The sequence below is a fragment of the Ursus americanus genome, chromosome 31 (assembly GCF_024610735.1).
Source record: "Ursus americanus isolate L20-20 chromosome 31, mUrsAme1.1.p, whole genome shotgun sequence".
In the NCBI taxonomy this organism is placed as follows: domain Eukaryota; kingdom Metazoa; phylum Chordata; class Mammalia; order Carnivora; family Ursidae; genus Ursus; species Ursus americanus.
In genome coordinates, this window is record NC_142157.1 from 26,263,578 (window position 1) to 26,551,935 (window position 288,358).

Here is a 288,358-nt window from a genome sequence, read left to right on the forward strand (position 1 = left end):
ACTAATATCCAAGTAATTATAGTCACAAAAAAGCTATGGAGTTTGAGATAACCAAAAAAGAATATCTTTCATCATTATGTAGAATCTGCCATAACTACACAGAAAGGGGAAATTCTACTCCATTTTTCTATTTTCCTATGGGAGTATTCAAATGTGCACTGCTAAGTTGAAAAACATACCTCCAGTAAATATTCTTTGATACCACATTTGATAGATGTCCTTGGAAACTGTAATGTCAATTTCCTTCAAATTGTTCCAGGATGTAAAACAATACACAAAGAGCACACAGCAGAGTGTCTTGGCATACAATAAGTACTGAGTAAACTATATATTACTGATATGGTCCTCACCAATTAGGGTACTGAAGAGTAATTACTCAAATGGTGGCCTAAGAAAAGTGAATCTACCTCCCAAAATTCCAGTATTTTTTAAAAAGGCCAAATTCTAACTAAATTTGTGACAGGTTTACTAATACATATTAAATATTAAGCTAGTTGTAATATACTCACATTTTCATGGTTATGTGATAGCTTGAGAAGTCTGTATTATTTTAGCTATATGCAAACCAAAGATAAACCAATAGAAAAATTACATGAAAATCCTCTCAAAGTAGGAAAAATATTTTCTGTAGTAATATAAGGTTCTATTTTTTCCATGAAAAAGTAATAATTAAAAAAGAACCCACTTCTGTATAACAAATATTAATTTGCCCATCTACCCGATAGGTAGCACAAGAAACATAAAGAGCACAAGAAAACATATATAAATCTCAACAGACTGAGCCAAAAGAGTGAGGTATTTCAGAGAAGGTATTTTATCATCAGAACAATATGGTTTCCTATATTTAAGATCTATTTATTATTTATTTTTACAAGTAGCAAAGTCCCTCCATTTTTTTCCAGCTTAATATACATGGATATAAAAAGCTATTGACTTCACTCTGCCTCCCACCCCAACCCAAGTGGGATAACAAGAAGTTGTGAGCTCAGAGAAGCCTCCTGATGCCAAGGTGGTTTCCTCTTTACCTCGGACTTAACTCTGGCACTCTAATCAGTCGTCCTCTTGCTGATTTCTTTTCTGTCAAAGGAAACCAAGATACATTAAAATAGCACATTCTGTTGGGATATTTGTTCAGCCAAGATCTCTTTTTCTGTCAGCAAGTATAATTTTCTAGAGGCCTTGGCAACAGATATGGTTGAAAATCATCATGGAAAAACATGCCTTAACTAATTCATCAGACAAGTTTATCACTTTGGCTCCTGGGCATGTTATCCTCAGGTATTTGAATACTTCTCTTTCTTCCATTTGTGCAAATATTCCCACAAAGAAACACACACACAAAAGTACAAATACACACATTCCCCCTAAATAATACAGCAGAGAGCTGGATCTTCTCTTAACTCTATAACAATATACAGACTTTCTTCAAAAGCACAAGTATTGTGAAAATTATTCAAAAAGCATAACCATCATAAAACACATTTTCTATCATTCTAAGCAATAAATTAATCCCTCAGCTTACTTATATTACTTAATATTTCATTATAAAATGACCTAACCAAATAAAATCTAGACAGTATATGAGTACAGTGAAATATTACAAAGTTAATTTGAAAACAAAGGTATACACATATGTGTACTAAGTACACATATACTTTACCAGTTTAAGAAAATCTATGAGTTTGTGAGCATCCTCCCCAGTAGACAGGTCTACGAAGTCCTTGGGAAGTCGGTAACTCAGATAGGGACTGGGTTGAACTGTCACTTCACTGTTTGTGCAACGGAAAGCTGGAGAATCCTTTACAAAGAAAAAAAGGGAAAGTCTGTAAGAAGTTATCTTTTTAAGTCTATTCTTCAAAGTGAAAAAGATACTAGTATAACAATTTCGATTTCCTGTTCCCATCTGTACTAGTTAAGGAAGAAAATAAGATTCTGAAGTAAAAGAAACATCAAGATTCTAAGAATATTCTCACATGTTCACTGGAAAATAAATTCACAGTACCTGAAAACAGTGTCCGCATGGAGAACTATGGTCAATCCCTAAATGCTACCAGCCACTATGCACTGCGATGGGTTATGGGTTCCTTAGTCCTTGAATGGGCCCGAGGCCTATGGCTAGTCCTCTCTGGCCTTGAGCAATCTCATGCAGGTGAGAGTGCTTTAGCAATATTATCATTTTCTCCAGGTGCACAGGTGGAAAGTACTACCCTAGAGAATAAAGTTAAGGCAAGGCAAGTGAGAGCAAGGAAGTGCTATGAATTCCTAACACTTTTGTGCTTCTCTTAGTCACTTAACTTACATATTTGTTTATCTCTCTCAGCACCTATGGAAAACTGCAAATTTGAGTATCATATTTAACAAGTCTTCGCATTCTTCAATGTACTTGCTTAGAGCCTTGCATTTAATATTTACATGTTGCCTTGGCCCAAAAAGGATTTCAGAGACAGAAGGCCTTGGGTTTGGACTTCATGGGTGGCAGGTATCTAGATGAGGGATGGATGGTGTCCAGCAGATGGAGACAGGCCAAGAACTTGAGTGGAACAAGACCGTAGGGCCCTAGAAAGCAGGCCATATCTTATGACAGACCCATCATCTGACAAATACTTAGGAAATACCCACTTTGCGCTGACCTTGTTGTAGGTATAGGAGATCAACTGGTAAACCAGACTGGCAGACAGCCAATAAGTAAGCAAATAAATACAAAGCAAGATCATTTCGGACAGTAACAGGTGTTACAAAAACACAACAAAAGGGTGCCATAGGAAGAGAAGAAAAACACAGGCAACTTCACAGGGGTGGTCAGGTAATACCTTGCCGAGGAGGGAACATGTGTGCTGAAAACTATGATGAAAGCAGCCCCATGAGGTCTGGGAACTCAGACAGGGACTGGGCACGGCTTGGAAGGCAGTGGACACAACCAGGGCAAATATCCCAAGGTAAGGCTTTGTAGCTGTGAGAACCAGAGGAAAAGCCAAGTCTCCACAGAGAGGAGTAAGGACAGGGAGACAGGCAGGACATGACTCTGTAGAAAAGGCAGGAGCCTGCTCCTGTTTCCCTGTCATCCCCTGACCTCCAATATAATGTTCTTTAAATTGAAAAGAAATAAAGGATTTGGATCACAGAGTGAATTTTGTACAAACTGTTTCTATTCACTGTGTCCCTCATATTTAAAATTAACCCTGTGCTGAATAATTTACATTCTCTGTCCTTGACATTCAGATTTAATGGCCCCCAACTCTAAGATGGAAGCATGAAGAAAATTCTTTCAGTCATTAGTTTAACAAAAATCAACTGTGCCTGAATTGTGCTAAGCCACATAGATCTGTGGAGAACATGAGAGATACTCCCCCTGTGCTCAGAAACTTACAGTCTGGGGCAGGACATACGCAAGTACAACACAACAGGGCAAGTGCCATGACAGGGAAAAATATACACCTGAGCCAGATCTAGACAAATAGGGCCAAAGAGGGCCCAGACAGAGTAATGACGAAAAGAAGTATTTCAGAGATAAGACAAAAGAAAAGATGATCACACTGAAAGCAAGGCAGCAGCCAGAAAAACAGGAAGAAACCCAGGAGAGCAGGTATCACGGAAACCAAGGGAAGATGTGCGGTGAAAACACGGAAGAGGGTAACACATTCAAATGCGGCCAAGCATCGTCCACTGGCACTCGCCAAGAGCTGGCAGAGCCCTTGCCAAGAGCAGTTTCCGTGGAGTGGCAGGACCGGAGGCTAACCGCAGTGGGTGGATGGGCGCACAGGGGAGAGGCAGCAGGCAGGAGAGGCGGCCGTACGAGGAAGCCGGCTGGGAGGGTGTACAGCTACTGAGCAGTTACAAAACCGCAGGTCACGTAATGGCGTGAGTGAAGCTAGTATGATCCCACGAGTGTGAAAATCCATGTGTATAGATTATAGAACCACGCCTGGATAATAGTAACTGAAGGGGTAAGAATGGCAATTTCCAGGTGGTAGGACTTCAAGTCTTGCCTCTAATTCTGTTTTTTTAAATGACTATGTAAAAATAAAACTATTTTTTAAAAGATATTAAAAAAACATAAAGATAACACATATGTAGTACAATCTCATTTATTTTAAAAAGTTTCTGTGTATGTATATAGGCATGTTATACATACCAAAATGTATACCAAATACGGTACAGAAAATATAAACCGTGGTTCTCAATGTGGTAGGACTGCAGGTAATTCAGAATGCTCTTTAAAAGTGGGCATGTATACTTTTACAAGCAGAAAAAGGCAACACAAAGGTGTTGTTCAAATAAAGTCTGGCTGTGAAGGTGAGGAGACAGAGTTGCTGGCTGAAGACATAAGGCTGAAGGAGGTTTGTCTCTTCGGACAGAAAATATCTGAACACAGGGCAGGTGGAAAAGAAGAGAAGAGGAAACAGGAAGGAGTGAGGGGCAGCACAGGATCAAGAGAGATGGTAAGGAACAGCATGCTGAGCAGGTGGAACTGTTAGACTGAGGAGGAGGAACAGAGGGACGCTCATAGGTTCAAGGACAATTACACGACTCGCACCAGCAGATTCTCTTCCTATGAAGAAGGATGTGGCATCATCTGCTGAGAGGAGGACAGGGATGATGGGCAAGGAGGTCTAAAGGGTTACACAGAGGTGTGGAAGGCTACCGTGGGTAGAAGAGAAAGCTGGTGAGGGAAACACTGCAGTAGAGCCCCCTTGATGGGGTCATGACTATGACGAGACCCCAGGCTGGGCACCTGTGTGGTTTTCCTCTCTCAGGGGTCAGGAGCCTGGGGTTAGGATCAGAGTCAACATATGACCTGAGCCAGGGTCAAGATTCTTCCAGGTGAACCACAATGCACAAACCCTTTTTGGTCACCTCCATGAGCGAGTATCTATTAGTAAATCTGTGTTAATGCCTAAAGAACAAGCGAGCAATTATTTAATGGATTATGAGGTCTCCTGTAATTCTTTTTTATCTTCTTACCTGTTCCAGAGCATCTCCTTCACTAAAATCACCTTTTAAATTTCTTCCAGATATCAGTTCTTCCCAAGTAAACAGCAGTGAATCAGTTACTTCACCAAACGGATTAAAATCAATCAGCCACACCTTCCCCTAGAGCACAGACAGAACCATTAGTAAGCTCGGAATAAAAACAAACACAAGTCTGTCATCTATCTTATCCAAAAGATCATCTTCATATTATTTTACCCAAACAATAATCTTAAAAATTCTGTCATTTATTTCAAAAGACAGTTCCTCCAGGTCCCAGCTGAGAAAGGATCACTTGTGTAAAGAAAGGAGTGCCAGATCCAGAGGGAGGTCTGCCAGTGAATGCAGAGAAGGGACCTAGGAAAGAAAAGCCCCGACAAAGGCAGATATGCCAACTCCTGCCTAAAATCACACAGGATTCTAAGTCAAAAATCCAAGCAGGAGAAAGGACAATCTCACAGAATGATTCCACCAAAATAGCATGACTGGAATGCTTTCAAGGGTGTCTGCAATTATCTCGCCTGAGGAAGCCAGGTGGAGGCAGTGGAGAGCCAGCAGATCTGAGAGCACCTTCCTCACCCTTGAGAGGCTGCTGCAAAGGGGGCATTTTAAAAAAAGAAAAAGAAAAGCGTAGAAAAATTCTCAGTTTTCTTTAATCTTAATGTAATATTTGCTTTGTCTATATGACAGAGCTTCTGTCACATGAAGGGGAAATGAAAAATGTCAATCTTTAAAAGAAATTTCTATCTTCTGTTCTTAGTACTGGTGGGCAATCTGATAGGGTCTAGACTCAGGGAAAGAATACTTCTGACCTGGTTATACTGAGTTTGATTAGAATCAGGTGCATCTTAGTATATAAAGCAGCAGAGCACTGATAATAACAGACCCGGGGAATCTGTGAAATCCTGCCAAGAAATTTAAGCCACATTTGATCCCAGAGATACATGTGACATTTAGTAAATGTTTCCTTGAAACTTTTATCTTTGCTCCTCTTGACTTTTCTCGCTGAAACATTCATAAAATTGCACCATTTTGCGGTTGATAATTAATTTTTTTGGTAAATATGTAATCATGTCTTGATCAGATGTACGTGTATAAAATTATATCCACCTAAGGAACTAGATTGCTGAGCCAGCATTATTAATCTCTAGCACTGTTTCTCATCTGGGTTAAAAGACAATTTTAAGAAAGATGAAATGTCTTATTAGGACTAGCTTCAAACATGAGAAACATCTAGTAAGTAGCCAAAAACCATTACAGGAAGTTTGGACCACATACTTTTTAAGTTTCCTATTATATACTCTCCCCACCCACCAGGAGAAAGCCGGTAACTCTTGCCACCTGAGCTGTTTTCTCACATAGATTCCACAACCACTTGTACAGTGTTTGTGTGAAATAATGTCAGCCATTAATCAACTTCTTTGTGTGACATTAGCTTTGTTTTGGGGTGACTACTAAGATGTCTTTAACATATTGTATGTTACTTTAACACAATGGGTATTTTCTAACCTCCAAACCCTTTCTAGTTGAGTTTTCATAACCAATAAAACCACCTCTTTACTAAAAGGGGGGGGGAACCCTATCATACTTGTTAGTAGAGGAATATTGAGCTCTATAAACTAAAAATATGCGATACTATAAAAAATAAGCAAAACAAAAACAGATCACCACTGCTGGGACTGATAACCGGCAGAGTTTGTTCTGTATTTCAGAAGGCATCCTCTAGTTTACAAAGGAAAAAAAAACCAGCTGCAATCAGGCATGAAACTATCAAGATGAGGATTTTATAGCTCTAACATGTTTTTTATGTGACATCTCAGGCACAAGACATCCTGAGAAATTCTGTTTTTAGGCAATCCATCAGGTAAGAGTGGTCACACTGACCTTCCTGATATCAACCAACTAACCACCCCACTACCTGCCCCAAAAAATCTCTATGCACCAAACATCACCAGGCATTGAAGCATAATGACCAATAACACAATATCTATTCCTTCAAAGAGCTCGGGCCAGGACACACGTGCGCACACGCGCACACACACACACACACCCCCCATGTATACAGAACTGTTCACAGCACAGTTTGTAAAAGACTAGAAATAAGTTATGTGTTCATCAACAGGAAAATGGTTAAACAACCTATATAGTATATCCACAAAATGAAATACTACACCATTGTAAGAAACTAGAAAGCTCTCCAAAAATACAATGTTTTAAACAAATGTGTATAAAGCAAGATGCAGAGTATATATCATATGCTAACTCTTGTGTATGAAAGATGGAAAAAGATAAATATATTGCTTGTTTTTGCATCAAGAAATACTGGAAGGATATATAAAAAACTAATAAAAGTGTACTTGTAGGAGTACCTCTTACAGAGGTAAGAGCAAGACTTTCTACATTTTCACATCGATTTAATTTTTGAGCAATGTGAATATATTCTCAACTAAAAAGTTTAAAGCTCAGTAGGTTTTACAGAGCACTGTTTGCCAGGCACTAGAGTGCAGGGAGGGTCATGAGGAAATTTGGGGGAGTGATGGAGTTCCACATGTTCACTGTAGTAGTGGTTATACAACTGGATGTATTTGTCAAAACTCATAGAACTATACCCTAAAAAGGATTAATTTTACTCTGTGTAAATTATGTCTCAAAAACTGACCCAAAAAATTCAGACTGAAAATATAGGGATGCCTGGGTAGCTCAGTCAGTTGGGTGTCTGGCTCTTGATTTCAGCTCATGTCGTGATCTCAGGGTCCTGGGATGACCAGCATCTGACTCTGCACTCAGCAGGGAGTGTCCCTGGGGTTCTCTCTGTCCCTCTCCTCCTGCCCCTCCCCCCACTCACAAGCATGCTCACACACTCTAAAATAAATAAATAAATCTTTTTAAAAAATGAAAATAAAAGAAATCAAAACCCTAAGACATAAGATACTATGAAAAAAAGAATACAGAGAACTGAAGTTACCAAATGGACCCTACAGATATGAAAAAATATAGCTAATATAACTTAAATTTAGTGAAAAGCTAAATGTATCCAATCGGACACTGCTGAAAGAGAACTAGTTAACCAGAAGTTGTATCTGAGAAAATTACACAACAGAGTACAGGAAAGAAAGGAGGTGAAAAACAAGAAGTTGAGACACATGAAGATAAAATGAGATGCGCTAACATTCCTCTAAACAGATTTCCAAAGGAGACGGAAGACAGAAAGAAAGAGGTAACATTTGAAAAGATAGCTGAGAGTTCTTTACAACTGACAAAGGAAATGAATTCTTAGACTTAGGAGGTATTCAAAAAAGACTAAAGAAAGGGAGAAAAAAAAAAAACCCGCCAACAAAAATGGAGCAGTGTCTTCAGTATGCTGAAACAATAGAACTCGTCAACCAAAACTTCTATACTCAGCTAAGACTGAAAGCTAAACAACTTTTCCAGCCAATGGCTGAGGGAATTTCTACTAAAGGATATACTACTGAAGAGAAACTGGATCCAAAAAGCAGTGGTAAGAAGCACTGGTAAGCAAAGAAAGTGAAAAGCAACAGTCATGACTAATTTAGGGATATTAAATATAAAGTAGAACTAAAAATCAGAAATCACACATAAGATGTAAACAGGCACTGGGAATTTGTTCCAAGGTCCTTGTATCAGGGCAACAGGAAGTGAGATCAACTTTTGAACTTATTAAATAGCCACATTATGATTTAATGATTAAAAAAAAATATTTAGGGGGCGCCTCGGTGGTGCAGTCATTAAGCGTCTGCCTTCAGCTCAGGCCGTGATCCCAGCGTTCTGGGATCGAGCCCCACATCAGGCTCCTCCCTTAGGAGCCTGCTTCTTCCTCTCCCACTCCCCCTGGCTTGTGTTCCCTCTCTCCTGTCTGTCAAATAAATTAATAAAAATCTTTAAAAAAAATATTTAATGATAACTACCAAAATAACAAGAAAAAAATAAAACTTCAGAATTTTGGGGGGGAAGGGTAGCATGGAAAGAATAAAGAAAAACCAGTAATATAAATGAAAGGAGGAAACAAAAACATAGAAAAGCAAATTGAAAACTCAAGATAAGATGTTGTAAAATGATATCAAATACAATATATGCAAACTACACTCATGTGTTATGCCACTTACAAGATACATGCACACACCTAAAACCTAACAGCTAAATATAAAAGGAATGAAAAAGGTAAATTCTAAGACCAAAAGAAAACTGTAGTGACACTATTAATACCAAACAAAGCATACTTTAATGCAAACACCACAAAAGCAGTCTTAGAGACAGAGACGGTCACTGCCTAATGATGAGAATTAACTGGGAAAACAAAACCGTTATGATCATATGCTCTTGTCTAAGACCATAACCTGAAAGTATGTAACACAAAAACTGACAGAATTCGAAAGCAGGAGATTTCACATTTTAACATATCCTGTTCAGTAACTGATAAATTAAGTAGACCAAAAATTAGGGAAGATACAGACCTTTTTCTTCATGGTTGTTAAAGTTAAAAAAAACTGTATATGGAAAACTTTAAACATATACAAAGTGGACAAAATATAAAGAACCCCAAATACCTATCGCTCAGTTTCAACAATTATCTTGTTGAACCCCATAGCCAATCTTTTACATCTATATTCCATCCATTCCCCCCACCTATATTATTTTGAAGGTCTCCTCAGACATCATTTCACTCATAAGAGATAAAAAGATTTTCACAATTATTATTACCAAGCTTAATCTAACAAACATCGACAGAACACTTCACACATTAGTTGTAATTTTTCAAACACACATAAAACAGTCACAAAAAGTGACCAAGTTGCAAAGCCAATCTCAACAATATCAAAGACTCAAGATCAGACATTTTTAGTCCTTACAGCAATGAAATTAGTAACAGAACACTAGCCATCACTAAAAGAATACATAAGGAGACTGCAATAATTTTTCAAGTCTCTAAAGTAGTTATTCTAAATTCTAGTTATGTGTTATCATCACTTAAGGAGCTCCAGAGAATACACAGACCAAGGCCTCATCCCAGACCTCCTGACTGCGTGGGCCATCTATGACATATATGACAGTGAGAATCTATCAACACTGAGTCAACTCACCCAGCTGCAATAAGAAAGTAGACACATCAAAATACTGCCAAACTCAAACATACTTCAGTTCCATTGCATATGACAGACCACCATAGAGAGTGAGTTTTCTACAACAGTCATAAAACCATATATTCAACAAAGTGCCTAACAAACAGTGATACGAGTGCCATTTTACATCATGGTTTAAATCTCTTCTCAGCAACTGTCAGCATGTTCATACTGGCATGTTTCTCACTTTAAAAACATACAACTACTTTCAGTTCTGTTAGATCATAGCAGTAATTACTTCTGTACATGTCCAACTTCACTTAAGACATTTATATAACTTTCACCAAATTACACATTTGCACTGACCTGCCAGCAATAATGAATCAAAGCAGAGCTGGACATAGTCCAGGGAAATACTGAGAGACCTTGGCAAATTCCAAATTTTTAAATGCCATTAAATATAACTGCACTAAAATATAATTGCTTCAGTTTTAATATCTATAAAATGAGAATAACACATACCTCACAGGGTTATATGGATAACCTGAGTTAAATACAAATAAAGTTCTTCTGAGCTGCACATTAGGGTAACAAGCTAGGTTTACTCACTCACTAACTGGCTGATCTGATCCCACTTACAACCAGACCAATTCCCTGGAATGTTTAAGTTTCGAAGATAAAGTCCTTGTAGGTCAGGAGATCATCTTGTTGGTAGCCTTTTGTTAGAAGCATGACATCTGACAGTACAGGCTCTCTATAAATGCTGGCTGTGTGAGTGATTGATGTGGCCAGTGTCTATCAGTTAGAAGAAGAGCCAGGACTAGAGCCTGGGCTCCTGTCAATCAGCTCTGGTTTCTATCCATTCCATCACACCAGCTTCCCATCCTTTCTCTAAGGTTTGTTTCCACTAGATTGAAAGTGCAAAGTAATATCCCTCTTCCTTACCACTTCCCAATTTATAACTCCTCTCTCTAACTCTTCACAGACATTCTCACCCCTGAAGACACAGAGGTAAAAACAGTAAGTGTTGTCTTTTGGCTAAAAAGAGGAAAGTCAACAGTTAACAGTTATTTTGGGACATGACCATATGGGCCATATCCTTTTGTCCAAAAAATGATTCAAAGGTATCACAAGCATCACAACAGTGAGGCTGATAGGAGCTTGGAGAGGGAATGAGAAAAATGTGGGTAACATTTGGAAAACACATGGTCACATATTCAGAACACACACCTGCTATCTTCTCAACAGCTAAGTCAATAAGCACTAATCACAGGATGTTTAGTGACCCAAATTTTTTTTAAAAGATTGCACGTCTTGATAATGAAACCTCTGCTGTAGGATTAATGAAGTCAGGTTTTTGTTCTCTTTTTCATTACACAAGTTTCCATCACTTGTAAGATTTAAAGAATAAGCGAATCCTCATCTTCAGTCTAAAGATAAATGTGATTCCAATCATGCTAAGGATCTTTTAGTTGACTAAAGGTAATTATCTAAATATCAAAAGACAAACTCCCGGCCACACTTAAGTGTGCAAACTGAACTATTTTAAGCAGGCCCAGACCCCTGACAAAAGTGGAAAGCAGGACATAAAGTAGCCATTTAGACATCTGTTAAATTAATAAACCCTAATCCACAAAACTATTGAAGATATTATGTCTCCCACTGTTAAATATATGTTAAGGGAGATTCTTAACCACTGTGACTTTCAAACACCTTCGCTGGTTTGAGAAAGTATTTTTTGAGCAGTGGGCCCTCACATACATAACGGCTACGCACTCTGTAAGACCAGCCCTGATTTTTAAGCATATCAAATAGTTGTTACTGGGGCTGCTGGGTGGCTCAGTTGTTAAGTGTCTGCCTTTGGCTCAGGTCACGATGCCAGCGTCCTGGGATCAAGCTCCACATCGGGCTCCCTGCTTGGTGGGAAGCCTGGTTCTCTCTCTCCCACTCCCCCTGCTTGTGTTCCCTCTCTCGCTGCCTCTCTCTCTGTCAAATAAATAAGTAAAATCTTAAAAAAAAAAAAAAAAAAAGATAGTTGTTACTTACCCTACTGTCTCTATATATATCGAACACAACTGCAAAGGAGAAAAAACTCAAAGTTAATGATGAACTACTATTTTCATGATCTAAGCCTCCTTTTGAAAACTAAAATGAATCTTATTATTAGTTACTCAAATAGCAGAATATAAGTACCTTGAGAACTTCATGCTTCTAAATCTCAAAATTTTTAAACATGATAAGGTAGCCTATGATGTTTCATTTATATGATTTTGTTCTCCTTTTCTCTACCCTCACCTATAATCCTTTATACAGTTGATCCTTAAACAATGCAGGGGTTAGGGGTGCTAACTTCCCTGCAGAGTTGGAAAACTCATGTTTAAGTTTTTACTTCCCTGAAACTTAACTACTAACAGCCTACTGTTGACCCAAATCCTTACCAGTAACATAAACAGTCAATTAAACACATATTTTGTGTATTATATACTGTATTCTTACAATAAAGGTAGAGAAAAGAAAATATTAGTAAAATCGTAAGGAAAATATATTTACAGTCCCATACTGTACGTATCAGGAAAAAAATCCACATGTAAGTGGACCATGCAGTTCAAACCTGAGTTGTTCAAAGGACAATTGTATTTAAAACTTCAAACACAACATCTCAAAGAATTTACGATTATAAACAAATTATATGTACTAGTGAAAAAAACATCAATCACTTAACTCATTTGATGAGGAACGATTTCAGTAAAATCTGTAGTAGGAAAGCATAAAATCTAGCTATGGTTATGGCATGATTAATCTTTTTTAAAATCAAATCTGCCATAGAACCCAGGTTTGGCACGCAGAAATCAGAGTAAATTTTAGGATGCGTGAAAACTCTTTGATATACAATATACTTTCTTAAAAACAAGTCGCAAATGTTTATCTTGTAACTGGTACTATCTAACCATTCAAATAAAAAACCTAGAAAGACAGATCAACTAGCTACTTTAGTCTGAATAACACAAGCATTTTGTTCTCTGTAGATAGACCCTTTGAGATGAATAATAAGATATCTAAAATGGTAAGAGAAACACCTGCCTTGGTATTAAAAAGTGACTGATTAAAATAAGGTAAAATTAACATGCCAACCATCAGTAACACCAAATAGTAACAGAGCAAAGTAGTTAAAATACAGTGTTTCGAATCCAGTTTTAAAATCTGCACCACCAGGGTGCCTGAGTGGCTCAGTCAGTTAAAGCATCTGCCTTCGCTGCGGTCATAATCTCAGGGTCCTGGGATTGAGCCCCATATCTGGCTCCCTGCTCAGTGAGGAGTCTGTTTCTCCCTCTGCCCCTCCTCTCGCTGGTGCTCTCCCTCCCAAATAAATAAATAAATTCTCTAAAAAAAAAAAAAAAAAAAATCTGCACCACCATGAAATAGGTTCAGTAACATTACGTACTTCATTTCACTGAGTCAATAAAAAATACTCACAGTCTTCATCCAAGAATTTGTACTGTATGTGTTTCCTGAAAAAGTCTTGTATGCATCTGCAAATCTCATCCTTTTGTTTAGAAATATGATCATAGTACTGTGTATAGTCCCTTTGAGAAATACCTGAGAAGAAAATATTTTCTATCCATTATTATATAACATTCTTTACAAAAACACCAAAATGTAATTTAAACATCTTTTTGAGGGAACCATTAAAATAGATCAGACGACCGATCAGATGAATAGTGCATAATACATGATCCAGCATTTTATATAGATAAAAACTAATCAGTTGTAAAAAATTATCCATTCATATGGACAGATATATCCTAAGTTCCATACTGTCATGTATTCTTACTTTAGAAATAGTTGTTATTTTTATTTAGTACAATAGAAAGAACTCAGTCACAAACATGTTTATAATTTAAAAAATGAAAGAAGCAATTTGAAACCTGCACACATTGTCAACTGCTGCTTCTTTGATTTTTTTCCAACAAACTTTCTACAAATTGGTATTCTTTTCCACTTTTTTGGGGGAAACTTAAAATATTCCATGTCTCCCAATTCATATTGTATTTCACAGAAATAGGCTATTTTTCCTGTTCACACGTGCTACCCTGCCTTTACAAGCCTGATGTTTCAAGCCATGGAAAAGTAAACATTCCTTTCTTCAGAGTGACTTGCTGATTTTATTCCAAATACACTGAAGGGATTATTGTAAAAACTCCCTCAATTTCCTCCAGGCCGAGGAAAGTTTTCCGTTCTGAAAGAAGGGCTTCCACCCAATTGCTTAATCAATGCCAATACGACTCCCTTCTTTAGCTCTACTTGTACTGCAGTTTCTCCAGGAATATCTTAAATATGATAAACACCCCAAGTTTCTTTTAGGTAAGTTAACAGATGTTAACGTCACATTCACTAAATAGTGCTGGTGTGGGGCACCTAGGTGGCTCAGTCGGTTAAGCGTCCGACTCTTGGTTTTAGCTCAGGTCATGATCTCAGGGTTGTGAGGCTGAGCTGTGCATCCGGCTCCACGCTGGGCATGGAGCCTGCTTAAGACTGTCTCTCTTTACCTCTCTAAAAAAAAAAATAGTAATAAAAAATTTTTTTTTAATTTTTTACATAACAAATTTTTTAAAAATGGTAAAAAATAGTGCTGATGTGATTCTATTCAAATCACACCTTTCTTTACTGAAGGTAAGTTTTACTGCATGGAAAACATGCAAAGACAAAAAAAGAGCAGATTATCTTCAATATTTAACTTGAGCACATCAAAGCGAACAAAATAATCTGAGAGGAAGAAAATGGGTGGCTTTTTAAGTAATGCACTTATTTGCCCACATATTTCCTCTTGCTAGAATAATAAACACTGCTCCAAAAATAGAAATAAAGATACCAAAACTTGGCTTTTTATGATGCTTAAAATAAGTGGTGTGTTGCTAGTAATACTTAGGAAAGTCCCAAAGAGAAAGCAGGTAACATGATACATAGCCTAAACTGGGAATGGCCAAGATCATCACTTTCCTCTCCAGAATCCAGACAGACATGATTAATGGACAAGATACTTTTCTGTGGAAATTGAGTATGGCCCCAGGAGCACTGTCAATAGAAAATTCCAGAGAGTCACTACCAATTGGCTAGAGGTAACATCTGAGATAAAAACTGATTATGATCCTCTCCTAATTACTAGAAATTCACTTCCATCAAAAGCTTGTCTCCTTGGGGCGCCTGGCTGGCTCAGTCGGAGCAGCATGTGACTCGTGATCTCAGGGTCGTGAGTTTGAGGCCCACGCTGGATGCAGAGATTACTAAAAATAAATAAACTTTAGGGATGCCTAGCTGGCTCAGTCAGAGGAGCACATGACTCTTGATCTCGGGGTTGTGAGTTCAAGCCCCATGTATGGTGTAGAGTTTACTTAAAAAAAAAAAAAAAGTAAAATAAATAAACTTAAAAAGAAAAAAAAATCTTGTCTTCTTTTAATGGATGAAAAAACTCACCAATAAGCTTGCTTTCCTTGACAAAACATCGGAACTCGGCCCCAGGAATTAATTCACACCATTTTCGAAGAACAAGCTGTAGAGAGAGGAAAAATGTAACACAACCATGTAACAAGGGAATGTTTACTAGTCTACCAATTTTATGCCAAGAGTATATTTTAATCATTGCCATTATCAAATAGTTTGGAAGAAAAGGCATCATAAACCATTCTTATCATGAGATGTAGGGGACAGATTTACTAGTCCAGTCAGTGGGGGAAATGCTGTTAAAATTCTTTATGACAAAATGCACTTTTGTCGCTTATTTATCACTCTGAGAGTTCTGACGTAATATACAAATCCAAGGATGATGAAGTCGAATCCTATCATCATTGGGTACAGTTGCCCTGTAATTATTTATGTTCTTCACCCTTTTAAGTATATCAAAAAATAAAAAGATATCCTAGTTATCTACCTTAGTACCATTGTGTAATACTCTGATAAAATTATTATTAATTTATCACTAAAAATCACTATAACCCTTCCATGATTTTGCCACTACTTTAAAGTAAAACAATTCTATCACTGGCCCAACTCATAAATGGGTTCTACTACTATACTTAACTATTATGTACAAATTCTCATATAGTACTAAATTGCAATAATTTTATAAATACTATAGTTGACAAATGTATGCTTCATTGTATGTTTTTACAATGTTCTTTGTAGAAAACTAGTCCTACTCTTCTGAAGTATTAATTGTAATACGTGGCCAGGGCCTCCAGCCTCCCTTATGCTGGCATACACTTCTTTGCCCTTTAAGACCTAAGAGATGGAACTTAAATTACACTAAGCCCCATTCCTGGAATAACCGCCAGTGGGCTCAGTGTCCTCCCTTCCCATACTCCCAGTTTCTTGCACCTAACATTCTAAGTATGCACATACATACCAAGTTATACTATGATAATTTGAACAAATCTCTCTTCCCTCCTAACTACTGGGTCTTATTCATCTTTATGTTCCAAGCACAAGCACGTAATACCTATCAGGTGCTTAAAAAATGTTACTAAGTAAAACTGTCAATATATAAGATACACGGCCACTAAAAATCCTGATACTAAAAAAAAAGGTAATGAACTGGAAAAATACACTGTAAGTGAAAAAAAAATGGCATGCAAAGTATTTTATGAAGAGAGTATATATAAACACACACACACACACACACACACACTTATCTCAGGAAAGGGAAGTTAAACGCCAAAATGCTAATACTGAGGATATATCCAGGTGGTCAGTTCCTCATATTTTCTTACACTTTTTAACTTTTGATAGTAAATTGCTTTTCTTTAAAAAAAAAAAAACTTATATTGTTAAAATATGCCTAGGATTTTAAAATGCACTGATTTCAATTTTCACGGTTGTAAGCTCTTAGTCAAGTTTTACATGTGCTTTATTTTTTAAAAAGAACCTAATAATTAAATGAAGAACTAAAAACTAAAAATGTACACAGTTGTCATCTATTAAAAGCTAATACTGGCAAATATAGATTTTAGGGCTACAGTAATTTTTATTTAAGCAACAAAGAAATAAGCAATTGTTGTAAACTAACATTAATTTTTTGGAAAATCTGCATAATCTTTATTGAAACAATGTTTTGGACAGGTAACACATACATTGTGTCGTTGATTGAAAAAACACCTAAGGGTAAAAACTCCTCCCCAACCCATCCAGTCCCTCTGTCCTCCCCCTCAGAGGTAAATGGTGCTGTAAATTTCTCACATAGCTTTCTGGAAATAATCTACAAATAAATGAGCATAGAGTACATGTATATATCTTTTTAAATACACACAGAAGGAATACACTACATATAGAATTCTGCTTGCAACTTTTCATTTTAATTATTCTAAGAATATCACTTTCCTGAGCTTTTAAAACTGAGTTTTAAACCCTATGCACTAACATGATAATGGCATATTCCCAAAAAAGCAATACAAGAGCAAACTGATGGTGAAATCAATCTTGGGGATAGAAGATGACATCTCAAACAGAGATTATGCCTCGGGGCAAGACTTGAGAAATAATCTTTGTCATTTTGTGTTTTCCAGCACCAAATGATAAGACACAGCAGGTTTTTAATAGATGTTTGTTCAGTGAAATGATATGAATATAATATATACATATAAAGAATGTTATAAAAATGTTTAATGATTGGGGATATGCTCATACTATGCTATTAAGTCAAAAAAACCCTTCACAACTGGTATGTAAAAAGCCCAATTGTAAGTGCTAAAAGATCCAGTTTGGTGGCCTGGTAAATAGTAAATTAACTGTTCTACAAACATGGTATAATCACAGAAGATATACCAATATATATTCAACACATTAAAAATGTCTTGATATAGTGAGTCAGTGGGTAAGTTTTGAAAGTGTATACAAAGGTGACAAAGCAAACAATGAATTTTTTTTTAATGAATAATTTTTTTTTTAAAAGACCACTGGACTAATTCTAATTGGTATTACAAATCCAAAAATCCAAGTGGTTTGCAATTATGGAGCAGGATGACCACTCTCTTTAACAAATTACGAGCTGTCAAAGTTTTCAAAAGTACTACGTTTTGACAATCCAAGTCCAAGAAGAACCAGGAGTAATGATGAGGAAGAGCCTATCAGGGATATAGCTGAAACCTGGAATCAAGATTTAAAAGAAAAGTATGTTTCAGAGTCACTCATAACAACTGATGAGTAGTTACTCGAGTCCAAGAACACTGCCCATTTCAGGGAGGGGTATGTGGCGGGGGGGAGCATATAACTTCAAACCAGGAAACTACAGAATAAAGTTTGGGTTTGCTATGTTCGAATTCTTATTGCTACTTCTAAAAATGTTTTCCAGTATCCTTTCAATCTAACTTCCATGTAATTTGTAAAATGAGTAAACAACGTAAAAAAATAAAAAGGTCCACTGAGCCTAAATGGTAAAATGGTGATGATTATTTTTCTTCATACACCAGGTTAAAAAGCCTACCCAGCTTAAGCCAGATGATGGGTATAAGGTATTTGTTTCATTACAAAATGCATACATTCTATAGTATGTATATACTGTGTATATATGTGTGTATATATTTACTTATACATATATTTTTCATAAACTTAAAAATTCAATGGCTCTACGTTCCCAGAGAAACTGAAACAAAAAATTTTATTCATTTTGCTTAAGAATAGATAGCAATTTTCAACACATCTTCATCTAGGATTATCAATTACAAGATTTAAAAAATAAATCCTTACCTCATATTCTATACAAGGATCTGGAGAATCATCAGTACAATGAATAAATCTTTAAGAGAAAAAAAGGCAACTGAATTTTTTTCATGCCAGTTTATGTACACACATTATTTATATTCAATGTGATATGTGTAAGGTTTTACTAGAAGAATCCAGGAACAGGAGGCTATTTCAAATCTGATGAACATTTATTAAGCACTTTTAACATCAGATGTTAGCTGAGGCACCCGAAATGGTATTTCACTAGTCCTCAAAACCACCAAGTAAGCTACTATTATCTTCATTTTCTGTCAAAAAACAAAGAAATTTAGACCCAGAAACAACCAAATTTAGTGACCAAGCCAGGACTAAAACTCAGATTGTCTAAATATAGATTCCAAATGAAGACAGGATGGCGCGGCTGTTCTACAATTCTCATTGCCTTCCTTATGGCTAAACCAGAGGTCTACTTCTCTGCTGACATTACCTCTACCATCTAAAGCCACACAAAGTTAATCCAATCCTTACCCTGCATGCCATTTAAAAAAATATTTGATAAACTACTCATTCCTTACATTTACTGCTTCCCCCTCTAAAAATCCTCCACTTCATTAACAATTTTTCATGTATTTTCTAAACCACCTTTGTTAAATGTCTCCCTATGCCTAGAACTGGCTAGGTACCAGAAATGTTAAAATGTCCTGAGTCCCTTGTTCTTTAGGAGGTTAGTCTGGTGGGGAAAGCCTAAAAAGTAGACAAAGAAATTAAAAACACTGAGAGCAAAAATAAAAATACTTCGATAGCACAAAGGAAAAACTGATTAGCTCTCTGGGGGGTGGGGAGGGGAGGTGGTAGTCGAGAAGGCTTCATTCAACAGGAAGGGAAGGGTCCACATTTAAGGCAAAGGGAAGCATGCACTAAAGCAGGAAGAGAAATGAGAACTGTCAGGCTGTATGCAGAGAACTACCTCGGATTCGCGCGGATGGAGTGTAGAGTGCAAGGAGAACAGCCGAAAGATGAGGTTAGACCTTGCACACTGTTGGTAGGAACGTAAACTGGCGCAGCCGCAGTGGAAAAATGTATGGAGTTTCCTCAAAACAGTAAAAGTACAACTACCATATGATCCAGCAATTCCACTCCTGGGTATTTACCCAAAGAAAACAAAAATATTAATTCAAAAAGATTTATGCACCCCTATGTTTACTGTAGCATTAATAACAGCCGAGATATGGAAGCAGCCCAAGTGTCCATCGACAGATGAATGGATAAAGATATGGGTATGTTAAACAAAAAGCAGAAACAGACTCATGTTTATAAGAAATTGACTCATAAATACAGAGGACAAACTGGTGGCTGCCAGAGGGGAAGGGAGTGGGGGAATGGGCAAAAAGGGTGAAGCAGGGTGGGAGATACATGTTTCCAGTTAAAGAATGAGTAAGTCATGGGATAAAAGACACAGCATAGGCAATCTAGTCAGTGGCACTGGGAGAGTGTTGTATGGGGACAGATGGCAGCTACACCTGTGGTGAGCATACCATAAAACATGGACTTGTTAAATCACTATGTTTTACACCCAAAACTAATGAAACATTGTGTCAACTATACCCCAATTAAAAAAAAAAAAAAAACGACATTGGAGAAAAATTTTGGATAAGGAGGAGTATCCAGATTGTGAAGGGTCTTGTCTCTCTTGGGAGGCTGTACTTTATTATACAGACAATGGGGAGCTAAGTTCCTAAACATGTGAGGGCTTTAGGACTACCACTGTGGCAATGGTACTGGACAGCTGAGAGGGGAGGAGTGGCAAGTAGGGAGGCGGGGAGACCAGTTAGAAGGTTCGATCCAATAGCCCTGGGGAGAGATAAAGGTCTAGCTGCTGCAGTAGGAGTGGGGGAGGAGGAAGGCACTATACAAAGTTATTCAGGAGGCAAAGCCAATATTGCCTGGCACCCTACTGAAAGTGAGGGGTGAAGGAGAAAGAGGCTGGGATGACTGAGGTCTGGTTTCAAAGACTGGCTGGACAGTGATGGGAATGCTATTCACTGAGACTGAGAGAAAAGCAGGTGACAGGGCTGAGGGAAAGATGGGAGAGAATTATGTTTGTATGTGGAGAGTGGGAGACATCCTGGGAGAACCTACAGAGATGTCTAGGAAGCAACCAGAAATAAGGAAACTCAAAGAGAGGGAGGAGTTGAAGACAATTATCTGGAGTTACATAATCACATAGGTATAAGAGCTAAAGTAGAGGAAGTAAACAGAAGCAATCACCTCAGGCAGATGACAGAACCTTGGAGAACACCAACAATTAAAGAGTGAGCAAAACTTGCAGTCGAGAGACCTTTTTAGTAAAAAGAAAAACCCCATGCAAAGAAAACAAAAAATACTTTTAAAGATCTCTTAAGCAATTTACAAGTAAAACTGAGTTTGAAAAGCTTTTCAATTCCCCTGAATATTTGATTAGGTTAGAATTCTCTGTAATCATTTGTAATTTATACTATAAACAATAACAATCCCAATTTATTTGGTTGGCTGAGATTCTCAGAAAAGAACCTTTATTCCTACTAACAACTGGGCATGGACAGATATAATCTGAATTAAAAAGAAAAGTACACCCAATGTGCTTTGTTGAAAAACAATGGGTTTTCTCTGTGTTAATGAACAGGCACCAATAATCCTATGAGAAAGTGCTATTAATATCAATTTATCACATGAGGATACCAAGGCTCTGAAAGGTGAGAGATCAAGAAAGTGGTAGGGAGGGCACTAAACTGGCAAGGATGGAGGTTCTAGAGCTGCTGTTAGGGGTGCCTGGGTGGCTCAGTCGGTTAAGTGTCCGACTCTTGATTTCAGCCTAGGTCATGATCTCAGGGTTTTAAGACTGAGCCCCACACTCACTGTGGAGTCTGCTTGTCTCTCTCGGCCTCTGCCCCTCCCCACCGTGCACACGCACACTCTCTCAAAAAAAAAAAAAAAAAAAAAAAAAAAGAGCTGCTGTTAAAGCTCAGATTTCAGCTAGAAAAAAACCAAAATAAAACACCATAAATACCAGATACATCTAAAAAAATGTCCTTATCTTTAATAGTTCCACATAATAAATTTTTCTTCATTTCAAAAGATTCCTTGCCTTTTTTCCTATTTTAACAGTCTGAACATTTTAATTAGTAAAAATTGCTATTTTATGAACTCTATTATAAAAATTCCTTTTATCCTTAAAACACATATATACAAATTTTATTTAGTTTTGAGAAATTAAAAAATACATAAAAGTACAAAGTGCACATGTAATGCTTTTATAAGCCAATTCAAGCTTACTTTAAAAGTTAATATTTTATGTTTTACAATATATACAAATATGGAATCACTATGTTGTACACCTGAAACTAATATAACATTATGTCAATTATACCTCAGTAGGAAAGAAGAAAAAAGGAATATTTTGGCTTCCAACTAACCAATAGTTCATTATCAATGATAAAACTGAACTATCTTTTCTTAATTTAAATGTATCTAAAACATACAGGGAGATGGAAAGAGGGAAATGGCAAAGGAATTTGAATAAACAAAATAACGGCATTATTGTAATGGTTAGTGTAGTACTACCATTCTCATTTTTGAAATGTGATTTAATCCTGTGGGTGCCATAGTTTTTGTAAATCTGGTAACAGAGGATAGTTACTATTATTCTATAAAGAACAAGACAGATTGATGTTCTATATCTATCTATTTTTAAAATACTACAGGAAACCCAAAAGGCACAATTCCAAAACACAGATCCTTCATTGTCTAATGTTTTCACTGCTTTGATATTCCTACCAATACTGATTCAGCCCTTGGTTAATCCTCACATTGCTACTTTAAAACAGGTATACATTTTAATGCATATTTGCATTCTCCCATCCTATAACATTTATTTTTTAAGTGTTGATTGGTTTAACATTTAATGTTATTTTAAAAGCCTGGTTAGTTTCAGAAAGTAGAAGTGAGAATGTCTGTGGTGTGTGAGATTATTGTATAAGGATTTTTCTTATTAAGATGATTAACCAGATGGCCCAGTACGGTTCCCGCAAGAGAAGAGTGCAAAGCCAGCTAGTTAAGCCTGAATGTAAAGGTCAATAATAGCATTTTCAAGAGCTTAGCTGAATTACTGCAAAGAATGCTGTGTGTGAATATTTACCCACTTACATTCTGGAGGAGGTAGGTTTAAGAAGCAAAAATGAGTAAGATAATGAGGGTACTAACAACACTGGAATTTTTACAATCCTTATATATAAATTCATGTACCTAAAACCTGTTCTAAGAGTCTCAATTCTTTTTATGAGTTTAATTAATTAAAACACTTCCTTTATATTATCTTTGAGACTTCTGTTATTTTAAATTGGTACAGCTCTACTTCCTCCTCTCATCTGCTGTCTCATCTTGAGGCATGATCGACTGTTTTCTCGCGGATCTTGGTATTTCTACATGAGCGCCTATTTGGTCCGGCTCATTTCTCTGGGGGTCCCATGAGGCCTGCGTTGCTGAGTCTTCCCAGGGCACTCGGTATTTGCATCTTCTAGGTGCCTCGAAAGTAAAAATGACTGGAGGACTGACTTTTTTACATTAATTTCTTAGTTAATGGGAGATCTCCAACAGGCAGGTGGTTCAAATTCTGTTTCCCAAAGTTCATAATGAAATATAGGCCTGACGTTTCATTAAAAATGAAAAACCCAAAGCCCAAGGGGATTCAGTCCTGCTTCCCTGTCACTGTGCCAATGGATGAATATTTTTTCTTGTTCATCTTTACTGAAGGCGCAGAACGGTCTCTTTTCCAAATCCTCACTTTATTTTGGCTTAATGCTTGGCCCCAATCCCATAAAGGGATTAAAAGTTATGTCCCTTATAGGCTCTGATAACGACCCCTAGGAGGCTTATCTACCTAACCTTCTGATTTTCCATGCTCTTTAAATTTCTTGCATCTGGGATTTGCCTTTTGTTTCTCGTGAATTCAGCTATGCATTTTTCTGTTGTAGTTTATATTTTACCCAGCATCTCTAGATAATTTGTAACAAAAGATTTTTTCAAGTTATCTTAGCCTGCTACTGAGCTAAAACCAGAAATTAATGATCAGTTTCTTAAAGTTCTTTTATAATTACAAATAAGAACATTTTGAATCTCATTTGAACATCTCTGCCAACCTGAACAGGCTAGCTATAATTAGTACTTACTAACAATTTTCATGTACACTTATGAGCTTATTGTGCGTGTCCAAGTGTGTTTTTAAATCCCACTTCTAAATTTTTTCCTGGGTAAATATTTTATTATAACTTGGAAGATTTCTTTGACTGAAATTTTCAACAAGGTAACAAGAGAAAGTAGTATTAAATCAAAGTCACTGCTTTATGGTCTGGATAGAAAGGAGGCTCCCACATAGAATTATAATTATAGTTCCTCTAGCTAGCCATTAAAACTCCAAATAAACATAAATGTTATTAAATGATGAATGTTACGTTATCTACAATGGGAATTATAAACTAAAAAAAATTCTCAGGTACAAAAACAGTAAAGATTTTATTTTGGAAAAAAAACAACAAAACCCGAAAGTCTATTCTGATGAAAGCTACTATGAAATTATACCAATGTATTTTTAAAACATTCTGAAATTAGCCAATAAACAGGAATTTTTGAGAGTAATGTTCTAGATCCAAATTTTTGAAAGAAAAGAAAGAAAAAAAAAAATTTTAGCCCAAAACTGCAAGGACTGTGCTCGGCCAGCACTGATCACTGGCAGGCAAGAAGGCTATCTTTTTTCTTTCATTTCTACTCAAGCTACTTCCCAATTCATTCCCTCAACTTCAACAAAATTGCATTTCCTGTCAGCCACAAGGTCTTAGCATAAATAGACCTATTCATTATGCCCTAAACATGTCTTAAGATTGACATACTTTTTTCTGTGAACTTCATAACTGTAATCAACAAGTTTTTATCATGCCATTCCAAACAGTTCACACAAGGAAAAAGAACAAATGTAATACGTTCAATGATAAGGATGTGGGTGTGTGGAGCAGAGGGCAGCACAATCAGGAATATAGGGATGTACTCTAGTATACGGATGGGGCAGAATGTGTCCCATGCTTTGTTACCAGGAAAGAAGGAGACGCCCAGAAAAGGATGCATGTGCCTGCAGTGGGCTGAGCCGTGCTACAATTCAGAAATACACTGTACAAGAAAGAGCTTGACGGAGATGAAAACAGAGACAACGCTAGAGGAAAACATTTAAGTTGAAGATGAATCCTATGTGTCGGGGGTAAGGGGTGAGATTCTGGCACTGGACGTACAGATTTACAATATTACCTACTCAAACGGTATGAACTGGGCCTCTAATTTGGGCCAGTCACATGGCAGGAGCAGGGGAAGGAGAATCACACTATTGGTATATTTTGAGACTAATATCTATGTGAATTTACTCTAGGCAACTTAGGTATTACCTACGTCCATTAGCTGAGATCACAATTTCACCATTTTTATAAGTAGTGAGAAAACATCTTCATTAAAGCTTTCTGAAGTGGCAGTAAACACAATCATTAATGTTTTAAAGTGGCCTACCACCCTAGATATTTACTAGGGCACGAGTCTCATTGGCAAGCTTTTTTTAAAAGCTGGAAGGTTACTTTATACCTCACAGTAAACACTTGCTAAGTATAAGAAAAAGTGTAAATTATGGGCAGGAAAAAAATTGCAGAGCCATGGAACATTAAGCATTAAAGTTCTGGTGCTGGAGACTATTGCTCATGAGGAACCCACAGAACCAAGAGTTCTGGTGCACAGATGCCGTTCCAGATTTCACTGGTGGTGGAAAAACAAAGATAAAAGTAAACAATAATGAACTAAGGATCGTTGGGTACGTCATTTGATTTTTCATAGAATTCTTCTTCAAAAAGAGATAAAATATGCTATCTAAAATTAAAATAACTTACAGCAGAAAAAGTGTCATCTCATTAAATGGGCCCTAAAAATCACAAGGTAAAGGTTCAGTCAGGCCCAACTTACACACAAAATTTTACTCCTGAGACTACTTGCTGACTTTTAGGATTAATAACCAGTTTTGTGATAATCTTAAGAATGCATACAAATTACGTCAAGCATAGCTGAGTTAAATTACTAAGACAAGGGAAATTTCCTAACCTCTAATCAAATTTATCTTGTGGGTGACAAATCCCTCAGAGAAACACTTAATGGATTAATTTTTTCACCCGCTCAGCCCTTCCTTCCAAATGCCAATTGAATACCGGATATTATTTTCTTGCCTTGGCCTACTGAAGTGACACTTAATCAATAAAATAATTGCTGAAAGCAGCCTTGAGACTCAACAAGTCTAACCACATAAAATGTTTATATCTGGGCAAACAGTTCACTCAGTGAGTCTAGTGCGACAGATTGTGTTAAACGTGTCATACTTCAACTTCCACTTTTTAAAGCTTCCTGTGTACGATAACCAGTTTTGAGGAACAGGAAAAATAAGAGTACTTAATAATCTGTATCAGCTCACAACTGTGGCAGATAGTGCTGCTGTTCTCCCGCGAGCTCTTCCCGACCTGCATCCTTGCTAACACAATTGTGGCTGCTGCATCAGGAAGCACTTGTACTCTCAGTCCCCTCAGGAATCCAGGGGATGCACGTGCTGCTTAATCTAAGCAGTCCTCAAGGCGTGGGCCTCCCCAAGCCTCATGAGGGTAACCTGGGAACTTCTTAGAAATTCTATTCTCGGGCCCCACTCCCAGCCTACTGAGCCAGAACCTCAGGGAGGGGACCAGCCATCTGTGTTTCATCAAAGCCCTCAGATGATCCTGATGCATGCTAACGTCTGACAGCCCCGGTCTAAACCAGTCATTACATTTCTGTTCCCTCTGCCAACGGCTGGATTAGGCTGGGTCACTATGCGGCCAATGAGCCTGACAGGAAGTCTCCTGGGTAGCTTCCAGAATGCTTTATTTGCTCACATACAGAGAGTAGTGAGAGGAAACACACCACTCTTCTATTTTAGGTTCAGATACTGTCACGTCTTCACGTGATGCCCAGAACTGTAACAGCAGTCTTGAAACCAGTAGGTGATAATCCCTAATACCACACCAGTAAGCCAAGCATGAGCATAGGGGAAAAACTGGAAGAGCCTGGCTCCTTGGAGACCTTGAAAAGCAGCTCAATTAACCCCAGAAATACCCACGCTCCAGAGTCCTTATTAAATAATATATTTTTTAAAATTCTGAATGTGTGAACTACTTTTAGTTGGCCTACTGTTAGCTTGCAATCCTGACTGGCATATCTTTCTTTTTTTGAGGTAAGCCCCAAAATAATAAAAACAATATGATGTCACTTTTATAATATTATATAATCTTACACATATCACAGATAATTATATAATAACTCCATAAAGTCTTTTTATAATTTACATTTATATTTACTGTTTTTATTTATAACATTTTTATTATATAATAAACTCTTACAAAATTAAATTCTTTATGATATTCTCTATTTTAATTTGAAGCATTTTTAAAAGGAGGAATTTATGACTTTACTAAGAGAAAATACAGAAACCATTTAGAAAGGCATTATGGAAATTATATTCTGGTTTTGGTTCTACTAACTAGTTTGTGGGAACAAATGACCAAGCAGATTTAGGCCTCGATTTTCCAACCGATAGAAGGAAAGAGATTAAATCATTGACACAATCCTGTCTAAATTAAAGAATTACACTCCGAATTTAATCTTTCAAGGCTCCTGAAAGGCCTATGAGACAAAAGTTCATCTTTCACTAAAGATCCTATCAATACAGATTTTTATGGTGATAAGACTTACAGCTCTGCGGCCTCCTACTGACAAATACTTCCAGAAGAAGGTGACTCATTAGAGCCGGCCAGCTGAAAGGCTACAAGCTCGGTGCTTGGGTTTTGTTTCTGCCAACTCCCAATTATTTAGACTAGGAGAAGCATGGTATTCTGTGGGTAAACACTCTTAATCCAAGGCCTCAAATTCACTTGCTGCCTTAACCTCCCTCCCAGGCAAAAGTCAAAGAGCACAGAAGGCCAAACAACTGACTGGTATTTCTACCTTCTCCTGGACTACTGTTAGATTCATGCAGGACAAAGAGAAAGAGGTGGGCTAGGGAGCAGCAGCAGTTCACCAAGATGCAAAGATGACTTAAAAAACCATCAGCCACAGAAAATTAAAAGCGACTTACAGTAATTTTTGAAAAGGAAAAGATGTCTTCATACTCTCACTGCAACTAGTGTTAAAGGTACATGGAAACCCCTATCTGATAACTAGCAAGTACAGAGCATTTTTAATGTAATATAGTTTAAGGCCCCTTTACTTAAAGCATTAGATATTTAAAAGCTTTATAATGGACAAAGAAGACAGCGACGACTTCCTCAAATCAGAGGGACTCTCCTAGAACGGAAATGCCACAGCATTATTACTAAACAAGGGCCGCCAAACACCTACTAATGTCTGTGCCACTGTGACCACAAAAGGTGGACAATGAAATACGAAAACAATATAAAGCTTTTCTCTGTAAATGAGCCAGAAGTATCGATACAGGTAAACCCCTTTTATAATAAACTTAGAATTTAACCAGACTCATTTATTAACACCGAACTTCATTCGTTATTATAATACTAAAACCAACGCCCAAGCTGCAGAACTCAGAGGCCAAAGACCAGGTGCACAACTGACATGCAGTGAGTTTATTTTTTTGTGCCAGGCTTCTCCTCAAAAAAGGGTCTGAAGCTGAAATGGGGTGAATGGGCAGGGCAGACGACATAGACGGACGGGGAAGAAGTGGCATAGGTACACAGTATTTGCACCCCTATTCACCCGCTTAGTTGCTGGATTTTGTGATATGCCTTACTTTAGACATTGGTTTAAGTAGTAGTTTAAGTGCGATAACTGGTTTGTTTATGATGGGTAGGATGGGAAATCTAGAAGAATACCTATTTGATGACAGAATGAGAGAGCATAAAGAGTCACCGGCAGGTCAACGGTGGAGGTGGGTTACCTGCCTATGAGTTCTTTAGCTAAAGAGTAACTGGCAAAGAAAGGAAAACAGCAATTCCATTTCCTGAAATTTATTCTAGGAAAAAAATTAGGAACATGCATAAAAATTTAGCTCAGGGATATTCACTATAGAACTATTTACAAATACAAGACTGATCAAACAAATCATGCTGTAGCTATCCAGTGGAATGCATTAAAGTAATTTTAAACAATGATGCATATATGACACGTAAAGATGTTAGCTCTATACTGCAGGCTACTAAGCAAGATGAACTACGTGATCCCATTTCTGTGTTAAAATATCAGAATATGGTTAGACACAGGTATATCTATATTATACGTAAAAAAAAGAAAGAATTCTGGAAGGACATAAAACTAACTGTGGTGAGGTCATGGGTGCTTCTATATTTCCTGTTTTTGTTTAGTTCAAATTTCTAATTTTGTTTTTCTATAAGCATATATTGATTTTATAATGAGAAAAAAATTACCAAAATATTTAATGGGCAGATACAAAGAAAGCCCTTGATATTTACGAATATTCATTGCAGCGCATTTACCATCAAAGGAAAAGAAAGGTCTACTTTAATAGGACTTGTTATATGGAACTGCTATTGTGTTGTTATGGGTTTTTTTAAGAGATTTTATTTATTTATTTATTTGAGAGACAGACAGAGAGATATAGAGACAGAGCACAAGCGGGGTAGAGGGGCAGAGGAAGAGGGAGAAGCAGACTCCCCACTAAGCAGGGAGCCAGACATGGGGCTCAACCCCAGAACGGGGAGATCATGACCTAAGCTGAAGGCAGACACTTAACTGACTAAGCCACCCCGGCGCCCCGGAACTGTTGTTTTTAACAGTACTAGAAGCAATGGGATTTCGCCTTCAGCCAAACTCTCGTAAGTACAGAAACTACTGACATGGGAGATGAAGAGACATACTTACGGCTGAGTGAAGTCACGAGTGATGAAATCAGAACTCTTGAACAACAGAAAGATGTCGCTGAGGGTTTTACATTTCAGAGAACTGTTCATTGCTATCCAGTATGCATCCTAAATAATGATAAAGCACATGCAACTTAGCATATATTCCAAGTCAGTTGCTATGTATGAGGCTCAGGCCTATACACAAAACTGATAACACACATTTCGTTTAAAGAAAAGTTCAGGTGAGACATTTTAGCTATACTATCCAATGTCAAATCACACTTCTGAAAGACTGAGAGTAGGGCCACTGCATGCTGCACGCTGGGTTACGAACACTGAGCTGTTAAGGTCCTCACCTTCCCGCTCAGGCCCAAGCACTTCCCTGTGTTTGCCCTTCTGATGATGAAAGAGGGGTGAAGAAGTATGAGAAGTGCGGACACTTGAGCTAAAAGATCAAGGTGTAAAGAAAGAGCCTGACCAGCTACTCTCTAAGAAAAAGAAGACACTTTTTCTCTTCTTGCTTCTGGGCAGTGACAGCTGGGACTCCTGAAATGTGAGGACTGGACAGTTCAGCCCCATGTCTACCAGATCAGAGAGGGAAGAGATGAAACATTCTGCACCACCGCAGTTTTCAATGCTGAACGTCTCATACATACAAACCAGAAAAAGGTAAGAACTGCAGGCACACTGGGCACAAAGCTTAGCAAAACATGCCTAACAATGACATTTATTACGTCATTTATTAAACATACTGCTCCCATAGATCAGACACAGGGCAGTAATCTAATTTTGAGAAAACAAATGATTGCAAAAAATGAATTATCCACACGTGAAAGAAAGCAGTGGCACATGGTAGGCACACAAAAATAAAATATAAATGAACAAATGAATAACTTCAAACCACAAATAATCCACCATCCTTAAGTGGAAAACCTCAGCCCAGTTCAGCAGTAAAAAATGATTCAAATTAGTGCTCATATACGAACTAAAAATGAGTTTTAATAACTTCTTTATAATAACTTCTTTACAATTCCTCCCAGTGAAAAAGACGATGAACTTCTGGTTGAGAATGGTACACTGACCAGAGATTTAATTCCAGTGAAACAACAGTAGACGCGTAGAAAACCATGAATTCCAGGGAAAACAAAGGGTGAACAAGAACACGAAGTCATCCTATACAGTAATTATCAGACGTGCACAGTCTGCATCACCAGAGTGTCAGAAACACTGCATCCTGACCTAAACGAAACACGACAGTACTCAAATGAGGAGAGCAGAGTATAAAGCAGCAGGAATGGGAGATGAGAGAGTGGAATCTTCTCGTTCCTGAGTGGGCAGCAATAATGAGTATCGGTAGTTAAAGGATAAAGTCGTAGAGGAAAATAACAAAAGAATGAACTGAAACAAGGACAGCAGTTCCCTCTGAGGAGTGAGAAATGGCAAAGCAAAGGAAGTGTCAGGACCTGCTGGTTTAGGGAACAAGAGTCCAGATCTTTTAAAAATTTAAATGATGTACATGTGTAACTAATTTTCATCAGTTAAAATAAAGGCTAGATGAGGTACAATTTGTCATTCGTTTTAGAATAAGAAAAGAAAGGCCCATGGGATGATTTTTGAAAATGCAAGTAAGTCTTTGATTCCTTAATGAACTCTGCTGCCATAATTGTTTTCCACTAGATTAGAAAAAAGAGCAAATTTTTCCATAGACCTTGACTAAAAAAATCTTGTCAATGCAATGTCATAATGATAAAACACGATTTAAGAAAATGTCAGCTGATGTCCCGAATGGCTCTATGTCTAGGTCCTGTGACATTTTAATTTTCATTATTTTTCAACAGAGAAAAATTTCTCTGTTACACTGGACAGCTGAAGTTTTGAAAGGGGCAGAGAACGGCCTTAATCAGATTCTAGCACAATCAGCAACACAAGAGGCTGCAACTGTCTTTTGGCAAAATATATAGTATTTTACAGACTTAGGAAATCAGGAAAAGTAGAAGGGGGAAATAAAAATAAATTCCGCAGTGTTTTCCCTAGAATTAGGAATAAAATTAAACCCTCTGTGGGGATATAAAAAGAAATGAATAGCAAAACAAAGAATATTCAAACAGTAAGAGAGAGATTTACTGATGTGTTCGTACCCTTGGGGCACTCCAGTTAAGCTTAGGAAATACACTGCCCCCCAGGGAATTGATAGCTTCTTGGACTTTCGTGGTGAACTCTGGAAATTCCGGTGCCTACAGAGAGAAAGGAGAAATCATTTGGGCAGGTTGATAACATCACAATAAACACAGAAAACAAGATCAAAATCTCAAGGTTAAACAATTAAGCATGTTAAAAATAAGTCAGAATACGAATCACTATCAGAATTTCTGAATGAGCTAAACAAAATGAATGATCAAGTATTTACCAGAAAGGGAAAAAAAATAACAAGTGCCCAAATGGTACTTTCCAAAACAATCAAAACCCATGAAGCTAAAAAGACAGATGTCAAGAGGCATCTGGGGACGTGAGGAAGGACTGAATGGTTCTCTTAACACCTACAAAACCAACATATTAAGTGAAAAGAGACAGACAGAATGTCACCTGTACCCATACTCCAAAGTTTCAAAGTAACACCTCACATTTAAAGGGCCAGAAGCCTTTCCATCTAGAGGAAAAGATTCTTGGACATATCCCCAAAAGCCTTCATGAAAATGAGAAATAAATGATGTGCTTAACTGTATTTAAACTCTGCTATTTCCAGACAAGTTTTAATATAAACAAAACTCAAAAATAGGACCATGGTGCAGTTAAAATGTTCTTTCCTTTTTGGTTAACTTTAAAATGCACATTTTATATAAGCAAGTAACCAAAACGTTCCTAAGTGTCATTTCGACCAGGAAGCAAAGAGAAATAGCGTGAAGAAACACTCTTCTGCGAGCCTTACGTCCCTAGCTAAGGAGCACACGAACATTAGCAGAGAAAAGGACTAAGAGAATCGGATGTGGAGCCTGCAGGGGACAGAATACAAAAATATTAACAGGTTTGCTACAGTCACATTATCCCTTTATATCTGCCGCCCTCTACTGGGCAACTGCAAATTTTGAAAAAGTCCAGTAATGACAAGTTCTTCCGTAGGGGAAAAAAGTTAGACCAGGTCTAGAATGAGCCAAACTACACGCTGCAAAAATAAATCAAATGGCTTCTGTTGACCCCCTTAATCTAATCCAGTTACGACGGAGAGAAAACTGTGTTAAGAGTCTGGGAAAAAGACTGGAAAAAGACCAAAAAATGTCAGTTTAAAACAAAAGGTGACCTATCCCCCAAACTAGAAACCAGCTTTAAGCAGTAAGCTAGTGAGTAAAGAAGGGAGAAATCACAGCTGACTGGACCTCCTTCCTTTCTGCTACAGATGTCTATGATCTCTAGACAGGCTGGCAGCATCTTTAGTATCTGCCACCGTGCCCATCTTCCGTGTGACATCTTCAGCTTAGACACAGGAAATCAAACAGCAGCCATTCACAGAGGCTTTCAAAATGAGTAACAGCCTGAGTCCTTTACCTACCATTTGGCTCTCCCCATGAGAAGGAATTATGATCTATGTTAAGCCAGTAATTTCCTTATGATCTGCTGAAGTTGCTGATGTGTCTCGGCTAGGATTCTATCCATAAAAACACTTATCTAAAATCTGCATTAGCAGTATTTTCATGAACGGTGTAGTTATACAAATTTTACAACATGAAGGGGTTCAATCTTCAAAGACAAAACAATTTAATTTTCCTAACCCATAAAATTTCACATTGCTTTATATTTATGTATTATATTTCGAGAGGTGACAGATTACCTCACATATTCAAATTATTCAACTTCAGGAAATCCTGCTACAAAGATCCCAAAACAAATTTAAATTATAAGAAGTTTACGTATTGTGGAGAAAAATGTGTGCTTCAGTGGAAGACTCTACTATCTACCTACAGCACGCCCTCTGGATTATCTGATTCTAGCTAGGTCTTTTTTTTTTTTTTTTAAGATTTTATTTATTTATTTGAGAGAGAGAGAATGAGAGAGAGCACAAGATGGGGGAGGGTCAGAGGGAGCAGCAGACTCCCTGCTGAGCAAGGAGCCCATGTCAGGACTCAATCCTCAGACCCCAGGATCATGACCTGAGCCGAAGGCAGTCACTTAACCTACTGAGCCACCCAGGTTCCCTGACTCTAGCTAGGTCTATGAGCTGTTTTATAATTTGGAAAACCGTAGGTAAGTGATAACAATGAAAAGTATTTCTATGGACATAAAAATTCTATCCTGCCTGAGAGTGAACCAGTTGACTTCCCTCCCCCCACCCATGAGGGAGGCAAAACCAATTCTGCCTCATTTATGTATTCATTTCAATATTTCTAATCTATACATGTGTCTGTCCTTTGGATTCTCTTTGGAACCAGTTAACACATCTGCCTAGATCCCTCATGAGCTAAATAAAACCTTCAACATATGTTAAAGATTTTTATATCAATATGGGAATCACGACTCTACCTTTTTCTGAAAATTACCTTTCAACAGATTTAACTAATAGGATTCTTTTAAGTTCCTAGCTCAAGTTGATTTCAAATATGCAATACACCTCAGTTTTCCAGGAAAAGGTTCCTGTTGTGATTGATAAAAATCTACATTTTTTATCATATCTGGCGACTTTCTGTGATCCAAACTCCTGTCTTTCCAACTACACCTACCATACCCATCCAGAAAGGGTATTTCTTTTTTTGTTTTTTAAATCATGAAATGTTTAAAATATACAAAAAAAATGTATACCTGTATTTCTGTATCCATTCAATTTGGTATACTTAACCCAGACCTTTAAATTTCTTAAGGGAACAAGGTTACAATACAAATGAAGCTTCTTACCTCCTCACTCTCCTCCCTAATCCTAACCCTTCCCCTCCCCACAGGCAATCAGAATTACAGACTTGGGCATATTCTTCTAGAGTCATAATCTATACTTAATGATCATACGTGCCTGTCCATAAATTACAGCATTTTAAAAACTTAACATAACTGCTGTTATTGATATGTATACTTTTAACAAACTGCTCTCACTTTTGAGATTTAACCCCCTCAACAGTGTTTTCCCATTTGTAATTCCAGGTTTCTGTACTAGATTAACGGACTATTACCACTCGTCAAAGCTTATATATCCCTCCTTGGGTCTTGGCCCACATACCTCACTGAGAGTGGTCTGCCATGAATGTTCCCCTGCTCAACAACATCTAGTTCCACCCGGCGAAACCCAAACCACTTTAGTAACTTTTTATTTTGAAACAATTTCAGACTTCCAGAAGCATAAAAGAAGAGTAACAAGAAGTTCCATATACTCTTCTGCCAGGCATTTACCAAGTTTGTCCTATCCTTCCCCACCCCAAACCATGGACCTTACAAATCTATGCAGATGTGTGCATTTATTTATACGTATGCATATATAAAACAAATTTTTTCTTACATTCTTAAAAGTAGAAGTCACAATGCGCTTTTACCCCCAAATACTTCAGTATGTTTCCTAAAAGAGCGTGACATTCTTTTACAGAACCTAGCAAAATTATCAAAATCAGGGAACTAACACTGATAGAATACCAGATTTACAGATCTTACTCAAAATGTACCCATTTTCCCAATAATGTCTTTTTTAGCAAAAGAAAAACATTTCTTTCTGAGGATCCAGTCTAGAATCACACCACCAAATTTAGCTGTCATGTCTGCTCAATCTTTAATCTGTAACAGTCCTTCTTTCTGTTGTCCTTTACCTTTCATGACCTTGACATTTTTGAAGAGTACTGGCAGTTATTCTATATAATTTCCAAAAAGTTGCATTTGCTGGAGGTTTCCTCATCAGATTTAGGTTATGCATGTTTGGCAGGTGATGTGTCCTTCTTAGTGCATCGTATCAGGAGGCACACAATGTAGTAGGTCTGTCCCATCACTGACAAGGTTAATGCCGATCACTTGGCTACCAGGTCTTTCTACCGTAAAGTTACTATTTTCCTCTTTATAGTTAATAAGTAATTTTGGTGGAAATACCTTGAGAATATTCCAGGGTCCTCTTTCCCATCAAATACTCACCCACGAGTTCTAACATCTATTCCATCAATTATTACTGTGATGGTTACCAAATGGTGATTTCCAATTCTATAATTTCTTCTACATTTGTGAGCTGGTGCCTTTCCTACTATAAAAGGCTTTCCCTTCTGCTCCCATTTATTTAATATAACCATGTATTTGTTGGTATGGGATCACAGACCACTGATCTTAGCAAATGGTTATATTCCACTAACATCCCTGTTTTGACACTCAGCTGTTTGGCCAGTGGGAATCCATTTGAGCTGGTCTCTGCATCCTTTCTGTCATGTCTGCCTCATTCTTACTTTCTGACACAAGCTATCACAAGTTCATCTTCACTTTCCTACCCCCAGTCTTGACTTTCTCAAAGGAGCCTCAATTACTTTTCGTGGAGAAGGTATCTAGAAACCAAGATCAGGGCACTAGGTATACTCACTGTTACCATGATGTCACTGTATCACTGCTTCCATCCTTAGTGAATGGAGTTTGGTAGATACATACACGTAAATTATTAATTTCCCTATCTAACCATCTATTAGAAAGCATGAGTTGGCACTGATAATCCTCACCACTTTAAGGGTCCAGGTCAAATATCATGTCTCCCTTTACCCATTTCTAGATGACCTCAGTTCTAACTGTTCTCTCTGTTCTGATAGCACTTGTCATCTACTCCCACACTGAGAGGAGTGTGGAGTAGACACTCCTCTCAGTGTCTACTTTCCCTGCTGGTTTATAAACTCCCTAACGGCATATCAAACCAAATTCATCTTTGTTCAGAATCCACTATAGTGCCCTGAATATAGGAGATAACAAGCATGTTTAACTGAACAGGATTTTCAGAAATGGAGAGTGACTGATTTGCATGATATCCAGAGTAAAATAAACCACAGACACTTTCCCTTTCTGCACATGTTGGCATGCTTTTTATACCTAAGGAAATATGTTGGTTTAGGCATCTCCACTTACTTTTCTTGTACTGTGGATACCAGGTCTCTTCCATTAAAATAAACAGAAGTATCTTCTTATTTAGAATTGTATTAGAATATAACCTTCCCTAAAACTAGTTTCCCTTGTGCCTTTACATATATTTGCAGGGAATTTTATAAAAAGCTTTCTCTTTTATATCAAGGTATAAAAAGCTTCATTTATCTACTATTTTTTAGAAATACATGTTTTACTTCACTCATTCTTTAAAAAAATATTTTTATTAAAAATATATTTCAAGTTGAATTAGACAACAGCATTTTTATCCTGAAAGACTATAATATACTTAATCGACTTCTACATTTTTATATAAGATATTGGTTAAAGCCACACACTTCTCTACTCTCACTTGAAAGAAACTATAATTTTTATGCCATTTAAATATACTTGAATAAGTGACTATAGATTTCACTTTAGGTTTTGCAGATCTGGGAACCTCAAAGTTCAATGTTAGGCTTGATTACTTCTTTCAGAGCTCAAAAGAAACAAGTCAAAGCACCAACTATGGACTTAAAATATTTCCTTTGAAATCAAAGGGAAAGAAGGGCAAGGCCACGTTTGCCAACGAACAGTGATTCAAGTTATTTTCCAAAATAATAAATCAAAGCCAACAGAGAAACATGCATTTAAAACTGTTCTCTCTGTTCTGATAGCACTTTGTCATCTACTCCCACACTGAGACACCTTTCCCTGCTGGTTTATAAACTCCCTAACGGCATATCAAACCAAAACCTGAAGCACCCTATGTGACAGTGTGAGGCTGTCCCCACACTGGCATGGCTCTGCTCTTACCGTAAGCGTAGCTGTGTTCTCATCATCCGACCACTGCATGAAGAGGACAGAAACAAAATATTAAACGTCGATAGTGTACTGGGCTTCCAAAAAGCAATGCTCCATCTAAAAATGATACATAAATACAAGACATCTCTTTCTGAAGACAAACTACATGTCAAAGTGAGGTTTTCATGTAATTTCTCACCTTACCGAATGTATGCTAATACATAAACATCAGAACCATTTCAGGGCTCATTTAATTTACAACAGTCTATAGAATGGATTATTTTTTTGAACCAACCTGTATTTCTTCTGCCTCATCATCACTGTCTGGTTGAGAATGTGTTGGTGGATCATCCCTAGAAGAACATAAAACAAAAATTAAGCAAGAAAAATACTTCAGTGTGTATGTAGTCATAATTTCAGGTGTACTGACTACATATGGGGGAAAAAAAAGCCTCAGAATTGGAGGATGTAAGGAAAAATTCATTTTTTGAGGGGCACCTGGATGGCTCAGTCGGTTAAGTGTCTGCCCTCAGCTCAGGTCATGATCTCGGGGTCCTGGGATCAAGCCCTGCATTGGGCTCCCTGCTTAGTGGGGAATCTGCTTCTCCCTCTCCCTCTGCCCGCCCACCCCACTTGTGCTCTGTCTCTATCTGTCTCTCTCTCAAATAAATAAAATCCTTTTTTTAAAAAGTTCATTTTTTGAGACAGAAACTAATAAAAGCTGATATAAAATTAATGAGTTCACTTCCAATAAGAGACGGCAGAAGAAACACTTTCTGCCCTCTTCTCAGAAATCACTAGAACAAGGAAAAGAAAAACTCAAACTTCAGCTCTCAATCCCAATATATGAGAAAGTACTGCCATAGACAAGGAGAATCAAGTGAGATGAAGAAGCCAAAAGGAATCATCCAAAGAGCTGTTCTACCGAAGAGCTGGAATACCCTCAAGAGGCAAAATCAAGAATCTTTTGCTTATACAGTGAAAACAGAGCATGTGGGGTCAAGAATTATCCTGGATCTGGACTGGCACCACAGAAAGGTGTGGGAGAGAGAGGGAAAGAAAGACTCAGACATGCTATCTTTGAAGAAGCCTGTGAGTGAGGCTACATGTTGAAGAGGACCAGCCAGCAGTCCATCTTCATTGCCTAGGGAGGAAGCAAAGGCTGAAAACACTCAGAGTATTCCCTCTCATCAACACTAAACCACAAGTAATTGAAGAACTCACCACATCAATGAAAACAATAATAATCAGAACAAGAATCAGCACAGGATCTGTACCAAGAAACTATAAGAAGGGAACAGGAGGCTTCTGGTTGACCATGGGCATTTATCTATCCCAATGCTCCCTCTTGAAACTCCACTAAAACAGCAGGAAAAATCCCAAAGAAATAAAGGACAAAAAAGGAGACAATTGCAGAAAAGAGAAAGCAATGAAAGTTTGGAAAACAAAAAGCCAGTGAGGAAGATAACCCAGTGAGCAAGAGGTAGAACCTAGACCTACCACAGATAATGGGACCGAAGCTCTGGGCTACCAACAGGTGATTGTGTGAAGTTCACAGAAGGGTCAGCAAGACACACACAGCCTTCCTCACCCCGCACACCCTAACAACTAATCCTCCTCCATGAACCAAAGAGGCTAAGGACTCAAGTCCATAATGCCCCAGAGGAAAATGAGGATGAAATGCTAGAGTATGACGAGAAGCTCTGTGAAAGTCACACTAACAGTGAGGCCGCCAGTCCCCTTCCTCCCACCCTGCTCCCAGAACACACACAGATGACAAGATTCTTCTCTTTAGAAACTGAACCACCCCAGAGGACAGGCCTATAGGTAAGTGTCATCTGGAAAACTTCCACCATTACCTGCTGATTGCTGGCACTCTTAGTCAGCGAGCCCCACCTGGGTACAGAGTGAGCGAGTGTTAGTGTACCTATGTCCTCTCTCTTACATATGAATGAAGACCTAGAATCGTTAGAAAACTAAAGAAAGATTCCAAGATGAAAAAAAAAATTTTTTTAAAAGGAGAAAGAAAAGGTATATATAAGAAATAGACAATAAAGGGACCAGATGAAAAATATTTTTTAAAATCATTAATATAAAGATAAAAGATAAAGAAGATGAAAGATAAAAAGATAAAAGATACTACACCCATGAGAGAAAAACTGGAAGCTGTAACAAAGGAACAAAGGAGGGGCATCTGGGTGGATCAGTCCTTAAGCATTTGACTCTTGATCTCAGCTCAGGTCTCGATCTCAGGGTTATGAGTTCAAGCCCCACCTTTGGCTCCATGCTAGGCATGGAACATACTTTACAAAAAAACCTTTTTTTTTTTTTTTTTAAAGAAAGAAAGGAACAGAGGACAGGACTGAACCTGCAGAAATGAAAACATGGTAGCTGCTATTCAAAAATTCAAAAGAGGGGTGCCTGGGGGGCTCAGTCGGTTAAGAGTCTGACTTCAACTCAGGTCATGATCCTGGAGTCCTGGGACTGAGTCCCATGTTGGGCTCCCTGCTCCCTGGGGAGTCTGCTTCTCCCTCTCCCTCTGCCACTCCCCCTGCTTGTGCTCACTCATGTTCTGTCAAGTAAATAAAATCTTTAAAAACTAAATAAAAATTCAATAAATTGGGGGCGCCTGGGTGGCTCAGTCGGTTAAGCGTCTGCCTTCAGCTCAAGTCACAATCTCAGGGTCCTGGGATCGAGCCCCACATCGGGCTCCCTGCTCAGAGGGAAGTATCCTTCTCCCTCTCCCTCTGCCTCCTGCTCCCCCACTTGTGCAAATAAATAAAATCTTTTAAAAAACATTCAACAGAATGAATGGCAAAATGAAGGAAATTTCCCAGAAAGAACTAAGAAGAGATAAATAACAGAGGAGGAATGATAAAATTCAGAGTATCCAACAAGATCCAGTAACTAAATAACAGGTGTTCAAGAAAGAGAAACCAGAAAATAAGAGAAAATTGTCAAAGATAGAGTATTTTTAAATGTTCCCAAACAGAAAAATACGTCTCTAGAATGGAAGGGCTCACCAAGTACATAGCACAGTGAATGCTGGGGGCGGGGGAAGACTCAGGCGATGTGCAAAGATGGCCACAATAATTCTTCCCATCTAGTCTGACATGTTCCTCTGCGGGGCGACTCTGCCACTCTGCCTATCAAAAAATGGCATTTATGTCCCCATTCCTTTAATTTAAACTGGCTTCAAGACTCATCGTGGCCAACAAAACAAAGCACAAGTGACACCACATAATTCTAGGTGTCAAAAGCCTTTATAGCCTCCGCTCTCTCGTTTGGAATGCTGCCACCACTATGTAAAGAAGCTAAGGGTAGTCTTCTGAGATGAGAGACCACATGGAAAGAGAGGCCCAGCATCAACAGCCAGACATGGGAGTGAGACCATCTTAAAAGCACCCACGTGTTCAGCAGAACCACCAAATGATGAGAGCAACATGATCTGAGGAAGACCAACAGAAGTCTCACCCAGTGTCAAGAAGTGTAGAGGCTCTGAGATTTTACCCTACTTGCAAGCTAACAGGCTAGCTGGCCACAGTTTCGTGGACTCTGGCAGAAGACCTAAGACTCCTGGTCAGAAACAAAGGACTCTTTGACTGACGGCACAGCATGAAGCATGAGCTTCATCTGCCCATCAGTTTCCGCTGGCCCCTCTGTCCCAGGTTTGCGTCACAACTGAGGAACCCTGAATTTAGGGAACTTCATATTTTATGATGGGCTGCAGGTGAACCTGTTCAGTCTCTGACCCAAGGGCAGAGACACTGTCTTTACCTATGCTAGACAGTAAATAAACCTGCTCTGCTACGGAGGGAGCCATTACCTCTACCTTCCAAGGCTGTTTGCTATATAAACGTCCTTGAAAAGATAATCAAGAACAAAAGTTGTCAGTGCATCTGTGTGCAAATAAGCAGGAACTGAGACCCAAGAACTGTCTCTCAACACCCACTTCAGCAATCACTGACAAACAAAATGTTTACTGTTCTAAGTCAGTATGTTTGGGCAATTCAGAGGACCATCATGAAATATAAAAACATGAAAGAAGAATTCTAAAAACATTCATAAAGAAAACTGGCTCACGATAAAGGAACACAAATCAAAATGACAAGGGACTTCACAGCACTCTAGAAGACAGTAGACCATACCTTCAAATCACAAGGGAAATTTTCTGCCTAGAATACCATACTAAGCCAATTCACCCCCACCTCCATCCCCCAAAAAAATCTAAAGAATAAAAAAGTTTTTCAGGTACGCAAAAACTCAGAAGTGTTTCCTCCTATGCATTGTAGAGCATGAGAGTCAATAAAACGAGTAACTCAAGAGACCCAAAAATATGATTGATATCCAAGGGACAGAAAATCCAACACAAAACAGTAAAATTCCAAGGTGACAGCTGTATACCAGTCCTGAAGAGCTACCACGTTGGAACAGGAGGATGGGGGATTGCTAAAGTGAAATCTCCAGGAACGGAAAATGGAACTGTTCCATTTGGAAGTGTCCAGGACTATTTAGAGAAATATCGAACAGGCTATGACCTATCGGAACAGTTACTAGGTATTAATGACAGACACACGGAAAACAAAGCAAATTTAAAGAATATGGTTATTACTAAAGAAAAAGCAATCATAGTATACAGTGTGGCTCAGCCACAATAATGTAGTAATACTGTAACCAATGACTAATTTAACCAAAAACTATAATGAAGATAGAGAAGGCGTAAGAAAACTACATCTTCAAATACCATAACACAAAGGTTATGGAATAATACCTAAGGTGGACATAACTAAGAAATAATTAGTGTAAGTATACTGTTAAGAAATACCAAGCTACAAACAGCGGTTCCCTTCAAATTTGTTAAGGATGTACTGTATGTTAAGTGTTACAGTAGCAATCACTGGAAAGGCATATCCTCCTTTATAAATCAAGAAATTGACACACTAGCTTGTCAATCATTCAATCGATCAATCTGTTGTAATTTTGGTTAACATGTATCAATCAGTTCCCTAAATTTTCTTTTCTTAAAGTAATCTCTACACCCAACGTGGGGCTTGAACTCACAACCCTGAGATCAAGAGTCGCATGCTCTACGGACTCAACCACCCAGGCACCCCAGTTCCTAAATTTTTATCAACCTTTTCAATCCTAAAGAACTGACTTGCCAGATCCATGAAGCTAAGAACCAGACACTGTAGCACAGTGATAATACTAACACTGTCACTTGTGAATCCCTGCCCAAGGAGCTAGCCTTTCTTTCTTTTGCATCCCTCTTTAAATACCACATATTTTTAAATACAACATGATTATCTTTACTATGGCTTATTTAACCTTTCAATACAAAAGGTATTCAATGAACGTGAAAATGTATTTTACCACTCTAAAACATCACTTTGTTAGTATAACGAAATACATTTTAAAAATCACGTTTATAACCAGTGTATCCAAATGGTTCTTCAGAAGAACTTACTGCAGTGAAGTAATCATGTTCATTTATTCATCACTCAACAAATACTTATTGAGCCCAGACTCTTTTTTAAGTTCTAAGTATAAACAAGACACCTTATAGAACTGAAAGTCTGGAGTGAAAAAAATGTCCTCTATGTGGAGGTAATGGGAGATTAGACATGAAGAATAGAGTGCTATGGCAGATCCCAATAGCCACTTTCCCATTTCTCTGTTCATAAAACCTCCAACATGTTCAGAAACTAAGTGCCCCTGTGCCTTATGGACTTCTCCCCAGCCACGACAGTACGTACAGACTAATCCACCACTCATGGCTATTCCATCCCCCTTGCCAGTGAGGGACCCGCCCCTGACCAACAAGGGCCAGAGAGCTCCTGAGAAAGTCTACCCTGCTCTTAAAGAGGGACATGAGACAGGATTTCTGGATATGATAGTGTGAGGACATGATCCTTGAATGGACTATGGTGAAACTAGACTCTGGAGAGGAAAATCAAGAAATTCACGGAGAAGCTGATTTTGAGTCCTAGCATCACTGAACTACTATACTTTCTAATAACTACCATGCCTTAGGGCTTCTAATGAAATAAATTATCTGCCTCCTTATTTAAGCCATGTTTAAAACTGGGTATTGTCTTAGTCTGTGCGGGCCACTATAACACAATAACATACACCAGGTATAAACAGGAATTTACGTCTCGCAGTTCCGGAGGCTAGAAGTCCAAGATCAGGGTGCTGCAGGGTCAGGTGCTGGTGCCAGCCCTCTTCCGGGCTACAGATGGCCACCTTCTTGCCGTGTCCTTACATGGCAGAAGGGGCAAGGGAGTTCTCTGGGGCACCTTTTATTAGGGCAGAGAGGCCATTCATGAAGCCTCCACCCTCATGACTTTATCACCTCCCAAAGGTCCCACCTTCTAATACCAAATATCTTTGGGGGTTAGGATTTCAACATATGACTTTGGGGGCCACACAAACACTTGGACCACAGCAGATATTCTATTACTTGAGACCAAAGTCACCCCAACTGACCCAGGAAGCAAACACAGGGAATGCTGGATGGCAGGTTAAGGAGATGAAGTAAGAGCTGGAAGAGCAAAAAGACCACATTCACTTCATGCGAGATGAAACTGTAGAAATTATATTGAGGCTTGGTCTGCCTTTTAATTTCTTTATTGTAACAACTACCTTGGAAACCAGAGGAAAGTATTTAAATAAGAATTTCACGTTCTGAGATAGGCACCCTAATACACTAGTATTAAGAGCATAAACTGGTACAATGGTTAGTGAAAGCTATTTGGTCAAGAGTTTTCTTTTTTTTTTTTTTTTTAAGATTTTTTTTAGTTATTTGAGAGAGAGGAAGAGCACACGAGCAGGGGAGGGGCAGAGGGAGAGAAAGAAGCAGACTCCTGCTGAGCAGGGAGCCTGACACAGGCTGGATCCCAGGACCCTGGGATCATGACCTGAGCCGAAGGCAGACACTTAACCAACTGAGCCACCCAGGTACCCCCTGGTCAAGAGTCTTAAAAATTTTTATAACCTTTGCTCTATGACTAGAGCCTGGGATTTTTATTGCACATAAATAATCCTAAATGCAAACAGTGTTCCATGCAAAAATATGTTCACTGAAGAATTATTTGTCAGTGAAGTTGTAAATGACCTAAATGTCCAACAATGACATCAGACCAGAAATAGCAAGTGCATACACACAGAGATTATGCAGTTCTTAAAAACAATTTTATTCCATTTTAAAAACATGGAAAAATTATCCTATGGTGTTCAATGATAAAAGAACATAAAATTATATATGTAGTATGCTCATAACTTAGGCTAAAAAATGTGTTTAAAAAGACTAGTGAAGATGTGCCAATATTTGAGCAGCATTTGCTTTTAGGTGGTGGAATTATAAGTGATTTTTTTCTGCTTCTTTATATTTTCTGTAGTATTCAAGTTTACTATAATGAGCAAGTATTGCTTTGACAATGAGGCGGGGGCATCTTTTACACATGATAGAATGTCTAAGCATTCATATTGCTCCTACTCCCTCCCATTTCAGAATCGATCTTACCAAACAAAACCAAGTCATACATATTCCCATAGTCTATGCTAAGGAAAGATGCCTAACTGATCTATCTCAGTATCTACAAATAACAAGTAGTAGTTCACTACTGGCCTACTCACAATAAAAAGAATATTCAGCAACTCTGGTTCATTAACTCCACCCTATTTATCTGTAACTATAATACTGTATCCTTTGATGCAGGGAAACATTCCATACAAAGGAGCTAAAATGTTCACCTAGGGGCGCCTGGGTGGCACAGCGGTTAAGCGTCTGCCTTCGGCTCAGGGCGTGATCCCGGAGTTGTGGGATCGAGCCCCACATCAGGCTCCTCTGCTATGAGCCTGCTTCTTCCTCTCCCACTCCCCCTGCTTGTGTTCCCTCCTCACTGGCTGTCTCTATCTCTGTCAGATAAATAAATAAATAAAATCTTTAAAAAAAAAAAAAATGTTCACCTAGTAATAGATGCAGTTATGGTACTCTATAAATAATACATTAAATACACACTCATTCACCTGTTATTATCTGGACTCGGGGAGAAATTACTGCTAGAAACCAACCTGGATTACTCTGGCCTGAACTCAGATCATGTAGGACTGTAATTGTTGAACAAATGAAAACCATTAGGATGTCCTGATCCGAGGCCATGAATCCAATTGCTGATATGAACTCTAGAATAGGAGTGTGCTGTTATCCACAGGGTAACTTGTTCTGTTGATCAATACCTTGGATCAATAAGTGATAACTGATATAGTCACTAGTGAGTCTAGATTTTAATCGCTCGGAGGTTGTTTTTGTTCTCCAAGGTCACCCCAACCAAAATTGTTAACCCACGTAAAATTTTACTATCCCTTTAGGTTAGGTTAAATTATGTTATTTTTGGATAAATTAAAGCTCCACAGGGTCCTCTCATCTTGTTTTTTTTATTCCCCCGCTCTTCACTGGAACATCAAACAGATTAGGAGAGCAAGTGTTGTATGAACTGAGAAGGTTAGCACTCCCCTTTACAAGGATGGAAGAGACTCTCAGGCCTAACAACACACACGTATGGTTATGGCACTGCCACCTACTCCAAGGCATCTAACCATCATTTTTCAAGAAACAGACTCTTAACAATAGAGAAAACAAACTGATAGTTATCAGAGGTGTGGGGGGGGGAATGGGTGAACTAGGTGATGGGGATTATGGAGTGCACTTGTCATGATGAGCACTGGGTAATGTATGGAAGTGTTGAATCACTATATTATACACCTAAAACTAATATTACACTGTATGTTAACTAACTGGAATTTGAATAAAAACTTTAAAAAATATATTCATAGATTAAAAAATAAAATAATAGGGGCGCCTGGGTGGCACAGTCGTTAAGCGTCTGCCTTCAGCTCAGAGCGTGATCCCAGTGTTCTGGGATCGAGCCCCACATCAGGCTCCTCCGCTATGAGCCTGCTTCTTCCTCTCCCACTCCCCCTGCTTGTGTTCCCTCTCTCGCTGGCTGTCTCTCTCTCTGTCGAATGAATAAATAAATAAAATCTTTAAAAAAAATAAAAAATAAAAAAAATAAAATCTTTAAAAGAAAAAAAGACACATTTGAAGAAAGCAACTTAGCAATGAAACACAGCAACACAGATGAATCCCAAAAGCATCATGTGGACTTAAAGCAGCCAGACAGAAAAGAATGCATACTGTATGATTTCACTTACCTGAAGTCCCAGAACTAGCAGAACTAAGGTATGGAGATTTAAATCGGACCAGTGTTTGCCTGGGGTTGGGCTGGGGGAGGTAGGTAGGATCAACCGAAAAGGGGCAGCAGGGACTTTCCCGGGGAGTGGAAATGTTTGGTATTTTTTATGGAAGAGGTGATGAAACAGGTGTATGTATTTATCAAAACTCACCAAACATTACACTCAGAATCTGTGCACTTTACTGCAAATGTCCCTCATTTAAATTGTACCTATAATTTTCAAGTTTTTACCTAGAAAAGGAATCCAATCTAAAATTACCGCCCTTTTCGGGGCGCCTGGGTGGCACAGCGGTTAAGCTTCTGCCTTCGGCTCAGGGCGTGATCCTGGCGTTATGGGATCGAGCCCCATATCAGGCTCCTCCGCTATGAGCCTGCTTCTTCCTCTCCCACTCCCCCTGCTTGTGTTCCCTCTCTCGCTGGCTGTCTCTATCTCTGTTGAATGAATAAATAAAACCTTTAAAAAAATAAAATAAAATAATAAAATAAAAATAAATAAAATAAAATAAATAAAATAAAATAAAATAAAATAAAATAACCGCCCTTTTCAAATCAAAGGCTTTTCTCAGCCTGAGCAAATGACATCTTCATTCATCCAGCTGTTCAGCCAGAAATGAGAGGGTGATTCTTGCCAGCACCTTCTCTGTCACCAAGTTCTGAAGGTGCAGCTGCTCCAAGACATCTCAAATCCATTCACTTCTCCCCCTCCAGGGTCACCACCATAGTTCAAGCCACTGTCAGTTCACACTGATCCAATGCAGTATCCTCCTAATCGGTTTTCCATTTTCACATGGTAACCAGTCCTAGTTCAAAACCTGAAACCTGCTAGGGTCACTCTCTTGCTCAGAGCTCTTCAATGCATTCCCACTGATCTCGGAATAAATTCTAGGATCTTTAACAGGACTCCCACACAACCTCTTACCACCTCTCCAATGGCAACAACCAACTCTTGCACCATTCAGTCCTCCACATCCAGCCACATGACCCCCTTAGAGTGTCCTGCAGGTCAAGACCTTCCACGTCTCAGAGCCCTCATTAATGCTGTTCCCTCAGCCTCAAGATTCCTCCCTCCACCCATCAACTGACTACCTTCCACCCAAACTTCCTGTCTCAGAGGCTCCTAGGTTACTTCAGTATTCCCTGTAATCCTTAGCCAGGATTAAATCACCCACAGTGATTTAATGTCTCATCACAATTTTCACTGACACCTTTACTGGTGTGCTTGGTTAATGTTCGGACTGAGATCGATGATGATGGTGAGTGCAGTTAATGTTTCCTAATAGCATACAACATACCAGTACTGGGTGAAACATTTTACATATGATCTCTTCTCATTTGCATAACAACCCAGATAAGTTCTAGGATGTCAGTCATCCCATTTACGGGCAGACAGGGAAAATGAGGCACATTACAAAGATACGATTTGACAGCAGGCAGTGAGATGGAAGGACCAGCACTATCAGCTCCCACAAAATATGAAGCTGAACCGTCAATGCCAAAAGGGCAGGGTCCCTCTTTGATCTGTGCATTACCGTGCAGCAGAGTGCCGCACAGAGCCATTTAACAGTATTTAAAAGGGCCTGCCACAAGCTCCCACAAACATCTGGACAATGAAAAACAATACAGGGGCTCTTCAATATGCTAACAGTACAGAAATCTATCCAGTACTTTCTAATGTTAGAAATCATTTTCTTTATAGACCCATTTATCTGACCTCATTATAGTTCTAGATTTGAGAATAAAATTATGTCTTTAAGTATCCTAAAGCTGAGTCTTGGCTCACTATTCTATTTCCTTATCCTGCAATTATTCCAAGTTAATGAGGCTCTCCATTAATAATTTTCAAGTTATTATGAGGCTGAGAATACCAAAAACAGAAATATAATCCAGAAAGCTACACAGAAAATTCATGACAAGAAAAGGGGGGGGGCTGTAAAATTAGTGTTACTGTGGGGCGCTTGGGTGGCTCAGTTGGTTGAGCGTCCGACTCTCTATTTCAGCTCAGGTTGTGATTTTGGGGTCGTGAGATCAAGCCCCACATCAGGCTCTGTGCTCAGCGTGAAGTCTGTTTAAGACTCTCTCACCCCTCCCTCTGTGCCCCCGGTTCCCTTGCACGCACACTCTCTCTCTAAAATAAATAAATATATCTTTTAAAAAATTAGTGTTATTGAAAACATATACAATTCTAATTAAGTTTCTAAGTCCCTTCATCCAACAAATGTCTATCGGGCACCTCTGATGTATCAGGCACTGTTCCAAGAGCTAGGAACAAAACTGTCCAAGACCTAATTCTCATGAAGCCAACATTCGAATACCAGGACAGTTATGGGAATTATGTCAGATGGACAGAAGTATTATGCAGAAAAATAAAGTGAGGCAAGGGGGTGAAGATTAAAGCACCAAAATGTGCCCACGTATACCATTGAGCAGGATTCAGCCTTAAAGGGAAAGAAACTGACACAAGCCATAACACGGACAAACCCCAAAGACATCATGCTGGTGAAATAAAGCTCGTCACAAAAGGACAAATACTGCACGATTCCACCCATGTGAGATAATGAAAGTACTCAAAAATCACAGGCACAGAAAGTACAACGGTGGTAGCCAGGGGCTAGTGGGAGGAGGAATGGGGAGTCAGTGTTTCCATGGGGACCGAGTTTTGGCTTTACAAGATGAACAGAGTTCTGGAGGTGGATGGTGATGATGGTTGCAAACATTATAAACGTACTTAGTACCACTGAGCTGTACACTTAAAAATAATTAAGACAGTAAATCTTGTGCTATGTGTATTTTACCATAATAAAAAATTTTTGTAATAATTCCAAGGGAAAATGATTTTCAACCTAGAATCCTACAAAAAAGGAGTACAGTACAGCAAGGGTTCCTGTTAGGCTATTTTAGAAAGGCAAGTGAGGGATGAGCACTTGGGTGACATGACCTCTGAGCAAAAATCCTGAATGAAAAAATAGGAACTTCATTAAATTCTATGATTCTTAAACTTTTTCAAGTTTGCACTAAAAAGACTGAAGCTTAGCAATGTTTTCCCTTTATGAAGAAAGGAACTATATGAACAGAGAAGGTAGAAGTGGGGTTAACCGTGGGCAAAGAAAAAGTTAAGGAATTATATGATACACCTAGTGAAGCTGTCTGTTTGTAACGGACAATTTTTATCTTAAGAGCTGAAGTATCTTGGGGCGCCTGGCTGGCTCAATCAGAGGAGCATCCAACGCCTGATCTCAGTGTCATGATTTTGAGCCCCACAGTGGGTATAGAGATTACTTAAATAAATACACTTAAAAAAAAAAATAGGTGAAGGAACTCAAAGGGTCATACCATGCCCTCTTCCTCCCGCCACCCTTTCCCTAACTCCAGAAGGAAGACTTATCATCATACCTATTTTCTCAAGGAAAAGATGACAGAACTGCCCAATTTCATAACTGGTGACTACTAGAGGAGGAAGTATCCAATTATGAATCTTATTAATTGACTATGGTGTGAGAGAGTGGTCAAGTTTCATTCTTTTGCATGTAGCTGTCCAATTTTCCCAGCACCATTTATTGAAGAGACTTTTTTCCACCGGATGTTTTTTCCCGCTTTATCAAAGATAAGTTGCCCAAAGAGCTGAGGGTCCATTTCTGGGTTCTCTATTCTGTTCCATTGGTCTATGTGTCTGTTTTTGTGCCAGTACCATGCTGTCTTTGTGATCACAGCTTTGTAGTACAGCTTGAAATCCGGCATTGTGATGCCCCCAGCTTTGTTTTTCCTTTTCAACAGTTCTTTGGAGATTCGGGGCCTTTTCTGGTTCCACACAAATTTAAGGACTATTTGTTCCAGTTCTTTGAAAAATGTCCTCGGTATTTTGATCGGGATAGCACTGAAAGTGTAGATTGCTCTGGGTAGCATGGACATTTACACTGTTAATTCTTCCGATCCATGAGCATGGAGTATTTTTCCATCTTTTTGTGTCTTCCTCAATGTCTTTCAAGAGTGATTTATAGTTTCTAGAATATAGGTCCTTTACATCTCTGGTTAAGTTAATTCCAAGGTAACGTCTGGGTTTTGGTGCTATTGTATATGGGATGGATTCCCTAATTTCTCTTTCTTCAGTCTCATTATTCGTGTATAGAAATGCAACTGATTTCTGAGCATTGATTTTGTATCCCGCCACATTACTGAATTGCTCTATAACTTCTAATAGTTTGGGAGTGGATTCTTTTGGGTTTTCCATATAGAGTATCATGTCATCTGCAAAGAGAGACATTTTGACTTCTCGTTTGCCAATTTGGATACATTTTATCCCTTTTTGTTGTCTGACTGCTGTTGCAAGGACTTCTAGTACTATGTTGAATAATAGTGGTGAGAGTGGGCATCCTTGTCGTGTTCCTGATCTTAAGGGAAAGGCTTCCAGCTTTTCCCCATTGAGAATGATATTTGCTGTAGGCTTTTCATAAATGGCTTTTATGAGATTGAGAAATGTACCCTCTACTCCTACATTCTGAAGGGTTTTAATCAGGAAAGGATGCTGTATTTTGTCAAATGCTTTTTCTGCATCAATTGAGAGGATCATATGGTTCCTGAGTCTTTTCTTGTTGATATGATGTATCACGCTGATCGATTTGCGAATGTTGAACCACGCTTGCATCCCAGGGATGAATCCCACTTGGTCATGATGGATAATCCTTTTAATGTACTGTTGGATTCTATTAGCCAGGATCTTGTTGAGGATTTTGGCGTCCATATTCATTAGGGAAATCTGTCTATAATTCTCCTTTTTGATGGGGTCTTTGCCTGGTTTGGGGATCAAGGTAATATTGGCCTCATAGAATGAGTTTGGTAGCTTTATTTCTGTTTCTATTTTTTGAAATAGCTTTAGGAGAATAGGTATTATTTCTTCTTTGAATGTTTGGTAGAATTCCCCAGGAAAACCGTCCGGGCCTGGAGTTTTGTTATTTGGAAGGTTGTTTATCACTGACTCAATCTCTTCATAATTGATTGGCCTGTTTAAAAAATCAATTTCTTCCTGTTTCAGTCTTGGTAGTTTATAGGTTTCCAGGAAGGCCTCCATCTCTTCCAGATTGCTTAATTTATTGGCATATAGCTGTTGGTAAAAGTTTCTAATAATCCTTCCAATTCCATTGGTGTTGGTCGTGACCTCTCCTTTTTCATTCATAATTTTATTAATTTGGGTCCTTTCTCTATTCTTTTGGATAAGTCTTGCCAGCGGTTTGTCAATTTTATTGATTCTCTCAAAGAACCAGCTTCTAGTTCTGTTGATCTGCTCGACTGTACTTCTGGTTTCTAATTCATTGATTTCTGCTCTCATCTTGTTCAACTGCTTCCTCGTGCGTGGATTAGGCCTGTCCCTCTGTTGCTGTTCCAGCTTCTTGAGGTGAGAATATAAAAACTGCATTTTAGATTTTTCTATTCTTTTGAGTGAGGCTTGGATGGCTATGTATTTCCCCCTTAGGACTGCCTTTGCAGCATCCCATAGGTTTTGGACCATTGTGTTTTCATTCTCCTTGGTCTCCATAAATTGTTTAAATTGATTTTTGATTTCCTGGTTTCTCGAGTCATTCCTGAGCAGGATGGTTCTTAGTCTCCAAGTGTTTGAGTTTCTTCCAAATTTTTTCTTATGGTTGAGTTCCAATTTCAGAGCATTGTAGTCTGAGAATATGCAGGGAATAATTTCAGTCTTTTGATATCGGTCGAGACCTGTTTTGTGTCCCAGAACATGGTCTATTCTTGAGAATGTTCCATGGGCATTAGAATAGAATAAGTGTTCTTTGGTTCTGGGGTGTAGTGTTCTATATATATCTATGAGGTCCAACTCGTCGAGTATGGCATTCAAAGGTCTTGTTTCTATGTTGGTTTTCTGTTCCGGTGCTCTGTCTATTGCTGATAGTGGAGTGTTGAGGTCCCCTACTATTAACGTATTTTTATCTATATGTCTCTTTATTCTGGTTAAGAGTTGGCTTGTGTATCTTGCTGCTCCCCTGTTGGTGGCATATATATTTATAATTGTCATATCCACTTGTTGGATACATCCTTTAAGAATAATATAGTGCCCTTCTGTGTCTCTAACTATAGTCTTTAGTTTAAAATCCAACCTGACTCATATGAGAATTGCTACCCCAGCTTTCTTTTGAGGTCCATTGGCGTGAAAGATGGTATTCCATCCCTTTACTTTCAGTCTGGATATATCTTTAAGTTCCAAATGAGTCTCTTGTAGACAGCAAATGGATGGGTCATGTCTTTTCATCCAATCTGCAAACCTGTGGCATTTATGGCAGCATTTAGGACATTTACATTGAGACTGATTATTGAGAGATATGATTTTAATGATGCTGCCCATGTTGCCAGTAAAGTCTTTCTTTCTATAGATTGTGACTTTCTGTTCTGTACCACTCTTAGGCCGTTTTACTTTTATAGAACCCCCCTTAATATCTCCTGTAGGGCTGGTTTCGTGGTTATGAAATTGGTTAATGACTGGCGATTCTGGAAGGTCTTTATTTCACCATCAATTCTGAATGACAGCCTTGCTGGCTAAAGGATCCTTGGCTGCATGTTTTTCTCTGAAAGAGCTTTAAAAATGCTCCCCCAACCCTTTCTCTTATTCCAGGTCTGTGTAGACAGGTCTGACGTAATTCTGATACCTTTGCCTTGGTACGTGAGAAATTTCTTTGCCCTGGGGCCGCTTTCAATACTGTATCCTTGGATCTAATATTTGCGAATGCACTATGACATGACGTGGCGTAGGTTTGTCATGGTTGAGCTTGGGAGGGGTCCTCTCTGCCTCTTGGACACGAATGTTTGCTTCCCTTGCTAGATTAGGGAAATTTTCAGCTACAATTTGTTCAAATATCTCTTCTAGACCTCTGTTTTTCTCCACCCCCTTGGGGATGCCAATGATTCTGACATTGGAACGTTTGAGTCAGTAATCTCCCGTAACCTACATTCCTGAGCGTGGATTTTTTTTGAGTCCAGATTCTATTTTAGCTTTCTCTTCTACTAACCCATCCTCCAATTCGCTGATACGTTCTTCTGCCTCATTCACCCTGGCCGTCAGAGCCTCTAGTTTTGACTGCATTTGGCTCATAGAATTTTTTATTTCTGCCAAATCGCTCTCATTTCCGCCCTTAGAGATTCTATATTCTCATTAACATTTTCGTTAATACTTTTTTCAAGTCTACACATCATCTTGACCATTGTTACTCTGAACTCCATTTCTGATAATTTGGTTATATCCATATCCATTAGTTCTGTGGCAGAGGCCACAGACTCATTGTCTTTTCTTTGCTGGGGGGCACTTCTCCTTCTCGTCATTCTGATGAGGAGAGGTTGCCGGGTTGTCCAGAGCCCAAATTATTGATCGGGACCCAGGCAGTGAGCCCTTGTTTTATAGGGATCTTAGGAATGTGGGCTTCTTGATTTTTCAGCCTGCCTTCTGGGGGAGGGGGCCTGCCGCGCCGATACTCAGGCAACCCTGTTTGGGTAGAGTCTCTGTGTCCCCTGCGAGGGGGGATGGGGATGGGCACACTGTGAGCCGGTATTTCCAGGCTTTTGTTCTCTGGTGGCTTTCCCTGGCGGTTTGCTGTGCCTCTTCTGAGAGTCAGAGCAGCAGTGGCCAAATCTCAGCCTGTCTCAGAACAGAGGGATCGTGGACCGTTCTCCACTGATGTTCTGGCCACTTTAACTCCGTTTCTGTTGGTGCTGCTCAACCCTGCAGCGTCCCGGGATGTGCGCCCCACACCCGGAGTCCCAGCCCTCACTTCCAGGGCTGGCGCGTCTCTGTCCTTTGTGTTTCTAACACCGCCAGCCTCCCCCCCCCCCCCCCCCCCCCCCGCGCACTCCAAAGCTCCGGCCCTCAGTCTGGTTGTGCGTGTTCCCGGCTCACGGCCTCAGTCTGGATCCAGTGAGCTCACTGGGATTCCGGAGTTCCGTGAGAAGCCTGGTGGCGCGCACTCCCAGCTCAGCTCACGGTCTCAGTCCGCTCTCTCGTGGGTGCCAGTCCGAGAGCCCGTCCGCTCCCCCCATGCAGGTGGCTGCCGCTTCCCGGCGCCCGAACACAGCGGCTCCCTCCCCCTTCTGTTTATCTTCCGATATCTGTGCACGGTTTCACAGCTCCCTGCTTCGTACCTTAATACTCAGCGCTGGAGATGTTCATTTGTAGAGATCCAGATGCATCTTCCTGCGTCTCAGGCTGAATCCGTGGATGTTCAGGCTGGTCTGGTACCTATCCAGCTCAACTCAGGGGGACCGGCTGAAAAAGGGGTCCCCTACTCCTCCACCATCTTAACTCTCCTATATCTGAATCTTATTAATTGAGCACTGACAAGAAATACAGGACAAAGATCAGGACATAATTTTAGCTAGGAAAAAAAAAGGGAGAGAATGGTGCCAAAGCTAATGTATTTATTTTACATGGTAATTATCGAGATTTAATCATCACTTTTCTTCATGATAAAGTTTCAAGAATTTTTTCTGGCATACTTTACCTTCCTGAAACCACCAGAGTTCCATCATCGAGTAAATAATCCTTCACATTCTGAGGAAGTGGAAGAATTACGCTTAAAAAAAAGAAAAAGAAAAAGCAATTACCAAAAAGGCATCATTTTAAAAGACCCATCATAAGCAGAGAGAAAAAAAAAACAAACTCAATTTTTTAATTACTTGCTCCCTCTATTTTTAATATAAAGTGGGAAATGTTAATGATGTACATTGGTAGCAGCACACTAAAAATTCGAATAATATGAATAAATCCTGTGGCAAACTAACTTTGGCTCGTGTACTACCACAATCATAGTAAAGAAACAAAACCACCCAATCCAAAGGACCAGTATGAAATTACAGCAGGAAAGGCATAAGTGCAAGAGAATTTTGAGTGAGTACCTATGTCTTTAAGAAATCAGACACCAGCAGGTATTTGCAGCAACACAGGTAATGTAGCAAACAAGGCAGAAACAATACCTGACCATCTTCTAAGATAGAGGGCAGAGGCGGACTTAAGATCTGGAAACCATTCTTTGGTTAGCAACAAGCATAAAAGGTTAAGAATTCATGATGTGTCTGGGTGTGTTTTGGTCGCCTTCCATTCAAATGACTACCAGAGCTATAAGGCTGCTTTCGTTTAATTTGTTTCAGATAATTAAGGGATGGCAAAGCCATAACTGGAACTCACTTCAAAATCTCATGAGATCATTTGTTTTTTACTCTGTAATAATAAATCATCAAGCAATTCTGCCACAGGTACCTAACCTAAAAGTAACACTATTATTTTGAGGCATCTATTCTTTAAAAGGTGAAAAGAAATGATGGGCTGCTTTCTTGGAGTCAAGAGAATGTCATTGACTTATGCATCATCTAATTATTTTCTGGCAAATTAAAAATGGTTTTTGTACACAGAAAACATTATTCATGGGCTATTTCAGTTTTAAAGGCCAACAGCTGATCCACAGAATTTATAATTTTATATTCAAAAGCCCAGTCCTTCAGGCTTTTAAGGTCAACCACCTGATCTTACTATTCTATTTGTAAATCTGCTAAATTTTAACCAACTTCAAGTGAGCCTTTGAAACTTAAAAGTTGCTCTGAAATTTTTAACTCTATTATCAAAAGAATCTATTCAATTTTATTTTTAAATATGTCATTGTCTAATCACAAACAAGGTTTCCCAAATATTTACCTCATAATGAAGCCAGCAAACTAAACCATAAGTGCAGTCAATCTAAGGTTCTTGCACACATTCCAATACTACCTAAAAACTTGAAAAATTTTTCTTACGCATCTTCCAAGAGAATTTTTGAAGTTTATCTTCTCAGGGGCCTGAGCCCGAGAAATACTGGCAGGGATGCCAGTTCCTAGACATCTAGGGTGGTGTTCCTGACCATAATGAAAGCACACAGAGCCCTTCTTCCTGCTAGTCATGTCTCTAAGCCCCCAAATCAATGATTTCAGAGTCCACGTCCCTTGTTTTTGAGTGACACTAATTCTCAAGTTTGATTTTGAAGCTGAACTTTCCCTCAAGGTTGCATCACCCCTTGACTGGATTCAAAACATCTGTTTACTGTTGGATTCTATTCTGAATTCTTTGCATATTCTTTCTACTGGAGGGTCTTCAATTCTTAAAGATATTAGCTGACATCAAGTTAAGATTCTGCTTACTTCTCATAGGTCACTGAGTTCTACAGTCCCAGTTCTGAGGTCATCCTAATGAGGGTATCATGCATTACATTACGTAAGTCAAGGAGGAGACCAAAGTGATTATAATTAAGAACTCAAAGTGGGGGGGGGGGATACAAAAGAAAAAAAAAATCACAGTACAACATGTTAAGTGCTGTCCCAGGTGAGGATGTACCAAGTGCTACCAAAATTCAGAAGAAGAAGGAACCGTGCCTGAAAGACTGAGGCCATAAACAAGTCATCGCCGGGCAAGCTTTTCACAAAGCTAACGAGGCCGTCAGAAAAGAGCTTAAATTGGCCACTGAAATCCAAGTGCAGGTGGAGAATCCAATGAGGCCTGACTGACAGATGTAAAAGAATTAAATGACAAAGTACTGATCCCATTCTACATCCTATTCAATATTTTATATATTCAACATCCTATTCTATATCCTATTCAAGTGAATATAATTATGCACATACAGACAAGTTATTCTAATACAATTTTAAAGGTAAAAAAAGGCTTTAAAAGATTATTTAATATGGCCTTTACATTTGAGGAAAGCAACAGATTTAGAAAGGTAAAGGGGCCCAAAGTCATCTAGCTTATGATTCTTAAGCCTGAGTCAAAAGTTCTAGAACTTGTCAAAAAATAAACCTGTATTCTTACCCAACTAATCATCTCTGAACCATGATTACTAAACACTGAAAAATAATGCTGAGTCAATAACAAGAATATCATCTCAGCATTAAAGCTGACAATGACCATGACAAAGCTAACAGAGCCCCACCAGACTGGCCCAGGTTGTGGAGGGATATCCTATCATACTGTTAGGTTCCAGGGATATCACCACAGAACTAAACAGACTGGAGAAAGAGTTTATTTATTTATTTTTTAAAATTTTTATTTATTTATTTATTTGACACAGAGACAGCCAGTGAGAGAGACAGCCAGTGAGAGAGAGACAAGCAGGGGGAGTGGGAGAGGAAGAAGCAGGCTCCCAGTGGGGCTCAATCCCAGAACTCCGGGATCATGCCCTGAGCCGAAGGCAGACGCCCAATGACTGAGCCACCCAGGCGCCTCTGAAGAAAGAGTTTAAAGACAGAGTAAAGAACGGTTTCAGGCCACACAGTTTAGTTGTGGATAGTTCAGTTCCCACCTCCTGGTTTATTTTTCATTCTCAGCTTCCTATGAATGGTACACATTTTAAAATTATTTTGCTTCAATGGAGCTTTGATTAAATTCAAAATGTAATAACAAGCAGCATTTCTGTGTGTTTACTACATGCCAGAAACTGTGGCAAGCATTTTAAATGTTTTATCTCATTTAATTCCCATGACAATCCTATTATTTTCTTAAACTTCCAGATGGGGCTTGGACAGATTAAGCAATTTGCTCAAGATGCTGGTGGAACCAAAATTCAAAGCTAGGCAGATGGCCCTGATTCCAGAATCCAATTCTTAACCATTACACTCTACTGTTGAAAACAAAGGAAAACTCCACCAGAGGTTACAAAAGGCACCTGCAGAGACTGCAGGTCAGTTAAGTGAACTTAATGTGAAATGTCTGACAGGTTCACAAATATACCTTCTGTCACACCAACACAAATAACTCTAGCATCATCCCAAAGCCTATTTCAATTACACAAGGTAACGAAGGGCTGGAATATCCTAAGGGAAGATAACTTCTACGCGAGGATGTAATGTCCACTGCTGCTGTTGAAGCTCTTCCTTTCATTTTGGTGTGACTTCAACCACCTTCAAATGCAAGGATGATCTATCTTCCTTTGAGCTGCTCTAACCTCCAACTAGAAGCACATCCAATGTATGAATAACAGGATGGAAAAGAACTATCCTCTGAATAATCTCCTTAGGCTCTTCCAATCCCTCAGGTTTTCAAAAAATGTTTTCCTCTCTGTATTCACACTCTGCACCAAGAGGACAAAATCAGAAAAGGACAGGTGATACCTAAATACGTGATAATCTAGGCCTAAAGGGCGACTGGGCAAAATACAGAAAATCTTGCCCATGAATATGCAGCTCTGTGATCTAGTAAGTGAAAACCTACTACTTCATCATTCTCCAGATGTTACGATTGCTTATGAACATTTGGGGGTATTCGCCTAGCTGCCTTGTCTCTATTACCTTGAATGACCCCGTGAAGGATGAAACAGTTACTCCTCTGTTTGACCTGCAAACCAGGGACGGATTCCCTGTTGTATGGTAGAGAACTAGAAAACAAATACTGTTCTACTCCTTTTCCAGGAATGGCTTCCTCTCACAGTACATACCAACCCTAACAATATATAACTACACTAATGCTTTCCATGCACACTATCTTACTGGAGCTTCAAAGAATTTCAGGTACGGTCTGTATCACTGTTCTCATTTTACAGAGACTGAAAGCAATTAAGTCCACCGGCGGGATGGTGCGTGGCAAAGTCCGGACTACCCAGTTCTCCCGATCACGTCCCCTCTCTGGCAATTCTAAAAGCAGTGATGGTGAACTTCCAAGCCTTGAACTACCTTAATCCACCAGTCACCACGCCTCTGACCTTCACTGAACCGCGACATGCCCTTCTGCCTCCCTTAGCACACCCCCTGAACGCAACACCAGACACAGAAAACAAGGTCTGACTTCATTAATCCCCCCACTCCCACCCCGCGAAATACCACTAGGAAGTCGAATTCTCGGCACTGGCGCTCCCATCCAATCGCTAGAAGGCCTGCATTTTTTTTTTTTTTTTTTGATGGAGCTAGGACTCGCCCAAAATGTCGCAGTTCCCTTTTGCCTATCGCCCCAACGTAACCCCTACTGCCTTACCTCTTGATGGTAAGGCTTCGGAACAGTGGATACCACGCGGAGAACTGACAGTGCAGCACATGCTCCTTCTTCATCCTCCAACTGCCGCCGCCGCCGCCGCCTCTCCCTCTCCTTCCAGCACCCTCCCGGAACGCAGGTCTCCCGTCCCGGAAGTACCCGCCGAGCTATTTTGGCTCAAGGACTCTTCCGGTCCATAAAGTAAGTAGGTGTTAGCAAAAAAGAGAGCGAGGAGAATCGCGGGACGTCCTCTTAGCATTCACTCGCACACGCACACACACACAAACACACACAAAGCCGTTCGCGTCCCGGAAAAGGAATTCCGGAAGTGGTAAGAAGAAGAATCGATGATCTGCAGCGCCCCGGAAGGTAATTTTCTTAGGCAAGGTTATGGGCGGGGATTCTACGGGTGCCGGGAGGGGCCGAGTGCACATCCTCTTATCACCGCGAGGTGCGGCTGTGCCTGAAGCAGTAACACCGGGTCTTCTGAGATTGCTGCCTCGGATTCGTGCTTTCTTCTTTCGTCCCCCTCCCCAAAGGAGTACCCTCCCCTTCACCCCACACCTTGGAGTAGGTAACTGGGCGCGGGCCAATCACGTACAGTCCCCTCTTTGGGGATGAGGGAGGGAGCACATCTGGTGCGTGCGGGCAGCCGCGCGCGTGTCCCAGTCTGCGGGCTGCGCTAGCGTCCCGGAAAGCGAGGGGACGGCCGCTGCGAAGGCGCGGAAAGGAGGGCCAGTTTAGAGAAAACCAGAGACTGGGGTAGAAGAGCTTGGGCTATTCGGAGTAGAGAAAGCAGGAAACACCGCCGTTACCTGTTCACGTGAGTGCAGTGGTTGAAGCATCTGCAAAGGGGGGAATGGCACCTCTTCGTTCGTGGAGGATTATGAGAGAGAGGGAGAGAATTCTGTCCGTACGTTCCTGGGGAGTTCGACTTTGAAGGTAGAAGAGGAGAGATAAATTTGGGGAAACCGACAAAAAGGGGAGAGGTGACTCGTTTGAGCGTGAACTTCATTTATCCCAGCCCTGCCAAAGTAGCAGCCTGGAAAAATACAGCCAGATTGTATCAGTAGCCGGGCCATGCTGGAATCATAAGACTGGAAGGATTCTAGTCGAATGAAATTTGCAGTATCATTCTTTTCCCCTCCTCTTTTCTCCATCACTCTGTTATTTTCCTTATTCCTTCCGTAATGATGTATCCGATGGCAACCAGACAATAGAATATTTTAAAAGTTCACTTTTGTTTGTTTCTTCAGAAGAATCAGATTCTAGCTGTTGAGTAACTTGCCTTGGGCTTGTCCCAGTCACGTCTGTCTAAGGGCACGCATTTTAGGTATCTCGTTAAAACTGCACACACTCTAGTCCCTCTAAGCAGTTTTAGATTACAAAGAGGTGGGAACCCCCCGACTACAGGCCTCTTTAGAAAAGTATTCATTAGGATAATTACAGGATCCTCTGCCTATTTGGAGTTGGAAACTCCTCCCCCAAAGAGTTTCATGTTTTGTTTTTCTCAAAAATGTTACTGGCTAAGTGGTTTAGTTGGGAGCATCGTTTTTAAAGACACGTTTTCCAAACAGGTAAATTACAATGTTGCAGTGTACGCTGGGGGAGGGGCGTCAGTAGTTTTTCATAAGTACTTCTGAGATTCAGGATTATGTAGTCCTTTCTGTTTTGAGGGGGAAATGAAGCAATATTCCATATATGCTGGGAGAATCGTGCCAGACTGCCAGATCTAAGAGAGACCTAAAGCCGGATGGAGCAATCACTCCGCATGTTCGTTTTGATTTGACCTAGAAATAAACAGGTTGCTGCTGAAGGAAATGTTATCACTGATGAGGTGAGTTAGGGTAAGGTATTTTCTGTTGAAGATAGGAATTAATAGATGTATAGAAGAAAGCAGAAACTGGAAATATAGTCCTTCTGGGAGGAGTAATATGTTAACAGCACAGGAAACTTGAGTGTAAAGGTTGAGGCAGCTGCAAAGCATTAATACAGTACTGGGTATTTGTAGAGAAGCAGCCAAGTTTGTAAACTTAAATATAAACACTACAGGGACGGAATTTGTTACAGATGTCTGTTATTCGGGCTATATACTTTAGAAGCGAGTTCGGTCACTTTTTAGTTTTACAGTTGATTTTAAGTTAACTAGTTACACATTTAACTAGCCTCAAATAAATCAACATTACAAACAGATGCTTGGGTATTTTGAATTGGTACAGCTAAATTCCCTTTGATTATTTTGTAGCCACCATGTTTGTCTTTTTTTCACTTAGCCATGAAGTGTTTATACTCAAGTGTCTTCAATAAAACCTTTACAACAATGGAAATAGTTGCTTTTTCTCATGCATGCCTAAATCAGTAGCTAAGTGATTGTGGGGGAGGGGGCTTATTGTGCAATTCTAAATTAAGTAATTTTTCTGCCCTGAATCCCACAACATGACTAATCCTTTTAAATTAATACTTCCATCTACCTGCTGGTTTTATCCACTTGGATATCTTGCCAACATCAAACTCGGTGTGTCCATATTTGAACACTGTACTACCCCTTTCTCCTGATGCCCCAACATCTTTTAAGAACATCTTATTGGAATAAGCTTTGAAACAAACCCTTTCCCTAGATGCTGGTTTAGGACAAGTAATAAAGTTTCGCATGCAAGGAATTAAGTCTGTTTCCTTGCCACTGCTACCACCCTAGGCCAAACCTATGGTATCTCTTGCTTGGGCTATTGCAAGAGGTTCTTTACTGGTTTCATTATTATACGGCTGTAACCAATTAACCTTTCCTAGGGTAATTAGTTCACAACCCAAACTGAATGTAATGATTATAAATCACCAAGTAGTGTAATTTCAGTAAAATGTTAGTTACCTCTCTGCCCACCCAACCCCCACATCTGCCAGAAAAGAAAAGAAACTCGGTGGCTTTCCATAATTAACAAATTACAAGAAGTTTTCATTATCGGAGGATAATTGTCAGCAAAGGAAAGTTCACTTAAAGTGGATCCATTTGATGTGGATACCAAAATTTTACCGTAAATGGTACAAAAGAAGGAATGATCAAAATATCTTTTAAAAAATTAAAATTTTAAAATGTTTATGATTATAACCAAGACCATTAAATGTAACTATACTAATTGATTACTTGTTTATTATAAATCAAGTGGCTTTTCTGTGTAATTATTCTGAAAGAATGTGGAATGGCATCTTGGACAGGCCTAAGCATTTGATGTTTGACTTTACACACTCAAAGTTATTTTTGCAAAAATTAATCCTCTCCCTCTTAATTTCTTTCAAAATGTCTTATTGGAAATTTCTTAATCCAATTATTAAACTGTTCCAACTGCCTGACCTTGGTCAATCAGAAGCTTTGCTTATGGTTTGAGCTTCTACACCTTTTTATTTGGTCGAGTATAAATGATGTTTACAATACTCAACTTTTATCTGGGAGAGAATCGCCAACGTGTTATTTCTTGTGATTTTTGCTTCACTTTGCAACCTCAGCGAACTGTAGAGATTCCAATATGATAATAACTGAATAATGAGAAGCCTGAGTGCAAACTCTGCTCCCGTTTAACCTGAATCCAGCTATTACTACTAGTACTGAAATACCCAAGATTGTGAAAAAATAATCATTTCTTTTCCTTCTGTGGAGAATTGTTAAGTGCTATCCCCAAAAGGAGTTTACATAGTAACAAGAGCTTGTGGCATGCCAGTTAGAGTTGGGTGCTTTACTTGCCGGCAAATTTGGGGGAGGGGGCAGGCATCCAGCCAAATCTGTGTAAGCCCTTAGAAATGTGTTTGCATGTGTTAACACCATCCATCATATGGGGCTTGTTTGCGGGGTGGGGGAGGGGGTGGTTGGGAGGGGTAGGGGGGAAAGATTGAGAACCACAGAGCTTGCCAAATTCCTCCATAGTAATTTCTCAACCCTTCCCCTAATTAGTGTCTCTGTTTTTCATGTGGTTCCTTGAAATGCTTTCCCTGTCTTCTTGGTATCTAAATCATATCTTAATATCAGATGGCCTCTTAGTAGTAGCCTCTTCAAAGTCTATTACTTTCCCTGCCTCCCAAGTGGATATGATTTGCTCACTTAAAACACCCTGGTATTGCATTATCTCTATAATAGCTATTTACCCTCTGGTTCTTTGCAAGTTGAACTATGAGGTCCCCAAGGGCAGGATTATGGGTCAGTTTGCACTTTGTGTATTTTTTTGTTTTTTTCAAACATTTGAACTGCCCCCTCTCATGAAGCCAGTTAACCTCCTGCCTACCACTGTATGGCAACTCTAAGAAACCTGTGATGTTTTCCCTCACAAGAGTTTTTGGTGCCCTGGAAAAATCATACAACACATCATAGACCTTAAGTGTTCAGACCAAACTAAAACCACATAAAACAGATTATGTGAGTTAAAACAGTAGAACACAACATTACGTACACTGGTATTATTTTAAGTATAACAGGTACCTTAAGTATAACAGCTTAGCCGCAAAATGTAGATGACCTGAAATTCTAGCTAATGAAGTGGATAAAATTTACACTTCACTTTTAAATCTAAAAATAGCATTGAGTCAGCTCAGGAAAGCTCTATCACAGTAACTGAGACAGGAGTGGACAGCATGCATGAGCCTCGTTTCTTTCTGCACTGCCTTACTTGTAAAGACTGGTCCCCAAATGGCACCATTTAGCTTCCAGTGCTAAAATAATGGTGCTAAAAATAATATTCTTTTTCTGTTTCAGTAGTATTTTTGAGATGCCATTATAATCCTGAACATTTTGGTAATCACAGAATAAAGAATATATTTTGAAATCACCCTTTAACCACATTTTTTGGTTATTTACACTGTCAGCACATTGCTACAAAGTACTATTGCCTCTTGGGGCTGGTTGCATTCCAAGTAATTACCCTGGAGAGGCCCAGCCCTGCTTGCCACTTTTTTTTTTCTTTTTTGTAATTTGTCTGTAGTTTGTTGTCTTTCTAGCTCTCTGACGTTCTAGCTTAAATGTTTTTTTTAATACAATCTGTTTGAAACAACTGTTTATAGCTTAACACTTGCTGACCAAAAATCCATCTTTTGATTACTCAGGCTGTGTTGTAATGGAGTTTAACCTGGTTCAATGAAGAGCAGTAGATCCGAGGGACCAGCCTTCAGAACAGTACTTTTTCACCTTTTGGCCATCAACAATCCCTTTGACAGTCTGACAGAAGTTTTAGAATATAAAGATAAGGGGACCTAGCAGATAATTTAAATGTCTTAAAGTTGTATGTAAATCTGAAGGAGCTAGTGGCCCCTTTGCCCGTAAAGATATTCACGTGGGGATGGAGGACGACCTCCATTTTGTCTAGACTTTCTGGGAGTCCAGATTAAGAACCCTTTAACAGAAAAAGTTACAGATGACCTGGCTCTTTTACAAACTTCTGGTGGTGCTTATACTTTTGAGGCCTGCAGTTCTGTTTTTAAAAAGTTTGGGTAGCCATCAAAAGTTATTTGGGGTCAAAATACAACTTTTCAAAAGGAGGTAGAAATTTAACTTAATCCAAGCATCTTGCGCCTAAATTTTAAATCAATTACGTTGTGCACTACATGGGGTCCCTTGGTTGCCTAACAGTTTTCTCTTAAGTGACAGAATTAAAAGCAGAGGAAATATTCCTTCTGTGATGTGTATGTTACTAATAGAAGGGAATGGAAATCTGGAAGATAAAAATCTAGGTAGAGAAAGTTCTTTGATCTGGGTGTAGAGACCACACGGGCAGCGACCAGTAACCAACCTTTGATTTAACCTGAGGTTAGTTTTCATTGGTCAGCATACTACTTTAATTGCCTCTAACAATGTAAATTATTTGTCGTCTGTAAGCCAATGCTAGTTAAAAGTTTGCCAGGAGTAACTGCCTCTTTTCTTATGCTGTGGGCATATAGCCAAACGCTAAATGACTGTCTCCAAATGTCCACGTAGCTTACTGTTTTATTACTCTCAAGCCTCTGTTCAGATGTCACCAAATTAAAGGGGGCTTTCCTGATGACACCATAAAGATATCACCCCTCCCCTGCACCTCTCTACTCTTCTTACCCTTCTTCATCTTCCTCTGTAAGGCGTAGAGTCTCCAACATAAATATTGTATATTGGTCCCCAGTTTTCTCCCCTTCCTCCCACCAGACAGTAAGCTCCTGGAGAGCAGGGCCTTTGTGCAGTTTGCTGCTGCATTCCCAGTGCCAAGGACACAACCTCACTTCCAGCCCTACAATACAGTGGATGTTTGTTTTTTACGAACATTAATACAGTTTGTGCATACTTCATGGTTTAAATGAGTGTGAAAATGTACACACATTTCTTTCTCTCATCCTCATTAAGTGGTTTTTATTTCTTTAGCAGAAAGTCGTTTTTTTCTTCCCTAAGGCCTCAAGTTTTGCTTCTTTGCTAAAGTCCTTACTGGAAATTGAATTCCTAGGTTTGCCCACAGAATAATCTGCAAGCAACAGTGTTGATTACATCTTCGTGATACAACAGAAATACATTTAATTTTACAATTGAAGTACGTGTTGAGGACATGCAAAATCTACACCCAGAGGACAGTAAAATGATGGCGTGGGTACAGTAATGCCACGTACTACTAGCCTGTTGAGTCCAGAGCAGAGCTCCTTGAACTGGTCTCCTCGGCTTGGTCACCCTTTAGATCTAATGTGACTTTCAGCAACCTATTTGTCTCTTGGAGATTTTTAGACTGCAAAGGTGGTGGTTGTTAATTGAGATGCAATTCACATACCATAAAATTCACCTTCTTAAACTGTAAAATTCCATGGTTTTTAGTGTATTCACAAGATGGTGCCACCATCACCACTCTTCAGTTCTAGAACATTCTTCATCAAAAAGAAACCCCATACCCATAAGTAGTCACTCCCTATTCTCTCCTTCCCACGAGTCCCTTGGCAACCACTAATCTGCTTTCTGTATCTCTGGATTTGCTCTTCTGGATATTTCATATACATAGACTCTTACAATATTTGGTATCTTGTATCTGGCTTCTCTCACGTAGCATCATGTTTTCAAGGTTTATCCATCTTGTAGCATGCATCAGTACTTCATTCCTTTTTATGGGTGAACAGTATTCCATTGAATGGATATACCACATTTTATTTATCCACTCATCAATTGGTAGACATTTAGGTGGTATCCACTCTGGGTCTAGTACAATTATACTGCGATGAATATTTGTGTCCAAGTTTTTGTGAGAGAATATGTTTCATTTCTCGGGTATATGCTAGGAATGACATTGCTGGGTCATATGGGAACTTTGTGGTTAACCTTTTGAGGATTGTTTTCCCAAGTGGCTGCACCATCTTGCGTTCCTTCCAGCAGCATGTGTGGGTCTTAGTTTCTCTACATCCTCACTGACGCTTGTTGTTATCTGTCTTTTATTATAATCATCATAGTAGGGATAAAAGTGTGGTATCTCATTGTGTTTTTGATTTGCCTTCCTCTGATGGCTAAAAATGCTGAACATATTTTCATGGGCTTATTGGCCATTTGTGTATCTTCTTAAGAAAAATGTCTATTCAGGTCCTTTGCCTATTTTTAATTAGGTTGTTTGTCTTTTAATTATTGCATTTTAAGAGTTTTTTGCATATTTCAGATACAGTTCTCCTATCAGATTTGCAGACTTTTTTCCCATTCTGTGGTTTTTTTTTTTCCATCTTCATGGTATCCTTTGAAGCACACACGTTTTTAATTTTGAGGAAGTCCAATTTATCTGTATTTTCTTTGGTTGCTTGTGCTTTATGAGTCACCTCTAAGAGATCATTGCCTAACCCAAGATCATGAAGATTTACACTTATGCTTTCTTATAAGAGTTTTATAGGTTTGGCTCTTACATTAGATCTTTAACCCATTTTGAGTTAATTTTTATATACTGTGTTAGGTAAAGGTTCATTTTTTTTTTTTCCCTGAAGATTCCATCTACTTAGAGCACTTGTGCAAGCGGGGGGGGGGGGGAGGAAAAGAGGGAGAGAGAAAGAAAGAATCTCCAGCAAACTCTCTGTTGAGCGTGGAAGCTGATGCAGGGCCCAATCCCATGACCCCAAAATCACGACCTGAGCTGAAATCAAGAGTCAGACGCTCGACTGACTGAGCCACCCAGGCACTCATGAGGTTCTTTTTTATTCTTATGAACGTATATATCTAAGCCCAGAACAATCTCTTAAAAAGGCTATTCTTTACCCCCCCCCCCTGAATGATGGCATTCTCTCTCCCCCCTCTCCGCGCCTGCCCCACTCGTGCAGATGTGAGCGCACGCTCTCTCTCTCTCTCATTAAATAAATCTTTAAAAAAACAAAGATACAAACTTCCAGTAATAAAATAAATGAGATATGGGAATGCAATGTGTACAGCATAGAGAAAAAGTTAATATTGCAATAAGTTTATATGGTGACAGATGATAGCAAGATTTTCGTGGGGATGACTTCATAATATATGTAAACATTGAGCCACTATGTTGTACACCTGAAACTAATACAATATTGTATGTCAGCTACACTTCAATAAAAAAAGGAAGGACCCATTTGAGTTCCCAATACAATAACATCAGCACAAAGACATGAATAACTACGGGTTTCCTGAGAAAGAAAATAGGCCACATAGAAAAAGGATCAGGAATCAGAATGGCTTCGATGTCACAGCAGCCCACACCAGAAGCCAGACGACAGAGCATGGCCTCCATATTTCCGTAGAAAGAGACTTTCAGCCCATACTTCTATATGCAGCCAGGTTATTCAGTCCACTTTGAGGGCAGAAAAAGATTTTCAGACACTCAGGGTACAAAAACAGGAGAATAAGCCAAGAACAGAGGCCAGGGTAGTGTACAACACATGGGACGGGGCCTGCCCCTTCCACAACAGAGCTGGTGCTACTGGTCAACTCACACACAACTGTGACTTTGATACATTTAAACTGATACTTTGATACTTTAAACTGAAACTTTAAAGTAAATGGGCCACAACAATGTGAATGTGTTTAATTCCACTGGGCTGCACCTTTTGACATTATTAAAATGGTATATCCATTTACCACAAGTTTAAAAAAAAAGATCTATGGGAGGTAGAAACAGGCGGCTCGTAGAAGTCTTACAGTTTAGCTGTCCCGGGTAGATAAGGGACAGTAGTGAAGGGGTGGGAATGGGGAGTGGTATACAATTTTTGTACTGTTTCCCCCTTGGAAACTTTTTAAATTTGGAGTCAGAAAAATCCAAGAATGTCTATGTAAGTGCCTAGTGCCTGCCCAGTAGGAACTTAGCTAATGTGGGCTGAATCTAACTGGGATGGCTGCATGTTCTTTCCTGGATGTTTCCTGGGGCCTTGGCATTTATGTTCCAGCTGGGGCAGTTCTCCCAGGTTCACAAGAGAAAAGCAGCTTTGATGACATCAGATAAGTTTTTCACCATTTAAGTACTTTGACCGGTGACCTCTGGACAAATGTTTAATTCAGAAAAATAAATGTAGCCTAAACAAATCTTATTATCTTGCAGCGTGAACTTCCTGCCTGAGGACTATAAAGACTAAGTAGTTTGAAAATGGAAAACCAAGAACCAGCGGATCCTTCTCAAAATACCAAACAGTCTATTATTTCAGAGGAGGTATAAATTGTTTTTCACTTCCCTTCCCCCTCCCCACACAGAGCTGAGTTTCAAAGAAATGTAGAAACTGTTGTTTCAAATGCTTGTATTTAATTCTTTTGTGTGTGTGTGTGTGTGTATTTAATTCTTAAAGACAGTTTCTTAAACATTGTTCCTACTCCCTTTTTTTTTTTTTTTAAAGATTTTATTTATTTATTTGACAGAGATAGAGACAGCCAGCGAGAGAGGGAACACAGGCAGAGGGAGTGGGAGAGGAAGAAGCAGGCTCAGCAGAGGAGCCTGATGTGGGGCTCGATCCCACAACGCCGGGATCACGCCCTGAGCCGAAGGCAGACGCTTAACCGCTGTGCCACCCAGGCGCCCCCTACTCCCTTTTTAGGACTCAGGGACATTTTGCTCTTGTGTGGGAGCAATAGTGTATCTCTTAATTATATGTGCTAGTGAAATGGAGGCTGTTTTTAAGTGGATTTTGGCTGTTAATACAAAAATTCTCAAAATTTTATTAAGTTTCCTTCGGTAGAAGAATAAATCATATGTGAGTTTTAGGGTTTAGACATTTCATACTTAAATATCACGTCTTACTTAGCTGTTTATGGTCTCAATATATATGTTTAAGAACAATAAGAATCTTAAGTTGTTAGTTGTAGTCTGAATTCCAGAACTAATGTATGTGTTATATGTTATTTGGTTTAGCTTTTAATAAGTCTCTTTCTGCAGGAACCATTGCAATGAATAAATTTTAAATCCTTCATCTTGGAACTCTGATCTTGACATCTTCCTGCAGTTGTTTATAATTTAAAAATCTTTCCATGTTGTCTGTGAATAGATCTGCTGATAATTATTAGGTTGCTGCTGGCCAGAAGTGAAATATAGGATAGTAAGAAAAAGGCTACTGCTTTATGTCCGCAGTGAATCTCTCCTGTCAGTTCAGTTTAGTGCCATGGGTAAGTTAGTCCTGGTAACCGAAACTCTATGTCTAGGCAGAATGATCCTGGGCCACCTGTCTTGGATGGGGTGGGAAACCCACGTCGTCCCTGGAAATGCGGTTGTTGGACATGGTTTCCTCAGTCAGCCTTCCGGTGTGGTCACTGACTGTAAACCACCCCTGATGAGTCTCTACCCACTCAACGCACCTGTCTGATGAGCACCCAGCTCAGAGGATAGAACGCTCGGTCCCCGAAAACCCCTCACTCCTGGTCCTCCCTCTCCACTCCCCTGCACCCCCCAAGAGTTTTTCAACTATCATCTCTTTTCACCTCTCTGTATCACTTCCAAAACTCCAGAAAGAAGCCAAACCACCCTTCAGAAAAAAAAACTTTCCATACTTTGAGCAGAAAACCTTCACGCAACTCCTGGGAGGGGCATGTGATCACCGGGAGGGCCGGGCAGAGAAAATCTGAAAGAAAACAAACCTTCTAAATGAAATCCTCAGTTTGAAAGTCTCCCAACTTAATGTCTCCTTTTAGTTAATTTCAGAAGGAAAATGGGTCAAGCTTGAAAAAACAACATACATGGATCCTACTGGTAAAATAAGGTAAATGATTTTTTTCCCTTTTGTAAAATGTGCAGTATTCAGGTCTCCATTTAGCATTTGGCATAAACTCTGATAGCTTCCTCATTGTAAAGTTGGTCTTAAATGAAAAATATAATTCAGTGCTTTCCCATTGTCAGAATGTCTGGATCGCTTATAATCTCTCAATAAAATTACATTGTCAGTTTGTTGTAATAACTAATCAGGAATTGATTTTAACACCATTCTCCCTGAGGAGATTCGTAGGAATCTGAAATTTTGGGCCAAGCCTCACTTAAGCTAATAAAGCAGCAGAATAATTAACCATCCAGGCTGCCTCATTCTGGTCACACCAATTTTTAATTTGTGAATTAGAAGGATTAAGGAGAGAATAGTGCTGGGTTTGAGGTAAAACTTACATCCTTTACACCTTGCTCATGGAAATGTGAACTGGAGGCGAAAAAGGTTTTGCAAAGCATTCCACAGTATGTACCAGTTGCCATAAAGATATGACAGACACCCTTCGACCTAAGTAATCCCACTCCTGAGACTGTGTGGAGTCAGATTTGTGCATGAAAAATGTTCATCAAAATTTAAAAAGACAACAAATTGAAAGCACCCTAACCATTTTAAAGATTGGGAAATGACTGTTACAGTGTAACGTAATAGAAGCATGTGATGTCCAGTAGGAGGGACTACAGTCAGTGAGACTGTAACAACTTCAGTGACTACACTTACTGTGGTGGCCGTTTTGTGTATAATTATTGAGTCACTATCTTGCACACCTAAGATACAATATTGTGTGTCAGTTATTCCTCAATCTAAAAATGGGGACGTAATTTTCTAGTGTATGCATTTGGTAAAATCTCTGCAGTCATCTACAAAGCAGATTCTGAGGACAATCTAGCAATATGAGAAAAGTGATTAAGTGGATAACAACATAGGAAATGGTATATATGCTTTTTAAATTCTTCCCAAATAATATATGTAAGAAAAGGCTAGAAGGAAAACTGGCAAACTATTAAAGGCAGCTGTGCGGTAAACCTTTTCTGTTTTCCAAATTTTCTGTTTAGAAATTGCTTGATATTATAATTAACTGTGAGAAAAAAAATGTGTTAAAAATAGATTAAGCATTTCCCTAGTGAAATATAAAAGGAATGAAGATGCAAAAATATAACTGATTTGGGATCCAGATTACATGATATAAATTCATTAATATAAAAAGTCCATTTGCTAAGCGATCAGATAAGAACACAGGGTTTCTTCGTGAGGAAATACAGCTATCATCCATGTCAACGTACACGAACTTGCCAGTAATAACTGAAACCACTTTAATTACATTTACCAAACTAGCAAAAGTATTAATAAGGGCCAGTGTTGGAGAGCTGCAGGAAATATTAAGCTATCCATAGCACTATTAAATTAAAACCTCAAAGTAAGAAAGCTAAGTACACTGCAGTCCATCAACACAGGGGAAGCGTACAGAACACTTACTTGACTTGAGTTTGATACGCAGAAGTAAGTAGGAAGTTACTAGTGGGTACAGGAGTACAGTACAGAAATGTGGCCAGGCCGAAGCCTTCAGGAGCACAGTATGCTCAAATGTACTTGCATTTGTGAAAATGTAGACAGATTAGAACCCAACTTATAGGGATATGGTTTGGCTCTCTTTTCCCTATGAAGTTGTGTAACTTTATAACAGATACAACCCTTAACACTAATTGGTCTGAAGAGTACCTGTTGGTTTGCACCAGCTCATCTCTTCACCTGACTCCTCTTCCTCTGTCAGCATTTCTTAATCAGGGATGTGCATCAGAATCATTTGGAGGCTTTTTATCAAAATACTCGCATCCAGGTCTCACCTCCAGGGCATCTGTCTCAGTAGTTGAGGCGTGTACTCAAAAGCCTACCAGGTACCATGCTTACATGGCCCTTTATAGCATGTTCACCTCCATTCTTGCACATGGACATCTTCCCCATGACTTCCAAGGAGCTCTTACAAAACACAGTGACATTTCGTACCAGAATGTCAAGCTTCGAAGAGTGAATCTGTGGACTTTCCCATAGGTCATGATGTATAAACTTATGAAATGTTTTATCTGTTACCCAATACGCAAGCATGTCGGTAGGGGTGAAATAGCAGCTCGAAAACATTTTTTCCACCATGTTATTTGTGGATAAAGATACACAATTGATTTTAGTTGGGTAAAAACTGCTGGCAGTACGCCCCTTTATGGACACTTGGGACAGAGCCAAAGTCATCCTTTGTTGCCATTCCTACCTCTTGTGTTTGTTGACTAGGCTAACAACAGTATGTTCTGGGGAAACACGCTTTCCTATAACAAAGGCTCAAAAAATGGAGTAGCTTCATTAGAATCAGAATTCTAAAGCTACAAGAGGCTTTTGAGATAACTTACTCTTACGTCCCTAGTTTTACAACTAAGAACAGTCTTGAGTTTGTGGCTATGAGGTTAGCTGGTAGACAGGCAGAGACTAAGATTTTCTGACTCAATCAGTGTCCATCTCTCAGAGTCCCTTGAAGATGATTGAGCTCACATGGGGCATTCCTGGTCTAGGATTCCTTAAATTTATATTTCCTTGCTCACGATTTATGGCTCGTTACTGGTTATTTTACTTTATCTTAACCACTGTAATGATGCTACTCTTTTTGTTTCCCTTATTCCTAGTGTTTTGGGGGTGGCACCTTCAGTGCTTCTCAGCACTGTCTTCTTCGGTCTTTACAAGTAACCATAAGAGGCAGCAGAGAGAGCTATGCCAGAAGGTGTCCATCTCTTGCATTCTGTATTATTTACTGATCACAGTTGCTTGTTGGTTGGCTTCTTGTTACTAACAGGAATGTTGGGCAGTTGTCATAATAGTGTTTGGTTTTCTTAGGTTCATTTTGACATGTTTGCCATTAGAATTTGGGTATAATACCGAAAGATCTACAGTTTATGGAATGGTTCTTCTTTTTTTTTAAGATTTTATTTATTTATGTGAGATTAACAGAGAGAGAGAGTACAAGCATGGGGGAGGGCAGAGGGAGAAGCAGACTCCCCGCTGAGCAGGGAGCCCGTTGTTGGTGGGGCTCGATCCCAGGACCCTGAATCACAACCTGAGCCAAAGGCAGAGGCTTAACCCACTGAGCCACCCAGGTGCCCCCAGAAAGGGTTTTATGTTTTTGTTTTTAACTAGATTAAATATCTAGATTTTTTCCATAGAAATATGGCACAGTCCAGTCCTTAAGGACAAGCAGGTCAAAAGTGCGAGGGCCCCTCTGGGCAGACATTATGCCTTTCTTACCCTAGTTTCCAGCGCCACTCTGATATCTTCTCTTAGATCCAAAGTTGATCTGCTTCTCCACTCCCATCTCTTAGCACTGCTCCTTTCTGTTTAAGGGATAAGAGAGTGAAGGGGAATTTCCCTCACATGCCCTTCCCCTTCAAACACAATTGTAGCAATAACTGGATTTTCAGGACAGCGTTCCCCAGAAAGAAACAGCTTAATCAGGGAAAGGGAGCAGGAACCTGCCATTACTTATCTCGCTTTTTCCTCTGTGGACCATTTTTCCCTTAGGTAAGATAGATCTCATCCATGCAAAAGAGAGCACTTACCTAAATTTAATAATTCCCCAATGCATAAATGGAATGGCCCTGCTTTCTTAAATTGTTATTTTAGGTCACATGTAAATAACGTCTGAGGAGTTCATATTATGCAGAGTGTCTTTTCTTCTTAGCAAAAAGGCTGGACTTTTCATAGGGGTGTCATCTGCACAGACTGCTTAGTAGCTTTGTAGCTTCACTGACTGCTCCCCTGTAGATTTATGATCCAGCCTGAAATATTTCCAGTGAACAGTCTGAAAGGCAGCTCAAGCGAACAACAGGCCTTCTCTTTAGAGAGCATCAGAAGGCTAAATGTAGGGTGGCACGTTTTCTTTGGAAAAATTTTCAGAAGCTACAGGAAAGCACTGGTGGCTTTTCCTCTACAGATGTGTATGGCTGTGGTTCTTTGCCATTATCGTTAGTACACTTGCATGCTTTGCATTTGAAAGGTCTGGTTGTGGACCGAAAACCCAAGGACATTCCCTTCTGTAATACCAGTGATTTTGTTTTTTTCTTCTCTGCCTGAACAGAACTTGGGAAACTGTGAAACGTACAACCAGGAAAGGACAGTCGGCAGATGGTACGAGTGCAAACCCGTTACAACTCTTCATGAAGGAAGTCACCGTACATCATTGCAGGAGGCGGGGTTCTTTTTACTTAACCAAGACCTCAGAGCAGTTCTCTTCAGTTATGATCTTTTATCTTTAAACCTGCCATTCCTTTTTGTAGTGCTGTGTGACCAAATCAGGCTTTTTTTTTTTTAATTTAAAGATTTATTTATTTATTTGAGAGAGAGCGAGCATGGTGGTGGGGGGGGAGGGCAGAGGGAGAGAGAGTTTAAGCAGACTCCATGCTGACATGGGGCTTGATCTCATGACCCTGAGATCACAACCTGGGCCGAAACCAAGAGTGAGACGCTTAACCAACTGAGCCACCCAGACATCCCAATCAGGCTTTCTTTATAAATGACTTCAGGCTCCTGTCATCTCTGCTGAGTACAGTGTCTTGAGGGGAAGGTATCCTAATATTTATAGCCAAATATAAGTTAGTATAATTTGAAGCCACATACTGTGTCTAAATAGGACTTTTAGAAATCCTTTGTGTTCGTTCAGAGGACCTAGGTGAAAGCCTTTAATATGGAAAAATATTTGGCCCTACTTTATGATGGACCAGTTGCCTTATAAGTTGATAAGGAAATGGATTTAGGAGAACACTATTCTATTCATTCATTTCACTGTCCTTTCTAGCCATAAATGCTTTGATTGCAAAGATCCTGAAAATCACCGCTGGTCTAGAGGAAGTTGGGCAACAGGTCTTTGTTTCTCCCTTTCGTGCTTCCCTTTCATTTTGTTGTCTGTTTTTACTGGAAGTAAACAGAGTAGCTGCCACAATTGCCTGTCGGGATATTTGGGGGCAAGGAGGTAGCCAAGAGCTCCCCTTAAGCAATTTGTGTTTTCCAGAACACGGTGGGGTTTTGTCTACGTTTTGTTCTAAGGCCACGTAAAAGGTTTCTCTCTTGGCAGAAAAGGTCCTTGATCCTAAAACAGTCAAATCCAGTGTAGCTAGCATTTACCACAAACAGCAGGACTGACTTGATTCATTGCTTAAAGGAAATACACACACATGTAGGTGACTGTCCCTTCACCCACGGTCTGGCTCGCTTTGGGGTGAGAAACGCCTCCGCAGAGGTCAGCATAAGGTGGGAATGTGCCCTTGACCCTGTGCTAAATGTTCACGGACGTTTCATTAGGGATTTCCTCGGTTTGTCTCCTGGCCACAGGTGTGGCGGTCATCCCCGTGCTGCAGCGGACTCTTCACTACGAGTGCATCGTTCTGGTGAAGCAGTTCCGACCGCCGATGGGAGGCTACTGCCTAGAATTCCCCGCAGGTAAGTCCCTGAACCCGAGAACTGCAGCACTTGGACACCGAACACCTTTTCATCTGTCCCTGTGGTTTTAAGTAAAACAGAAGCATCCCCGCAGCAGCTGCCCCTGGTCTCGCTCTAGTGACGCGCTGCCCGAGAGCGAGGCAAGGGCAGTGGCCCAGCCGACCTTTCCAAGCCACCTCTCGGCAACGTTCTCTCTAGCTTCTCTTTGAGGAACTGCTTTTCCCTAATTTGTCAACTGAGTTCCATTTTCTATCACTAGCAATTGCCTCTGACCAGAAATTCACAGTAATAACTAGATCAGACTCTTAACTCCAAGAACTATGAATGGAAAAGACATCTTGATCTTCCGGTATGCACACAGGCCAGGGAAATGGTCTTCAGTTCCACTAGAATACCCTCTTGAGCTGCACAGCAAGGTAGAGCTATCCAGAATTTGAAGCTCTGTGTCATCATAGGACTTAATTGGGTTGTTCCCCTCTGAAGAGATTAGATCTCATTTACTTATCACTAGCGGTATAGGTCTTGTACTTTCAAATTCCAGCCAATGAGAACACGTACCAACTTTCCTTCTCATTTACCGGCCATTTCACTGAAGAAATTCACAACTTTAAAAGTAACAGAATAGCCTATATTTTACTTTCTCATTGCATTATTTCCTCTCGAGTAAAATAATCCGAGTTCCGCGTCCTCCCTAGTTGCTGCTCACTCTGAGCATAGCAGCTGCCTCGAGTCCGCCAGCCTCCCAGCCTTCTCCCTCGCAGGGGATGCTCATGCCGGCATTTCTCTCCAGGCCCCAGGATTGCTCTGCCAGGGAGGAAAGCAAGTAGGTGACACTGTGACGTGAGGAAACTGAGAAGAGTGCCAGGCTTCCTGGGCCGGAGCACACAGCTGAGTCCATCACCGAGGCCAGTGGGCAACACCACCGAGCCACTCATCCTCACAGGAACCCTCGCTGTCCGGCTGCAGAGCAGCTCGTGGAAACCACTGAGGTCCAAGATAGACGAACAGACGGCAGCTAGCGGAACCTACTCCAGCTGCCTAGGGTTATCTTTCACCGTTTTTTTTTAGAAAAGTTCCAAACCTCAGTCAGTTTTACCTGTACAACCACGTTCCCAGTCATCTGATCCTTCTCGTGTAGCTCAGCCGCAATTATATTAGAAGAAGGAGAGGTTCCAAAAAACCGGGTTTCCCTAGTCCGCCTCACAAATGACTTAACTTCCAGGTCTCATCGATGATAATGAGAGCCCAGAAGCAGCCGCTCTTCGGGAGCTTGAGGAAGAAACTGGCTATAAAGGTGACGTTGCAGAGTGTTCTCCAGGTGTGTATTGCTACCCAGGTGTGCACTCGGGGACAAACTCTTGAAAATTAGTCAAGCCGTAGATTGTTCTGTGTGTGAAGGGTAACGTGGGTGTTCTTTATGCTCAGGATTCAGATGGCTTTTGTCTTGGCTAAGAGAAACCCCAGATTTGGTCACCCTCTATGCGTGAGCCTCCCCTCCGCAGGAGAGCCAGTTGGAACAAGGAGGCCCTGAAGCTGGAACAGAAATGGGAAATTTGTGACCTTCCCGAGCGTCCCATGTCCTAAGCTTTATGCTTTATTTCTTACCTCATCTGTGTGCCAGGTGCCTCACTAGGACTTTTTTCTCGCTGTGGTGAAAGGAGTTGACAACATGGCAGTACCGTCTAACCTTCCTCAGACTTACCAAACTTAGGAACGCTGGGGAAAATACGAGTGCTGGCCACGCGTATGCTCAGCAGTCCTGCAGCTGTGCTTTTCCTGCACGAGTTCTGTGTTCACTACGACTTGTGAGCCCAGCTTTCTTCCGACATTTAAGTAATGAAACAAATGGCATGTGACTGGTGTCTGTCCAAGTAATCTGTCGCTTCTCTCCGTAGCTGTATGTATGGATCCAGGTTTGACAAACTGTACCACACACATCGTGACGGTAACTATTAACGGAGATGATGCTGAGAACGTGAGACCTAAGCCAAAGCCAGGTGAGTGCTGTGGACTCGTTGAAAAGGTGGTTCTGTTGCGTTAAATATCGTTTAACTTACTACTGATTCGGTTTCTGACTTGTCAGAAGAATAGTAGGCTTGTAGATACTTCATCAGTACTCCAGGCTCTTTTCCTAATCTTGGGTCCTTTAGCATTGTTCTTTGAACGCTTGCTGATCTTTATGCTTTCTTTATAAAATGTTAAAATATGATATTTCCGTATTTTCTATATGGAATTTATTCCCACGTAGTAATATGAGCCACAGGTCTGAATCGTAAACAGTGAAAATCTTCAAAATCACCCCTCTCTCTGTGTGTATTGCAAGAAAGGCATAAATAATTGTGAGCGGCCAGCAGCTGACTAGTCTTCACGGAGTTCCGTACCTAGAGAAACGTTTAGGAAATTCCCGGCTCTATTATATTTCTCAGCAAGTTTGGACTCAAGCTTTGACGCCTCTGCCCGTCCATGTCATCTCCCACCCCATTAAAGGCGGTGCTCACACACATGCCACCATCACGTGTCACAGCCGTCCTCTTCCATTTCCCACCACCTGGGTGCTCCTGAATGTTCCAGTGCCCATCGCAGCTGATTTTAAATGCTCGGTGCTCAAACTTGCTAATACGCATAGGATATGTAGTACAAGTTGGCCGTCCGCAGAGGTGCACAGAATCACCGTGGGCCGGGCACTTCCACTCCTAGGTCGACACCCCAGAGCACTGAAAGCAGGGGCTCGCACAGATACTTGCACCCCAGGGTTCATGTAGCATCACTCACGGTCCCCAGAAAGTGTCCACTAGCAGATGAACGGGCATACACAGCGTGGTGTGTCTGCACAGCAGGCTAGCACCCAGCCCTTACCTGAGACCTGCTGGTGCACACTGTAACTGGACAAATTCTGAAACGGCGGTGCCGAGTGCTTAGTGCAGCCAGACAGAGTAAACAGGTACACCGGGCTGACTCAGTCAGCTGACCATGTGACTCCTGATCTCTGGGTCATGAGTTCAGGCCCCACATTGGGCCTAGAGCTCACTTTAAAAAAGGAAAAAGAAAGTTTTTTTAAGCATAAATCTTGTGATTCCACTCATATGAGGTTACCTAAAATCCACGTATTCACAGACAGAAAGTAGAATAGAGGTCAGCATGTACGGGGACATACTGTTGAGTGCTACCAAGCTTCTCTTTGTGGTGAGAACGTTCTGGAGAAGGTGCCGATAACTGCACAGCAGTGTAAATGTATTTAATGCCACTGAACTATACCTTTTAAAATGGTTTAAATGGTGAATTTTGTATATTTTAACAACTTAAAAATACGTACGTGTGTGTCCTAGAGCATGCTGTAAATGCTATTATACATTTGATTTGGAGAATAATAATTTTGTACTGTTGGAATGCTTTTTACTGTGAACATAGATTAAATTAGTAGAGACCCAGGTTTCTGTTGCATTCTTATGGCCTTTTCGGTGTGTCTTGCACAAAAGCCTTCTTCCAGTGTTTGACCCCAGCGAGCCTTGCTACAACGTCGCCCTTCTGTTTGTTTTCAGGAGACGGAGGTATGTTACCCAGCTAGCAGAGGCTGGCCGTGTGTGTGGCTTAGCGCAGTGGAAATGGCTGCAGGCATTTTGTGGTGTTCTGGTAGGCCCTCTTATTCTTCAGCTTCGTTTTCACTTGCACTTTGTTTGTTTAGAATTTGTCGAAGTAATTTCCTTACCAAAGAATGACCTGCTGAAGAGACTTGATGGTAAGCATTCTTAAGACTATTCCCCAGCTTCCTCAGTTTTCCCCAGCCCAGCCCCATCCAGTGGGGCACTAAAGCGAATTCCATTTCTCTAATTATTTTCTTCCTCATTAAAGTCAAATACCTGAAACTGTTGTACAACCGCAGTTCACCAACAATAGTTTTCCTTTCTGGGTGGCACAGAGTCTAAAAATGTGAGCAAAACATTCTATGTCAAGTGAAAGCTTTCAGTAGGGTTCTTTTTTTTCTATAGAAGAGTCAGGATCATATTCCTGCAGACTTGCCAAAACTTCTATACCTCAAATCTCTAATCCATGGCAATTCAGAGGCCTAAGTAGGTATTTCTTAGTTGATCCTCAAAGATCCAGGGGTTAGCCTGCTGGATGGTTCTCTGCAGGGCAGAAGTTAAAGGAGAATTTAACCATATTTCTTCTACAAAGCCTGAGGTTATAGGAAGAGCAGTGTGTGATATAATGAAGCAGACTAGCAGTGTGAGCCCTAGTAAATCACTGGTCATGTAATTACATCATGTAATTCCTGGCCAGCCCATCTCACAGGGACTTGGTAAAAAATTAAATAAGGTTCCATGGACAAATGTCCTCTGACAAAGCGACAGTCGGAAGTACTGTATTGGAGACAGGCCCGGCTGGGAGGGCCCCATTCACTCATTTGCAAAGAAACAGATAATCTTCCTAATTTGAATGTTTTAAAAATTTTACTTCAAAAAGTAACTTGAAGCACTGTTTGACCTGCTTATATATCCTTTCATCTTCTATCTTACTAGCATTAAGATCCTTGAAGGCAGAAAATGTCTTGTTCACTGCTTTATCTCCGGCCTCTAGCACAGGAACTGGCACATAGTAGTCGCTCAGTAAAGATGGGTTGATTGATAAGGGGCATAGTCCTTGATTAACTTCGTTATGTAACTTGTATCCTTTGCCTTCTCTAGCTCTGGTAGCTGAAGAACATCTGACCGTGGACGCCAGGGTCTATTCCTATGCTCTGGCACTGAAACATGCAAACACGAAGCCGTTTGAAGTGCCTTTCCTGAAGTTTTAAGGCCAAAGGACAGTAGCCATGTTTTTATAAATAAGACCACCAGGCCTCCTTCACTAAGACTTTGTATTCAGCTTAGCTTACTGTAGATTTGAAATTAGCTTTTCCATTAAATAAAAGCAACACAGAATACATGTGGTGATATGGAATTGTAATTACAGGTAGGCTCTAGTCTTCATTTAAATGCTAAACTCCAGCCAATAGTAATGAAAAAGAACATAAATGCAGATACCCAGTTTTTAATCCAGTTTAATTTTAAAGTTCAGCTGTTACTTATCTAATCTAGTCCAACAGATAGGAGCATTTCTAGAGGAAATATGACCTGAATTCCAAATTAGATCTGTTATTCCCACCCTCAGCCCCCATATAAACTTCTGTAACTAGGTATGCAAATAACTATTTACTACATTAGTGTTTAAACAGAGACTTTTTTCTTTTTTTTAAAGACAAACCTATACAGGGGCTTTCTTGGTCATCCTAATTATCTGCTATATGGGATTAATATACATTCCTGCAAGCAGAGAGTGTCAAATCAACAGAGAATAACATTCATGAGAAGCAAATGTTTACATTTGGCTAGTGTCCTCCTACCAACCTAACTACTGAAGGTAAACAAGCTGTTAGGTAATAAAAGATGGTTGATTCCATTCATTATTACAAGGTTAAGAAGCTAATGAAAAAAAATGACCCTTCCCTCAAGAAGGTGTATATACTTAAGAATTTCATTTCCTATCCTTACCTTAGAAAGTACTTGCAGTTTCTAAAACCAAATCCATTTACATGGCTGGGACAGCACTGTCCTGCTGTTAAACCCTGAGTATAGCCAACAAGGTCAGCAAGTACCAGAAACCCAATGCAACTACCTTAAAGGGGAGAACGGGGGCACTGTTTCCAGCTCAGGACATGCCTAGCGCCCCTGTCATCCAAAAGGTCTGCCAGTGTTCCTGGGCCATCTTCTCATCTTTTGGCTGAGCTTGGCCCTTGTGTTGACTTTTGTGGCCTCTAGCAGCTCCAGAACTATCACCGTTCAGATGAGCCCCCAGCAGAAGTCTCCGGGTGATGCTCCCTGGCTAGCCTTAAATCTTGTTTCCGGTCCTGGGCTCAGGCCCCTCATATCAGATAAAACCAGGATACTCATGCCAAAAATGCTGTAATATAGTTCATCTGTCTACAGGGTCCCTGTGTATTCAGTGTATCACTGTGTTCATCTCTGTATCCAGAGATGTTTTTGTGAGCAAAAATACAAGATTAGACTTTCTAAACAAAGGGGGAAAGTATGGAAGTAGAGAACTGTCTAGATTGTCTATTCTCTGTAAATATTGCAAAAATTAGGCCCCCAATTACTTGCTCTAATAGTAGCCTTCCCGTCCCCCTAACCCTTTTTTTAAAACAAAAAATTTTTTTAGATTTTATTTATTTATTTGACAGAGAGACCACCAGCAAGAGAGGGAACACAAGCAGGGGGAGTGGGAGAGGAAGAAGCAGGCCCCCAGCAGAGCAGAGAGCCCTATGCGGGGCTCGATCCCAGGACCCTGGGATCACGCCCTATGCCAAAGGCAGACACTTAACGACTGAGCCACCCAGGCACCCCAAAAAACCCTTATTTTTAATCATAGGCATTATGATTCTCCAGAGATCTTACTCCTCCTCCCTGAGCTCTCAAAGACCAATCGTATAATCTCCCTTGTTACTGCCCTTCTTCAAAAATCAAGAAACAGAAGGCATATGGAAAATATACAGCCTCGGGCATAGACCAGTCTCCAAACAGACCAGCTCGTCCAGAGCCGCTCCCCATAGGAATTGAGAAACCTATTAAATGTTGGTGGAAGGGAGATCTTTACAACCCCTACCTGTCCTTTCTACCTTTGTCTCTTCCTAAGAGTGCAAATTAGAAGTGACAGCTGAATCCTAGAACATACCCTACTGCCTTTTATGTTAACCTTTAAACATCAAAGACTGTACTTGGGAAGTTAGGTCAGTTTGAGAGCCGGCACTGCTCATTTATCAGCATTTGAAAGTTAAAGCTTTCCTATAAGCAGCCCTATTTCCACCTTCTCTTGGAAAAAAAAAAAAAAAATCACGTATGACAACATTGGATCCCCATTTCTGCGGTCCCAACGGTCTGAGGCCCTTAGGCGATGTCCTCCAGAGGACCACTGTTCCTGTCCTGCAGCCTTTGTTTTCTCTGCTTCCCTGTAACTGGTTTTGTGATCCTGGCCTGAATAAGATGTACTTCCTGCACTTACTAAGAAAGTAAACAATGGAAACCCTTACTTCTGAAAAGGATCTTTCAAAAACTGTGATCTGTGGCCAAAAGAGCACACAGATTAAAAAATTATTTATAAAGAAGTATGCTATTTCAGATGGAGGCTGGGATGTTATCGGAGACCGCTACTGTCCTGTTCTTTCCAGTGCTAGTCGCATAACTGAGCACCTTTACGTCGGTCCCTGTTCCTCAGCAGTTTTAGGATTAAACACTACACTGTAACTACGCTTGCCCTCTTGCCACAGACCTCTCCGGGTGGGTTTTGTATGATTTCGATGAACCTATACAAATAATCTTAGAAATCATTTAATATCCGATTTTATTTTTCCAACACAACTGAAACAGTTTTATTAAATAAAGGTTTATTTTCTACTGTTTACACTCATGTTGCTGCTGTAAAGTACAACAACATACACAGATTCCGAGCGTGAATCACTCATTGTTCACCCCCACTGAACTACGGACATTGCTTGAGAATTAGATCTTTGCTTTAGGGATTAAAAAAAAAAAAAGAATTGGGGCATCGTATCTTGAAAGAGTATTCTCAAGTGATGTGTTGGAATTCGAAGGCATAGCCAATACAGTAAAACAGCACTGACTGCTGTCACTGGGAAGAAAGGAATGAGAACCAGGAGGAGTAATCACACGCGCTGTTTCTAGAACCAGCTGGAACTGAAGCTCCATGTTGCCCGTCAGGGCTGAGCGGCAGCTCTGAGAGGGGACAAATCGGGGGAGGGGGACGGAGAGGGAGGGTGGGAACGTGGATACTAGGAGTTAAAAAAGTATAAAAAGTTAATTATATCTAAAATACAGATTAGATATAAATGTTCCAGAACTCATTAAATAAGCTCAAAAATACTGGAAAGTGGCAATTTGAACTACATTTATTTTTAAACAAGTGGGGGGAAGAGTGAGTGTTCTGAATGTTGTGTGCAAAACTGATCCACGTCACCATCTCACCGTCACGAGTGAACAGGGCAAGGCGGGTACATTGGTTTCCAGCATCACAGGCAACACTACAAGTACATTTTTGAACAAATAATGTAAACTTCAGTTTTAAGGCAGCTGGTACTAATGCTGCACACAGGCTTAGCTCGGCGCCCATTTCACAAACGGGACACTGAGCACTTGAAAACAAACTGTGAGGGAAGAAAAGGGGAACCAGCATTATTTGACAAAAACAATGTGTCAAAATTATTCCCTTTCACACACACAAGAAGAAATAGGAGAACATTTAGAAAAACAAAGCACCCATCCCACCGACTTCAGCCTGTTCCTTGACAAAAATTTCAAAATACTGATAAATAATAGTGACCGCAAGCAGGATGCCAGTGCCAGAGCCGATGGCCCCGAGGAAGTCGGCTAACACCGACAGCGCGCCAATGCACAGGCCGCCAAACGCGGCCGCCGTGGGGATGTACCTGCAAGACAGAAGCCTCAGTCAGCCAGCGCGGGGACGCGGGAGGGGACACGGGACGCTGGTGCGGCATCAGCACACACCACCGGCAGGGGGGCCGTCTGCAGGGATGACGTGTGTGTCCCACCCGGTGCCGACGGACTGATGGAGACTTTGTGACTCAGGCAAGGACGTGACCCTGATTTCCAGAAACTGGTCAATAGCCAAGAAAAGCAATATGTGATTTTTATGGCAGAAGGCTGGAATCCTCAACAGACTTAAGTATTAAAATATGTACTACTGTAAATAGGTCGTCTTGAGCTTACTCTCGAAGAGTGAATTCCAAAATGCTAAGTATTGAATTTACGTGACAAGACGTGGATGACCCTCTTTACAGTAATTCAACCTTGGCTGCACGTTAGAACCACCTGAAGAACTCCCAAAAATAATTGAGTCATGTTTAAAATACTCCAGAAAGAAGGGGGAAAAAAGACTGAGGGAGACAGTGGATGAACAGGAATGGCCAGAGGAGGCTAAATACTGAAGCTGGACACAAGCTGGGTACCCGGAGGTTCCTTCTGCCACTCTCTGCAACCCATGCTCTAAATCAATAAACAGGGGCGCCTGGGTGGCTCAGTCGTTAAGTGTCTGCCTTCGGCCCAGGGCATGATCCCAGAGTCCTGGGATCGAGCCCCACATCAGGCTCCTCCGCTGGGAGCCTGCTTCTTCCTCTCCCACTCCCCCTGCTTGTGTTCCTTCTCTCGCTGGCTGCCTCTCTCTCTGTCAAATAAATAAATAAAATCTTTAAAAATAAATAAATAAATAAATAAACAGTTCACATAAAAATACAAGTGCCTTTTCAACTAATGGTTCTGGAACAACTGGATATCCACATGCACAAAAAGAAATCTGGACCCCTATCTCACACTAAACAGAAAAAAATTAGCTCAAAGTGGATCGAAGACCTGAATATCAGAGCTGAGACTCCTAATGGCAAGCAAGAATAAATCTTCGTGACCTTGGGTTAGGCAATGGTTTCTTACTAACACTGAGAGCAGCACAAAGCAACCAAGAGAAACTGAACTTCATCAAAATTAATACCTTGTGCATCAAAGGACACCAAGAGAGTGAAAAGAGAACCCAGAGAATGGCAACAAAATACTTATAAATCGTAAACCTGAGAAGAAGCATATCCAAAATACTTTAAGAATCTTACAACTTGGTAACAAAAAGACAACGCAACTAAAAATGAGCGAAAGATCTGAAAAGACATTTCTCAAAGAAGATACACACATGAAAAGATGTTCAACGTCATTACTCATCAGGGAAAAGCAAATCAAAACCACAATGAGTTACCACTTCATACCCAACTAAGTGGCTATAATCAAAAAGCAAGAAGCAGTGCACGCGAGGATGTAAACAACTGGAAGCTTCATCCATTGCTGGCGGGAATGCAGACCCGTATGGCCACACTGGAAAACAGTCTGCCAGTTCCTCAGTATGTTAAACACAGAGTTACTAGATGACCCAACGGTTCCACTCCTACAGGAATGAAAACATGTCCACACAAAACACGTACAAATACATTCTTAACAGCATTATTCATGACAGTCAAAACCTGGAAACAACCCCAATCTCTATCAACTGATGAATGGATAAACAAATGTGGTATAGTACATCCGTATGATGGAATATTGTTCACAAATACTGCATGAACCCTGAAAACTTTATGCTAAGTGAAAAAAACTCTTCACCAAAGATCACAGGTCATTTATATGAAATGTCCAGAGTAGGCAAACCTGTAGAGATCAAAAGTAAAAAGTTGACTCGGGCGTGGGAGGTGAGATAGGATTGGGGAATAACCAATAGCTGCAAGGTTTCTTTCTGGGTGATGAAAATGATTTTGGTTTGTTTTTTAAGTTTGTGGGGTTTTTTTAAAGTAATCCCTACACTCTATGTTGGGCTCAACTCACGACCCTGAGGTCAACAGTCGCACACTCTTCTGACTGAGCCAGCCAGGCACTCTGGTGACAAAAATGTTTCTTAAATTACACTGTAATGATTACACACTCCGAATATATTAAAAACACAAAACCATATACTTCAAATGAGTGAGTTACATGGTATGTGAATTATAGCTCAATAAAGCTGTTATCAAAAAATAAACTAATGCATGGGATCCACCCCAGACCAAATAAGTCACAATGCCTAGAGGTGAATATCGGTACTTTTTTAAAAGCTCCCAGGTGATTTTATGTGCAGCCAGACGACGAGGACCTCCAATCAAGAGCATTTTAGCACTGGGCTGCTGAGCAGTGAAGGGAACACAATTTTAAAAAATAATTCAGATGTCAATTTTGACAGGGAACAATTTTAGAGAACAATTCAGTATTGTGTTAAATTTTGGTTCTTCTGTGTGAAGTAGAAGAAAAATGCTTCATATTCAACCAGGATAACATCTGACAATAAATTAAAGACTGAAAAACCAAATACATGTGTATGTAGACACATACACACACACACACACACACACACACACACACACACACATACATCAAGAATTAAATCTCATGACCTTACTTACCTATTAAGCTCATGAACCATAGAGGTATCTCTGTGGCCCCTCATTACCATTTGCTGTTCTTTAAGCTGCTTAGCTACCTGCCAAGAGAGAAACCACTTTTAAAATCAAACTATAAATATTTCACTGTTTAGTACCTACCAGGTTCTGTGTGAAGTGTTTTCCACACACTAGTAAATCAAATATGAGATCCTTAAGTAGGCACTGTCGTATCATTCCCATCACACCTGAGGCTCAGTGTTGCACACCACCTATTACCCACACATTAAACCAGTGTTTCTCAATCTTTTTTATTTTTCACCTCCCTAAACAGAAATTAAATAGGAAGGAATAAGAATCTGTTGGGTAGGGTTCAGCTTTGGAGGGTCACAAACCATTGTAAAAATCTAAGAATTTTCCCACCTTCCAGAAACCAGTTTTTAACTCTCTAGGGGTGATATTACCTCATTATTAAGAATGTATGACTTAAAAGTTTCAATTATGAAAGTAATTAAGAGTGTTCCAATTAAACACTCTTGAAATTAAAAACATTTATTTTCTTTTCTTTTCTTAAGATTTTATTTATTTATTTGACAGAGAGAGAGACAGCCAGCGAGAGAGGGAACACAGGCAGGGGGAGTGGGAGAGAAAAAAGCAGGCTCCCAGCGGAGGAGTCTGATGTGGGGCTTGATCCCAGGACTCCGGGATCACACCCTGAGCCGAAGGCAGACGCTTAACGACTGAGCCACCCAGGCGCCCCTAAAAACGTTTATTTTCAAATACAACAAATACTTACATCTTTGGCTGAGGAGCCAGACACCTCTATCCATGTCTTAGAAAAGAATGCACATGATCCCAACATGAAGATGATATAAACAACCACATGGACAGGATCTTCAAATATGGCGCCCATGGACTCAGGAGGGGAAAGATAGTAACAAAGGCCTCCCACCGGGTAAGAACGAGCAGGTCCTCCCCCACTGACATCCTACCGAACAAGAATAAAAAGGACAGATGGTGAACCCAACTGGTCAAGATACATTTTTATGACTTTTCAAAGTCCTCAGAGATTACGACAATGCTTTAAGCTCAAAGCACCTACAGCTAACGATTCTATGTAACTTGAAGATTTACTTTTAATCTAATATCTTCACTCCTTCAAAATTATAGAATGAGCACCTATTACATAAAAGACATTGTGAATATTTTATTAACAGAAAAGTGATCTTCTAAAAACCAACATTATAATACATTTACCAAAAAAATCTTCTTTTCCTAAAGACAGGAATATGATCACATTTAGTCAATCTCTGATTACATTTAGAATCTGAACCTTTCTGCACTATTCAAGAGTATGCAACATATTTTTTCACTTCAAAGTATTCTATGAAGAATACAATCAGTTGAAATATTAACAGATGAATAACAACGCACTGCCTAAACTTTATATGTTTTGTATAAGAAATAGTCCTTTAATAAATATTTATCATAGGATTTTTAGCCAAACATTTAAGAATTTTTATAGTAACAGAACGGAACAGTGTAAATTCTGGGGTATAGGGGGTGGGAAAGCAATTTCTGGCTGCAATGTTTAAAATGTCTGGTTCCTGAATATACACTTCAAAATGATTTCTTTACTGTGCCCCTAAAATCACTAATCCCCAATCAAAAGCACTGTTTATAGACATAATTCAATTTCCCAGTAATTCTCTCATAAAAAGGAACTTAGTTAAGATCACAACACAATCTATATACAACCACTCAATGTGTTTATTGCTATTAAATTATTACAGTAATAATTATGAATGGGTTATTAGCTCGCAAGGGGAGGGACCGCATCCTCCCTCATCACAGGTAATCACGTTTCCGTTACATGAGTGGAGAAAAGAGTACTGTGGATAAAAGGAATCCTATTTCCTTCAACTAACACTCAAGAGTTACTGTCTTATCCTGTTAAACTTAAAAAAACAAAAATAACCTTTACTAGAAGCAGAAAGATGTCACTATAACTTACAACGTAGTAGGTAGCGTATTAAGATAAATGCATAGAATAAGCACCATATTTCAGAAACTGACTATAAAAAAATAACGGTGAAATAAAAATTGTACAATTAGGTATTCTGTAAAAGAACAAAAGATCATGGTCTCTTTCAATTCTATACTTTTAAGGGGAAAAAAAATACTCCTTGGTCATATGACAATTTAAACCAATTAAAATTCGATCCGACAATAACTCACACTTCAGTAACAACGGGCGGGACTGTTTTGGAAGAAGTGTCATCATCCCATGATGACAGGATCTATAAAAGGAAGTCAGAAAGTGCTGGATTCTATTTCTAGTAACTGTTCTCTCTCCAGTCTAGTAATCACATGCCTATCTCTAGCCCAATTAATCACTAGTTTATTGCCACTCAGGCCGTGAAAAATGGGGGTAAAACATCATTCCAAAAAAATGATAAACTCTGAGACAGGTAAGTGACTCTGAAAATGTTATAGCAACTGCTTCAATTATGGCTCATCTCTTTCAGTTAAAAATATAACCATGAAATGCAAATGACAACAAATATGAACGCTTAGAATAAATAACAAAATACTCACAGCCCACTGTCCTAGTAAATTTACTAAAAAGTTGCCACTAAATCGAACAGACAGCATCTGGGAAATAACATACAGGTTTGACACTAAGGCCGACTGGAGAATAATGGGAATGTTCGAGGTGTAGAAGAGCTTGATGGGATAGCTACTGTACTGTCCTCGATACCGGGCCGACTTGATGGGCAAGTCAACACGAAATCCCTAAAAAATGAAAATGAAGAGGAAGTAAGAGTAACTGCACATCTCAAGCACAGAACACAGACGACAGGCACAACAGTACAGTGGGGAGTGCAACAAGCAACACCAACATTGTTCCTGCCACAGACACACACACAAGCAGAACTCCTGCTTCTGACATTTCGCACCACTAATATTTTCCACCTCAGAGTCGAAAGAATGATTTGCTTGACTAGATTCTGCAACACGGACTTGTTAGATGCTGACATCTCAAATGGCATTCTTTTCTTTAAAAGCAAAATAAAAATTCACATCCCACTGACTTCGGTGAAGAAAGTATACATACCTGAAAATATATAACAACGGCAAACACAAAGACCGTAGCAATGAGGTTCATGAGATTGGGTAGGTTCTGACGATAGAAAGCCTCCCTTAAAGCGCGGACCTTGTCTGTCCTGGTGGCCAGTAAATGAAAGAGCGCTATGACCGCACCCTCAAACTCGGTACCTGATAAGTCAAGAGAGAAATTCACTGTAGACTCTTTCTCCAACACGGTCCCAAAGATCAAACAAATAACCTTGAAACTCCAGTACATGGCAGAAAATGGGGGTCCAAATCATTCATCCATGTTTACTTTATAATACAGCCATGTGTGGAGCTTCTAAAAATATTTACATCATTGAGGCAAATGTGTCTTTTTTAGCACAAATCTCAAGTTTTCTCAAGAGACTATTCTTGATGAAAACAGCTAAAGTAGAATAAACCTAAGCAAATATTTAAGTCATAATGATTTGCCTCTCCTTTACTTTAGGGAAGGGAAAGGAGTATTTTTAGGGAGGGGGGACAGCAGCAGCCAAGCAGAATAAAGATGTCAGAATCAAAGGACCTACATCACTCTATGGAGCTGGCTTTTAAGTTTCTTTTACCAAGAATACTAATAAACCACCACTGCTCTTTTCTTAAGGCTGGGATCAGTTTAGACGGTAACTGTTAGGACTCTTGGATGGCACTTAAATGAGATCAGTGGAGATGGGTAAGGGGAAAGACAGAATGAAGGATTTCAAAATTTAGTTGCTATTACAAAGCCAAGGAGAATAGCAGCAAAAGTATTAGCGCTCCCTGATGATACGATAAATAATAGTGTTTTCATTTGAAAAATCTTAACCCACTACCTTTTTTCCCCCTGGGAATGCAGAAATCGGTCACACTTCTACAGCAATGGCTTAAGCAAGTAACATTTTAAAAAGCTGTTTGCAACCACTGAAATTTTCAACGAGCAGAGGCTAAAATTTAGGTATTATTCTCTTTGAAGTAATATTTCATACTCCACAAATCTCTGCTGCTTAACTCCTGAGCAATTAGCATCAGTTGTCCCCTGGGACAGCAAACCACGGTGTTTACAGGCATGTCCTGCTCCGTGACGGGTTACTTTCCAGCACACATCCAGCAAAACTCGTGCAGTTGCAGTCGCTGTGCACTGTACCTCTGCCAGTGTTAATAGTAGTGGGACTAAAGGCCTTCCAGACAATGGTTTCACAGATGTTGGTGGCAATAAAGAGGGAAATACCAGACCCCAAGCCGTAACCCTTCTGTAGCAGCTCATCTAACAGCAGCACAATCAAACCAGCAACAAACAACTGTGGGGAAAGAAATGCAAGTAAGCTGAAGCAAGAATAAACTCAAGAAAGGGGAAGATGAACACCACTGACTCCGTTCAAAGTATGGGCATTTTTAATATTAAAACCTAATTGTTGCAATATCACTGTTATGACTCTCCATCTTTTTAACCCCACTTTAGTCAGAAGTCAGGTCTGCAAATCAGAGGGGTGGAAACATTGTTACATTATAAAGCAGACATTTCAACCTCTAAAGCCTATTTATAAACCATCTGAATAGTCTCCCTTACAATCTTTAAGTAAGGTCTATTGAAAAGCACACTAAAACAAAAATGCTCAAACTTGTTCAATTTAGGACAGCAAGAAACTGAAAACATTCCAAGTAGTTCCAAGGAAGTGAAAGACCAAATGAAATATGGTATAATAACAAGACACAGTTGTATACTGCCACTAAAGGAAAAGTATGCGGATACATTTTTAAGGTGTTATATGTAATACTTTATATATTATATATACAGTTTCCATTGAACAACATAGGCTTGAACTACGCAGGTCCACATATATAGATTTTTTTATACATACACTGTAGTACTATAAATGTATTTTCTCTTCCTTCTGAGTTTCTTACCAACATGCTCTTTTCTCTAGCTTACTGTATCATATAAATATGATATATAACATACAAAACATGTGTTAATCAACCATCTATGCTATTGGCAAGGGATCAGGTAAACAGTAAGCTGTTAGTAGTTAAGTTTTGAGGGAGTCGAAAGTTGTATGTGGTTTTCAGCTGCATGGGGGGGAGGTTTAGCACCCCAACTCCTGTGTTGTTCAAGGGTCAACTGTAATATACAGAGAGAATAAGTCAAAAGGAGCAGAAATTAATATGTAAAAGAGACTGTAACAATGTCAAAAATGCACTCCAGGGGCACCTGGGTGGCTCAGTTGTTAGGCGGCTGCCTTCGGCTCAGGGCGTGATCCCAGAGTCCTGGGATCGAGCCCCACATCAGGCTCCTCCACTGGGAGCCTGCTTCTTCCTCTCCCACTCCCCCCGCCTGTGTTCCCTCTCTCTCTGGCTGTCTCCCTCTCTATCAAATAAATAAATAAAATCTTAAAAAAAAAAATGCACTCCATACCCACAATGACAAAAAGTGAATGTAAATTTGAAGAGAAGGATTTGCCAGGTTCTTAAGCTCATCCTTTTTTAAAAAATAAAAGCGTTCTAACTTTAATTTATGTGAAATTGAAAATTCTTAATTTTCCTCTTGGAGACATTTCTGTAAAAGCATGTGCCAATTAAAAATAATCCGTAGCCTTGCAAGTGATCTCCATAGTCATGTATTCCCTGCACTGCAGTATCCTAATCAAGAGGGAAAGAAAAGATGCTTCCATGCCTCCAACCTCACGCCTTCCCCGTTTTAAAAACTCCATCCTACGTAAGTGAGGAAACGCCACTTCCACTCCTCCCAGCTCTGAGGCCTCCCACCCTATTACTTACTCAGTTGACCTGACAACCCCCGTTACAAAAGACAGCAAACGAACTACAGTACACCATTTTAAGCATGCTTACCTTCTGCGGTGTGTTTTTTTTCTTAACTGTCCTTTCAGTGGTTGTACAGAGCCTAAATTGTCTATTTACAGTCTTTTAGTTTGACTTTCAAAGGACTGGAAAAAGGGTACAATTCTTCAAACTTCTAAGAGTGCTCATGAATCCTTTACTGTTTGAAAACCAAGTTTAACACTTTGACAAGATAAAAGAGAAGTTAGGACTTACTACGGAGATTTTATTTTGACCACAATTATGTAATAAGCAAATAAATGCTCCCAATCAGAAAAACAACCCTGTGCAGGGAAAGACAGCTGTCCATAAACTATCAGCCCACCAGAAAGCAGGATCATGAGCTTCTGATTAAATGACTTGTCCAGAGTCATAAAGTCACTCTGAAATACCTGTTAATTCTCCAAACCTCCTGTTCAGACCAATAACCATCAGGCTACAGAGTGATTCATGTATGTCCTGTGAAAATCAAACTCATATTTTTCTAAGTGGAGAAAGGAATCATAGAGAAGTATAAATGAGTAATGGTTTCTATAATAAAAGATAGTAAAAAGCATGCGAACTATGTTTCTGAGGTGGGGGATGCTGAAAAACCACGAAGTTAGAGCATCTCCTTGACTACAACAGGGACAGAGACCAAATGCCCCCTGCAGGCGCTTGTGGAATGTGCCATACATACACATCTCTAAACTAGGCATAAAATTAACTCTTTACATTTCACCTCCGCTTGTGCACGCACACACACACGCAACTGAACAAAACAATACCTTTCCTACATGCCATGCACACTGATATTTTCTATTCTGTTATTTTAATCAAGACCCACTATTTAGATTTCAAATCTCACTAGTTGAAACACATGATCATGTGAGTGAAACAAGAATAATTAAGGTGAGAAATACCTTACCTAACAGCATGCAGTTTTCAAAATCTATGTTCTAGGTGAAACACACTGATCCAATCATCTCTCTTCAGTGTATCCACACATTTTCAATGTTAGGAATGCCTTAAAAGACACACTACCCACCTACGATCAAACACATTTCTCTATACAGTAACACTGAAAGAATTAACCGCAAGTACTTGTACGCCAGAATTTATGTAAACAGAAGTATATATCCACTTATTTCATTTCTGGAATGTAACTATTCCTTGACTTCTGATACTGGGGGAAAAAAATTAAAATAGCTTAACTCTGTTTTATCTCAAATTCAAATTTGTAACGACTCCACAGAAGTCAATGCTTTAACCCAGAACTGGTCAGATGAGGTTCTTCAAGAATCCAAAAATATCCCTACTAAAATACTAGAAAAATTGTAGGAGCATAATGTTCTAAGAGCTAGGTGTCAATTCTGAATGTCTTTTAACAATCGGGGTTATTCTGGGGGCGCCTGGGTCGCTCAGTTGGTTGAGTGTCTGCCTTTGGCTCGGGTCATGATCCCGGGGTCCTGGGATCCAGCCCCTGTCAGGCTCCCTGCTTGGTGGGGGTGTGTTTCTCCCTCTCACTCAGCCCCTCCCCCTGCTCGTGCACTCTCTCTCTGTCTCTCCTTCCCTCCTCTCTCTCAAATAAATAAAATCCTTTAAAAAAATAAAAATCGGAGCTATTCTGAACTGCAGGTTGTATAAAGCAAAGGCTATAAAGAAACAAAATAAGACAACAATTGATGCATCGCTATCTTCAACAACGCCAAAAGCACACGGCGAGATCATAAGCACTGAAAGACATCCAAGTCAGTTTTCAGAGGGTCCTCTCTCCCAAGCCACTGCAACTCTTCCTCTAATTCTCAAAGGTTATGAATTTGCCAATCAGGTTTTTTTTTTTAATGGAGGAATAAGGACAACGTTTATGGGAACTCACTAGGGCTCAGAAACCTACCAAAGACTGATAATGCATTAAAAATTCCTCAGCCGGTCAAAAGACAAAATATTTCCATCTAGTTAGAAGAGCCCCTCCTGTTGTTAATGACATCAATAAATATTTGAACAACCTAATTCTCCTTGTTCTAATCTAATCTCTTTGTTCTAATCATTCACTACATGATCTTATTTTGATTTGCTCCCTATATATGGTTTCTCATTAAAAAAGAATGGTCAACCATGCCAATCTGAAATGGTCATATTTCTCAATGTATATATTAATAAGTTATTTTAGTTTTATTTAAAAATATTTTTCCAAAATTAATGCTTTGACCATTAAAAAAAATGTTCCTAAATGAATCTTATTTCCATAGACTGAGCAAGAAGAGGCATTTCCAAAATAACCAGGGCTCTAGATGCTGTGCTTAACTTATCAAACTTCTTTTCAAAATGCCACAAATAACTATTACATAACTTAAGTACAATCCATTCTTGGGTAGCTTCTCTACATGATTTTTAAGGACTGTACATTAGAGAAATATCTTCTAGACTTGACACACTTTGAGATACTTAGTACAGGGATAATTATGTTGGCCTTTAAAAGTTCAATTCCAAAGGGTCTATTTTAAAAATCCATGAAATATATGTATACAGCTTCATGTATTTTACTAGCTGTAAGATACTATTTGTAATGCCATTATTTTGTATACCACTAAGAAAAAAATACTGTCAATTAAACTATGACACAATAACTTATCACAAAGAATTTTTATTTCTACTTGTAAGAAAAGCTATTTTAGACCTATTTTAGATTTTATCATCTAGCCTGTTGTGTGCCGTTGCATACACACAGTGAACCAGAACCTTCTGCAGACATTTTAAACAGCAACTAATCTCAAAAACATGTCACACCAACAATGCATATAACCAATCGATGCGATGAACATGTGACTAGCTCTAACCCACTGACACACATATGCAGACAGTGACTACTATCACGACTGCTGCCTGGCTGATAGCAAACGTGGGGCACTACCAGCTCTAAGAGAAAACATCCTGGGGGCGACTGGGAGGCTCGGTCACTAAAGTCTCTGACTTCAGCTCAGGTCATGATACCAGGGTCCTGGAATCAAGCCCTGCATCGAGCTCTCTGCTCAGCAGGGAATCTGCTTCTCCCTCTCCCTTGCCCTTCCCGGTGTTCCTGCTTTCTCTCACCCTCAAATAAATAAAAATCTTAAAAAAAAAAAAAAAAGTCCTGATTTCAGAGACATCAAAAAGTAAAAAATGTGCATCTAAGAATCAGTGAAATACAGTCGATCCATAATGCCTTGTACTATGCAGCTATGAGGCTATTAAAATAAATTTTAACATTTTATATCAACACAATTTATACATGTCACTTCAATAATCAAAATCTTATAACTAAATAATTCAAAAGTAAGAAAATTAATGCATCAACCATTTAAAGAACTGTTAGAAAAGAAAAAAGGGATCAAATTGTTTTGTTATCTGCAGATGAAAAATTGGATTTCTTACCTGAATAATGATAAGGAGACAGATGCCAGCACCCATTTCAGCGGGATCCCCATACATGCCCGTCATGACATACACAATGGCTTGCCCAATGGTAATGATCATACCAAATACTGACAAAAATTGGGGGAAAAGGAGTACATGCTTACAACCAAAGACAAAAAAGACTAGAAAAATATCTTTACCACAAAATTCTCAAATTTGGAAAAGACTCTTTAACTGTATTAATAGCTCACGTTTCTGGGCTCCATTGAATAGAGCTCTGTCTTTGGGTGTGTCTCCAACTTCAATGATTTTGGCTCCAGCTAACAACTGCATAATCAAACCAGATGTTACAATTGGGGAGATACCCAATTCCATTAAAGTTCCTGTAAAGGAGAAGGAAAAAAGTAAATAATCTTTACTATACCCAGTGCAGATTAGTTTACAAGTGTGGCAATCCTTATTCATGTCTATTAAAACACATGCTCAAATGTTAACAGGCAGATTTTCATTCTTTAAACACTGATTTATTAACACATGTATTTACTTCATTTATTAACACAATCTTGCAACAATTCACTGAAACAAAATTACTATCCCCCAAAAAAGGTAAATTTCTGTAAATTCTGAACTTAAAATGTTAAAGAAATCCTTTGAAAGAAATCTTCCAAAATTTTTGTCCAAATCATTATTCTTAAAACTTAAACTGAACATTTTGTTTTAATGCAAAATAAGAAATACATACCAAGCCTGAGAATTAAATACCAAGTTAATAAAAAATGACATTTAAGATTATTAGTGCCTCTTCTAGTTCAAATTCTAAAATTACATAGGGAGTCATCTAAATCAATGTTGTAGAACATTCAGTGGCATGAAAAACGTTCATGACATAGTGGATAGCAAAATGAAAAATTTGGAAAATAGTATTACAGTTCGATTTCAGTTAATACTTAGGTGGAAAATAGTTTCCTGATATTTTAGCCTGGTTGTCAAGATATGGTTATTTTCACCCAGTGAGATTATTTTCTTCTTTTCTCTTCTTATTTTTTAAGTTTTTCTTTACAGAAAACACATATTGTACTTAGAGTGAAAAATAAGAAATCCAAATATGCCAAGTGTACAAGTTAACATGTAAAACGAATAATTCTACATCATCAAGAAGATGTTTTCACTGGTCATTCTGTCTTAAATCCTGGCTTTTATAAATGTTGAGAAGGTGCCTTTAATATGAGAAAAGATTCCAGGGCGCCTGGGTGGCACAGCGGTTAAGCGTCTGCCTTCGGCTCAGGGCGTGATCCCGGCGTTATGGGATCAAGCCCCACATCAGGCTCCTCCGCTATGAGCCTGCTTCTTCCTCTCCCACTCCCCCTGCTTGTGTTCCCTCTCTCGCTGGCTGTCTCTATCTCTGTCGAAGAAATAAATAAAATCTTTACAAACAAACAAACAAACAAATAAATAAATAAATAAATAAAATATGAGAAAAGATTCCATCCTAGGAGGATTCTTGAGGTCTCCTCAAATACTTCAACAGTAAAAGTTAACATTTCTTATTGTTAAAACCAGTAGGTAGAGAAGTAGGTAGGAAGGTAAACATTTTTTTAAAAGTAAAATCCCAAAAATTTGTAACTGTCACATGAATCTAGTCTGAGAATAAATACAGTCAAGTTTTGATGACAATTTCATATAGGAAATATGGCACCTCAAATCAGTAGGAAAAGGACAAATGGGCCTTACGAAATGACTGGCCATTTATAAAAAATCACGCCTGCATTTCTTACCTCATGACTTACAACAAAATAAATGCCTGATGTATAGAAAATTTAACCATAAGAGAAAAACGACAAAAATACTTTCTTGGAAAAGAAAAGGCCTTTCTAAGCATGACCAAAAAACCTAGAACCCACAATGAAAAAGATAGATGCTATGGTTAGATACAACTATGAAAATTCCATGTGGTAAAACACTGCATAAAATTTTTTTTAAAAAGGCAGCATTAAAGTTAAAAGAAAAATACGTGAACACAAATGACAGAGCTCATATCTCCAATATGCGAAGAGTTCTTACAAATCGATTAAAAATGAACAAACCAATAGGAAAAAAATTTAAAAAGGAAAAAGAGAAAACATAGTATGGCTGCTCCCAATGATACTCTTTCTCAGGAAATACTGACAGTACAGGAGGGGACCCCCACACCCGAATCTGAACTATGTAACCCTGAAACTCTAACCAAAGCTGACTGAGCCCAGTGTAAATTCTGTAGTTTGGAATTCTGAGCTAAGAACCAAAGAACCCAGGAATTTGGGGAGCTAAAGCCCAAAGAAAAGGTTCCCAATCCCTGCTGCCGATCTAAAGCTACCCTGGTTCTCTTCCAGCCCAGGCTTAGTTGTTCCACCTCCCCTATGGAGTCCAAAAAATAACCAGTATCTTTCTAGCAAGTTCCATTCTTGTGTTTAAACTGGTCAGTAATTTTCTATTACTTAAAACAAGTCCACTCAGAAAAAATTCAAATATTCAATAAAAATATAAGACAATGTTCAAGCTCGCCTATATATAAAGAAATACAAATTAAATAACAGATATCAATTTTTACCTGTCCAACTTCCAAAGACTAAAGGACTAATAATATAATATCCACTTTTGGAAGAAAGATGTCATTCTCATATAGAACTGCTAAGTGTATAAAATAATACAAATCTTTTGGAAGATAATTTAGCATTATCTATCAAAAATTTAGGTGTATATATCTTGCACAGTTAAACTTCTAGAAATTAATTCTATTAAAAAATGACAAGAGATAGCATACAGTATAGCATTCATGGTAGCACTGGTTATAATGATATAAAATTGGGGAAAAAAACCAAATGTGTGGAAGAAGAGGACCCTAATGGCCTGGAACCACACTTGCAGTACCCTCCTCACTTTGTCTCTAAGCCCTTTATGATCTGGCTCTTGGACTCATCTGTAACAGCGTGTCCCACCTCATTATTTCTTTTCTTATCTTCTTCTAGCCATACTGACTCATCATCCTTTCCTGAACACATTAAGCACATTCCCATCTCAGGGCCTGGGCACGTGCTCTTCCCTACAACGTTCCTCCCCCAGATCATCACATGGCCTTCTCTCTCGTGTCCTGCAGGTCTCTGCTCAAATGTCCCTCCCCTCGCCCAAAACGTACTCACGAGAGGATACCTCCCCAAATAGAATAATAGAAACTCCACAACAACAGGGACGCTGTCTTGATCGCTGCTTTCATCTCGGCGCCTAGCACAAAGCTTGCCACACAGTAAGAACGCAAAAAATATCTGAATGACTAAATAATTCGTGGCATATCCATATAACGGAACAGCATACAGCCATTAAATGAAACAACTCATCCAAGAAACTGAGTAAACACACTAAGTAGCAGAACAGGTACATAGTTTATCTTATTTTTTAGTTTAAAAAAACAAGCACAGTTGACCCTTGAACAATGGAGGGGTTAGAGACACTGACCCTCTATGCAGTCAAAAATCCACGTATAACTTTTGACTCTCCCAAACCAAAAACTTAACTACTAATAGCCTACTGGTGACTGGAAGCCTTACCAATAACGTCAACGGTCAATTAACACATATTTTGTATGCTCTGTAAGTATCATACACTATATTCTCGTAATTAAGTAAGCTAGAAAAGAAAATGTTATGAAAAATGTCCTAGGAAGAGAAAATACATTTACAGCACTGCACTGTATTTATTAAAAAAAAAAAAAATCCACACATAAGTGGACCCCACACAGTTCAAACCCATGTGGTTCAAGAGTCAACTAAATATAAATTTATCTATGTGAATGCATATGCAGAGAAAAGGTCTGCATAGATATTCAACAACCTATTATCTTCCCGGGACTTACCCTTGAGATGCAAGACTTTCATTTGCAGCTTTATATAAAACTGCATACAAATTTTGGTGCATTTTTTAATGATTAACCAATATTTCTATTTTAATCTAAAAAAATTACCAACAAAACCCCTCCTGATCCAGTCCCTAGCTATCTCTTTAGCCACTGCCTTACGCACATGGGCTTTTGGCTCAGCCTTCCCTCTCCCACCGGCCCAGATACAGAAATCCAATTCCAGTGCTATTCCAGTATCATCTCCTCCGACACTACAGATCAGGGTCCTTCAGGGCCAGGCAAAACCCAAGGACACACTTTAGAGGGTCCAGGAAGCTCCAAAGCTTTTATGCAAAATCTGTGCATGTGAATATGCATGAATTTTTCCAAAATCTGTGCGTGTGAGTGTGTATGAATTTTTCTTGGGAGAGTATACATAAATTTAATTAGAGTTATATTCAACTAATGAATCACTGAACATTATATCAAAAACTAATGATGTACTATACCTTGGCTAATTGAATTTCAATAAAATAAATAAATAAACAAATAAATAAATAAAGTAATACTGTACACAAAAAATTTTAATTAGAGTCTCAAAGAAAATATGACCCATAAAAGGATGAAGGATGAAAGCTCCAGACAGTGCTATCACTCCGCTCTCTGTTGGACATCTACACTCTGTACATATTTCTATTATTACAAGACATACAGAGTTTTGTAAGTATTTACGTGTTGGTCTCTTCTCCTAGGCAACGGGTTTCTTTTACCATATGCTCCCCACCCCTGTAGACATCAAAATAGTTGTTTCCACATTTTCTCATCTATTTGATGTCAGTACTAATGCCTCGTATGGAGGCAAAAAAAGAAAAGAAAAGAGAAAAGAAAGGAAAAGAAAAGAAGAAGTACATACCTCTGTTGGATGCAAGAATAACTCTCATCCAGTAGAAAGGATCTGCAGAATCTGATGACATGATTCCAAATAGTGGTATCTATAATATTACATAAAACAATTTCTGAAAATGCATTATATAAATTAAGTTGGAACTTAATTCATACTTCAATTACTTATTATTTGTAATACTTAAAAGAAAAAAAACCCACTACTTCCCATGTTCTCTAATAAAACAAGTGTACCCTAAAGGGAAAGTTTTTTAACAAAAATAAAAACAATAGGAATCACTACTTATGCAAATCCACTGTGAACACACCTATCAGGATGAAGATCAGTTGCACAGCAATGTGACTATACTTAACACTACTGAACTGTGTGCTTAAAAACGGCTAAGATGGTAAATTTTATGTTATTTTTTTTACAATTAAAAAAATACCCCATCAGTAAATTACAGGATATATCCACCCAGTCATAGAATAATTTTGCTAAGCTATGGGTACTAATGACAGCCACAGTCACATTCTAAATGTGAGACTGAAGACTATATATATATATACACACACATATATATTTATATAAATATTATGCAGCCACTGAACAGAAGCTTAAAGAAGCTTGTAATAGCATAAAGAAGTGCTTATGCTGTAATACCAAGTATGACACTGTGGTTCTCAACCTGGGGCAATTCTGCCCCCCACAGGGGACATCTGGCAATACCCAAAGACATTTTTGGTTGTCACAACTCAAAGGGAAATGCTACTGGCATCTAGTGGGTAGAGGTCAGGGATGCTGTCGAACATCCTACAATGACCCCACAACAAAGAATAATCGGCCTGAAATTCAGTGCCATTGTTGAGAAACCCTGGTATAAAAAGAAAGATACCAAATTGCATAAATGAAAGTTTATAAATTAAATACTGTAAAAATATGTATAAAAAAATAAAACTAAGTGTAAATATTTCAAATCCTGAAGAGTAATTATCTGTAGGTGGTAGGATTATGGCTGACTTTTACTTTATTCTTCTCGGCATTTATCAAATTTTCTATAATGAGCGCATATTACTTTTTCATTAGAAAAAAAAAAAAACTCTTCACTTCAGAATGTTTCCTATTATATGTCCGACGTTCAGGACACAGCACCTGGTCATACCCCTCCCCTCACCATGTGGGGATCAGACACAAAAAAAAATACATTTCCAATTTCAAAAACCTTCTTTATAAAAAGCTGTTGTTTTTTTTTTTTTAAAGTCTCAAAAGATGCTGCCAACGATTCTGAACAAACCATCTGGTCAACCTCACCCTTTCAGGACATCTGGATTTATTAGCTGGGTAGCAAAACTGATGAAGCAAGAAGCATGGATATTTTATGTACCCTAACGCTGCAGACACTCTTCAGCTAATGTGAGAGACAGGGAGGAAGGAAGTTATTGTATAAAAACCAATTAACACTACAGGACAGTCCACATCACAATATTCCCTAAGTGGGAGAGAGGTCAATCGGTCAAATTACTTTGCTTAATTGCACCTGATAGAGATGGCCATTACCTCCACAATTAGATGATTTGTGGGACAATGAACAAGAAAAAGTCAGCCAACTTCCCCTAAGTAATGGCATTCCCTCCTTTCCTGTAGTCAACAGGATTATTAAACTCGGTGTCTGATTTTATTCCTCTCAGTAAAATCCATACCATGGGTTTACGTACAACAATAGCTGAGCAGCAACTCCCCAATGTGTAAGAAAACACACTTTTTTAAACATGTAAAATAGTAGAAGCTAACAAGAGTGAAAAAAGCTAAGGAAAAAAGGGGTGCCTGGATAACTCAGTCGGTTGAGCATCCGACTCTGATCTCAGCTCAGGTCTTGAGATCAACTCAGGGTCATGAAATCAAGCCCACATTGGGTTCCATGCTGGATATGGAGCCTACTTGGGGGGGGCGGGAGGGAACCTAAGGAAAAAGAAAAAAAAAAAATCCATTAAGCAGCCAAAGAAGAAAAGGGATCATGAACTTGAAGCACTGGTGAACATAGGGGCGAGAAAACTGCAGACAAGTGAGAAGTAGAGAGCCCAGCACGAAGCTGTTCCAACCGCCACAATGGAAGGCAACGCAATCCTCAAATTTACAACATTCCAAACCTGGAGAAGAGCCTTATCTTTTTACCTCCTTTGGTTAGAAGGGACTAGACACAGCAGCTGGGAAGAAACAGATGAGAGAAGAGAGCAATGGGGCTCTCTTCTGGTGACAGTTACAGGGGCCACCGTGAGTTGGGAATGAGGGAATGATCAGAGGTCAAGAATGGAACAGCCCTCCTCAGTCACCTGGTGAGAACCACCTCGGGAGAAGAGCCCAGGTAGCAATTACTGCACTTACCACAGCTTATCTCACCTCCCACCATTCCCTCAAACTAAAGAAAAGTGGGTGAAACAGGAGACCCCAAACCCCTTAACTGTGGCTGGGAGGGGAAAATGAACCTGTCTGAGATTCAGTGGAAAGAGAATCAAGAAACCACCAGCACTGGGCAGAACTGCCTAAACATGAGAAAGACATAAAACACAGCTTAGCAACTACGCAACTATACTGAAGGAAAAAAATAATAAAGTAACATAAAATATGTAAATTAATTTATTGCATGAAACAGTCATGAGAAATACCACACTTTCTGAGCATCACAATTTCTATGGTTCTTGGGTTCTAGCAGCCAAGCTTAAAATATTTACTACCTAGCCCTTCACAGAACAATGTTTGCTGACACTTGGATTCGAAGATTCAATATTGTCAAAAAGGTAATTTTCTCTGAATTTATCTATAAATTCAAAGCAATACAAATCATAATCTAGCAAGCTTTCTTATAGAAACTGACAAGCTGATTCTAAAATCTATACAGAAATATGAAGAACTTAGAATAACCAAAAAACATTTTGAAAAAGAAAAACAAAAAAGACTTTTACAACCTGATTACAGGACTTAATATAAAGCTATGGTAATCAAACAGTGTGACCATAACGATGGAATAAAAATGAATGGAACAGAACAGAGGACAAAAATATATTCACGCTTATACAGTTAATTGATTTTCAACAAAGATGCTGAGGTAATTCAATGGAGAAAGGACAGCCTTTTCAACAACCGGCAATCCAAACAGAAAAAAATGAACCTCAACCTTACTTAGGCCATACACAAAAATTAACTTGGAATAGACCACAGACCAAAACATACAAGCTAAGACTATAAAATATTTAGAAGAACACAGGAGAAAATCTTCACAACCTTAGAAGACAGGAAATCAAAACCATGAACTATCAAAAAAAAAAGACACATTGAACTTCAAAATGAAGGATTTTTGCTCTTTGCAAGATATTAAGAAAATGAAAAGGCAAGCCATAGACTAGGAAAACATATTCACAGTACATATATCTGACAAAGGACCTGTATCCAGAAAATATTTTAAAATGCATATAATTCAGGGCGCCTGGGTGGCTCAGTTGGTTAAGCATCTGCCTTTGGCTCAGGTCGTGATCCCAGGGTTCTGGGATCAAGCCCCACATCGGGCTCCAGGCTCGGCAGGGTGTCTGCTTCTCCCTCTCCCTCTGTTCCTCCTTCCTGTGCATGCGTGTACTCTCTCTCAAATAAATAAATTTTTAAAAATCTTTTTAAAAATGCATATAACTCGAGACGATAATATAATTTTTTAATGGGCAAAAGCTGTGAAAAAGACACTTCACGGATGATAAACAAATGTCCCATAAGTACATGAAAAAATTGCTCAATATCATTTACCAGGGAAATGCAAATTAAAACCACACCCATTAGAATGACTAATCCTAAAATGCTCAACAATACTAAGAGCAGGCAAAGATGGGGAGTAACTGGAATTCCTATACATGACTGGTGAAAATATAGAACAGCACAACCACTTAGAAAAAAGTTGGACAATTTCTTATAAAGCTGAACCTATAACTTCCATACAACCCAGCAATTCTACTCCTAGGTATTCACCCAAGAGAAATGAAAACAAATATTCACAGAAAGTCTCGCCCAGGAATATTCTCAGCAACTTTATTAGAACCAAAATCTGGAAACAACCCAAATGTCCAACAAAAAGTGAAGAGATGAACAAATGGTGTATAGTCATCCATCCTCGGAAATAAGAAGGGATGAATTACTGCTCTACCGAACACATGGATGAATCTCAGAGTGTGAGACAAAGCCAGACGCTAAGGAATGACACTGGATGATTCCACCTAGATGAAATTCTAAAAAAACAAACCAAATTATAGGAACAGAAAGCAGATCAGTGCTTGCCTGACACGGGGGGTGAGGTGGAGACTAAGAGATTCCACAGAACTTTCTGGAGTGACAGAATGTTCTGTATCCACTGAGGTAGTAGGTATGTGGGTGTATACATTTGTCAAAACTCTTCAAAATGTACACTTAAAAAATAAGTGTATTTTACCATACATAAATTATAACTTCATAAATCTGATTTTTTTTATGGAGGGGATGGAAATTTCTAAGATGTTAAAAGTTGGTGGTAAAAATATGGATGATGATTCTTTTTTTCCCTCTACTTTTCCGTATTTAAAAAAAGTTCTCTTTCCCTGACCACCCAAAACAATTTTGAACTAAGTACAGTAATAAAATATCTTAGTGGCCAAATTATTTCACTCTTCAAAAAAATACATTTCACTTTTCCCCAGACTATGGACTTAATCTGCTCTACTGCCTCCTAATATAATTTTTTTATACTTCCTTATATGTATTTCAATAGCTCTTCAAAATCCTCAAAAAACTTGCACCTAAATCATCTAGTTTAATTCTCACAACAATCCTGTGACAGGGACAGGTACATTTTCTTCTCATTTTGTGAACTTAATCTCTGCAAAATATTAATAAAAAGCATCACGGAATTTTATCAATTTATAAATACAGTATATCACTGGGGTTCTAGAATTTGACTTTTTGGGATTCTTAAATTAATACATGCTATTTACAACATGACTAAACGCCAACAAAACAGAAAAAAAAATATTTGCAATGTATATGTCGAAGGTTTAACACTTTTATATATAAAAATCTGTCTTAATACAAAAAAACTCAAGAAAAAAATGGGTAAAGATCATTAACTACAAACTAAGAGAAAAAAAGAAAAAAATGTTTCAAACCCACTAATAAAAAAAACCACACACACAATAGGACAAGATAACCATTTTCGCCATCAACTCAGATTAAAAATAACAATGCTCAAAATAATTTAGGATAATTATTATTTTAACTAAAATAAATTTCTCGAATTGTAACCAATCAAAACCCTCCAACGGCATTGACATTTAATTAATATTTTGGTTACATACCTGACAACATACTAAGAAAATGAAGAGAGTTATGGCAGTCCATAGTACCTTCTCTCTGAACTGGATCTACAACAAAATAAGGATGATCAATCAAAACCAAGAAATAGCAAATACGAAACAAAATTCCACATTAAAGCATACCATTCTGTATCATGACAGCTCCTATTATTTACTATTAAGACACTCTCACCTAGTTAGTATCATCTAAAGCAAACAGCTCAGTTTTTCAAACATAACCTTCTTTACTTTTCCAAGAATTAAGTAAATTAAATACAGGCAGGCCTCATCACACTGTACTATGTTAACTGAAACCAAAAAGGATGAAAAGCAAGACACAGATCCAATATGCATGCATTTCAGTTAACCCAGCATTGTGCAAAGTGGGGACTGCCCATGATAACATTATATGAATATTTCATGGAATATCAAAAGCTAGAGCTTCTTGGGATATCTAACATGTAACTGAAACAACTATTTTTAAAACCTCAAAGAAATTTAAAAAAAAATACACTTCTAAATAAAACAGTAAGTTTAACAACAGTTTTACTTATCTCTTTTCTACACACCTATTCCTGTTAGTTTTGTGAGATATCAAAAGCACACTGGAAGAGGACTGTCAGGGAATTGGCCGGTTTGGAATTAACGATATTTCTGAATTTAAATACCTGAGCTCTGAAAGTGCACAATGATTGAAGAATAATTTGATGCAGTCATATTATTTTCTGAATGCATTTCTGTGATTTTTCTGTGTATTGAATGATCAAGAAATGGGAGGTATATACGTGTGCAATTGTAATTCCTTTATGGAAAACAGCTGTATGCATCAACAGTGACCCAGCAGACTGTGTCATTCATAGTGCAGTGGGTCACTAGAGACAGAGGAGAATATCCTATCTCAAACATAGGCCAAAGAAACACTTGGTTTGGAAATGTCCCAACTTAAAGAACAGTCATTTTTAAAATCAGAAGATAAACTTTCCAAACTGGTTTAAACTAGTTTCACTTACTTTGTGCCTCTTGCAAGGAGCAGCAGGTACTATTTCTCCAAATACGACAGAGAAGGGTTGGGGACAGTAAATCAATCTTGCTAGTTCGGTAGAATAAGTTATTTAGCTACCCTCTGTATTACCAAAATGTTATACTTACTTTCCTTTCAGGTTTCTGAATTTCTGGTAGAACTGCACAGAAAGGCTTGATAACTTCTAAAAATTTGACTGTCAAAAAAAGAAGAAGAACGTCTCTGTTACAAAGTTTTTAAAAAGAGACGTACATTTTTACAGAAACAAATACAAACATTCTCTAACTTTTAATGACAATTCATCCCATTCCTACCTCCAAAAATAGTAACGGTGGTCATTTCAAATATATTGGGGAAGAAAAATAATCAAGGGACAAAAGAATCCAAAAGGTTTAAGGGTTTAGTTGGTAGAAGCAAATACAAATATTCTTCCACCATGATTTTGCTTCCTCATGCTTGCATCCAGCCCTTTTATAGATACAGAAAAGGAATAATTCCATGAACATCACTACATAAAAAAAAAAGCAAATGCAGTCTACTACTACGTTACCTACACGACAATGCACTATAGAAGAAAGTAAGCCGTATCAGATAAGAAATACAAGAGGGCCTATGATCCAGCCATTGCACTACTGGGTATTTACCCCAAAGATACAGACGTAGTGAAGAGAAGGGCCATATGCACCCCAATGTTCATAGCAGCAATGTCCACAATAGCTAAATTGTGGAAGGAGCCGAGATGCCCTTCAACAGATGACTGGATTAAGAACTTGTGGTCCATATATACAATGGAATATTACTCAGCTATCAGAAAGAACGAGTTCTCAACATTTGCTACAACATGGACGGCACTGGAGGAGATAATGCTAAGTGAAATAAGTCAAGCAGAGAAAGACAACTATCATATGATTTCTCTCATCTATGGAACATAAGAACTAGGATGATCGGTAGGGGAAGAAAGGGATAAAGAAAGGGGGGGTAATCAGAAGGGGGAATGAAACATGAGAGACTATGGACTATGAGAAACAAACTGAGGGCCTCAGAGGGGAGGGGGGTGGGGGAATGGGATAGACCGGTGATGGGTAGTAAGGAGGGCACGTATTGCATGGTGCACTGGGTGTTATACACAACTAATGAATCATCGAGCCTTACATCGGAAACCGGGGATATACTGTATTGTGACTAACATAATATAATTAAAAATCATTAAAAAAAAAAAAAAGAAATACAAGAGGGAAGTACAACAGCCAATGGGCTGAAACTGCGAACTGACTTTAGACTGAACGATGATGAAATGCATAAGTGAGAAAGATCATGGAATCACCTTTACTATATAGAGAGCTTTTTCTTTTTTTTTTTTAAGTATACAATCTCTGCTTCATTTCTCTTAAGTCAACATTCATTGCTTGGTTGCTCTCCCACATAATGATCTCAAAGTACTTGCGTATGTACAATAATCAGCCCAGAAAATGACCATGACATTTCATGAGAAAGTACTGCTTTCCCAAATAACTCACTATATATCAAAGTAAGACAACCAAGGTTCTTTAAGGATAGACACTATATTCTGGCATAGCTTAAGTCAATTCCTGCCAAAGAACTGGAGAATGAAGATGATATTCTCTCAGTCTTTGCCAGCGCCTGTAATGTGCAGAAACACAAGAAAGCACAAGCAGCTATTAGTTATGATCACCTTCCCCTGCGGATGCTGGATTCTGTATACTAACATCACGGAATTGTTTTAAAACTGACCTGAGTAATTATGCTTTCATAGTTAGCCAAAAGCTGACTATACAATCTTCTCGTGAAACCTCTCAAAATGATGGCAGTCACTGATGTTTGACAGAAGAATTCAGAAATTCCCATAGGCAGATATTCATTGCCCAAGTACCATTTTGGACTATTTGGAAAGTAAACCTGAATTAGCGCAGCATTCTTCTCTAATGAAACACAAATATCAACCACATCAGGAAACTCCCTAAACTCCTTTATCCGTTTTCCATCCCACCTCAATCCAAACCACCCTCCCAGATTTCTTGGCATTTTACGACCATCGGTGTTGGAGAGTTCATGTTCAAGCAATACTTCTGTCAGCCACTTGTCTATTCTTGTGTTGCAGAATGTCACCGATTATACTGTAAATTCAAGGTCAGGGGTCTCCTCTACTTCCTTTCTAAATGTCCACTAGTTGGCCAATGGGTGCACCGCTCAGGTTTGCACTTAACCATTCATCCGACAAACATCTGAACAGCTATGTTTTAAGTATATACGTGAATGCATGTAGCGTTGAGTGTTCAGGAGATGGCCCTTAAAGATCCCCATATTTCAAGGCCTTGTCCCTAAGGCTTTATACAACCTTACAGTGAGTTTCCAGTCAACGCTACAAAATAACTGAAATGAAAAATTTTAGGGAAATGAAAAATTTTAGGGAAAACGCTATGCTGCCAATCGCACTTCTTTCCTCCCCTAAAATACATGCCATGCATCACTTTTTATCGAACAAGTCAGAGAGCTTTATTCATCACAACTAACATGCCAAGGAAGGGTGACTTGGGAATAAAAATATGAGGTTCCTAAGCTCCTGAAAAATTAGAAGTGGTCCAGGTTTCGCTCGGTTCCCTAACTCCCCGCCCCCAAAACCAATGGCTTCCCCTCGCCGTCCTTCGCTCCTCGCCACCTAGCGAGCGCAAACCCCGGGCCTCGGAGCCCGGGTCCCCGCAGCCGGCCCGGGCAAGGCCGCACCGCTGGAGGAGCCCCGGCGGAGGCCCCCGGCCCGCGTCCTCCGCAGCAGCCCGACGCGGCCCGCGCCTCTCCGACCCCGGGTTGGGCGACCCCGGGCGGGCGCCTGCCCCACCGCCCGCAGCCCGTCGGGGCCCGCAGCCCAGCGAGAGCCGCGCCGCCAATACTCACTGCCCATGGCGGCGGCTGGGGCGGCCCGGCGGGGCACGACGGCCTCGGCGCTGCCTTCGCTCGGGTCCCGCTGCTCGGGTCTCGCCGCCCGCTCCAGACGCGCTCCTGGCCGGCCCCGCGCAGGCCCCGCCCCGAGCCACGTGACCCGCGTGCCCGCCCCGCCCGGCCCCGCCTCCCGACGAGGCCCCGGCCGTTGGCAGCCGGCGCGGCGGACGTCCGCGCGTTGCCATGGTCACCGCCGGCGCTCCTGTGGGCGTGCTCCAGCTCCGCTGCGGAGTTCGGGAGCCTCGGCGAGACCGCGGCGGCCGGGCCTTTTCCTGCTTGAGCTCCTCTCCGACCTCCCTGTCGAGCAATGCCGGTTTCCTCGACCTCCTGACCCGGCCCAGGCCTCCCGAGTCAGGACCCAGTCAAAGAGGCAGCCCGAGGGTCGCGGGCCAGGGTTGCGTCCCTGAGTGTGACCCTAACAGGCCTTTTATTTTGCTTCCGCCTTATCGGAACTTCGTGGAAGTTGTTACTCCGTCTATAGTTAATAGCTTATCAACTCCCCACTATTACGTGTGCTCCTTCTTCAGCTTCTCCGATAGACGGAGATCAGCATTTTGTCCCCCTTTATCCCTCTTGGATAGCGTGGCGGAAGGGAAGGCAGTCTTCGAAATCAGCCTACATTTTAATCCCTCCTCTCCTTAATGGCTTTGGGCAATTAACCTTTCTGAGCTGCATCAGTAAAATAAGGATAATAGCCACGTCCTACAGGTGTGAAAATTAAAGGACGAGACTGACACACAGAAGGCCCTCCAATGTATTCTCCTAACTCAAATTTTAAACCCCTGCAATGAAACTTCTGCTCTAACTTCTAATGAAACAAGCTATTTCAAAGGTCACTATTGACCCATAATCACCAAATCCAATGATCTGTTCTAATGCTTCCATCTGTGTCCAAGAAGGAAACCAGTGATTTATGTGTGCAGGCCCCCACGGAGAAAGAGAAAGGTTGATTTTCTCCTTGACCAAACTCCAGCAGGGCTCCTGTGAGCCCTTTCTCCACTAAGCCTTACCTGGCCTATAAAGACTTAAACGTAGATTCTAACAGCTCCATCCCTAAGATGACCCTAGCCCACCCTTAAAGAATCTGCCTGTGAAACCTCAAAACTGTCAAAAGAATTTACCATTTGTCCCAATGCCCGAAGACAGGGTTTCTGTCTTCCAGCCTCTGTGGAGGGTAGGAGCCTAACTTCCATAAGCGCCAATCAACAAACCTAGATGGATGTCACATGGACCAACCCCTCCTCCTTCCAGCTTTTTGTCATTTTTTTACTTCTCCTTACTCTGAGCCCCACCCACTGGCTCCCTGTTCTGTCATTCCCTCTTTTAAACTCCACTCACCTCTGTACAAATCAAAGTTGAGTTCAGTTCACGCTGGACTCTTTTCTACTGCAGTGGTATGTACTGCTGATTAAAATCTGTCCCGACCACTATTAACTGGTGTGGGGCATTATCTCTGAACACACACACACACACACACACACACACACGGTAAGTTAGGCTGGGCGTGCACAGATCTCTGCTCCACTTGGGGTCCTCTGGGACAACTCCAAGACTGGGGACTTGAATGAGGAGAAGCCTCTCTCACTCACAAGCCCAGCCTTTGTGGCTGGCTGTCAGCTTCATCTCCACAAGGCTTCTTCACGTTGCCTGGGCTTCCTCAAAGCATGGCCGCTGGGTGCCGAGGGATGTCCTTGTTAGTGACCCAGCATCACTTTCAGTGCATTATATTTATAGAGGCAGCCACAGAATCCTGCTCCACCTCAGGAGGAAAACAGACTTTACCTCTAGATGAAGTTGTGGCAAGGCTCTGGAAGGGCAGGTGGAGCAAAATACTGCTCAAGCCACTTCTGGAAAACACAATTTGCCAGAGTTATAACCTCCCATCCTATGACTTCATTCTTACCTCACTCTACCCTGTATTAGTCATTTTTATACTTGTCTAAGCTCCCCTACTATCTATAAACTTCTGGATGGCAGAAACTTCATTTCTGTATCATCTATGGTGACTTGCAAACGGTGGGCTTACACACAGTTTTGGCCCTAGATGGTGAGCTAGTTTCATGAATATAATATCTTTTCAATAAAGATGCACTAAACTGAAAGCCTAATTAACAGAAGAAGAGTTGCCTCCATTTCTCTTTACTTCTTATTTCTGGGTCAGCTCCATGTTTCGAGTAAGAGCCTGGGAATAAGCTCCAACACTTTAGGTAACTGCTGTGAATTATCCTTCCAACATTCTTCAGTCTTTCTACTACTACATGCTACCCAGGACTTGTCCTTGTGTGACTACAAGATGCCAATTAATCTACATCTATCAGGAACATCCCTCTACCTTAACCTCCCACATTGGTTTAGCACATCCAACAAGAACATTTCTGTCTACATGTAAAATGCTTTGTCATCTCAAATAGATTGTTAGTCCATTGAGGACAGAGGGCAAACCATTTTCTGTTTTACTCCCACGTATTTCTAACATCCAGAACAATGCCATATATGCAGTAAGTGTCCAATAAACTCTTGGGGAAATACCATTCTACTCATGTAGGGTCATTTGTTATTTGTGTTCAATTATACCTGATCCTCCATATGAGTCTGACAAGACACAGAGAAACAACACTGAAGTAACACACTTTTATTACAAGTTTTCTAAGATTAACTGATTTTGCAAATGGCAATAGGGAAGTAACAGTCTGCTTTAGACTGCTTTGTCAGATTTAAATACAAACGTGACAATGACTTACTATTCCCACTGCGTAATTTAGGAGTTGTTTATTTGCATAATAGTAGGTTATAAATACTGAGAATTTAAAAACATTTTGTCCAGATTCTCCCCAAATGTGATGGTTTTAGGCTGAAACTTAGGAGAAGCTGAAGATGAAAAGCAAATATCCAGGTACATCCAAGGGAAATGGAGGTGAAGCTTTTAGAACCTCAAGATCCAAAAGTCTTGATTTTTACCTGTGACTTCCTTCCTGTGGAACCCCTAATTTCTTTAAACTGCATTTTCTCAATTTCATAAAACAGATACTATGTCTATTGTCAGTCAATGAATTTTTTTCAAAAAATAAAACTTCAGAAGTAATACAGTCAGGCTAAAAGAAGTTATGCTTTAGAGTATTTTCTAAGTAGTATGCATATAGAAAGCTGAGCAAAATGGTTCTTAAGGAAGAAATTTTTATTTTACTAAGAATATGTCACTTTAGACAAAATCAACATTTTTTTCATGGCTGTTAATATTTCTCTTAACTGAATACCCAATTTGAGCTCTATTCTTCATTGAATATGAAATTAGCATAGATAGACATAAACAGGATACAAATATCACATTATCAAATTTCTCAGAGGAATACAGTAAAATATTTTTATTTTACTCTGCTATGATATTTTTATCCCATACTTTATTATGGGAGTATTTGATTTGGTCCCTTCCTACAAGGTAATTCAAAATGCTGACCCATGTTGCAATAGTGATTGATGTAAGAAGGTTAAGATACAGAAGACACATTTTTTTTTTAGAAGACACATTTCATGACTCATGGTGGAGAAGATATAATAAGATACCAGGGAAATTCGGAGAAATCTAAACTTTAAAAAACAACAACAACCCTAGTTTTCAATTTCATTTTGTGCTTAGAGACTTTGAAATTTTTAACTCAAGAAACCAAGAGATCTGAAAAAAAATGACAGGGCTTTCATGTTTTTCTAGTTCAGTATACAACACTGATAACCGTTTTCATTAAGTAGACCTTTGTAATTGTACCGATTTACATGCATGGCACCAAGTTACATGATTTATAAGGCTTGACACAGGAAGGAAGCATTAAGGTGCATAGGAATAAAAAGGCTGTGAATATTACAGAAATATTAAATCAATACGCTAATGCATACATTTCAGATGTGAATCATGTATCTACTCCTGTGACCAGAACAACCTGCACATTGATTCTGAAAGACATTACCAGTCGCCAGTAAAAGTGGAGAGGCCGTTCCAGTGCTCCAGCACTTCCTCCCTTATTTCTTTTTTTTTTTTTTTTTTTAAGATTTTCATTTATTTATTTGACAGAGATAGAGACAGCCAGCAAGAGAGGGAACACAGCAGGGGGAGTGGGAGAGGAAGAAGCAGGCTCACAGCAGAGGAGCCTGATGTGGGGCTCGATCCCATAACGCTGGGATCACGCCCTGAGCCGAAGGCAGACGCTTAACCGCTGTGCCACCCAGGCGCCCCGACCTCCCTTATTTCTGAGAAAAAATGTCATGGCACTAGAATGGTAGATGGCCGAGCCTCTGCAGCACCAAGTCACGTAATTACGCTACACAGTTCGCTGCTGTTTAGTTATGCTTCCACAAAGCTTCAGAAGTAATGCAATGGGTTGGTGATCTCCATAAACCCCCAAGAATCTGGTGCTGGGAAGTTTCCAGTGTCGAAGTTAAAATGCTCCTTAAACACCACGAATGCACATCACTTCATCACACCTTTTAGCTGCAAGACTTACTAACCAGGAGCTGAAATCCCCATATCAGATACCGAAAGTCAATTAAAAATATTAAGATATCATTGCAACAACAATTTAGCGGGGGGAAGATACTATGACAAAGTAGACCACAGATCAAGTTCATTGTAGCTAAAACTCCTTAATAATACTGTGCAAAAAGATGATACATCCAGAATCATATGTAATGGGATGGATATTTAAGAACAATCGGTGAAAATAACTATCTTGAAGAACACGCATCAGGACTAGTATAGCTTTGCTCCAGCATTTGGGGAAACATTTTTCACAGTGGCTGGAAAGCAGCACCCGAGATCACATAAAATGAAAATATTGGTAGTCACAGGACTTTGAATAAAGAATGGCAAAATTAATGAAAGTGACATGCACCAAGCAAACTGAGAAGTAACGTCGAGGTAATCTGTCTGTAAATCCTGTAAATCAACCTAAAAAACTTTTCCTGGGCATCTACAGTTAATGAGAAAAAGTGGTCTGAAAAAGTCTGGAAAATGCATTAGCTCTACAACTCACCCAGATCTAACCGAAACCTAACACTGTTGTACCCTTAAGGATAAAGGTGACTGATCAGATTCATGGATTGATGGATAATTCCCTTGGCTATTCTGCGTATTCCTATTAAACTGTCCTCATCAATCCCAACATCTTAGAGGAACACAGACTTTTCATGTTACCTAACGAGAGAAGGGAGTAGAGGCACTGGCTTTTCTTTTCATGGTTATTTTCTTAAAAGGAAGTAATATTGGTTCAAAGGACACCATCAAGCAAAGGTCTTGGTGAGGACATCTTCATGCTGCTGCAGATGAAGGGTGCCAATTCCTACAGCAGGGGCTGGCAAAGGGGGCCGGCTCACAAGACAGAGCTATGATAGAGCAGAAAAGAAATAAAATGACCTTTTGACCTGATCAGAGCCTGGCTTTGACCTGATCAGAGCCCGGCTTCGTTCTCCCGAGGCAGTGCATGCCTTTCTCTTAGCTTGTTTAACCACAAATCACCTTTTTTGGAAAAATAATGGGTTACCTAGAATAGACTGGAAGGAGCTATTTGTCACAACTAAAAACTAAATTCCAGACACCATAAGTGGAAATCAGTTCTTGAATTTGTCCTATTCTTCAGTAACTATTAGTTGGTTTTAGCAGTAGAGTTTCCTAAATGAGAACAAATGAAAATGATTTGACCCAGCAAACTAGGAACAAATGTGTGAACTGAGTTCTAATCGAAGCAGAATAGGAAGATAAAGAGAAGCACATTTGCTCTTCTCATTCTTCTTCCCTCCTGACAGCCTAATGAGGAAAAATGTGGCCTTTGGTGGATGCCAGCTATGTGGATGAGCCTAGAACAGTCATCGGTGGGCATGCCTTCTCCCCTATTGTAAAACAAGCCTGCTATCATCCCACTTCCCAGGGCGTGGATTGTGACCTTTAGGACGAGACTAGTGGGAAAGGTAGCTGACAGGGAAGGGCTTTTACTTTAAGTATAATCACTTTTTCCTACATGATACTAGCACATACATGTATATATCTTGATAAACATTCAGCATTTTATTCTGAAAAAATAGCCTAAATGAGATTTTATAGTTTAGTTTATCATTAAAAGAATTGGACAGCTAATAGGGGATAAATCCGTTTATTGGCATGCCAGGAGAAATCACACACATACACAAAACACCGTAAGAGAGAAAGCTATTACCTTGCAGGCCAGTTGCTTTTCAAACCTTGGAGAAACAAAGCACCATGGACCCATGTTCTGGGGCTCCTCCTGACTCCAAATAAAATCTATAGCAGAAGAAAGTTCATTTCAGTATTCCAGGTAACCCTACAACACAGACACACTATATATGTACAGTATATATGTACACGCATAGACACATTATAGCCATATGTATACACATGTACATGTACAGTGTGTATGTATAGCTCTCTTCAAGTAAATATATGCCTTTCCAATACGGCATGGTGATGCTTATCCTTTTTTTTTTTTTTTTGACAAATGATAGTCACATATCCAGCACCTCACTCATGATACAGACCAATTCTATCAACCCCCAGAATTCCCTCATCCTGGCCTTTTCAAGGCAACTCCTCCTCCAGCCCCAACCTCTGGCAACCACTGATCTTTTCTCTCTCCCTGTAGTTTTGCCTTTTCCAGAATGTCAGATAAATGGAATTATACGATATGTAGCCTTTGGTTCTGGCTCCCTCGAACTAGCCAAATCCCAAAGCCATAGATCTTTCTCTCTTATCGTTGAGTAGTACGATACTGGAAGGATGTACCTTACATCCTTGTTATCCGTCCACGGGTTGAAGGACATCCTGGTGGCTTCCAGTTTGGGGCAATTATGAATGAAGCTGCTGCAGACATTTTTCTACAAACACGTTGCTGTTTCTCTTGGGTAAATATCTCGGAGCGGACTGCTGGGCTGTACGGCCACTCTGTGTGTAACCGTATAAGGAACTGACAGACTGCTTTCCAGAGTCGCTGTACCACTTTCCCTTCCCTCCTGCAGCGAAGGAAGCTGCTCTTTCTCCTCACCAGCTCTTGATATCACCAACTTATTGTTTTGTTTTCATTTTAGCCATTCCAACAGGTGTGTAGCCATATCTCATTGTGGTTTCATTTGCATTTCCCTTATCACTAATTATGGTGAGCATCTTTTTATATAGTTATTTGACATCCCATTTTTGGCTCAAATCTTTTGTCTAACCAAAGGTCATGAAGATTTTCTCCTTTTTCTCCTAAAAGTTTTAGAGTTTTACGTTTTACATTTAGGTCTGTGCTCTTGAGTTAATGTCTGGACCCACTGCATAGAGATGTCCAATTATTGCAAACCCACTTGTTGAAAAGGCTTGCCTTTTACAGTTACCTCTATTTATCCTAAGCAATAGTATAGCACTGATTACCTCCAACCTCTCAAGAAATGACATGTCTCAGAGTGAGAGTAGGGGGGGCTATAACGGACACCAGAAAAGGCAAGGAAACATTAGCTCTAGCAGTATTTTTTTTTTTTTTCGTATTTCCAGATTCCAAAAGATTCAACTTCCTAATGACTCTCATATAGCCCCTGGAACCTCTTTTCGTATGAGACGTTGGAATAGGTTTCAGGTATCTAAAACCCAAAGAACCCCACCAAGAACAATGCTGTACCTTTAACATGTTTGTATTTGCTCATCTCTTGCTGTAACGAATCCAGTGGGAAAGGACAGAGTTCCTCTAATCGGATGATGGCAAAGTCATGCTTCTTGGCCTCTAAGGATTCTCTTTGCTTCAGCAGGGCGTAGAAATGTTTGCCACAGCAGAACACTAGAGTCTTGACCCTGTTGGGTAGAATGGGGTGGAGGAGAAATATCCGAAAGAATTGCATCTAAAGAAAGAGGAGACTACGTAGATGAAAACGCTTCATTACAGAAGCAGCGGGGGGCTCTGCAGTTGGGTTCAGGAACAAGCTATGCCCTGGCAAGCCTTCGTCACCGACACACGCCTCCAAAGCTCACCCTTCCACTCAAACTCTAACTCCTGCCCCATGGGCACAAAGGACTTCTATCAGGATACAGGAGATGTGGGTCACTTTGGGCTTCTTAATGTGAACTAGTTTTCCCACTAATTAAAATTCTACTGCAGAGTATGAAAACAGAGATACACATCAAATTACTTTTTGGGATCCACAGATGAATCGCCAATGACCGGCTTGAATGTTGTTCCTGGTGCCATTTCTTGAAGAGTTGACACAGCTGCCTAAGGATGGAAAAAGCCACAAATCTATCAACCAAAGAAAGGAGCTGAAGATGCCTTTACTTATAAGGGATCTTTACAAAAAAAAAAAAAAAAAAAAAGGATCTTTACCAAGAAATAACATCGAACTTTCCTCCTAGGACTATAAGTGAATATATGTACTAATAAACACAGTATCTTTCCCAAAAATACCAATTGTGTATATTTGGGAATAAAATTATTTTTTCGAGGTTACATAAGATTGCCTTTTGTCTGATGCCACAACAAAATTTTAAGAATCAAAATTTCAGTTTGATCACACTTTAGTATCAATAAAAATATGCTTCCATTTGTTGGAGTCAGAAATGACATTTGTGAACAAAAACAGCTAAACAAGGACATGGATTTCTGTCTTTAGGATTTTGATTATAATTTACAAGCAAAACCTAATGAGTCAGAACAAGCAGGAATAATACATGAATACTTCTGTGATGAAAAGAAATTTTATTAAGGAGCTCAATTTAAATAGGTACTTGTTGTAAATAACTTAGCGTCGATGACTCTAGTTCATTTCCCTAAGGTCTAGTCCCAAGTAGGAATACATTTGACCGGACCACTGATAGGCAGCCATGTTGATGTAGGATACTGTGATATAACCTAACAAATTAATATCAACTAAAAGAATGAAATAAAAAATACACACTTTATAAAATACATAATTATAAATACTTATACATAGATGTATATTTATTTTATTATATATCATACGTATTTATTTTATTCTTATTTTAATTTTTATTCTTATTGCTAAAGAATATTTGACAGATGCCATCTTTCTCCCTCCTGAACCCTTGGTCAGCTTCCCTTTCCTAGGGTAGGAATCAAAAGGAGCTGGAGAGGCACCTGGATAGCTCAGTTAGTGGAGCAAGTGACTCTTGATGTCATCGTGAGTTCGAGCCCCACGCTGGGGCACAGAGCTCACTAAAAAGGAAGAAGGAACTGGAGTTCAGAGCTGGCTGGGAAATTCAGGTAGAACTTAGGTACCACTTGTCAGGCAAACTCCCCATAGCCCCAGGTCGTGTTTGTCACATGGCAAGTCATCCCTGAATATGCCATGGAAAGAAAGGATGGACTTTTGTTCTGCTAGCTAACTTGTACCAACAATCTAATTTTCACGAAGAAATCAGACTTCAATAGTGGTGGTACTCACTTTCAGCTAGTAAAGGGACTTACATATTTAATGAAGATACTTAGCTATCTTTACTTTTTTTTTCACTTGGAAATCTATAGGATAGCTGTTGGGTTTTTTTGTTTTTGTTTTTGTTTTGAGAGAGAGAGTGTGAGCAGAGGGACAGAGGGAGAGAGAGTCTTAAGCAGGCTCTATGCTCAGTGCAGAGCCTGATGCAGGGCTTAATCTCATGACCCTGAGATCATGACCTGAGCCAAAATCAAGAGTCGGACACTTACCTTACTGAGCCACCTAGGTGCTTCTAGCTGTTGATATTTTTAAGGTACCAGAGCAAGGCCTCACTTATTTGGTAAGTTATATTTTAGACATGGGGAAGGGAGTGGACTAGTGGGGCCAGAATGTGAACTGTTATTCTCATTACAAACAGCAAACAAATTCTCAATAAAATTTCTAATTGTTCACTCAATACTTAGTAATATACATAATTAGTAATTACTTAGTAATATACATATATTATATTTAATATGATTATACTCCTTTATAGTAATGATTAAGGGAGCAGGTGACCCCTTAGAGGTACAACGAAAGTTGGGTCAAGAATCCCAGACGTACATATTACTTAGAAATAAATTATAGTAATTTGCATTATGACTTGGCCCCTTTAACACTGCTGTTTCAAAATATTTGTGTCAAAAGAGCCGCATCAGAAAGACTGTGTTAAAGGGATTGCATTAATTTTTCCTGAATGTCCTGTTATTCCCAAAGCCATCTCAAAATGTGCAAGGATTCTCTCTCTCCCTTTCCCTCTGCTCTTCCCCCTCCCACTCACACACTCATTCTCTATCTCTCTGTCCCTCTCAAAAAAATAAAAATAAAAATAAATTTAAAAAAATAATAAAAAAACATATTGTGTGCATAACATTCAGTTCAGGTGAACCAAGATAAAATGTACTCTTTTTTAAAAAAGATTTTATTTGTTTATTTGAGAGAGAGAGCATGAGAGAAAGAAAATATGTACCCTTTGAAGTGTTATAGCAATAAGCTATACTGTTATAATGTTTGAAACAGGAATCTACCCACAGGTAAATCATTTAACAGAAAAAAATCTCACTAAAAGCCGATGAATATCACCACTGGTTTTCATCAAAAGACTTGGAATTCCCAACTTGTGACTGTCAATATAGTACATTGGACTGGCTTTCTCTGGTTTTGCTTTCAACGGTTTGTGTTACCCACAGTCAACCTAGATCTTTTTTAAGATTTAGATCCAGCAGCAGGTGATCCTCCTCCTGACATGTGATCAGAAGGTCACTAGTAGCCTCACGCTATGTCACAACGCCTACTTCATTCACCTGCTGCATCTCGTCGCGCAGGCATTTTATCATCTCACTCCATCACAAGAAAAAGGGTGAGTATAGCACAACAAGGCATTTTTAAAAAAGACCACCATATTCACATAACTTCTATTACAATATATTGTCATGATTGTTATATTTTATTATTAGTTCTTGTTAAGCTCTTACGCTGCTCGATTTATAAATTAAACTGAACCATGAGAGACTATGGACTCTGGGAAACAAACTGAGGGCTTCAGAGGGGAGGGGGATGGGGGATTAGGATAGGCCGGTGATGCGTAGTAAGGAGGGCACGTATTGCATGGTGCACTGAGTGTTATACGCAAGTAATGAATCATGGAACTTTACATCAAAAACTAGGGACGTACTGTATGGTGACTAACACAGTATAATAAAAAATTAATATTAAAAAAAACTGTATTATAGCTATGTATGTATAGGAAAAGACATAGTGTATGCAGGGTTCAGTACTATCTGCGACCTCAGGCATCCAACGGGAGTCTTAGAATGTATTCCCCACAGATAAGGGAAGGATATTGGTGCTTTGACTACTTGCACTTTAAAACTTTTTCTAAAAAATTATTTCTGCTCACAGTGAGACAGAGTGCTCCCTATATTCTCAGTTATTCAGGAAAGATTTTTTTAAAAGAGAGAAAGCAGTGAGGCCAACTAAAACTAAAAAGATATTTCTGTTTAAATATAATTAAACACAAGGGGAGGTGGGTGGGGGGATGGATGAAACAGGTGATGGGGATGAAGGAGGGTACTTCTCATGATGAGCACCAAGAGATGTATGGACGTGCTGAGTCACCATATTGTACACCTGAAACTAATATAACACTGTATATTAGTTATATATATATATACACACACATAATATATAGATTATGTATATTAGTATGTTAACTGGAATTAAAATTTAAATTTAAAAAGCCAAAAAATTTTAGGGGCGCCTGGGTGGCGCAGTCGTTAAGCATCTGCCTTCGGCTCAGGGCGTGATCCCAGCATTCTGGGATCGAGCCCCACATCAGGCTCCTCCGCTGGGAGCCTGCTTCTTCCTCTCCCACTCCCCCTGCTTGTGTTCCCTCTCTCGCTGGCTGTCTCTCTCTGTCAAATAAATAAATAAAATCTTAAAAAAATTTTTTTTAAATAAATAAAATTAGATACAGAAAATAGAGGAAAATATATACAAAAATGACAAAAGGATGATACAGACCAATATGCCTGATGAAAATGGATGCAAAAATTCTCACCCAGATACTAGCTAATTGGATCCAACTGTATATTAAAAAGATTATTCACCACAGCCAAGTGGGATTTATTCCTGGGCTGCAGGGGTGGCAATATCCGCAAATCAATCGACATGATACACTACGTTAATAAAAGAAAGGGTAAGAACCATACGATCCTCTCGATAGATGCAGAAAAAGCATTAATAAAATACAGCATCCTTTCTTGATAAAAACCCTCAACAAAGTAGGGATAGAGGGAACATACCTCAACATCATAAAGGCCATGTATGGAAGACCCACAGCAAATATCATCCACAATAGGGAAAACCTGAGAGCTTTCCCCCTAAGGTCAGGAACACGGCAGGGATGTCCACTCTCACCACCACTGTTCAACATAGTACTAGAAGTCCTAGCTTCAGCAATCATACAACAAAAAGAAAAAAGAAGGCATCTGAATTGGCAAAGAAGAAGTCAAACTTTCACTCTTCACAGATGACACGATACTCTATGTAGAAAACTCAGGAGACTCCACCAAAAAAATTGCTAGAACTCATATAGGAATTCAGCAAAGTCGCAAGATATAAAATCAGGCACAGAAGTCTGTTGCATTTCTACATACCAATAATGAAGCAGCAGAAAGAGAAATCAAGGAATCGGTCCATTTATAATTGCACCAAAAACCGTAAGATACCTAGGAATAAACCTACCAGAGGTAAAGGATCTGTACTCTGAAAACTATAGAACATTGATGAAAAAAATTGAGAAAGACACAGAGAAATGGAAAAACATTCCATGCTCATGAATTAGAATAAATATTAAAATGTCTACACTACTTGGGGCACCTGGGTGGCTCAGTCAGTGAAGCATCTGCCTTTGGCTCAGGTCATGATCCCAGGGTCCCGGGATGGAGCCCCACGTTGGGGCTCATCAGGGAGGCTGTTTCTCCTTCTGCCCTCCCCCCGCCCCAGCTCATGCTCTCTCTCTTGCTCTCTCTCACTCTGTCTCTGTCTGATTGATAAATAAATAAATAAAATCTTTTTAAAAACTGTCTATAGTACCCATAGTAATCTACACATTCAATGCAATCCCTATCAAAATACCACCAGCATTTTTCACAGAGCTGGAACAAACAATTCTAAAATTTGTATGGAACCAGAAAAGAACCCAAAAAGCTAAAGTAATGTTGAAAAAGAACCAAAGCTGAAGGCATCACAATTCCGGACTTCAAGCTGTATTATGAAGCTTTTATTATCAAGACAGTATGGTACTGGCACAAAAAACAGACACATAGATCAATGGAACGGAACAGAGAACCCAGAAATGGCCTCTCAGCTATATGGTCAACTAATCTTCGAAAAAGCAGGAAAGACTATCCAATGGAAAAAGACAGTCTCTTCAACAAATGGTGTTGGGAAAATTGGACAGCAACATGCAGAAGAATGAAACTGGACCAACTTTGCTACACCATAAACAAAAATAAATTCAAAATAGATGAAAGACCTAAATGTGAGACAGAAATCCATCAAAATCCTACAGGAGAATATAGGCAGCAACCTCTTTGACCTCGGCCACAGCAAATTCGTACAAGACATGTCTCCAGAGATAATGCTAAGTGAAATAAGTCAAGCAGAGAAAGACAACTATCATATGATTTCTCTCATCTATGGAACATAAGAACTAGGATGATCGGTAGGGGAAGAAAGGGATAAAGAAAGGGGGGGTAATCAGAAGGGGGAATGAAACATGAGAGACTATGGACTATGAGAAACAAACTGAGGGCCTCAGGGGGAGGGGGGTGGGGGAATGGGATAGGCTGGTGATGGGTAGTAAGGAGGGCACGTATTGCATGGTGCACTGGGTGTTATACACAACTAATGAATCATCGAGCCTTACATCGGAAACAGGGGATGTACTGTATGGTGACTAACATAATATAATAAAAAATCATTATAAATAAAAAAAAATAAAAAAATAAAAAAAGACATGTCTCCAGAGGCAAGGGAAACAAAAGCAAAAATGAATTACAAGGACTTAATCAAGATAAAAAGCTTCTACGCAGCAAAGGAAACAATCAACAAAACTAAAAGGCAGCCTATGGAATGGGAGTAGATATTTGCAAAGTGACGTATCAGACAAAGGGCTAGTATTCAAAATCTATAAAGAACTCATCAAATGCAACACCCAAAAAACCAAAAATCCAGTAAAAAAACGGGCAGAAGACATGAACAGACATTTCTCCAAAGAAGACATACAAATGGCCAACAGACACATGAAAAAGTGCTCCGTGTCACTCATATCAGGGAAACACGAATCAAAACCACAATGAGATACTACCTCATACTGGTCAGAAGGGCTAAACTTAACTACTCAGGAAACAACAGATGTTGGTGAGGATGTGGAAAAAACAGAACCTTCTTGAACTGTTGGTGGGAATGCAAACTGGTGCAGCCACTCTGGAAAACAGTATGGAGTTTCCTCAAAAGGTTAAAAATAGAACTACCCTACAACCCAGCAATTGTACTACTAGGTATTCATCGAAAAGACTGATTCAAAGGGGCACATGCACCCCAATGTTTATAGCAGCAATGTCCAAACTATGGAAAGAGCCTAGATGTCCATCAACGGATGAATGGATAAAGATTTGGGATATATATATACACAATGGAATGTTACTCAGCCATCAAAAAGAGTGAAATCTTGCCATTTCCAACAATGTGGATAGAACTAGCGGGTATTATGCTAAGTGAAATAAGTCAGAGAATGAAAAATACCATACGATTTCATTCATATGTGGAATTTAAGAAACAAAACAGATGAACACAGGGGACAGGAAGGAAAAATAAAATAAGATGAAAACAGAGAGGGAGGCCAACCATAAGAGACTCCTAACTCTAGGAAACAAACTGAGGGTTGCTGCAGGGGAGGGGGGTGGGGGGATAGGGTAACTGGGTGACGGGCGTTAATGAGGGCACGTGATGTGATGAGCACTGGGTGTTCAATGCAACTGATGAGTCAACGAATTCTACCCCTGAAATTAATAATACACTGTATGTTAACAAACTTGAATTTAAATAAATTTTTTTTTTCTAAATGACAAAAGGAGAAAAGCTTCCTAACTAGTTTTTTCTACTTACAGGGAACCTGAGTAACATCTTCGGAGAAGCAACGATGAGGGGTTTTCGGAAGTTCCGGACCATCTGTCTCCTGAGCAAGTGGAAATACTGTGCAGGAGTAGTCGGGTGCGCCACGAACATGTTCACTGTGTCTCCATCTACCCCCTCTTCAACACTGTCACACATCTGAGGCAGAGATGGAAGAAAGGAGCAAATGCTCAGATCATCTAATTCAATCATAATGACACAGGCTGTCCTGAGGGAAACACAGCTGTTGACTGACGACTCCCAAACCGTATCTTCCAGATAAGTATGTATGTATTCTGTTTTTCTTCCCCAAACTGTGATTTTGTGTTTGTGTCACACATAGCCTTTAATTTACCTACAATTTATTTCTGTATTCTAATTTTTATAAAATCATTTTTCTGTATTATTATCTATCAGTGTAACTATCCATCTGTCTATCTACTGTTCTATCTACCTTTCTACTAATTTGGCATCTAGTTGTATATTTTATTTGCACATATGCCAAAATAACGAATGATATTCACACACTAAGGTGATGTGTACAGGTGTCTCCATTTACTACGAAATGGATCACAGGATAATACGGGTTTATAGATAGAAGGATGGTAATGAGTCGATGTGATAAAACAAGTACAGTATAATAAAATATTAATGGTAGAATCTAAGGGGTCGGCATATGAATGTTCACTGGAAAATCTTATAAGTTTTCTGTATGTTTGAAAATTTTTATAACAAAGCATTAGGAAGCCATATGCATAAAAAGACGTAGGTAATGATCCTTACCAACGAATAACAGTGGTTATTTCTGGGTGGTTATTTACTTTTTTTTTTAATGATCAGGAATCATTTTATAAAAATACTATCATTACTTTAAAAAAAAATTTAAGTAAAAATACAGATTCTTAGGCCCCACTCCGAAGGATCTGATCTGGTGTTGGTCCCTGTATCTCTATTTACAAAAAGTTCCATAGGTGATTCTGATGACCAGCCTGGTTTGGGAACCCCTGACCTTTGCCATACAAGAACCACGATGCTAGTGAATGCAGGCATCACCTTGATAAGGAATACTGACATTGTGTTAAATCTGTGTCATTCAAATACTCCAAGGTCTTAGAGTTTGAGGTGTGCATGAATCTATAGGTGGTAGCTCTGTTTCAAAGCACCTAGGAAGCAGGAAGCATTCCTTGGCATCCAGAAGGCACGGGACATACCTGCAGGAACCGCTCTATGCGGCAAGAGGAGTGGTCGGGTCCGGCCCCGTCGTACCCGTGGGGAAGGAGGATGACGATGCCACTTTGTAGCAGCCACTTGGCCTCCCCTGGAAAGGCACATGACAGGGAGTAAGAACTCTCTGAAGCAGGAACAGTACGGCCTGATGTAACTTGGGTAGTGAAACAAATTTAGTTTGTTGTCTGATCCCCTAAAATCATTTCCATTCCATGCACTTTCCAGCAGTGTTACGTGCTTTGGAGGAAAACCTCCATCCTACTGGCTGAAACCCTATAGGACATGTTCACGGAACGGGCTTTAACAGATGGAAGACAAAATGAAGGGAAACCTTGTCCCGGTTTGAAGGACAGCATGTGTCTCCGATTCCAAGTGGCTCTTGCCTTTCCTCACTGCACCACTTACAACACAGGCCACTGTCCTCAGACTGAGGGTGCAGACATTTCAGGACAGCCTCTGGACATGTCAAAGTCTAGTCTCCTCAAGGCACTTTTCTTCCCCTTTTTTTTTAAGATTTTATTTATTTATTTGTCAGAAAGAACGAGAGAGAGAGCACAAGCAAGGAGGGCTGCAGGCAGAGGGAGAAGCAGGAACCCACCGCCGCCCCGCTGAGCAAGGAGCCTGATGCGGGACTCGATCCCAGGACCCTGGGATCATGACCTGAGCTGAAGGCAGACGCTTCACCGACTGAGCCACCCAGGCGCCCGAGCACTTTTCTTCCTTACAACTACAAGGTTACAGAGAAACACAGCCATAGTGAGGCCTAAAGTGTACGAATTCCAACAGTGGATCCCCCAGACCAGAAAACAGGGTGACAGGGACTCACACTTGTACTTTACTGTGTACCTTTGTATTTTACAATAAGCAGGTTCTGCTTTTGTAAATGATGATTAAAAACAATAAAGATGCACAACCGCCAGCTTTCAGATACTTGAATATCCCTGGGTTGAGGAGAGTGGATTTTCAAGGCTGCCATTCGCTCTGAGTGCAAATCCTCACTATGTCACCATTGCCTGCTTGGTATTCATGTCACAGCTCCTAAACATGCCCCAAACGCAGACCCGAAAGTCCATTGCCTAGGAGCTGGCAGGTACATGCCCTGCTCCCTACAGCCAAGCACACTCCCCTGGAGAAGGTGCCGCCGACAGTCAGAGTGGCCCCCAGCCCTCTGGCAGCTTTCATAACCATCCATTAGCTGCGAGGCTCCAGTAGATGGCAGGGCAGCCCCCCCAACTCTCCTGAGGGGCTGTGCTACGGCGTCACATAAGCAGCTATGGCCCTTTCCATTCATTTGTCCCCAAGAGGCTAAGGCCGTGCATCCACTCCACACACACACATCAATACCAACCTCCAGAGATGAACGTGTCAAAAATGATCTGAGCACCATTGAAGAAATCACCAAACTGAGCCTCCCAGAGGGGCAGTAACTTGGGGCTTTCAATGCTCATTCCATATTCAAATCCCAGGACAGCCTCTTCTGACAACGGGCTGTTGCTGACCTAATGCAAAGGAAGAGAACAGAAACACTGTCATGCCAGGAAAGATGGGACATGAATCAGTAAAAGCATCACAAACCTCTCAAAAGGGAGGAGGGGCCCAGAGGGGAGCTTTCTTTCCAGTCATCTCCACATTTCTTTGAGAAAGGAGATTTACTGCTCTCTGTGAATGATGCATTTGGGGAAAGTTGGCACAAAGAGAAAAGGAGGGAAAAGAATGGAATATGGGCATTAAAGATTTTCTTTAAGGATAAGCAAAATTAGGTGGCTCAGGCAGTTAAGCAGCCAACTCTGATCTCAGCTCAGGTCTTGATTTCAGGGTCATGAGTTCAAGCCCTATGTTGGGCTCCACACTGGGCGTGGAGCCTACTTAAAAAAATAAAAAAATAACTTAAAAATTTTCAAAAAGGATAAACAAAATTAAGTTCTCAGATAACCTGTCTTTATTGCTGAGAGTAAAACTGTGTCATACAAGCTTTTAAAAAAATACCACAAAACAAAGGGTGGAAGTTACCAAAAGAAGGCCTACCTTTGGTTAGAATCCATTATTCTAATATCCTATCTGCACAATAAAGCAAAAGAACCATCACGACATGGTAAGATAAAAAAGAAACACAGAATATAAAATTAGATCTCTGAGGAGGCAAAAAAGACAGGACAATTAAATGCAACATGATTCTATTCAGTCAAGGATAACACGGGTGGATCTAGAGGGTACGAGGCTAAGCGAAATAAGTCACGCAGAGAAAGACAAATACCTATGAGTTTGCTTATATGTGGAATCTAAGAAACAAGAGAAATGAAAAAACAAACAAAAGCAGAAACAGACCCATAGATACAGAGTACGAATTGGTGATCGCTGGTGGGGGGCGGGGATGGGCAAAATGGTGGAAGACACTGGGAAGTCCAAGGTTCCAGTGATGGAATGAATAAGTCACAGGGTGAAAGGTACAGCACAGGGAGTATCGTCACTGGTACTTGGAATATCGTCATAAGGTGACAGATGGACATTACATCTGTGAGCACAGCATAACATACAGACCTGTCACATCACCATATTGTACACCTGAAACTAATACAACAGTGTGTGTCAACTCTACTTCAATTTTAAAAATGATAAAAAAAATAAATAAACAGAAATAAATGCAACATGATTCTGAACAGGGCTGGAGAATGAGATGGTAGTTATGTTTCAAGGTTCAGTTCCTGACGTGGATGGTTATACTGCTGTGGTGGAGGAGAAGGTCCTTGTTCGCAGGAAACGTGCATTCAGGGCAGGAGGTGAGCAACCTGGTATTTCCATCTTGATGTCTCAAATGTTTCAGAAGGAGAAAAAGTCCCTTTTGTACATCAAACTTTTTCATAATTTCGTCTTTGTTTCAAAATGTTTCTAGAAGATATCTGTAAGTCATGTATTTGTAGAATATTAGTCGGCGATAAAAAGGAATGAGATAGTGACACTGGCTACCACATGGATGAACCCTGAACACACAATGTTAGAGAAGGAAGCCAGTCACAAAAGGCTACTTATGACTCTATTTATATGAAAAGTCCAAAATAGGCAAATCAATAGAAATAGAAAGTAAATTAATGGTCAGCAGCCGAGAGACGGAAGGAATGGGGAGACTTCTCCTGGGTATGGGGTTTCTTTCTGGGGGTGATGAAAATTTTCTGAGACTAGATAGTGGTGATATTTGCATAACTCTGTGAATATACTAAAAACCACTGAATTGTATACATTGAAAGACTGAATTCAAGAAGTTATATCTCAATAAATCTTTTATTTAAAAAAAAAAAAAAAGCCTGTGGAGATGCCTGAGAGGCTCAGTTGGTTAAGCATCTGACTCTTGGTTTTGGTTCAGGTCATGATCTCAGTGTCATGAGATCAAGCCCCAGGTCAGGCTCCACGCTGGGAGTCTGCTTGAGATTCTCTCTCTCCCTCTCCCTTTGCCCCTCACCCTGAGAGGGCTCTCTCCCTCTCTCTCTCTCTCTCTCTCAAAAAAACAAAAACAAAACAAAAAAACTCTTGGAAAAAAATTACATCTCCACTATGACTACAAGTATAAAATTTTGTGATTTATATGGTTAAGCACTCAGTGACAACATAGAAAAATAAAAATAGATAACGTATTAGCATGGTAGGATTATGTATAATTTGTCTTTTCTGATTTTTCTTTTGATTTCAGTTATAATCTGTGTTACATTAATTTTAAAAGACAGCTGCGTTTCTCAGATTCCTGGGTGCATTGTAAATGGGGTTTAGACTGACCACTATACCCGTACCTTCTGTCTGTCCTCACCTCCTCATCTGTCTTCCTACCCAAGGCTGACATACCCACCCATGCCCTAAATCCATTCTTCCTTTCTGCTTCTTCACCACCTTCATCACCTAATTCCTGTTTTCTGAACCCCTCCTCGCTGACTTTCCCCTCATGGCAGACAGAAATCAATAGCTCAAAAATGCAACAAGAAACACTTGCCTGACCGGTGCTCTACAGCTATAGCTTCCTGTCACGGTCAAGCTTCTGGAAGAATTATCTAATCCACTTGTCTCCAGTTCTGTAACTCCTGTTTACCCCTCAAGCTAGTGCAATCTAGCTTCTGTTCCCACCGTGGTGGAAAACAGCTCTATGTGAGGTTGACCTTCCAGTTGCTAAATCCAATGGCCATGTTACTTGTCCTCATATCTGACTTCTCCCTCCTTTAGCTCATGACAGAGCCACTCCCATTTATCCTTCTGCCTTTCTGGATGCTCTTTCGGGAAGTACTTTTCCCTCTGCCAGTGCCTTAAAAACTGTTTTTCCCAGGACCCTATCCCTCGGCCCTCCTCCTAGTCTTCTACACCCTGATGATGTCCAAACGTGCATCTCAAGACTAGATTCCTTCATTAACTCCAGACATATGTATCTAATTGCCTTTCTGTAACTGACAGAAACTTTTATGTTCTTTAGCCACCTCAAAGGCAAATGTCCAAAACTGAATCCATCATCTTTCCTTACCAAACCTATTTCCTCTCTTCACTTTCTATTTGTGTGAATGCCACCAGCATATAGCAAATGTCTGAGTCAGGAAGCCAGGAGATAAGCAAGACTGGTCTTTCTTCTCCATTCCCTACATCTATCACTAAGTCCTATAGCTGTTCTCAAATCCGGTCCCATATTCTGTCTGCACCACTCCTGCCCTAATTCAGGTCCCCGAGATTTCCTGCCTAGACGATTGAGAAGCCTCCTTAGAAATTGCCCTTACCTCAATAAAGCTGGGACGGAAAAACTGTCCAAAGTTCTCATCCATCTTCAGCTTCTAAAGCACTGTCAGGAGGGCTCTTTCTGATACCTTTCTGGTCACCTATTCAAAATTCCTCCAAGGTTTCCAGCTTGCGTAACATTTCAAGTCTTTCACAATGTGGGGAGTCTGGCTAGTCTCCTCTTTACTCCTATAACCACTTTGCAGCTGAACCTCCAGACACATGAAGCTATTTGGAGTTCCTGGCTTCTCACTTCACAGGTTTTGTATGTATGATTGTGCCCATCTGGAACGTTCTCCCTACATGCATCAGACTAGGCAACTCCTCATGTCCTTCCAGCCCCAGCTCAAATCGGGCTTCCTCTCCCAAGCTGCTCCTGACTTCCCAAGTAGACTCACTGCACCTTCACGTATGCGTTTAGTGTACTTTATACACTTGTATACACACATCTACCTTCGTTTCTTGGATTAATTAATGCTTTTATTTATTCCAAAATGCATTTGAGATGCCTCATAATATACATAATAGACAAAGTGATAATGTAAATGTAAGCAGAGAGAAAAAAGATGAAGCTTGAGACATAGAACAGAGTGGAAAGACAACCTGGTGGCATACAGTCACCAAGGGTACCATGGCCTCCACCCCTTCCTGGGAGCCACCACTGACAGGGGAATGCCACGCAGTTGCAGAATTCATGGTGCATACACAATATAGACAAACCACTGCTCAGTGAGCTGCGACCACTCTCAGTACCACGAACAAGAAGGAGGTCATCCCAGGGTCTTCATATAAAGGACACAGTATTAGATAATTAATGAAATCTTTGACATTTACTTGGGGCTTTCTAAATAGTAATATTCAAAATGAACCAATACGAGTATCAAGTCACAATTCAATGAAGGACATTGGGGTGGGGGGATACTTCTGATTTCAGTATCTAGATCCCCAATTTGACTTGATCCAGGGGTAGATTTCAGACTAACGTAAAGAAAAGATGAGCTCTGTGTCCTTTTAAGTAATTGTTCTGGAATCTTGATTTTGACAAGTGAATTTTTTTTAAATATTGAGTTATTAGTAAACTCAAGATTATACTCAAACAAGTGACTAGAATAGGAAAAAAGATGACATGCCACTAAACATACCTCAGAGGATAATTTATTTTAATAAACATCATGTGCCCGGCACTATGCTAGCTGTCGGAGAGAGAAAAATGAAAAGACCTGGGGTAACTGGATGGCTCAGTCACTGAAGCGTCTGCCTTCAGCTCAGGTCATGATCCTGGGGTCCTGGGATCAAGCCTCACGTGAGGCTCCCTGCTAAGGGGGGAGTCTGCTTTTCCCTCTGCCTCTCCACCCACTTGTGCTTGCTCTCTCTCTCTCTCAAATAAATAAATAAATAAATAAAATTTTAAAAAATGAAAAGACCCAGGCCCTGCCTTTGACTCTAATGAGAAGAGTTCAGTGACTAGCACATAGAAATATATAGTAATAGATACATTCGTTGAGCTCACTAAACCTTAGAAAATAAGGTAACCTTGAGAAAGCTGGGCATTTTTTTATTTTAAAGTAAGCTCTATGCCCACCTCGGTGCTTGAACTCATGACCCGAAGATCAAGAGTTTCATCCTCTACTGACTGAGCCAACCACGTGTTCTAGGCCTTTTTTTTTTAATAGGCAAGAAATGTTGGCTTATTATCCACATCTTTGGCTTACTTTAATGAATTCAGCAACACACAGATTACAACGTCAGTTTTGGACTGACAAAATGAACATCTATTTGACATTTACAAAGCTGTAGATAAGTACCTGGAGTAAATAAAACAGCTCTAGTCTACTCACTAGTACTCTGCTTCCAACCCAAGTGTATAGACCTCCATTCTCCACCCATTCAGCACCCTTTATTTCAAAAAGGACTGAACCCATGTTGTTGCAAATGGTAAGATTTCACTCTTTTTTATGGCTGAGTAATATCTAGAGGGTATAATGCTAAGTGAAATAAGTCAGAGAAAGACAACTACCATATGACTTGATTCATATGTGGAATTTAAAAAATGAACGAAAGAACGAAAAGAAAAAGACAAAAAAACCAGACTCTTAGAGAATAAACCGGTCGTTACCAGAGGGGAGGTGGATAGGTGGACGGGGGGAATGGGGGGATGAGGGGCTGGGTGAAATAAGTGAAGGGACTAAGAGTACACTTATCGAGATGAGCACCAGGTGATGCATGGAAGTGTTGAATCACTATATTGTACATCTGAAACTAATATAACATCATGTTAATTATACTGGAATTTAAAAATAATTAAAAAAAAAGATTGAAACCAAAGTTGCTAACATCTGTTTCTAGTTGCTGTAAGAATCCTGTAACTATAATTATCAGCACCTGAGTATTACAATGGATTAAAAAGACATCCTACCTCTAGAAACCCCTTCTGATTAGGGTCCATATGGTTCAGAGGGATATAGGTGTCATCGGTCTTCTGGCAAACAACCATTGCATGCCTTTGACTAAAAGTTCCACGGCCAACATCTTGTCCACTCAGACGCACATTAAAACCTTAAGCAAACAGGCGGGGAAGAAAGAAAAATCCAGATTCCCATGAATAACCTAAGTATTAACAAGGCATGGTGACCCTGAATTCTTAAACATCAGCTCATCCTGAGAATTTTCCTTAGCAAAGACATTATCCTTATTAAAATATACCAGTCCTATATTCAAAAGTCTGGGTAAGGTGAGAATATACAAGAATGGAGAGTCATCATTTGCTCTACAGTCTTTAGAGGAAAATATCTTTCCAATCCATTCAGCAAAGAGCCCTTTGTTTCCCAGCAAGAAATGTTATGTCGTTTGTTCTCTGACAAAGGTTACCAACAAGACTTATACTAACATTAAATAATATTGTCAGGTAAGAAAAGTTTAGAACCTCTCTAGTCAATGAAAACGACAGGAGATAGTTCTAATTCAAAACCTCAGGGGTCACATACAACAAAATGTCATACAAAGCGCTCCCTACCAGCTGTGCAGCTAACCAGAAACTTCTTACCCTGAGCAAGTAATGAGCCCAAGGCAAGAGCTTCAGCCGTGGCCCAGTCTAACTTTGTTCCATCCATCACCTTCTCCAGTCTGGACTGCAAAAAATGGAAGAGAAGGAAAAAAAAAAAAAAAAAGACACTTTAAAGAGTCTACCCCCTTTTTCACACTGAGTCCAAAAAATGTAATGCAACAACAGTAAGTATCAAAAGCATAATGTCAGTGCAGAAGGAAACATAAGAGGGTAATAGCAGTTGTAGGTTTTCAACCAGGCAAAAGAAGCAGGCACTCGGGTTAGTTGTTAACCTGTGCATGGCGAGGAGATGACATCAGCGAGGGCACGAGGGGAACTGTACATCTAATACTCTAGTTCTTCGGCTGGATGGTAAGTACATGTAGATTGTTTTAAGAGTCTCTATACCTGAGGCACCTGGGTGGCTCAGTTGGTTAAACATCCAACTCTTGGATTTGGCTCAGGTCACAATCTCATGGGTCATGAGATCAAGCCCCGTGACCCGCTCCCAGCTCAGTGGGAGTCCGCTTGGTCATTCTCTCCCTCTGCCCCTCCCCTCTGCCTCAAATAAATAAATCTTAAAAAATAAGGTCTTAAATAAAAACCTAAAAATGAAGTTAGCATTATAAAAATCATCCAGAGGACAGTGTCTCCATTCAAGTTTAGGAAAGGCGAAGGCCTTTAGCTCCTTGGTCCCCGGCTTTCAGCGCAGAGAGTCCCATATTCTAGGAAACTCCTGAGGCGCAGGCAAACCAAAACTTCCATCTATATCTAACCTGAGACAATATGTAAAACTGCGATATGCGTAAGGGTCTAAACGGCTGCCTTTGGGGTATGCATGTTGATTTTTATTCATTTTTATTTAAGCTACTACCCCCCCAAAATGGAAGTGTTTTCTGCTCACCGGTCAGAAAAATCAAAACAGGCATTCCTGTACCGCTGAATTTTTGTTAATGACATGTCGTCCACGTGCGTGAGATGTATTAAACATGTCCGAATAAATAAATAAATGGAGGGAAATGAGAAGTAGACAAAATCTGCATTGCCTCTCAGTACGAAACCATGTATGTGTGTAGGAAGGGAAGAAGAAAGCAAAAAGGAGAAGCAGACAAATCTGAGTTCGGTGACTATCGGCACCAAAACATCACGAGAATCAGTTCCCAGGACCTAGTGACCCACAACCAGTAACTCTCGAATTTGTTAGCCAGCCAAAAAGACCAGAGCAACACCGATTTCTTGGCCGCACAAGACAAACAAACAGTAACTGGAAATGTTAAGGCTCCTACCTGAACATACATCTTCAGAAGGTGACTGTGCATCTGGAGTTCCTCTGGCACCTCCACGGACTTCCCGCCAATAAACCGCAGGAGGTCCAGGGGCACCCCTGTGTCCCAGGTGCTAATGCAAGCTGGCGGCTGGACCAGGCCCTGCCAGTGGGCCTGCAGGTTGGTGGCCGGAGGGCTATAGTGAGCCATGTTGGTTAAATGGTCATTTAACTTCGCGTAGTAGGAGGATTTGATTTCCGACACCTCTTCCTGGGTCATGAGTCCACTGGCAATCAGGTGCTCTGCATAGGTGTCCGGGATGCTCTTTCGGGCTCTGTCCAGGAAACAAGCGAGAAAAGTCCATCTGATTTGCAACCATCAAAGAGTGACAGACACAGTCATTGTCAAAGGTATCACAGAGCATCGTCACTATAAGAAGTCATGCAGGACATATTCTGGAACTAGACAGTGTGGATGGTTGCCCAACACTGTGAGTATACTGGATGCCTCTGAATTGTTCACTTTAAAATAATCCATTTTATGTTCTGTAACTTTCACTCCAATACCTTATTTTTTTTTAAGGGTAATGATGAGTAACAACCTCTTGCAAGGAAGCAAGAAAAAACAAATTCATCTTTATAACCTTCTGTCTAGATTAAGGTAGAAATAATTAGTAGAGTTTCTCTATGAATATTCTGGACAGTTATTTACCAGACCTACATTGTCTACCCCTTTTATTTCAAGTATTGAACTCAAAGTCGCCAACATCTGTTTCAGGTGGTTTTAATAACCCAGTAACCATAATAATCAGTACCTCAGTTTTACAACAATAATAATGTCACTCTACGTTCACACAATACTTTAAACTACAAAGTTTGCTCACATACTTTATCGTATTTAGTCCTGACAGAAGTGAGAGGTAGACCAGATAGATTTTTTTTAAATGGGGCCCTGAACTACATCAAGCCACTCAGCAGTTAAATTCAAAGCTAAACAGAGAACCCAGATCTGTTCTTCCAAGAGCAGTCTGCTTCCAAAGACCTGTAAAATGTCACTCAATTTATTCCTCTGCTTTCATTTATACCTATAAGGAAATAAAGTGGGGAAGGCTCTATTGTACTTTCTAGTATCAAAAAAGGAATTCCAAAGTAACACGTTCCTCTCCATCACGTTAACCTTCTATCCCAGTGCTGTCCAACAGAAATGTAGCATGTCTCCTGGGTATTTACCCCAAAGATCCAAAGGGGAACCTGCACTCCAATGTTTATAGCAGCAATGTCCACAATAGCCAAACTATGGAAAGAGCCCAGATGTCCACTGACAGATGAATGGATAAAGAAGATGTGGTATATATCTATAATGGAATATTACACAGCCATCCAAAAAATGAAATCTTAACATTTGCAACAATGTAGATGGAAATAGAGGGTATTATGCTAAGCAAAATGAGTCAATCAGAGAAAGAAAATTATCATATGATCTCACCGATATGCAGAATTTAAGAAACAAGGCAGAGGATCATAGGGGAAGAGAGGAAAAAAATGAAATAAGATGAAACCAGAGAGGAAGACAAACCATTAACAGACTCTTAATCTTAGGAAACAAACTGAGGGTTGCTGGAGGGGAGGGGGGTAGGAGGATGGGGTGGTTGGGTGATGGGCACAGGGGAGGATATGTGTTGTGTTGAGCTCTGGGTGTTGTGTAAGACTGATGAATCACAGACCTGTACACCTGAAACAAATAATACATTATACGTTAATTAAAAAAAAAAAAAGAAATGTAGCATGAACCAATGTGCAATTAGAAATTTCGTAGTGGTCCCATTAGAAAAGGTTAAAAAAACAGGTGGCATTAATTTCAATAACATATTTATGTAACTCAATATATGCAAAATATGGTCACTTCAGTACTTTACATAAAAATAACTATTGAGATAGTTTACATTTTTCTTGTCAGACGAAGTCTTTGGAATCTGGTGTGTATATTACAATTACAGCCCCTCTCCAGTAGGACTGGCCACATTTCAAGTGTTCAGTAGCCACGTATGGTAGTGGCCTCCATATTGCACAGCATGGTTCTCAAGATTCCTTACAATCCACCATGTTACCTCTTGCTGAGGCACCAAGTGAATCATGGAGTATCGGTTTCTGTTTCTGTCAATGGCATATAGCTTCGGGCTACGGCCTCTGCCCAAGTCCTCCTATTTCAGTTTCCCATCTGCCAAGTGAGGCTGGTAAGTTGCCTTTGTTTATTCATCAAGCAAACGAGTATACTTTGAAGAATATGGGGATTTTCCTGGGACCTGCGGAATGACCATCCCAGTTTGCTCAGGACTGTCCCAGTTTTAGCACTGAAAGTTCCATGTGCCAGGCAACTTGGGGAGTTGGTCACCCTACCTCGGAGTGTCTAATAAAAGCAGTAAAAATACTGCGAGTACTATGGGGGCGAGGGGATCTTCAACAAAGGTTTATAATTGTACCTGATGATCTTGTACATGACCGGGTTGGTGAAGAAGGGCTCGTCCAGCTCGTTGTGGCCCCACTGCCTGTAGCATAACAAATCAACAATCACATCCTTCCGGAAATGGCGCTGGTATTCAAAAGCCAGTTGTGTGGCACGGACCACTTCCTCTGGGCTATCTCCATTGACATGGATGACGGCGCAGCCCACAAGCTTCCCTGAGGTGGAGAAGACAGATGAAACCAGCCAGCTAACCCCAAACGACATTAGCCCACCTCCAACTCCTGTTGCCTGTGTGGGGAAGCAGCCCACATACTCAGGTGGTTTGGCTGGGTTAAGAACCCATACTTTGGAGTCCAGCTGACAGGAAAGAGGCCACGTCCCAACTCTGCGACTTACTCTGTGACCTTGGTGAAGTTATGAATCTCAGTCTTTTTATCTATAAAATGGAGGTAATTGCTCCTACCTCTTAGCAATGTTGTAAAGATTACATGAGTTAACAAAGAGAAGTCCTAGAATGTGTTTCCAGTATCTCTATCAAACTAATCACAAAAAATTCACATAAATAGAGACCTCTGGCTGACTCAGTCAGAGGAGCAAGTGACTCTTGATCTTCGGGTTGTGAGTTCGAGCCTCACGTTGGGTATAGAGATTTCTTAAAAATAAATGAACTTTAAAAGAAAATTCACATAGATAGCCCCAAAAGGCATCCAGGCCAGGTCTGGGTGCAAAAACAGAATGGTTCCTACCACCTAACAGCTTTTGTAACTCTGTAAACTGGACGATGGGAAAAAAAACAAACAAACAAACCCTGCCTTTCTCTTAATACTGCCCAATTTCCAGGGTAAAACAAGTCAACTTTGCTTCCTCACATCTGAGTTCTAACCAAGACCACTTAGCCAAATTCACTGATTGAAAACATATCCTTCTTGACTAAGGTTTAGGGTATCCCAGGTCTGAATCTCCTAAAGACAAGAACCCTGGTGTTGTAACAACTGTGTTGATCCTTGGTTTTCACTAGATCATTCACCTGGATACTTGGACAATCTGAGATGGCACCCTCTCAGTTCTGCTCGTCTTACTAAGATCACACTCGGACTTTCAAAGGAATACTAATAACACTGTTGGTGACTACTGACCATATCTGATCCAAAATTTAAAATGGGATAACCAGAGAGGTTCACTTTTCCAAGTGAACTAGATGTTTCTCTAGGGCCACCTCCCTGTGCCACATACCGATATCACTGCAGTATAAGGAAGACCTTCCTCTTTCTGCAGGAGTGGTGTAACCCAGCTGGTTATTGACAATCAGATGGATACTCCCACCAATTCTGAAATGTGGGAGATTAGACAGCGTAAATGTTTCGGGAACAATCCCCTGACCACAGAAAGACGCATCACCGTGAACCTAAATCATGGAGGAGAAAGTGACAAAATGAACATAAGGGGTGTAGAAATTTATGTTTCCAATTTGGAATTAACTGTTTTCAAATAACAACAGGAATAAAAACAACCACGCTCTCACTGCTCCCCTGCCCTCCCAGAACTCTGTTGGCTCTGTACAGGATTTTCTAGAAGGGTTGCCTGATCTCAAGCAGGTTTCAAAGCCCTTTTCCTCTTAAAGCCCATCCGCACATTATGACTCACACCCACCACTTCTAATATATCCATCAACATTCTAGAACAAATGGCAGCACCACAGAGGGAAGGGCTATTGGAAGTACAGAAGGAAAATCAGCTCCAGTACAGTTTTCATGAAAACGGACTGCAAGACATGAGGAACAGTGCACAGCTTTGAACAGTCTCTCTTCCCCAATCATCCTGCCCCTGAAAAAAGTCCGCATGCACCTTGCATCCCCTGAACCCCACTGGGTGTGTTGGCCACCACTGTGAACACAAAGGAGGGTGATGTGACTGCAAAGACAGGAGGCGGTGGGGGGGGGGATTCTCTCACAGGTGAGTGAAAGGATGCTTTGAGGAAGCAACAAATACTAGCACACAACATCTGAAATGTGCTATTCCTCCAAAACATTTCAAGTCTGTTAGATAACAGCATCATCGCAAAACCTGATGGACGGAAAATGGTAGAGAAAAAGGGAAATCCCTTTAAGAAAAGTTGAAAGCAAATAATGAGGGAATTGTAGATCTTAGAAGATCTTAGAAGAAGATATGAGTTCTACAACATGTTACACCCCTTAAATTTACATAACAGTATTGTCAAATATATTGCAGTAAAAAATAAACAAAAGGCTATTATCAGAAACAGTCAAATGCTGGACTAAAGAATAAAATGATCTGAGATGCCCTAATAATGTGACCATTGCAACTCTAACAATAACAGAAGTAAAAGACCTAAATATGAGTGAAGAAAGAATACTTGAAAGTAGATTTTTTAAAAGGACACTGAAAATGTCCTTAAAATGGTCATTTTTTTATGTAAATAGAATATTTTGGTGAAGAAAGGAAGCATTCCTTTGCGGAAGTGACATTTCCAGGCCACACCTACCCCTGGCTAGGGTCTACAGGGATGACTCCCATTTTGGAGTATCTATACCTAGTAATAACATACCCTTACATGATCTCCACAGCATTAATTCATTCAACAGCCAGGCGGGTGGGGGCAGATTAGAAAGTCATTACTGTCCTTTTTACTGATGAGAAAACCAAGGAGTGTATATTTCACATTGGAGTAGACACTGGGCCTTCTACGATACCTCCAGGTTTTTTTCTACCTTATTTCTCCACCCCTTCAAGGCTTTCTCCTGGATCAAGGAACCTATTATGTACATGCTCTCATTTAATTCTCAGAACACTATGAGGAATGTAATAAACTCCCATTTACCTATGAGATTCAGAGAACCTAGGTAACAGAACCAACCACACCAAGCCAGAAAGCAGCAAAGGCAGGATTTGAACTCAAGTCTTCTCGGTTCCACACTCTTTGTCTTTTCTGCACCACGCTACACTGTTAAGTCCAACCCTTAGCCACCAGGCCCAGGGGCTCTGGGCACCTGAACACTCCCTTGCTGTTGGGATTTCTGGGGGATAGTGGTGTAAGAGGAGTTCAGTAAAGCAAGGAAGAGGGAGGGTTGTGTGCCTCTTCTGCTCCTTTACAAAAATGTTACAGTAGAGGCATTGATAAGAGCATAACATCTGGGGGGGCACGTGGGTGGCCCAGTCAGTTAAGCGTCTGACCCTTGATTTTGGCTCAGGTCATGATCTCAGCCTGCTTTGGGCTCCATGCCCAGCGCTGGGGGTAGAGCCTGCTTAGGAGTCTCTCTCTCACCTCCCTCTCTGTCCCTCCATGCCTCCTTCTCTAAAAAAAAAAAAAAAAAAAAAAAGAATGTAACATCTGGTGTCATCTATACAAAAATTTCTCAAAAAAAGAACCCAACATCTGCTCATAACTTGCATCGTTTTATCATGGTCTGGATTCTTGGCACTAAAGCACACATGTGCCATTTGCTAATTTTACTTTCTTCTTAAATCAAAAGAGAAACCACTCCGCTATGCCCCATAAAGCTTTTTGGGAGTAAGGGTCCATAAGCACAAACAAATGCTAGGTGAGGTGGAAGGTACTCAGGCAAATACCGCCAGGGGGTTAGACGCACACCCAGCACGAAGGACAATCGACCTTCACCAGGTTCAGGCCCCACATAAACAGAAGAAGAGAGGCAGAAAAAGTAGCATCCAGAATCTCACCCACCATGATTTTATAGGCTCCAAATTTAGAGTTCTCAGAAGAAATTAGAATTGTGTCCTTGAACAAGGCAAGACATGTACAGACACAGCAGGGTAAAATAATTTTGAAGCACAAAGTAGACAAAAGAGGGCAGTCCGTTTCTCATCACTTTAAAGAAAATGCCATTTTCACCTCTTATTTCTGGAGTCCATGTTAAGACCTGCTTCAGGCTCTGGGTAAACGTGAATGACTGAAATATTTTAAAGTATCATGAATTAAGTGAAGTGAAAGGTAAAGAGAATGGCTAACAATGTAACATTTCCATTTCAAAATACCATACTGAAGTCAAATGCCATGCTGCCTACCCCAATTTACTCAGTACAAGTTTCTGGCCCATGAAAAATTAACATGAGATAATGGATTAATTAACATGAGATAATAAGATACAATTGTTATTCGTGTGTGTGTGTGTGTGTGTGTGTGTGTGTGTGTGTGGAGAGAGAGAGAGAGAGCACCAAATATTCTCCTGCCTTATAGATTTACCTATTCCTGTGGGATTTAAAGACTCACTTACTGATACCCAGAATTAATTACTGCCCAATAGTTAAAGGTTCCTATTTAAATGAATACTCATAGAAAATAAAAAAAATGTGACCCACAGTCCAAACCTGTAAGCTGTCAGGTTGCAAAAAACTGGGGTGGAGTAAAGGAAGCAAAAACCACACTAATAATTAGTATTGGTTGCCTTAATGCCAAAGACCTTTATTTTATAATTATTTTTTTCAGTAGGTTCCACACCCAGCATGGAGCCCAATGCAGGGCTTGAACTTACAACCCTGAGACTAAGACTGGGATGCTTAACCGACGGAGCCACCCAGGCGCCCCAAGACCTTTAATGTAAAACAAACAAGCAAGTCTTATTAGATATATGGATAGCACATAGTTTCCTAAAAGTAATGACATCTGTCCACTGAAAAGCATCAGGGATACCAGTCAATACTCTTAAATAACGCACATAACTCAAGAAAGAAAAACAAAACAAACCATAAGAGACTCTTAATCACAGGAAACAAACTGAGGGTTGCTGGAGTGGAGGGGAGTGGAAGGATGGGGTAACCAGGTGACAGACATTAAGGAGGGCACGTGATATAATGAGCACTGGGTATTATGTAAGACTGATGAATCACAGACCTCTACCGAATCATAGACCTCTACCTCTAACCAATAATACATTATACGTTAATTAATTGAATTTAAATTTTAAAAATGTTTAAAATGGTTCTTCAAAAAAAAAAGAAAAAAAAAACACACTGAAACCTCAGTCTAAAGTCAGTTGCTTGAGACTAGACCTCATATCTGCTATTAATTTTAAAAACAAGCCTGGAATCTTCTTTTCCCAAAAGTTCATCTCAATTTCATCTTGAATGTCTACTATCTTCCTTCCCTCCCTCCTGGTCTCCCCAGCCTCTGGCCTCACTTCCTGAAGCTACAAGTACCTGTAAGCAAATGACTTTGTCCCCAGGCTGAGCCGAACTGTCTGGAGAGTAGTCTCCGTCCTGTCTAGACTGCTGCCTTCCACGAGTCTTCCCAACGGCCACAGGGTTGACAGCTTCCAGGTGTGAGGGGTTAGGCAGCATGGTCACGTGGAGAGGATGGTGCGCGCCGAAGTCCAGATCAACCGAGGAGGTCAAGTGAGACAAGACATCTCCAGTGGCTGAAACATTTTCTGGAAATTCACTTAAGCCTCTCATTTTACGGAACATCAGCTGTTATGAATAAACATACAAGAAAAAAATGTCTTTTATTACAATGGAGACCAGAGAAGAGGTGGTTAGTTTAAATCATGCAATTGAAAAAACTTTACACACATGCTTGTATAACATGATCACCAAGCATTCTTTAAAAAGAAAGGCACAAACTTCTAACTGCTCAAATGCACAGAACTGTTCAGAGATCGTCAACATCAAATGAAATACCAACACTTTGAGAAGAGTCTAACATGACTAGTTAGACATGAAGATAGTAAGGTAGTAAGATGTTAGATAGTTACCTCTGCCTTGCAATATGCAAAATAATTTTTCTTCAATACACCTGTTAGAATATATTCTCCAAAAGAACTTTCTATGAATCTTGTTAAAGGTAGACAGGAAAGGGGTGCCTGGGTGGCTCAGTTGGTTAAGCATCTGCCTTCGGCTCAGGTCATGGTCCCAGGGTCACCTGCTCAAGTGGGGACCCTGCTTCTCACTCTGCCTCTGCCCCTCACCCCCATTTATGCTCTCTTTCTCTTTCAATTAAATAAATAAAATCTTTTAATAAAAGAGGTAGACAAGGAAAACGATAAAACAGAACTTAATCCCATTTAGACACAAGATGACATCCACGATTAGCACAAGTCATGCCTAAAAATTCTATTGTCCAATTCTCAAAGGACTTCACTTCATTTCTACCCATTTTAAAAATGTACAAGCAAGAGAAATTAACTAAATTGTTAAAGGCCCTTGGCTAGTAAGTAACAAAGCCGGGTGTCAAGCCAAGGTAGTTACGAAAAACAGCATGTTATCCTCATTTATCCAAATGGTTTGAATGACCCAAAAGCTTCTTACTGACCTATCGACAAATAGGAGCACACACACTTACACAGTGTGGATACATCCATGTTTCTCACAAATACAATCATTTATAATTCAGTACCTTTGAATCATGTTTTTGTCTGTGATATTTTAGAAATGCAATTTCTGGTTTAGGGATTTCTGCCTGTGTTTAAGCACATGCCTCCATCTGTCAATCACTTTATTCTCTCATAGTCTGGCTTTTCTCACAGCAGGTGATTAGCAATCTCTTAGCGTCTGGCTTTTCTCACAGCAGGTGATTAGCAATCTCTTAGCATCAGAAAAACTGAGGTACGAGTACCAGTGATAAAGCTTGGCCCCAAGACATGACGTCATGGGTACTCCCTAGCGGTTTAAGGGTAATGCATCCTTCCATGAGCTGTATTCACTTCATTAACTCTCGTAATTCCTTTAACACTTACAATTACTGTAAATCTCCTGGCCAAGATCGTAGTGAGGTTTACCCACACATAGCAGCCACGATCTGATTAAATTGCAAGTCACTCTGACGTTCCCGGACATAAAATCTGCATCCCTAACCCTCAAGTCTTTTGAGAGACTGACAGAGCAGCTGAATTGGACGGAACAGGAACACCAAGAGTCAATTACCTATAAACCATCTCACGTGGTAGTCTCCCAGGATAACAATGTATTATTAGTTTTAGTACAGTATGTTAAGTAAAAACTCTGCACCTAAATGGAAGGTAAAATGGACTTCTTAGAAGTTGTTTTTTCAAACGATTTTTATTAAATTAGGAAAGCATGCCTCAAAGAACAGAAATTATCTATTCATGTCATCCTTGAGAAAACAAACTAGCCTTTAACTTTCCTGAGAGAAGAATCCATATAAGACGACACGGAAAATCAACCCAAAATACCAGATCTATCCATCAATTCATTTAGCCACCTCCTGGACCAACAGTGCAGATGTTTGCTCGGGTTTCTAAAAGGAACGATTATTACCGGTTCTATTCTGTTACAGTCAATCGTACATCATAAAAAGTATCTTACCTCTGGAGGGAACTGCAGAAGGCCTGTCAATAAATTAAGCCTCCCTCTGTGAGGCATGCCAATAATCACATCCGTTATCCCACTGTAGGCTGACATTTTCAGCAACTCGTGGAAAAAGCCCATCATGCTTTCGGCTCCTTCGCCCCCATACCGCTTCACTGTGGCAAACTTGGTAGCCAAAAAGTGGTCAAACTCCTGTGGAACATCGTGTCAGACACATTTGTTGCAGGAAGAGAGCCAGCTATTCAGGGCCAAGTCAGACACATTCGTGTGTGTTGTGGGAAGGCCCCACATTACGAGTGGCTGCAGCAACGCCCCTTCATGACATACTCCAGAGACAGACAGAACTGGTCCAGAGCATGGCGGGAACGCCTAGCCAAGAACACGAGGCAGCAGTGGGAATTCAGAGAAAATAACATGAGAGGTAGAGTAACTCAGCCCCAGAGGAAGCCTCTTAGAATGTGTTCTTCTGGGGAAAAAGAAAAGAATGTGTTCTTCTAGAGCAAGGGCTGGGCCTTCGATTCTGCCCCTCCTAGCCCCTGAGTTTTAGTACAGGGCTCTCCAGTACTATTTCATCAAGGCCGCAAACCATGCAACTATCCAAATTACTGGGAGTAGTTTTCCTGTCATCTTGATATGCCGGAGCCTCATCAGAGCCCTGACAGATTCAATGCCATTAATTTGTACCAAGAGCTTTCATGCATAGCTTTCTTTGATCACTCGAGGTAATAAAAAGAGAAGTAAGATCTTAAGGATTTTGTCTTTTAGACAGTGACTAGGCAAATATATAAATAGGCAAATATATAAGAAGTGAATAGGCAAATATATATTTGCCTATATAAAAAACAGGCAAATACCTCTCTGAGGAGGACCAATAGCTCTGGTGTTTGGTGATCTACTTTTTTCCACTTAGAACATGTCTGTCGTGTTGAGGCAATGGGATAAATGGAGTAAGTAAATGCTTTAATTCCCTCTTTTCAATTTTATGTATCTTTGTAGAAAATAAGCCATCCTATCCCATTGATATTAGCTGGTCCTTTCATACCTGAGATTCTAGCATTAGTTTTGACAGATGTTTTCGCTCTTCTGTGCTAAAAGTCTCTTTCTTCAGTTCTTCAAATCGCTTGGCAAACCAGTCTTTCTCCTCCTGGCTCTGAAGTTGGGAGGTTTCAATAGAAATTTGCCCACAGTAGATTTGGTTGAGATAGACCAATACTTCCTCAAGAGAGGCCTCCTCCTTCCCCATGTTCAATAATCCTACAAAATGGAATCAAGGGGATCATTTTCAAAAGCAATCAACCACATAATTAATTATAGAACATACAGAATATTTCAATTCAGAGCATTTCGTTCTAGGTAACTTGGGTCATCAATGGCTATCTAGATTTTTCTAAAGGTAAAACGAGAAATACGGTCAAAGGCCATGAAGTAGTCATACTAGGAGAGGGAATATCAATCTTTGCTTTATGCAAAATTTTGACTCTATTGTAATTTCAAAATAAAAATGGAAATCTGACATTCATCTGCTTTATAGCTGGAAATCAGATGTCCTACCTTTATCTGAAATACCTTCCCAAACGTTCAGGTCTTATTAATAGCTAAAAAGCAATTATACCATGGAACGGTTGGTCTTAATGTGAATTAATATGGAGAGCAAAGCAATATTTTAAGGTAAAGGGAAATCTACCCAACCCTCAGTCAAAAAAAGGGAAGGTTTGTAATAGATCAATAACTCAGCACCAAATCAATTATCAGTCATTTGCCTAAACCTACAAACCTACCTTATTTTTGCTTATGGTTTCTTACAATAAACTTCAGCTGTTTGATGCTGACTGAGCATTCAAGTTGTAGAAAGTGATTTGTGTGTTGTTTACCTTCTCTGCCTCACATTTTAATCTATAAAATGGGAGCAGTCAAAGCACTTCAGGGGGTAGTTGTTAAGATTAAATGAGATAGGAAATCACCCCATGTCCATTGATGGGATAAACAAACTGTGATACAGCCACATGATGCAATATTATTCAGCCACATAAAGGAATAAAGTACCAATTTATGTTACAATATGGATGCAACTTGGAAACATTATGCTAAGTGAAAAAAGCCAGACACAAAAGGCCACATAGTGTGACTTCATTTAGACAGAATGTCAAGAAAAGGCAAATCTATAGAAACAGAAAATCTATAGAAACAGAAAGTAGATTAGGGGTTGCCAGGGGCTGGGGAGACAGCAGAATGGGGAGTGACTGCTTACTAGGCACGAGATTTCCTTTTGGGGTGATAAAAATGTTCTGGAACTAACTTGATGGTTGCACAACATTGTGGATGTACTAAGTGTCACTTTATAATACTTTATATACATATATATACTTTAATATATATATTATCTATATAGATAATATACATTATATATATATTATTATATATATTATATATATGTATACTTTAAAATGGCTAAAGTAGTGGGGTGCCCGGCTGGCTCAGTTGGCAAAGTATGACTCTTGGTTTCACGGTTGTGAGTTTGAGCCCCTCCAATGAGTGTAGAAATTACTTAAAATAAAATTTTAAAAATGGTTAAAGTGGCAAAGGTTATGTGTACTTTACCCCAATAAAATTTTTTTAAAAAATTAAAACCACTGAATGTGATAATGCAGAAAAGCATGCAGCTTAAAAAGTTGCTTTGGGTTTCTCATGTTTTCTGCTCTTCTTATTAACTACATGTATTTCAAATATGCAGACCCATGCCTCCAAAAGAAGAGATCTAAAAATATGTGGTTTTAGATAAACATAGATTCATCCATCCAATGAGCAAGTTTGGAGAACTTACTATATACCAGAAGCTGTCTTGGCACTGACTGTTCAAACATGGCTAAGAAAGGGTCTTTCCCAGGGTGTCTGGCTGGCTCAGGTGGTAGAGCATGCCACTCTTGATCTCAGGGTTGTGGGTTCAAGCCCCACATTGGGCCTAGAGCTTACTTAGGGGGAAAAAAAAGTATTTTTCCTAACTTAAATTTAAGCTTTATAGAGAAAAACTTATAAGCAAGTAATGATAATACTATGTCATATCAACAAGTGGTTTTTCCTAGTAACAAGATTATACCTTCCATCTTCATATTTCTGGTTAATGCTGAATTAAGAGAATATTTTTTCAGGGTGGCCTTATTCTGAAGTCAGATTAAGGGCGCCTGGGTGGCTCAGTCCTTAAGCATCTGCCTTCGGCTCGGGTCATGATCCCAGGGTCCTGGGATCAAGCCCCACGTTGGGCTCCCTGCTCAGCAGGAAGCCTGTTTATACCTCTTGCTGTGTCTCTCTCTGTCAAATAAATAAAGTCTTTAAAAAAAAAAAAAAGAAGTCAGATTAAGTTTTTTTATTGGTTTTGGGAGATGTGCTGCTGTTGAGAGTTACCCACAGTACTACGAGAGCATGGGTGAGGGGATACTGAACTCTACCTTGGCAAGCTCTGGGTAGCTCTGCCTCACAGAGTAGGCAGCGCTTGCTGAATGCTTAAAAATGAACAGGTATGTCCTAGGTTGATCACGTAGACCGAAGGACATTTCATGCAAAGTCATGGATATATGAGTTGACACAAAAATATCAGGGACCTGTAAGTAGACTCAGCAAGAATAAGGCACAACAAGGGGACAGGGATGACACTAAAACAGTTAGCTTTTCCATTCCTGAAGGGCCATTTAAATTACGATAGCATTCTCCAGCTGAGAATTATGTAGCTAAGTCCAGTCAAATCCTAGAACTGCAAGATAATAAAATTGTTGTGCCCTTAAGTCACTACATTTTGGAGTGCTTTATTACACTGTAATAAATTACCAGAACATTACTAACTGATGCATGTACCAGAATCTGACATTGGCCAAGATTAACTTTAAAAAATGACATGAGGAACACCTGGCTGGCTCAGTTGTAAGAGCGTGTGACTCTCAACCTCAGGGTTGGGAGTTCGAGCCCAATGTTGGGTGTAGAAATTACTTTAAAATCTTAAAAAATAATAAATAAAAATTAAAATAATAAAATAAAATAAAATATGACATCCCGGGTTTCAGCACCAAAAAAACAAAACAAAACCAACCAACCAAACAAACAAAAAATATGACATGAGGTAGGAGCCCAGGATCCTGAGTGATTATCCATCCCCAACTTTGGTTAAGTTCCCAGGCTGGGCAAGAAAGCAGGCAGAAAAAGTACAGGCTGCCGAATGAAAGCTGACATGGATTGCCACCTTACCTCCGCCACTTTCTAGCTACAAGTTACTTAAGTTCTCTGAGTGTCTGTTTTCCTATTTGTAATATAAAGATGGCAGTAACTTCTTTATGGAGTAGGTATGAGAATGAACTGACATAATGTGTCTGGCACATAATGGGAGTCTGACTTTTTTTTGTTGTTTTTTAATTTCAGGGCTTGCAATTTTTTATTCATTTTTATTTTGTGGAAAGAGCACCGACCATAAGATCTGTTTTCTTACCAAAGTTGTAATAATACGATACAGTATCATTAACTCTAGGCCCCATGTTGTATAGAACATCTCCAGAACTTATTTATCTTTCATAATTGAAACTTTGGACCTTTTGACTCACACCTTCCCTTTTCCACCTCTCCCCAGATCCTGGGAACCATTATTCTACTGGTTCTAGGAGTTTTGACTATTTTATTTCCTTATTTTTCTTAAATATGGAATGCTTCATGAATCTGCATGTCATCCTTGTGCAGGCACCATGCTAACTCTCTGTATCATTCCAATTTTAATATCTGTGCTGCTGAAGCAAGCACGAGTTTGACTACTTTGGACTCCTTATACAGTGGGATCATGCAGTATCTGTCTTCTGTGACTGGTTTTATTTCACTTAGCATAATGCCCTCAAGGTTCATCCATGTTGTCACAGACAGCACGATTTCCTTCTTTTTTAAGGCTGAATAATATTCCATTCTGTGCTTACACTGCATTTTTTCTCTCTTTTTTTTTAAGTAGGCTCTACACCCAACGTGTGGCTTGAACCCATGTCCCCAAGATGAAGAATTGTATGCTCTACCAACTAAGCCAGCCAGGTGCCCTCCACTACATTTCTTTATTCATTCATCCACTAATGGACATTTCGGTTGTTTCCATATTTTGGCTATTATAATAATCCCACAATAAACATGAGAGCACAGATAACTCTTCATGATCCAGATTTCAATTCCTTTGGATAAATACTCAGAAGTGAGATTATTGGATCATATGGTAATTCTATTTTTAATTTTTTGAGGAACCTCTATAATGTTTTCCACAGTAACTGTACCTACTTGCATTCCCACCAATAGTACATAAGGATTCCCCTTTCTCCACATATTTACCAACACTTGTTCTCTCATGTCTTTTTAATGATAACCATTCTAATAGGAGTGAGGTGATAATATCTCATTGTGGTTTTGATTTGCATTTCCCTGATGATGAGTGATGTTGAATACTTTTCCATATACCTTTTGGCTATTTGTATGTCTTTGGTGAATATGTTTTTAAACTCAGAGGAAATGGGCCCTATAGAAAGACTATTCTAGAACCTCAAGACAGGTCCTCTTAGACAGTGCTTGAAGGTGCCCCTCCCTGTCAACTCACACCCATGGAGGCCTTAGCTCCAGGGAGCATGGGGATTCTTCAAGAACAGAGAAAGGAGCCCTACCTCATGTTGGCAAATAACCACCACATGGACAGTCTAGCATCCGTGGGCTTTACCTGTGGTATTAAAGGGTCCCTGCAGGGTCTGCACAAGAGCTTGGATTTCGGGCACATCCTCCTGCAAGGCTTGTCCACTGAAGAGGGGGTTGATTTTGGCAGCTTTATGACCATGTTCACAGTATACTGTCACCAATCTGGCAAGGCCATGATCAACTAATTGAAGGAGGAAATAAAACAGTACGAACAATTTACGAAATGCCCACAAACCAAAAAAAATCAGTTTTTTCAAAGATGTATTTGCAGGCTTAGACTTTTTCAATGTATCGCTCCTACACACATTTCAGGATTAAAGACCACCACAATCTAGGAAAACACACTTACTTCCTTAAATTTATCTCATGATAGCTAAAGTCACTAGAAAAAAAAAAAAAGGAGACAGAATTATGAGTGCACACTTGAAAAAACTACTATGCCCGTCAACAGATCGTAAAAGGAAACACCCCAAACTGAAAAGAATTGTTAAAATGCTGAGATTCTGGATAATTATAGTTCTCTTAATTATTATTTGAGATTTTTAAATATTTTACATAAAAAGGTATGCCTGGGTGGCTCAGTCGGTTAGGCGTCTGCCTTCGGCTCAGATCATGATCCCAGGGCCCTGGGATCAAGTTCCACATCAGGCTCCATGCTCAGCGAGAAACCTACTTCTCCCTCTACCTGCCACTCCCCTTGCTTGTACATTCATTCTCTCTCTCTCTCTCTCAATCTCTCTCTGGCAAGTAAATAAAATCTGCAAAAAAAAATGTATTTTATATAAAAAATAGAAATAGAACTATAAAATCAATGTTATATTTCCTTCTCTATTTCTTAAAGGCCCCCAGGTACATAGTTATTTTATAGACTTATGAAATCTTACACTAGAAAAAGATATTAAAAATGATCTTGTCACTCACATAATGCAAAAAAAAAAAAATCCCCTTTATAAACCCCTAAATGAGTGGTTGCTTAGTCTCTGCCTGGAGGAGAAGCATTATCTCTCAATGAATCTAATTGGTGATTTTATATTGAGCCCAAAACTGCTTTTCTTCCCTTTTCCACATGAAAGTTCTTCCAAAATTTGAAGAAGAAAAAAAATCCTTCATGCCGACGTTCACTTTCAGTTCATCAAGGCAGCCTTACAAACTGACCGCAAATCCCTGAGGATGAGCAGATCCGCTCTTGAGGGCACACATTTTCTGAACATTTTTCCAGTTTGTTTTTATTCTTAGAACCCAGAGAAAATTGTTAGCATATTTTGAAACATTTAATGACCATTTCATGAACGTTTATTGCCATGCAATGAGCCACACACGTGGTTGGATTTGTAGTCAGAGGACTGCAAAACGTATGTCTTGCTGCAGGCTCACAGGAAAGAACAGAGCTGAAATGGATACGTAAGGGATGTGTTTGCACTAACATGACAGGAGGTTCCATACTGTGTCTAATAAACTAGGAAACTAATCCAACAATCCCAGTAAATGAACTGATTTCAGTCTGGAGGGTAGTCATATGAATTGCTATAGGGTTCTATTCTGAATCCTACTGAAGTTCTCAACCGCCGTGTTATGAAGTAAGAAACCTTCAGATTTGTGGCTAAAATCCAGACAGACAATGTCTAAAGCATTGTCCCCATTGGCCACTCCTCAAAATTACATACTCTCCCCACCCCAAAAAAACACAATAGAACAAAAACCCCACATTCTTCCCTGGGCTCTGTGGCTTTGCAAGATCCCGGCTTTCCTCCTAACTCACTGGCTGCTCAACCTCAGTCATCTTGGGGGAGCTCCTCTTCTTTGCCCATCTCTAAAATATTCGTGCTGCAGGTCTGCCCAGAGCCTTTTTCTCAGTCTGTTCTCTCCTGCGGAGTGATCTCCTGCACTTTCCACAGCTTCTAGTAACGTGTACAAAATTACATCTCCGGCGGGACAAGTCCAGTAGTAAACATGTAGGGTTATCATCACCGTTCTCAAATTAGTAGCCCCGTTGAAAACATTCTTTGAGCAAACCTACGTCAGCTCACAGAGATCACCGCTCCAATTTCCAACTGCTCGCCAGGCTTTTCATGCCACTCGAGGGCAGCGGCATGGGCATTGGCACAAGTGTGCTGCTCGCTCCCAAGAACACAGGGCCACTGCTATTTCGGCAGAGCCAAAGAAAGAGGTCCCCTCCCCTCCACACTTCAGGCACATCCCACATCCATCCCGGCAATGTTTTCTCTCAGAACCTCCTTCCATTGTTCTGGTTTCTTCTTGCAGACCCAGTCCCGTATCCCTTCCCTCTGCCTCCCAGATCCTTCCATTGTGACCTCTGGAATTCTGCTCCACGGATTAACAAACCTCTCTGCATTCTTACCGTCTTCTCTAAACATTCCTTCTACCCCTGTCCTAACTGGAACATGCTTTCCCCCAGAGGACAGGGAGGTAAAGCTACTCATCACCACACCCACCCCTCAGGTATTGAAGGTGGAGTCAAGCCTCCTCTTTCCACAAGGATATTCCCCTATCTTTATTCACATTCCTGAATTGTTAGTGTTTTAACTCAGCAAACCCCCAGTCCTCCGAGGGACACGCCATAGTGTTGTCAACTAATCTCCATTTGCCAATAGCCACCACGAGACCATGTTGTAGGAGAAGCTTAATGGAAAATTGTCAGTGTATGTCGATGAAAAAGACTCTAGACAGTATATATATAGCATGAGCCTGCTCTTTGTTAACATGTGTGTGTATAGCACATAACGTATATTTCATTACATAGTCTACATAGCTTAATATTAGTATCTATATACTTCATATATATGCATGTGTGTATATATATATATTTCACATATGTAAGAAAATGGACCAAAAACTTGGGATTATCCTATATTAAAATTCCTGATTTTCGTTTTCTTGCTTAGCATATTTACTGTTTTCCACAGTGAACATGTATAGAGCTCTTTATACTGTATCCATTTAACTGACTTGTTGCCTCCTGCATTCTGAAAGCTTTTTTTTTAAGATTTTATTTATTTATTCGACAGAGAGAGAGAGAGCACAAGCAGGGGGAGCAGCAGGCAGAGGGAGAAGCAGTCTCCCCACTGAGCAGGCAGCCAGATGTGGGGCTCAATCCCAGGACCCGGAGATCAAGACCTGCGCTGAAGGCAGACGCTTAACTGACTGAGCCACCCAGGAGTCCCTGAACGCTTTAGATTAGTGGATTTTCTCCAGTGCACCTGGTACACCTGTCCCCACCAGTGCACTTTATGCTTGTAAGAATCAGTTATATTTGTTCCTACAGCTGTCGCTGTGGGAGAAAGTAAAATATTAGGGGGAATATCATAAAAATCTAGAGACATTGTATTCAGATTACTTCCATAAGCACTCTTAATTTTAAAGATTTGCAAATACAAAACCAAAAATAAATATATTTGTCAAAATATTTAAAACATCTCTCATTTCTTTATCATACTCCTTGCTTTAATAATCTTTTTTGAAATTAACTGACATGAAATTAACCCGTTCTAGCTTCAAATGCATTGGATAAAAGTGCTTTACCTGTATTATTTTTGTAGCAAATAGTGAAATTAAAAGATTTAAAAGGATGAGAGGATGGCAATTGAATACATATATTTCTCATAAAAATAACTTATCACTGTCTAAATAAACCAAGGGGTTACTGTAACAGAAAAATGAATATCTTTCTGTTAGGTGTAATAACACCCAAACAAACAACTTAGTACTTAGGATATCTATAAAAGTTCAGAAGAACTTAATTTGATGTTCAAATCCTTAAGAAGCCAGAGAGAATAGGGAAAACAACAGCACATATACACAACTCTTCTTCAAAACGAAATGGAAAATATTGAAGGCAGGCTTCTGGCTCAAGAGACTGGCACATAGGGGCGCCTGGGTGGCACAGTGGTTAAGCGTCCGCCTTCGGCTCAGGGCGTGATCCCGGCGTTATGGGATCGAGCCCCACATCAGGCTCCTCCGCTCTGAGCCTGCTTCTTCCTCTCCCACTCCCCCTGCTGTGTTCCCTCTCTCGCTGGCTGTCTCTATCTCTGTCAAATAAAAAAATAAAATCTTTAAAAAAAAAAGAGAGAGAGAGAGACTGGCACATAGCAGATGCTCAAGAAACATTGGTTATGCACTGAATGAAGTCCTGAGATTCAGCATATTGTAAGAGTCACAGAACCCTTGTGATGAAAGCTGTCCAGAGCCCTCAAACGTGCAGTACAAGAGCTGCTGTGGATCCTTCTTCCTTACTTTGAGCCCCTCTTTTCTGAGAACTGCACCCTCCCATTCCAGGAAGGGGGTTCCCAAGGCCATGTCTATCTCATTCCCTTCTGCCTCCCTCCCAATTAATGGATTCCAAAGACACCTGAGTCAAGGTGGGTCTGATTTAATCTTTCCAGAATTTATGACTTGGGATTGGGAGCTAAGGGTGGTTCACTATGCCTCCTGTTTGTGCAAACAATGTGGTTTATGCTGAACATTTGCTTTCCTCCTGAAAGTCTGGAATTCTGGCACATGCAGAGGATGCTTACGTGAACATCTGCCAATAAAAGCCTTGGGTGCCGAGCTTCTAATGGACTTCCAGGTTAGCAACCTCACACATATATTACTGTGTCTGTGCTGCCTGAAGAGGAGTGAGTTCTGTATCACCCCTCATGGGGGAAAGGGCATATGAAAGCCTGCACGAAGGTGCCTCCAGAGATGCCTTTTCCTGTGCCTTTCCCCATTATGATCCCACTGTGTATCCTTATTATATCACTGTGATAAATCTGAGCCATGAGCACAACTACAGGCTGAGTGCCATGAGTCTTTCTGGTGAGTCTCTAAATGTGGGGGCGGTCTCGAGGCCCCCCGGCATGCATTATGGTGGCATAGGAGCTGACTACATTAACAGCTGTGCCCTGTGGGCCCACACACAGCTTTTGCCAATATTCCCAGAATTAGTTCTGGTCTTCCTCCCTGCTGAGTCTTGGTTGCTGCACATATCCTTCGGTTCTGGGAGATACCCTTGTATCTTTCAAGTAAAGTTCCCTCTTTGCGTTAAATAGCCGTGGTTGGTTTCTGTTGCTTGTGACCATAAGAACCTTAGCAATAGGGGAGTGAAAAAAAAATTATGAAAGGGATATCTACATCAATGACTTTATTCTCTCCGTAAGCAAGCACAGTAAGGGCACTCAAGAGTGTGGTTTTCAGGAAGAAAGGGTTCATATTAACCATCATGAACTACACAGGCAGATAAACTAAACTTAGTACTTAAACTTAAAGTCAGTAGAGTTCTGGGGCGCCTGGGTGGCGCAGTCGTTAGGCAGCTGCCTTTGGCTCAGGGCGTGATCCCGGCGTTCTGGGATCGAGCCCCACATCAGGCTTCTCCGCTGGGAGCCTGCTTCTTCCTCTCCTACTCCCCCTGCTTGTGTTCCCTCTCTCACTGGCTGTCCCTTTCTGTCAAAATAAATAAATAAAATCTTAAAAAATATATAAAATAAAAAAATAAAGTCAGTAGAGTTCTTTCTCATCATCTGGTCATAAGTAACCTCCCCCCAAAATCTCTAGATCAGATCCAATAATCTCCTTCCTTCAAGGCAGCATATGCTTACAGCAAGTGGGAATGTTGGATAACATGACTGAAGACTCCAAGAAAGAGAATTTCATAATTGGAGTCCCTCTGAACCCCATTAAAATGTGACGGGCTGCCTCCCCGCTTCAGCTTAAAATGTCGTAGATAACCACATTAAAACCAAGACTTTGTACCAGAATACTATATTCTGTACAGCAAACTCAGACCTAGGCTGTGCAACTGAGTTCATTTTATATCATACCCTCTCTTTCATCTCAAACACAATATCTTTATTAGATAAATTTATTTTGCCAGATATTTCTTTCTTAAAAAAAAAGACAAAACAAAACAAAACAAAAACCCCTTGTTTTGGTCCTTTCTGTTTTTCTCCCAATCCTCTCCTAAATCATTGCCAAGATAGATAAGTAAGGGTCACAGATTGATAGTAAATGATAGTGAGTACTAACATTTTTAGAAAAAGATTTTATTTATTTATTTGAGAGAGAGACAGAGGGAGAAAGCACGCACGTGAGTACAGGAGGGCAGGGCAGAGGGAGAGGGAGGAGACTCCTTGCCTAGCAAGGAAGCCCAATATGGGGCTCAGTCCCAGAATCCTGGGATCATGAGCTCAGCCAAAGACAGATGCTTAACTGACTGAGCCACCCAGGCACCCCGAGAACTAACTTTTGCTACACATTGTGCTCACTGTTTCACACACTGCATTTAACCTAACTCTTAAAACACTGAAATAGGTATCCTTAGCTGCAGAAGAGTAAACTGAGGCTCAAAGAGGTTAAGTGACTTGCAAAATGTCACATAGGTAGTGAAGAAGGTAGAATTTGAACTCAAGCATATTTGACTTCAATCCAGTCTTTTATCCATTATATTATAACAAAAATTGAAAAGGAAAGTCCAGAGCCTACAGCAAAAGGGATGAGAGAACTGGACATCATGGAGACATTAAAAAAAAAAAAAAAGTACAAGAGCCAATGTCATCAGCCTTTTTTGGTCTTCATTTGTACTCCAGAGTTATGGAGATTTTTAAAAATCTCTAATGCAATAAGATTTTCTTCAACTGCTTTTCCCACGACTCCAGTAAAGGCTCCCGTTATTTCCAATGTGCAACATACCTATAACCTCACTTCAACTATCAAAGTTCAATGCCAAAGTCAGTAACCACGCAATGCTGTTTGGAATCCTATGGCTCCCATGTTCTGCTGGTCCCTAAATTCTGCCATTTTTTATAATCCAAATCCTCCATAATTAAGTTTATACTCATGAATCAGCACTCTTCCATTTTCAACTGCGATTGCTGATAAATAAATTCAAGCTTACCTGAATTGAGGCTTACAGAGGTTAAAGTACAAGCTGTTACTAATGGTTAGCTACAAAGAACACTCATCAAATTTTAACTAGTGAAACCACTGCCATCTAAGAGGTTACTAGAAGCAAATTCAGTATCTCCTTAAAGCCTCCATGTAATGGAAGCCTTAGCAAATGATGCAGTTGTCCTATGCAGGCATGGATTTTCAGCCAAGATAAATATTTGAAGAAAGAAGGCTGACGAAGGAAGGGCAAAGAGGAGGAGGGAGGCACCCTGACTTTGATCATACCTCCTCCTACTTCACTATGTCACCTTTGCTACGGGAGGATGCCATGTGTCCATTTTCAGCAGGGCTTGTCCTTTGACTAACTTTGCCAATACCAAAAAGCTGTGTACGTGACCCATCACACCAACTCAAACATTCCTCTCAACCAAGACGGTACCTTTTGGCAGGTGTTATTTAAACCATGTACTCCTGGTTCTAATTAATAAAACTTAAGCACACACTTAAGTGGAACTTAAGAAAAAACCCAGCAAGTCTTCATAGTGTTCATCAGTAAAAAAGAAATTACTACTTTTTCTAAAACATAGTAATATAGTACATTACCCAATGTATACGGTGCTTCCTTTCTTGATACTTGGTGTTATGGTGGTACGTGCAAAATTCAAATGCACTAAATGTTACAAATAAATTGCATATACAGAATCATATTTCCATTTCTTTGTAGGAATAAATCATTTAATAAGTATTCCGTTAACTGTGGAGCTGAGAGGAATGTAAGACAAGGTCTTCACCAGGCAGGATCTCACAATGTGAGAGGATGGTCCCTACACAAAACCTCACAGTCATAAAACGTTCAGTAGAGTCCAAGGGGTCCCATACTGAGAGTTGAAGGAGATTAGATTAGGATAGCCTGGAGTTGTCTGGACAGATGTCAGGGAAGAGATGGGAATGGAGGTGGGTAAGAAGTGGAAAGGCATATAGGATAAAGGCTAGAATGTGGGGCAATTTATGTCGGAAAGAGGTAAGAAAGAAGGCAGAATGGGTCATGAAACATGAAGGGCACTGAATATCAAGCTAAAGAATCTGATTTTATTCTGAGAGGCAAAGTAGAGCCTTTGGACATCTGAGTTCAGAAAAATGACTCAATGAAACCAATGTTTCAGAAAGACTGGACTAAGCCAGCCAGGAACTAGGCTACAAATTTTATACCAGTGAGACTAGCAGTTTTATCTTTTTGAAGTCATGCATCTCTTTGAGAATTCAATGAAAACTACAGGCTCTTTGCCTAAAAATAGACACACACAGAGTTGTGCAAAGTCCACAGACCCTCTGAAACTTTTTTATAGGGATCCACGGCCCTTGGTTAGGAACACCTGAGTTAAATATTTTTTTGCAGCAGACCAGAATTAAAGGCCTGGGCGAGGATCCCAATAGTGAAAATAGAAAGAAAGCAAGGCTTTAAGAAACACAGTGCTCAAAATTTGATATGAAGTATGAGGTGAAAACTTTGAAGGTGGGTTGCTTGCCCCAGATCTTTACAATTCATCTGTAGTGGAGACTCCTACAACTCCCAATATCCATGTTCCCTTCTCTTTCACGGTAATACATGGTTGAATATATGGATATTGAATAAAGATATACATCCCGGCCTCCCAGGCAGCCAGTTGGCCATGTAACTAAGTGCTGATGAGTGAGAAGGTAATAGCAGTGATGTCTGCACCTTCTGGGTCTTGCCCTTAAAAGGAGAAGTGTTCTCTTTCCCTTCCCCCTTTCCTCTGTCCTGCTGGCCAGACTGGGGATACAATGGTGACCCATCCTGGACCAGAGTAGAGAGTATCACCCACAGGATGGTGAAGAAACAACATAGAAGGAGCCTGAACCCCATATGACTTTGCAGAGCAAAGCTGTCATACCAGCTCAGACCTTTGCTCATCTTACTTAAGTCACTGTTATGCCAGGTCTCTGATGCGTCCCTGAACTTGTTCTATCTAATACACAATTTGGTACCCGAGGTGGCTGGCTACCATAACAGCGCCTAAAATACACATGACATTGGCTTAGCCAGTCTGGCAGTAGGTGCCAGGGACCAGATATTTCAGACTAGAAAGCTAACGAGGGCTGTGTTATGCTGTCTGACAAAACACACAGTAAAACTGTCACCTGTGATATCCTGTGGGCAGACTTTATGTCCATGGGGCTATAGCTTAGTAGCGTCTGATCACTGTTTCTTGTCACTTTCAAGAAAGCCCTGGGAGAAAGATGAGGTCAAGCGAGATCAAACAAGAAGGGATGGAGGGAAATTCAGCTCTGCTGCGGGAGGCCTCTGTACCTAGAAGGCAGATCCTGGCAAGCTTGGAAAATTAGAAGCACTTAGAAAAGGTAGTTTGAGGTGGGTGGGGGTGCCTGAGTGGCTCAGTTGGTTAGGCGTCCACCTTCAGCTCCAGTCACCCTGCTCAGCAGGGATACTGCCTCTCCCTCTCCCTCTGCCCCTCCCCAGCTTGTTCTCTCTCTCTCTCTCCCTCTCTCTCTCTCTCAAATAAATAAACAAAATCTAAAAAAAAAAAAAAAAAAGTAAGAGAGAAAGAAAAGAAAAGGTGGTTCAGAAGAGGCTACCTTAGCAGGAGGTTAAGAAAACAGACAAACCCTTCTTCAAGTACCTTCTAGAAAGCATTCACTGTTAGACGATAGGAGCCAGCTGAGCCTACAAGCTCCACAAAGGGTGTTGCCTTCCCACTATTATTTTAGAAAGTCTCAAGGCAAGCACCATTAAGTTTAGGGAGCTGAGTGGGCAGGACACAGAAGCAATAAATAAAAGATCAGAGGTTTCAAGGCTTAAAAATAGGTCTAGATAAGATCTTTGACTGAAGGCAATTTGCTCATAGAATGACCACAGGCAAAAAGACTGCAGACCTATGACTGTTACAAGAAACTTATACTGCTAGGTGCCTGGGTGGCTCAGTCAGTTGAGCATATGGCTCCTGATTTCAGCTCAGGTCATGATCTCAGGGTCCTGGGATGGAATTCCGCATCAGGCTCCGCACTCAGCAGGGAGTCTGCTTCAGGATTCTCTCACCCTCTTCCTCTTCCCCTACCCCCTCACATAAACAAATAAACCTTAAAAAAAAGAGAGAGAGAGAGAGAGAGAGAAAGAAAATTGTACTGTCAAACGAATCCCAGTTTTGGTCATTAAAAATAGTTGTGATTGATGACCCCAAAAGTAACTCTCAGGCCCCTAACCTTACTAAAATAAAGTAGGTTATGGAAGGTATGCAGCCCCCAAGGACGGCACACTTCCCAGTGCCACGTCAGAGATGGCCACAGAAGGCAATGGATGAAGAAAGACACAGAAGGCACAGCCAGGGGAATGTAATGTACTTACTACACAGCCATATCAAGGAACTTTTATCATTCCTCTCCAACAGGATTTGATAGCTGGTTTGAATAGTGACTGCTGTAGTTCCTCATTCTTTCCTTTTCCAGATGAGAATTTTCTTTGTATATGGAATGTGTCAATAGGGGATGTGTGGCAGTTCATAAAATTCCAGAGCATGAGAAGACACCGCCAGCCCTGACAGAGAGGACTGTACATTCTCCAGAGACAATGGACTTTGAGATGGATTCAAGAAGTGAATAGAGGAGAAAGGAGGTGAATACATTCTATGTATGGGAAGAAAAGCTTAGGTTATTTGAGTGGCCAGAGGGGTGGAGTGTGGTGATTACTAATTATTTTCCAATATGCTCAGTTGGTTGTGTCTGCCTTTGGCTCAGGTCATGATCCCAGGGTCCTGGGATCAAGTCCTGCATCTGGCTCCTTGCTCAGTAGGGAGCCTGCTTCTCCCTCTGCCTGCCGCTCCCCCTGCTTGTGCTTTCTCTTGCTCTCTCGCGCTCTCTCTCTGACAAATAAATTAATTTTTTTAAAAATTATGCTTTCCAGTCTCCTTTTCAGATATATATTGACCAAGTTCTGGCCAGGGAGATGCCACTCGGAGAGACCCCACTCTCCTCTCCCTTTCTCCTACCCAGCCTAGTAGGAGACAGTGATCTACAAACAGAGTCACTACAAAATAATGGAGTAAATTCTGAAACAGAGAGAAGAAAAACCTGCCAAGGATCTGCATGCAATGGTAATTTTGAAGAAAGGTATAGGGTGGCCCACTTGCCTTTCAGTTTTATTCAGAGTAGTTAAAAGTTAAGAAGAATGAAAAGAAAATGATTGCCTTTAGCAACAAAATCCCTTAAGCTAGATCCTGTAACTGTGGAACAATGGTTTCCAGGCACTGATTTCACTCTTGCCTCCCAATACCACAAGGGGCCACCCTTGGCCTGCTGTTCTAACTCAATACTGACCTTTTCAAAGGTCACCAAGTGAGGTGCTTGGTCGAACATGTCCTACACATACATCCCTTAAGACAAAAATAGTATTTGGCCATAGCTGGCTATGGACTTTCTGCTAGAGAATCACCTTGGATGCCTGATAAAAATCTGTATTTTTTAACCAGATCTCAGACCACTGAATTAGAACCCTGGGGTGGGGGGGATGCGTGGGAACTGGCTTTTTTTTTTTTTTTAAGATTTATTTATTTATTTGAAAGAGAGAGAGAGAGAGCACACCGGGGTATAGAGGGAGTGGGATAGAATCTCCAGCAGACTCCCTGCTGAGCTTGGAGCCCCATGTGGGGCTCCATCTTATGACCCTGAGATCATGACCTAAGCCAAAATCAAGAGTCAGATGCTCAACTGACTGAGTCACCCAGGCTCCCCAGGAACTCGCATTTTAAAAATCAATTCAAAGTGATTTGAATACACACTTAACGTTTGAGAATAAATGACATACAAAATTCTTGACACCTGATTTGCAAAGTGAAATAAGACATCAATAGTCTTACCCTCAAGGGATTAACAATCTAGTTGGCCAAAATGCTTTCCCTAAAGAAACCCCATTGCACCCAAGAGACAGAAATCAGGTTTACTATAAATGTCCCCTGAGGTCAAGAGCAAAATATTGAGGTTCCAATGCATAATAGAATATTCAAAGTTCAGGGGCGCCTGGGTGGCACAGCGGTTAAGCGTCTGCCTTCGGCTCAGGGCGTAATCCTGGCGTTATGGGATCGAGCGCCACATCAGGCTCCTCCGCTATGAGCCTTCTTCTTCCTCTCCCACTCCCCCTGCTTGTGTTCCCTCTCTCGCTGGCTGTCTCTATCTCTGTCGAATAAATAAATAAAATCTTTTTTAAAAAAAAAAAGAAGATTCAAAGTTCAAGTACTTATAAGATGAAGAGGATCTTCCTCTAATAATCAGTCTGTATTCATCTTCTACTCTGTAAGGATTAAATATAGACAACTTTGGGGGCACCTGGGTGGCTCAGTCATGATCTCATGGGTCATGGAGTCCCCAGAGGTGAGCTCATGCTGAGAAGGAGTCGGCTAGAAGTTTCTCTCCCTCAGCTCCTCCCCTCACCCACCTGCACCCGGCGTTCTCTCTCTCTCTCAAATAAATACATATTAAAAAAAAGAAAAGAAAAAACATACACAACTTGTGACATAAACCAAATATTCAAAATAGGTCTCTTGCACATGAATATGCAAAGAAAGTTCTCAAAAACTGATATTCATGTTTCCAAATCCATTAAAACCACCAGTAACATACTTCCAAATCCAGAAAGGAGTTTAAAACTCTGAAATTAAAGTAAGAGGCTAGTTAGGTCAGGGAGACAGATAATACCATGCGGTGGTCCAAGACCACCAACTAACTGCCCTCTTCACCCTTGCAGTAGTGTCGTGATCCCCACACATTCTGTTCACACGCGCCTTAGAAATGGCCCTGGAAATGTATCTTTGAATAAACTCGAGAAGCTGGGAGATCTCAAAACTCTTCTTTTCCCGCAGCCCCGCCTTCGCAAAGACCTAAGTTTCCACAAGTTTACTTTACATGCAAGGAATAGAAAAGACAAGACCTCACAAAACCAGTCGGAACACGAACGCTGGTCAGATCACCCAAGCGAGGCCGAGACCTCGACCTCAAGATTCGCCAGCTACCGAGGCTGAACAGACGATGACCCTGACACAACACCCACGCCTGCCTCCCTTGGCCCCCTCACCTCCCCTCGCTCCCCACCCGCCTGAGCACACTTTGCACACCCCAGAAGTCCGACCTCCCCCACAACAGCAGCCCACTTCAGGCCTATCGAGGAGTCCCCCTGCCTCCCCAGACCCTGCGCCCACGACCCCGGCCCTATCCCAGACCTGGAGGGAGCGCCAGGCCGCCCCGGGGCTCCCGGCTCTCGGGCTTCCTCGGCCGGTAGCCATAGACGCCCTTCTCCGTCTGGTAACCGCGCCGCAGGAGGAGCGGAGGGGCTCGGCAGAAGCCTCGTCTTGCTGCTGCCACAGTGGCCGTGGCCATGTCCCCCCTGGACCCCCGGCTCGGAAGACAAGAGGCAGCACCCGCCGGGAGCACGAAGCGTCGCTCTCCCGCCGCCTGGAACCTGTGCAATTGCCCAGCGGGAAGCTGGAGCCGGGAGGCCGGAGCCCCGCCCCGGGACAACGCCCCCGCGCCTGACTGGCCAGCGGCCGGCCCCTGGGAGCCAATCCAAGTCAGCGGCTGGCGGGGCGGAGCCTCGTCCGGGGATCCGGCGGGACTCTGCGGCCCTGGAGGCTGAGGGAAGTAGGGAGTGTGGAGCCGAGCGTCGTCTGCTTTCCAGTACAAAACTCGTTATCTCTGTCTGTTCTAAGGACTCCCGCCAGGAGTATTTACCTAACACCGCCTCTCAGCTGGAAGCCCCAGAACACAACCACACAGACACGAAATAGGTTTTCATACCGAAGGGGAAAATCAGCGACAGGGTGCAAAAAAAAAAAGGAGTGGGACAGAGACCAAGGGACGGAAGAAGGAAAGGTCATATGAAGGATCCAGAAAATCAATATTGCTCCTTTTTTTCTTAAGAAACATTGAGGGAGGGGCGCCTGGGTGGCACAGCGGTTAAGCGTCTGCCTTCGGCTCAGGGTGTGATCCTGGCGTTATGGGATCGAGCCCCACATCAGGCTCCTCCGCTATGAGCCTGCTTCTTCCTCTCCCACTCCCCCTGCTTGTGTTCCCTCTCTCGCTGGCTGTCCCTATCTCTGTCAAATAAATAAATAAAATCTTTAAGAAAAAAAAAAAAAGAAAGAAACATTGAGGGAGAAGGTAGAAAATAGGAGAGGAGGAGCCTGTAAAAAGGGGATAAAATAAAAGTGAAAAGAAATTGGGCATGGAAGATTTCAGGCGGTGTGGAAATACTGAGAGTCTCCGTTGGTCTATCTCTGACAGAATTTCCCTCAAACTATTTTATTCCACGACTCACCCTTAACTTTGCCAATGCAGTGGGGGGATTGAAGGGATCTGTATCCTTCCCTAGTCAGTCACCCATCATTCTAGTCAGCCGTGCAGCTGTACCCCATACCCCTAAGAACCATTACACGTTATGAGCCCAAAAGATCTCTCTACCTCACTCACTCAAGCACCGTGCCCACAGAGCACTTTGCTAGGTTCCAAGGATTAGTAAGATACAGTGTCTTCCCTTAATCAATTCCCAGTCCAGTTGCAGACTGAACTCAACACACAGTATGAGAGATGCTTGGACAGAGGCATGTGCCCTGCAAGCACAGAAAATCAGCATCGAGTACAAACAGGTGTGCCAGGGGACCCTCCGAGTGAAAAGGACACTAGAACCAGATCTTCAGGGATGAAGCTGGTTATGGTGATTATGATATTTTTCTTTCTAATTTTAACACAAAAGAGTCCAGAATACGTTTGAAAGATGTTCCAAAGTACTAAATCAAAAATACAGAAGGGAGGGATAATCCAACAGAATGAGGTCCGTGCAGAGATGGGGAGGGATGGGATCAAAGCACAGATGGTGCTAGAAAGAAGAAGAGACGTGTCTTCCATGGATTCAGGTGGAAATAAGAGAAGATTGGTGCAAACGCAATCAGAGTTATAGATTCAATGGTAGATTTCTGAGGGAATTTCTTCTATGTGAAGTATGAGGCTATAATTTCCGCCAAAGAATTATCTGAGAAAGTGCTGGGGAGTGGGGAGGCAAGTCAGAGTTGAGAAAGGTGGGGACAGTAGGAAACTGTCATTTAAGAAATTTTGTAAAATGGAGATGATTGTTCTAAAGTTTTGGGGGCCACCCAGTTGAGGTTGGTGACCCTGAATAGAAAGAGATACCAATTTCTGCTCTTTTGTGATTTTCTTCATTAGTGCTCAGCTGGTTTGGTACAGAGAAGGTGGGAAGGATGATGATTGGATCCATTCATGGCGGTAATTTTTCCAGGCAGACATGGTAGAAAGGCCAAGAGACAAAAACATTCAAGATACTGGTTAGTGAATGATTGAAATTAAAAACAAACAAACAAAAAACCGGGGACTCTATGCTGGGGGGAAAAAAAGGCTAGAAATATAAGAATGGACTGATAAAGGAAGGGAAGTGCCAATGAGTTGACAGTTTCAATGAGGTTGATGAATGGGTAAGCTAGGGGTGCCTGAGAATCCGAGCTAGAACAGAAGGTCGTAGTAAGAAAATGGTGTGTTTGAAACAGTTCTTTCTGCCATGGGTCCAGTCTCTGTGCTTTAATAAAAACATATTTTTGAAGAAAGAAGGAAAGAAAGAAAGAAAAGAAAGAAAGAAAGAAAGAAAGAAAGAAAGAGAAAGAAAGAAAGAAAGAAAATGGGGTGTTTTGATGTGATGATTGCAGAAGTGATGCAAATTTTGATAATGATAAGGAATGTTGGTTGGTTAAAGTAGATTGAGGGAGAATGTCATCAGCTGAGAAGGTCAGAACTGAGAGGTCAGATTTTTAGATGAGGTGCCATAGGAACACTCACATCACCTTGGAAATGGTAGGAATTGAAGTAGAGGAAGACTGTTAGTCATATGTTGAAGCCTCTGGTGAATAAAGAGGAACAACTAGGAAGTTGGCAGATGATGCTGCAGAGGGGGAAAAGGTGTGGCATATCCCTAATGCATGGACTGTGCAAAAATGTAGTCAGCAACTGGGAATAAAGATGACACAGATCCCATCCCTGGACCCCAGGTACATCTGTCCAAAGTAGTTCTTAAATCTGTCCACTCTCCATCATTACCTCCTAGTCCAGGCCATCAGCACCTCTCTCCAGGAGGACCACAGTAGCTTCCTAAATGGTCTTTGGCCTTGGGTCATTCCTTGCCTTTCCATACTTTTTCCACGTTGAGTCAGACTTATTTCCTAAAATTAATATCTGATTCACAGAGCTGTTGTCTAAGAGCAGTCAATTAAAAAAATGCATAGCAGACTGTGGGGAAAAAGAACTATTATTATCATTAGAATATTACTAATGCTATTTTTAAAACTACAGTTTATATAGTTTAATAGTTTTATTATTTCTGGAAAACTTAAATGTTTTGTTCTCTTTTCTACTATTATGTTATTTCTACATAGAATATGGATATAGACTGTTATATAGAGATGGTTCTATATATAGTTCTATGCAGATTCCTAGAATTGAAATGTAATGCTGTAGTAGTTGCATGAGTGCTGTGCTGGGTATCAGGCTACCAGATTCTAATTCCATTTTTTTCATTGATTGGCTCTGTGGCCTTGGGAGTACACAACCTCTCTATTTCCTCATGGTCTACATGTTCTATAAAGTTCATTCAAATTAAATGTTTTTGATTCTAAAGCTTAATATACAAAGTAAGAGGATATGTATTAGGCCACTAGAGGAGAAGGGGAGAGTGTAGGTCTCACTTATTTATACAATGGAATGCTCTACAGGAATTAAAAATGAATGAACTAGATGTACACATAGAACACAAATATTTCCCAAGAATATAAAATTGAGAAAAAAAATGATAGGAATGATATTCACACAAATTTTTAAAATATACAAGTTAGTGAATGTGTTTTTAATGAACCTGTACATATATAGTAAAAGTATAAATATGTGATTAGGTAGGATGCATATCAATTTCAGTAAATTGTTAGGGGGGGCATGGAGAGGAATAGGATGGGTGGGGCAAGAGCTTTTATGATTTCTACAGTGCTATAGTTCTTCTGAAAATTCTGATATAAATATTTCAAAATGTTAGTCTCTGTTAGTATTTCAATATGTTAATATTTGTCAAATTGTGGGTGATGAGAATATGGGTATTTGGTTTATGATCTTTGTATTTTTCACCTTTTAAAGATATTTTATATTTTAGAGGAATCTGACTGGTTCAGTCGGTAAAACATGTGACTCTTGATCTCACGGTTGTGAGTTTGAGCCCCACGTTGGGTGTAGAGATTACTTAAAAATAAAGTCTTTAAAATAAATAAATATATTTTATATAATATTACCTACATTGGGAAAAAATAAAATAAAATATTTTAAATTTTAAACATTTATAAAATATTTTCGAATATAGCTAAAAATTAGAAAGGTCTGCCCTGATACCCTTCTTAAAATTGCAACTAACCTCATCACCCCTCATACTTCTGCACCTTACTCTACTCTTCTTATTTTTATCATTACACATATCATTTCCTAACATACCATAAAATCTGCTTATCATTTTTGTCTATCTCCCTTAACTAATATGTAAGCTCCATAAAGACAAAGATCTTTGTAGGTTTTGCTCACTGATGTATCTTAAGTGCTTAGAAGAGTGCCTGGCACAAAATAAGTACACCAGAAACATTTGTTAGTGAATGTATGGACATTAGAGGCTGACTGCCTGTGTTGAAATTCTAGTGCTACCACTTTCTAGCTGTGGGATCATGGCCAAGTTACTTAAACACTCTAAGCCATAGTTTCCCTATCTGTAAAATGGGAATTGTAATAGTACCTACCTAACAGGGCTTGTGTAACTACCTGTAAACCACTTTAGAACAATGCCTGGCATAATGTAAAGACTTAATAAGTATTAGCCATTATTATTATTATTGTTATTGTTATTGTGTTGTTGTTGTTGTTGTTGTTGTTGTTATAAGGTCTTAGTCATAGTAGTGGCCCTCAGCATGATTCCTGGGGTGTGATGATCTTGAGCCTATATGAGGCCTGATAAGTAAGTCTGAGTGTCAGGGTACAAGATAATTAGCAATGACTCAATATGAGAATGGGAATATTCTAGGTATCAACTGAAGGGGTTCAGAGTATGCCACCCCAAAATATGTCACTCTGGCATAGGGATCATTTTGAACTGAAAGCAATTGAAAAGAAACAAATATAAGAAGGGCAGAATGATTCTTAATCACTGAAGACAACTAGACTCTAATCAGCCCAGAGAAGGCACCAGTGGAATCTACCAAACAAACTCACTAAAACAAACTTTATCTTCCATTGGTACCCCTATATTTACCTTCCCACAATTTGCCACCCCTAAAAACCTAAATACTGTTTCCTTTTTCTCATCTTTTCTGCAAATTCATTGTTCTTTTGTTAAGATGCTATATAAGCCCAAGTTCTAACCACTCCCTTGAGTTACTCATCACTGAATTTCTCCCATGTGTGCAGGAGGGCAGCGCATGTGTTGATAAATTCTGTTTTTCTCTTGTTAATCTGTCTTTTGTCAGTCTAATTTGCAGGACCCCAGGCAGAGAGTCTAGGAGGGTAGAGGGATAAAATTTTTCTTCCTTTACACAGCTAATTCTGTCTTATTAATAGAATTAAGGGGCGCCTGGGTGGCACAGCGGTTAAGCGTCTGCCTTCGGCTCAGGGCGTGATCCTGGCGTTATGGGATCGAGCCCCACATCAGGCTCCTCCGCTATGAGCCTGCTTCTTCCTCTCCCACTTCCCCTGCTTGTGTTCCCTCTCTCGCTGGCTGTCTCTCTCTCTGTCGAATAAATAAATAAAATCTTTAAAAAAAAAAAAAAAAAAAGAATTAAGTTCAAATATGGGAATGGTCAACTCATCAGGCTAGAAACAGGCCTGTTTAATTTAATTTAATTTAATTTAATTTAATTTAATTTAATTTTATTTTATTTTATTTTATTTTATTTTATTTTATTTTTGAGAGAGAGAGTGAGCATGGAGGAGGGGCAGAGGGCAAGGGAGAGAGAGAATATCAGTCAGGCTCAATATCTAGCACGGAGTCCAATGAGGGGCTTGATCTCACAACCCCGAAATCATGACCTGAGACAAAATCAAGAGTCAGATGCTTAACCAACTACGCCACCCAGTTGACCCACACTTATTTTATTTTTGAAGAAAGGTCTTTCCTTGGGTTCTTTGTCCTATTATTTGAAGCACTGAGTGTGCTAGAATTTATACTTTGAAGGTAGAATAATTTCTTGCAGCAGCTACTTTCTATTAAAAGGAATTCTCAAATTATCATGATAATGGAGCACATACATACATTATTCCTTTTTATATATAACCCAAAATTTATCTGTTGCCAAAAGTAACTAATTTCATTTTCTTTCCTTACCCCTGCCCACTTTCATTAGAGATGTTAAGAAGAAGAAGGTATACATAACCAACTATTCTGACCCAGGTAAGTGAGGAGCAAAAAGTGAAAATTTTTTTAAAAAGGTAAAATTTATTCAGATGAATCCTTTAGGCTAAAGGATTTTTCTCTATTGCTTTTACCTAATCTCATTTCTTCCCTGATTAATAGAAATTCCTTAAAAAATGACTACTTCTTAGTATCTTTTCTTTCCTCTGGCTAATAGCAAAGATCTTCTCTTTGTTTGGATGACTTTCCCCCCTACATAGTGAAATATATCTGACTTATAAAATATATTTATATAAGTATGTGTATATAACATATAGCACTAAAAATAATTTTGGTTATTACAGCACCTGGCTAGCTTAGTCAGTGGAGCATGTGACTCTTGGTCTTGGGGTCATGAGTTCAAGCCCTATGTTGGGTGTAGAGATCCCTTAAAAATAAAATCTTTAAAAAATAATAACAATAATTTTGATTATCATCATATTAGTTGTCTGACCCCACAATGTAGTAGCTTGAAACAACAAGCATATTATCTCACAGTTTTTGTAGGTCAGTAATCCAGACAAATCTTAGCTCAGTACCTGGGGTTCAAGGCCTCTCATGAAGTTGCAGTCAGACTGCTGGTTGAGATTGTGATCTCATCTGAAGGCTCACCTGGGGGAGAATCAACTTTCATTTCACCCACATGGTTGTTGGCTGGATTGAGTTCCTCATTGGCTGTTGGCCAGAAGCCTCCCTCAGTTCTTTTCTGTGTGGGCCTTTCCAAAGCATAAGTCACAACATGGCAGCTGGCTGCCCTCTGGGAGCAAGGGAGAGAAAGCACCAAGATTTTTGTAAACTAATAGTACTAACAAGCAATCACTTGTGCTGTATTATACTCATTAGAAGTTAGCCACTAAACCCAGCCTATGCTCAAAGGGAGGGGATTACATGAGGGTGTGAAGACCAGGAGGTGGGCATCCTTGAGTGCCATCTTAGAGGCCATCTACCACAGCCTATGACCACATGTCCATTTCTAGAAATGTCTGACTGAAGGGTGTACCACACTCCTCCTTTTGGCCTGTCACCCATGCATTCTCTTGTGTAACTCTTTCACTGGCTACCACAACACTCTGCCTTGTTAGTCCTCTATCTTTTCTGTTTCTATTCTGAATGTCTTTTCAGTCATTTTTCTTTTCCAACTTCTTTTTTGTTTTGTTTTGTTTTTAAAGATGTATTTATATGAGTGAGAGAGCATGCATGAGTTGGGGTGGGGCAGAAGGAGAGGGAGAGAGATTCTCAAGCAGACTCCACACCAAGCATGGAGCCGGATGCAGGGCTTGATCTCACAACCCTGAGATCACAACCTGAACCAAAACCAAGAGTTGGATGCTTAATGACTGAGCCACCCAGGTGCCCCCTTTTTCCAACTTCTGATTTTCATCTCTATACTCTTGCAGAAAGTCCATCTGTCATCACTGAGACTTCCAGCGCAGCTCTCCTACCTGATGATGTTCTGCGAAGCAGCTAACTGATGCACCCAAGCTGACCCCTTCCTCTCTTGAATTCCTGTAACACAGAGGCAGTGTTTTCAGTTGAACATTTTTTTTCCTCGCTTATCTTGTCTCCCAAAAGATAAAAATGTTTGAGTTGGGATAATGATTTTTTTAACTGTTTGCTTGTATATCGTGAGTGCTCTGTGAGAGTACTTGCAATTCTAACATTCTGTAACTCAATGACCCATCTCCTACCTAACACAGTAGAAACATAACATTGTTTTACTTTATTGAAAATCAATCTGGCATATATTCATCTGATGAAAAGTAATAGGCATTTACTTACTGAATTAATATTTATTGAGTACCTACTATATGCCAGCATTGTGCTAGGTGCTTTGGAATATAGAAGTGAAGAAGTCAGACATGGTTCCTACGTTCAGGAGCTTATAATCCCTGATAGAAGTTAAGTAATCACACAGATAATTAATTACAAGTATAAAAGAATCACGAAAGATGGGTATAAGATGCTATGAAACTACATAACTGAGGGAATGTTATCTAGTCTGAAAGATTATGTAAACTGAAACCTCGAAAATAAAATAGGAGTTAGGCAAGCAAAAAGAGGTGTCAAGGATGGATAACTCAAGGGCAACGTCAAGTTCTAACAAGCTCCTTATCCTCTCCTACTGCTTAGTGAAGGAGGGAGTATATTTTTAAAGTACCCCTTTTAAAAACCATATTCTCTACTTGTGCCATGGTCTTACTTTCACTTTCCTTCCTCTTACATCATTTCTTCAGGGTTGTAACAACTATCACATCAACATATGTCTTTAAAAACGATTTGTGAATGTGGCTTCTTCAGATAATGTCTTCAAGGTAAGCAACCATTCACTGCCCCTTTCTTTGCTTTGCTTCCAGAGCAACTGAGTTGATGTTTATGCCATTGACTGAGATGAGGGAGAATGGAGAGGAACAAACTTGGCAAAGTTCACTTGGGACATTTGAGTTTTTATCTGTGATATTAAGTAGATCTGTCAACTGGGCAGTTGGATGCACCTGTCAGAAATCAGAAGAAAAGAAGGGACTGAAAAAAAAAAAAAACATTTGACTGTTTTCAATGTATAGATATTACTGAGAACCTGGATACAAATGAGAAGGCCTAGATTTAGAATTCTGAAGAACTCAAAAGTTTAAAGGTTGAAATGAGAAGGAGGAGTTGCCAGCAAAGGAAACGACATATAGCCAGAGAATTTTGAGGAAACAGGGCTTTTGAAGGAACATATTTAGGTTCAAATTCTAGCTTTGCCTGTTATTAACTCTGTGACCGCATAGCTAATATTGGTCACATCTCACGGTGGAACACATCTCGCTTTCCATTTGGAAATGGAGATAATTATGCCTATCTTAGAGAAAGCTAGCATAGGCTCATGGCTAAGTAACTTCATCTAAACTGCCTGACTCCTAATCTTGGCTCTATCGCTGACCAGCTGGGAGCATGGGCAGGTTCCCTAACTTCTTTATCCCTCATTTTTCCCATTAGTAAAACGAGCTTAATAGTACTTATCACATTGGATTATTGTGAGGATTAAATAATTAGTGCATGTAAAATATTTAGAACAATGCCTGACACATAGTAAGTAATGTTAGCTGTATTATGATTGCACTGTTTGAAAATTTAAAAAAGATTAGTTGTATATAACTTGCAAAATAGTGAGTACCAAAAGATGATAGCTGTTATTATTAGTTTATCATCATTATTATTTTGAGAGAGAGAGTGCAAGTGTGCAAGTGTGGAGGGAGGGGCAGAGGGAGAGGGAGAGAGAATCCTAAGCAGGCTTCACGGCCAGGCTGGAGCCCGATGAGGAGCTCGATCCCACAACCCTGAGATCATCACCCGAGCCGAAATCAAGATTTGACCCCTAACCTACCGAGGTACCCAGGCACCCCTTGCTTATTATCATTATTATTAAACTGATATTGAATGTTGCATAGGAAAAATTTGATTCTAAGTGTTTAGATGAGTCTTTCATGAAGATGGAAGAAAGGGGGCAATGCACAATGGAATGGCTATTTGTACAGCTTCTACGGGGAAAACTTAGGGAAGTATAATGCATACATAATACGTCTGCAGTACAGAATCTTCCCAAAGAAAAATAAATTGGAAATTACACCCATTCTTTTACCTTACTCTTAACAACTGACACAAGAAGTGAAGTGATGTCAGGCTCTTTGGGTGATAACTTTCCCCCCAGGTCTATTTCTCATTGTGACAATATTTTCCTGGGTTATGAAGGCAACCACTTTTCATCTGGATTCTTAAACACTTGGAAGCAGTGACAAGAGGTGTTGCCAAAATTAAATTAAAATAATGAAGTTAGAGATTATAAAGTCTATCTCCTGAGTTTTAAAATAAAGCATCTGAGTGACAGGTTACAAGTGACTTGCCCTCGTTTCATTGTGTGACACCTACAGTAGCCAGGCTCCAAGACCAGGCACCAGGTGATTGATTTCCAGCCCTTCCTCTTCCCTTTGTGCTATCATGGGTATAGATTTAGCAACACACTGGTCTGACCCAGGCAGACATTCTTGTTTTATTATGTGTATCGGCTGGTCTTGTTAAAATAAATCATGTCTTTTCTTATTCTATATTCTGCGCAATTGTGTAAAAGGGGATATTGGTATTATTATGCGTGTGGAACTTAGATACATGAAGTGGGGAAAACATCCTAGAATGGGAAGAAATATTGCGTAAGAGCATGAACGTCGGAATCAGAAAGTCCGGACAAGAATGGAGATTCTATTTAGTAGACATGCCATCTTGGCCACATTATCTAACTACACTAGGCCCTAGTTTCCCCATCTCTAAAAACAAGGAAAATAACCAAATAGGATTATTGGGTGGATTAATGCCTGAGGCACACTAAGAAAGAGGCATCTGTTTATTTCTCTCCGTTTATCCACTGAATCACTCAGTATGAAAAACTTGAATTAGCTTTAATGCAAATCATGAAAAGGCGTATGGAGGCCTATATTTGGACTGCTAAGCATTTGTATATTGCTTGGTAAATAAAAATGAAACTTCAGTCTATGACTGTTTCCTCTAAAATAATGTGTTCTTTTCACTCTAGTTAATCCTACATTCTTGCATCAGTACACAGATTTTTCTCCATCTTCCATGACAGCATTTGTAGAAGAGGAAAAACTTTTCTTCTACCCTCTTAGGTGTGGTATCTGAGGTTTGTGAATTAAACTGACAAAAGGCAGATTAAAGGGGGAAATGGTATACAACTTTAATGGATGTTTTTAATTTTACATGCAAGGAGGCTATGCAGAAAAGAAAAAGGTGAAAACCTAAAGAAGTAGATTCAGAAGCTTACATTCCATTTTAACTAAGGGTGATAAATTATGGAAAAGTGACTGGACAAGGGGAGTTTGGACTTCTAGGGGCAGTAAGTTGTGGAAAGGTAAATATATGTGGAAACTAATGGAACATAAGGCTTGTTTTAGTAAGGTTTGTTTGTCCAGACTCATCTTGGTGTCAACTTTCCATCTTCTTCATTGTCACAAATCTCTCAGAGAAAGAATCAACGGCAGGCCTCATTTCATAGAAGTTCACACTTTCAGTCAGATAATAGAAGGTTTAAGAAGGCTTCTTTGTGCATCTGTTAATTCTCAATTGCCTTCAGCTCAAAATAATCCATATGCCAAAGTGGCATATTTTGGAGTGGAATATTCTAATCCCCTTCATATTCATTCACTTAATAATTCCTTCTATCAAAATATTATTAAGGGCCTTCTATGGCCCCAGGACACAAAGATTAATAAGCTATAAATCATATCTTCAAGGAGCTTACAGTTTTAATGAGAAAACAAATATAAACAAATTATTTCAATATAATATAATGAATGTTATAATAGACATGTTCAGAGGCTGCTATGGGAACCCAGGGAGGGGCAAGGACCTAATCTGATACACGTGGAGTGGTGGTGATAAAGAATGGCTTCCCTAGGGAAATAATGCTTGAGCTCTTAGTTAGGAAATATTAATGAAAGAAAGGGCATTCTAGACAGAAGTATAATATGTGCACTAAGGAAAGAGGAAGTCCAGTCTATGCAGGTTATCTATTGTGGCTAGAACTTAGACCTGTGGGGGAAGTAGCAGGAAGTGAGACTAGACATGTAAGCATTGTTATGCATTATTAAGGACTCCTGCTAAAGACTCTGAATTTTACCCTGTAAGTCAGTGGCTTCCAAAGTGGGTTGGCACAAAGGGGTATGTAAGATGATTTCTTTAGGCAAATACACTGGAACTTCTGTTTTTTGGGTTTTTTGTTTTGTTTTGTTCTTTTTAATTCTTACCTTTTCTATTTGGGGGAATGTTCTGTAATGTATATATTTGTGTAATACACACAAGTTGTATCTAAGTAAATATACATGAATTGGGAGGATGACCTCCTCCCTTCCCCATATGATTGTATGATCAAGGAGGTTAGGGGATGATTGCCATTAAGGGAAGTTAAATGATCTAATACTCTCCGGGGTTGGTAGAGGGCAAGAGTAGAACCAATTAGGAAGGAGAACTAAGAGATGGTTGCCAGTACTGTGGGTTTGAGTTACATGGGTGTGAACTAAGGCTGTGGGGGTGGGGATATGGATGAAGACCCAGGCAAGATCTTTCTGAGACATATCAATTGCTTTTGGACAAGGGATGAGGAGTAAGGACTACCTAACTACTGGAGAGGAAAAACTTTTCCCTTACCCTCTTATGTTCTTCATTTGGAAGTGTGTAAATTAAACTAACAAAGGACAGATTAACAGGAGAGAAGGTACACTATTTTTATTAATATTTACATGCACAGGAGTTCACCGAAAAGAAGCGAAACACAAAGAAGCAGTTAGACTCAGGGTTTACACACCATTTTAACAAAGGAGAAGGGGCTGGGGTCTTAAGGGACAGCTAAATATGGGAGTGACTTGGAAATATATGGGGAAGTGATGGAAGATAAGTCCGATCTGTTTATGCAAACCCGACTATCACCAGCGATAAGAGTCCCTCTTTTCTTCCTGACACAGGGGTTGGGGTGGGGGGCAGACACACTCACAAAGGGAAATTCATGTGCTGCTTTTAGGCAGTTAAGGGGAGATCTAAAGAATTGTTCCTACATCTGTCGATTCTTAATTGCCTTCAGCTCAAAATAATTGTTATGCTGAAGTGCCATATTTTGAGGTGACACGTCCTGATCCCCTTTAGCACCATTAACTGAAAGAACAAAAATAAATGAAAGAAGTAGACAGAGTTGGAGACCAACATGAAGTTCAATTTTGGACATTTTAGGTTTGAAGTATATGTGGAATATTTCATTAGAGCTGTCCCCCAGCAAAGACTTAGAAATATGGGTTGGGAATTAAATTAAGACAATCAAATGACCTAGGGTTAGCTTTCTCACCACTTATCATTGGTCTCCCCCCACCCCAATATTGAGATTGGTTATTCTCCTGGACAAACTGAAGTGAAACCAGAATTAGAAATGATATTTACAAACTTCTGCCTTTATGGGTTACAATAGCTGAGAAATCTCATCCTTTTACCCCCCTTCCCCACTCCCAGCTTTATTGGGGTATAATTGAAAAATAAAATTGTAAAATACTTAAAATGTACATTGTAGTGATTTGATTTTTCCCCCTTTTTAATTTTCATTTTAAGTTCATTTTCTTAGAACAGATTTCCAATGCTTGGAGTAAAAGGTTTTAGGCACACTGGTGTCACATTGAGGCACTATTTACTCGAACTGCAAAGCCATTTAGATGACTGTGTTTCCTATTTCCGAAATGGTTTAGTAACAGCTAATACAGAGCATACACTGTGAGCATTGTGATAAGTGCTTTTATTTGAGTTACCTCATTTGTTATTCACAAAACCCTATGAAGAGGTACTGTTATTATCATGTTTTTTAGAAGATTTTATTTATTTATTTATTTGATAGAGATAGAGGGCACTTGAGTGGGGGTTGGGGCAGAAGGGGAGGGAGAGAGAGAATCCCAAGCTGACTTCGCCCCAAGCATGGAGTCAATGTGGGATTCAAGCTCAGGACCCTGAGATCACGACCTGAGCCGAAATCCAGAGTTGGTTGCTTAACTGACTGAGCCACCCAGGTGCCCCCATTATCAAGATTTTTAAGAATTAAAAGCTGTGATCTAAACTGGTTAAAGAACTAAACCATGCTCAAACAGTTGGTATATTTTGGAACTAGAATTTGAATTCATGTAGTCTGACATCAGAGCTGCATGCGTCTTGCTTTCCATGGTGGCTTCTAAACCAGTTCTCTTTCATCCTCTTTCAAAAGCCTTAGCTCCTCTGGACTTGTTCCTTCCGTCTATAGCCCCAGTTACTGCAGCTCTCCAGAAACACATTCTGATGTCCTCATCTGTCCCCTTTAATTCACTAAAGTTTTTGGCTTTGTTAAGAAGAAAAGCACAGGCCCCAAATAGAGTCACTTAGGTTAAAGGCCTCATGTCAGCAAACCAAGACTTAATACCTAACCTAATTGCAGTTTCAGTCCCCATAGGAACGGAACCTTTAACCAGTCAATGTGGAATTTCCTGGTGAGTACTAGAAAATAATACGGATAGACCCCTTCCATTCCCCTCAGGAGGGTTACTTTGCCTAAAACAATGCGTTCTTTGCTAAAAATTTCCTCTATTCCCCTCTCTGCCTTTAAAAAACTGTCCCTTTTCTACATCTTGATGGACCTTTTCTCTATTTGCTAGATGGGATGCTGCCCGATTCACAAATCATTTAATAAAGCCAATTAGATCTTCAAATTTACTCAGTTGAATTTTTGTTATTAAACAGCTCTTTCGTTACCATTTTCTTGGCAACCTTTACTCCTGTCAATTGTTAACCCCATCCACACTCACACATACACCTAATTCCCTTTAATTTCCCTCCATACCCAGCTGAGATTCCATGATCCTTCATGAGTATCATCTTCTTGCAAACACGCAATCCCCTTACTCTTCACTTTCTCTGTCATCACTCTCATGGGGAAAAAAAAAGTCACAACCCTGACTAAAACTAACTGTTCATCTCCTCTGGAGAAATTGGCGTATGTAGGCTGCATGGTTTTAAATTCACGATCAGAAATACCAAGTAAAGTGTCAGCAGCAATCCTTAGCATGCATCTCCATTGCTCTCACGTTCTTCAAGCTGTCTTTTTCTTCTTTTCCCCTCTCTTTTCAAACCTCCCACAATCTCTCCCTCACCCCACTCTTAGCTGATGACCTTGCCTCCAATTTCATTGAGAAAAAAGGAATGATTGAGGAGGAAGTCCTTTACAACTCCCCCTCTAAATCTATAAGCCTATCTGTCCATGCATTCATCTTCTTTGTTTTCGTTCTTAATATCTTGTGGAAATGCCACTGCTTCTGTTAAAGACACTCTTTTTCTTCCTTTCTCTCCCCTTCTTTCTTTCTCTTTCTTTTTTCTTAAGATTTATTTATTTAGGGTGCCTGGGTGGCTCAGTCAGTTAAGCATCTGCCTTCTGCTCAGGTCATGATCCTAGGGTCCTGGGATCCAGCCTCACATTGGGCTCCCTGCTCAGTGGGGAGTTTGCTTCTCCATCTCCCTCTGCCTCTTCCCCTGCTTGTGCTCTCTCTCTCTCTCAAATAAATTAAATCTAAAAGATTTAATTTATTTGAGAGAGAGAGGGAGAGAGAGTGGAGGTGGGGGGCAGGGTCAGCAGGAGAGGGAGAGAATCTCAAGCAGACTCCATGCTCCACACAGAGCCATACACATGGGCTCCATCTTACCATCCTGAGATCATGACCTGAGCCAAAACGAAGAGCTGGATGCTTAACCCACTGAGCCACCCAGGTGCCCCTCAAAGGCACTCTTTCTGCTTGTACTTCAGATTCCATTCCTTCTCACCACCACAAGGATTTTGTTCATTGTTAACCTTTTTTCTCTCTCCCTGCATCATTAATATTTACCTCCCTATTGGATCATGCCCAGGAGTATATTTCCTCTATATCTCTCATTAAAAATACAAAAAGATACAAATGTAAAAGACACAAAACTGGCTTAAATTAGTTAAACTAGACATCAGCTTCTAAAAGACAGAGGTGGATTTGTTCAAGGTACAGCACAAATTCAGCAGGGCACCAGGCAGTTCATGTCATATGAGCCCTGTTTTTTTTTTTTTTAATTTAGGATTTATTCTGCCCTGAAATTGTAATCCCTTTCTCTTGCCTTTGCTTTCTAATGAGAAGCAACATTGTAACTGGGTTTTAAATAGAAAATAGTATCATGTAAATTATATATATATCAGTTTTTTTCTTTTTTTCATATGGTATGGTTCTGTCAATGCAGCAAGCAAAAAGGAAAAGGCATTTTTTAGAATTTTCTCAAATAATGAAATATCTAGAGAAACACTTAAAAACTAAACATAATGTAGTTACAGAAAATAGTGAAGTTTGAATTATCAGAATGCAAAAATGATGACTTCTTCAGAGAAGCGTGTTTCTTCCAGTTAGAGATTGCGATGATATCCTCACATCAAAAGGCTTCGGTGGTTTTGACATCCTTCTTTGGAAAGAAAACAATGGGGAGCATTTTCAGTCTACGAAAAGGTCTAGGCTTTAAGGCAGTGGGATACATCAGAAAAAGCTTGGATTTTTGGAGTTGGACTTGTAATAGTATGCTTACTAGTTTTGTGATATTGAATTAAATTAATCTTTCTGTGGCTCAGTTTCTATAAAATGGGGATCATAATACCTACAGGATTATTATGATTGTTAATTAAAATAACAAATTTAAAATAAGCAAAAGCTCAATAAAAATGCTTTTTTTTTGATCCCTGTATTCACATGATTTCCTTTTAATACCTCATGAAAGGTAAAGATTGACTTGAATAGGCAGATTTATTCATTAACAGCATAGAGGTAAGTTTTCTTAAGGTAGGCAGACGAAATGAGAAAAACTTCTGAGAAGAACAGTGGTGGCCATCCCCGGTATGGTGGTTTGGGACAGTTCTCTCCTAATTTTTTGTTGTTTTTCTTAAGTAGTGGAGCCTAACTCAGGGCTTGAACTCACAATAGTGAGATCCAGATCTGAGCTGATATCAAGATTGAAATGCTTTACCGACTGAGCCACCCAGGATACTCCCTCCCACTTGTTTATCAGTGGTACAGAATAGCAGCATGTATCTCTCTCTTTCACTACCCTTTAAATGATTGGCTTATTAGTATTTTGAAAAAAAAAATCTAAGTACAGGAAACATCAACACTCAATTTGTGAAGGCGATTTGCATGCTACTAATAAATGGAAAGCGAAGCAGTGAATAGAGGCAAATGGACAAAAGCTGAATACAAAGGAACCTAGGCATGCCTCATGTATTTGAGGTTGGTAGCAGCTCATTTTGTGGGCTTGTATATCGGGTGAGGCGCCACATGTCAAGCAAGAATCAAGACCAGTTTTGCACCCTTCTTCCTTTGGCTCCTGACCAGTCAAAACCAACCAGTACAAACACCCAGTGAGATCATTTTAGCAGATCCAAGCACTGTTTCGATAAAAATCAGAGGCCAGATACACAAACTCCGCAATTTAAGAGGAGTGGATAAACTAATACCCATTTTAAAAAGTTGACTTGGTTTCGCATTCGAAAGAAATAACAAGACTACCCAATTTTTTAAACAAGTGATTACATCCAGTAACTCAGGGAGCTCATTCCATTTTAATTTTTAAAATTTGCTTGCTAGGACAGGGTACTTTCTAAGATCTGTTGAGAAAGACCTTCATTCTTCTTCACCCTCGGTTGTTTTTATGTTGAACACCTAAAAAGTGCTTCTGTAAATTCCCCCACCGGACCTTCGTAGTCTCTTAGGGCACTCTTAAATCTAGACCCATTCCTCATCAACTTCCACTTTTCCCACCAGCCATATTCTCAGGCTTCTCCAGTTTCCAACTTCCTAAATCTTCAACCTCACCCCTCGAATTAGTCCAATCAAACTTTCTCTTCTTAGACCTTTCCCTTACGTTCGCTCCAGGAAACTCCCCTGAGAATCACGTGGCCAAACTTGTCCTTAATGGCGCTCCGTAATTCTCCTACTGTTCCACCGCCCTTCCTTACCTCCTGTTAGCTCCGCCCCACCTCATTCTAGCTCCCCCCACTCCCCCCCCCAACAAAGTGCCTGCGCCTGCGCATCTCCAATTCAGGCGCTTTCCCTTTCCTGGCGACCAATCCACTTCCTGCCTTTGGTCCTTGAAACACTCCTCCCCTCCGCTGGGGACCTGACTTGAGGTGCTGGTTTGGTTGGCCTATTCATTGCCTGTCTGAAAAACTCGCTCTTCTCATTTGGTGGACATTTTGAACCAGCCTCTATGTGTGTCGCACCTGTCTGAGCCTTTGCTCGCGATCCGCCACTCCAGGGTTAAGCTAAGGGCATCGATATGCCCGGTGAAAGGAGACCCGGACAGTTTTCGATCAGGCAAGCGCCAGAACAGCTTTTTCCTTTCCTCCTCCCTCCGCCCCGCCCCCACCCGCAGCCCGGCCGCGCTGGTGAGTGGCGGGCGGGAGGGCCGGCGGGCGGAGGGAGGAGGGGGAGCTGAGGGAAGGCGGGCCCTCGGCTGCGAGATAGGTGGGGGGAGGGGAGGGGAGAGCCCGAGCTCTGGAGTTGGTGCTGGGAAACCCGGGGCTAATGTTGACAACAGGCTCGAGGTGAGTCCCGGGGAACCTCCTTCCCCGCCGCTCCAACGATCGGGAGGAAGCGGGGCTGGAGGGCACCGGCCTGGACTCCTACTCCCTGAGGGACCCAAGAGGCGACTCCGCACCCCAGCGCTCCGGGGGCGGCGAGCAGTAGACGGACCGCAGCTCCGGCGTCGTCCTCCTCAGACCCCTCTCCCGGAGGCTCCCATCAACGCGGGCTCCCCCGGCCCGGGGCAGACATGAGGGGCGGTGGAGGGGGTGTCTGCCCCACATGCCCGGGCTGGGCCTCGGGGCTGAAGGCGGGCAGCCTGCTGTGGCGGGGTGAAGGTGTTTGGGGGTGTGGAGTAGAGCGAGGGGAGGTTGGGGAAAGCTCTTCGGGAGCCGGGAGGGAAGCGAGGGCGAGGAAGTGGGGAGGGTGCGTGTGTGGGAGGATGTGGAGTAGGGAGACCAGCCGGAGAGTCTCGGTCTCGGGTGGTGAGGGAGTGTGGGGTGAGAAGTTGGGGCTGGGGCAAGGATGGTCCGCGAAGGTGACCGTGGGTACCTGTAGGAAGGGGAGTTGTGGCGGGGAAGCGTGTGAGGTATGGGAATGTGCAGCAGGAGCAGGGGTTTGTGGGAGATGTGTGTGGAGGGGAAGGGGTTTCGGTGTTTGGGAATGGTGGGCATGGGCTCTTTCGTTTACTTCTTTTTAGTCACATAGGCTGAGGGTTCTTCGCTTTGCCTTTATCCCAAGGCTCCTAGTACTTACTCTCGTTAGTAGTTTTGAACCGAGGAGATCATCACAGGGTATTTGGTCCTCAGGTTGACCAGGCAGAGCCAGCTTACGAGTTTGGGGGTACACACTGAACCGGACCATCAGCTCTTCTGCTCTTTTAGAACTTGTATATAGTGATGCATCAGACCAAAGTAAAACTATAATTCACCCTTATCACTTATCCTAGTTTTTAGGTGTTTATAAAAATCATACAACTCATCAAGAAAACCCGTTTTGAACTCTGGTGAAAACTTGTAAAAACTTTGAATGAGTCCTTGATATTTAGGACTTTTTGTAAAGCGAGGGACTGAGAGATAAAGCCGCTGTGCGATTCTGCCCTTAGGATATTTTGAATGACAGAATCAAAAGGTAAAACAGCATTGTCTTCCTCTGGAGTATTTTCAGAACAGTCTGATTGTGATTTCATACATAGTCCATATGGTACTTTGCTGAAGGACTGTCTTTAAAAGGGAAACACCCCTCTCTCTGCACTCTGTCCCCCAGTACACTCCATTGGTACTTGTTTTGCTAACTAATAAAGTAGTTTTTTCTTTCTTTTGGACATTCGGATTATATTTAGAAAACAAAATAAAATATACAGCCCAAGGGCCAGGGCGCTACTTGAGAAGCTAGGAAGGTGGTTTTAAAACATGGCTTCCTTTTAAGGACTGGCTGTAATTGTACTCAGTAATTTGTAAGAACTAATGATATTCCAATAAAAAGATCACTAGTATTTATTTTGATTATTTTGAGATGAAATCTATTTAATATTTTAGTTTTTACTTAAAAAACTTTTTGAAATTGTTCAGATAAAATATTTGGCTGTTTATTAAAGCATGGATTATTAAAATACTTCAAAGAAATTTAGCATTTCACTAAATACAGTTTAAATGACAGTACAAATGCATACGGATCTAAATTAGGTTGTTTATATTTTGTTTGGCTTTTAAAATCTTGAGTCAGGGTATATAGTGGAGAAGAGCACTAGACAGTGAGCCTTGACCTAGCCATTAAACTAGTGTAATTGGGCAGGGCCCTCTTCTGCTACCATGTCAATGTGAAAATTGAAAATTGGAGTAAAGTCTAGTAGTCCAAAATTCTAAAAAAAAATCTCATCTTCATGAACTTTTCAGTGTTCTGTGTGAAAGAATAAACATTTATTGAATGCCTTCTTGATACTACCTCCTATGCTAGTAGATTACGAATTTTGTAGGAGAGGTACCAGTACCTCCATTTTATTGATGAATAGACTCAGAAGTTAAGTTGCACAGTTCCAATAGCTAGTGGGTTGCAGAGTTGGGATGCAAACTTAAAGTCTGACTTCAAAGCCTATGTTGTTTTCACATGTTGCATTGCTGGTCTTTACATGAGCCTTTACATTTCTGTCATATTTTTTGTTCACTGAAATTTAGTTCGAAGCATACTTTGGGTATGGGTATGTTTTTAATACAACGATGAAGTGACTCAAAGAATATAACATCTTAGTGAGAATCTGTTTTTTTATGTTCTAGAGCAGGATCAATTCATGAGTGCCTACTACAGTTTGATGTAGTAGGCATTTACACATTTATTGAATAAATGAATACTGTAGAGAGTCACAAAAGTTCAGGAGACTCTGTTAAGCTTATTCATGATCCTTTATGAATTTGTCAGACTCCAAGTGAATTTAATGTTTTTATAGAACTTAATATCTAAATTACCTTCATAAATGAGACATTACTTGTAAATTTTTATGCCATTCTTTTTGTTGTCTGTAGTTCCTGGTATCATTGAAGTGTCAACTTGTTGATAAACTTCAGAAAATACCAACTCTGTATATAAAGAGTATTCTTTGTGTGTGCATAATGACAAATATCCCTAAGTAAGATTGTATTGTTATGTTAGGAATTGTCTTATCCCTGTATGTTTTAGCTAATGTCTGCCAAAAGTTAAAAAAATGATGTAAAAACTGCTTAGCCATTATCAGGGACTCTTTCTATTCAGATTCATAATTCTATGATTTGTCGTAGTCAGTATCTATGATCAAGTCTTCCACCTCACAGTTTGATACTCTCATGGTTCTTAAAAACTTTACTTGAGAGTATGGGTTCAAATTCCAGCTCTGTCTCCAGCTGTGGAGGCCTTGGTCAAGTTACTTGGTCAAGTCTCAGTTTACTTATTTATAAAATAGGGAAAATAATACCCACCTCATAAAGATTTTAGTATTAAATGAGATAATGTATGTAAGTTGTTTACTGTGGAGCCAGTGAGTGGTAGCTATGAGTATTTTCTTCTCTTCTAAAAGTTTGCTTGCTTTAGGACATGGTTTTTTCACACTAAAGGTGGGTATTTGAAGCTGCTACACTTCCCAGATAACAAATGTTAACACTGCCTTGCCACGCAAATAAGTAGTTATGCTCTTTCATGTTTTAATGATTGCTTAAACAGGATTAACAGCTTTTTTTCTTGAGTTCCACCACTGAGGTTAACTGAAGCCTTTGGGTGTCATTGTTAAAATAAATGCATAGAATATAGGGGTGCCTGGGTGGCTCAGTCGTTAAGTGTCTGCATTTGGCTCAGATCATGATCCTGGGGTTTTGGGATCAAGCCCTGCATCCGGCTAGGGAGCCTGCTTCTCCCTCTCCTCCCCGCTCAAGCTCTCTCTCTCTCTCTCTCTAGCTATCTTTGTCTCTCTCTCAAATAAAATCTTAAATAAATAAAATAAATGCACAGAATGTGGACCTGGAGGAGAATCAGAGTAAAAGAGGAAAAGGGAAAGGAAGAGGTGGTTGAGAGAATACAGAGGGTTGCTCGTGCCTCCAAAAATTACTTAAAGTGCTTCTGTTGGCCTAGGTTTTCTTTCTGTGATAAGATTTTATTGGAGTGCTGAAATAAATGCATTGTGTTTATAAAATATTTATTATTGCAAATTTTTTGTTTGCTAACCTTGTTTTTATTGCTGCAACTTAAAATCTGTATTTGAAAATAATTAAGAATACTGTGTATATTTTCAGCTTTTAATAAAAAAAATTAGGAAGTTTAGGGGCGCCTGGGTGGCTCAGTCATTAAGCGTCTGCCTTCGGCTCAGGGCGTGATCCTGGCGTTCTGGGATCGAGCCCCACATCAGGCTCCTCCACTGGGAGCCTGCTTCTTCCTCTCCCATTCCCCCTGCTTGTGTTCCCTCTCTCGCTGGCTGTCTCTCTGTCTGTTGAATGAATAAATAAAATCTTAAAAAAAAAAAAACTAGGAAGTTTAAATAATTTAATTCTGTATTTCTTAAATAGAAAGTATTTTGATTTTCTCATGTGCAATTTTCAGATGATTTAGGACTTAAAACATGAAACACTGTCCATAAAAGAAATTCTATTAGAACACTAGTTCTAAGTAGAGAAATTTATTTTTAGGAAAGAAAAATGCTGAATTTTGCTGGGAAATTCAGTTTTGTGTTCCACAGTTTATTTCCAGTTAACTGTATAAATCCTGTGCTATAGACCAGTGTTATCCAGTAGAACTTTCTGTGATAATTGAAATGTTCTGTATATGCACCGTCTGATGTGGTAGCCGCTAGTCATATGGAATTGAGCACTCGAAATATGGGTCGTGACTGAAGAACAAAATTTCATACTCTTTTTAATTAATATTTATGTAAGTAGCCACATGTGGCCAGTGCAGTGGTTTTCAGCTGGTGGTGATTTTGTCCCCAGGCAACATTTGGCAACGTCTGGAGTTTTTGGTTGTTAAAACTGGGGAGATACTCCTGGTATCTCCTTAGTAGAGAAGGCAGGGATGCTGCTAAACGTATAGTGCACAAAATAGTGTCAATATCCCCCCCCAAAACCCCCAAAGAATTATCTTGCCTGAAATGGTAATAGTGCCAAAGCTGAGAAATCCTGAGGTGGTGGCTATTGTATTGGCAGATCTAGACAGAATATACAGATTTTGTAATCACCATTATGTTTATTTATAGATTAATTTTGGCTAATACTAATGAAAAGATTAAAAGTCTAGTATAATTTGAGATAGTTGATGGTTTCTGTATTTGAAAATTGGATAAGATTAGAATGATAATGTGAAATCTGTCTTCTGTTGTCTATTTTGTCAGTTTGTTTATAGGAGGAAAGAGCTCGTTTATGTTCCAGCTTAAAAACTTCTGTTCCATGTAGTGTGAAATATGTCAGGAGCATCTCCTAACAGATGTGAAATGTTGGGATTGAAACCGATTGAAAATATTCTCAGATGCATACTGAAGTATTTATGATTGAATGTATATTTTGTAGTTAATAATGGTTGAATTTGGGCAGTGAGTATATGGAGGTTGGTTATATTGTGCTCGCTACTTTTGTGTTTCAGTTTTTTCTTAATAAAAAGTAAAAAAGTGCTTAGATGAGGCATAACTAATAATGATAGAATGTGGAATGTGACCAAGAAATTATTTTATCACAGAAATAGTGTTCATTTTATATGCATTTATTTAGTCTTCCACAACAATTGCATTAATATGTTCTGTTTAAAAAACTGTCACAATACTAAAAGTCACTGCATTTACAACACTACAAAGAATACTGACATTCTTTTACTCTTACAGATTGTTCTGGGTAACATAATGCCAGCTGAGCGTAAAAAGCCAGCAAGTATGGAAGAAAAAGAAACTTTACTAAACAACAAGGAAAAAGACTGCAGTGAAAGGCGGCCAGTGAGCAGCAGGGAGAAACCAAAAGATGAGATCAAGCTTACTGCCAAGAAGGAGGTTATTAAGGTCCCTGAAGATAAAAAGAAGAAACTGGAAGAAGATAAGAGAAAAAAAGAAGACAAGGAACGAAAGAAAAAAGAAGAAGAAAAGGTGAAGGCAGAGGAAGAATTAAAGAAAAAAGAGGAAGAAGAAAAAAAGAAACATGAAGAGGAAGAGAAAAAGAAGCAAGAAGAGCAGGCAAAACGTCAGCAAGAAGAAGAAGCTGCCCAGTTGAAGTAAGAACATTTATTTTATTATTGATATGAGGGAAGAGATATTAGGAAGAAGATTGAAATATTAGGAAAGCAACGATTATTTGGATTCATACTTCTGGGGTGCAATTCAGCAAGAGTTGGGAGTATCTTCAGTTACTTGTTCTGTTATTTTCAGTGACTAGAGGCATACTTATGATGCTTTAATTATTTGTATTAAATAATAGGAATCTTCAATACATATTTTTTGAGGTGTAGGGTAATCTGGATTGGTTTTGATTTTTTTTTTTTTTTAAGATTTTATTCTTTTGAGAGAGAGAGAGAACACAAGCAGGGGGATCGGCAGGCAGAGGAGAGGGAGAAGCAAACTCCGCACTGAGCAGAAAGCTCCGTGCAGGGCTCGATCCCAGTACCTTGGGATCATGACTTGAGCTAAAGGCAGACGCTTAACCGACTGAGTCACCCAGGTGCCCTGTTTTTGATTTTTAAAAAGTTTTTTTTCATGGTCTCTGTCCTAAGTTGAAAATCTTTAGTCCTTAATGGCTGTTATTTGCGGAATTCTTATTATGTGCCAGGCACTACAGAACATATCAGCACATACTCTAAAGGCACTCCTAATGATCCTCATTTGACAGATAAATAAAGTGAAGTTTGAAGAAGTTACAATAAAGAGTGGAGCTGCTGGGCTTTTTGAACCTAGCCGACTTAAAAAATTTGTCCTTAAAAAGAATTCCATAATGCCTCCCATTCTTATTTTCGTCTAAATCTATTTTTAGGGGTGCCTGGGTGGCTCAGTGGGTTGAGCATCTGCCTTCGGCTCAGGCCATGGTCCCAGGGTCCTGGGATTGAGCCCCGCTTCTGGCTCCCTGCTCAGCAGGGTGTCTGCTTCTCCCTCTGTTCCTCCCTCTGTTCATGCTTGTGCTCCCACATGTATGCATGCACTCTCTCTCTCTGAAATAAATAAAATCTTTAAAAAAATAAAAAAATTTAAAAAATAAAATAAATCTATTTTTAACCTTGTAAATCTATACAAGTAGTATAATGACCTGGCGAAAAACAAGGTAGTCCTTAGGAAAAGTAAGATATAGCACGAGTGAAAGCTGTTGAGTAGCATGGGCTCTTCTCTTCATATAATTTAAAAGGCTGTTTGCAAAAATGAATTTTCATGGATCTCTAGAATAGCTCAACCACCTATTCTCCTACCAAAGTTCTTTAGCCCTTTTATTTTTAATAAGGTACTGAAACCTTAGGTATGGAAGGCAATAGTAGAGGCCAGTTTGGGAATATTCAGAGCCATGATTCTTGAGAGTTTCTTGCTTATATTTTACTTTTTTTATAAAAATTCACAAGGAGCTGTGGGCCACACAGAATGGGGCAGGTACAAAATGAGATTGCTATTAAAAGTGAGTGTAAAAAGAACACTGGATTTTAAGACTCATGAAAAAAAGAATGTAATGTATTTCACTGATTATTTTATATTAATTTTATGTTGAAATTTAACTTTTAAATTTACTGGGATAAAAATGTATTCAATTAATTTTAAAATATTATAAGGATATTCAATTTCACTGTTACTTTTGCTCCTCCCTCTACCCTAGTATAGAAAGACCAAAAACAAACAAACAAATAAACAAACCCACAAACAAAAAACCCAAACCACCAGACTCCCAACTTCTTGTTGGGAAAAATTCAAACATATGTAAAAAAACAGAATAGAATAACAAACCAGTCTTTCCAAGCCCCCCAGCTGCCTTATCTACCCAGGATCAACAATTACCCACTCACCCTGAGTACTTTAAAGTATCATTATTTCAATGGTAAGTATTTCATTTATGTTATTGCAGATGAAAATGAACTTATTTAATGCATATACATAATGAGTTATTCTTTCTTAAAGTGTGCTCTCACTGCTAATCCTTTGTGTATGGCTGGGAGACTTCCAAGAGATACTCACATGTCCATGTTCCCTGTGATGGATGCAACTCCCTGTTAACTTATTGTGGCTTTTAGTTGAAAAATCGTAGAAGGGTAGCTCAGGGATGGTAATCTCTGAAAGATGAAAATCTGCTTTTTAGAAATTTATATTTTAAAAGTTATATATTTTGGTATCTCAGAAGCCTCAAAGTCAGATTGTCCTATCTTCCTGCTCAAGTTATTTTACTACTTTTGCAATTTAAACATGTTCTATCTTTTAATTTTTTTTTCAGGATAAACTGTTAGGTTTTTATTAAAGGAGTGTTATATCTTACAGTTATCTTCTGGTTCCTTTCCAGATTTTCTTAATTACACTTGAATTTTAAGACCCAAACTGAGAAAGGTACTTTATTAGAGGTTTGGTTAAGCCTGAAGTATGGAAAAGTGGTTCTTAATATATCAAAAAAATTTTAATGCTTTCTTTTTATAAACATTGTTCTTTAAAGTATTCTTTGTGGACTTTTTTTTTTCTATATTCCCAATGCTTTTATCTGTTTTAGGTCTTATATCCTTCCCAAGCATATTTTTTATTTTTCATATTATGCATCATGTGTTTAATCCATTTATTTTTGCAGCTTTATTGAGGTAGAATTGACAAAAGTGTTTTATACGTTTAGTTTGCCAATTGGCAGAATGATTTTTTGCTCTAGTTTTTCAGAATCATCCACTCTGCCACATTTGGTATTTTCAGTATACTGGGTTCTCATTATCTTAAATCATTAATAAAATGTTTTTAAAATTTGGGGGCGCCTGGGTGGCTCAGTCGGTTGAGCATCTGCTTTCGGGTTGTGGTCCCAGGATCCTGGGATTGAGCCCCACGTTCGGCTCCCTGCTCTGTGGGGGGGGGGGGCTGCTTCTCCTTCTCCCTCTGCCTGCTGCTCTCCCTGCTTGTGCTCTCTCTCTAATAAATAAATAAATAAAATATTTTAAAAAATGTTTTTAAAATTTGGAAAAGGGGTTCTTGGCTGGCTCAGTTGGAATAGTGTGCAAATTTGATCTCAGGGTTGTGAGTTCGAGCCCCACCTGGGTTCAGAGATTACTTAAAATCTTAAAGTATGGGCACCTGGGTGGCTCAGTCAGTTGTCTGCTCTTGATCAGGTCTTGATCTCAGGGTTGTGAGTTGATAAAAGATAAAGAAGTCTTAAGAAAAAGTAGGAAAAGGGCTTTTTGCATGTTTCGTTTCTTTGGGATGCTGATGCTTATATGATTACGTTTTCATTGTCATTCACTCTTGTGAAATTTGTCAGTGATTGTTCAAAATATACAAGGTATTTTATTTACTTGTTTGTTTTTTATATAGAGAGAAAGAGGAATCCTTTCAGCTTCATCAGGAAGCCTGGGAACGACATCAGTTAAGGAAGGAACTTCGTAGCAAAAACCAAAATGCTCCAGACAACCGACCAGAGGAAAATTTCTTTAGCCGGCTAGACTCAAGTTTGAAGAAAAATACTGCTTTTGTCAAGAAGCTAAAAACGATTACGGAACAACAGAGAGACTCCTTGTCCCATGATTTTAATGGCCTAAATTTAAGCAAATACATTGCAGAAGCTGTAGCTTCTATTGTGGAAGCAAAGCTAAAAATATCTGATGTGAACTGTGCTGTGCACTTGTGCTCTCTCTTTCACCAGCGTTATGCCGACTTTGCTCCGTCACTTCTTCAGGTTTGGAAAAAACATTTTGAAGCGAGGAAAGAAGAGAAAACCCCTAACATTACCAAGTTAAGAACGGATTTGCGTTTCATTGCAGAATTGACAATAGTTGGGATTTTCACTGACAAGGAAGGTCTTTCCTTAATCTATGAACAGCTAAAAAATATAATTAATGCTGATCGGGAATCCCATACTCATGTTTCCGTGGTGATTAGTTTTTGTCGACATTGTGGAGATGATATTGCTGGACTTGTGCCACGGAAAGTGAAGAGTGCTGCAGAGAAGTTTAATTTGAGTTTTCCTCCTAGTGAGATAATTAGTCCAGAGAAACAACAACCTTTCCAGAATCTTTTAAAAGAATACTTTACATCTTTGACCAAACACCTGAAAAGGGACCACAGGGAGCTTCAGAATACTGAGAGACAAAACAGGTGATTTTCAGATATTTCTCAGAATTGAGAATTTATTTTGGAGCTCATACTTAAAAATTTTTAAAGTCTTCAGGCCACTGAAAAAACTTGTGGAAAAGGGCTCATTGCAGGTGATTTCTTAACATTTCCAGGAGAATTGCAAAGTACCAGTCTAAGTACTCATGTTTAAATGGGAATCTATGATAGATTTTGTTTCTTGAATTTAAAAGAAACCTGGCAAGTATATATGGTGATATTTACTTTGTGGATGTGTTTTGTTCCTGTGATTTAAAAAACTCCTTAATGTTGAGGGATAAATTTTCTTTTTGTGTCACTTTAACTTATCTGCTATTATTTTTGTGTGTTTTATTGTGCCCTCCTTATAACAGGTTTGCTTTCATTGTTTTGTATCTTAACTTACTGATGTCACTGTCGATACTCGTTCTTAGAAAATGAGTCCTTAGATCAGAAATGAGGAAAATACTGCAAGAAGTTAGATGTGAAAAAAAAATTCTTAAATGCTACTATTTTAAGTGCATTTACAGGAGTCTTTTTCCTGGGAACATCCATTTAAAGTTTCAAGGAATAATGTGGAATAATGTATGTGCCTGTGGTAATTAGTGAAGATACCTGATTGAGGGGCCATCTTTGATTGTTACAAGATACTGCTGTGTAACCTCTGTACCTAGGAGGTTAGAACAAGTTAGAAGTTGATGTAGCTGGTGGGCAGTAGCTCAGTGGAGGGTGGATTTGGAGAAGGGCCGAGGGAGTAGAGAGAGGAGGCAACAGCAGTGGGGTTTGGCTGAGTACTTTGCACCTATTTAAAGTGCGTGGTTAAGAGTCTGATGTTGCTTTTTTTCAAGAATTAGTATGGGAGGCTACACTTTATTTCCATAAACGTGCAGTTGGGAAGGACCTGCTGGTTTAAGTAGTTACCACCCGAAGGTGATTGACTTAACTAGAAGTGAAGACTGTAGCAGTGTAGTTAGGTCTGCGTCAAGATAGGTACACAGACTGCATGACTAAATGGCGATGGTTGAGGGTTACTGAAGTCGTGAGAGTTTAAGATAGCGATGGTGTTCCTCAGGGTTTCTTTAAAAAAAAAAAAAAAGATCTTTGTTTTGTGCTTTTTGAATAGTGAGGACTGTTTTAGGCAACTTTAGGGTGTATTTATGTAGTCAGTAATGAGTTTAACAAGAAAACAGTGGCCCTCTATTAATATTTCTCACATATTTAATGTTTCTTAATTACGGCTTACATAGTGTTTTGTCATTTTCCTAGTCCTTTTCTTTATCCCGTAATACCTCACAGCTGATTTTGTAGTATGCTTTGATTACTTTTCATTGGCTACTTTAGGGGTATTATGTGTGTGTTTACTTCTGATTGGCCTCACAGAAGCTTAGAGGGTAGAGTCTAGAATGATTTAATCCAATCACCTTTCCAGTGCAGGAGTCCATTTTACAGATTATCTGACAGATAAAGTATTCTTTCTTTCAAAGTGCCATTCCAGTGTTGGCACACCTACTCAGTAGGAATTCAGGCTGAAATTTAATTCCCCATAAAATGGTTCCCTCTGATTTACTTCTTTTTTCTGGTACCAGTGGAATATAAGCTGCTTAAAGTGGAGGTCCATGAACTGTTTACCTATTCACCATGAATTAAGTATAGGGACAGATTAAGCATTTAGACATCTTTTAGACATAGCAGTTTTCCTTAGTCCAGGCTAAGCATTTAGACGTAGCAGTTTTCCATAGCCCTGATATCGTTCCTATATTTTACAAAAGTGTCTGCGGTGATTAGAAAAAAAAAATAATTCCTTTACCACAGGCAGTTTGAGAATACTGACTTGGGACATGTCTCTTCTTTCGTACCCATGATAATGTCTCAAATATTTGCAGATTGCCAGAATGTTTCCCTTTCATCTTCTCAAGGCTGAACACCTCCTGTTCCTTCAGTTTGTTCCATGATTTCCACATGCCTATCCTTAGGACATTCATTTTGGATGCATTTTTTTTCCTGCCTGTAACCTCAAATTCCATTACTTTTTGTAGCTGCCTTCTCATTCTTTTGACTGTTTGTGAGGCTTATATATACCTAAAGATTAATTTCTCAAATGAACTGCTCTCAGACCCGTTCTTCACCTTGAAGTAGTGGAAATAGTCTCTTAAATCTGAATGCAGACTTACCTCTTTTAACTTTATTTAGATGTTTTTGGCAAATTACTTTATCCTAATGATAATTTTGAACATTGAATTATGTTTTATCTGCTGTGTGTATTATTATGTACTTATCTGCTGGTCACATTCAGCTTTGATAAGCAGACCTGTTCTTTAATATTATTCAAGTCACCATGAGAATTTTGAACAGAATGTAATGTTAAGAGCATGGTTTTGTGGCCTTTATCTAGAAACTTTTACTCATTTAAATACAGAACCATTAATCTGTTCATTATTAGAGGAGGTTATTTACCTAGTATAAATTGACCTTAGCATTGTAGCAGTCATTTTATCATGGGATACTATCTGCTTAGATGCAATAATTTGGGAGATGGGAAAATCTTAATCACAATATAGAAAATAATTGGCATATAGCTTAATAAGAAACTCATGCCTTAGGATAGCTTCAAATTGAGCAGCCTCTATAGTGTAGATTTGAATACCTGACTGACCAAGAAGACATGAGGAATGGATTAGTGCAGAGTCCCTTGGCCTACTATTAGTACATTACAATGTACTGTTAAAATGACCAGTTTCCCAAAGTTTCCCCCTCCCAGTCATTATCCAGTAGGTGTTTCGAGGTTATTCTACATCATGGGAATAATCATGGACAGTAGGTTTTCCCAGTAAGATTTCTCTTAGGCATGGTAATTCTGGAAATCTAAGTGCCAACCTAGCGGATATTTAAAACTCATATAGTTAAATTATTTTAAGCCTTTATTCAATATATTAATAATGACAGTTTTTAAAAAAAAACAAAACAAATATATTCTGTTTTCAGTCTGTGAATCCTAAATGCTCTGGGTCATTTTAATTAACTTGGGAGATGGCACTATTCATAAGAGGTTGTGAAGTCTTCATCTATACTCATTCAAGTCTATACTTAAGAATTCTTTCAACCAATTAAAAAAAATAGAATAATAAAATCTCTGGTATTTTCGAAAAGACACAAATGAATGAATGAAGACAGTGATGCATAAGACCTGTTGAGTCTTAGCTGTTCTTTTCTCATGTTACCTGGGCTGATACTACAGATATTAGATAGCTAGTGCTGTTTCAAAGCCGCTGAGGGATTTGTAATTATTAGCAAATAATACAACTGACCGTAGAATTTGGTGAATTCTAGTAAGTATGACCTTATAAGCTTTTTGTACTTCAAAGAATTTTTAAAATACATTTTGTTTAAGTGATTGATCCTTGGGAGTTATAATTAATATTTACACATTTGAAAATATCTAGTAGCATCTGCCAGTTTAAAGTTAATAGCTTTACTTGGTAGGTTTTGCTTTTTATAATGTTCAGTGCTCTTACTTTATACTTAAAATGCTTTGTGCTATGAGATATTACTCTCATAGAGGTAATATGACCTATTTTTTGGCATTTAATAAAAATTGAAGAAATGATTTAATTTTTATTAGATATAATTTAATTATGTAACATTGTGTTTCTTGCAGTAGTGAAATCATGAATTCATATATTAAGTCAATTCTTGCTTGAGTAATTTTGAAGTGTTTTAATTCCTTTCTTTCTCCCTAACTGGTGGTAATGATGGTAAAAGTTCCTTTTTTCGGTACTGGTGAATTAGGACCTTCATGATTGCATGTTCAGACAGCACTAAGTGATTCGATTGAAAGTATAGAAAAAATAAATAAGAATGTAGGATTTCCCTATTGTTATTAAAATCAGAGATTTCTTTCATTACTGCAAATTCATGAGGTATTACTTTGCCAATGTTGAAACTTAAAAACACATTAATGTAAAATTAAGTAGTGTTGCTTTTGCCTTCCACTTTCCTTCCAGGTAAGTTGTACCTTGCCTTTACAGGTAGAATGTTTGATAAATTTTATAGTATTTAAGCACTATTAAGATATTATGTCACTGTACTTCAGACTCAACGAGGCTTTAACAATTTTGTAAGTACTCTAAAATTGTTATTTCTTTCCTGAAATTATCTCCCATTCAAGGACTTTGACAGTTATTTAATAAATATTTGAGTACAGTTACGCTTACTATGCTGTAGTATCTTTTCATACAAAATTATAAGACATCCATAACCGAATTCTAAAATGAAACCAAAAGAAAATTTAATTCGCTTGAAAATTTAACAAATTGCTAAAGGAGACAAAAAGTAAAACCTAGTAGTTTTTCTGGGTCTACTTCATGGTTAATTTTTTAAAGATTTGGGCCATGTGTTCTATGTTATTTTGTATAACTGTATAAGGTCAAAGCTAAAATGAATTTTCTGTGTTCTTGCCAAGATTTTTTTCTTTTTTAATTTGGCTAATATAAGATCAAATAATATTTGGTATTGAAGTTCTTGCCTTTTTTACAGTGGGCTGTGGCATTTTTTTTCTCATTAAAATACTGTTTTACATTGATAAAGTGCATCACAATGTATGATCTTAATTGATCCCTCATAATACCCTTGAAAGAAATACCTCTATTTTGAAGGTGATCAGATCTAGGTTGATTAAAGAGCTTGCCCATTGTGACTTACATAGTAAATGACAGATCCAGTTCTTTCATACCTCTTCATACTGTATTTTTTCACAATTTCCATATTACTCATCTTTATTGCATTTAGTACTTACACTTAATTTTAAGGTGTCTAATAAACACAGTAGTGACTTGGTGCTTACCAAGTCAGATCCAAACAGAAGGACCCAAAAAGATATAAAATAAACACCCCAGTGTGAGGCTTGCCTTTGATATATGCATTCGAGAGACATTCTAATTTCAGTATAAGGTACCATGTGGATAATTTTAATTTGGAAGGCATTATAGTCCAGTAGTTGTGAACATGGACTCTGGAGCCAGGCTACTTGGGTTCAAGTCTTAGATCTGTTACTTACTCAGTTCTGTAATTCTTGGCAAGTTATCTCACATCTCCGTGCTTCAGTTTTCTCATCTGTAAAATGGAATAACAGTAGCACTCTACCTCTGAGATAAATGTGAATGATGTAGAGTGAATTCACGTGTAAAAGCACTTTTAATAATAGTATCTGGCTCATTGTAAGTAGTAAATGTGAATTTATTATTTGTAGTATATTGCCTGCTTAGTCCTTCAGAAAGACTTGATGAGAATTTCTCTTGTACCTTTTTATGATTTTGAAAATGTGTGTTTTTAAAATAATGCAAAACAGCAGTAAACAATCTACAAAATAAAAGAGCAAGAGTGTCGAGCAATAAGAATAAAAATTTAAAAAAGGAAAACAACAAAAATATGTCTTTTAATACTAGAATTTTTTGAGGCATTTATGACTTATGAGATTGAATGCTTGATTTAAGAATGGACTATTTGATATTTTCTGTCAGTTTTACAATATTGAATTAGCAATATAAAAAACACTAGAAATCAAAGATTGATGTACCTTAGGATTGCTTCCAGACAGTGATAACTCATCATTGGGTGAAGGAGGTCTACTACCTTGTATTTTTATTATAATGAATAAGATTTGGAATTAATTTTGTTTTCATTGCTTGCTTTTTATATCTTTAAAATGCTGCCAGTAGCTCCCTATTTTACAGTGATGTCATGAGAGGGAATGTGTTCATTATAATACATTTAACAATGATACTGATTCATTGAACTCGAATTATGACAGGCATTGGCAAACTATGGCCCACAGGCCAGATAGACCCACCACTATTTTTTATACAGCTGGTGGGCTAAGAATAACAATGGCTTTAACTTTTTTGGATGGTTGGGGAAAAATCAAAAGAGGAATATTTTGTGAAATACTAAAATTATATGAGTTCAAATTGCAGTGTCCATGAACAAAGTTTTATTGGAACATGGTCACGCTCATTTGTTTATGTATTAACTGTGGCTGTTTTTGTGCCATATCAGCAGAGTTGAGTAGTTGCAACAAAGAACAAATGGTCTGCGAAGCCTAAAATACTTATATCTGGCCCCTTTGCAGAAATAGTTTTCTAACCTCTAATTTATGACCATCTCAAAAAGACTGGCTTCTGTTCAACTTTCTGAATATATGTGCTTCTGAAGAGATGGTAATTAAAATATGTGATAAATCATATATTCAGCTTGATTTTGCATGGTGATATATTCCCATGGAATTCTCATAAGAAATTTTGGTGAGATTTACACCAAATAGAATAGGTATTTTGATCAAATGTGCTGCATAATGTTTAGTTCCCTCATACAGGTCTTCTAAAAAAGTTAAACTGAAAATCTTTTCCAATGGGCTTCATAAACATAAAGAACTGCCATATATAGTACAGTCATTAAAAATGTTTCATTTTAATTTGATGAGCACTTCTAAATGATTCTAGGGATTTTGAATGTTCAGGTACCTATGATGCATTTAATTCTGTGCTTGAAATCTATAGTCTTACTACATGCTGTGTGTTTAGTCTGATGTTCAGTAAATATATTAAATAAATGGTCAAAGGGAATATGTAGGACTGTATAAGTTTTGTGTATGACAGAACTCTTCCAATGCCATTTCATTGGTATCTTGTGCTGCTTGCTAAGTTTTTAGTGTAAGAGATGATTAGAAAATAAATGCACCAAAATTTAAGCTTTTGTCCTGAGGACTGTTCTCACTAGGTAGTAACCTAAGCACTTGTAAGTTAAACAGTTAGGTAAATTAGTACTGTTAAAAAATTTGACATGGGATTGAGATTTGGGGAAGTGTGAGGAGTTACCTCTGGAACTTCAGAGTTTTAAATTTGTTCTAAGATGACTGGAAAGGAATTGGCATGTGTACAGAGGGAACTATTATAGAATTAAATCACTTTTAATTGATGGAATGCAAAGTCACAGGCAAATGTTTGAAAATGAGATTGATATTGGAAAAAAGAGTGTTCCTTTTTTGTTGTGATAAAATAGTCATCACTTTGTTACTGCTTATATATCATAAATGCTTAGTGAATGTTGTATAACCTAAAACGGCGTATATGTTCTTCAGATTACTAGAATGTCAGAACTTGTTAGAGAAAGTTCCAGGTTCTGTTATTTTGAGATATTTTCCAATTTCTTTTCAAGTACTGAAATAATTTTGCATCTTGTCAATAGAGGTTTTGAAATCTCTTAGGACTGTTATTATTGCTCTGAACATAATCTGCTACAGAATAAACTCCTAAGTTTTTATTGATGAACATTTTTTCTAATAATACACTGCAGAACATTTTAGAATAGCCTACTTTTGAGTATTATTTATTTAAACAATTTATTTCATTTTAGTGTCTTTTTGTCTTCAAAAACGATATCACTTCTAATTAAAAGTTCTGACAAGCTCACTTATTCAAAGTGATAGTCATTACTTTCACAGGTTGAGTACTTTTGAATGTTGGGTTTAGAATTCATTCATAAAACTTACTGAAAGACTGTTTTTTTTCCCGTAAAATTAGTTTGAAATAAATGGTTAAAGAGGGAAAGAAATTATATTCTTGTTCATAGAACGATACTAATGTACTTTTAAATCGTAAGAAAATGAGTGAAAATTTTTCATTTTAGATCCCTAATAGGCTGGATTTAAAAAAAAAGATTGGATTTAATGAATAGTAACCTATGCATTGATCTACCTTGTGCTTATAATGGGAGCTGATATTTCTAACTTAGGAAACGTTGGCTGGAATGTTACAGCATTTAAGCGAAAGTTTATGTGGGTAGGAATGCGATAAGATGGGAAAGGTTGGAAATTGTTCCAGCTAAGCTGGGTGAGTAAGTTTAGGCATGGTTTTTCACTTTATTTTCTGTAACTTTTAATAAGATATCACCAAAAAACCACCTCGTTTTCTTCCTTGTTTATAAGAAAACGCAAATGACAAGTAATAAAAAAACTTTTAAATATTTTGAAAATGACTTAATTTACAGTGGGCTTTTTGAAACCTATATTGTATTTGCATTAAGGTTTATAGATTTCACATGTTATACTACATATGTACTTAGTTATAAATAGATGCAGATATAGACATCTCAACTATCTGTATTTATAGGAAGGTTTTTACTTCACTATTCATTTTGAAAATTTTCAGTAGTCTGCATTTCTAATTATGGGTGGCTTATTAGTGACCTGTTTGTAGAGTAGAAGACTAGTTGTATTCTCTGCTCCTGAGATGGCCTGGCCTTGCTTAAGTGTGTTGCTCAATTAATATTTGGTAAATGGGTAAATAACCAATACTTGTACAGTAAGCTGAGAATTGGCTGTTAGGAAGATGTGGGCTTTTTCAAAAAATCTTGATTCAAATCATTGTGGAAGTTTAAGGATACTGATTTGATAACTTGTTTTTGAATAGTAACTTTTTTAGGTATGTTAAGTATTTTTGATTGTGTCTGAAGGGAGTATGACGTTAACAAAATACTTTTAAAATGATTTTTATTTAGTGGCATTGTTAAATTTTACATTTCTGTGGGCATAATCTCAATATTCTTGGAAGAACTAATGTTAAATGTTAAACTAATGTTAAATTTAATTGATTAGGAGAATTTGATTATACCAGTTTTAATTTTCAGATACATCTTGAAAATGTAAATAAAATAAATTGAAGAAAATCATGCAAAAAGCTTATGTGATAAAATACACTTTTATAGAACATTCCCAGTGTAACAGTACATGATCACATGTATTTTGATGAGATTATCAGATTATTTCATCATTTGTTTATAGGCGTATTCTCCATTCTAAAGGGGAGCTAAGTGAAGATAGACATAAACAGTATGAGGAATTTGCTATGTCATATCAGAAGCTGCTGGCAAATTCTCAATCCTTAGCAGACCTCTTGGATGAAAATATGCCAGATCTTCCTCAAGACAAACCGACACCAGAAGGTAAGATAGCCCTAAAAACATTGATTTTTCAGTAAGCACTATCACTTATCTTTACTTTGTCAGATGTATATTATTGAGAATTTAAGTTTTAAACATGCCTTTAAAGTGTTTTAAATGAAAGGAGTATTAGGCATGGTCATTTACCTTTTCTTTTGTCAGATTTATATGATTGAAAATTAAGTTTTAAACATGCCTTTAAGGTGTTTTAAATGAAGAAGTAGTATTAAGACCTAACAAGAACTTTGAAAAGCTACTATTTGAAATACTCCTATGAATGGAAAAGGCTTTGCACTTAGAGGACAATAATTAACACATATGATCTTACGATGCATTCCTTCTGGTTCTTTCATATTAGATATCTTTGAATTATATCCAACAGGCCCCCCCCCCTTTTTAAGATTTTATTTATTAGAGCAAGCAGTATGGGTGGGGGGACAGGGAGGAACAGAGCTGGAGGGAGAAGGAGGAGGAAAGAATCTAAGAATCTCAAGCACCCTCTGTGCTGAGTATAGAGCTGGTCACTGGGCTAGATCCCACAACCCTGAGGTCATGACCTGAGCTGAAACCAAGAGTCCGATGGTCAACCAACTGTGCCACCCAGGTGCCCCTATGCTATTAATTTTATATAGAAATGTAATTTTTATCTCTGGAAGCTGGTTATATTTTCCATGGTCTCAGACATGCTTGGTCAGTCTCCTAGCTTGTTGAGTATATGAAATATAGTTAGAATATCTGTTTTCATATCCTTGTCTACTAATTTTATCATATATGTCATTTCTGCATTGGTTTTAATTGATTAAGTGATTGATCTCCTCTACAGCTCTTGTATTTTTTCTACTTTTTGCTTTTTCATCATGTTTAATTGGATAACTGCTGGATATTTTTGTATTCTTAGAAATATCATTGACCTTCATTCTGTGGCACAGTTAAGCTACTTGGAAACAATTTTATCCTTTTCAGGTTGGCTTTGTTAGGTGGGATCAGTGCAGCCTTTAGTCTGGGGCTAATTTTCCCTATTACAGAAGCAATATCCTTCTGTACTCTACCTGATTTCCCATGAATTGGAAGATTCATGAGTAGTTATTTTCCCAGTCTCAGCTGGGAAACCCTCACACATAACCCTCACACATAGGGGCTGATCAGCATTCTGCTGAATAGTCAGGGGGCACTGTCTGCCGATCTTTAAGGTCTGTCTCTGTGCTTTTTCCTCTCTGGTACTCTGTCCTGCAATATCTAGCCACCTAGGCTAGAGTCTTGCCACACTCTCAGCTTCTGTCATTCTCATCTCATGGAGACTGCTGGGGTCGGTTTCACTTCTGCCGTACTTGGCCATACTGGAAAATCTTATCAGGCAGTAAGCTAGAGCAGTTAATTATAGGGCTCAGGTTTTTTGTTTCTTCTCTGTAGGAATCACTTTCCTGTGCTAACTGATGTTGTGTTCAAAAACTTTGATATATTGTTTGCCTGGTTTTTTAGTTGTTTTAGGTCACTGGTACCTCATCTTGGCCTGAAGAGGCCTAAACTTTTAAGTGATCAGAATATTTGTTCCTGGGGTGCCTGAATGGCTAAGTCAGTTAAACATCTGCCTTGAGCTTAGGTCATGATCCCAGGGTCTTGGGATCGAGCCCTGCGTCAGGCTCCTGTTCAGCAGGGAGCATGCTTCTCCCTTTTCCTCTGCCTATTTGTGCTCTCTCTCTCTCTGTCAAATAGATAAATAAAATCTTTAAAAATAATAATATTTGTTCCTGCCCTGCTGAAATAAGATCATATTATATATGCTATTCTGCAACTACTTTTTTTTTTACATTTTATTATAATTTTTTATTTTTTAAGTTTTTATTTTAATTCCAGTCAGTTAACATACAGTGTAATATTAGTTTCAGGTGTACAGTATAGTGATTCAACACTTCCATAGAGTATATGTATTTTAAGTTTAAATATATAAAGTTAAATATTCTTCCAAAGAAATTTACATGCCACTAGCTATGTGAGAATGAGTGTTTCCTTACACTCTTACTGTATTGTAGTTCTTGATTTTTATCTTCTGAGTGAGGTTGAGCATCTTTTCTTTAAGTTTATTGGCTGTTTTGTTTCTCTGTGACATACTGGTTTGAATCCTTTACCCCTGCCTTTTCTTTTTAATCAAATATTTATCTATTTTTAATTGAATTATAAAAGCACTTTGCATGTTAAAGAAATTATTCTTCATCACATCATTGCAAGTATTTCCCGTAATTATCTACTGCTTTTTGACTTGGTACCATTTTTTTGCTTCTCAGAAGTTGATTTTTTCACAATTTATAATTACCGTGCAAATATATTTTTCATATATGTAAAATATTCATGCATATTATAGAGTAGAAAGTGAAAGTCTATCTTATGCTTTCCATTTTCCAAGCTATCCATGGTTAATAGTTTGATACGAGGGGCGCCTGGGTAGCGCAGTCGTTAGGCGGCTGCCTTTGGCTCAGGGTGTGATCCCGGCGTTCCGGGATCGAGTCCCACATCAGGCTCCTCTGCTGGGAGCCTGCTTCTTCCTCTCCCACTACGCTGCTGTGTTCCCTCTCTCACTGGCTGTCTCTCCGTCACATAAATAAATAAAATCTTTAAAAAAAAAAAAATAGTTTGATACGAATCTGTCCAAACTTTTTAGTACAAAATAGATATGTAAAATATATAATCAGATATTGATACATAGCTTTATTGTTAATTTATGTAGTATGTTATTTTGCATTAACTTTTCTCTTTCAATAACATATTTTTGAGGAAGTGCGGAGTTCAGATTGATATGCCTTATTATTTTAGTACCTGATTAATATTACAGAGTGTATAAATGCAGTTTGTCAGCCCTTATTGGTAGATATTTAGATTCTTTTCAGTTTTGCTCTGTAACAAACAGTGCTACAGTGACTATCCTTGTAAATCTTACTTCACATTTTCTTTTATTTCTTTGGTATAGATTCCTAGAAGGAATCTTGCAGTTTGATCAAAGATTATACTTATTTTAAATATTGATAGATACTGGGGTGCGTGGGTGGCTCAGATGGTTAAGTGCCTACATTCAGCTCAGGTCATGATTCCAGGGTCTGGGATCAAGCCCTGTGTCGTGCTGTCTGCTCATCGGGGAGCCTGCTTCTCCTTCTCCCTGTGCCTTTCACTCTCCCTGCTTGTGCTTGCTCTCTCGCTGTCTGTCAAATAAGTAAATAAAATGTTAAAAAAAATAAGATAAATATTGATGGATACTGACAGATGACATCTCCTTAATGCTGTATTAATTTATACTCTAGAGAAGGTATGAGAGTGCTTACTTCCCTATGGTCTTGTCAGCGTTTGCTGGTATCAGTCTTTTAAACATAATCTAATGTGTTGAAGTGATAAATGTTAACTTTATTTAACATTATCCTGATTAGTACTGAAGTTAAGGTTCTTTTCATATGGTCTTTAACTTACCTGTTCAGAGGCTTTATCCATTTTTCTGTTGGAGTTTTGGTCTTTGGTTGTATGGCTCTTTATATTGTGAATATTAATTCTTTGTATGAATATTGCCAGTATTGTCTTCTAGTTTGTCCTTTGCTTTTGTTTACATTTTTCATTAAACAAAAGTTATAAATTTATCAGTCTTTTCTCTTATATTATATGGGTTTAGTGTCCTGTGTTTAAATATATTTGCTGTGAGGCATATAAGGAGTGTGCTAGGGAGCCAGTGTTCTGTTATTTTTGCTTTTGGTCTTATTTTGCCTATGAAATGAATCATTTTCTTATGGTTATTTTTAATTTACGTGATCATTCTCCTACTTAAAATTCTAGTTAGGAGAGAAGCGCAGTGAGAATAGATAAATTCATGAGTGACCTAATGATCATGAAGTTGGATATTAATTTTGCTCTTCTGAGTTTAAGAATTTATAGTTGTATGTAAAAGGTAGACTGTGTGTGTATGTGCACACACATGTGCAAATATATACATGGTTTTTCTACCTTCTACTGAAATATCTTTATATTTCTTCATCTTTCCTTCTCTTCTTGCCAGTTATTTATCAGATGACCATTTATAGCAACCTGCCTTATACCATGGATTATACCAAAAGAAGGGATGCTTCTTAATTAAAAGTTTATGGTTTACTTCTGGGGTGCCTGACTGGCACAGTTGGCAGACCATGTGACTCTTTTTTTTTTTTTTGAGAGAGAGAGAGAGAGAGAGCGAATGGGCATGCAAGCACGAGTAGGGTGGGGAGGGGCAGAGGCAGAGGGAGAACCAGACTCCCTGCTAAGCAGGGAGCCCGACTCAGGCCTCCATCCCAGGACCCTTGGGATCATGACCTGAGCCGAAGGCAGATGTCTAACTGACTGAGCCACCCAGGCGCCCCAGAGAGCATGTGACTCTTGATCTCAGGGTTGTGAGTTTGAGCCCCACGTTGGGTGCAGAGATTGCTTAAAAAAAAAGATCTTAAATTTTTTTTTTGGTTTACTTGCGAAGATATTGTGATATACAGAGGGTTGGAAGTCATAAAAAAATGCTTTATGGGAGATGTGGATGTTTTAGGAATGGCCAGGCTTATATATTTCTTATTTTTAAGTTTCCTGAAAGTAGGCCTAATATATTAACTGGCTACTTAATCTCATATTAATTGCTTAAAACATTTAAGAGAAAAAAACATCTTTCTCATATGCTGTCCTCTAGTCTGTCCTGATTTGATGTTAAAGATGATTACATGGGGGCGCCCGGGTGGCTAGGTCGTTAAGCGTCTGCCTTTGGACCCCACATCGGGCTCTCTGCTCCTCTGGGAGCCTGCTTCTTTGTCTCCCACTCCCCCTGCTTGTGTTCCCTCTCTCGCTGGCTGTCTCTCTCTCTGATAAATAAATAAATAAAATCTTTAAAAAAAATGATTACATGAACAATCCAGAGTGTTTGTTGATTGAAGAAGCTTCTATTAATTGAAACACTCAAGGGTCATCAGTTGTAAAATTGAAAATATAAAATATTGTAATGTGGTTTTGCATATTACACCTGAAATGGTTTTAATTCCCTCTGGCTTATTTTATCGTAGAGCATGGGCCTGGAATTGATATCTTTACACCTGGTAAGCCTGGAGAATATGACTTGGAAGGTGGTATATGGGAAGATGAAGATGCTCGGAATTTTTATGAGAACCTCATTGATTTGAAAGCTTTTGTTCCAGCCATCTTGTTTAAAGATAACGAGAAAAGTTGTCAGAATAAAGAGTCTAACAAAGATGATTCCAAAGGTAAATTCTAGAAGATAAATTTTTACATTAAGTGCTATAAAAATTAGTTTCAAATAGTATTTGTAAAAGTATTTTTTTAGTTACTAGTTTTGCATTATGAACATTGAGTCATTAGATTAAATGAATGACAGAATAGTCTGGAATGGAGCATGAAAGGGTGATAAATGACATACTTTCAACAGTGTCAGAACATTTATGTTAATGTGAAATAATTTGAAAATGTTTGTTTATAACGTAATGAATTCATTTGAGATCTTGGTAAGATCTGAAATTCCCCCAGTTGGATTGTTAGGGAAAGTGTTAACAGTTCTGTAGTGCTCTTTACCTATGACTCTTTCTAGGTAGGCCAGATGCCCCTAGCTCTTTGTGAGGGAGAGTTGATTTAGAGAAATCATAAGCTTTGAGATCATTAACGTAGTGGGAGATCCTGAATGCCAGTCACACCATGTTCTCTAAAGGGAATTCTGCCAAACTGTAGAGATAAAGGGCAGATGGGAGGGAACGGTGGCAGGGAAAGCAGATATTTTTTTTTAAATGTACTTTTGTATTTTGATATATTTATTATGGAACTCCTTTAAAATACAGTAACTAGTAATTTTTATTTAATAATCACTTCATGCCAAACATCATTTTAGTACTTTATAAGTAAAAAATTGTTTAATTCTAATAATAATCCTGTGAGGCAGCTACTGTTATCGTCCCTGTTTTCAGATGAGGAAACTTGACAAAGGGGTTGAGTAACTATCGAGGCTTAAGTAACTTACACAGCTAGTAAGTGGTGGATCTGAAATTTTATCCTCGTTAATGAATAACTTGGGCTCTTAATTCCTGTGTTACACTGCTCTCTGAGTATGTTAAGATTAGTAATTTATGTATCTTACACTAAAACTAGAAAATAATATTATTTGCTTTTGATGTACAAGTATTATAACACATACTTCTAAAACATTCCATTATTCCTGTACCCATTAAGTTTACCTCCCTTCTCTCTAGCCCCTGGCAAATACCAATTTGCATTCTGTGTCTTTAGATTTATCTATTTCTAGTGTTTCATACAACTGGAATCACACAATCTATGATCTTTTGTGTCTGACTTCTTTAACTTAGCATCATGTTTTAGAGGTACACCACATTGTGCATTTGTCAGTACTCCCTTCCTTTTTATGGTTGAATTACATTTCATCTTGTGTATCACAGGTTGCTTTTCCATTTATCCATCAGTGGACTTTTGAGCTGTTACCACATTTTGGCTACTGTGAATACTGTGAATAGTGCTGCTATGAATATGTACTTACCCGAGTCCCTATTTTCGATTTGTTGAGTATACACCTAGGAATTGCAGGGTTATGTGGTACTTTTTTTTTAATTGAAGTATAGTTGACATATAATGTTATATTAGTTTCGGGTGTACAACATTGTGATTCTGTATGTTGTATAGTGCTCACCACTATACGTGTAGTTACCATCTGTTACCATACAAAGTTATTACAATACTGAATGGGAGAAGATACTTGCAAATGATATATCTGATAAGGGGTTAATATGCAAAATATATAAAAAACTCCAACTCAGTACCAAAAAACCCCAAATCATTTGATTAAAAAATGGGCAGAGGGTCTGAATATACATTTTTCTGAAGAAGACATACAGATGGCCAATAGACCATGAAAAGATGCTCAACACCACTACTTGTCACGGAAATGCAAATCAAACCACAGTGAGGCATCACCTCCCACCAGTCAGAATTGCTAGTATCAAAAAGACAAGAAATCACAGGTGTTGGTGGAGATGTGGAGAATCTTCATTATTGTTGGTGGGAATGCAAATTGGTACTACAAATAGGAAACAGTATGGAATTTCCTCAAAAAATTAAAAATAAAGGGGCACCTGGGTGGCTTAGTTGTTAAGTGTCTGCCTTCGGCTCAGGGCGTGATCCCAGAGTCCTGGGATCAAGCCCCACATCAGGCTCTTCTGCTGGGAGCCTGCTTCTTCCTCTCCCACTCCCCCTGCCTGTGTTCCCTCTCTCGCTGGCTATCTCTCTCTCTGTCAAGTAAATAAATAAATCTTAAAAAAAAATTAAAAATAGAAATACCATACAATCCACTAATTCCACTATTGGGTATTTACCCAAGGAAAACAAAAACAGTAATTTGAAAGGATATATATATGCACCCCTATGTTTATTGCAGCACTATTTACAGTAGCCAGAATGTGGAAGCAAAGTAAGTACCTGTTGATAGATCTGAATGGATAAAGAGGCTATGGCATATATATAAAATGAAATGTTACTTAGTCATAAGAAAGAATAAAGTCTTGGGCGCCTGTGGCTCAGTAGGTTGAGTGTCTGTCTTCTGCTCAGGTCATGATCTCAAGCCCCATGTCCAGCTCTCTGCGCAACAGGGAACCTGCTTCTCCCTTTACCCCTGCCTGTCCCGCCCCCCCGCCCCAGCTTGTGTTCTCTTGCTCACTCTTTCCCAAATAAATAAATAAAATCTTAAAAAAATAAAAATAAAATCTTGTTATTTGCAACAACTTGGATGTTGTTGGATGGACGTAGAGAATATTTTGCTAAGTAAAATAATTCTGACAAATACTGTATGATTTCACTTATATGTGGAATCTGAAAAACAAACAAATGAAAAGAAAAAGAGAAAACCAGAAACAGATTTATTACACTCAACAAACTGGCGGTTGCCAGAGGGAAGGGGTGCAAAGGGGTGGATGAAATAGGTGAAGGGGATTAAGAGGTACAGACTTCTGTGTTTAACTTTTAGAACTCCCAAACTGTGTTGTACAGTGTCTGAACCATTTTAACATTCATACCTGCCATGTACAAGGGTTCTGATTTCTTTACATCCTTACCAACACTTGTTATTATATGATTTTCTTTTTCCTATATATAGCTGTCCTAGTGGGTGTAAAGGTGGTATTGTGGTTTTGATTACATTTTCCTAATGACTAGCGAAGTTGCATATCTTTTCATGTGGTTGTTGGCCATTTGTATATTTTTGCCGGGGAAATGTCTTTTTAAGTCCTTTGTCTATTTTTTAATTAAGTTGTCTCTTTGTTGTAAGAATTTTTAAAATATTCTGGATATTAGACACTTACCAGATTTGCAAATATTTTTCCCATTCTAAAGGTTGTCTTTTTACTTTCTTGATAATGTCCTTTGACACACAAAAACTTTTTTTTTAATATTAGACTTCATTTTTTAGAGCTGTTTTAGGTTTACAGCAAAATTAGGCCGAAAGTACACAGTTCCCATATCCCCCATCCCTCCACACATGCACAGCATCCCTCACAGCATCCCAACCACGGTGGTACATGTGTTACAGTTAACATATGTAGTAACATACTATCACCCAAACACCAAAAGTTTTTACCTGAAAGTTTTTCTTAAAGGATCAGTTTTGTTCTCTTTTTTCATATATAACATATATATTAAATGGGGGATAGGGTGGTGCTGAATACTAACTGTAAGAATAATAAAACAGTTTCTTTTTATAACATTCTTCTTCAGAATTTAAGTTAAAATATACTGAATGTGAAATTTAGGATATTTTAAAAAATTCTTATTTTTATTTAAATTCAATTAACATATAACGTATTACTGATTTCAGAGGTAGAGGTCACTGATTCATCAGTCTTATATAATACCCAGTGCTCATTACATTATGTGCCCTCCTTAATGTCTATCACCCAGTTACCCCATCCCCCTGCCCCTCTCCCCTTCAGCAGCCCTCAGTTTGTTTCCTGTACTTAAGATTCTCTTATGGTTTGTCTCCCTCTCTGATTTCTTCTTGTTTTATTTTTTCCTCTCTTCCCCTATGATCATATCCTCTGTTTTGTTTCTTAAATTCTACATATCAGTGAGATCATATGATAATTGTCTTTCTTCGATTGACTTTTTGCTTAGCATAAGACCCTCTAGTTCCATCCATGTTGTTGCAAATGGCAATATTTCTTTCCTTTTTTTGATGGCTGAGTAGTATTAAAAAATTAGGCTGTTTTTGTGAAAATGGTAGTTGAGGTTATCCTTTGTTGAGAACACCTTACAAGTGACCCTTGTGGTACCATAAAAACATAAAAACTTCTTGGTTAGTCTCAAAGATGTTATTACCTTAAGGTATATTTTACTTTATATTTTATGGAGAGTAGCGTTGAAATATTTGAAATATCTCAAGAAGTATAAGGAAAATATATATAAAATGTTCATTTTAGATACCTACTACTCAGTTTTGTCAGTTAAAATTTTTCAGAAGGCATCTCCCCATATAAATACAATTGAAGCCCTGAGTGAGGAGTAGTTTCTAAAACATTAGTTACCTCAATATTTCTTTCTACCATCCTTTAGGTTTTTCATAGCATTATTCAAGTTTGACTTACTTGAAGGGTTCTAATGTGTGGGTTTTTTTTTTTTTGTTTGTTTTCTTTTTTGGTACTGGGTTTAGGGTCTCAACCTCTCTTGTGAGATAATGTACTGAGGGACATGGGCGAGACAAATATGAGCAAGTCTGTGGACTTAACAGTCACATTAGTGGGGAGCAGCCAGGGCCTCAAAAATTTGAATATAAAGGAGAGTAGGAATGGGGCCACAGGAAAAGTAGGAAAAGTACAAAGAACTGTGTCAGTTAAGACAGTGGGGCCAGGGGCACCTGGGTGGCTCAGTTAAGTGTCTTGACTCTTGATTTCAGGTCATGATCTCAGTGTTGTGAGATAGAGCCCTGCACATGGGGCTCCATTCTCAGTGGGGACTCAGCTTGGGATTCTCTCTGTTCCTCTCCCTTGCCCTGTACCCCAGCGTGCGCATGTCTGCGCATGCTTGCTCTCTTAAATCTTAAAAAAAAAAAAAAGACCGTGGGGGCACTAACCATGGTTGGAGATCAGATAAAAGTCTGCAGAAGGAATGGACCTTTGTGATAGACTTTTTGAAGCTTGACTTAGATTTTGACCAGAGATATTGGGGTGGACCTTCCAAGTAGAGAGAATGGCATGAAAAAAAGACATAGAAGCTGAAATGATGTAGTACATTTGGAGAGGAAGTAAGGATCAAATAATTCATTTTGCCTTTTTAGAAGATGTAATAAATTAGGAGGGTAGTGAGAAATTGGTTTGGACTATCTTGCTACAGACCGTGAATACCATTTATTTGAAGTTTAACATAGATGCATAGATGTGATGGATATGCAGCTTTTTGTTACTCGGTTTTGTTACTTTCTGTTAAAGGTTACTCTGTCGGTGGTATATAGGATAAATTAGAGTAGAAATACGGTGTGGACTGGCAGGTCTCTGTTTTAGTAATGTAAGAGATCATTCATAGGAACCAGTAACAAGAAAGAATAGAAGGGGGGATATGGTCTTACATACAGAAATATACCCAAGAATGAGTAGATCAAATTTGGTGATTGACTAAACAGTTGAACTTATTAAAAGAAAGAAAATGCCATTTTATTTGGTAGAGGTATTCTGTGGATAAAAGCTATAGGATAGTTTCTACTCCTAACTGGTTTGAACTCAAGGCGTCTTTCTTTGCCTTTCATTCTTACCAGCATGATAGAAAATTAATGTTCCCAAACTGCACCCCCCCTGAAATCACCTCAAATCACTAACTTAAATATTTCTGTGTCCTTAGAAGGACACCTTAACTTTCTCAGGTCCCCTCACTGCCGTGCTTCTGTTTCTTTTGAGACCTCTCCAGTCCCTTCTTTGGCTCCCTCAATTTTTTTTAATTTTTTCATTATTATTATTATTATTATTATTATTATTATTATTATTATTATTTTTGGCTTCCAGTAGTCTCCACCTGCTTTCACTTACCTTCTTTTCTAGATTGCATGCTGGTATATACATCTTTAATATTTCTCTTATACATTGGACTCCTTTTGTCTTTCACTCATACATGCCTGTCAGGTTCAGCCCTGGATGAACTCAGTCATCCACCATATTGGTTTCTGTATTCAAACTGTTGAGCTTTCCTAGAGATGATCAGTTAGATAGCTTGATAACTTGATAAATTCGTGGTCACCAGTCTCAACCAGGTTCTCAACACTGTATGGAAACTAGACAGCATCTCTGTCGTCAGCTCACTCTCCTATACTCCATAACACATTTTCATTCTTTCTCCAGTTTTCATTCTGCTTCCCTCCTTAGCAGAAGATGATGTGTGGTGTAGTACTTCATAGAGAAGATGGAAGCCATCAGATAGAACCCCCTCAACAGTGCGCCCCTTCTGATTTGTAAATCTACCTGTTTTAGGGCTTATAGAATGTTTCTTCCCTGGATGATAAGGTGAAATTTTACACCTTCTATATAAGGCCAGTCCATCTTCTTGCTCTGAATCTTGTTTCCCTCTTTCTCCTGAACCCTATTGCAATCCATTATCCCTTTTTGATCTCTTTGGTATCGAACTGTCTCTCTCTCCCTCTCTCTACTGGATCCTTAATCTCCGTATTCAAACATATTCTCATCTTTAAAAAACAAAACAGATCAAAACAAATTGTGCATACTCTGAAATCTCCTGAGCCTCTCATCCCTTGTCATCTACCGTCCTCTGTCTTTTTTATGCAGTCCTCTTGAAAGATGCAGATTGTTCACACTCCAATCTGGCTCCAGCCTCACCTCTACTCTGGAACTGTTTTTGCCAAAATTACCAGTCACCTTCACGTTGCTGTATCTCATGGGCAGTTTACAGTCTGTCTCATTTGATCTCTCAAACCATTCACCACAGTTTACTATTTCCTTTGTGAAGCATTTCCATTCCATGGCTTCTGTGGCACTAAACCTTCCTGTCTTCTCTACTTACCTTCTTCAGCTTCCACTTTCATTTGCCTTTTTAAATATCAATGTTTTTTTGGGGTCAGATAGAAGAGGAGGGAGCAGTCACTACAGTAATAAAGTCTAGTTAATTCAACCTTTTACATGTATCTCAGATTGGTTTTGCCCTTACTGCTAGTATTCTAATCCAAGGTACTATCGTGTCTTAATCTGGGCCACTGTGTGGTACTTCCTCCCTGGCTGCCCTGGATTTGCTCTTACTGCCTTCTGTACATCCTAAAAAATTAATTTTACTCTCCTATCTTTTAATGCCTTTGCATTTATTTGAAATATAATGTAAACTTGTTAACATTGTTTGTTGGACCCTGTATAGTTTGGTTTAGGTCTTCCTCTCCAATATCTGATACCACATTAACCTTATTTTTTTCTCCTTTTCAGCGTCTGCAACAGGCCAGTCCTCTTGCTTCATGACCTTCCCTCATTGTATTTTCTGCTTGGAAACCTCTCCTCACCATACCCCTCTGACTCTCTTATGTATATCAATTTAATTTCCTTGGATAGATTGTACATTTCTTGAGAGCAGGAGTCACATTTTAAGCTTTTTGTGAATGTTCAGCAGCTTAGCATAGTTTTGAATACACAGTAGCTGTTCAGTAAATGTTGGTTTTTTGATAGCCAGACTTCAGAGAATACTGGGGAGTGAGCGTATGCTCCATATGGGCAGGGGTTTTCATCTGGTACAAAGTTGTATCCTTGTTGTTTAGAACAGTAGTTAGCATGTATTAAGAGTTTAAGTGTCAGTTGAATGGAAAGATGAATGCATGAGAAAATGCAGTAGAGGCAGCAAAACCAATCCATATTAGTTAGAGCTTTGATTCTTCCAAATATGGGATGGCATCATGTATCAGTAAAATATTTCTGCTTTCAATGCAGAAATATTGAAATTAGAGACTGTAAGAAAAGTTGAGGCTGAGAAATATAATAATTTCAGTTGGCACCCTAAGTCTATAATTCTTTTAAGCATAAAGTTTTTAACTCAGGTTTTTTTTGTTTTTTTTGTTTTTTTTTTTTTAAGATTTTATTTATTTAACAGAGAGAAAGAGAGAGAGAGATTGAGAACAAGCAGAGGGAGCAGCAGGCAGAGGGAGAGGGAGAAGCAGGCTCCCCGCTGAGCAGGGAGCCTGATGTGGGGCTCAATCCCAGGACTCTGAGATCATGACCTGAGCCAAAGGCAGGCACTTAACCAACTGAGCCACCCAGGCACCCCAGTTTTTTGTTGATGAAAATTTTCAAGCACAAAAGTAAGGCTAATACAGTGAACTGGCAATTACCTATCAGCAACAATGATTAACATTATGGCAATATTGTTGAAATCGGGTTTAGTTCCTCTTTCTTTTTTATTCTTTCTGTTGAGCCTTACTACCAACTCCTGGCCATTTTCCTTTGTTTTGTTACATTTTTTATTTCCTCTAACCCCTGATAATCTAAATTATAAGGATGTTTCTCTAATTGGTCTTTTTACATCTGGTCTTTCTGATTTATCTTGTGTATTGTTCATAAGTCAATTTTCACATCACCTCACATTTAAATATTATCTCCTGCTCATGACCCACTAACACTCATACTGTGTAAAAGACAAAGTCTGAACTTGTCATCATGGAGTTTGAGACCCACCTTAATCTGAGTCCACTTTATCTAATCAACTTTATTTTCCTCTCATCTTTACCACAGATCCTCATGCCGTGTATGTCTCCATCGGTCCACCCACCCACCCATTCCTTCGGTTAATAGATGGCGTATAGAATCAAAGAAGTTATGGTCTTTGTTCTCAATGAGTGTGCTATATCTTATAAAATCTGTGTATATTAAATATATATTCAAGTTTATTGCCAGGTATATATGTGGATTCTAAGACAAATGATGCAGATATTATGAATCCTTATCTATTTTTGTGGTAGGATTTCAATACGACTTTTAATTCAGAGATACTGATTCTTTGTTTTCAAATAGAGACAAAAGAACCTAAGGATAATAAGGAGGTATCAAATCCTGATGATTTGGAGCTTGAGTTGGAGAACCTAGAAATTAATGATGATACCTTGGAGTTAGAGGGTGGAGATGAAGCTGAGGATCTCACAAAGAAACTTCTTGATGAGCAAGGTAAACGTTATTTTGCTAATGATTTAATTTTTGACTAATTATACACAGAGCTTTTGCTTTACTCTTTAATTCTCTGTTTTCCTGTTGTTCCAGGCCATCACTTTTTTGGAATTTGATTTAAAATACAAACATGACATGTCCCATATAATGTGAATACACGCTTTAATGATCATCTAAATTCTCAATATCTTAATAGATACTTCTTCTGCTTCTTTACTTGCTAGTTTGTCCTGAATTTACTTTAATTTATGGTATAATCTTTACAGTCTTAACAACTTCTTGATGAGCAAGGTAAACGTTATTTTGCTAATGATTTAATTTTTGACTAATTATACACAGAGCTTTTGCTTTACTCTTTAATTCTCTGTTTTCCTGTTGTTCCAGGCCATCACTTTTTTGGAATTTGATTTAAAATACAAACATGACATGTCCCATATAATGTGAATACACGCTTTAATGATCATCTAAATTCTCAATATCTTAATAGATACTTCTTCTGCTTCTTTACTTGCTAGTTTGTCCTGAATTTACTTTAATTTATGGTATAATCTTTACAGTCTTAACAAAAAAATACTTGAAAGTTATTCTAAAATGGTTGAGAGATATAAGACAACTGGTAGACCAGTTTATTTGTTACAATTTTGTCATTATAATTGAGTAATGTTTTGTATTTAGTAATAAAAATGTTATATTGTTAATTATTCCCTAAATACTTCCTACTAGGGTTTTTTTTTAAGTTAGGACTTTTTATTTAAGTACAATTAACATACAGTATATTAGTGTCAGGTGTACAATATGATGGTTCAGCGATTCTGTATATTACTCGGTGCTTGTCATGAGAAGTTTACTCTTAATCCCCTCTATTTCATCTGCCTGCCCACCTGCCTCCCCTCTAGCAACCACCAATTTGTTCTCTGTATTTGAGAGTCTTTTATGTTTGTCTCTTTTTTCTTTGTTCATTTGTTTTGTTTCTTAAATTCCACATGTGAGTGAAATCCTATGGTATTTGTTTTTCTCTGACTTACTTCACTTAGCATTATACTCTTTAGCTCCGTTCATGTTGTTGCAAATGGCAAGATCTCATTCTTTTTATGCTGAGTAGTATTTCCATTATATATATATGTGTGTGTATATATATATATATACACACATACACACACATGTATGGCAAGATCTCATTCTTTTTATGCTGAGTAGTATTTCCATTATATATATATGTGTGTGTATATATATATATATACACACACATACACACACACACACACACACACATACACACACACACACACACACACACACCCCACATCTCCTTTATCCATTTATTAGCTAGGATTTTTTTTTTTTAAAGATTTTATTTATTTATTTGACAGAGATAGAGACAGCCAGCGAGAGAGGGAACACAAGCAGGGGGAGTGGGAGAGGAAGAAGCAGGCTCCTAGTGGAGGAGCCTGATGTGGGGCTCGATCCCATAACGCCGGGATCACGCCCTGAGCCGAAGGCAGACACTTAACCGCTGTGCCACCCAGGCGCCCCTAGCTAGGATTTTTTTTATTAGAAGACACCTTTTGTCAGTATTGCTTATTTCTCTGTTGTCTTCATTGTTTCCTACTGCAGATTTTCTTTTCTCCATGTCATGAAGGGAGGGTGGGCGTGGTTGGAGGCTTCCCTAGGCCCAGATCCTATCAAGCTGTTAACATCAAAGTAAAAGAGAATCTCCTTCAGTGTCTGTACATAAGTATCGTTGGAAGGATGTGGCTAGTCCTGTGTCATGGTTGCTTGTGGCTAAGAGGAAGGTGGTACGCTGTGCTTTGGCTGTGCCCTTCCCTATCAGAATCCCATGGGTTGTCTTCAAAGGCAAGCAAATGAAGTTACTTGAAGACATGGGGAGGGATGCTCAGCAGATAAAAGTAACAAATTTACTATAAAACTACATGCAATTTTTAAGTTTTCGTTTCTAATGCAAAAGTTTGCCTTTTCATATTTGATATCTGAAAGACTGTAGTATCTTTGGGTTCTGATTCTAGATATACCCAAACTTCAGGGTAATAGCTTAAAAAAGGCTTCCGTTTTTTCATGAGGAAGAAAAGCTCTAGATTATCTATTTGCCAAATAACTTACAATTGAATGTTTCTGTTCTTGTCTCTATGTATTTTTTTAACCAATTTAAAAATTTATTTTATATTAGAACAAGAGGATGAAGAAGCCAGCACTGGATCTCATCTCAAGCTCATAGTAGATGCTTTCCTCCAGCAGTTGCCCAACTGTGTCAACCGAGATCTGATAGACAAGGTATAATTGTCATGGTTTAACTTTATGCAAGCGCATAGACCTTGTGGGATAGTTCTAATTAGTAATGTGTGTGGGTTTTGGATTGTTTTAGCCATAGAACGAACTGTTTCTTCAAGTAGAATCTTATATGGGAATCCAAAATAAACATAGAAAATTGAAGCCAATTTGTAGATGTTATCTTTGAGTGTGAAACTGTGTCTGGAATTAGCTTGACACTTTTCCCCTTCATATAGAAACTCCACAGTTTGGAAAATATGGTTTTAGACCAGAAATTCTTAAAGTATGCTTTGTCAGTTCCTGGAGTCTTCTGAGGTGCTTTCATTAGGTCTGTAAGGTTAAAACTGTTTTCATACCAATGTCCCCCCCCCCCTCAGCCCCACCTTTTTGTTGTTTTTGACATTTGCAAAAGCAACTGGCAATTTAGCATGAGTGGGTGCAATGATAGCAAACTGTACTAGTAGCCTTTATAATTCTTCACTGCCTTACATTTGCAATTAAAAAGAGAGCTCTACTTTCACTTAAGAATCTCCTGATGACTCTATAAAAATTTGTGATTTTATTTCATTTCAGTCTTTGAATACACATCCTTTTAATCTGAAAAAATGGGGATTGCATTTAAGGCACTTACACTTTATCCAGGTTGTCTTGAGAAAAACCACTGTGTGATTGAGTTGCAGACTGAACTAGAATACCATTTTTACTTGAAAGAAGTGATGGGCAAACTGTGTTTACTCAAACTTGGGTATTTAGCAGACAGTTTTCCAACATGAACAAAGTGAGCCTCTCACTTCAAGGACAGCAACAAAGTATTTATTACCAATGAATGAATTGGAGTTTTCAACAACAGTTAGAATTTTGGAAAACTTAACGTCTACCACCATAAGCTTGATACCTTCCCAGTTCTTTTCTGAAGAGATTTTATTGATGAGACTTTTCTGATGAGATTGGCAATGATATTACATAATGTATTTTTGAATATATAAAATGATGTGTGTGGAAGATCTGTATAGCTCAGTGAACCATTGTTCTAAGGGACCATGAGACCGTGTTCACAGAATTTTGCTTGGACGTTAAAGGTTCACTCAAAAGTGCAAGGTAGACCAATGGATTTTAATCTAATGTAGCATGAAAAATTGATTTATATGGTTTGGGCCCCACATTGCAACTAACTGTTAGGAAACTACTACTTGTCAAGTTTTGGGGTATTATCAAAGAATATTTATAATTAGTGGAAAGTATATTAAAAGTACACCTCCCTTTTCTAGCTATGTATATATCTGACGTTGGATTTTCTTCATTCAAAAAACAAACCCTGTAACAGATTGAATGCATAAGTAGATACGAAAGTCTAGCTATTTTCTTAAAAAGTACCACTTTTGGTACTGAATTTTTTTTCATCTTGAAAAGTATGTATTTCCAAAAACAAGTAACAACTAATAGGTTTATTGGTATCTTTAAGTGAAATAATATTTTAAAAGTCTCTCAGTTTTAATTTCTAATATAGTAAATGATGATAAATGTAACCCACGTAAACAAAGTTCTTTCAGGTCCTTAATTTTTGAGACTATGAAGTAAAGGGCTCTTGAGACCCAAAGTTTGAAAGCTTGCTTCAAGCCACTTTTTGGCAAAGTGCAATATAATCATTTTTTTCTCATAATGCTTTGACAGTCTCCTATAGAGAACTACAGAAGTTAGATTATTTTTCGACTTTGAGCTCATTTAAGTCTCCTTCAAATAATTTAGATGTATTTCAGTAACTATTCATGTAATCAAGTAGGCTTGAAACTCTGTTTCCAAATTGTCTTACTTCTTGGAGTGATTAGGTCAATGTATGGTTTTCAAAAACTTAGTAAGTTTGAAATATGATTGAATCTTTCCCCTGCCAAATTTTCATATATTCATTCATGTGACATAAACAGAGGATACAGAGAGATACCTTGACATGCCTACTCCATCCTCATACCCCATTTTGGGTACTATCATGAAAATTGAAGTGAGAAGAAGCTCATCAGTTTTGTATATAGTAGCATTATTGTTAGGAGTCTGCATTGGAAAGTATCCTGTAGCACCCCGCTCAGTATTAAGAGCAATTGCCAGTAATGACTGTATAGTAATTCTGAGTTAACCCTCTGAGTGTCAGATGGGCCACTCTTCCCTGTTGGACCCCAGTGGGTTCCTCTGGGGAGTCAGCGTCCTCATGAAAAAATTTCTTCGTATACATTCACAAAGGTCGAAATGGCTTAAGAAGGAAAAGTACTTGGGAAACAGAAAAATCTAAGAATTCTTTGAATTCAGTAATTATGTAACAATATAGAAACCAGAGTGAAGATTTCTTTTAGGTAACTTCTGTGAGTAATGTCATTCATGGTAATGTTTGTTTATTTATTATTATTTTAATGTTTATTTCTACATACATTTGATAATCATAAGAATGTATGTTTAGTTAGTAAAATAAGAAATGATTGTTGAACTGTCTTTCATTGACCTAAAATGTTTTGAAACGAGCTTTCAGAATACTGCTTATTCAGTTGTCAATCAGCAGTTGTTCCTCAGGCAGATAGATACCACCAGGGAGACTCCTTTTGCTTCCATTTCTCCCAAAAGGACAGGACTGGTTAAATCTAAGAATTAATACACATATGAAGCTTTTTTTCTTTTTAATTTTCTGAAATTTAGTAATTCTGACAGTTTTTCTACCCATGTTGTCTTTTATTTATTTATTCTATGTTCTTATTGAACCTGTATTATGTGTTAGGCATTGACATGCTTTACGGACTCCTAATCTGTGGAGAGTTTTGAACATTGTAGTTTTTTTTCCCCCACCTAACTGACCTTTGATTATTGTGTTAGGTGAAGTGATTATTGCGTTCTCTGTCTTTATAAATTTTTTTAGGTAGAATATGCAAAGTACTTATGTATTTTAAAGGACAGTGTTCTAAAGTTGTTACTGAAATACATTTTATTTTTCATGTTTTTAAACCGTTATTGGTCATTTAAAATGTTTCTTAATATTTTCAAAAATGTTGATTTGAGGGAGTGTGTGTTTGTGTAAGTTTTCCAGTGCTATCCTATTTTATTTTCTGAGTACATGACTTTGGGGTTTCTATTTATTAGGTCCAGAATTTTTCAGTGTTACATATGGTTGAATTGATTACAGGAAAATTTATTGTATTTTTTCCTTTCTCTGTGATTTTGATTAGCTATGATAAGCTTTAATGTTATGAAATGTAAGCATTAATAACATTATTATACTCTCCTTACAAGCAGAAGAAAATATTAAATTGATTTTACTCTCTTGACTAATATTGATGTAAAATTTTAATCTTGGTGAATACTTGCAATGTTGAGTTAGTGTCCCGGGTTTGAACTTAATCAGTGTTGTGCCATTTCTTCAAAAGATTTAACTAAATGGGAGGTGTTTCAGTGCATTCAGTCTGTGGTGAAGAGTAGAAATCCTTAATGGATTTGGGAACTCCGTGGATCCTTTATGTGCATCTCATAATTACCAGATTAAGGATTGGGATTAATGATAAAATAATCATTACATTACATGTGAACCGATGAAAGGACAATATTTGAAATCCTCAAAAGTATATTTTAAGGTAGTTTATTCCTTTTTAAAGTATAACTTATTTTTCTTAAACCAACTACACTGAAAATCTTTAACATTTTAAAATATACATGCCTATGTTTTAAAAATACCAGTTCCTCGTAGTTTTGCTTTCCAGAGGCTTCCTAGAACACATACCTCCCCAGCTTTTTTTTCATGCTTATATGTCAGATATATAGTGATGGAATATTGAACACTTCTCTGTTACTGCGGTATAGAGTGGTAGATTGCTGCACTAGATAACAGTTGTGGGTATTTATTGCAGTCCTGTGATGTGGTTTCTTTAAAAGTTGTCAAATCTGATTGTTGACACTAAACTAAACCTTTTTAGTCAATGCTGAGGCACTTATTTTTATATGTTTCTGAGAATAATATATGCCTTTCTCTCATTTCTAGTTTATCTTTGTTCTTTTTTGATTATCCTTATAAGCATTAATAATTTTCTTGGTTCCTGGTAACTATTCTTGCTACTTTCTAATTCTGCCAGAATATTGTCCTGATATTACTGTTGATTTACTTGACTTCAGTGAGCTCAAAGGCATTAATTGCCATTTCATGTAATCATTTGCCAAACAATTCATGGCAGGTCTTCAGTCCACCCACTTGGGTTTCTGTTTCTAACACTAGGTTGCAAGTAAAAAAGTTTATGAGACATGCATTTTGAGATCTAAAAGGAAAGAAGACTTTAAGCTTTAGTGATCTTTTAGTTTGGCATATGCTTACAGTACTAGTGTTCTAAAACCATTTTGAAATGTTTAGGAACAAGTAGAAGTCCTTTGTAGCATGCATGGTTTCTGCTTTCATTAGCTAAATTGACATTTTTTTTTAAGGAAAAAAGTTTGCTTTTTCTCCTTCAGGCAGCAATGGATTTTTGCATGAACATGAATACAAAAGCGAATAGGAAGAAGTTGGTACGGGCACTCTTTATAGTTCCCAGACAAAGGTAGGTACCAAAAAATAAAAAGTAATTTGTTAGTGTTTTTACTCTGTAGTGATGATTGTAAGATAAATGTTCTTATTCAATTATCTCTAAAAATATCTTGTCAGTAGACATTGTTATTTTTAGCATATTTTCTAGACCTTGTTTCTTGTTGATTTCTGTTCTTTTTGTTTGTTAGCTCTAGTGGAAATACTTCTTCTGATGCTTACCTATTATTTGAAGAGAAAATGTTTGAGAATAATAGTAACTTAAGAATAGTAATAACTTAATCGTTTCTAGAAGCAGTTGGTTTACATTTTTGCCCCTGAGGAGAAAAAAATGACAAAAGGTATATAAGGTTTTTGGAGAGTTTTTATTTTGTATAAAGATCAGACTAATTGAGTGTATCTAATTTTTACAGCTGTATTTAAATGAAAAGTTCCACGTATTTGTAATTATGATAGTTTAGAATTGAAAGTTACATTAGTGATTATGTTGCTAGTAATTCAAAAAGCATATTTAGTTGCATAATGCTTTTAGAGAATTATAATGCTGTAAATTACACTAAATTAATGGTCCTGAAATGTGGAGGACCACTCAGACTCTTGACTTTAGGAACCTGGAGGAGATGCCATTCTGTTTATCCAACAATGAATAATTAAACAATTTTGTTAACTATTATGACAATTACATACAACATAGCTAACGTAGATACTTTCCCCAGAAAGTAAGGTTTCTGAAGGATTTCACTAAAGGTTTCTTAAGCAAAGTTTTCATTAGGTCCGTTCATTGGTAGAGGCCTATAATCTCTTGATGTAAGATTTCTCAGCGAAACCAAATTGCTACTTTTTTTTCTTTTATAGTGGTTTTTACCTCCTGCCAGCATCATTAATATGAGCATTAGGTTTTTCATCTTAGTGGGGTAAGAGAGATGAAATGTATTAATGATAACAATTAAGCATTGTCTAGTTGAGAACATCATGAACATGAATATTTATAATATGCATTTCATCAAATCTAAGGTGCCATCAGTTATGAGGTGCACCATTATTTTATGTAAAACTAAGAAAGAAAAAATATCGCCAGTTATTGTTAAGGCCTTAACTGTGAGACACACCCCACTTTATGTATTTGTAGGTGGGAAAAAGTGCATGCCTCTGATGAAATTTCAGATACTTTTTCCTCAGTATCTTGGACTGATTTTTTTCAAGTGATTCTTTTCTTATACAATGGAATATTTGTTTTCAGATTTTTTCAACTCTTTATTTGAATGAAGAAACAAGTATTAACAATTATTTAAACTTAATATAACGTAGAATAATCCAAAGTTAGCAAAAATAAAAGGCTTTGTGTACAAAAGAAACCATGCAGTGGTGTTTAAATAGTTTGCTTATAAAAGAGCATCGTGTCTCCCTACATCCCTATTCTGTCCTATTCCACCACACCCTCCCCTCAACTACCCCCCCCCCCCCCGAAGAAGGTCCTCACAAACTACATATTATTTTGTCTTTGCTGGTTGTATCCTTTGTAACTCAGTTTATCTGCTTAGCTCAGCAAATAGCTGCACATTAGATGTACTCGAAATCTGCTAGAAATATAGACTTAAAGGTAGTAGGAAGTGACAATATGTGGTTTGAGAGAAGAAGGAAGAAGTAAAGAGACAAGTACTTGAAGTATATAGCATGCTAGAGTCATGAGGAAGAGACCTATATGTAGTCTTGTATACCTGAAAAGTATAAATACAATCATAGGTTTTTTATAATACACCCGAGTGATCAGGAAAGATTAAAGTATGTTCTAAAATTTATTTATTTATTAACTGATTCATTAAGAGTCTACTGTATTCTGTGATTAGTGCTAGAGATATAGTGGTGAACAGGACAGATAGGCTCTTGTATTCACACAGCTTACAGTTTAGAAAAGAAGAAAGACAGAGACTTCTAAGTGCAGTTACCAAGAAGAATCACAGCATGCTTTGAAGTATATAGCAAGTGGAACTGGTTGGTTTAGCTTGGGGAGTCCGAGAAGGCTGCCTGGAATAGGGGTCATTTAATGTGAGTCTTGAAAAAGGAATTAGCTAGGCAAGGGATGGTGGGGAAAGGGAATGTGGAAAGAGCATTCTGGTGGAGGCAGCTGAGTATGTGCAGAGCTAGAAACAGGAAAAGTGTTGCAAAAACTGCTTGCTTGTTTCCCTGGATGTTGTCCTCTAGACTAAGCTGCAGGAAGGAGGCCATGTTACTTCTTTATCTCCAGCACTCAGCATAATATCGGACAGGTAGAAGGTGATACAATTACATAACATGGTATTTAATGCCTTCTCTTATCTAGCCCCGTTTCAGCTTTGGTCAGAATTCTAGCCACTCTTCTTCTTGCCAAATCCTGATCTGTAATGATTTCTTGAATACCCTTTGCTCTCTCTACTTCCAAGCCTCTGTTTTCTAATCTGTCTAGGATATTCTTTATTTTTCCACTGAAGATCTCTGGCTCACTCTTTAAATCTTAGCCTAGGAGCCGTCTTCCCTGAACAGCCATCCTCATTTCTATTATGTACATATAGGTGCTCTTACAGCACTTTCAACATACTGTTTTCGTAAGAAGAATCAGGCACATATCCCAATGTTGCTTTGCCACCTGTATCCTTACCAAACTGTAAAAAGTATAGGCTCTTTAAAAGGGAGTTCTTGGAGGACCTGGCTGGCTCAGTGGGTAGAGCATGTGACTTTTGATCTTGGATTGTAAGTTCAAGCCCCACATTAGGTGTAGAGATTACTTAAAAAATAAAAAAGAGTTCTGGATCTTTTCATTTTTTACATTTTCAACACCAAGTATAGTTCTGGTAAGTACTTGAAGATATTTGATGAATTAATGTTGGTCATATGCAAATCTAAAATTTCATTTTAAAAAATAAGTATAATACGTTTATAAGGCTCAAAACCCAGAAGTATCAGACATTGTGTGCTGAAAAGTATCCTTTCTATCCTTGTCTTCTTATACACAATTTCCACTTTTTCCATTTGGAAACCACTGTCTTGATTCTTGTATATCCTTCTGAGTTTCTTTTCTTGTACAAGAAAATGTAATTATAAATTATATTCTTATATTTCCTGTTTTTTATACAAGGGTAACTTACTGTACCTATCATTCTGAACCTTACTGTTTTCATTAATAATAAATCTTGGGGAGCTTTTATATCAATATATAAAGATTTCCCTTGTTCTTTTAAAGCTGCAATGTTTCTATTTATGGATGTACTGTATTTAACCATTTTGGACATTCCAGTCTTTGCCATTACAGACAACACTGTGTTTGTACTTCCCTTTTCTTTTTTCTCCTCTTGAGCATGTCGGCTAGCGGTTTATCCATTTTCGTTTTTCCTGCCAGCAACCACCCCCAAAAAACCAGCTTCCAAATTATAATTTATTCTACTGTTTTACTATTTTTTTTTACTCATTTTTGGCTTTTGGTCTTTACCAATTTTTTCTCTCTTGGTTTCTTTTGTTCATTTTGTTACTTTTTTGGCATTTAACGTATCGTCCTCTGAGAATGGTCTTAGCTGTATCTTGTAGATCAGACATGTGGTGATTTCTATTTTTATGTTTTTTCAAAATTCTCCAATTTTAGTTTGTATTTCCATTTTGTTCCCTAAGGAGGTATCTGAGAGAGGTTTGAAACTTCCAGGTAGTGGGACCTGTTTTGTTTTATTTTGATGTCTGACTTGGTTAATAATTCGTATTTTTACTGCACTATGAATAGAAAATACAGTCTATTCTTTTTGGCATTTTTTGAAATTTTCTTTATGGCCTATTATATAGTCAGTTTTTGTGAACATCCCACAAGCCTTTTTTTTTTTTTTTAAGATTTATTTATTTATTTTAGAGAGAGAGAGAGAGAGAGAGCACATGGGGGCCGGGTGGAGCAGAGGGGGAGAATCTTAAAGCAGACTCTGTGCTGAGCAGGGAACCCAGTGCGGGGCTCCGTCCCACAACCCATGAGATCATGGCCTGAGCCGAAACCAAGAGTCAGACACTTAACTGACTAAGTCACCCAGGCACCCTCCCACAAGCATTTTTTTTTTTAAGGTTATATTCTTTGTTTTTATCGTACAGAGTTAAATGTATTGATCAGGGAAGTTTACAGTATTAAGTAACTTTTATTAAATTCGTCCATTTTCTTGACTTCTTTTTCTGTGCTGGTGGTTCTGGACTAAGGGAGGTGAATTAAAGACTACAGTTGATGTGTGTTTTGCTAATGACTACTATGATTTCAGCTTTTCGAAGGTTTCTGTTGTGTTATTTGGTATGAATATAAAACTTATACCTCACTGTGGATTGAACCTTGAATCACTGTAAAGTGTCATTCTTTGTCTTAATGCTTTTTTGGCCTGATACTACCTTATCTGATTACAACTTCTAATTTCTTTTTCTAGTACGTTTTTGACCTTCTATAGTCAGTCTTCCAGAATCACTTTATTTTAATTGAGTCTCTTGTATATTCTGGAATTGAATTTTACTTTGACATCTGTTGTGAAAATGTTTCTTATCATTAAGTTAGTTTATTTACATTTTTGATAAGACAAATATGATGGTCCAAGTTCTGTTATATTACTTGTCTTTTTGGTTTAATTTTTTTAAAGTCTTTCATTATGTAATTTGTGTTGTTTTATTTGCCATACATATGTGGGTATATGTATTTTCTGATTGGAGGAAGGTTTGTATTTTTATTTTAGTAGTTAACCTTCGTAATTGTAGGTTTACTTCATGGTTATTTATTTAGACAATCTTTGTTGTTCCTACTGCAATTGATGATGAAATTAGCTTGTGTTCTCTTCCTTTCTTCTTCCTCTCCTTACCCACCTGGTGTTGGTCTGTGATGTTATCTTCCTTAACATTTTCCTTTTTCAGTGTTAAGTGTGCTTATACTTGTGTCATTTGGTTTGTCAGTTTTCAGTGTTACTTCACTCACAGTGCTACAGGCAGGCAAGCAGCAAACTTACCTGACTTCCCATCTTCTTTTCCACCGCCCTCTGCTTGTTTCTGTCTCCATGCTGATAGCATATCCTAATTTGTCATTTGTTTTATCTTAGTTCTACAGTTTAAAATACTCCATGCTTCCCGGCAGCCCTGTTTCTCTGGTTTCCTCAGTTATCTCTTAGTTTGCTGAAATTCATCTTCTAATAATTTCCTCAGGAAGAGTTCTTAGGAAAAAATATCCCTTGAGCTCTTGGACATTCAGAGTGATGTGTCTGCGGATTTGTTTCTTGAAGGACACCTTAGCTGTTTGTAGAATCCATGGTTCATACCTTTTCCCTTAAATACCTTGAAAGTGTTACCCCAGTGTCGTCCGGCATTTGGTATTACTATGGAGAAACTGGAGGCCAGCCTGCCTTTTTTCCTTTTCTCCTCTGTGGTTGACTTGGTCATTCATGTGGCTGCCCAAATAACTCTTTCTCTAGTAAATCCAGTGGCTCTACTAGGATGGAGACGCCTTGGTGGTGGTGATCGTTCTCCATGGGTCATCCTCCATGCCCTTTCAGTGTTCATATTGAATACTTCAGGAAGTTTTCCTGATTTTCATCTTTAAGTGTTTAGATAATTGTTGTGTTCTCTTCTTTTGGTGTTCTTTTTTAGGTACTTCAGTTATGCACATATTGAAATCCTTTGCTTATTTCTAGCTACCTATTCTCACTGATCACTTTTTTCAGTGTCTTTTTTTAATCCTCTGCCTCTTAGCATTTTCAAACTGTGTTCTCCCCTGTGTTCCCTTCCCCGTTTCGTCTTTCAGGGTTCATTTTGTATTTTTAAAATCATGGCAAAATGTTTGGCCAGAATTTTCATATATTTTGTGGCAGTATTTTTCTGGTAAATTTTGGTGTCTTTTAAGGAATTTTTCCTTTTCTTCCTCTTTTCTTTCTTTTTCTTTCTTTTCTCTTTTCTTGTCTTTTCTTTATTTTCTTTCTTCCTTTCTTCCTCTCCTCTCCTCTCCTCTCCTCTTCTCTCCTCTCCTCTCCTCTCCTCTCCTCTCCTCTCCTCTCCTCTCCTCTCCTCTCCTCTCCTTTACTTTTCTTTTCTTTTCTTTCTTGTGCCCAGTGTGGTGCTTGAACTCATGACCCTGTGACCAAGAGTTATCTGAGCCAGCCAGGCACCTTCTCTATTTTTTAAATTAATTGTGGTTAATAATATTAATAAATAAAGTTTGAAAATCTGCCCTGTTTGGATTAGCTCTCTATTCACTTTTCATTTGTGGTTTCTGCTGTAATTTATCTTGCATCCAATCTGGATTGATTTGGTAGCTCCCTTCAAACCTTATGCAACATTTGAGTTTACTCAGAAAAATGAAGTTTACAAACTTCATCTTATATCATTGCCATAGCTTCCAGGATTGCCATGGCATGAGAGGACAGTGTGTGAACTCATCTCGTTCCTAGGTACCTTGGACAAAAAGCGACACATCATTTTCACTCAGCCCAAAGCCTAAGAAGACAACAAGAACACTCGGAAAACGTATAGAAGCACATGGAGCGCTCAGCTAGCGCTGTTGCCTTTGCTTCAGATACGCTCATAGGGATTTGTTTGGGGTCATTAAATTTTTATTTCTCTAGTAAGTTATCTTACTGAAAACAATAAAATAGGTATTAAGTATGATTTGGCTGATAGAGGGCAGTCTGTTCAATGGAATTTACAAGTGGCATTGACTTAACTCTTCACTCGCATTTCCTTATTGTATACACATTTCAGATGAGCTGAGTTATAGAAAAATCTCTAATTTATGTAAGAACAGATGACTCATTTGTCTGCTTTTCTAGTGTAAAATGTACTGTCTAGTCTCTTCTAATGATTTCAGTGTTTAGCTAAAACTTCGTCTTTTTTATGTTTCTGAGTGATTCAGAAAGGCAAGGACTCTGTTTACACATCTTTAAAATGGTTTATTAGAGTCTAGGACTAGGTTGATGTCTCCTGGTTGACTGTATATTTTTATTGATTGAAGAGCCTTTAATTTTGAAGGGCTTTTATTGTTGTTGTCCTTAACCCCCAGGCATCTTTCTACCTTACCTGCAATATTTAGCTTATCCTGAGGATTACAGCTTGGTCCCTAGGGAGTCCGAAGTAAAAAGATAATAGTCAAGTGTAATTAAGTCTCCTCTCATTCTATTTTTCATTCCCTTTCTTCTCCTCTTCCCTTTCTTCTCTCATAGACTCAAAACACTTCTCCATCTTTTTTTTTATTTTATTCATTCCATCTTGAATAAGAGAGATGACTGATCGCCTTCAAGGGTAGCGGGAGGAAGAAGGAACAAAGCAGGTTGGGTCTAGAGTGAGCATGCTAGAATATTCTCCTGGGTGGCCAGTTATTAGGGTATTAGGAGTAGCCAGTTATTTGAGCCCTCTGGACTTAGGGACAAGCTGGGACACTTTGGAAGAGAGGGGCAAGGAGATTCTTAACACCTTCTTTTAGCTTTTGCTCTTTTCTAGCCTTACTGTCTGCCATGCCCACCTAGACTCTGTGGGACCCCTTTAGTAAGGTCCATCTTTCTTTTTGTGTGGCATTTTCTCTCCCCCAACCTCCCCAAAGGACATGAATCCTTTCGAGCGTCTGTATAGCCAGGATTCCCTCCTTCATTCAGTCCATCCTGCCTGAGCTGACCAAATAATGTGCTACCAAAATCAGAATGAATTACTTGTTGTTTGAGTGCCTATGACTGTGAGGGCCTAAAGGTTTTATATATACAGTGGACTCTTGAACAACATGGGGCTTAGAGGCACGAACCTTCTGCGCAAAAATTCATGTGTAACTTTTGAGTACCCCAGAACTTAACTAAAAGCCTACTGTTGATCAGAAGCCTTACTGATAATATAAACAGTTGATTAACACATATTTTGTGTGTTAAATGTGTTATATACTATATTCTTAAAATAAGGTAGAGAAAAGAAAATGTTAGAAAATCGTAAGAAAGAGAAAAATAACATTTATAGTATTGTACTGTATTTATTGGGGAAAAAATCCACATTTAAGTGGACCTGCACAGTTCAGTTTTATATTCAGGGGTCAGCTGTATACAGGTTCCCCCACCATCCAAAGGTAGAGTGTTCCTATGAAATCTTTTTAAAGCTGAAATGGAGTAAAGCAGTAATTACCATAAATTTATATGGAAAAGTCTTTGAATGTAACCAGACCTCCCCCCCCAAAAGAAAAAACCTCTCTTAGGCTTTTCTGATACCTTGGGACACAACTTGGTGACAGAATCCAAAAATAAATCTAGGTAAGGCACTGATGCTCACAGACACAGCTGAAAGCTATGGCGATTTGATGCTGAGCTGTTGAGTCTAGTTCTTGGGGATGGAGCCACTCTTGTGGTTCCTGGTGTTCACCGCCTCTGCAACTGCTTTGCTGCAAAACCAACACTGAACACTGTATTTGCTTTTCACCTTTTTTATAAAAGTGAAAAATCCTCTCTGGATTTCTTCCACGTAGCAAAAACAGGTACAACTGTAGGTCTTAAGCGAAAGTAGAGTGGTATAACATGAACTTTTGAAAGGCAAGGGATCCCTAAATGTATTTAACTAGTGTCTGGTAGAGAATTTGGCTGTCTTACATAGTCCGTATATTTTGGTTTAGTAAGCACTAAACTGGATAACTCTTAAGGTTCTCTATAGATCTTTTATTTAAAAAAAAAAACAGCTTTAAAGAGATGTAGTTCACGTACTATACAATTCACACATTTGAAGTATACCATTCAGTGTTCTAAATATATGCACCATCACTATGATCAAATTTTAAAACATTTTTGTCCTGCCCAAAGGAACCTTCTGTCTGTTAGTAGTCAATCCCATACTTTCTCTGCCCACGTTTTCTAACCTGCTTTCAGTTGCTGTGGGTTTGCCTATTCTGAGTGTTTCATATAAATGAAATTATACAATATGTGCCTTTGTACCTAGCATCTTTCATTTAATATAATGTTTTCAAGATTCATCCATGTTCTAGCATGTATTAGAATTTCTTCCTTTTTAAGGCTGAATAATATTCCACACCAATTTTGTTACCCATTTATCAGTTGATGGACAGTAGGATTGTTTCCACTGTTTAGCTGCTAGGAGTAATGCTGACATGACTGCTTGTGTACAGGTTTATGTGTGGGTATGTTTTCATTTCTCTTCGGTATATGTCTAGGTGTGAAATTGCTATGTCCTGTGGTAACTCTTTAATGTTTTCAGTAATTGCCAAACTTTTTCATAGTGGCTGCACTATATTACATTCCCATCAGCAGTGTGTGAGGGCTCCAATTTCTCCATATCCTCAAAACACTTGTTATTGTCCCTTTTTTGCTTGTAGCCACCTTAGTCGGAAGTGGTATCTTTCTGTGAGTTTTGATTTCCATTTTCCTAATGGCTGATGGGTTTAAGCATTTTTTCATATGCTTATTGGCTGTTCATATGTCTTCTTTGGAGAAATGTCTTTAAATCCTTTACCCCCTTTTTAATTATGTTATTTATTACTGAGTTGTAAGAGTTCTTTATTTGTTCTTTGTTCCTGTGTCTTATCAAATATTATTTGCAAATATCTTCTCCCGTTCTGTGAGTTGTCTTTTCACTTTCTTGGTATCATTTGTAGCATAAAAGTTTTAAAATTTGATGTCCATCTGTACAATTTTTTTTCACCTGTACAGTTCTTAAAGGTTTGATCTGAAACTGTTTTTACTTTTAGTGTGTTTTTCCTTCATTAAGTAAATAGTTGGTTCAAAAAAAAGTCTTAGAAACCTGGCATTTTATTTCAGCCTGTTGAAGGGCTCTGCAGAAATGAAATCTATTAGAAATTCCCTCCGATATTTCATATCATTTTATAATTAATTTGTAATATAACTGTAACACTTATAATTGAAATTTCATATAAAATGTTCACAAATTAGGTATATGTATGTATCCACCACCTAGATCAAGCTAGAGATTGGGCCTAGCGTCTCAGAAGGCCCCCCTCACCTAAACTAACTTTGAGTGTAAAGTACCTACAAATCTCTCAGTTCCTTGTTCTGGTACAGTCGAACGCAGTATTGGTTTTTATGACTTGGAATCCATATGGATTGCCAAGTTTTTACAGATGGATGATCAGAATCTTTTTAGATTTCGATTAATACAAACAGAAACTGTTGAGAGAATGAAGCGCTTCCCCCTGATTCTTCAACAGCTTTTCCTCTTAGTCTTTGAAGCCTGTTAGCATGTTGTACCACTTGACGGCGCTGTTGCACTGGGAGCGGCAACATTGTGAAAAAGTCTCCAGGGCATTTGGTTGTCGATTTCAGAGTAACTGATTCCAGTCTTTTATTTTTCATATTTTTTGAATCATCATCTGCTTCATTGTTTCAATGAAGAGAATCTTTTGTATTCTTTTAATTGAACGGTAGCAGTATTCTTTCACATTCCTTCTTTTTCTAGGCGTTTTTGAACAAGATAAAATTAATAGGTTCCAACAGTTAAATTCTTTAGATTTTAAAGAGAAAAAAAAAAGCTGAACATTTCTTTTATAAAGCTGATTTATTATGAGATAAAAACCTTGAAGAATTTCTTTTCTTCCCCCTCAGTAACAAAATGTGTTTCTGCATTATTATTACTTGTAATAATGACTGGATGTTTACTAACTTGATGATCGTTAACTGCTAGTAAGATACTTAAATGTGTGATTTAAGAGACCTTGAAAATGTAAGCAAGGTTTTATTGTTTAAGAAAAAAACATAGTTTTTAAAAAATGGTTCACTCGTTAACTGTTGGTAAAAATAATCATCACTCTTGAGGACAAAAATTCAGTTTTCAAAGGGAGGATCTAAGTTTATTTTCTAGTTGACTTTCAGAAAAGTTTAAAAATATATATCTGGCTTAAATTTTAATACATAAATTTGCTCTTTAGTTTCATTAAAATGTTTTATTTTGTGGTTAATACCTTTAATGTGATTGGCATAGCATTTAGCACTCCATTCCCTTGCAGCCTTGCGTGCATAGAGGGGTAGAAAAGACAGAAAAGCATACTTAAGCAGGACTAACACTGAAAAAATATATAATTTATTACCTTATTTACGACATAAGGGATTTTATTTTGGGAAGTAATGAATGAACAGTCACAGAGCTTAAAGATTTAAATAGGGCAGGGTGGCATTTACTATCAGCTGTCCTTTTAATTGTGAAAGGTATAATGGAAAAAGAGGAATTTTGGAGAAGTGTTAGTTTGAGAAGGACTTGGTGAGCTTTTTAGGAGTAGAGGATTCTGAGAAAATAGAATAACTAACTTTACTTTCACGTGGCCAATTCCCACAGAACAAAAACCAGGATTACTATCTGGAAAGGCATAAAAGAGTTAAGATCTTCCAGGGAATTGTTAAACTATTTTTTAAAATCCCTTTGGAAGCTGAAAGCACTTACCTGTTTATTAGTTCACTGATAGGAGCCTGAATGGATAGCACAGACTGCTTTCCTTTAAAAAGGTTAGCTATTTCTACCTTTCTTTTGGGACTTGGAAAACGCTTTGATATAAATTGGGCTGATTTTGTAGAAGAAGAAAGAAATGAAATAAAGTATAAGTGACTTGTCCAGGAAAAGAAGAAAAAGGAAATAATACAGTTAGGTTAAAATTTTTGATGCTAAGTGGATATAATCTCAAATTGTAGTGAAAAATACATTGAGAAAGACAACCAGAATTAAAATTAATTTTAGAAACGCAAGAGCTGGTTCTTAAAATCCAAATAGGGAAGCATTTAGAAAATATAAAGAAAAAGAACATTTAGAAGTTTAAGAAATGAGCCAGATGATATGCTAGAAGTATTTTTAAAAAACGCTTGAAAAATCTCAGAATTTTTTTGGGGAAAATACTCATTTCCAAATTATATCAACATAAAATAAAGTTATCAGTTAATTTCATCTTAAATAGAGTAAGACTAGATAGCTTTATTGAGTTCTTTCAATCTTTTATGGAACAAGTGATTTTTCTGCTGTCTCGTTTCTTCCAGAGCATTGAAAAGCAAACTTGCTGTTTCATACAATGAATAGGCAGAATCTAACAAAGAAAGAGCAAGGAAGTTTGAAGGATTGACCAATCTCACTTTTGAATGTCCATATAAAAATTCTAAGTAACAAATTAGGAAATCATATTTGATAGTATATTAAATAAAAATCCAGAATCAGAGGATTGATTTTAGGGTTAAAAAGGTATTTTAAATAGGAAATATGTATATAAAATAAGAAATTATGTGATTATCCTTCTTAATTGCATAAAAATATTTGATAAGCTAGCTTTGATAAAATGTAAAACTTGATGAAGTTTAATGTTATTTTTATAAAAATCAGATGGTACTTTAAGAGTGGTGACGAATATTTTCGACTAAAGCTAACAATATTTTCGACTAAAAGCTAACAATAAACCTAGGGGCGCCTCAGTTGGTTAAGCGTCCAACTCTTGATCTCGGCCCAGGTCTCAGTCTCAGAGTCGTGAGTTCCAGCCCCACATTGGACTCTGCACTGGGCATGGAGCCTGCTTAAAAAAAGAAAATAATAAATAAACCTAGTTGTGGGATACCAGTAACATTTATTTATCTAACAAATGTTTACTGAGCACTTACTATGTTGTTGGCACTGTGTTGAGGACTAGTAAACTGTCTCCCATGGAGCTTACTTACATTCTAGTGGGGGAGGGTGACACGATAATAAACATAACAAGTAAGTAAATTATTTATATGTTATATATATATTATATGTATATTATATATGTACATGTTAGAAGGTGATAAATGCTACTTTAAAAAAATAGTGCGGGGTAGAGGATTGGGGGCGTGAGGCTGGGTGGATTTGTGGTTTCAGGGGAGTATTTGGAAGACGTCTCACTCACTGAGGAGGTGTCAGCTGGAAGTAAGACTTGGCCTTTGTGAGGGAGTAAGTGTAGATATTGGGGGAAAGAGAAAAGCATCTTCCAGCTTAAAAAAGAGCCAGTACGGAGGCTCGGAGGTGAGCTTCCCAGCCATGGGAGGGTTAGCCAGGGCAGCTGAGACTGGCGGTTACAGAAGTACTATTTGAGAGAGTTATAACCAGAGCCTCCTAACTCCGAGCACAATTCCTCTTTGTTGTCTTATGACCTTAGCTCTTGTATTCATTCAATGCATTTTTCATTTTTTGATCTGAAATTATGGCAGTTGGGGGTGGTAGAACCTAGGCAGAGGTTTAAAGTAGTTTATTTGTATTTGGCGATTGGTTATGAACTGAAACAGAAAAAAGTATTTATTGCTAAAGTGGGTTTGAAAAACAAATGAAAAACTTAATAATATATTCTAACTAAAATGTATTGCAATTATATTAAAATTCAATATTCCAGCCAAAGTTTAAAAATTTAGAAAGTAAATTTGCTTTTAGTGTGAATCCATCTATTATGCAAGAAAATTGAAGGTTCATTTGTCCTAGGCTTTTTTTACGCTAACAGATACAAAGAAAATTACTATGTATTTGTGAGAGTATCTCACGGGAACACTTCATTTTTGTAATATCGAGGAATAATGTGCCCCACATGTGCACATTTTCTGTATGACAGGAGTTTAACCTTCAGTTGACAAAACTTTTAAAGTAATTTAAAGAAACATTTAAAATAACGTTTAACATTAAATGTCTTGATTTAGATCTTTACATAATGGATTGAACTTTTCATTGTTTCAGTAAAGAAAGATGTGATGCCTTTGATAAAATTTACTGAGTCACCACTGCAAAGCCACTATTTTCCTGACTTCTCTAAGGATCTGTTCCCTTAACTGAAATGGTGATTAAAATGTCCACCTTATAGGATGGTTATTAGAATCAACAAATTCAATAAAGTATATTATTAGGTGCCTAGGACAGAGCCTGCCACGTTAGTAAGAACTAAATGATAATTTTTAAAAGAAATTATAATGGTCAAAGGAATGCAAAGGCTTTCAGGCTCTTAGGTATGAATTTTAGTGCTTCTCTCCACCTTTCAAATTTACCTCCATTCTTCCTTTCTTTGCTATGTTTCTTCTTCCAGCTGAGCCTTACTCTGTTCATGCTGGGAGTTTTCCGGATCTAATCCTAAGCCTTGCATGGTGTGCATACTTTTTTCTCTGATGGTGAAACCATTTTCTTGTATTATTCTATAGTGATGTATTCTGGGATAACCTGTAGGATTGTGTGTGTCTGTTTTCAATGGCTGTAGGCTGCGTAGTTTTTTGAGCTCTTGTGTTGAACTTTTATAGTTTTTAACTTCCTTTCTCACTGTTAACTTCATATAACTTGATACTGTCATTGCAATTGCTTTTGTTAATTCCTCACTGCTGCTTATCTACAGCGTCTGCTGAGTGTTGCATCATTGGGTAATCAAAGTTTATAAAGTAATGGCTGTGGCAGGAATGGAAAGTAAATTTTAGCTTGTGTGTTCATTCTGATTAGTAGTGGCTGCCTGGAGTGCTGGGTTAAGCAGGATTCTGGAGCTGCATTCAGGTTTGATGAGAAAGTGCTCTGATAATGAAAGGGAGTGGGAGCATGAATAACCACTTATTTGCCAGTTACTGTCTAGAGTAAGAGAGGATAGGCACTGTGGGCGAATCTGAATGGGTTCTGTAATGAGTAAGATGTAGAAGTTAGTGTGTGGGTTATGTGATAATGACTTCTTAGATGCCTTCTTGGTTATCAGTTACCCTTTCACTTTAGACATTAAAGCTTCCAAATAACTTATCCGTGGATAAATGAAGGAAATGGTTTAAAAGGATTCTGTTTTGCAGTATTTAAGTTACTATTAGGTTTGTTTACTTAGTAATTACGTGATTAAAAATTCAGGCCATGTAAAAACTTGGTGTTTTCTGTGCTTGGTATTTCCTATGTTATCAAAATTGTATACTCCGTGAGATTGCAGATGTGCAGTAAATGCACTGAATAGAAAATACCAGGTCATTAATAAGCTTTCACAAAGCAGGTTGACTTTCCATATGCTTCATTATGATGGCAATGAATAGGCACGTCTGTACAATTACTAGCTTTTATCATTTTAATATGTGAATATATCTGAGAAAGTTTAAATTCTAAGATGAATTACTTCTGGTATGTCTTTCCTTTTACATATATCACATATAACTTTTGCAGGTTGGATTTGCTACCATTTTATGCAAGATTGGTTGCTACATTGCATCCCTGCATGTCTGATGTAGCAGAGGATCTTTGTTCCATGCTGAGGGGGGATTTCAGATTTCATGTATGTATTTAAGCATTTATTTTGTTATATATGTATACACACATTTATATACTTATAAGTTGAGTGAGGATTCTTTAAGAATATGATTATTGTATTGGTAAGCATATTTTTGAAATTTGATAGTGGTATAATAGTTCAGAATGTATGGACTTCTGAGTTTTTAAAATGTAAATTTTCTCAACAAAGCTTGAAATTGCTAAGTGATATATTCCAATTTGGAGATGAGCTGTTGCTGCTACCTTGTTTCCTACAGGTAGTGCACTTTTTGCTTTTGTAAAGTAAAAACTATTCTCGAAGGTCAAGAGAGCGAGCAGGTCTCCTTGGTGTCCCCAGAAGAAACATGGGATTGGCCATGCGAGTCAGGGCACAGTGTCTGGAGGATGCCTGTTTAGGTGTCGGGACTCTAAATGTCTGGGGCACATGAGGTTGCATAATTGATCTGATCAGTGAATGCTGTCATAGTCCATGTTTTTACTGATTCTTGCCTTAACAGTCTTTACCTTGTATAGCAGTAAGTTCTTTAAGAGTACCCTGGTAAGTACCAGGGACCGGTTTCCAGACAGCTTCTCTCCCTTCCCAGTCCTAGGTGTCTTAACAAATTGCCTGTTAGTGATTCTCCAAATCCATACTATCCATCACCTTGTGCAGGTGATAGAAATACAACCTTGAAAGGAGTAAAATGATTCCTTAAAAGTGACTGAAAGTGAATATTGGTAGACTGAAAAGATATGAAATTCAAGTGGTTATGTCAGCCAATGAGAAAAAGTTGACAAACTTAGCTTTATAGCAAGTTTCTTGGAATGCAAATAAATGTTTGCTATGCTCAGTATGCACTTTATTGCACTCATTATACACAAATTGGTATTGCTGAGTGCTCAGAGAACAGAAATAATTCCTGAGATCAGGAATCTCACAACATACTTGTGAAGAAGAGGCATAAATACAAAAACAAGAGTGAAATAAACATTTAAACCCTAAATATATTTGATATTATGAGAAATTGCATACTTAATTGCCAAATGAATTGTCCAAGAGTGAGAGCCTTGAGTTCATAGGAAGGAGAAAGTCTCAGTGAGCATTGGAATGACCTCTAAAGGCTTCTTGCCACAGGAGTTAGTTTATATGAGATTTGCAGTTAAGATTTTTCTGGGGCAGTTTTTGCTGAAGTGTGTTTGGATTTTCATACATAGTATTAAGCAAGGACCGGTTTCTGTGTTTTAAAAGCAGTTTGGAAACTGAGATCAAGAGAGTTAAATGGTTTTGTTTTTGTTCTCTTTTAAGAATTCCCAAAGCTTTAATAGGGTAATGTGCACTTTAAACCTCTTGGAAGGAGTCAAATACATAGTCACTCAAAGAACCCACTTTAATAAATGCTGCCAGTTCAGGGATTGATGCATCAAGAGTCATAATATTCACATTGATTTATTTAATCCCATCATGCAAAACAAGAAACTTTTCTTGGCAGACAGTATGACTCTATTATATGAGTTATGCATATACCCCTCAACCAAATCCAAAAACAACACACAGGTTGCTGGACCAAGCATAATTAGTGCTTTTGGTGAGAAATTTAAGATTAGGATTATTCTATTCATGTATCTTTCACCTCCCACCTTTGATAATTGGGGTGGGAGTTGAGGGAATTGGCAGTTATGTTCCTCATGTAATGCTTCATCACAACTCAAAGACCTAGCAAAATTCTAGAACACTGTGAGAACTACTGCTTTCAGGGGAGAGAGGAAAAGATACTTGAAGTCATTGATCACTTCTGCCTCCTTCAGGATCTCTTTCCCCACCCCAGCATCTGCAGACTTTGCCAGAGACTTGTTTTTTTGTCTGTGTATGCTCAACACGTTCCCATCCTTAAGTGAAAATAAAATAATAGCAACAAGAAAATGTCTTTCAACCTCAACTCCATCCTCTTTCATTTTCTTCTTGTTCGAGTTTTTTTAGAGTATACTTGTCTCTTCTGCTTCTGACATTTACCCTTTGTTTTACCATCATAGCACTCTGGCAAGAGACCACCAGCATCCTCTTATCACTGTATGTTAGTTGATGTCTCGGCAGATTCTAAACTGCTGGACTGTTCTGCTTTTTTCTGTCATTCTGTCTTCTTCTAAGGTCTTGACCTTTGAAGGTCAAGGTACTTAAGTGGGGATAATACTGGTATCTTTTCAGATGGGATTGTTCTTCTGTATTAAGCTAGATAATGGATATAAAGTTCATCACACAGTGTTCAGACATAGATATTATTGCAATAATTACCCCTTCTCTCCCACTACTCTCTCCTGGTTCTTACTTATGGCTGCTATTCTCAGTATCTTTTATCAGTAGTAAAATATTTTTTACTTTTTTCCAGCTGAGTATATTGTTGTGTTCTCCACGCTTTCTTCTTCACCCTCCTTTTTGACAGAACACATTTTACCTGGGCTTCAGTTGACTTTTATTTCTCAGCAACCTCAAATACATGTCTTTTGCCAGAACCTCTCTCGGTGCTTAGAAAGTTCTCATGTAGTTCTAGCTAAATATGGCCAAAAAATAAACTCATGACTTCTCAGAAAACATCTTTATCCTTCACTTTCTCATATCAACCTGTCTGTAAATTTGCAATATTTTTTTCTCTAGTCACTAACAGAAATACTTCTGCTTTTGCTCCTTGGACATTCAGGAGCCAGCACGAACCAAATTCTGTTCGTACTATCTTCTCAAACTCTTCTTCAAATCTAGCATCTCCTCTTCACAGCTTGAATTATGAGAATAGCGTTTTACTCAGGCGTCCCTGTCTCTTGTCTTCTGTCTAATTGCAACATATTGTCACAATCATACTTACCCTCTGCTTAAGAACCTCACCTGAGAAATAAAACTGGTTAACAAAACTATATGAAATCTCATATAGTAGTCAAAGAAATTCTAGTTAAAACAACAGAGCTGCTAATTTGACCAACAGATTAGTAAGGATAATAGAAATGGGAAACCACCTGTACTTGAGGTCAGAATTTGGAGGACAAATTTGGTAATATGTTTCAAGATTCTTAGAGGCATTTATACATGGGCAACTTTGAAAATCTGTCCTAAGTAAGTAATCCTCTGTACCCAAAAAAGCTTTATTTACATCATGAATTATGGGGGAAAAATGGAAGATAAGCTAAAAGCCCAAGAGTGAATTAAGAAAATGGTCATATAGTCAAAATGATATAGAGCCATTGAAAGTAATATTTTCCAAAAAATTTTCATAACATGAAAGTGCTTCTTTGGGTGGAAAAAAAAAAAAGCAATCTGTATAATCTTACACAGAATAAATTTACAGTTATGTTAAAATGCTTGGAATGGAAAGAACAAAAGAATTACATATTAATATGTTAGCAGTGGCTGTCTTTGAATAGTGGGGCAATAAGAAATATTTTTTCCTTTTTAATTTTCCATGCTCTCCAAATTTTCAACAGTCTACTTCTTTAGCAGTGAAGGGACAGCTTTTATTTAAATATAAGCCTGTCAGACTGACTGACATTTTTTAAATTAGTGGTTTTACAACTTTTTAAATCAAATCTCTCTAGCGGTAAAATAAATTGACTACATATCCCAGTTTGGCATATTTATATATAAATTGTATATATTTGCAATTGTATGAAATATTTTGTGTAAATTTATAAAATAAAAGTAAATTGAAAAGTATGAGATCAAAAATGTAAGTAGAAGTTCCAAGACTTTTTTCCGACACTCGTAGATGAGGAGTCTTACCCACCCTACCCTGGAGATCAGTGGTCCACAGCATAAAATAAACTTTGAAGGCAAATTTACTTGTTTATAGACTCAGCGCCTTCTTAGTGTCTAGCATATAGTAGATTTTCCAAAAAATTAGAATTATTAAATGAATAAAGTTTATGTAAAACAAAATGAGCAAATCATAGAGAACCAAGTATAATGTCTATTTGGGTGAAGTTATAGAAGGACCAGTTTGGGGAGGAAGGTCTTCCTAGATAGCCCTCAGAAATCCTTACTTTTTATATGTTGATATATCTGAAGAGTTTTATTAATGCTTATGAATTTAGTTATTCAGTTGATCTCAGTTTTAGCTGTCATTAATAAATGAGTTGTAAGCAACATTTTTACCAATGAAGATTGATTATGTAAGTAAAATTCTATAAGAGACTTTGAACTAGAAATATATATAAAATTTCATGTTGTTAATTCATTTACTTCTGCAGAAGTGTTCTGACATACCTTTTGATCATGAGCTAAGAGATAAGACTGGAAAATAATGAATAAGGAGTTAGAATAAGTCAGTCTAAAAAGACTTATAAAAATATAAAAACTTATAAACTTATAAAAATATAAGTTACAGCCTTTTAAAAAGCCTTCATTTTTTTCATCTGAAAATGAGGGAATGAGATAATTGATTTTTCATAATTCACTTAAAAATTCTATAATTTTGTCATGTTATTTAGATTGTACCTCCTTACCCTTCAATAATATTTAAGAATAATTGTAGATGATACACTATGTTACATGTTTTGAAAGTTACAGTGCTCAGTAATACCTAAAATTGTATAATGTTCCATAGCAGTTACTAAGAGCTTGTACATGGAGAATCAGCCAGAGATTTTTAAAGACATGTTTGTATATTTCTCAGCCCCACTCCCTCTTAAGATTCAGCTTCAGTATTTTATTTTTTAATTGCTTCCTTATACATTTTTTGTTTCCATGTTTCTTCAACTGTAGAAGAAACACATGCTCAGTGTGGGTTATTTAGAAAATATAAAATACATAATAAGAAAAAAGAGGGGCAACCCCATAATTTCATCACTTTAAAGCAAACCTATTAATCTTTTGTATATTTTCCTTTTTTTCCTCTGTAGTTTTTTTGGGAGGGGATGAATTTATAGTATATGTATAATTTTCCATTCTTTATTTCCCACCGAGAAGCATTTTGCCATTTAAAACACCTCTTACACATATTTTAAAGGGGGTATAATCTTTTGTTCTGTACTCTGGTTGCTTAGACATCAAGTGAAGTGTAGCCATTGTTACTACCACCACTACCTTCATCATCATCACCATCCTTTTTTTTAATCTTTATTTTAACAAATGAGCCAATGGTTCAGGGAATTTGTGTGAATTATCCAAGATTAAACACCCCCCAAAATGGCGCAGAATGACTGCAAGGGCTCAGATTTCTCACTATAGATCATTTGCTCCTTTGTGCCGCTGCGATACATCTAAAATCATTAAGCATTTTCATTTATTTGTTCACCCCATAAGCAATTATTTAGTGTCCACGTATGAGTGATAACAAATATATAAAGATGGATAAAATTAATCATAGCTAATATTTATTGAATTCTTCTTGGTGCCAGGCACTATTGTGTGTGCTTTACATGTATCAATTGACTTAAGACAACAACTTTATGAGGTAGATTACTTTTATTAGTTCCATTTTATTTATTTATTTATTTAAAGATTATTTATTTATTTATTTGACAGAGATAGCCAGCGAGAGAGGGAACACAAGCAGGGGGAGTGGGAGAGGAAGAAGCAGGCTCCCAGCGGAGGAGCTCGATGTGGGACTCGATCCCGGAATACCGGGATCACGCCCTGAGCCGAAGGCAGACGCCTAACAACTGCGCTACCCAGGCGTCCCATTATTAGTTCCATTTTAAAGATGAGGAGATTGAGGCACAGAGTTTAAGTAACAGCTAGTAAGTGATAGAGCTGGGATTTATTTAAGTCCAGCAAGTCTGGTCCAGAGTCCATACTCTTTAATGTATCCTAGGAGTTCATAAAATAAGATAAATCTGTATGAGGAGCTTTTCACATGCAGTACTTAACAAACATTTATTTGTGAAAGGATCTTATAAAAGCTGTGTTCTTTTCTGAATTGCTGAAACAGTCAAGGTTAAAGTTCTGTAAGTTGAATTTTGTGATTTTATTTTTAATCGATGCAGTTTTATTGATGCTTTAATAAGTGCTTATAGTGAGCTTCTAGTTTGCTCTGATATTTTAAATGAGTAAACATAGTTTTGTTTAAAAATTATCCCTGAAGAGCTAAAAAATCTTAACATATATCTCTGCTTGCTGTAGAAAGTAGGTCCTTAAAAGTGAAGGTGATAAATTCAATCTAAGTGTTAGCTCCTTGAGTATGTAGAAGTTTAGTATTTATATAAATGACTGTCATTAATTGTCTAGCTGCTGGTGAGGTTAGGCCTTATTTTAAAACCCAGCACATAGTAAGGTACTGGAATTCCCAAGTAATAGGAGACTGGGATTTTAGTACTGATCTTTCGTCAAGTCATTTGAGAGCTTTGTGTTGTTTTGTTGTTGTTTAAATTATTAAATCAGATTATAACAGCTATTGTTTCTTTCTCAGAATGTTGTTATGTGGAACAAATAAGATAGGATAGTAATCTGGAAAAGTAGAAAACACTAAACTCGTTCAAGGCACCACGATATTGAACAACTGAATAAGATAGGAGAGTATTCTGAAAAAGTAAATTAAACTAGTTCAAGGCACCACCACGTTATTGTCATTGTTGTTCACATAAAAGGTTCCTAGACTGTAGGTTGTTTTCTGATGAAACTAATCCATTTACTTTATCTTGACATATGTTTGCATTGTACTGTTGTATTAGGATTTTGTTGTACTGAATATTTCTTGAAATGTGTGCCCAAGTTAGAGGGCTTATATTTGCAAAGCTTGAAATTTGATATACAACTATGACTGATGATAAAAAAAGAATAGTGATTATATCAGAAATTTCACTGTAATGAATTAATGATAGAAAATGCATACTGTAGTTCATAAGTGTAATACACTAAACCTTAATAATATTTTTGCTTAAGTGAGCTCTTGGTACTTATTATTTTTAAAGCAGCATTTTCTAAAATGTGTTCCTTATAATATTAATTTAATGGGATGTTAACTAGTAGTTGCTAGCATCTCAAAAAGAGGTTTATGTTGCTAAATAAATTTGAGGTAAATTGAATTGAATTAGGTTAGACAGGCTTCTTTATTTGAGAACCTATTTAAGCCCAATAAAGTGCATCGTTTCCCCAAATTATTTGACCATGGAACTGTTTGCAAAATCATATCCTAGCACTCGTGTTCCACAGAGCTTACTTTCCCTTAACGTAAAGTAATTTGAATAGCAAGAAATTTACCCAGATTTATTTAAAAGATATGCAGTCTTATTAAAATTACATTTCTTACCACAGAGATTTCAAAATGTTAATTCTCTAAGCTAATGTCTCTCTTCTCTTAATTTGTAGGTTCGAAAAAAGGACCAGATCAATATTGAAACAAAGAACAAAACTGTTCGTTTTATTGGAGAATTAACTAAATTTAAGATGTTCACAAAAAATGATACATTACATTGTTTAAAGGTTAGTGCTGCATTATTTGAGTTGTTTTTAGTAGACAAATTTAAAGTTTTAGTTATAAATGCTGGAAAAAATGAGATAAGTAAGGAGTATCTGTTTAATCCTAAGGACAAGAAAGGAGTAAAAAAGAATGTTAAACAGATAAACAGAGTTGAAAACAAATAATAGTATGGTAGGTAGAAATGCAGCTATCACAGTAATTACATGAAATATGAAAGGACAAAATACATAAAGTAAAAGCCTGAAGAATCTAAGACTGGATTAAAACAACACTGTAGGCTGCCTGCAGGAAAGATAAATCTGAAGACCAGAAAGGCTAACGTAAAAAAATGGGAGAAATATACCATGGAAGCACTTAGACTTAAAGTCACCTGGTTTCAGGGCACCTATGTGGCCCAGTCGGTTGAGCGTCCAACTCTTGGTTTCACCTCAGGTGGTGATCCCAGGGTCGTGGAATCGAGCCCCATGTTGGGCTCTATGCTCAGTGTAGAGTCCGTTTGACATTCTCTCTCCCTTCCACTCATGCTCACTCTTTCGCTCGCTCTCTCTGAAATAAATAAATCTTTAAAAAAAATCGCCTGTTTTTATTATCAGGCAATTAAGGTACAAAGCATTTATTATAAATAAAGAAGGACAATTCATAATGATGAAGAGATAATTTTAGCAGGAAACTATTACCTTCCTGAATCGGTATGAATCCAGTAAGGGACCCTCAAAATATGTAAAGTAAAAATTAGCAAGGAAAGAAGTAAACAAATCCACAGTCATAGTGAGAGACTTTGAGACACCTTTCACTAACTGAAAGAAGAGGCAGGCAAAATGAGTACATATATACAGAATTGAACAATACAGTTAACAGCCTGGATCTAATTGACACTATACCCAACAGCATCAGAACTTAAAGTCTCTTCAGATGCACATGGATCATTTACCATAATTAACAACAAAAAAATCACAGCAAATTAGAAAAGACTGAAATTATTCAGATTATGTTTTCTATCCACAATGGAATTAAGCTAGAAATTTGTAAGTAATTGTATGTGGAAAAGCTGATGCAGCAGAGATGGAATAATTCTGTATTTGGAATTGATCACAACTAACAATGACAAATTTTGTATCAAATTGATTTCCTTAGGATATTAGGTATTTTACACTAAGTGGGTCTCATTCAGGTACATTTGGAAAACCCTGAGTTAAAACAAATTTATCAAGTTTCTTTACTGCTTGATTTCTTGAGAGTCTTTTTAAAATATTAATAGTCATTGTAAATACTCAAGAGTTTAAGTTTCCTAAACCTACTTGGAATGTCTCAGAAGACAACAGAGCACGTTTAGGGAAACTCTGGACAGCATTTTAAGAGCGATTGTGAAAGATTTCTCAATGCTGTATTTGAAGGAAATCTTACCATGGAACGATTTAAACATTAGTATACTTCTTTATAGTAATTATTACAAATACATAGGAAGGATATATGTTTCTTTGACCTAGAAATTCCATTTCTATATGTTTGCTTTAAGGAAATAATAAATATGTGCACAAATTTATCTACAAGGTTGTTTGTCCCACAGTTGGTTAAGTAGCAAGAAATAGTAAACACTTTTAATATCCAATAAATAAGAATCACTTAAGTTTTAGTGTAGTTCATATTATGCAGTAATGCACCCCTTTTAAATCATGCCATAGAAGGATAAATAAGGACAGAGCAAAATAGTCATATTAGCTAAAAATAAAACCAAGTTATTAAATAATGCGATATGTTTGAATCAAAACTGTTTTGGTTTAGAAAATATGCATATAGGGGCGCCTGGGTGGCGCAGTCGTTAAGCATCTGCCTTCGGCTCAGGGCGTGATCCCAGCGTTCTGGGATCAAGCCCCACATCAGGCTCCTCCACTAGGAGCCTGCTTCTTCCTCTCGCACTCCCCCTGCTGCGTTCCCTCTCTCACTGGCTGTCTCTCTGTCAAATAAATAAATAAAATCTTAAAAAAAAATATGCATAGAGAAAGATTCGGAGGATAAATACCGAAATGTTACAGTAATGTGTTACGTTTGTAAATTTCATACGAGCCTGTTGTGGTCAGAATTTTACAGTTAAATGTCATACAAACCAAAACAAAAAAGTGATTTAGAAAATGTTAGCTGTGTATGTCATAGTTGTTTAAATACATAGAATCTAATGGTCATTATAGAGAAAGGGCTTTGATACTAGTTCTCGTGTATTTATCTGAAAGAAAAGGCATTAAGTATATTGAAGATTTTATATAAAATTTTTTTGGCTGAACAAAGATACTCAGCAATGAAGCTTGTTAAGCCAAAGTAGACTAGCTTTTGTTTTTCACACTTGACATTTTTTAAGTTGTTATACACATTAGATCTGTATTTTCTTTTTTTAATAGGATTGAAGTATTGTCTTTGTGTTTTCTCATCATCATTATTATTACAGATGCTTCTATCAGACTTTTCGCATCACCATATTGAAATGGCATGTACTCTATTAGAAACATGTGGAAGATTTCTTTTCAGATCACCAGAATCACACCTGAGGACCAGTGTACTTTTGGTAAGGACTTGAGGATCCTAGCAAGAGCTTGAGGTTCTTGATTTACTTCAGGGCTTAGAAATATTGACCAGTGCCTATGATCTTGCTCTGCTATATAAATAAAAGCATTTCTACCTAAACTAGAACCTCCATATTTATGTGCTGCGGCCATTCCAGGAGAGTTGTAGGAATTTTTCTCATTTGGCTGCCAGTGAGTTCATTGTATTGTAAAGGAGGATTAAGTTCAACCACAAATACCTTTTGATAAATGATGCAAATGAGCAAGTACTGTTACTACTGTTTAGTTAGAGCCGTTTTTTTTTTATGGATGTTCTTGAATGTTCGAAGAAGCCATTGTTAATGTGCCATAAGCATATAAATTACAAACTTAAAAATATAAAATTTAATTTAAAAATTAAAAACTGTAAGCTTGAAAAGTTAACTTGGGGTAGAAGCTATTTCTTAAGCTACTTAAGATGCTGACATGGCCATCAGGTTTATTAAGCAGTTAAGTTATTATGCTTATTGATAATATCCATGCATTCTCTTGCAGCCTTGGGAGGGTGGGAAGTGTGGTGGCAGAGGGAAGATTGGTGTTAGTGTTAAAGAGATCTCAGGTTTAGGAATCCCTGGGCATATACTGTCATTACATCAGTGTTACTGTTATGAAAGTCTTGATTATATCATTTTCTTTAGATAACTTATATTTTTTAGAATCCATGTGTGAACCTGAATGCTCTCTGCCAATAATATTTAATATGAAGAAACCTGAGAATTTATTTCTAATAAACAAAAATATTAACATGGGGGCTGTCAAATGGAATTGATTTCCAAATTCTCTCTAGGCTTATATCACACTAACCACTTGAAGTTCAAATTTGATCATAACAAGGAAGAAGCTCTTCTTGGTCTCAGGCTCTTAAAGTTAAATGAGACTGTGTGTATAAAAATGTAATAGAGCTAGCTTTTAATGTCTTGTATTTATTTATGGTATTTGAATCCTCTGTTTTTGCTAGGGAAAACATTTACCAGTCATGGTGGTATGCATGAATATTGGATTGGCTCAGTGGATCTTTTCCGCTCTTACAGCAAAAGCAGCTAGTTTTTATCACTGGTTGACTAGATCTGTTTTGAATCACCACCTCTTGAGTTGACGCTCAGGGCTGTGGACAAGTCATAAACCTTGGGTGCTTTTAGTTTTCTTGTTTGTAGAGCTGTGTCAGAGCCTAAGGCCTAACACCAAGCAGTCATGGACTAATTTGTTCTAAAAACATGGTTTTGGTATAGTAGTATGCTAGTACATTCTTAGGAATACCTAGTGAGTGGGGTTTTTTTTTTCCTTTTCTAGTCCTATACTGAAATCCTGTCACTGAGAATAGAAATTTGGTTAGGAATAAACATTAGAATGAAAGTATTTTGACTTAGACTTTTTTATTTTAGGAGCAAATGATGAGAAAGAAACAAGCAATGCACCTTGATGCAAGATATGTTACAATGGTGGAGAACGCATATTACTACTGCAACCCACCTCCAGCTGAAAAAACAGTGAAAAAGAAACGCCCTCCTCTCCAGGAATATGTCCGGAAACTTTTGTACAAGGATCTCTCCAAGGTTACCACTGAGAAGGTAAATCTCATTGAAATCATAAAGTAATAGTCAATTCGAGATCTGTAGTAGTGCTGAGATGATATAATACTCAACTGAATTAATTCTTTTTCATCCTAATGATTATGGTATTAAGAGCAGTGCACTTGGCTTCTAGCCTGTGCACTAAATTGTTTAGGTCAAGAACATATATTTTAGTTTCTCCAGATCAGTTTGTTTATAAATGGTTTTAGTGTTCGACAAAGTACGGATAAGGAATGTAAGCAGCTTGCATTATTCACATTTTGTAATTGGAGACATTGAAGCAGAGCTGTTAAAGTTTCAGCAGTGAAGTTTAGGAGAGTTAAGATTAGATGACAAGTTGAATTGCGATTGCTTCTGTACAGGTCATCCTAAGATGGAAGTCATATGGTGATACGTAATATATAGGACATATGTTTTGTTTTCCTTTTATGATTCTTACTCTGACGTGGTAATCCTTCTAATTTTAATTTTGGTGCTATTTATATTTGAAATTACCACTTTGTTTCTGATATTCTGTAATGAATTTGACTTTAGGTATTCTGCTTCAGTACAGGGAATCCTAACCTTGAGTGGGCTTTAGGAGGTCCATGGCCCTCTGAAATTTCATAATTTTGGTTTCCAGAAAAGGTTAAGAAGTGCTGACCTGTTTCCTTAATTATTGCAGTTACCTGTTAGAAACTTAACTTTTAAGTAGGATATGTTGAACAGAACATTTCATGGTTAACTCTGCAAGTTGAAACAACACAGTGTAGAACTTTTTTCTTTTTAGGGAAAAAAAATGTAAAACAAGCTGCTGGACAGAGAAAACCTATGGGGAGGAGAAAAGGTGTGTGGTAATACACGCATTATACATGGGTAATAAGGAATGATCATGCGACTTTGGAAATTGGATTCAACTTTCAGAGAGTCAGAGATAGTAGTTGTTTCAAATGACAAACAATTTGAAAGCTGTTTTAGAATTAGCTAAAAGTTTAAAAAATATAGGTTGCTTTGTGGTTGAGACAACATTAACATTTCCACTGAAGCTGATTTGAGAACATTAAATTAAGTGCTTGAAAGATGGATGGTGGCTAGGGTGCCTGGATGGCTCAGTTGGTTAAGCGTCTGTCTTTGGCTCAGGTCATGATCTCAGGGTCCTGGGATTGAGCACGACATTGTGCTCCCTGCTCAGCAGGGAGTCTGCTTCTACTTCTCCCTCTCCCCGCTGCTCCTTCTCTCTCTCTCTCTCTCTCTCTCTCTCAAATAAATAAATAAATGAAATCTTAAAAAAAAAAAAAGATGGATGGTGGCTATAGAGAGGAAAGAGTGCTTTGCGATCTGCCAATAGTATCCTTTTTTTTTTCTTTCTTTTTTTTTTTTTTTCAGAATAAAGATGGAAGGAACTTGATTACTAGGTAGAGCTCTGCTCACCATCTCATTACCAGTAGAGTTTTTGAAATAGTAATGGCTAACTTTTATGCGGTACTTATAATGAGCCAGACAATTTCCTATGTACCTCACGTATTTTAACTTGTCTAATCTTTAACAACAAACTGTGGAGTAAGTGCTGTTATTATCCCCCCTTTACACATGAGGAAACAGGATGCTGTGTAATGTTAGTCTTGATGTCGTATCCTCCATCTTAAGTGATCTTTTAACCCACTGATCTTGGGTTTATTTATTTACTGGAAATTTTTGATTTATAAAAAGTATCTGAGATTATTTACATTATTGATTTGCAAAAGAAAATACTGTTTTTGGTAAACCTTGGTATATGTTTTTACTGACCAGATTTTATGAGTATATACTATTAGCCTGATTGAAGATCTGGAAACTCTAGGAAATTTGGGGTATGATGAAGAGATGTTGGGCAAATATGAATAAATTTTGCCAGTAGTTAGAAGTCTCTCACTTTTCCTGTCTCTAAAGTGAAGAAGCTGGTAGAGGATCTCTAAAGTATTTTTCATTGCAAAAGTTCTATGACTGCAAAATGAAAATATCTATATTGGTATATTAGAGTATGACGTACTTACCTTAAAATTGAAACAACATTCTTTCCGTGTAGGTTTTGAGACAGATGCGAAAGTTGCCCTGGCAGGACCAAGAGGTGAAAGACTATGTTATTTGTTGTATGATAAACATCTGGAATGTGAAATATAATAGTATTCATTGTGTAGCCAACCTCTTAGCCGGACTGGTCCTCTACCAAGAAGATGTCGGAATCCATGTTGTGGATGGAGTTTTAGAAGATATTCGATTAGGAATGGAGGTAATAAAGACTTTCCTTAAAGTCATCAAATTGGAGTTTGTGGAGAATTTAAATAACTTTTAAATCCGGGGGCGCCTGGGTGGCACAGCGGTTAAGCGTCTGCCTTCGGCTCAGGGCGTGATCACAGCGTTATGGGATCGAGCCCCACATCAGGCTCCTCCGCTATGAGCCTGCTTCTTCCTCTCCCACTCCCCCTGCTTGTGTTCCCTCTCTTGCTGGCTATCTCTATCTCTGTCGAATAAATAAATAAAATCTTAAAAAAAAAACAAAAAACTTTTAAATCCGATTATTGAAAAATAATCTGGGAACCTTCCTTTTCCCTTAGGATGTCAATTTACTATTTCTTCAGAGTTAATGTTTTCTTAATGAACCCTGTTGTCTCAGATTTCCTAGTCGTCTTTCAAGCTAGTGCTGGAGAGTTTTTTCGCTTCTTTTTCTCAAGTTCAACTAGGCTTATTTTGGAAGAATATAGTAGATTTTAATTATTTCTGGGGCACTAGAACTCAGGTTATAGGAATCTATGAATCTCTTAATTAGATGAATTGGTAATCTTTTGATAAGAATTTCTATAAACTGTTTCCTCTTTCTGTTGGCTTATCATTTCCTTAATTCATGGATTACAGAAAAATAAGTTATGGGAGCTAATAGGGAGAATTACATGTTAACTGTGTCATCAACTCAGTTAATGATAGCTTAATACTAAATCTAACATTTAACTTGTTCTTTTTATTAAAACATTTTAAAAATAGCCATTTCTTAGAGAAAAAGGATACCTGGAAGTGATCACTTTATTAAAAAAGAAGGAAAAACCCCATTTTTTAAAAATCTGTTTTGTGTTCTTTCAGTAATTGGTATTATCAAGTGACAGAGGAGAATTTTACCTCTTTTCAACACATTACTATTCTTTAATGGAAATTTGTTTTTTGTTTTTTTCCTTTAGGTTAATCAACCTAAATTTAATCAGAGACGTATCAGCAGTGCCAAGTTCTTAGGGGAACTTTATAATTATCGAATGGTGGAATCAGCTGTTATTTTTAGAACTCTTTATTCTTTTACTTCATTTGGTGTTAACCCAGATGGCTCTCCAAGTTCACTAGACCCTCCTGAGCACCTTTTCAGAATCAGACTAGTGTGCACTATTTTGGATACCTGCGGCCAGTACTTTGACAGAGGTTCCAGTAAACGAAAACTTGATTGCTTCCTTGTATACTTTCAGGTATGTAAACTCAGATATGCAGTTCAGCATCATTTAATGCATTGCTGTGTTATAGGAAATATTCGAGAAGAAACAGGCTAGCATTCATATATCACATGTAAGGTGTGTTCATCATTATATTGGATTTTTTCTTCCTGCAAGTATGCTCTAGAGATTAAAAATATATGATGAATTCTACTATATAAACATTCTACTTGCATGGTCACTTTTATGGTTAATAACGATTGATCATTAATTTTGGGAATTATTTTGGTATGGTTTATAAATTTGGTATAGTAATTTATGGATTATAATGTTTGGTATGGTAATTTATGAATTAAATCACTCATGATTTTTGTACATCTGATAACATTTTTAACTCATCTGTGTTCTGATTTTACATTTAAAATTCTTGTTTCTAAACGATTTCACTTTTTTTTTTTAAGAAAAACTATCATTTTGGGGGAAATATGTTATTTTCAACACAGGAAAAAATATTTGTTCATTCATGGTAAATTCTTGGGTTGTACTTCCCTATCTTAATTTCAGTTCATTACGTAAACTTACGTAATTTAGATTAAGTACAGTATAAATTCAGAAACAAATCTGGAGACACTTCTACAAATTTTATAAGGTTGGTGTTCCAGAAGTTAACTTAGGTTTAGGTTGAACTGCTCACTGTTGAATTCTCCATGTGTTACTGAAATGAAGTACCAAAAGTACCATTCAGTTCTATATGATCGTTCTATTCTATATAATCTCTTGTTAGTGTTTTCTTTATTTATTGGTGAAGAAAATAAATTTAAAACTATAACTTTTGAAGTATCAAAAACATATCCATATAGTGGCTGGTGTTAAGTGGAGGCAAATACTCTGGGGGAAGAGCGGTTGTTAACTTTGTTCTATCACTGTACCTATGCAGTAGAGGACAGCTTATTACTCCCTTGTTTTCTGAATTGATAAGAAGAAAATGAGAAGGGAGTTTTGCAAATTTGAAGTCAGATTGCCTGTTGTATGTAAGGACTATCTTAAGTTGGAGACTGTATAGAAAACCAAAGTTTTGCTGCAAAATGTGATCTGTAACTATCAGCATCGAAAGTAAACTCTCTTTCACAAGACTGTTCTTATTTGCATTCACTCTGAAATCCCAGACTGAGAGAAAAAAGCCACTCAGAAATATCCAGGAGCAGATTGAGACAAAAGTATTTTTTGATTAACAAGCAGAAATGTGTAGCAGGATCTACCTAGGGAATTGGGAGTAAGGAGTGAGTGAGGTCTGGGGAATGAGGGCAGTATGTTCTAGGTCAGAGAATGTACAGTTAAGTATGGGAAGGCCAGGCGAAAAGGACCACCTGCAGCAGTGCTTCTAAACTTTAATATACATATGCATCACCTGGAGGTACTGTTAAAATGCAGATTGTGATTCATTTGGTCTAGGGTGGGGGCCCAAGAGTCCGCATTTTTAACAAGCTCCCAGTTGAGGTCCCCACTTTGAGGAGCAAGGACCTAGAACAAACTGGAAAGGAGAGAGCACCCAGAAGAATACCCTTTTATATATACAAGCAAATTCTTGGGTTGTGCTTTTTAGTTAAAAATGTAGAAAATAGAATGAAGGAACCAGGCTAGGAGGAGAGAGGGAAGATCTCTAAACCGTGCCATATACACAGTAGCTGTTCAATAAATGCTTGTGGATTAATGATTTTTCCTTATTTCAAAAACTGTATCTCCAGATACTTTAATTGACCTGTTTAAAAATCAAAGCAGGGAGCATAGAGAAAATAATAAAACATCAAAACTGTGGCTTTGAATCTTGTTGCTTTTGTTGTTTTGTAAAATAAATACTTAAACCCTGTTTGGTGTTTGGGAGTGGGGTTTCTGCCTTGTTTTAGTACCTGGAAATTTTTTTGATATTTTATTTATGATTTTTCCTCACCTTTAAAAAGGATTTTTGACAGCTGTAATAAAAAAAATTAAAATCATCAAATGGTTTAGGAACTGGATTAGGATTATTGTTGACCATTAATAAAAATGGTAGGTGTTTTGTACAACTTTTTAGCTTAGTTATTATAACTAGGTTACATCAATATAGATTATTATTTTAAAATATTTTTGTTATTGATTTCTTATAGCTAAATTTATTTTTCATTTATTATCAGCGTTATGTTTGGTGGAAGAAAAGTTTGGAGGTTTGGACAAAAGACCATCCATTTCCTATTGACATAGATTACATGATCAGTGATACACTAGAACTGCTAAGACCAAAGATCAAACTCTGTAATTCTCTGGAAGAATCCATCAGGCAGGTACACGACTTGGAACGAGAATTCTTAATAAAACTAGGTAAGCAATTAATTACAGAGAGAAAATAAAAATGATATTTGGCGGATTGTTTCTAGAATTTGCTTTATATTGTTATCAGAGTTTGCTTTTGTATACTTTCTGTTTCCAATGTTGAGTGTTACCTAGTAGTGTTAGGTAAGACCTGAGTGGCATACTTCTTGATTTCATTAAATAACCCCAAGTTGGAGGAAAACAGTCACATAAGACTTTGAAGGAAAGGATAGTGATGGAAAAACACTCTCCTGTCAGCCTCTCTTAATTAGTAAAATTTTTGGTTGCTAATGCAAAACGCTTTTGATGAAAGAATCTCTTATATATACAGTATTTATTTTCAACAAGCATTATTTCCTAAAATAGTACAGGCTAGACACTGTAGGGGGAGTATCTGTTAGAAGTTTTGAAACTACCCTGTGGAATTTCAGACCTTATTCCCTGGGAGAGTTGTCTCTATTTCTAAGGACTAGAGAAAATGTGAGAACTATGTGCCGTAGGACAGTTGGTCTATTTACTTTCTCAACATCCTTCCAAGACTGCTCCAGAAGAAGAGTTAGCTCTTGAAGGGACTAGGAGCTGACGAACTTTGTCAGTGGAAATAACTGGAATGACGTGCAGCCTTACCAATCTGGTTTGCTTGCTAATAGTTCTTAGCATGTTAGCATGTTTTATTGTAGTCATTTCAAAGTGACATGTTTTTAGGCTGTTAAATTAGTGTTTTATTTCCTGCCAGCTCTTGGTACCCATATGTCTGTCATTAGGAGATCCTTAAGCTTCACCATTTATGCTAACTGCATAAATTTACTGTGTTGCATATCTAAAGAACTACTTTTCATGGGAAAGGTAGTTGTGACTTTTTTCCTCTAAAACTGTTCTTTTCATATTATATCCAGCATTTTAATAGGATTTCTTTCTCCAAAGATCCATCCTCCCTTGGAGAATATGATTGCTGCTATCTATTTGAGCAGTATTTTTAAAGGTGCTACTGATTGTGCAACTATTCACTTTTCTACCACTCCACCCATTAGGGCATATGTGATTCCTTTGTTCTTTGAACTTTGTCCCAAGTTATCTGCTTTTTTTTTTCCTTTTCAAATTTCCAAGTGTATAAAATGATCATTTCAGGCAGAGTACTCATTTGTCTTAATTATTTCATTTACTTCAAATGCTTTTTTTAAAATTTTTTATTTTTAAGATTTTATTTATTTGAGAGAGAGAGCATGAGAAGGTGGGGGGAGGGCAGAGGGAGAGGGAGAAGCAGACTCCTTGCTGAGCAGGGAGCCCAACACAGGGCTCAATCCCAGGACCCTGAGATCATGACCTGAGACAAAGGCAGACACTTAACTGACTGAGCCACCCAGGCGCCCCTACTTCAGATGCTTTGATATAGTTAAGTCTTAGCCTTGTTTCCCAAAAACTTTTACCAGTGGTACTCTCTGTGTAGTGGGCATCAGGTAACACTAGTTTGACACCTAGCTTGGTAGAAGTAAAGAGTGTGGTGTGCTTTATCCTTTATAGAGCAAAGGGTTAAGTTAAAGGACCTTAGGCTTCTTTTGAGAGATCTGTTCTTGTTTAGAATATGGGAAGGAAAAAAACAGGCCACCATTTGTGAAACAAACTCTAAAAGATGATGACAACTAGAATCAATATGCTCCCAAGTTGTCCCATTTTCCTCCTGTTTTAGAGTCTAAATATCAGGAAGAAGATGTACATGAACGAATCTGTGTTGAATCTATTTCCTATTGATAAACCATAAGAGCATACAGTATCTTGCCTTTGATAGTTTTTTTGTTTTCAAGTACTTTGTAAATTCATTATTATTTTAACTTTATAATAGCCCAGTGCTAACATAATAGTTAATGAGAAAGCACTACAAAGTTCCCTTGTATTTTGAAAGTCATTTTAATATAATTAAAAGTAGTACTTGTTTGGAGCACCTGGGTGGCTCCATTGTTTAAAGAGCCGGCTCAGTTTCAGGTCATGATCTCAGGGTTGTGGGATTGAGCCCCACCTCAGGCTCTGCGCTCAGTGCGGAGTCTGCTTGAGGATTCTCTCTCTCTCTCTGCCCTTCCCCTCACTCTCTCTCTCACTAAAATGAATAAATACACCTTTAAAAAAAAAAGTAATGCTTGTTCATGGCAGAAATTGTGAAAAATACCAAGAAAACAAAAATCACATTCCATACACAAGAATAATCATCTGTTAACATTTTTTGGTATATGTTCTATTCTTTTAAAATTTTTTCACATGTTTGCAGTTTTATAACTGGATTTTTCCCTACCTAATATATTATGAAATTTCTTCCTAACATCATATATTTTTCTAATTCTTAATTGTATTCCTTTGTATGAATGTGCCATAATTTAATTAATCCTATTGTTTGATGCTTAGGTTATTTCCAGTAATTTTACATTACTATAAATAACATTTTTGTGTGATATTTGTGTGTATCTTGGTTTTCTCAATATAGACATAGAATTACTGGCTAAGACATTCTCTTTAAGAACAAAACCAAAATGGTTATAGGCAATATAATTTAATCTGGTTTTGGAACTTCTAGATTGTATTATAGCATAAGGAACAGAAATGAGGGAAACAGAAGTGAAAAAGAAAAGAAGCCATGTGAATAAATTATAAAGCCACAGTGTATTTCACGAATTAGAAATAAAATCAGTAGACCAGAATAAAAGGCCTACAGGTACCACCAGTTAAATACAAAATAATTTATATATAATGACCTAGGAGTCTTAAAAATAGGATAAGGGCAACATGTTGGTCAGCATTTTGGAGGAAAATTGATATAGAGCCACATCTTATCAAACTCCAGATGGATTGAGCAGTTAAGTATTTATTTTTAGAAATGCTTGGGTGGCTCAGTTAAGCGTCTGCCTTCGATTCAAGTCATGATCCCAGGGTCCTGGGATTGAGTCTGCCTCAGACTCCTGCTCGGTGGGGAGCCTGCAACCTCTACCTACAGCTCTCCCTGCTTGTTCTCTCCCTCTCTGTCTCTTGCTCTCTAGCAAATAAATAAATAAAATCTTTTTTTTTTAAGTATTTTTAAATATAGATCTGATGATCAAGTATTTGGAGAGGCATTAATTTTCCCGAATTCTAAAACAGTAGAAGAAAGCATATGCGTGGCAACATATTTGGGTGTTTAAAGCTTTTATAAACTAGAAAAATAAAATTAAAGTGAAAATAGTTTCCATGGCAGGTTAGTTTCACTTACATAAAGAGCACAGGCGAATTGGTAATAAAATAGAATTCCCCAATGGATAAATGAACATGACATATTCATGGGGGGCGGAGGAGAATTGGTGTTTTTATTGAGTACTGTCTAATGCCAGAATGACACAGGGAGGTAATGTTAGTTATATTTGACAAATCAAAACACTAGGTTAACCTGTCAAGCCAGAATTCGAAGACTGTGCTCTCTCTGACATATTAAGTATGGGAGGAAATGCTCAACATGTCTAGTAAGGAGAAAAATACAATTTAAAGTAGTCTGAAAGGAAGTATTACAATTATTACTATCTCTGTTACGAGCAGGAGAACTGAGGCACCAAGCAGCATTTTGTTGTTTGTATTTTGTTAACCCTATGTCCTGAGGTGTAAATTTTTATCTCCCATTGTTTATTTTAGATTGACAGTGTCCTAGGGATCAACAACTGGATAATTATTATATTGCTTAGCAAATACAAAATATATTTATAAATTGCCTTTGAAAGTAACCTGCAGTGCAAATAAAATGTGTTAGAAATAGTCTGTATTTTCCTTACAAATTAGAAGTATGATTATCAAAACAAAGAACTTACACATTATAGTTCTTCCCATGATGCATGTTTTAAATGGATAGAACAAAGGTGTAAGGTGTAAGCTCATGCCATGTGAGTTTATCAGCACTGTGATATTTTCACTCAGAATGTTTAGATTTAGATGTGACTTTGTTTTTTGCCTTTGATAACTTAAATAACAATCCAGTATTCTGCTTCTTAAAGTCCCTATAAATAACTAAATAAATGTATATGTATAAAATCTGTATTTGTATCTGAAAACTAATAAGTGATAGAGAAATTTTAAGTTGATGGGTTCTCAGTCTGAAACACCAACTTCTTTTTTCAGCATTAATTTTCCTTTCTGAGCATTATCCAACTTTCCTTAATTTTTATTCACTACTTTAATCACCCTGCACTTTCGTATTTTTATCAGTTCTTGGTTAATTTCTTCAACATAAGATACCGGAATAATTTTTTACTCTTATTGGTTAGGTTATTCAAATTCTCTGGGCTTCAGTATTCCTCATAAAATGAAAGAATTAAATCATTACATGATTGCTAAAGTTTCTTTCTGCTCTAATCATCTAAGAGTCTGAATAAACAAGTATTTACTAAACACCTACTGTGTATTTATCAATATATGGCCTCTGGTAAGTTTTGAATATATAGAACAAGTTCTTTGTCTTCAAGGCCCTTATAATCTGATGTAACGTTTATGAAATCATTAGAAAAAAACATTACATGGTGTATCCTTAAATGTAAAGTGCTATGAGAAATTCTCCAAGTGCTTTAGGAGAAAGTAGGAAGAGTAATAGATTCAGGTACTCATTGCGTTTATGCAGGAAGTAAAATTTAGACTGAACTTAGAGAATGTATAGGAAGGACTGAAAGTGTACATTGAAGGATATTCTCTGTTGAGAAGAGTATCAGATGAGCAGGATTCCAAGATCTGTGCCAGAAAAGAGGCCCAGCTGTAGGAGAAGGCTCAGGAGAGAGCCCGGGAAAGTCAGATCAGATGAGGCATCTTGAAAGTAGAGAGAGTGGTTTGGAATTCAAATGTTAATTAAGAAGAATTGACTAGGCAGTGAGCTGTGGATGAACAAGCGAGGTGGAAGCAAATTCAAGGCAGGGAGTTCCCCGAGGAGGAGAATGCCATTACTGAAGAAAAAAATTAAGCCCTTTGGTGACACAACTTTGCCTCCTTCCCTTAGTCTTAATGTGCAGACACTCAGATTGATAGCCAAATGTGATTTCTCCATGAAGACATAATTTTATATCTTCAATGTGGGAGAAATTCTAAAATGTCATTTGGTAAAAAGTGTGACCGAGGCTGCATCTTACATGGTCGAGGCTGCATTTTACATGCTGGTACATTTTGTTTGTATTCATCTGAGATGGAGATAAACAGAAGCTGAAAGAAAAAAAAATACATATATGTTTATATACACACATATATAATATATGTATAATGTGTCATTGCTTTTTTTGTTGAAATGAAGGTCTCTTTGTAAAATGTTACTCAAATAATTTTAAACTGTGTTCTTATTACTCTGAGAAAATGGTGGTTGAATTATCTCACTTAATACATACTTCTAAATTAAGTGGTATAATATTGAAAATTTACCCCTTTTCATGTTTTTTTCCACTTTCTCCTTGTTTCAAGGCCTAGTAAATGACAAAGATTCAAAAGATTCTATGACAGAAGGAGAAAACCTTGAAGAGGATGAAGAAGAAGAAGAAGGAGGAGCTGAAACAGAAGAACAATCTGGAAATGAAAGTGAAGTAAATGAACCAGAAGAAGAGGTGATGACTTTTGTTTATAGCCAATAGGTACATTTGTACAAGAGTATCTTGATTATTTGAGCCAAGATTTTCTTTAATGTATAAAATAAGATCTCCTGCTTAGTTTTATTATAGGAACTGTAACTAGTAGTATATGTCTGTTATAAAACCCATGGAATTAAGGTTTTTTGGTTTTTTGTTCTCTTTTTCAGTAAGAAACTCACAGTATTGACCAGAAGTTCATAGGACATTTTTTTATTAGGACCATTTTTTAGAGTAGATTTTGCTACTGCACTAATTAGATGAACAGAATCTAATAAATTAAACATCCTTAGTAAATGTGTCATTGAAAAGTGACTCATTTTCCTATATTTCTCACCTGAGGAGTTGGGATGTATTTCCTCTTTTTCAAAAGCGAACTTCTATAACTTTGAAATTTGTATCAGTTTTAACCATTGCTTCCTTTTCCAGTTGCAGTTGTGAATATCATACATGATATATGTGTGCTTGCTAAGTAGAAAAACACAATGTTCAGTTGGTGTTGCATGAGCCTTGTCCGGAAGGAGAAGAGAAAGATGTGGTTTAATAAATGAAGTTGGAGGAGTTTGCTTCTCCTCCCTCTCAAGACCACCCTTTCCCATGGCTGCTGTCCAAGCATAAGGAGAACATTTTAAAGAGAGAAAATAGGTTGATTAATAAGAGCAGTGGGAGATATTCTACAACTTCAGCTGAGAAAGAAGAAGGCTAGATAGAGTTCACTCTTCAGACAAATTGTGCTCTTTGTTTTCGTCTTGGTCCTCAACTTGGTCCTTGGCTCCACATGGACTTTCAGAGTTATTTGTAGCACCTAACAACCAGAATACTTCTTCCTGAATATCAGCTATGTAAATTAAAGATAACTAAAGATTAAGTGAATGTTCTGCTAAAATTCTAATGTAGCATTTATATAATTTAATAGTAAGTACAAGATTTATCATTATAGTAGCTATAATATTTACATGACCATTGCTGATGTCACGCTGTGAGGTAGGTGAGAAAATAAGGCACGGGTAGTTTAATTTGTCCAAGATCTCATAGTAGTAAGTGCTGAGTGGGTGTTTGAACTCAGACAGTGTGACCTGTGCTGTGCTGCCCCTCCTGCTTTCCTTAGCTAGCTATTGTGGTCCATTCACTTCCAGATCCCACAGATTATTACGTATAATAGGGATTAGGATAGTGGAATTCTTGTTCAGCATTTCAATTTCAAAAGTTAATCCATTTTATTTTGTCTGAGTAATATGAAAATAAAGGGTAAGGAGAAAAAGTTAATGCAGTTTAACTTAGTTTAGCTTAGTTTTTGAATAGAAAGTATTTTTTAAGTGTTAAGAAATGATTAATTTTTTAATAATATTTTTATTATATAATGTTAGTCACCATACAGTACATCCCTAGTTTTTGATGTAAAGTTCCATGATTCATTACTTGCGTATAAATGATTAATTTTTTAAAGAGCATCTCTTGCAAATTTGATTTTGAATTACAGACTTATGTTTTAAAAAGTACATTTCAGGGTGCCTGGGTGGCTCAGTCGGTTGGGTGTCTGCCTTTGGCTCAGGTCATGATCCCAGGGTCCTGGGATTGAGCAGAGTCAGGCTTCCTGCTCAGCGGGGAGCCTGCTTTTCCCCTCTCCCTCTGGCCCTCCCTCCCTCCCTCCCAGCTAGCGCTCTATCTCTCACTTGCTTTCTCTCAAATAAATAAATGAAATCTTAAAAAAAAAAAAAAAGTTAATACATTTGAAAAAAGCGAATGCATTTCTTACATTCCCAGAATATTTCCACTTTAGAAACGCTAAAAATCTCTGCCTGTGTAGTAAATTATAACACAGTATTTGGATTTTTGGAATTAATTGTTATGTATACTAAAAAAGTTGTAACAAATTTAAATAATTCATTTTCTCTTAGAACTTATTTCTCATTCACATTATTTCTCTTAGCACAGTGAGAAGAAGTTGGATTTAGTGTAGTCTTTTTTTTTAAGTTACAGAACTAAGTAAGAGTGAATTGTGTTGTTGGAAATGGAAGAATACACAGATGGAGTGCAACTGTGTGCTTTTTGTGTGTGTGTGCCCTTTTGAAAAATCACTGAGGTTAAGAAATCACTGAGGAAAAATCCAGTCTTCTGTTTGAAAAGGAAATTTGCTGATAGAAGAGGGGTGGGGACACCGACAGGAGAGGATGGGGGTCAGAATGTCTAGCTCCTCTGCTTAATAAGCAGTGTGTCCTTGGACAAGTCACTTAACTTACCCAAGCCTGGTTTTTTTCCTGTATAAAAATGGGGACATGAAAGCTTATCCTGCCTTCTTCAGAATTCAGTAGAGCAAACAAAATGAAGTATGTGAGCGTACCTTCCAAGCTGAGGTGCTTTATACACTGTAGTGCTTTATACATTTAGTGTTCTTGCTTTCAACTGCTAACCATGTTAAATTTGAACTATTTATCGACTTTCAGTTAGATGGGTATTAAAACACTACTATGAGAAATTCAGTCTCAAAATAGGAAAAATATACAAAAGGTTCAAGAAGCTCATTCCTTGTGCAATTCAAGGAAGAATTTCTACAAAGCCTCTTTGTACTATTAGATCAGCGGAAGACAGTGAGATGGGCTTTCAGCTACTGGTGTCCATTAGTTTTCAACCAATGCTGCTGGCTGACTTTGCTCTGAGTCGTAGGCAGACTGCGTAAAAGGCTGCAACTTGAGAATAATGAACAATTATACAGAAGTGTTTAAATCTTAAGGCATGTAAAATAGAGATCCTTTTCAAAATGTTTTAATCTTCTACTAATGTTGAATAATTTCAGGAGGGTTCTGATAATGATGATGATGAAGGTGAGGAGGAAGAGGAAGAGAATACCGATTACCTTACAGACTCCAATAAAGAAAACGAAACCGATGAAGAAAATACTGTATGTATGGCTGAAAATTGGCTTTTGAAATCATGCCACATTCTCTTTATTAATTCAGTTTTAGCTACTGAAGTTGTGTTTCTTGTGATTATTGAAAAATATTTCTTTGGGAATTCATTTTCAGTTTGTTTCCCTATCTAAGTACTTTACTATATTAACATTTTTTTTTAACATGTAGTAATGTTACATACTTGACTCACACATTCCTTGAGTTATGTTGAACCAAGTTATCAATACAAAACATGATAGTTAAAATTTCTGGTCTGGTTTCTTGTTTTGTTTTAATAAGGAGGTAATGATTAAGGGAGGTGGACTTAAGCATGTACCTTGTGTGGAAGATGAGGACTTCATTCAAGCTCTGGATAAAATGATGCTGGAAAATCTTCAGGTATGAACGGTTTCTCTGCTCCAGAGTGTCTTTTCACTACAGAATGCTACAGAAGTCTCCACATCTAAACACTTGCCGCTGCAGCAGCTTTTCTCTCGTGTATACAGGCTTGGCGGTTGCCAGTACTTCTTGCATCCCACATCCTGATTTGTACATTTCTTTGAGATACACTGGGAAAAAATGTAGTAAATATGAGACTTAGAACACAGTAATTTCATCATACGGGTCTCTGTCTTTCCTCTCTGAAGTCCTATCTCTGTCTCTAAGACCTTTTTACTTATAGTTTGTTTAGGATTCAAACTTTGCCAAAGATAAATATTTGGAGAAATTTAATATACCAAGTTCTTTTTTTTTTTTTTTTAAAGAGACAGCCAGCGAGAGAGGGAACACAAGTGGGAAAAGAAGCAGGCTCCCAGCGGAGCAGGGAGCCCGATGTGGGACTCGATCCCAGGACCCTGGGATCATGCCCTGAGCCAAAAGCAGACCAGACGCTTAATTACCGAGCCACCCAGGCGCCCCTAATATACCAAATCTTAAGTTTGATTTAAAATTTGAATAACTTGTTTGTAAATATTTAGAGGAATATTAGTCATTTGATGTTTAAAGAAATGTTGTTTAGTATATTCTTGACATTAATCCACTGGATTTTATAAAAAGCTCTATCTTCCCAGTAATTTAAATTAATTATGTTTTTCTGTAGTTAGAGGTCACATCCTGTGGACTGTTTACTTCCACCCTCTATATGGCTGTTGTTAAACCCGTTAGTGACTTGAGGAGACTGCTTCTTTTGGGATAGGGTATGAGGGCCTCATGCTGTAGGCTCATTGGAAAATGGGAAGGGAGGAAGTGAAAATACTAGTTACACAGACAAGTGACTTTTGAGGAGTTTTACTAGAAAGGGAGGAGAAATGGAGAGGTGACTAGAGGTAAAAGAGGAGGGTTATTTTTAAGATGGAAGGTATTATAGTCTTTCTGTGCTGATGGAGTAATCTTTAGGGAAGAAATACTGGATTTTACTTTCATGGATGCTACCAAGGCCAAAAGCTAGGATAAGGTACAAATTAGTGTTATAGGTATATTAGGCCAATTTGCTTCTTCCTACATATGTTAAAGTTTTTTCGTATATCTAGAATTTTCATGAATTCTTAAATTTATGTCATTTAGGAGCATAAGTCATCAAGTAAGATAATCATACTCCCTTTGAAGAGACAGATAATAAAGTTTATTTCTTTTAAGAAAAATATTTTTATTTATTCGTTTGAGAGAGACAGAGAGAGAAAGCACAAGCAGGGGGGAGAGGCAGAGGGAGAAGCAGACTCCCTGCTGAGCTGGAAGCCTGATGCAGGGCTTGATCCCAGGACCTGGAGATCATGACCTGAACTGAAGGCAGACGCTCAACCATCTGACCCACCCAGGCGCCCCAACAATGTATTTCTTGAAGAAACTTCCTGTCTTACATAAGTCAATAGCCATTGACTCTGTTATTCATTTGTCTAATAAGTATTTATTGAGTACCTCTGTGTGCCTAGCACTGTGCAGTAGACTTAAACAAAGTAGTAAATAAAGGGGCGTCTGGGTGGCACAGCGGTTAAGTGTCTGCCTTCGGCTCAGGGCGTGGTCCCGGCATTATGGGATCGAGCCCCACATCAGGCTCCTCTGCTATGAGCCTGCTTCTTCCTCTCCCACTTCCCCTGCTTGTGTTCCCTCTCTCGCTGGCTGTCTCTATCTCTGTCGAATAAATAAATAAAATCTTTAAAAAAAAAAAAAAAGTAGTAAATAAAAACAGACCTGGTTCCTGCCCTCAGAGACTGTAGTTTTATGGGGAAGGTACATGTTTAACAACTAAACAAATACATAATTTCAAATTGTGCCAAATACTAAGGAACTAAAAGAACAGAATGCTTTTGCAGAGATAGGATAATCAAAGATCATGAATTTTAGACAAACAGGCAGAAGTGGAGCCATGTAGGTGAAAAATTGGGAGAATATGTTTCAAAGATCCTGAGGCAGAAGAGGATGTGTAATGTTTAAAAAACTAAAAGGAAACCACTATTACCAGAGCCTAGTCTGTCTGTGCGGAGGGTGGCCTGGTATGAGAATGGATATTTATGATGGGTCTTCTTTGGATGGCACAGTCCTATATGAACCTATGGTTCATATGAAGGTGGTTTAGACTGGGACAAGATGAAAAGCAAGGAGAGTGTCAGGGAGACTGATTAGAAGTCTGGCGATCCCAGTGAGAGATGATAGTCGTCTCTCTAGAATAGTGGGCAGGGCACAAGGAATGGAGTCTGGATTCAAAAGCTGTTTAGGAAGGAGAGTGAATCAGATATATTTGGCACTTAATTTGATAACAGTGGGTCAAGGAGTCAAGGACAGCACAGTTTTTTAGCTTGGGCCACTGGCTAGTTATCTCTGGTTGGAAATAAGGGGAAAGTGAGCAGGAGTTGCACTTGGCTGTGTTAAGTTTGAGAAGCCTGTGAGGTGCCAAAATGGAAATGTCGGAGATCAGAGGAGAAACATAAGTGGAGTGGTTGTTAGAGCATACTTAAAGATGTGGCAATGGGGGCGCCTGGGTGGCACAGCGGTTAAGCGCCTGCCTTCGGCTCAGGGCATGATCCCGGCGTTCTGGGATCGAGCCCCACATCAGGCTCCTCCGCTATGAGCCTGCTTCTTCCTCTCCCACTCCCCCTGCTTGTGTTCCCTCTCTCGCTGGCTGTCTCTATCTCTGTTGAATAAATAAATAAAATCTTTAAAAAAAAAAAAAAAAGATGTGGCAATGATGAACCACCTGAACCACCCACGTATAAAGTTTGGAGAGAGGGGGTGCTTGGGTGGCTGAGTCAGTTAAGCGTCCAACTCTTGATCTCAGTTCAGGGCTTGATCTCAGGGTCATGAGTTCAAGCCCCACATTGGACTCCATGCTGGGCATGGAACCTACTTCAAAAAAATAAAGTTTGGAGAGAGAGGAAGAGCAGGTTCAAGGTCGAGTGCCTAACATTTAGAAATAAGGTAGAAAAGCTGATGGAGTCAAAAGATAGAGTCTTTTGATAGGGTCCAGTAATTGTTTATTGGGAGTTCTTGAAGAAGCAAGCCAGAAGGATGGGAGGATGATCAGAGAGGAGGGCAGCTTGAATTCACATTTATGCCTGTGTGTTTAGTGTACTGGAGAAAACTTAATCCTATATTAGGCACTAATTTTCAAACACTGTCAAATACCCACACCAAACAGCCATAAGGAGTTTCTTCCTTTTGATAAAGTTGTCACAAGAAGACACAGTAACATAAAAGATATTGATTCTCCATAAATCAAGTCCTGAGATTTTGTGTAGTCATAATTCTGTCTCACCGGAAAGATTGGCAGGGGACAGGAATGAGGAATTGGGGGGGAGGGGTGTTGGAGAAAGAACAAGGAGATGGTTGCAGAATGAACTTAACAAAATTCTTTTTTTCTTTAAAGATTTTATTTATTAGAGAGTTGTTTTTCTTTTAAGATTTTATTTGAGACAGAGAAAAGGTTTTAAAGATTTTATTTTTTTATTTGAGAGAGAGGGCTTGTATTTTTTTTTAAGATTTAACAAAATTATTCTTAAAAGTATCTGTAAGAATAAACAAATTAGGAAACTTCTGGAAAGGGGGGGATGAGATAAGAAAGTAAAACATTTTAAACACACAGTAATAGATTGGCACAACAGTAAATAGATTAATGAAGTAAGAAAGTCCAAAATAGACCTAAAACATGGCAATTTAGTAATACCGTAAAGATAACATTGCAAATCATTTGAGGGCAAACGGATTATTCAATGAATGGTCCATAAAAATAAAGCTGAATTTCTGTTTTATTTCCACACCAGAATTAATTGCAAATTTATCAGAAATCTTAAAAATTGTTCAGACTGTTGAGTACTGCATTAAGACTTCATGTTTATTCTTCATACAGTGCTGTCAGATATAGTTAGTATTGCCATGTTTCAGTTAAAGCCATGGTTAAGGCGTAAGACTGGTAAGTGGTGTAGTCTATTCTCAGCCACCTTGCTATTTTGCTTTCCAGCACAGAATGCCATAAGAAATGACAAACCGGGGGAGGGTGGGAATATATATATATGTAATATAAATTTTAAAAAAATATGGTCTATATAATGCAGGATTAATAGCTGTACTATAGCAACAGATCCTGCAAGCCAATGAGAAAAAAATGACCCAGGGTCTTCTCGTTGATTGAAAAAATAAGTGAAATCATGCTAAAGCTCACTGATAATCTAAAGATAAGCAAGTTAAGGGTACCTGGGTGGCTCAGTTGGTTAAGGGTCTGCTTTGGGCTCAGGTCATGATCACAGGGTCCTGGGATTAAGCCCCACATCCGGCTCCTTCCTCTATGGGGAGTCTGCTGCTCCCTCTCCCTCTGCCTGCCACTCTCCCTGCTTGTGCTCTCTCTCTCTCCCCCCATCAAATAAATAAATAAACTCTTAAAAAAAAAAAAAGATAAGCAAATTAAGGTGAGTCTTTTTATCAGATATTAAGATTTAAAAAGTGATAATACCCATTGTGATTTAGTGTATGTAAACATCTGCACTTGGAATATGTAAACCAGTCCAGCCTTTTTAGAGAGAAATTTAGTAAACCTGTCAAATGGGTATGCCATTTGATATAAAAATTTACCCTTACTAATTTTCTCTCAAATGCATGAAGTTAAATATACAAGGATGTCATACTGTAATAGGAAAAGAGTCTAGGAGCGCCTGGATGGCTCAGTTAAGTGGCTGCCTTCGGCTCAGATCATGATCTCAGGGTCCTAGTATCAAGCCCTGTGTTGATAGGTTGGGCTCTCTGCTCAGCTGGCAGTCTGCTTCTCCCTCTCCCTCTCCCCGGCTTGTGTGTGCGCTCACTCTCTCAAATAAATAAATAAAATCTAAAAAAAAAAGAAAGAAAAAAAAATCTAGGCTATCATTAGAGGACCAATTATATAAATAAGGGCACAGCCATATAATTAGTTCTGTATATACTCAACTAGAAGGATGTCCATGGCATGGAATCAAAAAGAAGAAAAATGTGTGTAATATAGAACAATATGCACAGTTGTACCTTGTATTTATTTGTTTGTAGTAGTATTTTCAAGAAAAATCTGGAAGAACATGCCCCATTGATACTAGTTTTTGCACCTTGGAGCGGGTAGAGGGGGTTAGAGGAGGGAGTTGGTATGGACACCCTGGCTGATACATTTTTGTATTTAAAGAATTTACAAAGAGAATATGTTAATTTTATAATTAGAAAATAGTTAATTTATAAATCAAGAGTGATCTAACCCTGATCCTTTCAAATTTTAAGTAAAAAGTCTATAAATCTAACAAACCTGGGAGAACTTCAAGCAAATTCTAACAAATTGGAACTTAGAAATAGTAAAACTTTACACCTTTTATTACCATTTTATTTGATTTGAAATCTCTTGCAAATAAGGAGCCTATATCAAAAGATCATTTAAATTGTAGTAAAGCAATTTCAAAACCTTCATGGCCTTTCAGCGTTATGTGCTTAGCTTTGAAGAATCATGTTCAGCTCTTTCCTCATTTGTGCTCCATTCAGTAAATAAAGGAAATTGTGTGCAGCTCCCTAAATGCAGCATACTGTTTCATGTCTTTGCTTTTGCACCTGTTCTTCCCCTTCCTAAATTCCCTCCGTATCCCCGAGACTGCTCTGCTACCTTCTGCTTATAAGAAATCATATGAAGCCTTAAAGACATTTTCACGTGTCCCATTTTTATTCAATCTTTTATGAAATCTCGGTATTCACCCACTCCCAACCAGGCCTATATATAGTCACTCCACCCCCAACACAGCTTATATATAACTTGGATGAATTGTAATTAATCGATTTCTCTCTCAACAAGTTACGAGCTCTCTGAGGGTAGAGACTGTGTTTTGAGTATTATTACCTTGAAGCCTAACGCACATTAAGTCTTCATTGAAGATTTGTTTAAATAATTGGTTGATAAATCCAGCGTAAATGTTAAAAACTTGGTATTAACAAACATAAAGCTAACCTGAACATTAGTAGATTTCATTCATTCTTAAACATTAATTGAGCACCTGTGGGCTGTATAACACTACTAGAGGACACCAGGGAAAGGGTGTCCAGTGCTGAACCCCAGCAGTCTGGTGGAGGATTCTCACAGAGAAGCAGGCACTTGTGACACATGGTAATTATGAAGGGAGATGTGTGGGTATGCATTTCAGAAGCAGGTGAAGTTAGGAGAACCTACAGCATTGTGTGTTTGGGCTCAGGGGAGGCTACGGTGATAAACAGGAGCCAGTCACAGAGGTCTGCCTAGCCATATGTAAGAGCTGGGGGCGGGGGAGGAGCCAGCTCCGTTTCAGTTACCTTTCAGAAAGATTACTTTGGCTCCAATGACTGGTGTGCTTTAGGAACTATGGCACTGAATGAATTGTTCGCAATTTATATTTACACATATCCATGTGTACCTTGGAGTACTTACATTTTTTTATTTCTGTCTTTAAGCAACGAAGTGGTGAATCTGTCAAAGTGCACCAACTTGATGTTGCTATTCCCTTGCATCTCAAAAGCCAGCTGAGGAAAGGGCCTCCACTCGGTGGTGGGGAGGGAGAGGCAGAGTCTGCAGACACAATGCCGTTTGTCATGTTAACAAGAAAAGGCAACAAACAGCAGGTAAGAAACTGTCCTCTGTGCGTTCACAATTGATTGTTATGAGTTTAAGTAATAACTGTTTTGTATATTCTAAGTTATCTTTTGCCTACAAGGGGAAAGAGTTAGAAACATTTAAAGTGTTCAGTGATAGAAATAATTTTATTTATTATATGTATGGAAGACACATCTGACTTCTATTAAATGGATATTTTTTAAAGGAAAGGACATTTAAATTTTAAGTTCATATGTATTTGTTAGAGTATATAAATACCTTGACTTTTAGGAGGAAGGTTTCATAAGTAAGCTCAGAGTGGGAAAGGAAAGGAGGAGGATGACACACAGCTCAAGAAAATGTTCTGTTGTTAAGATTTCTCTTGAAAATCATTGTTTTCTGACCTTGAATCCTTCTCCATTCTCCTTATACTGCTTCCCCTTCTTTCCCTTACCTTATAGAAAGATGGCCCTCAAAATCATTTCCCTGACTGCCTAGCTATTGCTTTAGGAATTCATACACTGATCCATACATTCATTCATCAAATATTTATTGATTATTGAGCATCTACTATGTGCCAGATACCAAGTACTGAGGCTGTGGTGATATATAAGATAAAGGCCCTGTCCTTATGAGTTCACACCCTGCCAAGGTTGATAGACAAATGTATTTGCAGAGAGTGCAGTGTGCTATGAAGAAAAAAAAGCCCTGCTCTCAGACACAATTCTAGGATGTAACACCCATTACCAATTCTATAAACGTTTTCTCACATTTTAACTTTTCTGAAATCAAGCTGCCTCCTAGCATTGATGGGATCCTGTGATAACGGGCAGCATTTTTTTCTGTTTTAGTGGTGTGTAAAATAATGGAGCATCTTAAAATTAAGGGAACGTTAGATTTTATGAAATATGGTAGCTACCACAACTCATTATAGACAAGTCTAATACCTGGCTTCTGTAGTCATTCAAATAGTCATGTAACACACTCTATGCACCAAGCACTGTCCCAGTTGCAGAATGTACAGAAATCACCAGAGTCCCTCCTGGGCAGGGGGCGGGGGGAGAGCTTTCATTCCAGTGCTGGGAGGCAGACAGTGAAGAAATACATAAGGTCAGGTTGGGGGAAATGCTATGAAGGAAAATAAAGCAAGATAGAGGCTAGAGAGAGACCGGTGGGGAAAGAGAGGGAGCCTACTGTGCTGAAGGGGATGGTCTGCAAGGCCTCTAATGAGATGTCGTCTGTGTTGGAAGGGATAGTCCCCACCAGTACAACCACTAAGAGATGATGCCCAAGTTAATTTTTATCTTTGCTTTTGTCAGGGAATTTCTTATATACTCAGAGGATCAGAGTTGTCCAGGATACCATACTTTCGCTATACTGCAAGTAAATCTTGAGGTACAAAAGCTGTACACCAATTAGAATCCTGGAAAGGAGGGCTGGGGAAGGCTTCACATCATGTTGTGTGTCAGTAGTTAACTTTGGCTCAGGCTCAGAGCACTGCTGTGTCTTTCAAACACTGCCTTCCTAATTCCTTTCCAGTCACGGCCTTCCCTCCATCCCGGCCTCTGGAGTCATTGTGCATTTAGGAGAGCTCTGTCTTCGCCCACCCTCAGTCCAGGTTTGAGCTCTGGCATTCTCCCCGCTCTCTGTCCTCCACTAAGTCCCTAGAAAAGTAAGGGGGTTTTTAAATCAAGACCCTAAACTTGGTGTTGAATCAAGATCTTTGCAAAACTGCTCTCCTCAGAGCACCTGAAACTGCTAGTTATCACGGTTCCCAGGATTCTTCAAAGCCCCGAGTTTTGCTTTTCTTTCCTAGGGACTAGTTCCTTCTCTGGGCCTCGCTGTTCTATTTCAGTTATTAGACTTTAGGTCTGCTTCATTCTCTGTTTCCTTTAAAAGCTCTTAGCTCCTCCCCCCACCCCATACCATATTTTCTAGGCACAAAAGAGAGGGTTTTGTTTTTCTTTTTTAATTGTGAAGGGTAGTACTTGGTGACTTCAGTTAGATATGCCCTGGTTCCCGTTCCAGTGCAGCTACCGAACATTTGTATTACTGGCATACTTTCTTGAACCGTTTTTCTTATCTTTTTTTTTTTTTTGAAGATTTCATTTATTTATTTGAGAGAGAGTATAAGTGGAGTGGGGGGTTGCAGAGGGACAAGCAGACTCCCCACTGAGTGGGGAGCCCCACTACATGGTGCTTGATCCCAGGACCCTGAGATCATGACCTCAGCTGAAGTCAGACGCTTAACGGACTGAGCCACCAAGGTGCCCCCAAACCATTTTTCTTATGTAAAAGGGGGTTTAGGAATATCTTTCTGTGAAGATCAAATTGCACAAAATTTAAATAATCCATTTTCTTCATTTGTCCCTCCCTTTTGTGAGGCACATGTAAAAATTCATCTTAACTTTGTCAATTCATATACCCCATTTGACCTTTTTAGAGCATGCAGGCATAAATTAAATCACAGCCTACCCTAAGAAACTTCTGAGCTTTGAAAAAGAAATTTATTTCAGCAGTCCTAAATTCTAAATCGTATCGATCAAAGTAAAACTTATGTGTTTATTTTTTAGAAGGAATATTTTCAGTTTAAAGTAGATAGCTTATATACTGTATAACCTATCCATATAACTTTATACATATACAAAATGAGGAGTGGAGATCCTTATTTCTTAAAATGTGAAATTATAATTTTTAAGGAAACATTTTTATTGAACTTTACTAAAAATATATTAGCAATCATGAAATGAGTGCTCAGAGTACTTGGTTATTAAGTAAATTTTCAACTCATAAACTTTTATTTGGAATTTTGGAAAATGTTCAGTTTTAGGAACATTATTTGAAGAAACATCACTGGTATTTTGTGGTCTGAAAAAGAAAGTTATTTTGTTCTGATTTTTATTTCTTTATTTAACTTTTGGGTGTTGGCCCTTCTGGTGCAACGGTTTTTCTAGAAATGTGAAATGTTTTGCCTTATAGGAATCTTTAGTTCTTAAGTGAATGATCTCTTTGTGCACCAGATTTGTGCTCAGAAATAACTTTTTCCGTAGTCATTAGGAAAATAAAAGTTTGTACCAATGAAATGAGTAGTTGAAAAGAAAAGAGAATAATGCTATTCATAATTTATTTTTCTAGTTTTAAATACTTATGAATTAGAATAATGAATTAAAATGTTTTGATCATTAAAACAGAAGTTTTAATGGAATCTTTATATGTTTTAAAGAACTTTTTTGATTGCTTTAAACAAATTAATGTACAGTATATTTATTATAGCTTAATACTCATAAACAACCCATTTTTTTGCAGTTAATATTTAAAAGGAGTTATTTGTTTTATGTATCTTTTTTTTTTAAAGGTTTTATTTATTTGTTTGACAGAGCGAGCACAAGCAGGGGGGGGGGCAGAGGGAGAGGGAGAAGCAGGCTCCTTACTCAGTGGGGAGCCCGATGCAGGGCTCCATCCCAGGACTATGGGATCATGACCTGAGCCTAAGGCAGACGCTTAACAATTGAACCACCCAGGCGCCCCATGTTTATATACCTTTGACTATAGCAGTTGATACTTGGGATTATGATAGTGGGATTTCAATTTCAGCTACAAGTGTGAAATAGCTTTAAAATACAACCTAAATCACCTTTATTGCAATTATTGTATTCCAGAAAAATCTAGTTTGAGTGACTTCAATCTTTTTGTCATCTAATTTGCTATAAAGTAGTAAATAACTCTCTTTTAAAAATGTTTTGGCAGCTTAACAGTAAAGGCACTTGGTGACGGTGGCATCAGGAGATTGGTCTCTTGTGCTCTCTGTAGTTATTACTATCTCTTTTATGTCCTTTTTAAGTACTTGAGAACATTTTCTTTTGTAAAACTTGTCTCAAGTCAATCTTATAAATGAATGGAAACCTTTATTTTTCACATTTTTGATCAAATCATGAAATTTCTTTTTATAATGTTTTATACTGTTTCATTAGTGTGGTAAGTACCATCATTATTAGTCTCTTCAGTACTGAATTATGAAGGACAGTTCAGTTGTTATTATCAGAAACCCAGGAAGGGGGGAAAACGGCCACCCTGTTTTCTCTTTGTGTTAATGTGGTGACAGAAGCATCTTACAATTGCAGCTTGTGATTTCATGATGATCAGGATATTATGTCTTCCTTTCTTACTAGGCTGCTTTGCCTTGGGTATTTTGTGAAACAGTAGTATGTCACTCTTTCTGCATTTGCATATATTCATACATGTTTAAAACCAGTTTGTAAAGCTATTGAGGAAAACCAGCTAGCTGAATAAGGAAGAACATTGTAATATTGGAGTCTGCAATTTACCTTGAGAAACTCAGATATTCACCTCTCTTTACCCTTATCATCTCAAATAAGGCATTTTATTTGATACTGGGAACAGAGAGTGACTTAAAATTCAGCTGTGATCCTTGAAACCTAATAGGTATTTTGTATTTCACTGAGACAGTACTCAACATTGCCCAGATTTCCTTCTTATAATAAAAATAAGAAAGTAATTGTGTTGATAACAATAACAGCTATAAAACATATTGAATTCCTACTGTGTTTCAAACATTGTTCTTTATGTGTTATTATATCTTTAAAACTAATGTATTAATTTGTGTAGCTCTGTCTTTATTGATTTATACTGGCAGGTTAAATTTTATTTAGAGTATTTGTACCTCTGATATATCTGCTAACCAGATTTCACAGTTGTTCTGTTAAGGGAAGTTTAGGAAATTGCTTCAAGTCATCATTCTGGAAATTGTTCTCATTGTTGTGGTCTTTCTAGAATTTGACATCTCTCTCTCTGCTGTCATAATAATTTGGCCCACCTCTGTTTGCAGTGTCTGGGTGGTTTTTTTTGTTTTGTTTTGTTTCTTTTTGTTTTTTACTTTATTTTTTAAGGTTTTATTTATTTGAGAAAGAGTGTGAGCAAGTGAGAGAGAGAGGACACAGCAGGGGGAGAGAGACAAGCAGACTCCTTGCTGAGCAGGGAGCCTGATGCAGGACTTGGACCCTGGGATCATGACGTGTGCCAGAGGCAGCCACTTAACCAACTCAGCCACCCAGGCACTCCTGCAGTGTCAATTTTAATTCAGCTTTTCTCTACCAATAGTTTATAGCACCTGGATTTGGAAATGTAGGTGCAACAGAATGCTTTCTTCATGAATAGTGCTGAAAATTTAAAGTTCCATTATGAATTAATGTGACATCTCAGTAATTCTGCTTAGAAAGAATAAATTTTATTATGAAGTTTTTGTTTCACCTATTAGATAACATGTGAAGAGTCTGGCAGAAAAGTCATTTTGAGCTGAACTTTTCCATTAACTTACTTTTTGTACGTCTCCCTGATTTGTGAAAAATAAATTGAAAGGTTTATTAGGGGGAATGATGACCATTTTATTTTAACTTTGTTTCAGTTGTTTTTGTTAGTGGAAATAAGACACAGTTGGGGCAAGTCCCATCTGTTGAAGACACATTCCCGATGCAGACAACTACACAGGGCTCAGGACGGTAGACAGAAGTAGTTAAGGGCTTCAGTTTCTACTTGGTGGTTGTCAGTCTCATTCTGCTAAGAAGGTGATGTTTTTAGTTGATTTGTGATTTTATTTTGCTGCAATTTTAGTTTCAGCTGTATAGTAGCTGATGAGGGTGACTATTTTGAACTTTGTTATTTTGATGCATTATTAATAGGTAATATTTATGGAGAACCTGCTGTATGCTAGGCACTGTACTGCATACTGTACATATCTATCTTATTTAATTCTTACAGCAACCCTAAAAGGTAGTCTTGATATTATTTTATAGCTGAGAGAAAGAGCATTCTCATGTGATTTGCTAAATTGTACTAATAAATACGTAGGGCTGAGCTGTGAACCCCATCTGTCTGACCACAAAAATCCATGGTCTTCTTTGCATCACTGCCTGGCAAGTGTATATTTCATGAAAGCACTGATTGTAATGTGGAACTGAAAGGAAGTTTTGGGGAGGGGCAGGGGGAAAAAAGCTCAGAATTCGTAATTGTGGATGAAAGAGAAATGGGCCATCATCAGACCATATACAGTAAAATTTAGAAATAGTGCACAACTAGCAGTTTTTAAAGGAGATGTAAAGAGGATGTGGAAATGCTTTTTCTTTTAATTGAAGTATAGTTGACAAGAGGAAGTACTTTTTTTTTTTTTTAAAGATTTTTATTTATTTATTTGACAGAGATAGAGACAGCCAGCAAGAGAGGGAACACAAGCAGGGGGAGTGGGAGAGAAAGAAGCAGGCTCATAGCAGAAGAGCCTGATGTGGGGCTCGATCCCATAACGCCAGGATCACGCCCTGAGCCGAAGGCAGACGCTTAACCGCTGTGCCACCCAGGCGCCCCAGAGGAAGTACTTTTTAAAAGGCTGTGTTCGGGGTCATAAGAACAAGGAAGGGTAATCCCACTGTTTGTGGAGAGATTTTGTCGGGGTGGGGGGAAACAGCTATTTTCACTTTCACTTTTATCAACAAGGAAGATTTCAACCTGGAAGGATAAGTTGAAGGTTGGGTAAAATTAGTGTCAAAAGGGATAATTTATCTACTTTAAATGAGTCCCAGTCTTTAGTTAAAAACAGATTATATCCTCAAAGACTGAAATAACTTCTATATGTAATTGTAGAGCAGTTGTCATTAAACTTAGAAAGGCTCAGAATGAGGCAGTAGTCAAAAGATTCATAATGGGCAAATAATTTCCTTGTTCAAAGAGCAAGGGAAAAGTGTATTCTGAAAAGTATACAATCCAGTAAACTTATGTCAACTTTTAGCATATGATTCTAGATTGAATTTTAAAACAGATGATTTTAGTCATGAGTAAAGTGAAAATTAAAACCAAAGTGAAAATACCACTATATACTCACTAGAATGGCTAAAATGAAAAAGACCGGCCATCCCAAGTATTGGCGAGGGTGTGGAGGAACCAGAACTCTCATTCACTGCTAGTAGAATGTAAAATAGTGCAGATACTTTGGAAAAATTTTTGTAGTTTCTTAAAAAGTAAGACACACCACAGGGTGCCTAGCTGGCTGAGTTGGTAAAGCATGTTACTCTTGATTTCACAGTCATGAGTTCAAGCCCCACTTTGGGTACAGAGCTTACTTTAAAAAAATAAAAAAGTAAAAGACACCAGCTATTCCCAGCTTTTCATTACTAGCATTTTGCATTTAAAAAAAATGGAGACCTATGTCCATACAAACGTTTGTAAATATATTTGTAATAACCCAAAATAGAAACCTCAGGTGCTATCAACAAGTGAGCAGATAAGCAAATTATGGTACATTCATACAAAGAAATACTGCTGTACGATAAAAAGGAACAAACTGTTCATGCTTACAGTAACATGGCTGCATCTCAAAATCATTGTGGGAATTTAAAGAAGCTGGACAAAATAAAATACATGTTGTATGATTCAACTTATATAAAATTTTAGAAAGTTCAAACTAATGAGTAGTGACAGTAATCAAGTTAGCAGTTGCCTGGGGGTGGGGCAGAGGAAGACATAGGTTACAGAGGGACAGAGGAGCCTTTGGAGGTAACGGACATGCTCATTATCTTGATTGCAGTGAGGTTTTCTTGATTGTATGTGTATATGTTTTTTTTTTTCTTTAAAAGATGGTTTTGAACTCATAAAATAGAAAGGGGCAGTTGCAAGGAGTCTGTCCTTGACCACTAAAAGCACATTAAGTCAAACTAATCTCATTGAGGAGAATGGGTAAGGTCTGCTAGGCTGGTAGCCAAATGGACTACCTTAAATATATTTTTATTTTGATATAGGAGATACTTGGTTATCTACCTTGATGAAAATGAAATGTAGTTAGTTGGGCTTGTAGATGTTTCACACCCACACTTATTATTTTTCACCTTAGTGTATCTGGCCTGGTGCATTTAGTGTTCTGGGTATTATTACATTTTAAGAGGAATATTGACTGACTAAAGTACATCATACAAAAGCGAATACCAAAAGAGGACATATGAGATAAAATGAAGAATCAGATTGTCAAATCTGATTCAGATGAATCAGAGACTTACACAGTGTTAAGCTTTACTAATAATTTCAAGGATGCAAGCTTTCAAAATGTCATAGATCAACCAGAGAGAGGTCTGGGATCTTTGAGCACAGGTCTCTGTGCCCTCATCAGGCATGCCGTTCACCCAAAGTATTAGAGAAGGTCTCTTAACTGAGGTGTGCACATTATACAGAACAGAGAGAATTTCCATTTTGTGTTCAGATAGTTAGGTAGCTTACTCAGCGATTTCCAGGGAGCCCTTAAACTCATAAATTCTATCTAGGTTTGTGTACCTTGCACAATCCTAACCAGGGACATCCTGCTAGAAACAAAACTTTGTAGATAAGGACTCTCTCCCCTAACAGAAATAGATCTTGTAGGGCAGTTGCTTAACTCTTCCTCTGTTCTAACCTTGCGTTCTGTCTTTAGATAGTAAGAAGGTGTGTCAATACTAAAGGTGAAGTGGATTTGTTCTGTATGGTTCAGGAGGCCAGAACTGGTTCCAGAGGATAGAAATGAAAAGGATGCAGGTTACAGCTTGCTATAGTTCCAGAGGATAGAAATGAAAAGGATGCAGGTTACAGCTTGCTATATAAAAGCCTTTTTGACAATTACCCATACATTAGAAGGTCTTTATGATGGAAATTGATACCCTGTTGCTAGATGAGTGCTTCCAAACAGAGTGGTGGAAAGAGGACCTTCTACTTTTCTTGAGGTTGAACTTGATGGTTTTTTTTTTTTTTAAAGATTTTATTTATTTATTTGACAGAGATAGCCAGCGAGAGAGGGAACACAAGCAGGGGGAGTGGGAGAGGAAGAAGCAGGCTCATAGCAGAGGAGCCTGATGTGGGGCTCGATCCCATAATGCCGGGATCACGCCCTGAGCCAAAGGCAGGCGCTTAACCGCTGTGCCACCCAGGCGCCCCTGAACTTGATGGCTTTCTACTTCCTATCCAACCCGAATGGGTTTGTCTCTAGAAGATTAAGACTATTATCTGTTTATGTTCTTAGATGATACTATCTTTATTTACTTAGAGGAAAGATGTTCTTTTTCTAAACTTGTTTAATTCTACGTAGCGTTTTATTTGAAATCTTTTTTTCTTTGATTTTCTCAAGCCATTTTTTATTTCTTTGTTATTTTTTCTCAGTTTAAGATCCTTAATGTACCCATGTCTTCCCAACTTGCTGCAAATCACTGGAACCAACAACAGGCAGAACAAGAAGAGAGGATGAGAATGAAAAAGCTCACATTAGACATCAATGAACGGCAAGAGCAAGAAGATTATCAGGGTAAACAATCCTTTATAGGACAGAAGTGGAAAATTTATATACTTTTTGGATTTTTAAATATAGAATATCAGAGTTTTTATCCCCCTCTCCTTTTCATGTCATCTTTGTAAATATTTAGCTTAAGAAATTGTTTTTATATTCCATTCTATATTCACTTAATTGCAAAATAAAAGTAATTTTCATCATATTTGCCAACTTCACAATTCAGTTAGATTCTGTACTGTTTTATGTTTGCAACTGAGATGATAATCAATTTTTAATTGCCTCATGTTGCCAGTCATCTGTGAGCAATTAATTCAACACATACTTATTATCTCATTTTGTCAGTTGGGAATCCTGTCTCAAGGACCCCATGCTTCTTCAGATTTAAGGGTATACTCAAGTTAAGATTCTAGTTTGTGCAGATATACCCAACACTCTTCAGTTAGCTGGAACCTTATGTATAGAGTCCACGAACCTCAAAAACCAGCCTCTTGGCGTTTCTGTGGCCCCCAGATTTTAGAGCCATAACATGGCTATTTATATAGCACTGTACTGACAGACTGCTTTCTGTGCAAGAGAGATTGTTAAGTATATAAATATTTGGTTTTCTGTCTTCAAATCGCTCTTCTTGAATCTCTTGTGGTTGATACCCAACATTTTTAACAATCAGTAGTAACAGCTAACACTCAGCGTTAAGGGCTTACTACGGGCTGGACACTGAAGCACTTAACCCTCACCACAATTCCAGGAGATAAGTGCTTATTATTACCCCCATTTGACATTTTAAGGAAATGAGCCGGAAGTCCCATAGCTAGTAAGTGGCAGAGCTGGGGTTTGAACCAGTATTGTCTGGCTCCAGATGCTGTATTTGTAGCTATTGAACTAGGCAGCTTATACTGTTTTACTGCCTCACAAGACACTTATGCAGTGACCAGATTGACAGTATGGGAGATACTGGATATTAAATGCTTAAAGAGCATGTTTCCTTTCTTGATGTGCTCTTTCAGAACTTCTTAATCATTGTAGTCTGTGTAATGGGTATTTTTTCTTTAACCACCTACCCGACAGACGTAATAAACTTGATCTCCCTAGGGTTTTATTTGCTTCATGGAGGGGAGTGCATTTACCACAGTTAACTACCTTTTCTGTTTTGCTCCTGCTTACAGAAATGCTGCAGTCTCTTGCCCAGCGCCCAGCTCCAGCAAACACCAATCGGGAGCGGCGGCCTCGTTACCAACATCCAAAGGGAGCACCTAATGCGGATCTAATCTTTAAGACTGGTGGGAGGTAAGACAGTCTCTCTTTTTTTCCTCCTTTAGCTATTTGTTTTTCATGCTGTCTGTATGAATAAATTAGATCCGGATTATTCTTAATGATAAAGGCCTAATTACTAGCAAAATAGAAAAGTCTTTGAGTTGTAGATATTTGAAAGAAGAAAACATTTATAAAATAATTACAGTTGTTTTTTGTTGTTTAATTTCAGCCACATTGATCTTGGCTTTCACTCTCTCTGAGTGGACTTCTTTGGATTCTTTAATTTTCTCTTTTGCATTCACAGAGATGACTAGTTATAGATGAGTTTGAGAGAAATCACACACTTTTGTGTTAGAATTTTTAAGGTCAGTGTTGAGTAATGTTTACAAAAACTCAAAACCTATTTCCTAGACTTTCAAGCCTGCAGGTTGAGTTTGTTTTGAGGTACTTTGTTTGTTTTTAATTATACAATATCCTGCTGGGATCCATGCCAGTTCTGCTTAAACTTGAGTTGCTTAAAGTGAAATAGTTACAATTCCATAAGGAATTTCACATAGAAGATATTTCCTAATAAGACCTTATTCATCTTTTAAGGGAGAAAATTAAAGTTTTTCTGGGATCTGATCTAAAGACCCATACCATGAACTCCATTTTTTGTCTCGTGTTTGGGTTATAATCAAAGATGACATTGGCCTTCCTGCTCTTACTGATCTCCTCAGGGTCTTGGAATTTAGGCTAAGGACGTACAACAGTCCCAACATGTCACCTTGCTGTTGGGGGCCGGCAAGGTGGGTGTGGGAGGGAGTGTGCTAGGGATGGGGAGCAGAATAGTTCATTACTGTGGACAGCAGTGCTGGGGAAGTACAAGTGTCTGTCTTGCACGCAGTGTATATTTGGGTGTTGCTCATAACATTTCAGATTACAGATTAGAACATTGGTTTGTCATACAGTTTAGGGGTCTGTTTTTTAACATCTAGTGAGTGTAATGTTTTAAGAAATCCAAAGTAGAACTGATATACAAATCCATCTAATGAGACATAAGATATTAGGTTATTTTAAATTATCTAAGCTTTATTAAAGTCCTTTAATAAAACTTTTTATTGTTGCTAAAACGTAGAAGCTAGGTAGTTTTAACAGGCCATGAAAATTTTAGTTTTCTGCTTTTACATTTTCTTACAGAGCTTTGAATATGTATCAGTGTTCTTGATAATACCAGTTTCTCTTCTTGTCTCGTGGTTGGCAAACAGAACTATTAGAATATTTTTATCGTGATGTTTTCCACCAGCTTCACCTTTTTATATTACAGCTTTGCAACTCTGAACAGCATTATTTCTATTAATACCTAATCCCTTCTTGAGTAACATAATGCAAGGGTAGTTCATTTTCCCAATTTTTAAATTTTTGGGTGGGTTTAAGAATCAGTAACTGTGGCATTTGATACATAATTGATACTTGCAGTATGATTTGCCCCCCTCAGCTTTCACTCATTCTGCACCTACCATGGGTTCAGTCCTGCACTATGGCAAATTAAAAAGTACAGAAGGACAGAATCTTTATGCTCAAGCTTGTAGTCTGGTGGGAAAACTAAGTATAGGTATTTGAAAGAGCTAATTCTATCCAAGTCATATACTTATTTAAAAATTTGTTGAAAGTTTCTTAAGCAATGGGAAAAAAATATGGGAAAACAGATGTGTAAACTTAATATGCTAATAGATGTGTAATAGATGAACACAAAGGTATGCCTTTCCTAGTTTGCTACCAGTTACTCAGTTGTTTTTCAGAATTCTCTTTGTTAACTTCTTGTTTTTCTTCCCTCCCTCCAGCCCCTAGTTAACCAAACGTGGAGATTAGCCATATTTGCTCTTTCTTCCTCACCTCTCACACGCGTGGCTGACTGCAGCATGCTGCCCTCCCCGCCCCCAGCTGCCTCCCAGTGTTTCATTCTGTTTCTTTCAGGCTGCCTCAGCAGCACTCAGAACGTGGACCCTCTTTTTCTTGACTCACTCTCTTCTCTGGACTTATGTAGCTGTCCTGTCTTCTGGTCTTTCTCTTCCCTCCTTGACTCCTCCTCCTGTCTACTGACTCCTTTATGGGCTTGATTCTGCTTGGAGATGCTAACGTCCCTCAGGGTCAGTCCTAGGCCCTCTTCTCCTACCCCTGTATACCCTCCGTGGGAGGTTTCCTTCCCTTTTGTGGCCCAGTTACCTTCTGTTGTTCTGGCTCAGGTCGCACGTTTTAGTTTCTGACTGAATATCCCCCTGCCTTCTAAACAACCACCTAGAAGGTGTGTCCCCTGCCCCCGGCCTCTCTCCTCCTCTGTTCTCTGGCTCACCGAGTAGAGGCACTGCTGGGCCAGTTGTCCACACTAGAAAAGGAGGTTTAAGTTTGGGCTATTCTCTCCGTCAGTTTCCATATCTAATTAGTTAACAAATCCTTTGATTCTACTACTGAATGCCTCTCACACTTGCCTATTTTATTCTGCCTCCGCTGCTGAGACCCTAGGTCAGGCTACCATCACCTCTCATTGGATTGTTGCCAGCAACCCCCTGATCTACTTCTCAGTCTCCAATATGAACCCCTTCCAATTTATTCTCTTTGCTGTACTCACATTTTTTCTAATATGCACATCTACTGTCTGAGTAGGTGAAGTCTTCTGCTTAAAACCCTCAGTGGCTCCTCATGGCTTGTAGGATAAAGTCCAAACTCCTAAACTTGGTTACATAATGGGGGGAGGGGGGCGGTTGTGCTTACCTTACTGGCTTTATCTCTCTCTCTTCCTCTACTCTGAACCAAGCTGGCCTTTTAGTCCTTCTAGTTATGTTCTCTGTTTGGAACTTTCTTGTGCTTTCCTCTGGATAGGTCATGCTCTTCTTTCAGATCTTACCTTGATATTCTGAAGTCTGATGTAGGTTGGTGCGTATATGCTGCCCTTGCTCCCTGTATTTCTGCAGACCTTGTCCTGCATAATCAGCTACTGCCTTGTCTTTATCCCCCATGAGTCTGAAGATTGAGGGCAGAAATGAAGCCTTGTCTTGTTTTCTGTTATAACTCCTCTGTGACTCTTGTGCCTAGCACATAGTAGATGCTCAGTTAATATTTGTTGAATGGACAGAGAAACTTTTAAAAATCTGTATTTAGTCATTTCACGAACTTTTTTTCCTAAGCTCTGCTCCCTAACTCTTCTTTCCTCATTTCCTGATTTTGTGAAAGTCTAATTCTTGAGCTACCATCTCTTCTTGTTTTAAATCTCTTCTTAAAATCGTAACTCAATAAAAAAAAATGCTGACTTGTCCATCATTCTTAAAAACAGCTCTCTGTAAAGTATTACGGTATTTTCAAAGCCAGTGCTCTTATAATACAGATGTGAGTGAACATGGGAGAGCAACAAGCAATCACGTAAACTTAAGTTTTTGACCCATTCGAGCACCAAAGGTTCTTTGCCATTTTTTTAAACGTAAGTTTTAAGTGAAGAAATGTAGTCATTTGAAGGAACATAACGGGTAGGGTGGAGTCTCCTGGTGGTTTGGCACCTCTTTATTTTTTTTCTATTTTTAACTCTGGGCCAGACAGTAGAAAGTTGTGTATCTAGAGCAGTGGTTCATCAGATCCCTTAGGGAAAAATGTGCTGTGAGGTGAATTCCTGAACAAAGGAGGGAGAAGAAAACGCAAGTCAGGTCTGAGAAGCTGTTTTCAACTTGACTCTTAACTTGGCTACTGTTTATTTTAAAAAATTAGTTATTAATATTGTCCATGTTATATGGCAGATAAGGAGAAATTCATTTGACACTGGTTATTAAAGCAGATTTTAGTAGGTTCCCAGACATTAATTATAATGATTTAAAATTTTTCTGATCACAAGGGATCCTTCAAATAGGCTGTAAATTAAAATTGCAGCCCTTCTCACTGGGCAGTGATGCCTTAACAAAGCATAGGCATTTGCTTTTAGTGTGTTAAAATGGCAGTAGTGTTCTAGTAAAACAGTTAACCAGTGCAGAAAAGGTTGTTTTCCACTCTGCCAATGTTTAAAATACTGTGAAATGTCACATCTTTGGCAAATGTTAGTGCTGATACGGTTTCTATGCTAAAATTCATATGAATTAAACCGGTGCTCCTTAAACATTAAAATACATACATATATGTACATGTGTATATATGCACATACACACATATACATATATGTACACACATAAAAAATATATGTGTGTTTTAGAGCACGCACATGAGTGGGGGTGGGAGGGCAGAGGGAAAGAGAATCCTAAGTGGGCTCCACATCCAGCATGGAGCCCGATGCAGAGCTCAGTCTCACAGCCTTGAGATCCTGACCTGAGCTGAAATCAAGAGTTAGTCGCTCAACCAACTGAACCACCCAGGTGCCCCTAAAATACATATTTTAATCATCGTGACTCTTATTAAACTGCTAGTTCTCACTCATTTCTAACATCTCCCAGGTGATGTCAAAGCTGCTGGAATGCAGACCACAGTCTTGAGTAGAGTGTTACACTATCGGACTTTTTTAACCCATCTTAAGGAGATGTGCGTTTTGTTTTGTTTTTTGTTTTTTGTTTTTTTCAAGATTTTATTTACTCATTAGGGAGAGCGAGCGAGCACAAGCAGGGCAAGCAGCTTAGAGAGAAGCAGGCTCCCCTGGACTGAGCAGGGAGCCCGATGTGGGGCTCGATCCCAGGACCTGAGCTGAAGGCAGACGCTTCACCAACTGAGCCACCCAGGCGTCCTGAGATGTGCATTCTTTGTTAGATATTTTTTTTATGTCCTTATTGTAAAGTTAAATAAATGATACTTTTGTTGTAAAATAGAGTCCCTTGTAGAATAGCATTTAATCCAAAGTGTATATTTTATTTTTTGAGCTCTTAAATTTTTAAATCTCTCAAATTAGCCTATAAAGCAGTCAGATGACATTCTATACTATATTCAGGGATATATTTATCTTATCAAAGACTGGACATTTTTTTCCTATCATTTATTGTATTTATGTATGCTGTTTTAGCCATTTGTCTTGACTTTAGGAGAGAGACTTTCTCTCAGGGAATACTTGTGTTTGACCTGTTCCATTCAGTTTGGTACCGTAACACATCTATCCAGCTGAAGATACATTTTTCCATATTCGCATCTTATTCTTTGAAATCAGTTTCTCGCTCACATCAGCTTCTGTCTGAGCAGCACACTGTTAGCTCTGCCAGAGGAAGCGGCACACGCTGGGTGATGGCAGCCACAGAACTGCTCATCTCGGTGGCTGGTGTCTGCAGGGTTGCCTCCTCCCGGCGGCTGTGAGGGGGTGTCTGTTCGGGGCCCTCCCTCAGCTTCCGCAGCACTCCCGACCCCTGCACCTCCATCTTCACCTGACATTCTCCCTCTGAGTGCGTCTGCGTCCAAATTTCCCCTCCTTAGAAGGACACAGACTGGATAAGCGGCCCGTCCTCCTCCATTGTGACCTCATCTTAACTAATTACATCTACACTGGCCCTTTCCAAATAAGGTCGCATCCTGAGGTACTGGCGTTAGATGTCAACATGGGGATTTCGGTTTGGGGGTCGACACACCATTCAACCATTACACAAACCCCAAACACTCAGCATCTTAGAAAGCAGTTACAGGAAAGATTCCAGAACCACCGATCTGATCACCATCAGAATTGCTCTTTTTAGTGCCCCTCTGCTCCTGCTGTTTCTTAGCCAGTAGGAGTTCATGTGCACCAATCTGCCTGGGAGACATCAGGAAACAGCGGTTGGTGGTCTTGAGGGGGCATTTTCTTGCCAGAAGTTTGCCCTCAGTACTAGTTCTTTTTAACGTTGCCCTGTTTGTGCCTCCAGGAGACGTTGATCCAGCAGCACGTGTCATTTCATTAGGTCCTGTATCTGATGTTGTGGATAGTGGAGTCCTCCAGCAATTGAATGAGAGCAGTGGACACATCTCAGCATGTCGGTCTAGAGAGTTGCGAATCTAAACCTGGGACAGGCTGGGGCCATGAGGCAGGAACAGCAGCCTCTGCCAACACCGGAACAAGCCGACGCTTCCAGATAAGGCGTAAAGGCCTTTTGTAATGGAAATCACGTGAGGGTTAATCTTCTCTTGAGAATGGCAGTCAAGAAATGAGATGGTTAACTTGACTACTGAGCAGTTACACCAAGAAGAGCGTCAATGAGATGACTGAGCCAGAGAAGAAACGGTTGTGATGGTAATGGTATGGGGGAAATGAACTTGAGTTTTAAATTTGATTTGAGTTACAGTGTCTCTGAATTGAACATCCCATGTCGGAAGAAGATACACTTGGGGGCTCCAGGACTACAGTAGAAAAGTATAGAGCAAGCAGTAAAATCTTCTAGTAAAAACTTACATGCAGGACAACAAAATGATGAAAGATAACCAAATACCAGATAATCCACCAGGAAGGCTTTTGTGTAGGATTTGTTTCAAGAGGAACAAGGGATGAGGGAGAAAAATCAGTTTTATCCATCAGAGTCAGTCATACAAAATTGCCTATTAGGGTAAAAGAAAAATGTGAAGACTTCTACTATACAAAGAGCATGAGTTCAGATGGCTTAGGGGAGTCTGACACCAGCCCAAGCACAGGGAGAGTTGAGCCCATTGTAAGTACCATTGAAAACAAACAGCGAGCCAGTCAGCATGTCACAGAAAATGGACGAAGGACAACAAGAAGGGGATCAGAAGATTTTGTTGACCTTCATGGGTTTACAGCCTCTGTCTCTAAACAAAGTATGGAAACAGTAGAGCTTTTATTTTGCGTTTGTTTTTGTTTTGTTTTGTTTTGTTTCCCCCCCCACTAAA

General features: G+C 38.6%; 5 protein-coding genes and 2 non-coding genes across 16 annotated transcripts in view; 3 read left to right on the forward strand and 4 right to left on the reverse strand.

Moving 5' to 3' along the window:
- Positions 1 to 796: 796 nt before the first annotated feature.
- Positions 797 to 59,933, reverse strand: CDC123 (cell division cycle 123). Of its 2 annotated transcripts, XM_045793931.2 has the most exons (13): positions 59,798 to 59,933; positions 55,311 to 55,382; positions 37,857 to 37,914; positions 37,574 to 37,606; positions 31,849 to 31,944; positions 29,730 to 29,836; positions 18,783 to 18,831; positions 15,519 to 15,594; positions 13,521 to 13,643; positions 12,093 to 12,121; positions 4,963 to 5,091; positions 1,661 to 1,798; positions 797 to 1,077 (listed from the first exon to the last, which is right to left on the reverse strand). In XM_045793931.2, exons 1-13 carry the CDS (start codon positions 59,869 to 59,871, stop codon positions 1,051 to 1,053), a joined length of 1,011 nt encoding a protein of 336 aa, XP_045649887.2. In that variant the 5' UTR covers positions 59,872 to 59,933; the 3' UTR covers positions 797 to 1,050. The 2 variants fall into 2 exon arrangements, with proteins under 2 accessions (XP_045649887.2, XP_087713839.1); XM_087857713.1 differs by lacking the exon at positions 31,849 to 31,944.
- On the forward strand, positions 46,048 to 46,173 carry LOC123790000 (U6atac minor spliceosomal RNA). Its single transcript, XR_006778978.1, has one exon. It is a non-coding gene; the product is annotated as a U6atac minor spliceosomal RNA (small nuclear RNA).
- A 91-nt stretch (positions 59,934 to 60,024) lies between the features above and the next one.
- Positions 60,025 to 81,335, forward strand: NUDT5 (nudix hydrolase 5). 5 transcript variants are annotated; one of them, XM_087857718.1, is made up of 10 exons: positions 60,210 to 60,364; positions 61,471 to 61,631; positions 69,307 to 69,414; positions 70,881 to 70,948; positions 75,057 to 75,106; positions 76,307 to 76,414; positions 77,637 to 77,732; positions 78,310 to 78,411; positions 80,097 to 80,150; positions 81,097 to 81,335. In XM_087857718.1, the coding sequence occupies exons 3-10, from the start codon at positions 69,352 to 69,354 to the stop codon at positions 81,204 to 81,206; spliced, it is 651 nt and encodes a 216-aa protein (XP_087713844.1). In that variant the 5' UTR covers positions 60,210 to 60,364; positions 61,471 to 61,631; positions 69,307 to 69,351; the 3' UTR covers positions 81,207 to 81,335. The 5 variants fall into 5 exon arrangements, with proteins under 5 accessions (XP_087713843.1, XP_087713840.1, XP_087713844.1 ...); XM_087857717.1 differs by lacking the exons at positions 60,210 to 60,364; positions 61,471 to 61,631 and adding an exon at positions 60,025 to 60,163; XM_087857714.1 differs by lacking the exon at positions 61,471 to 61,631 and having other exon boundaries at positions 60,204 to 60,364.
- Positions 69,576 to 110,941, reverse strand: SEC61A2 (SEC61 translocon subunit alpha 2). Of its 4 annotated transcripts, none has more exons than XM_087857712.1 (12): positions 110,789 to 110,941; positions 108,007 to 108,074; positions 106,861 to 106,926; positions 101,528 to 101,606; positions 96,998 to 97,129; positions 96,765 to 96,874; positions 91,681 to 91,834; positions 90,544 to 90,704; positions 90,024 to 90,221; positions 88,222 to 88,413; positions 87,450 to 87,526; positions 69,576 to 70,810 (listed from the first exon to the last, which is right to left on the reverse strand). In XM_087857712.1, exons 1-12 carry the CDS (start codon positions 110,793 to 110,795, stop codon positions 70,756 to 70,758), a joined length of 1,299 nt encoding a protein of 432 aa, XP_087713838.1. In that variant the 5' UTR covers positions 110,796 to 110,941; the 3' UTR covers positions 69,576 to 70,755. The 4 variants fall into 4 exon arrangements, with proteins under 4 accessions (XP_087713838.1, XP_045649886.1, XP_045649885.1 ...); XM_045793930.2 differs by having other exon boundaries at positions 69,576 to 74,313; XM_045793929.2 differs by lacking the exon at positions 69,576 to 70,810 and adding an exon at positions 83,969 to 84,890.
- Positions 110,942 to 114,504: 3,563 nt separating this feature from the next.
- On the reverse strand, positions 114,505 to 165,079 carry DHTKD1 (dehydrogenase E1 and transketolase domain containing 1). Of its 2 annotated transcripts, none has more exons than XM_045793927.2 (17): positions 164,824 to 165,079; positions 151,725 to 151,880; positions 147,048 to 147,259; positions 146,003 to 146,197; positions 143,879 to 144,148; positions 139,937 to 140,108; positions 138,720 to 138,918; positions 136,262 to 136,574; positions 134,976 to 135,060; positions 134,349 to 134,488; positions 128,541 to 128,691; positions 127,177 to 127,283; positions 125,960 to 126,124; positions 118,991 to 119,073; positions 118,486 to 118,655; positions 117,031 to 117,116; positions 114,505 to 116,203 (listed from the first exon to the last, which is right to left on the reverse strand). In XM_045793927.2, exons 1-17 carry the CDS (start codon positions 164,978 to 164,980, stop codon positions 116,102 to 116,104), a joined length of 2,763 nt encoding a protein of 920 aa, XP_045649883.2. In that variant the 5' UTR covers positions 164,981 to 165,079; the 3' UTR covers positions 114,505 to 116,101. The 2 variants fall into 2 exon arrangements, with proteins under 2 accessions (XP_045649883.2, XP_045649884.2); XM_045793928.2 differs by lacking the exon at positions 114,505 to 116,203 and adding an exon at positions 117,615 to 117,773.
- On the reverse strand, positions 150,677 to 150,781 carry LOC123789999 (U6 spliceosomal RNA). The gene has a single exon (XR_006778977.1). It is a non-coding gene; the product is annotated as a U6 spliceosomal RNA (small nuclear RNA).
- An 18,015-nt stretch (positions 165,080 to 183,094) lies between the features above and the next one.
- The window catches only part of UPF2 (UPF2 regulator of nonsense mediated mRNA decay), a 105,570-nt gene continuing 306 nt past the window's right edge, over positions 183,095 to 288,358 (forward strand). Inside the window, exons 1-22 of the mRNA XM_045793925.2 lie at positions 183,095 to 183,222; positions 188,526 to 188,905; positions 192,156 to 192,935; positions 201,763 to 201,923; positions 206,969 to 207,166; positions 215,951 to 216,100; positions 218,286 to 218,389; positions 222,857 to 222,942; positions 238,029 to 238,137; positions 245,401 to 245,514; positions 247,953 to 248,069; positions 249,489 to 249,674; positions 251,722 to 251,925; positions 252,866 to 253,141; positions 255,277 to 255,460; positions 260,894 to 261,033; positions 263,849 to 263,953; positions 264,243 to 264,341; positions 270,855 to 271,022; positions 280,177 to 280,318; positions 281,467 to 281,587; positions 287,383 to 288,358. The exon at positions 287,383 to 288,358 is cut by the window's right edge and continues 306 nt beyond it. Coding sequence (XP_045649881.2) covers positions 188,544 to 188,905; positions 192,156 to 192,935; positions 201,763 to 201,923; positions 206,969 to 207,166; positions 215,951 to 216,100; positions 218,286 to 218,389; positions 222,857 to 222,942; positions 238,029 to 238,137; positions 245,401 to 245,514; positions 247,953 to 248,069; positions 249,489 to 249,674; positions 251,722 to 251,925; positions 252,866 to 253,141; positions 255,277 to 255,460; positions 260,894 to 261,033; positions 263,849 to 263,953; positions 264,243 to 264,341; positions 270,855 to 271,022; positions 280,177 to 280,318; positions 281,467 to 281,587; positions 287,383 to 287,392 — 3,816 coding nt within the window. The 5' untranslated portion in view covers positions 183,095 to 183,222; positions 188,526 to 188,543 and the 3' untranslated portion in view covers positions 287,393 to 288,358. The remainder of the gene's footprint in view (positions 183,223 to 188,525; positions 188,906 to 192,155; positions 192,936 to 201,762; positions 201,924 to 206,968; positions 207,167 to 215,950; positions 216,101 to 218,285; positions 218,390 to 222,856; positions 222,943 to 238,028; positions 238,138 to 245,400; positions 245,515 to 247,952; positions 248,070 to 249,488; positions 249,675 to 251,721; positions 251,926 to 252,865; positions 253,142 to 255,276; positions 255,461 to 260,893; positions 261,034 to 263,848; positions 263,954 to 264,242; positions 264,342 to 270,854; positions 271,023 to 280,176; positions 280,319 to 281,466; positions 281,588 to 287,382) is intronic.

Coding starts and splice junctions, on each gene's coding strand:
- NUDT5 (XM_087857717.1), top strand. CDS start 69,352: ATGGAAAACCAAGAACCAGCGGATCCTTCTCAAAATACCAAACAGTCT. Junction 70,949..75,056: donor GATCCTACTGGTAAAATAAG/GTAAATGATTTT, acceptor CTGCCTGAACAG/AACTTGGGAAACTGTGAAAC. Junction 78,412..80,096: donor GAGACCTAAGCCAAAGCCAG/GTGAGTGCTGTG, acceptor TTGTTTGTTTAG/AATTTGTCGAAGTAATTTCC.
- CDC123 (XM_045793931.2), bottom strand. CDS start 59,871: ATGAAGAAGGAGCATGTGCTGCACTGTCAGTTCTCCGCGTGGTATCCA. Junction 37,915..55,310: donor ACTCTGGTGGTTTCAGGAAG/GTAAAGTATGCC, acceptor ATGTTCTTCTAG/GGATGATCCACCAACACATT. Junction 13,644..15,518: donor CAAGGAAAGCAAGCTTATTG/GTGAGTTTTTTC, acceptor TTTTCTTCTCAG/GTATTTCTCAAAGGGACTAT.
- SEC61A2 (XM_045793929.2), bottom strand. Junction 101,607..106,860: donor TTTTCTTAGTATGTTGTCAG/GTATGTAACCAA, acceptor GTAATATTATAG/ATACCACTATTTGGAATCAT. Junction 88,414..90,023: donor ATTTACTAGGACAGTGGGCT/GTGAGTATTTTG, acceptor CTTGTTCGGTAG/GATGTCAGTGGGGGAGGACC.
- DHTKD1 (XM_045793927.2), bottom strand. CDS start 164,980: ATGGCCACGGCCACTGTGGCAGCAGCAAGACGAGGCTTCTGCCGAGCC. Junction 144,149..146,002: donor TTCTGCAGTTCCCTCCAGAG/GTAAGATACTTT, acceptor TATTCATAACAG/CTGATGTTCCGTAAAATGAG. Junction 118,656..118,990: donor TCATCTGTGGATCCCAAAAA/GTAATTTGATGT, acceptor TCTACCCAACAG/GGTCAAGACTCTAGTGTTCT.